General features: G+C 48.4%; 6 protein-coding genes across 15 annotated transcripts in view; 5 read left to right on the forward strand and 1 right to left on the reverse strand.

The window, feature by feature from the left end:
* Window positions 1-58206: 58206 nt before the first annotated feature.
* Window positions 58207-199848, forward strand: COL27A1 (collagen type XXVII alpha 1 chain). The gene is made up of 61 exons (XM_041406960.1): window positions 58207-58728; window positions 66656-66726; window positions 71779-73202; window positions 82253-82306; window positions 90091-90144; window positions 95115-95168; window positions 97077-97130; window positions 102032-102076; window positions 102909-102962; window positions 105324-105368; window positions 107646-107699; window positions 108896-108940; window positions 119433-119486; window positions 123074-123118; window positions 125346-125399; window positions 125756-125800; window positions 130331-130384; window positions 131077-131130; window positions 131285-131338; window positions 132295-132348; window positions 132658-132711; window positions 134607-134651; window positions 135342-135395; window positions 136568-136612; window positions 142149-142202; window positions 144954-145007; window positions 145802-145855; window positions 149397-149450; window positions 156765-156818; window positions 157182-157226; window positions 157344-157388; window positions 157602-157655; window positions 158365-158418; window positions 160667-160720; window positions 162228-162281; window positions 162965-163018; window positions 164884-164991; window positions 177673-177726; window positions 177841-177948; window positions 179324-179377; window positions 179673-179726; window positions 184170-184226; window positions 184384-184437; window positions 185342-185395; window positions 186756-186809; window positions 188340-188393; window positions 188469-188576; window positions 188928-189035; window positions 190596-190703; window positions 192389-192442; window positions 192991-193053; window positions 193464-193517; window positions 194209-194244; window positions 194569-194586; window positions 194962-194997; window positions 195326-195352; window positions 195571-195636; window positions 196024-196192; window positions 196346-196455; window positions 197206-197424; window positions 197924-199848. Exons 1-61 carry the CDS (start codon window positions 58673-58675, stop codon window positions 198068-198070), a joined length of 5226 nt encoding a protein of 1741 aa, XP_041262894.1. The 5' UTR covers window positions 58207-58672; the 3' UTR covers window positions 198071-199848.
* A 1430-nt stretch (window positions 199849-201278) lies between these two features.
* LOC121337060 (alpha-1-acid glycoprotein 1-like) lies at window positions 201279-203633 on the forward strand. The gene is made up of 6 exons (XM_041406872.1): window positions 201279-201492; window positions 202131-202273; window positions 202497-202567; window positions 202838-202942; window positions 203151-203251; window positions 203443-203633. The coding sequence occupies exons 1-6, from the start codon at window positions 201382-201384 to the stop codon at window positions 203494-203496; spliced, it is 585 nt and encodes a 194-aa protein (XP_041262806.1). The 5' UTR covers window positions 201279-201381; the 3' UTR covers window positions 203497-203633.
* A 988-nt stretch (window positions 203634-204621) lies between these two features.
* On the forward strand, window positions 204622-209600 carry LOC121337078 (alpha-1-acid glycoprotein-like). Its single transcript, XM_041406900.1, has 6 exons — window positions 204622-204766; window positions 205576-205718; window positions 206308-206381; window positions 207085-207195; window positions 207971-208074; window positions 209464-209600. The coding sequence occupies exons 1-6, from the start codon at window positions 204662-204664 to the stop codon at window positions 209578-209580; spliced, it is 654 nt and encodes a 217-aa protein (XP_041262834.1). The 5' UTR covers window positions 204622-204661; the 3' UTR covers window positions 209581-209600.
* A 2088-nt stretch (window positions 209601-211688) lies between these two features.
* On the reverse strand, window positions 211689-238676 carry SLC25A25 (solute carrier family 25 member 25). 5 transcript variants are annotated; one of them, XM_041406619.1, is made up of 11 exons: window positions 238335-238676; window positions 236680-236810; window positions 218715-218841; window positions 218539-218626; window positions 217650-217761; window positions 216765-216923; window positions 215861-216013; window positions 215649-215756; window positions 215253-215420; window positions 214615-214765; window positions 211689-214206 (listed from the first exon to the last, which is right to left on the reverse strand). In XM_041406619.1, the coding sequence occupies exons 1-11, from the start codon at window positions 238546-238548 to the stop codon at window positions 214022-214024; spliced, it is 1596 nt and encodes a 531-aa protein (XP_041262553.1). In that variant the 5' UTR covers window positions 238549-238676; the 3' UTR covers window positions 211689-214021. The 5 variants fall into 5 exon arrangements, with proteins under 5 accessions (XP_041262553.1, XP_041262552.1, XP_041262554.1 ...); XM_041406618.1 differs by having other exon boundaries at window positions 236680-236813; XM_041406620.1 differs by lacking the exon at window positions 236680-236810.
* Window positions 238677-239364: 688 nt separating this feature from the next.
* NAIF1 (nuclear apoptosis inducing factor 1) lies at window positions 239365-243398 on the forward strand. Of its 3 annotated transcripts, none has more exons than XM_041406894.1 (3): window positions 239365-240019; window positions 240847-241296; window positions 241872-243398. In XM_041406894.1, the coding sequence occupies exons 1-3, from the start codon at window positions 239509-239511 to the stop codon at window positions 241877-241879; spliced, it is 969 nt and encodes a 322-aa protein (XP_041262828.1). In that variant the 5' UTR covers window positions 239365-239508; the 3' UTR covers window positions 241880-243398. The 3 variants fall into 3 exon arrangements, with proteins under 3 accessions (XP_041262828.1, XP_041262827.1, XP_041262826.1); XM_041406893.1 differs by having other exon boundaries at window positions 241880-243398; XM_041406892.1 differs by lacking the exon at window positions 241872-243398 and having other exon boundaries at window positions 240847-241821.
* Window positions 243399-249999: 6601 nt separating this feature from the next.
* Window positions 250000-281179, forward strand: part of FAM102A (family with sequence similarity 102 member A) — a 37058-nt gene continuing 5878 nt past the window's right edge. The window contains exons 1-11 of one of the 4 annotated variants that reach the window (XM_041406584.1): window positions 250000-250172; window positions 251520-252214; window positions 270608-270728; window positions 271054-271083; window positions 274583-274699; window positions 275177-275223; window positions 277694-277845; window positions 278972-279076; window positions 279332-279521; window positions 279708-279829; window positions 280944-281013. In XM_041406584.1, the coding sequence (XP_041262518.1) occupies window positions 252069-252214; window positions 270608-270728; window positions 271054-271083; window positions 274583-274699; window positions 275177-275223; window positions 277694-277845; window positions 278972-279076; window positions 279332-279521; window positions 279708-279829; window positions 280944-281013 (1100 nt within the window). In that variant the 5' untranslated portion in view covers window positions 250000-250172; window positions 251520-252068. Of the gene's footprint in view, window positions 250173-251519; window positions 252215-270240; window positions 270383-270607; window positions 270729-271053; window positions 271084-274582; window positions 274700-275176; window positions 275224-277693; window positions 277846-278971; window positions 279077-279331; window positions 279522-279707; window positions 279830-280943; window positions 281014-281179 lie in introns of those variants that run through there. The other 3 variants (XM_041406583.1, XM_041406586.1, XM_041406585.1) reach the window with 3 other exon arrangements.

The following is a 281179-nucleotide window of genomic DNA, read 5'->3' on the forward strand; positions in this document are numbered from 1 at the left end:
TTAACACTTTCAATCTCTCGCTTCCTGCCACAGACAGACACTTCACCTTTCACTCACTTTCACTCCGGTTTTTTCACTGAAAGCATGTTATTACCTGGGACATGAAGAGGGAGGGGATTAGGGATTGAGAGGCCTGTCCAAATTAGACAGGCTGCTAGCTACTCCCACACTGCCTAAGGCAGGGGACTGACCACACCGAACCAGGTGCTGTCCTCAGAGCCCAAGCTCCCTCCTAAAACACCCAAGGTGTTTTACGAGGTTTGATTCTTTCCACAGTTTTGTTTCAATGACTCCCCAGGAGGCTCCAGCAAGGCTGGGGCTCATCCTGACTCCTGGCAGTGAGCAGTGCTGGAGCATCACACGAGCAGCAGGGCTGGGGGACACGGCTGGAGCTGGGAAATAAAGCCCAGCCAAGGACAATGCTGGGGACAACACGCCTGTGAGTGATCTTTGATCTTTTCAGTGCCAAACCCTGTAACCTCTGAATAACTTAGGAAAGTGTCAGTGTGAAGGCAGGACACAAGGTCCTTGGTATTCCCAGGAGTGCAGGTGGGACATTGAGAGGCCATTTGGGCTCTAACACTGGACAATGCATCAGCCAACAAAGAAAAACCTTTTATTTCTGCTTCTCCACCAAGTGCTCGGGCCTGAGCTTCCCTGCTGCCATGAGAACCCACAGCCTGGCACCACCACATCCCAAAACCCACCTGCTCCCAGCTGCTGGGAGTGGGGTGGGGGTGAGGAGCCTGAGAGGAGACAGGGGCTCGGCTGAGCCATGGGAACAGGGCCAGGAGCAGCAGCAAGGGCAGGAGCACAGAGGAAGGGCATTCCCATTGTCCTGAACAAAGCACCAGATGTGCACGCAGGGTAGGAAATATCCCACCCTCCCACAGCCAGATCTGCTGTTTGCACTCAGAAGGGTCTCAAGGCTGTCATTAGGAGTGGGTTCTACACCAGCACAGCGAAACCCCTTCTGGAACTCATGTCATTAATCCAGGACAGCAACTCATCCTCCTCCTTCCAGAGGGTTCTTCTGACTGACCATACCTGGCCAGCTGCTCCACACCTGCAGGTATCTGGGTCAAGGAGGTTGCTCTTCCTTGTCTCTGATTTATTTTTTTGCTTAAAAGCCAGTAAAATCAACTCCATGAAGAACTTTTTTTCCTTTCTTTTTTTCACTTCATCCTTGCTCCTGAGTTAACATTCTTCATGAGTCCTGCTCAGGAACCTGGTGGATAAAGTAGTGCATCTTTTGGGGTGCCACTGCAAAGCTGAGTGCATCCACACAATCATTTCAGCCCAACAATCTCCACATTAAGCTCCAGCCCTTCTGTGCTAACTTGTGCCTTAGCTAACACAGGTATTTGAGAAAAGCTCCCAGATTTTATTTTCCTACACTGAGACTGAAAAAAACCCACCCTTTTCCTTTGAATTTGTTCCAAAATGTTGGACCTGTTGGGGTTTTTTTAAACAATGAAAGTGATTAACTTCCAGTTTGATTTCATCTGGCTCTTGCTCCAGCCATCCGTGGTTTTTCCCCTGCTAAATTACAGATCCTGGAATGCCCACTCTTTTCTCCTCTGAAGGTATTTATACACTGTCATCAAGTCACCTCTCAACCTCTTTTTTTTTTTTAATAATGCAAACAGATGGAGGTCTTTAAGTTCTCTCCCCTGTAAAGCTGTTTCTCCAGTCTCTCAATCATTTTTGTAGCTCTTTTCAACACTCTCCAACACCCATTCTTAAATGCAGACACCTGAAGTGGATGCAAAATTCCTGAATCAGTCTCTCCAGCCCCACACAAAGGTAAAATCCTCTCCCAGCACCTACTCACTGTTTCCCCTCTCACACATTCAAGAATCTGATTCAGTCTTTTGCCTAAAACACCACACATTGCCAGGAAGCTTCCACTGAGCTGCTGCTCCACTACAGCCCTGGCTTGACCCCTTAAACAGAACCAAACCAGCCAAAGCAGCCCCTTTGCTAAAACTGGAGCTCCTTCTTCCTTCCTAAGGGTTTCTTCCTGAACTGCTCCAATTTCTCATGCCTCAACAGCATCTTTTGGACTTTGACTGTAAATGCCTGGTTTGCTAAACACTGGACACTGAACCTGGGAAAAGGGAGATTTTCCTTGCATCAGATGTTCTAATTTCCCTGTTTTCTCTTTTTGCCTGTTCCTGTCATCACCACTCCTGAGTTTTGGTGCTTCAGGCTGGCAGACGTCCATCCACAACTGGGCTCAAGTCTGAGACCCTTGCAGAGCAGAGGATGAGGCCAGCTGGCCACAGCTGGCTCATACCCAGGTGCCACATAAGTGACACCGTGACCATGTGGCAGCTCTGGGGAGCAGGGCTGGCTGCCAGGGTAGCCCAAACCTTGTCCCATTTCCCTGGCCAGGCTTCAAAACACTTCAGCACTGATAAAAGGGACAGAATTTCAGCACAGGCACCCGGTGTGGCCAAACTCTTCTGTGCAACGTAGCTGCCAACATCACACCCAGAGCTCCTGAGAGCTCAAACATCTGAGATCACTCCCCTCCCAGTCTTCTCCTCCCCTGGGTCAGCATTGCAGCTACTTTTCCATCTGGGAACAGCTGCCTGTCAGCACCCTCTGGGGTGCAGCATGGTCACTTACAAGCGGTGTTATGGGGCAGTTTTACAGGAATTTAAATGGCATGCTGGAAAAAAAAATAAAAGCTTCTGCTAGCATTTCCCCCGTCTTTAACCAGCAGGTGATTTCTCTGTGGCAAACACCGCTTCTGTGGGAGGAAGATCACCAGCCGGGATGGGGTTTTTCCACGGGGAAGTAGCTAAATTTTTGGGAAGCAAGGCGGGGCTTGGCCTGGGGCCATTCCTGGTGAGCCTGGGCTCGGGTGGGCAGGGGCAGGCAGAGATGCAGCTGCCGACCGCTGCATGTCAGTGTTGCTCCACGCAGCCCGTCCAGCTGTGCAACATCTGCCGCCCGCCTGCGCTGGCACCCGCAGCAGCGTGGGCTCGCAGGAATGGGGCTCTGGGGACAGCAAATTCCAGACAGAGGGACACCTCCTTGTGTGGCACGATGGGACAAAGGCTCCCAGCTCCTCCTGAGGGCTCCGGGCTCAGAACTGCATCCCCGGCCAGGAAGAGTCTGGCCAGGAGGTGCCTGCAGGCTGTGGCCGTGGCTGCGGCAGGAGCACCTCTCATCCCCTGCGGAGCCCCCAGCAGCACACAGCACCCCTCAAACCCCAGCCCAGCACCTGGCACGGCTGCAAGCACAAGGATGAGCTACCATTCCCACTGCTGGTGTCCACAGGGGCCAGGCTCAGAGGTGCAAGGAGCGTGATGCAGTGCTCTGGACGCTGCCCTCATTCCCTGGCACTGTGCTGTGCTGCTGCATCACTGGTGCCACCCATGGAATGGCAGTGCCAGGGCTTGTGGGGAATAATTTCTGCCAGGGTCAGCGGTGTGGGGAGCTCAGCCCTCCCCACCTCTCACGGAGCTCCCTCTGAATTCAATGGTAGTGAATTCAATAACAATGCCTTCAATAATAATGAAATCAATAATAAATTCATTAATAATGCTCTTGACTCCTCCCCCATTCCCTCCCAGTCCTGCTGGAGAAGAAATCTGCAATATGGAGCCTGGATTTTCCATTGCCTTACTAACATGTTGTATCCATTACCTCAAAGAAATATTTGCTAAAAGGTGTGAGGGAAAAGGTGAAAAGTGCTGTGGCCACTGGAGGAAACACTTTGTTCTGGGAACTCACAGGCTTCCCACCTGCAGAATCAGGTCTGGGATTAACCACACTGGTGCCAGGGTGGACCTGTGGTGTCAAGAAAAAGGAAACAATAGATAATAATTTTACTCTGATTTAATGGAATAACAGTTCTGATGGCGCCCCATGCCAGGTTAGAAGGGGGCTGGATTTATAAAGTGGAAATTCAGCTGTCCAGAGGTGAACAAAGCTCTTGTTGACTTTATGGGGAGAGGGAGGTGTTGAATTCAAAGGCTGCAGACTTGTTGGCTTCATACCCGAGTCCTCCAATCAGGCAGAAAAGCTTGTCCAGGTGTTTCACCAGGAGTGAAGTGAGGCACTTCCCTCTCAATTCAGAAGTTCCAATGCTGGGCTCTGGAAGAGAGGCCATTCTCCAGATCAGTCTGTTCTTCATTTCCTGGCCTCCAGAAATGGAGAGGTGAGACACTTTCCAGCCTTACAGTGAGGTCCAGAGGATTTATTTGTCAAAGCTCTCAGAACTAGCATTTCCCTAACACCTGCCTCAAAGGGACACTGCTGGGGATTGAGGGGAATCACCAGGAGCTACCAGCTAAATAGCATTGGGGGTTTCTGACGTGCAAGTTTAGTGTTAGATTAGGGCTTGTTGCACAGCGTCATTTGTTGCAGAGGAAGTCCAGCAGCTGGCATGGACGTGGCCTGGGAGTGCCCTGATACCCATCACATTCTGAGCCACACAGACACTGCTGGAACAGGGTTAATCAACACTTTTTTATTTCAAAACCATTCGCTAGAGCAGTATCCACAAAATACTGCTGTGCTCCAGGGAGATGACAGGCCAAACCCTGGCTCACTCCAGCCTGAACCCTACAGGGAGCCATCAAGCTGGAGCTGTGAAAGCAGCAGAAATTCATGACCCTGTTCTGGTCAGCCCAAGAGGCTCCATGACCCACGAGGGAGGCTCTGGGGCAGATTACTCACACCACAAGTATGAGCAGCAGGAAAGGATGAGCGTGTAGGGCTGCACTGCTGAGCCAGAGGCTGAGGCAGAGCCATGGAGAGCCATGGAGATGCTGGGAGAACCCCCCAGCACAAGTATCCAGGGTCTACATCACCCCAGAGCCTCAGCAGCAGCTGCACAATGGGCAAGATGGCAGGAAACTAAATCCTGGGATTGTCAGTCCTGCAAGGCTCCCTCATCCAGAGCTTCCAGGGCCTGACCTGCTTGAATCCTGCAAGCAGCAGCTCTGCACTTAGCAGTGGCCTTGCAAACTGCCTGCTGGCTGCCAGAGAGCAAACAGGAGGTCCCAGCCTGGCAGCACCAGAATGTTTTGGAAGCTCAGAACCATATTTTGGCTGCAGCTTGGCTCCCTGTGCTTCCTGAGCTGGGTCTGGCCTTCCCCTCCCCAGCTTTGTACTCCAGGGATGCTTCTGTGCAGCCAAGAGATTTGCTCAGTGGCTGCAACATAAACTTGGGAACTCTTCCCTCAGCCAGGGAGTTATATAAAGTGCATTCCCCAGGATGCATGATTTCTCTCTGCAGGGAATATCCATGGTGATGATGCCCACAGGCTGTCACCTGCTCTGCCTGCAGGCAGCAGAAATTCAGAAATTCTTGGTGCAGGTGCTTGGAAAAGTCACTTCCAGAGCCACCCCTTGTTGGCAATGCAGGTGTGGCAAAATGAAAACAGCAAAAGGTCATGGCCATTTCACAGAAAAATCATGTCAGGGACAAAAAGAGAAACACATTGCTCTCACTGAGTCACAACATCCTCTTCCCAAATTTGTGGAATGAGTTATCTTGAGTTTCTCCCGTTTGAAACAATTAATAAGATCTAATTTTGGAATATAAATCACCATGAAAATAAAAATGTTTTCAATTATTAAAACCTATTTTAACAAGCAAAAAATGTTTCTTCCAGACTCTTGCAGAGGATTTGAAAGTTTCCCATGTCTCTCCTGGCTGGAAGAAAGGTCCTCACCAGGTCTCAGATACTCAATTGCTCTGTCCACAGCAGGCAGAGAGAAGGTGGATGAGCAGAGCCAACAGTGTTGTGCTGAAAATCTCTGGCTCTGCTAGCAAGATTTCACCCCCAGAAAACAGATATAATTAAATTCACCCTGGATATGGGAATCAGCACAGGCCACCTTTAGAATTATTTTATTCTTCAGAGCTCATGAGGCACCAAGGCCTTGGATGGGTGGCAGCACTGTCACTGTCACCTCCCCAAGAACAGCAGCATCCTTCTCAAACTCTCAGGGCCAAGAGAAATCCCCCACTTTCTGCAGGAACAGTCTCCCCTGAGCCCCTTGCAGTACATACATTCATTAGTTCACCCAGAGCCAGTCTAGTCACACATTTCTCAGCAAATCCAACCTCACTTGTTGGCAGTCAGTGTTTCCAGCACTCCCTTATACACTTCCCTCTGCCCCAGACAGAATTGTTGTTTCCCAGCTCTTTGGAGATGTCTCCCTGTAGTCACCTCCTCCTCCTTTGCCCTCCCCAGCAGCTCCCACCTCGCTCTTCCCATCTCCATCCCCTGCAAAGAGCCCCACAGGAGACAAGCACCAGCCAAACAGATTCTTCCTGAGTCTCAGAAGCAGGAATTTTTTGTATTAAATCCTATGGAAAAAATAACTGACTCTTCATAAATACCATGGGAGGAAAAGCCCTGGTTCAAGACCTAAGCAAAGTCAGGATGAATATTATGAGGGTTCCCGTGCCCAAAGCACCAGGGAAGGGAGAAGGGCAGGGGAACACAAAGGGAAGTGCTTCATTAGCTCCTCCTGAGGTGATCTGGCCAGTGCCTCCTCCAAAAGGTTACACTGCAGCAGCTTGCAGCCCAGTTCATTCCAGAGCTGTCCCTGCAGCCAGGGATGCTCCTGACAGGGCAGCTCAGTGCTGGCCTTGAGCAGAGCCACCTGCCACGGCAGAGCCCAGCTAAGACCCTGCCCTGCCCTGCCATCCCACCCTGCCCTGCCTTCCATCCCACCCTGCCCTGCCTTCCATCCCACCCTGCCCTGCCCTTCCATCCCACCCTGACCTGCCCTTCCATCCCACCCTGACCTGCCCTGCTCTCCTGTCCACGCTCTCTGAAACCCCCCAGCACTGAGATCTGCACCCTGGGGTCCAGGAATAGGTCTGAAACTCAGTGTTTGAGGTTCTTGGGGGATGTTTTTCTCCTTGTGATTCCCTGAGTCCTGGAAGCTTTCAGCCAGGCAGAGCCATTTGGATGAGCACAGTGATAAGTTTTGTCATTGAGGAGGAGAGGGTTTTGTGGGAATTGAGATTTCTAGGGAACCAAACCTCCTGGACAGTGCCCTGGGACTGCTAGTGGCCCCAGTCCTTGTCCAGGATGTGGCAGCACAGCATCTCTTGGCTGTGCCCATCCCAGCACAGAGGCTTTTGTACAGCTCCAGGCAGCTCATTCCTGCAGGGTCCTGTCTCAGAGCCTGTTTCTTCCTTCTCTCTCAGACAGCTGTTTACATTTTTGTTTGTGTGAATAATCTCAAATATGAAGGCTTTGCTTTGCTTTTCACCCCATTAGATAATATTAATTACTGTAGGGAGCCAAGTAGCTTGGAGAAAGGGGGAAAAAAACCCACTCTGGAAAAGCTGCAGGCCTTGCAAGTATTTAAAGGGCCATCTGCAACTCCTCCAAAATTGTACAGACAAATGAGAGCAGCAGTAGCACATATTTATTCAGTAGACATCATGGCAACATTCCTGCTGCTGCCTCAGCCATGAACTAGCACCAAAAATGTAAAGCTTGCTGCTCCTCAAGCCCTCTCCTCTGCTGGGAATGCAGCAGAGATATCAGCAGGACTCAGCCTGGGGAAGGAGTCACCTGGAGCTTTGGGTGCAATGCCAGCTCTGCCCCTCAGAGCTGCTGCACATCTTCCCCTAGCAGCTTTTCCAACAATATTGTGGGCTGGCTGGCCATTGGGAAGATGCTTGACTCAAGCAAACAAACAGTAACCTCAGGTGGGCAGGGATGCAAACACAAACCCAGATTTCCCAGATTTCCCACTGCCCCATATACACAAATTCCCTCCAGGCATCTCTCATCAGAATTTAGACACTATCCTCACTTTCCATCGGGACACAAATATTTGTTAGGCATAATAAGGAAAGACTGAAATCCACTTTAACATGTGTACTGAGACAAGCTGCTTAAGAACAATAACAAATAACAATAAGTTTATTAATAATTCATCCGTTTCAAGCAAACATCTCCAGGAAGGCATTCCTGCCTATTGTCTCTCTGATATTAAGCAGAGCTACTGAGGCCTGGCCCTGATTTTCCAGTTGGATACCAGCCAGCAAAGCTTCCAGGTGGATGATGCTGATTTACAGCCCATCTCCGTTTGCTGGTCTATTTCCACTGCTTTGTTTAGGGGGTTTTGTGTGAATTACCTTCCAGGGCAGTCAGAGCTTTTGAAATATGGGAAGGAAACAGCAGCAATTGGAGGAAGCCTAAAGTGAAATTCAGTCACAAATCTTGTCTGTTAATTCCTGTTCTATCCCCTTCTTTCACCAGCACTTGCCTTGGGAAGTCGTGCCTATCCCTGGCATGCTTTCCACCAGAGATATTATACTGCTATAAATGTCAGACATTTGAAGAACAGTCCTAGCTATTAGCATGTAAAAGAGTATTATTTTCTGCAAGTTATTATGTTCAAAGGCATCTTTTGTGCTTGGCAGATTGATGTCTGCAGCTCCAGATCCCAGCACTAGTTATGGGAGCACTCTGGAGAGACCAGGGTTCTCATCTAGCCCAAAACACAGTCCTCAACAAAAGGAGAAAACTGGGCAGGAAAATGGCACAAATGTCTTCAACACACTTTTAGTACTCTTTTATGAGTATCAAACTCATAACCAAACTTACTAACTTGTTCTTAGAAAGTCACCTCCACTTGTAGAAGTTTTCATCTACTCCTGGACTAAAGTGGTACTAAAACAAGAGACCCAGATGTGGTCTGGCTGGCAGGTGGAAGAGCCTTTCCAGCTGCTTCTCCAGCAGTAAATTGCAGCAGGTTTCCCTGCCAGCCCTCAGAGCAGCTCAAGGAGGGGTAACTCAGAGCTGGAGTGTCACTGCCGTGCCCAGAGTGTGCTAAACTGGGGTTGGAAATGTCATCTTAACACCCTCTGGAGTGCCACGCACAAACAGTGCTCAACTCCTCTGGCCCAGCTGCCACCCAGGGAGCTCAAAGCACTTCCTAGGGCAGTGTGAGCCATGCTGTGTCTGACAGAGGGGAGACTCCAGTTCCCTGGCCCAGTAACCCCACAAGGTCTCAGCTCCACTGGCATCTCTTCTTTTTGGCCACCTGGCTGTTCCTGTCCCTTCCTGCAGCCCCTTTCCTCCCCACTTGCCATCTGCATCTTCTCACTCAGCCCACTCAGCAGAGGGAGGGTATCTGTGGGTGTTGTGCCCACATTTTACATTTGAGATTTGACTGCAAGATGCATGAATTGAAGGTAAAATCCTTGCTGTGCAAAGACTGCTGGAAAGCATCCCTCATCCAGTGCTGGCACTTGGATGTCTCAGGTGGGAGCGGATGGCCTGGGGGAAATCAGAATCACAAACTGGTTTGGTTTGGAAAGGACATTAAAGATCACCTCATTCCACCTCCTGCCATGGCAGGGACACCTCCCACTGTCCCAGGTGCTCCAAGCCCTGTCCAACCTGGCGTTGGGCACTGCCAGGGATCCATGGGCAGCCACAGCTGCTCTGGGCACCCTGTGCCAGGGCCCCATCACCCTCACAGGGAGCAATCTCTTCCTAATATCTCGTGAAAACCTACTCTCTTTCAGTTTGAAGTCATTCCACCTTGTCTGGTCACTCCATGCCCTCTGTCCATCTTTCTTGTAGGCTCTCCTCAGATCCTGGAAGCCACAATAAGGTGAGCCTCAATCCTTCTGTTTTCCAGGCTGAACAAACCCAGTTCTCTCAGCCCTCCCTCACAGGAGAGGTGCTCCATCCCTGTCCCCCCTTGGTGACTGCCAGCTCTGACCATGCTCTTTTTGGAACCCAATAATTGTGTGGAAGGTTACAAGGCTGGGTGTATAGATATATATGCAATGGCTGTATGTAGTGATTTACAAAAACATCTCTTTGGCACAGATGCCCTCACAGCAGACAGGGATTTGGACAGAGCTCAGTTTCAACGTGGGTGGCAGAGCTTGTGCCCGTGAGCATCTGGAGCAGAAAAGAGCAACAATCCCAGCACCTCCCCAGCAATGGGCTCTGATTTGGAGGGGCAGGACTTGGGGGAAGCCCACCCAGAGCAGGTGGTTCAAAACTGTGTTAACAACCCTGTTAACAAGCACTGCAGATTAGACCAAACAACAGCTCATCAGCATGCTGCCCAAAGGCCACAGGCTGCACCAGAGAGAATAGAGGAACAGCGAGAAGGAGGGGAGATGAAAAGAAAGCAGAGATGGGAAGTGGTTTTAATAATATTGTTTCCTAATTACAGCACGGCACAGAGAGCAGATGCTGTCTGCTTTGACGTTTACAACTCAGCAAAGGAGGTGCCAAAAGCACAGCTTTTGAGGGAACTGCTCACCCAGGGACACAGTGGCAGCACCTGTGGCAGCAGCAGTGGTGGGGACTGAGTGTCCCAGCCTCTGACCTGGGGCTCCTGTCACCCAGGTGAGCTATTGCTGCTGCCCAGCACCCTGCTGGTGTTTCTTTTGAGGCTACAAAATGCAGTTTAAGGGCCTCTCCTGACCCTGGTCAGAGGTGCACCTGTTTGCAGGGAAAGGGTGGCTCATCCTCAAAGAAACTGATCTCTAGGGTGGGGGACAGCACCTGCCCCACCTGGTGTGGAGAGCCACATTTCTCCAGCAGCTCTGTGCACTGGGGATGAGAATTCCCCCCAGCCTCTGCAGGGCCATCCTCCCAGCACAGTGTGAACCTGCTGCCTGTCCTGCTGCTTCCTGAAACATTTATGATGCAGGTCCAGTATCACTATCCCACTATGAGAAGCCAAAATTAATTACTGCACAGCCCAGCAGCACAGCTGGGACTGTGGGGCAGATCCCTGAACCTGGCCCTGGCACTCCCCACCGCCCCACAGCAAACTGGGCACAGATGGGCACATGTGGGACCAGTGTGGACCTTCCCCAGCATGCCAGGAGCCTGCCCCCGGCAGCATACTCCCCACAGCAAACTGGGCACGGATGGGCACATGTGGGACCAGTGTGGACCTTCCCCAGCATGCCAGGATGCCGTGGGTCCACTTCTCTGAACAGTGTGTGCACGGGAAGAAGATTTTGAACTCCTGAAAATCCCCCATCCAGCCTGGTCTGGCATCTGCAAGCCCCCCACGCCTGTCAGAGCTGCACACACAAGTGCACAGGATGAGGCACACTAATGCATGTTTTGGTCCCAGGCCAAAATAAACGCTGGCTATAATAACCCTCCCAGGAAAGCCAAACAGAGGAGCCCTTTGTTAGGGACAACTCGGCGTGTTACGCTTCATTTGGGCCAACAGCACTTCCAGCACGAGGCTCAGGACACCATCTGCTTGATGTGGGCAAGGTGGGCTGAGGCCAGAAACCAGGGAAAAAGGGAAATCTCAGGACAAGGAAATTTGGATGGTGCCTCTTGAGTCAGCCTGGCCCATAAAGACTCTAAAAATCTTTGAAGAAGAAGTCTGGCAGGTATGTTGGGCCCATCGTGGTCTCTGCTGGAGGTAAGGGTTTGTAATGGGGCACTGTCTTCTGTCCCACTCACCTTTTGAGCAGGTGTTATGAGAAGATCCAGCTGCAGGATCTGCTGTCTCTGGCTAATTCTTATTTAGTTTCCTTCAAAACTTGAGACAGAGGAACACCAGCATTGGATGAAACTCTATGGCTCTCTACTAAGCCCAGCATGAGCTTTAGGCATTTGTGGGATGTGTGAATATGATGAAATGACTCAGGGGAAGGTTTGTTCTCACCTGAAGGGGTCAGGACAAACCAGATCCCCTGTACACATCCCAGTACAAACTGGGATCCTCCCAGTGTGAAGGGGCAGCTGTAGCCCAAAGCCCCTGAGCCTGAGGGCAGCAAGGAGTGTGCTGATGCTCAGGTCAGTGTGAGGTACTCCTGCCTCTCTACTAAGCCCAGCATGAGCTTTAGGCATTTGTGGGATGTGTGAATATGATGAAATGACTCAGGGAAAGGTTTGTCCTCGCCTGAAGGAGTCAGGACAAACCAGATCCCCTGTACACACCCCAGTACAGACTGGGATCCTCCCAATGTGAAGGAGCAGCTCAAAGCCCCTGAGCCTGAGGGCAGTAAGGAGTGTGCTGATGCTCAGGTCAGTGTGAGGTACTCCTGCGAGGAGGAGGGGTTGGACTGGGTGGTTCTTATGGATCCCTGCCAAGTGGATGGAGATCGTATCTGATTCTGGGATGCTCTGATTACCTGCAAGCTCCTGCAGCAGCTGCAGCCAATGAGCAAATCAGTGGGTGCCAGGTGGCAGCAGAGCCCCGAGCTCTGTCCTGCCCTGGCACAGGTGCTGATGGTCAGGGACAGCCCAGTGGGCATCACCTGCTGGTGGGAAGGGGCTGGGAGCAGTTTCAAGAGGCAGGGAGGTGCCTCTGCCCCAGGAAGGGGTGCTGTCCTCTCTAAGGTGTGGGCGCAGGATCCCTTGCTGTCCCAGGTAAGGTGTGCACTTGGGGTGAGGTGGGCTCTGTGGGGTGCAGGGGCTGTTGGGGTGAGAGAGCCTGCTCTGCCCAGTCCCAGGGACAGATAACTCACCTCCTCTGGTGGTGCCACTGGGTGTGGGATGTGTAGAAGTTGACCACCAGCATGTGGCAGCAGGCTGGTCCAGAGGGATTTGTGCCAGCAGCAGGAGGGCTGAGGCAGAGATGGCCCTGAGGCCCCAGGTACTGCCTGGGCTGGCTGTGCTCTGCTGCCTTAAAGCCAAAAGAGGGCTTGCGGTGTTTAATCTCTGTGAAAAGCCAGAAACAGCCTTTCTGGAGCAGGCTCCCAACAGCTGCAGCTGAGTGGATTTCTGTAGAGTGGTCTCTGAATTTTGTCTGTGCAGAGTGTGCTGAAGCTGGAGAGCTGCTCCTGGGGCCAGCACAGATCCATGTGGACACCCCCTGTACCTGTCTGTGTGGTGTGTGTTGGACTCAGATCTCCTGAGAGAGCCTTATTGACTTCTAAATAAACACAAGGAAAGAGCACAAAACCAGAGAATTGAGGGTTATGGGCTTCAGCTCCAGCTCTGCAAAGTTCATGTTGTTTCCCCCTGCATGGGTGAGGTTTCTGGTGTTATCAAAGTGGAAATCCAGGTATGTTTCAGTCCTGTGGGGAAAAGCAGTGAGCAGTTTATTTTTCCTCTGACAGATCACTTATGATCTACAGCCATCTGGCAAAGCAATTCTTAACTTTTTTCCTCTTATTTATGAGGGCCAAGGGAGCCAGAGTTATTTGCAGCTGGGATGCCAATTGCTGCTGGCAGCTGCTGCTGATTTGGGGTCCTTCTCCCCTCTGCAGCCCTGGGAGGGAAGAGAGGCAGCAGGCAGCAGTGCTTCTCAATGGTGTTTAAATTCCTAAATTACGGTGTTCAACACCAGAGTTGTGTCTCAAAAAGAATGTAATGCTTATGTTGGGTGAGGGGAGAAGAAAAATGAGGGGGGAGAGGGGTAATTTCTGTTCTGTAGTGGATGTGGCTGCACATGGCTCTATTGGTGCATAATGGGCACAGAGGAAAACTGTAGCTCAAGGATGTGGATGGTGCACATGAGGATGGGGCTGATGCCCCAAAACTGCCGTGTCCCAGCAGCTGGTGTGAGCAGCAGAGCAGCTTTTGGCATCCCTGGGTGTGTTGGGCTCCCTGCTGGTTCTAGGGAATGATGAGTTTTGGTTTCTTTATGCTCATAAAATGCTCTGCTAGCCTGGAAAGGAAGCATTAGGGGTGTGTAAATCATTAATTACTAATTAGCTGGTAGATTGTTCACAGGACACAGCCAGGGACTGAGCAGCTCCAGCACAGAGTGCTATAATCTGTGCAGTCTGAGGGGTGGCTGCCTGAAGGGGCAGGAGGTGCAGCAGTGAGAAATACCTGGGAGAAAAAAAAAAAGAAGCATTTTGGGAGTGTAAAGGGGGAACAGATGGTGCTGGGGGGAATGACAAGGTGCCCTTCAGAACAACAGCAGTCAGAAATGGGATCAAAGCCCCTGTCAGGGGCATTCTGACTCCGCTGGGGAAGGTCAGGGGACATTTAGCAGAGCCCCCCAGGCTGCAGGGGCTCCTCAGGGAGGAGCAGAGCCTGTGGGGTGGTTAGAGGTGAATTGCCCCCAGCTGAGCTGAGTTAAGCTCAGGTGGGGTTTGGGTTTTACCAGGTGTTTGAGTGCTCCCGGTGAGCTGTGTCCCTGGGATCCCTGTTCCAGCTATTGCCCAGAGTGGGATTTCCTGGTGGTTTTGCTGTGGAAACTGGGGTGGAACTACTGTGGCATGCACTGGTGCCAGTGTGTGCCCTCATCCAGAGGAGGGGGTTAAGGGGGGGCTCAGGCTCCCAGGCCCCTGCTGGGGAGAGGCGCAGCCTGGGGGATGGAGCATTCTCCTGCCCAGGTGAGGGATTTGCTGCAGGGCTGTGGGGTGTTTGTTTCCCCTGGGGGAATGTCCATCCCTGTTTCCCACCTCTGAGCCCGTGTCAGTGGTTTCTGGTGCCTCTGAGGGTTGCTGTGGCTTCTCTGTCGCCTTCACTGCTCTGTAGCTGTGCCTCTGCTCTCACTGACCTGCAAAGCTTCCCCAGTTTGCTTCATTGATAAAAATCCTTGCTCCCAAAAGAGCTGGCAGACAGTAAGTTAAATCACTAAATTGGTGGTGAAAATATAAGCTTTAGGCATTCCCAAACTTCTGTCTCCCCTTGGCTGTGTTGGCTGAGGGGCTGCCTGGTGAGGGGCTGAGCAAGGCTTTACCAACATGAATTATGAACCCCCTGGCACCTGGCCTGGTTGTTGGTAAGGGAGAATGAAGAGTCCCAGACAGCAGCTGGCATGGCTCCAGTTTGACACTAATCACCTTTCAGGTGGGATTTTGGCTCTGGTTGAACTGTGTCAGTCCCGGAAAATATGTACAAGTGAAACATGAAACATGGCCAGCCACTGCTGGGTCTTGCTTGGCTCCTGAGGGACTGAAACAGCAATGAAAGTTGCTGCAGTGGTGCAGAAAGGGTTAATGCCCTTGGGTTGAGGCTCACCTCGACCTGAGCCAGCAGACCCTCCAGCGTGGAGCAGAGTGATGCAGCTCCTTTGGTGTCAACGTGGGAAAGTGATAAGGGGAGGCTCTCGGGTCCAGCTAATGATCTGCAGTAATGAGAACTTGGCCTCCCTCTGCTCCTGGCCAGGCCGGGCTGCTCCTGAGCCTGGGTGGTCCTGCCTCAGCAGGGAGTGGTGCCAGAGCCTCTGAGCATCCTCCTGGCTCCATGTGAGCGAGGGTGAGGGGGGAGTGGGGGTTTGGGAGAGCTTTAGGGGGTCCTGATGGGTGAACTGGGCCCTCTGGACAGAGGGTGGCACGTTGGGGGAGCTGGTGGCCACACAGCTGGTGAGAAGCTCATGCCACCATTCCTGGGGCTGGCAGGGCCCCAGCAGCCCTACCTGGGCTTGTTTGGATTGTTTTCCTTGTGGAGTGCCAGTTTTCTGTTTTTCCAGTAAGACTCTGGCTCTGCAGGGTGCAAATCTAGGGAAGGTCCTTGCGGACCAGGGAGCCAGGAGAAAGGAGTCCCTCCAGCCCCTGCCTTCCTGTGGTGCAGCTCCAACCCAGCCTGGAGGTGGTGGCAGTGCCCAAAAGCTGCCACGTCCCTGGCAGGGGCTGCAATGAACCAATTAGTGCTGCTGGGTCGTTTCACTCGTTCCCAGTTGAGGCTGACAGCTCAGTGCCAGGGTGTGAAGAGCCCTGCCCTGTCTCCTGCTCGGGTGAAAGAGCACCAGGCCTGAGTGGTGCCCAGGGCACCCTAGAGCCCCCTGAATGAGCTCAGTGAGGCTTGCAGAGCAAAACTCCAGCCTGAATGTGTGGTGACGATTGTGTTTGTTGATTGATGGTGGTGTGTGGGTGATGCTCACAAAAGAACCACTTGTGTGCTGGTGGGATCTCTGTATCCCAGCTGGTTATGGCACCTCACAGCATCTCTTGAGGCCTCTCACCTCTCCTCCTGTGTGATCACAGGGCACAGTGCTCAGATCTGGGAAGCAGAAAATGCCCCAAGGGGATCAGACCAAAGTCCCCAGCTCTAGCAGGAGGTGCTTTTTAGGGAGGTCACTTTCAGGAAATCTCATGTGAACTGGCCTTCACCCCTAGTAAATGGCCAGAGGGTTTCTCTAACTTGCAAAATGTGTGCAGCATCCACCACGAGGCAGGGTCGGTGCAATACAAGGCAGGTTTTCTCCCTTGCACTGGAGATGGCAGCAGAGCACTCCTGGCTGCCACCTCCTAAAATTCCAAACAGTGCAGAGTCTCCCAGAGGCACCCCCTGTGCATCTCATTTCAATCTGCTTTTTCTCCCGTTGTGCCTTAGGCTGTTTGCAAATTGGAGTAATGTCTTTTTAAAGTGCTTGGTGTGCTTGTGATGAGCTGGTCAAAATATGGACTGGCTCTTATGTCTTAACCATTCAGCAAATTGCTTTTCCATTGATTTTCTTGGGGTTGTTGTTTTTCTGAAATTCAGATTCTAGGAGCAGATCTGGAAAGAGCTATTAAATCATCTGGCCTTGCCTGCACAGGACATGCAGCTCCATCCTCTGGGCTCTGTCCTGAGCTGGGGTTCAGCCAAAGCAGATTTCTCTGCCTGGGGGCTGTGTTGTTTTGGGGAAAGGTGACCCCAAATCCTTGTAGGGTTTGCTTGTTGAAGTGTCTTACACTAAACTGTGACTGTAAATCATAGAACCCTGGAGTGGTTTGGGTTGGAAAGGACCTGAAAGATCTTGTCACAATCCCCTGCCACAGGCAAGGACACCTGCCACCAGACCAGCTAGCCACCTATGCCACCTAGCTGGGAACACTCCAGGAAGGGAGTAAAATGAAATGTGGGATGTCTTTTGGTTTTAATCCAGTGTTTCTTGGTTGGAGCTCACAGCACGTGCTTGAGTGAAAAACCTTGTAGATCCATTGGTACCAATGAAGGGCATGAAGGAAGGGATCAGGTGTGGGATGTGCTGAATGTGTTCCTGAAGGTTGCCCAGCAATACCAAGCACATCCTTGTGTCATTGGGGCACCAGAGCAATTGTGGGTTTTTAGAGAGAGTTGGAGATGAGGCTGAGGTCAGGAGACCCAGCACTCCAAGGTCCCAGTGTCTAAGATCCTCTGTGGAGATGCATTTAACTCACTTCAGGCATGCTGTGAATTTAGCTACCTTCCTAAATGACAGCCACCAGTGTTACTGATCTCCCACCCTGGTGTGCTTTCACCACTGAGTGAAGAGAACAATATTTCTATTTAAAAACAATTTTAATTTAAACCACGAGCTAGTTCAATAAAAGATGAAGTGTCTTTGTAATGGAAATGATAGAAGTGAAAACAAGTAATCTCTATTTATGGTACAGCTTTTGTTGTTGGTTTGAAAGGATCCAGTGTTCCACAGGACTTATTTGTGGAGGGACAAGAATAACTTTCTGGTTCAGTTCTTGGCTAAAGCAGAGTTTGTTTTGATTTGTTTGAAGAAAACAAACAAACACAAACTTTCAAATGGTTTTTGGCTGGAGTTTTTACTGGAAATCCAATCCTCTTACGCATAGAATTTTTTTTTAATGCTTCTATGAAAACCAGCATTGAGTGGAAGGATGTAGCAGTGAGCTGCAGAGATGGACAGCTCGGCACAGCTGCTGCTTTGGAGAGGCCTGAGGAGGTACCTGGGGAGCCCGAGCTGATGTTTCCAGGTGTGATGTGCAGATCTGAGCTCCCAGCTTCACTGCGGGGTAAATATTGAGAAGGGCTGCGGTGCCTGACTGGAGCTGCACCGCCAGAGGGCAAGCGGAGGCCACAAATGCTCTGGGAGAGGATGTGAGAAGGGGGAGATGTGGAAAAAGGTCCCCAGCACCCCTGGTGCAGGGCAGGGGCAGCGAGCTCTGGGCTGCTGTGCCCGTTGCAGGTGGCTTTTCAACGGGGAGAAACTTGGTGATGTGTGGTGTGTGTTAAATTAAATTTAAATGCTGTGCTTTCAAGGAAGAGAGAAGGAGCTGGAGCACAAGCCTTGAGAGAAGTGGCTGAGGCAACTGGGTTTTTAGTTGGGAGAAAAGAAGGCTGAGAGAGACTTTCTAACTAAAACCTCCTTTTGGGGTTGAGGAGAGCAAGGTGGGGACCAGTCCCTTCTCCCAAGTAACAAGCAATTAGACAAAATTAAATGTTCTGATGTTGTGCTGGGGGAGTTTAGATTGGGATATTAGGGGAAATCGTATCACTGACAGGGTGGTCAGGCACTGAACAGGCTAAATTGCCATCTTTGGGAATATTCCAAAAGCCTGGCTCTTAGGGACATGGTTTTACTGGTGGGCACGGTGCTGCTGGGCTAACAGTTGGAACTGATGAACTAAAGGTCTTTGCCAACCTAAATGGAAATACATGAAATTCCTGCTGGGTGCTTCTCTGCTTTGTGGCTCAAGGCAGAGGTTGCTGCTCTCAACCCAGGTCAGAGCTATGGGACTCTGCCCTGTTAATTGTCTGCAGCCCAGCTTGCCCAGATCCCATTCCAGTAATGGAAAAATGGGGTTTTGCTCAGAGCCCTCCTTGGGAAGGGTGGCAAAACACTGAAGTGAGGCCTGGAGACGTGGTTGGAGCATCCCAAGCTGCTTGATGCCATTCCTTGCTGTCCTGGTGGCATCTGCAGCTCCTTGGCACTCTGGTCCTCCTGCACTTATAGGGCAGGGGGTGCAACAAGGGTGCAGCAGAATGCTGAGCTGAAACTGAGCATGGAAAGAAATCATCCCCAGCTCATCAGTGGCAACGTGAGTGGAAATGACCCTGTGGAACCAGACAATGGTTTTACACTCTTCTGACATCACTCTGGAAATGGGCGGAGTAGGCTGAAAAAATGCCTTAAAACTGGTTTTAAATAGTTGGATTTTCGGGGGGAGGTTAGAGGAAAGTGTGGAGGGATGAGCAATCCCTGTACAACAGCCACAATCCTGCTGGGAAGGGGATTCCCTGCTGGGAGGTGAGCCCTGCTCACGCCAGGGCTGCTCAGTGCTCATGGCCTGACTCAGAGCAAGGGCTTGTCTAAACAGTAGCAGGAGCTCAGTTAAAGCAGAGACACTCTCAATTTAAAAGTACCTAATGGCAGGAAAAACAACCCATGATGAGTTAAAGAACTGACTCAGGCCAGCAAAGGCCAGTCCTGAAATAGACCTCGAATGGGGCTGGTTGAAAATGCTTCCATCAGAACAGTTTCCTGATGGAGAATTTGGCATTTCTGCTCAAAGAAATCTTTCAAGAAAAGCATCTGCTTCTGTGGAAAAATTCATGTTGTTGGGTTGGAAAAATGGAGCATGTGAAAGCTGAAATCCTTCAGTGCAGCGACGTGTTGTGCCAGTTTTCAGCAGGCTCCACCTCTGTGCTGAGTTTCATTCCTCATTCCTGTGGTGCCCACTCATCTTCACAGGAGGGAACCCCCCCAAATTATTACATCTGCCCCTTCCCTTTAGCTTAATCTTAGCTTTTCTCAGCTATGACTAAAGCCTCCTCCTCACTGTGGAGGACTGGAAGCTCAGATTTGGAGCAGTGTGTGGCTGCTCTCCTGGGACACCAAACCTCCTCTGCTGCCTCCACTCCTGGTCCCTTCCTACATGGACTTCTGGGAAACTCATCTCCATCCCATGCTGGTGTTTCACACGTCCTGGGAGGTGGCTGTGACTGGACAGCCAGGAAAGACAACTCATTCTACTGGGCTTATTTTGTGACTTCACTGAATTGTTTTGCAGCCAGGGGTTTATTTTCCAAGTGTTTCTGTATGTCCCTGTTGCATTATTGCTCATTTCTGTGCCTGTCCTAAATTCTCATGGAAATCTAACATAGGAGATGGGCAAATTGTCTGGCCGGGTCCATACAACAGGGTCAGGGTTAGTCCCAGGACCTGTTTGTTGAGTTAGGATGAGTCACCCTGTAAACACTGTTGGACTTTATTGTGCCTTCCTCCAGCAGTGAGAACTTGCCCTTCAAAAAACAGTGTCTGAAACATGAATCTGACACAGAAGTGCTTCTACCCATTTTTTTCAAACATTGCCTTCCACACTTTAAGGTTGGAAAAACTAGAGGACACTTGCAAAAACAGATGCTTATATTCACACTTAGGTGCCCAGATGTGATGGGGAGGGAAGATTTCTTAAATACTGTGTTTTCCCAAGACCACATCAGCAGCAGGCAGAGGCAGCTGAGGGAGAGCCTCAGGCTGGTGTCCATCACCTGGAGTGAGAGAATTGCTGGAAGTCCCTGCGGCTCCAGGGATGCAAAAGCCTTCTCAGAAAGGGGGTTTTGTGCATAGATGTGGTTCTTCAAGGCCAGGACATTGTCACGAGATGGGCTCACTGTTGATGTGAGTGAGGGGCTGAGCTGAAATCCTGCTTGGACCCTGGCATGAGTGTGTTTTCCTCAAGTGAACTTTATGAAAGGACTTCTCAGTCCATTTAAGAAAACAAAAAAGTGTTAGGAGCAGAGGCTTGGCCAAAGCTTGGGGTCCTGGTGTGGAGACTGGAGGGAACAGAAAAGCCTCAGTGGAGAACATTTTCTAAAAAAACAACCCGGGTACAGGCCAGGCTTGTGTTTCTGGGCTAGCATGGGCTCTATTTACCAACCTTCCTCTGCCCCAAGAGAAGCAGGGAGGCATTTAAAGAGAAGATGGGAAAGAGCCCTCTGTCCTGAGAGCTGGGGTGTCGTGTTTGCTGGGAGCTGGGCTGTGCAGGGCTGTGGGAGCACAGGCTGCAGGCTGGCAGATGGTGTTTAACACCAAGGCTGGTGCTGCTGGCTGCTGTCAGAACCAGCCCTGGCCCCAGGGCAGGAGCAGAGTGATGGAGAGCCCTGTGTGCAGCTCCCCTCTGGAGTCCCCACAGGCTGCTCTGTCCCTCTGAGCAGACAAGATCTCCTTGCAGGCCCCCAGGGGGTTTCCCTCTCCTCCCCCCAGTGTGACCCCAGGTCTGTTTTGTGACAAAGCCATTCAATCAGTTGCATTTATGTGCCAAATTTCCCTGCAGCTCTTGGGAATAGGTGTGCTCTGGGTAAAAGCAGCCTGTTCTAATTCCAGGCATCCTCTAACACTGGGGAAATATTGATTCTTCCTGCATTGCCAGGACTTCTGAGAAATGAAGCAGACACAGGTACAGGCATAACAATCTGCAATGTCCCAGTGGATTTTATCCACATCTGCTTCCTGCAGGCTCTGAGCACCAGTTCCCTCCTCCCACACCCCAGGAAGGCAGCCCTGGGGTCAGGCTCTGTCCTGCTGGGGGCCATGCTCCCCTTGGCAGCCTGCAGCATACAAAGGGCTGATGAGAAAGGGATTCAGCCCAGTGTATTGGCATTCGTGTGTGGTAGCTGTATTAAAAGTACTCACTGTCAGCCCAGCCATCACTTATAATTGGCTTCTATTTTTCCATGTGCCTCCTGGCAACAGCAGCTCTTCCCAGGCTCTTGGTGGGGTGCAGGGTCTGGGAAGGCTTCTCTGTGCAGGAGAGGTATGCATGTGAAAATGGTCAGGATTGGCTCAGGAAGGGAAATGTGGCCCCTTCCTGCCTGTCTCTGGGTTTGCCTGAGCATCCCACCAGAAGCAGTTCCCTCTGCAGGTTTGCTGTCAAGCACTGGCAAAGGCCATCCTTGGCTGTGGGTGCACTGGGGTAAGTGCATCATCTTTGGGCTGGGCAAACCCCCTGGGTTTGGTACAATAACCCAGTTACTGTGCAATGCCCTGCCTGTTTTGGTGGACAGAGGCTGGGTTTTGTTGTGGCCACGCTCAGCAGAGGAGCACCAGAGTGCTCAGTAAGAGGTGTCACCCTGGAATGACATCCTTTGGTTATGGTCTCCTGCATCCCAGCTATGCAAACAGCAGCAGAGGGACAGGAGAACACGTGAGTGCAGAGCACATTTGTCATAATGGTTCTGTACAATGCAGACAGGCCTTGGAAGAACCTCCTGCAGCTGCAACTCCAAATGCTGAAAGTACATGTGCTGTTTTCATGGAATATCCTGAGCTGGAAGGGACTGAAGGGATCATCCAGCCCAGCCCCTGTCCCTGCCCAGACCCCCCAACAACCCCACCCTGGGCATCCCTGGCAGCTCTGTCCAAAGGCTCCTGGAGCTCTGGCAGCCTCGGGGCTGTGCCCATTCCCTGGGGAGCCTGGGCAGTGCCAGCACCCTCTGGGGAAAGAACCTTGCCCTGAGCTCCAACCAAAACCTTTCCTGACACTGCTCCAGCTGTTCCCTTGGGTCCTGTCCCTGTCACAGAGAGATCAGTGTCTGCCCCTGGTGACAACACACACCACTCTTTTGGGATGTAATAAGATACAAATTTCTGAGGTGCTGCAAAGAACCTTTTCTTTTTTAAATCTTCCCCCAATACTGGAGAACCTAAACCTGCAAACACTTGAAAATCAGACCAAGATTTCCTTGAAATAATCCCCATAAATTTTGCGATGTCACAATAGTCTCGTCAATGTATCCTGGATATTACCAGTTCTGATCAAATTTATCCACATCTGATCAAATTTTTATGTTTGCAAATAGAATAATCTAATGACCTAATTTCTGAAAGAGGCCTGTTATTTATTAACCATGATGTAAATTCTACCAGCATTAGAATAAAGAACATTGGGCTTTTGAATTTCTGCTATTTTTAAAGATCCAAATCTCTGGGGCAATTAATCATTTTCCTGACATATTGAATTCAGCCATGTGTTATAGCAACAAAACTTGCAGTTTATGATGCAACATTAACTTGTCAGCAAGAGGGACAATTCATGACTGTCTATGGGTAGCAAGTGGCAGGCAAATTTGGACAACTATCCTATAGTTTTTGCAAGCATCAGCAAATTTTGTTGGCAAAGCCAGTGTAGGCAGTGCATAATATATGCTTTTGCTTGTATATATTAAAAAAAAAACCCAAACCCAAAGAATATTATCCCCTGCCAGGAGTTTCCACTTATTTTCCATAACGAGAGCTGGAGGGTCTGTAAAAGCTGGTCTCATAAAAAGGAATTGCAAAGGATGAATTTTTCCTTTATGAGGGAGATGGAAGAAATTGGAGTTTGGATTGTTTGGATGCATGAGTCCTCCTGACACGCAGTTTATCAGCTCTGCTGCTGCAGGGGGGTCCAGGTGGGGACAGGGACAGTGTGGGGGAAGGACAGAGCCCACAGTGACAGGGCACACTGAGCCTGGGAGCACCAAGAGCAAAATGCAGCTTTCAGGAGCAACAGTGGCCTTGGCACAGCAGCAGCCTGGCTGTTTGGGGCATTTTTGTTGAGGTATCAGAGAGGAAAGAGCTGGAAAAGCTCCGAGGGAGGAGAGGGGTGCAATTTGCTGCTGTTTGTGATGGGGCTCTGAAGCGTCCTTGAGCGTGCAGGGAAGTGGCTTTGCCTTGAGTGCCAAAGAGGAAATCAAAAGATAAAAGAAAAGGGAGAATTATTGGGGGGAAGCAAACAGATTTAAAACAAAATCATCCCAGTGCTGCTCCAGGCAGATATGAGCTGAGGCAAAATCTCAGCCAAGGCCAGAGCAGAGGCAGCCACAGGAGGATGAGCCAACAGTGGGACCTGAGTGGGGGTTTGGCAGGGTGGGGATGAGGATTTTGGCAGGGTGGGGAATGAGAGGCCACATTCTGGAAATGGCAAACCCCCCAGAGTTACTGCACTTGGGTTGGGTCCTGTAGCAGGGAGAGAGCTGAGTGAGCTGAAGCTGTGGATGGGGTGCTGCAGGAGGGTGGGAGGCTCTAGGATGGGCAAATCCCTTGGATTTGGTGCAATAAACCTGTTATTGTGCAATGGCTTGGGTGTTTTGTGGACAGAGTCTGGGTTTTGTTGTGGCCGTGCTCAGTAAGAGGTGTCACCCTGGAATGACATCCTTTGGTTATGGTCTCCTGCATCCCAGCTATGGCAATCACAGACCGGTGGGGAGGCTTTAGGGAGTGTGGAGAGAGAGGTGAAGAGTTTAACTGGAATCAGGCTGGGGAGAAGACTCTGTGTCCCAGAGAATATAAATGAGAAATCAGCAGCAGGTGAAGAAAGATAAAATTGCTCGATGTGTTGCCCAGTGCGATAAGATGGTGAAGATTAAATGCTGCTGCAGGAGATTATGGGCTGCCATTCCCCTCATGGGGGGTTTGGACTCAATTCAGGATGATCTGGGAGAAGTGTGCCTGCAGTGCTGCCCTCCCCCAGGCACAGGACCAGGCTGGCATCCCTCGGTGTCCATCTGCAGGGCACTGGCACACCGTGGAAAAGCAGGGTGGCACCAGCCTGCTGTGGCTGCCAGGGGTTTCCAAAACACAGCTGGGAGAGAGCACAGATGCAGGGATGGAGGCTGTGTGAGGCAGACACACAGTGCCACCTGCACAGCTCCGTGGCACGAGTCCCCAGGTACCTTTGTGACCTAGGAGGAGGCTGCTCCCTGCAAGGCTGCTCCCTGCACTAGGGGCTGTGGTTTGAGCTGGCTGTGTGGGTTGTAGGGATGGCGTGTCCTGGCTGCTCCTCCCCGACCACAAACCCTTTTTCCAGCTGAGGGATGCTGGCTTCTAGCTGGGAGCTGAGAGAGTTCACCAGCTTAGGTTTAGGCTGGATAAAAGAGGCTTCTATAGCAGCAAGTTGTGATGGAAAGCATAAATTCCATTCCATTTGGGGATGGGAACACATGGCCTCCAGTATCTTCACAAGCCTCCCAGAACACAGTGATTTTTGTTTTGTTTCCCTCAGATCAGTTGATTGCTGTAATGTGGGAAAGACATACTTATGAGGGACATTAGCACAAATTATCCTGATGAAAGGAAACAGAGGGTGTGTAAAAAGAGATTAGCTCAGCTGAGCTGGGAGCTGCTCAGTGCCCTGAGAACCAAAAAGGTAGAAACTAGATCAAATAAATAGGCATACCTTCAAAAAAAAAAAACAACCAAAAAAAAAAAAAAAAAAAAAACCCCCCCAAAAAAAAAAAAAAAACAAAAAAAAAAAAAAAAAAAAAAAAATCCAAAACAAAAACAGTACAGGAAGAATCATTGTGAATTAGACTGACCAGACAGCCATCCCCTGTCCAGCTGCATGGTAAAAGAGGCCAGAACATTCCATGTGTTCAGAACATCAATCCAAACCTGTATGACTGCAGCTTGATATTCCAGTTACTGCTCTGCAGGCATTGATGTTGTGGACTCGCATTACTTGCATAATTGGCCAGGATAGAAGTCACCCTCAAGGACCCAAAATGGTGCCAAAGAGGGTTCTCAGCACCACTTTGCTCCTGGCTCCCTTCAGGGGCTCTGGGGATGAGTGATGTTACTGAGAACTGAAAGAGCAAACTCTGCTTTAAGAAGTGCAGCGGGGAGGAAATCAGGAGCTGCAGAGAAGAATTTCTCTTCTTTGGCTTCTGGAGTAAGGAATGGCTGATGGCTGCCTGAGGGGTAACAGGGCTTTGTCAGAAGTTAAACCTGTGAAATCCAGCAGGTTGGTTGCAGTGATATGGCAGGAGGGTGTGTGGATGGGGAGGAGCAGCAGATGGTGATGTAGGTAAGGTTTTTGACATTTTTAGTGCTTGATGTCCTTGCAATCAGTCTAGTATGATGCAGATTGTGACAGCAGTTCATTTTTCCAAATTGCTCATTACTCTCAGAATATTGCCAAACTGGAGGTATGAAGTTTCCAGGCTCCAAGGAGGTCAAGAGCAGTGCAGAGGTGCTTTGTCTGGATTTTAGGACCCCTTTATACCTGCATTAAATAACTGTATGATCAAATTCACACTGAAGGGAGTGAGATGGCACCAAAATGCCTGATTCTGTCTCTGCTCCTGGTTTGTAGTCAGAAATCAACTTTTTGGATTTCTCCATGCAGCAGCTGGTGCAGAGCCCTCCCTGCTTTTCTCTCTGAGCTTCCTCATCTCATCTCCTGTCTCTGTGGTGGCAGGTGACTGCTTCTGCAGCACACAGCTGGCTGATCGTGGGATCACGAGGGCTTGGGTTGCTCTGTTCTTCCCCTGCCTGCCAGGCTTCTGACAGGAGTGTCTCGGTCCCAGGGAGCTGGCACTTGCTTACTAACAGCCAATTATTTTCACAGTGACCTTCTCGTGGCAAGCCAAGTGTCGAACCCACAACAGACACAGAGAAAGTGTTTTGAAGTGACAGTTACTTCAAGTTCAAGCCACTCCTTCACCCATGAGTGCTTTCCTGGTGGATGTCTTTCCTTGAACCTGCCTTTTTAATTTTTGTCTCTGATGGATGGTGTCAGAGCATTCCTTGGCTGTATCATCTGAATCCCACAAAATCCCTTGATCCCCCCTGTCTAGTTCCAGACTTGTTTATGGAACAGAGTCTGTGTAGGTATTAGTGTCTGAATTAGAAACGGAGGAGTAAAAATGCATCACAGTGTCAGGCTGGCTTTTCAGCAGTACTTGGCATAGGTCAAAGAAATCATGTCCTCATGATTGCTCTGAGGATGTTCCAGCCTGGATCACTCTGGAGGCAGAATGGGGCTGAGCTGGGTAGCCTTAAATATGAAAATTCAAACCTCTACTGTGGTGCTTTGGCCGGTTATGCACGGCGCCTTGGCTCTGGGAGGTGACAGCACAGCCATTCCTTCAGTCTGTTGGCTTCTGCTGCCTGACAAGACATCAGTGACAGCTTCCTCCTTCCCTGCACCCTTTCCTCTCGGCGTGTGTGGAGCCAGTGTGGAAATGCAGTGTTCACTGCTATGCTGATGGTCAGCAGGGCTGTTCTCCTTTTGTTTCATCCAGACTTTTGAGCCTCTCTGTGAGCGTGCACAGCCTGTGCCTCGTGGGGATGATGTGCTGGGAACCAGAGAGTTTCTGCCTCGTCTGCCATGGGCTGCTGACACAGGACTGCTGATGCATCCTGCTGATGGATCCTGTGCTTCTCTAGCCAGACTGTGCTGCAGCTCCACATTTCAGACCTGCCAATACAATTACTGGGAGACAAACTGACGTGGGCAGAGGGAAAGCCTCTTGTGATCTGGTGACAGCACATCCCGAAGTTGTGCTGCTGCTTGAGTGAGCTTGATGGTCTCTGCAATGTCAGAGCTGCTGCTGTGGTGTCTTAGGAGAGATATTGATTGATTTGGTTGAACCTCCTGATGCAGCAGAAAGGTCTGAAATGCTCTCCTGAGAGCAGAGATGCCAAGTTCATTCATTTTCTGCTCAGAACTCCCCACTGTTGTGGTTCTGCTTTAATTATCCTGAATGCCACATGTTAGTTTCTGAGTTTGCACTGCTCAAGAGAAGAGCCCAGCACTTCCCTGTAGGTTCTCACTTCATTCAGCTATCATCAGTCTGTAACAGCTCGCTCTCAGGTATTAAAGTGGCTCCAAGGCCAGGGGTAAGCTCCTTGAGGATGCCAAAAGAACCCATGGACACCTTCCTGCTGAGCAAATACCAGATCAGAGATGATATCTGCAGACCTTTCCTCCTGTTTAACAAAATGTTGTGATTATTTGGACAGAGAAGCTCCTGCCCACCCTTCCCCTGTGTGTGTGATGCTTTCATGCAGTTCATTCCAGCCTGGTGCATTTTGGGTTTCTGTGTCAGAAGCAGAAAAGGCCCCAGCTCCACCACCAAAGACCCCACATTTCTTCTTCACAAATCTCCTTTTCTTCCCAAACTAAAAGAGCTGCCTGGGCAGTGCTGCTGTGGGCAGGAGCTGGGTGACATCTGGAGCAGGGGCAGTGGAGGGCTGGGAGATGTATCCACCCTGTGGACCTTGGGAAGGACCTTGCCATGTTACACAGCAGCTTTGTGGCTGAGCAAAAATAAATGAGGGACTTATCCCACTGCCAAGTACCGCCAGTGGGAGGTCAGTGTTTGATATTTCCACACCCAAAAAAGCAGCCCCGAGCTAGAATTACAGTACAAAATACCCATTCAGACCTCTCCAGCCTCCTGTTTTCATTGACTTCCAACCCTGCTTGTACACACAGAGCCCCTTCCTTTCCAAAAGAAAACAGTATTGCTGATAAGGGACACTTATCTCGGCAAGTCATTACAAAACAAGTGAGCTTTTGTGTTTGCATCTGATTCCTGTCTCAATGTTAACAAACTCCTGCTACAGAAGCTTTATTTCCACTCTAAAGATGGCCCTTAGAGTACTGTATGCATTATATGTCTCATAAATACTTCCCACAGATGTTTGTTCCTTGAAAATAGGAAAAAAAGAAAACAAACAGCCTCAAACTTCTTCAAGTTTCAACCTTTCATTTGTTCTGTAAAGGATTTTTTAGACAACAATCCTTGGCTTTGCTGCACATGGATGTTTACCCTTCCCATACTCTCTGCTGAGATATTGCTGGCCTTTGTTCCTTTCAAAGAACCAGACAGTGCTGGAGTTTTCTCTCCCCTCACAGTGGGCTCCCATTAAAACTGAACTCTTACCCACAGCTGCAGTAGTTCCAATTTAAAGTGTTATTTCCAGCTGGAAATGTTGGGTTACACCACAGGCAGGTGTGGTGGTGCTATGATACAGGGGCTCCTCCTGATGGAATCTCTGCCCCAGGAAGGATTTCATTTCCATGGGGTGCTCAGCTCCTTCCCAGGCAGTCCCTAAGACAGAGCATTTTATGGAAGAAAAGATTTCAGGGCAATTTCCAAATTATTTCATAGTAATCCTGTGGTTTTCCTATCTCAGAGGGTCAAACTGCCTTCCAGGTGCCAAGAAAACACCTTCCCACCCCACCTGGGGAAGGAAGTGCACGGTTGGTAAAGTGTCCCTGAGAGGCAGGAAGTGGGAGGGATGGAGGGGGCTTAGCCTGGATTTCTGGTGAGATGCCAGCTGTGCCCAGAGGCTGCAGATGTGCCATCCCCTGGCACAGAGGGGTCCTGAGCCACAGGGCAGGCTGTGCTCAGCTGAAGGCAGCTTGCTCGAAGCACTGGGTGTAAGAGGGTGGGAGAGAGCTCTTCCAGCCTGGAGTTGAAACAGCCACCCCATACCTCCCTCCTGCAGCCAAAATCTGATGCAATTCTGATTTGGATTATTTGTGCCAAACAAACTGGAGTGGGCTGTAACTGTCCCTGACAAATAATTTAAAAAGAGCTGCCTGGAAAGCATTCTCCTTCCAATAGGAATTTTTTGTTTTATGGAAAACTCCAGAGTATTTCAATTCTTCGGTGACACTCTGTGCTCTCACTGTTCTCCAGCAGACCTCCATGTCTGCTCCCAAAGCACTTCCCTGGGTTTGTGTCATGGGAGCCCCCAGCAGTGGTGTTGGGGGGATGTTTTGTGCTGGGAATGCTGCCTCAGGAGGAGCAGAGGGATTTTGAATAACTAATTCAACTTCCTGTGAGATGTTTCATGTTTTGTTCAGAATTTTCTGGTGTTCCTTTGGAAGGGAAGATCACACAACACTTAATCAGAAATCTAATTCCCAACTGAAGAAGTTCAAATGGACTTTCCTATTTTGCTTTCCTTTGCTCACTGCATTTTAATTTCAAAAGCCCAGTTTAAAACAAGCTACTTGTTTTAACAAGGACAACAAATCCTACTGAGATACCCAAAGCATCTCCCCCTTTTAGTCCTGTTTCAAGGTTAGGTCTGTGGTCCTTTTCCTGACACCAGGCCAGTAATGAGCCTTGCTCCCTGCTCAAGGATTCAAACATCTGGGCAGTTTGTGTCAAAGCAGCATTTCAAAAGCCATCAGTCAAAGCCTGGCCAGAGGAAATGACGCCACTAAGTCACTTGGTGGAGGTGTAGGAGGTTTGGTGCCCAGTTTGGTCCCTTCCCTGAATCCTGCTGCCTCTAATGCTGTCCACGAGGAGGTCTGGGGTTGCAGTGTGCCCTAGGTGTGTGCACACTTGGCTGCCAGCCCCACAGACCACCTCACACTGAGGGGATGGGAAGCTCTCAAACATTTCCCAGTCCCTCTCCTGCCACTGCCTCCTCTGAGATCTGTTTACAAGCATAAATAATTTTAAACATTTAAGTAGTCTTCAGAGGGATTACTTGCATGTCATGGCATGTAAGGCTGTAGCTTTTCAAGAAGAGTTACGTATCCTTTGGCCTTGAATGGAAAATGGAAATTGAAAATGTAGTGGAGGAGAGAAGTGGGGCTGTCCAGGTGCCTGTTTTGCTCCTGCCCATCTTTACCCAGCCTCTTGCCCTTTGCTGCTTTGATAATGCAGCTTTGGAAGCAGCTGACTTTTAAAAACAGGGGTACCATGAGGTATTGGATTCCTGTTGCCCTCTGGCATTGTTTTACTCCTACCTCTGCATCCCAGTTTTTGCCAGCCCTGTTTCAGCCTCTCTGACTAGACTGGGAGCAGGGTTTGTTTGGGGGCACATTTCCTTGAGGGAATGGTTGGATCTTGATGGATAAAGCAGAATAGTTTGGGGGATTTGTGGGGGAGTGGGGTGGTGTTTGTGGTTTGTTTTTTTTGGTTTTTTTTTTTTTTTTTTTAAAAACCAAACAAAACAAAAAAAAAAAAAAAAAGCCACCAAAAAAAAAAAAAAAAAAAAAAAAAAGTCTTTGCTAATTTTGAAACAACTCCTTTACTAATTTTGACTAGTTTGGCAAAAGCAGCTTTAACACCCTTGTACACATGAGCTGTAATTACTCTTTACTGTCATATAATATAACAGCAAAAATGGGCCAAATTCTGCCAAAGGTACAGAGCCAGGGCACAGAGTGCAGAGCCTTCATCTCCCCAGCTTTATGTCCCCCCCTTCTTGCATCTACTTTTTTCATCTCCAATGAATAGAAGGCTTCATCTTTTTAAACTCCAGCAGGACAAGGCACATGTGGCCTGACTCTACCACAAACTCCTCAGTAACACTCTCACTGTTTGGGGGAAGTAAATATGCGAATTTCAAAAGTCTTTCTGTGTGGAGAATCTGTTTGGATTTGTGCAGGAAATGGGGAGCAGGCATATAGGTAGCAATATTAATGAAGTTTTTTATAAAGGCTTCATTCAAGGCTTTCAAAGAAAATATAACTCTTATGGGACCCATAGTTTATCTGCCAAGTCCCAGAATCTGGTTGGAATTTAAAATATATATCTGAAGGTTTCTGAGAAGTAGAGGATTAGAAAGAACAGGCCAGGAAGGGCACTTGGGAAATTACTGCTTGAAGAGGAGATTGTTCCCTGGGGTCTGAGCTCTGCAGTGGGGTGCACGAGACACCAGAGCACCAATCCTCCTCGTGGCTCCACAGGAGCAGGAAAAGGGGGTGACTGGGACAAATCCAAGCACTGCCCTGATCTCTGGTGACATGGAAAGGTGTGAAACATCCAAAAGTCCTCCACCTGTTGTTGGGTCAGTCTTCCTGCAAGAGCTTGAAGCCAAACCCTTTCCCTTTTTCTCCCTCGTAGGAGATGGCTGTGCTGGCTCATTTACTGCCTTAAAAATGCTTTTAATAGTTTGGGTTCAAATCCTTGAGTTCCTTGAGTGTCCCAAGGCTGCTTGTTGGAAGAAAAGAGCTTGTACCAGGCAGGCAAACTGCTTGGAAAGAGCACACATAGGGAGGCAGGGATGCCAAGGCAGCCAGAGACAGCAGCTTGGCATTTGTTGCAGGCTTTTTTAATCCCTAAAATCCCTGATGTGCCTAAATCCTTACTGTGGGGAGAGGAGAATCAATCTGAGAAGCTTTTTGCTTATTTTTGGGAGAAAATGGGTGCCCAGATGGGAGCACAGAGATGCTCAATCTCCTTGCCCAGGACTTAGTGACATGTTTTGTGATCCAGGAGGATCACAGCTCAAGGGGTTCCTTCCCTGTCCTGTTTTTTATCTGGGAAAAGTAATCAGCTTCCTAGTCTGCTGCAGCAGAGCTGAGGTTCCCTTTCCTCAGGTGCCAGAGAGGTGTAACACTCCTGTCTCCTTTGTATCCTGCACCTGTGGCTTTCCTGGACGCTCTACAAGCCGTGTTCAAGGCTTTGGGATTTGTCTGTGTGTTCACATTACATGACAAGAGAGTTATTTTTTCACCCTTTGGGGACAGATCTTGTTAGCTTGGACAAGAAGAAAAGTGCAGGCCTGTGGAAAGAAAAAAAAAAAACCCTCAAAACTTCTAGACTTGTCTGCTTACAGTCGAAGCACCAAGTGCTGGCCTGTGGAAAGAAACCAAACCAAAAAAAAACCAAAAAAAAAAAAAAAACCTCAAAACTTCTAGACTTGTCTGCTTACAGTCGAAGCACACACGTGTCCCTGTGCCAGCAGCATGGTCCCTGCCCAGAAAGCTTTCACAAATGACGTGCAAATTCCCTGTTTACGATGATTGTGCTCCTACCTGGCCCTGTTCCCTCTCTGTTGCCCCTGTGCTTTGCACTTCCCATGCAGGCAAAGCCCTGGTTACAAAGTTAGGAGCAGGAGCACAGAGCTGTGCATTGGCCTTAATCCTGTTAGAAAAACCAGCAGTGCTGACTTGGAGTGAAGGCAGTGCCTGTCCCTGGTCAGAGACCCTGAGCATGAAGGAAATTTGGCCACACTCATGGCCCTGTCCCCAGTGAGAGGGTAAAACCCAGCACAGTTTCCCTACATGTTTGGGTTTTTTTCAGTGACTTCAGTCTAGGGTTTTTTTCATGATGGTGCCTTTTTTATTTAACACCCATGGACAGATTTTTCCAATTGCTTTCCAAGCTATCAATGCACAGTTTAACTGCATGGTGAGTTCCACTGAGGAGCTGCACCCTGCTCCCTCTGACTGCATTTTAACAGGGGTACATCTGATTTTCACACCTGTATTGATGCTATCAAGCTCTGGTTAGTCTGTGTACTGGATCTGACACTTCAGTTGCATCAATAGCAGTTTAATGTGGTGGAAAGGATCCTACCTGCATTGAGCTCATGGCATTTCTTTCACATATTCTCTCTATTCTGCCTATTCTGCCACCTTTTCACCTCTGCTGGGTCCTGGCCAGGTGTCTCAGTTTAATGCAGTGGCTTTGTTGACATGTTACTGATAATCCTCTTTTCTTCTACCAGCTCAAGCCTCACTGTTAGCAGAACAAATCTGTATTTCTGCCACTGAGGGATCTGCAGGAAAAATCTGGCTCTGACAACAAAACTCTTGGTGAAGGTTGAGTGAGACCTCTATGCCATATTTCCCTATAATCACAAAACTCAGTTTCAGTGGCAGCAGGAATAACTGCCTGGAGGAAAGGATCAGGCTTACACAAAGAGTTTGGCAGGCTTTAAATGAAGCAACAAAATGAGGCTCCTGTTCTGCTGGGTTTGGCGAGGAGGTCTTAGCACAATCTGAAGTCTACCTCAAGTTCCCATCCTTCCTTTTCACTGAAGAGCACCCTTACTCTTCAGGTCACTGCAAGAGCAAATATTGGTGTTTACAGAATAAAAATAACCCAAAGATTTTTGCTTCAGCATCAAATGAACAGAAAAGACTTCCAAAGGAACAGAACTTGGAAATGAATAATAAAATTAGTGTGAGGAGGCTGCTCCCAGGAGCAAGCCGACAGGGAGAAGTCGGGGTTATTTTCTTTAAGGGCAAAAATAAACTTTGAAAACACTCACCCTGTTGAAGAAGAGGGGGTTTTTTTGGTGGCTCTGGTGGCTGAAATGCCCAGAAAAGGGTGGATATTTTGGCATGTGGGACAAACAGTGGCTAACAGGAACAGCAAGCTTGTGACTCTCTCCATATATAAACTGGAGGTGATTCATCCTGGTTTTTATTTTAATAGCAAGGCCACCAAGCCAGCTGAAATCCATCTGAGGTGAGTGCCATGGAAGAAAAGGATCAGCTCAGGACAGCAGAGCTGCAAGTGGGTGCCAAGGGCCTGTGGTGGCACCAGGAGCAGGGGCTGGTCCTGCCAGTGCCAGGCACGAAGGAAAGAACAGGCAGCTGCTGCTGCCTTGGCAGGGAGGGAACAAAAACAAGCACCAAACCCTGCAGCCCTCTGGACTTGCATCACTTTTGTGTGTGTGTTCTCTTAAGTTTCCACAGGCCTAAAAACTGGAAAAAAACCTGGGGGCCCTTTTCTCCTACACATCCCCAAACCCAACTGCTTTTATTATTTGGCTGGGCAGAAAAGAGGCAGTTTCAGTAGGAAATGGTTGTTTTCATACAATCTGGAGAAGGTGATGGCTTTTAGCCAAATTAATAACATAATGCAGCTGAAATGATGCTTTCCATGTCCTGCCTGCAGTGCTAACACAGTGCAGTGGTTTGGGGGCACTACTCGGAGTGTAACTTACTCCCTGCTCTGCTCCCTCTCGTGGCTCAGGATGTCAGGCTGGAGCACAGTTATTGTTTCTCCATTGGCTTTAATTCTAGCAAAGGCAAGTGGATTTCTCTTTGAAGGGGTAACTTGAGGCTTTGGAGCTGCTGAAAAACAGCAGCTTCCCCCTGGAAAGTGAGTGTGACCGGGAGTCTCAGGCAGAGAAAATAATTCCTGGTTTCTTAAAAAGAATATTTTAAAAATTGTTTTTATTTTAGTGGACACATTTATGCTGCCAAGTGTTGCTAACAATGCCCAGGCCATGTGGCATATGGGGGACAGAGTGATACCAGGGGCTCTGCCTGGCAGACAAATGAGCTCTGACAGCTGTGCTGATCCAAACTCCAACCAATTTTTGAGGGATCTCTTTTTCCTACTTTTTTTTTTTTCTTTTTTTTGTGAAACCAAAGCACATAAGAATTTTGAGACAAAATTAATATTAAAGAGTAGAGCTTGAAGCCAGGGTCTGCCCAACTGTTCTGCCTGGGCTCTGGCTGATTTTTGCTTATAACTAAATAAGATTTAAACTGCACTTCATGGGCATTTTTGTTTGCTTTCTTTTTTTTTTTCTTTTTTTTGTGAAACCAAAGCACACAAGAATTTTGAGATAAAATTAATATTAAAGAGTAGAGCTTGAAGCCAGGGTCTGCCCAACTGTTCTGCCTGGGCTCTGGCTGATTTTTGCTTATAGCTAAATAAGATTTAAACTGCACTTCATTGGCATTTTTGTTTGCTTTCTTTTTTTTTTTTTTTTTTAAATATACATAAATGAAGGTGTTTATGGCTGAAGGAAATGCAGTGAGAAGAGCACAATTTTGTTTGGCTTTCTGTCTGGTCTCCACAACAGAGCGACACTGTGAAGAACACAAACAAATCTTTATTTCTGCACTAACTACTCAAAGCCAGGAGCTTACAAGAAGCAGAGAATATTTTTTATGCAAAATGCAGTTCTTTTCACACTCCTCATTGCCACATACACCTCTATTCCCTCTTTCCTATTACTTCTTCCTGTCCAGGCTATTGAAACTTGTAGGCTCATCCAAAATCCAGGGCAAGACACAAAGCTTTCCTTTGACTTAATGAGCTTCAGGTACTGAAAGCCTAAACTAATACAGTTTTGCTCCCAGCCCATCTGTGGAAACAAACTGACAAAAATTCAAATGCTGATTTGGAAGTGCTTTTGACCATGTATAGAATACTGTGAAATCCTCAGGATTTTGGTTTCATCCTTACTGCTGCAGAAAGGTCCTCAGTAATAGAAGAAGATGGTGTGTAACTTGATTTGTATTGGAAATCGACCTTTTGCCTGGGTTTTCACAGGCTGGAATTGCAGATGGGGCTGTTCCTGTTGCAGGGGAGCCTTCAAGTGGGTGCCACCACCAACCCCAAGCTCCTGCTGCTGGTTACACTTGGGAAGGGGGGTAAGAAAAAGTGATTTTCCTCCCTGCCAGAACATGCTGCTGTATTCGACCTCTATTCTCTCTTGCTTCAGACTTCTCCTTCAGCTGAGCTCAGCTCTTGCAGAAGCCTCCACAGCCTGACCTATTCCATGAAAGGGACAGTGAATGTCCCTGCTTAACCTAGGGGAAGTGGTGGGATTAATAACCAGTTTGCTTTCAAATGCATCTGGTTTGAGTCATTTGTACATTAAGGCTATCATCACGAGTTTAACAACAGAGGTGGAGACCCACATAAAATTTCAGATACAGATCAAGGGTGAGGACAGATGGGAATTTTCCAAACAACTCCTATAAATTTTCTTCTTGGATTCTTGGCACAGAAGCAGCCCTAATGAAGGAGGAAAATCCTAATATTGGGTGTTATTTTGGTACACATTTAGTCATTTAGGCACCACAGGAGGTAACAGAAATACCCCACTGTGATTCTGTTCCCTGGCCTCTTCCTCCAGCCTCCTCCCAATCCATCCAGGAGCACTGGAAGCACCAAATGGGAGTTTGGGTGTGAAAATGAGATCTATGGCTTTTGGTTTTCCCTCCTCCTAAAGTCTAATTCTCTGCCAAATAATATTGATCTCATAGAGTGCAGAGACTCGAGGCTGGAAATTGCTTTGGTTTAGAACCATTTTTCTAAATGATGCTTGAAGAGACTTTTTTTGGATTTTTTTTTGTTTGTTTTCTTCTGCTCTATTAGTTTAATAGATTAATTTGCCACTGAGGAGGTGGAGCCCATAATACCCTGTTCCTGAGGAAGGAGGGCTAGGTAACACTGAGCCACTGTTCCAAGTACAGGCTTATTTACTTTAATTAGAAAGTGCACTTGTTAAGTACTCAATTAATTACGTAGAGCAGCACCTATTGAGAGCAGATGAAAGAGCCACTGTGTGAGGAGGGAGGGGGAGGATGAAAAGGGAAAGATAAAACCAGTGCTGGAAAGTAAATGCTGCTAGAGAAGCCAGAGAGAGATCACAGGTCCAGCTCTGTTGGGCCCTAAATTATGGTCACTGTTCATAAATTGGCCTCAGGTTTGGTGGCTGGGGTAGATTTTGTGGGATTATTTGGAGTCAGTCTGCAGCTTTAAAGCAGATCATTGACTAGGACTTCAAGATGATTTACTCCAAGGTCCTGCTCAACTTATCACATTCTAGAGGCTGCAGGTCAGTCAGGAATATCTCAACCCGCAGCAAAATAAGTGCAGCAGTTTGTTTGAAAGAGAAAATAGTTCATTCTGCTTTTAAAAATATTTGAATGTTTGCCGCTGTTTCATTTCCCTTTCTCTCCTTTTGCATTTTCCTTTGCATTAATATATCCAGAATTTCAAAGCAAACAAGTTAAAGTCAGGGTTTTGAGGGAAAATTTTCATGTAATGATTCCAGAAACACACTATTAATACCAGATGTCTAAATAAAGTCATCAATACATTTCCCAAAACCAAGGACACTTAAATGATACGTCATGCATCATTCTTTCCTCTGACTTCTGGAGGATAATTCTGCAGAGCTCATGTCTCAGGTCTGCAGGACACTTACATATGAGAGAGGTTTTGGGGGTTTTAAGCAGAAGTCAAATTTCTTGCACAAGATCCCAAGAGCTGGGGTTTTAAGCAATATGCCAACATCATGAGACCTTTGATAAAATCAGGCAGGGTTGCTAATTCTAAACTGAAACCCATCTCCCCATCTAGAGGTTCACTTGAACTTCAGCCCAAAACCAGTGGAGGAATTTGGTGACGTTGGGCTGAGCCTTGGGACTGACCCTTTGCCTGGCAGCCCAGGGTTTGCTGTAAGGATTTGTGGTTGCTTTAAACAACTTGGCTAATCAAAAATCCATTTAGTGGGTGGCTACAATGAAGAAGTTGTGTGTTGCCAGATGCACACTCTGGTGCTGTAGATGGACAAGAGGTTTGTTATGATTCTCTGTGCATATGAGGCTTTTTCTAAGCTTCTCCTGGAATCCATATGCAGGAATGTTTCAGAGGCTTCTGATGAAATTTTATGCTCTAGTGATGACTACACAGCAATTTCCAGGGAATTGTAATAACATAATAAACCAGTCTTTTCAGAGTTTAAGGAATTTTTTCCTCCACATTTCTGAGGTTCACTGTAATTCCCTGTTTTTTCCATGTAGGAGTGCAGATGTGGTTCCACCATGGATACAGGCAGTGTTCGTGGTGGGCACAGGAACACTACAAACTGTTGTAAGCCTTTCCCCAAAACCTTGGAATATTCCTAGCAAATACGTTTGTGTAATGGTACAAGATTAGGTAATGGCAATCTTTGGAGCCTGACTCTGCTCAGGATTCATTTCACTCCCATTCCACTCTGCTGGGAGCAGGAGCCTGGTGAGAAGCAGAAGCTTTTGGCAACAGAGGCAGAGAAATGATTACTGTGAAAATATGATCATATGAGGGGGAGGAATGGGGCTTGTGTGTGTGTAAAATATGAGGTTAATAGAAACCTTTGGGGATGCTCTTTCTGTGCCTGAGTGTGAGAGAGGCTGGCTGCACTACTCCTGCTGCTGTTTCTTTTCCTTTTTGGCTCTGTGAACTTTAAAACAAAATCTGAGCACTGGGATCTGAGGAGTCCCTGCTGTCTCTGCTCTGCTCAGTCCAGCTGGTTTTGTGCTCTTTGCTTTCCTAAGCCCACGTGCTGTTGATGCCTCAGCCCCTAAAACCCTGCACTCCCCTTTAGGACTCTGTCCATCTGTCTGTCCTGAAGCCTTTTCGTCCTCTTCCCACCCCTCCCCAATATGTAATTTAACCTCAGATAATAATTGTGACTTGAAATGCAGCTAATTCATGTACAACTTTGTAAATCATCCTGAGAGGTTTTGTATGACAGAGGCAACTTCTGAGCCATAATGAGTGAGGTTTCTGAGGGAGCACTGGCATTTAGACACAAACCTTTCATTAATTTTAATGAGGACCAGAGATCCATGTGTATACCTCTGAAATTGCTTCAAAGTACTGAACTGCTGATGGGTGAACAATCCTCTCACCCCTTTGATGCCCCTGAGCTGATGTTGCTTTTCTGGGGAGCAAGAGCAAATATCAGAAAATGGTTTGCTCCTTTGTGGATTTATTGAGTGGCTTTGATGTCCTCACCAAACAGGAGAGATGCAAATAAATGTGAATTTTGGGTGCCTCAGGTATCAGCTTTGCCTCGGGAACTGACCCTCACCTGAGGGCAAAGCACCAGGGAACTGATCCTGCTCTGCATGATGCAGGTCCAGAGTCTTGTGTGTGGGTAGAAAATAACCCCCCACAGGTGCTGCTTGTCCACCTGCACTCCAAAAATCACTCTGGAGATGTGTAATTTCAGAACTGGGCAAGGAGTCCTAGATGAATTATGTACATGCTAAAAGTTTTTCACTTTAGGTCAACCAAAGGTATTTGTGAATCGTGCCCAACTCTAAGTGCTTTTCAGCTGGAGAAGGAAAAGCTGAAGCAAACCCAGGATATTTTCCACATTTGAATACTGAAGCATTACCTTTTCCCATTTCATATTTTTTCTGAAAGGAACTTTGAAAACTGATCAGAAACTTTTGGTTCAACATTAAATACTTGGGCCTTCATGGCAGCCAGAGTATTGTCTGTTCTCAGCACTGGTGTTGGCTACAGGAACAGCCTGCCTGTGCCACAAACCACTGGGAATCTTCACCGTTGGCATCTCCACGTTTCTGAAGGGATGGTGGTCCTGACTGATGGGATCTTGAAACTAGTGTCCCGAAACTCCTCATTGCACCTTCTGCACCGAAGCCTGGTCAGGTTCTGCCAAATCTTAAAGCATCCAAAGCCATGTAAACATGCAATGGGAGAGAAATAACTGCATTTTAATATCTGTATTCAACAGAGTTAACCTTTGTAGGTGACTCTTGAAAAAATACTATTTTTTTTAACAATGGATTAAAAGAAGCTTGGTTGGTTAATATTGAATAAATTATAAAAACAACCTAAAATTCCCTGACATCTGTACTTGGGATTCGAACACCAGGAGAATAGTTTTGTGGGGTTTAGAGTGTTTCTGTATTTTTGTGCCTTCTTTGAAGTCCCAAAGCCAGACCCTTTGACTTGTGTAATTGTTCACAACCAAATTTAGCTTGGACTTCAAATGTCAAATCTGCACTCTGAGGGGGGGTTCCAGAGACAAAATAACCATTCATCTTCTTAAAGATTAAGAGACTGCCATGCCTTCCCAAAACGATAATAATCAAATTGAGAGGCTGGGAGCCATTTCACATCCAGCTTTGCTCAATTCTCATGTACCAGCCTGGGTTGAGGAGGAACTAAAATGAGGTTGTGTAGATTCAGCTATAGATTGTAGGGAGAGAAGCCTCACAAATGTTATCTTGTTCTCCCTGCTTGTTTTGGAATGCCAGAGGCAGTATCTGAAGATGTGCTGCTCCAAAGGCATTTTGATCAAAAGCTGGAAAATTGGGCCCATTAAAGTATTGATTGAGGCTCAGCAGTGCAGTGTCTGTGGTTGGATTCAGACGTACAGAGTGACCCTGCCCCTTCCTGCCCTGAGATCCAGGGCAGGGCAGATGGGGACTGATAGGACTGGCCCTGTGCAGCAGAAACAGCAGGGACAGACAAACAGCCCCAGCAACGAGCTGCCAAGCAGAGGGGGCAGAAAAATCCATCTTTACTTGTGGCAAAATGCAAGAGAGCTTGAAGGATGCTGCTGAGAGAGAGGTGGAAAGGCACAGCCTTCGTGTGTTCCTGCCACTGACCGAGGGTGGACACGGCTCATCTCCACCCCACTGTGTGCAGCAGCCATGGAGCAGCTGAGCACAGAATTGTGGAGTGGTTTGGGCTGGGAGGATCTAAAAACTCATCCAGATCCATCCCTGCTGCCATGGGCAGGGACACCTTCCACCAGACCAGGGCGCTCCAAGCCCCGTCCAGCCTGGCCTTGGGCATGAAGTCCAACCCCCCTGGAAATTCAATTGTCCCTCTGAAGGGGAGATGAGATGAGCTTTGAGGTCCTTTCTAACCCAAAGCATTGCAGGGTTCTGTTTGGCTCCTGGGCTGTGCTGAATTACTCACTGAGGCACAAGGGGGCACCCATGGCTAAACTTTAATTATCCGGGAGCACCTGGGAGCCTTTTGTCCCTCTGGTGTCCCTCTGGTGTCCCCTCGCCCCCAGCAGGGCCTGGGCTGTCTCTGAGGTGGTGGGGAGTGGATGCAGATGGGAGAAAAGGCAGAAAATCAGGTCAGAAAATCAGGACACAAAGTGAGAGCATTTCCAGTTTGCTTTCATAGGGAATAGAGGAGGAATCCTAAAACACTTCCCCGTGTCTGAAGACTTAACTAAGGTCTGCTAAAGTAATGAAATATTAAGATAAGCCCATCAAATAATCCTTTGGGGCATTATGCCTTTTTTATTTCTTTTCTTCTCTTTTTTTTTTTTTTTCCTCCAAACAATGTTTTAATCCTTTCTAGTTCATGGCAAGCTTAGGACCAACTGTTAACAAGAGACAGTCCTTTATAATTAAAGACAGGTTCATGTTTTTGCAGTTTAAGGATGGAATTAGATTTCTGGGATAAGAGTGAAGCTTTCTAGTGATTTTCTTTAGATGCTTGCAGAGGAACCTAGAGCTCCACAGAGTTTTTATAGCTCACACCTTTGCTGGAAGTGGAAGCTGGAAGTTCTCCTACTTCTCCAACTCTACCTCTCTGCTTTCTACTGTTGTTCTCACCTGGCACACAAGAAGCAAAAGCAGAGGTTAATAATTGCCTTTTTTTTTTTTTTCAACAAACCAGTCTGATTTCTGCTGAGTGAGCAGAAACTCCCTAATTTGGAACAGGGAGGGAGGAATGTGCAAAGGGCCAGGAACCATGGATGAGCTCCATGCTTCTCTCCACAATCAGAAGCCAGGAGCTCCATCACAGGCTCTGAAGAAGATCCAGTGACTGCCTGTGGCTTTGTGGCATCCCTGCTGTCCCCAGCACCAGCCCTTCTGTGATGCTGCAATGAATTCTCTCTTTATATTTTAGTGGTTTTGTTTTCTTCTTTGTTGGTGTTCTTCAAATATTCTGCTTGCTGTGAATGAGGTTTTCCCCAGGAGAGTGGGACAAAGATAGAAGCTGATAGCTCTGTCAGGCCCTTTCCAAAAATAAAAAGGCAAATTTGTGGGAACTTTTTCCTTCAGCACATGGCTGATGTGTGCAAAGCCTGCCACGCTGATGTGAAAACAGGGAATAATCACTGTGATGTGATGGCCTGAAGAGGCTATAATGAGTGTTTCTTTTAGTGCTCAGTGCACTAAAAACCTGCTGTGCAGGGCTTGCTCAGCTTGTCCAAGCCTTTGGCTGCTCCTAAGGTTGCTTCATCCATAAGGAAGGGAAGTGAGGTGGGATGTGAAAGGTGGGGCTTATGTGAGGAGCTGGGGTTGGTGTCCCCTCGGGGCTCCTTTCCCTCCTTTCCCTCCTTTCTTTTCCTCACAATTTCAGTTGTGGAGTTTTGAGTGCTGGGAATGTTTTCTCTGCTCCAGGTTGAGCACAAAGAGGTCCCAGTTGGGTGCTTGGAGTTGTTTCTATAAAGCATGGAATAATGGAAGGAGCTTGGATGAGCTGAGGCTTCTTTTGGTGCAATATGGTGGGAATATACTTTGCTGTGTGCACACGTGCCCTAAGGAAATTAATAATTTCTGTTGGTGTCTGTGATATAAAAGCACGTTAAAAATAAATAAATCTGTTGCAATTCAAAGGATGTGGAGAAAAGATGTAAGTAATGTGAAAAAGGTTAACACGATGATGCAGAAGTGAGGAAGAGGCATCTGTTAAAGCAACCACAGGTATTGCAAGTCCAGGAGAAAGGTGCAAGGTCTATTTTGAGCCTCCCAAACTCATTGTGAGTGTCTCTTGCCATGGGATCTCTGAGTTCTGGTAAATCCCTGCCAGTGCCTGCCCTGGGGTGCTCTGACCAGGAAGAATCTTGCAGGTCCTGCAGCTGAGGAAACACCTGGGAAGTGTCAGGCTGAAATGCAGACAGTGAGAGCACCTGGGGGGCTGAGGTGACACCCCTGGGGCAGCCCCAGAGTGGAAGAGTGGGAAATGCAGCTCCTTTAGCCAGGGATGTGTTTGGGAGGGTCAGACACCCAGAGCATATCCAGCACAGGAGGTTCAGAGGAGCACCACGGGCTGGCAGCAGGAGGCACAGGCTGTGGGAAATTGAGCTGGATTTGCAGTTTTGTGTGAAAGTCTCCTTCGTTCCAGAGCCTGGGTTTGTCCCCTGGCTAAAAGGAGCGAGGAAAGGCAGGAGCAGGGATCTCCCAAACCCAGCCAAGGCATTTTCAAAACAGTTGCTCTTATGGTGCCTCCTCCCCCCGACACCAGGAGAGCTCCCCCTGACTCCAGTCAAACCAGGAGAGCATCCAATTGTTTTGGGGGTGGTTTGTAAGGAGGGAAAAGAGCATCACCTTGGCAACAGTCTTGGAAATGACAGTGACCTTAGCTTGTGCTGAAGCACTGTGCTTTTGTGCCTGTTTCATGTAAGAGAAAAAAGAGGGATCTCAAATTGTGAGGTTGATTGCCAAACACTGAGCATCATTTTATCAATGTTGTACAATCAGAAGGGAAAAGTAGGGATAAATAGAGAAGATAGGAAACATCTTAGTGTATCCAATTATTAATTTTTGGTGTAGGAAACCCTTTGCTATGAATAGGATAATTTCTGGATGCAGATGAGGAGTGCTTTTGGAAACAGGGTTTTTTCCTCTGGGATCACAAGTAGAGTTACAGAAGTGGAAACATCTTGACCCAGTCATTTTTGAAGTCTTTGACATTTGTGTGCCTGCCTCTGTCTGTGTTTACAAACTGAGATTGAGTTTAATTTCCACTCTGTTAGTGAAAGCTGGGGTTTAAGAGCCTTACAATTAACCAAGGACCCTAAATCCCTTTGCCAAATGCAGGTCTGAGTTCAACATGACTTTAGAGTGGGCTGCTGCTCTCCTTTCCCCTCCTGGCTTCCATCCCACTGCAAAATGGGGGTCTGGTTATCCAATGCCTTGCACCTAATTTTTCTTTCTCATTTTCATCAGTATTTAAGATCAAGTTGGGCAGGGTTTAATGAGTTCCACCCCCTTAGTTTATTTAAAGCCCACCTTGCTCACGTTTCAGTCAAGCTTAGGAGGAACTCACCCCTTGGAAACAGGATTGTGACATGCCAGCCTCGGGGGTTTCAGCTGAGCTTTGCTTGTTTGACTTTTCCCTGGATTCAGTGACCCAGTTCCTCTGTGCTCCCTCCCTGATGTGAGGAGAGTGAAGGCCACTTGAAAGAGAAAGCTTTGAACCTTGCCTGATTTCCAGAGGGTCCCTCCCAAACTGTTTGCATTGGCTTCTCCTTGTTTCTTACCTTCCTGTGCTCCTTGTGAGCCCACTCTGAGAATAGCCTGTGCAAACACAAAAATAATAATATTAATTTTTTTAAGCATCTTTTTATAGTTGAGCTGGAAGGATTAATGGCAAGTTCCTGTAGAGTCAGCACTGTAACAGCTCTGGTTACTGAGCAACAAGCCTTGAGCAGGTCAAGCTCCTTTTCCTTGTCTGTCCTGGACGCTGCAAAAGGCTCATCCAAATTCACCCTTCATTTCATGTCACAGAGCACCCTGTGGTACTCCAGAAACATAAAAGCCTCTAGGAGCCTAACTTTTACAAATTATTCCCAAGAATCCCAATGTAACTTAAAGTATTAAATCATTTTGAAGAAGGGGTTCAAGGCAGTGAGCGCAGCAAGGTTCTCAAACTTTGCTTTTTCATTTTTCCTTCTAGAAACGGAAATTGTTGCCAACACCTTTTTTTCATCTGAATGAGAAAGTGTTACACACATTCCCGAGCTCTAGGAAACCTCTATTCTTGCACACAGCTAAGAATTAGTAAGAGAACAGATCCTGCACCCTGGCTGAGAAAATGCAAGGACTAAACCAAGCTGCTGATGCTCTGCATCACCACAGGCTGTTCCCAAGCCCTGCATCATGCTGGCTTTGGCACTTTGGGACAGGTAACACTGTTAGGAATCTCCTTTTTCTTTTGTGCAGTTCCTTGAAGGCTCTCAGGTCCCACCTGCAGTCTTTAGAGACCTGTGGGGACACCTGGGACTGTGTCTCACCAGCACATTTAACACCTGGGGATCTTTTGTTAGAGTCTCTCTTAGGGTCTTACAGGTACAGCAGACTCAGTTCTTGCCACTTCTGTGTTCAAACAACTGCAGCAACCACAGCAGGCTGGATTTGCCTTCCCAGACTCCTGTTCCTTGCTTTTCTCCTCTGCCTGATGCCTGGAAATCCTGCTGTGCCTCCCTCAGCCTGCGCTGGGAAATCTGAGATGCAGGAAAGGCAACCAGAGCTGGCAGAACTGGTTGGTTGTGGTTCCTGCAGTCCATGTTCTGGGGGGTGCTGCCAGCAGCATGCTCCCCTTGCCATATTATTTACATTTGTGCTCAGCATATTCTTCCCTGGCTCCAAGAACAAAAGCCTGCTGGTATGGATGGGTGACAATGCATAGCTTTGTTATTAAAATTGGGACTTGTCCTGCTAGGATTCTTGCATTGGAAATAGCATCCAGTGATTAATCTCCTGCTGGCTTTGTTCTTTTTATGACCAAGGGATTGGCTCGTGGAGGACTTCCTGCTTTTTTGGGGGGGCTTTGTAAGGTTGATTAATCTGTAGTAATAGAGGTTTGAGTGACCAGAGTTTCTATAGTGACCAGCTGGAGATAAGAAAGTAGTGTCAAGTGGTAGTTGCTGAAGATGCTGGATGCCAAAATTGCAAACTGTGTTTTGAAACAGACCAGCCAAGCAAAAGAGATCTGTGGCTCCACAGTCAGCTTGGACCTGAACGTCCTCTTTGTTTGGCTGAACAAAACCCAGATAAACAAAACACTGAAGGCAATTAGCTTTGTTTGCTTGCCTTTGTCTCCTCTTCTTCCAAATCATTGTAAAATTAGGAATAATGCCAGTGAATTCTGTAGCTATTCAGTGGACAAAAGCTGGTGCACAGGAGAGGAGAAACAAATAAGTATAATACTGCTGTTTTCAATAACCAGCCTGCTCAGTTTTAGCTTTTACTCCATTTACTTTCTCTCTTCTAGATTTAAGGAGATTTATTTGATCACTCTTGTAAATTGGAGCACCAAGCATTTGCTGTAACCATGGGATTTGTGTTGGTACCATGCTTCTCCTGGGAAGGTCTCTGCTTCCCAATCTCCTTTCTTCAGAAGTTTTCCATCAGCCTCTTGGTCGTGCCCAGGGCTGCAGATGCCACCTGTGCCTCAGAGGGCATGGGATGGGCACAGGGCCACGCTGCTAAGTGACAAATTTCCTGAGTGTACATGCCCTGGAGTTCAGAAAAGGGTTAATTCCGACCTTCCCCTTGTCACAAAAGCTTTTTGTCTACCCTGTGGGGGCCAGCTGGGGAGCTGCTCCCATCCAAGCTTGTGACAGGAGCACACCCTGCCTGGAGCAGGGATGGAATCCCCCTGGCTGCTGGCTGGGGGGCAGTGCCCTGAGCTGCAGGTACAGCCCTGGTGCAAAGGCAACATCTCTTGATGGAAAAAACACAAGTGGAGGAATTTAAACCTGCCTGAAGTTGCTTTGTTCACAGCCATGACCCTCACGCCCCACACACCCCCAGTCTGCCATGGAGTGAGCCCAGCCTTGGTCTCTCCTTCTTCCCTTGGACTTCCTGATCCCTGCATGGAGAGGGGCAGGATCTGAGTGTGGAACAGCTTCCTGCAGTCAGCAGTTTATTCCTACAGGTCCCAAAGCTTCCCTGTGGGTTTTGCATGGACCCCCTTGCTCTGGTCTAAATGGGGGGTGTGGTGGAGCCTGTTGTTCTCTGCAGTGCTGGAAGCCCTGCCCTGGCTGCCTGCAGTGCCCTGGGGCAAAGGCAGCCCGGGGGAACAGCCTTCCCCATGGCCTCAGCAAACACCCTGTCCTTTGTGGGGACAGCAGCAGGGACTGCCCTGCTGAGCAGTGGGAATGGCACAGGAGGGTGGGCTGGGCTCTTGCAGGGGGCTCTGTGCTGTGTCTCCCAAGCTCTGGCTCGGTCTCTGCCTGTGACAATGACCCAGGTCCTTGCTGCTGCCTCCCCCTCGGGCTCCTCCTGCCTTTGCCAGGCTGCCACAAGGCCGTGCTGCGGGTTTGAGGGGGCTTCTTGTATTTTTTGAGATGCCGACGAAGGCGAGGAAATGATGGATCTGACTCCATGTTCTTAGAAGGCTAATTTATTATTATATTATATTATATTATATTATATTATATTATATTATATTATACTAAACTATGCTAAAGAATACAGAAAGGGTACAGACAGAAGGCTAAAAGATACTGATGAAAAACTCGTGACTCTTTCTGCAGAGTCCGACACAGCTTGGCCAATAAGTAAAAACAATTCACTTGAAACCACCTGTTGGATAAACAATCTCCAAACCACATTCCAAAGCAGCAAAACACAGGAGAAGCAAATGAGATAATATTGTTTTCCTTTTTCTCTCAGGCTTCTCAGCTTCCCAGGAGAGAAATCCTGGCAAAGGGATTTTTCCAGAAAATAAAACGGTGAAAGGGGCTCTGTGTGAGCAGCGCACTGGGACAGCCCCAAATCACCAGGGCCTTGCTCTCAGTGTGCTCAGCCTCAGCCACATGGCACATCCAGGATCCCTCAGAGGGAACGATGCTCAGGAGGCTCCCTGGGATCACCCCAGAGGTGCTCCACCTTTTCTGACCCTTTCAGCATCTCTGTGGGCACACAGCCTTTGATGTGGCTGCAGCTGTTGGGGTGTCGACTCTGCTTGGGGACCATTCCTTGGGGATCTGCCAGGGCAGCCTGGGACAGACAGGGATGGGCACAGCAGTCAAGGCATTTGCTAATTCCAAAGAGTTTCTAATTCCAAGGAGTGTCACACCTCCCTCTGAAAAGCCTTCCTTCCACCCAGCACCTTTGCCATGGGTCCCCAGGAGGGTGGGGTGCACCCATGTGGTCTGGGAGCAGCACAAATGCATTGAAAATGCAGAACACAGGGACTGAATCCCACAGCAGAGACAGGAGCTCCTCCAGGTCCTTCCTTGGAGAAAGGGGTACCTTGTGCAGCCCCACTTTATGGGGGATGAATCCCCCCAAGGAAACCAGCGGGATGAGAGCCTCAGCCCCTTCAGTGTCCCCTCCAGGAGGGGACAGGACCTCTCTCTGTGCCCTGCTGCAGTAACCAGCTGTTGAGGTGGTTTCATGTTAGCTTTCTACCTTCACTTTGCGTGGTTATTTCTGGCCAAGGGAAGATTAGGCCTTCAGTGGGTGTTTGGAATGTCAATAACTATAATTAAGCCTTTGTGGTTCTCTTGTAAACTCTGGAATCTATAATTTTCAGCAGAGTCTCCTCCTAGCATCGCTACGGGGAAAGGGGGTCTTTGTTGGGCTGAAAAATAGAAATAATTTTTTAAATCAAAGCTATAAAATAAAATGCTAATCAGTGGCATTTACAAATATTTAAATTTTATGTTATTTCCCCTTTAAAGAAGAAGGGAAATAGAAATCTTGGCATTTCTTGCTGTCTTTCAACTGCTTTGGGGGAAGTTTTACCCAGAAGCTAGTTTGTTCCTGTTGTTTAATAATTGCATGTCAGGGAAAAAATGTAAAAGCCAGCTCAGGATGAAGGGTGAAGGATACAGAGAAACTTTATTTTGTGCACAAGGTCCCTTTGCTGGGTATGTGCACAGGACAGGAGAGTTTCCAGTAGCTCCCAGAGCAGCGGTGTCAAGGGCAGGGATTCCTGGGCTCCCTTCTCACTGGGATGGGAATGGGACCATCACAAACGGTCTGGTTTCACTTTCTGGAGCTGGGGTGGTGAATGCAGCTCCCAGAGAATGCCCTCGTTCAGAATTAACCCTTTCTGTACCTGCAGCTCTCTGTACATTGGCTGGGAGTTGGGGAAAGCTGCTTTGGGGGTGATGAAGCAAGGATCACCAACAGCAACGTTGCAAAGTGCTTTTAGGATGTGCTGAAAGGCACGTTAGGGACATCACAGTGAGGGGTTTTGTGATGGCTGTTTGGGGTGTTCTATGTGCTTTGAGGAAGGCAGAGGGAAGAGCCTCCTGACCCACATGAGTTAATCACTGTTGGCCTTTTAATAAGGAGGGGTCAGGTGCAAATACTGAACCTGCTCCCTGCCTGGGGCACAGCTACTGGCGAGAATACCAACAGAACATTGTTGCTTATTCAAGACTTTTGGAGATGGGAAATATAAATAGTCTCATTTATCCCATTCTGATGATTAATGCAAGTTTTGCAGCGAGTTTGTGTGCTAAATGTGGGGTTTGGTGGGAAAGGAGGCAGAGCTGTTCAGAGAGGAGTGTATCTCAAGATACACTGAGCAGTAGAATGAGATTGAAAGTTGCTCTTTTTAAACTAAACAGGAAATAGTTTAATCTTAGCTCATAATGAAGAAAAGTCAGAGAAAAGCAATGTAACAGCAGCAGGGCAGGTGTCCAGGCTGGCTCTGAAGGGAGATTACAATGATAAAACACAAACTTTGTTTACCTGCGCTGAGTTTGCCAGTGGAAAGCTTTGCTGATGGCGCACAAATGAGAAGTTCCACGTGAAGAGGGATTTGACTGTTTTCTAAGAAACTGGAGAGTAAACAGCATTTTTTTCCTTGGTTTTTGGAGTGTAGAGCTTGACCCTGAGCTAACTCTGTTCAGTGACAAGGCTCTTTAATCCCACAGATTCTGGGAGAATGGGAAATGGAAATAAAAATGTCCTGATCTGGTCTGTACAAAGGCTCCTCTACAGTGATGCCACTGGATGCTGCAAATGAGGACTTGGCTACATTTCTGAAATATCACATAATCATAGAGTCATAGAATGGTCTGGGGTTGGATATTTAAGGATCATCTCCCTGCACTCCCTTTTTTTTTTTTTTTTTTGATCCTCAGTGACAGGTCCCACTGTTGAAGCTGCTCTGATGGTCTCTGTACAGTACAATTGCTTTAAAATTACAATAATTATTTATTTTAATCCCAAACATATCCCAAACTCTGAAAACAAATAAGGAAACAAAGTCTCTTTCCATGAAATCCTGATTCAATCACTTCATTTCATTTCCCTCTTCTTGGGGAGGGCGGGATTTATTTCACCAGTGGGTGTATAAATATTGACTTATTGACTTGATTTTTTTTTTTTTCAGGAACAGAGACACAAGCAGGTCTCTCATTAGTTCTTACCCAAACATCAGTAAATACAGCCTTTCTGCAGTGAGTCCTGTTTGGAGAGCTTTACCAAATACTATTGCTGTTGAAGTAGAGAGAGTGAGAGTGTGCAGATGTGGAGAAGTGTGTTTGCAGGAAGAAAAAAAGCCTATTAGCTTTGAAGCAGATTTGTATACTCTGGGTTAACACACTGAGTATGTCAGGAGAGACCTTCTCTGTGGAAATGGGCTGTGTTTCTGCTTTATGTGTTAACAATTTGAGTGAAGTATGAAGAAATCCAGCATTGTTCTGCTCTAAGTGGCACAGATTGCATTTCAGTCAGTGCAGATAAAGCACCAGGAACTGTCTGCTCTGCCCCAGGAGATGGATTTGAATTGCATGTTTAATCAGCAGGGCTATATTTTTTTTACACAGGCCTTTACAGCCAGATAAACCAGAGCAGTCTCTAATGAACTGTGCATCTGGAGGATGACAGATTGTGCTGAATGTAAAACTGGTTGGGAAATAGATTTACACTTGCTCCTGCAGGAGGGGCTGCTGCCAACTGCACAGTGCAGCAATAGCAGCCACTGGCAGTGCTTGATGCCTGAAGGTCTTGAACCTCTTTACACACAAGATGATCTATATCACAAGCTTCACTTTAGAGACAGGGAAATAATGGCACAAAAGCAATGGTTTAAGTTGCTTCAGGTCACCCTGCAGGTCAGTGGAGCAGTGAAAGGCAAACCTGAGCCCTGTTGGGATCTAGGTTAGCGTGTGAGCCTCAGTAAGCTGCTGCTTCAGGCAGGGCAGAGCTGCCTGGGCAGCCCCAGGCACCCAGCACCAAAGAGCCTCCGAGGGAGGAAGAGACAGACCCCTGTCTGCAGCCTCAGCACTTCTGATCCCAGCAGTGCTGAGCAGCTGCTCGCAGAAATAGCTCAGCACCCCTGCAAAAGGAAGGGCTGGTGTGGCAGGGTGCTGCGGCTCAGATTGGGTTCAGCAATTCCTTGACGTGGCTGGGTCATATCTTAAAACTACTCTGATTGCACAAACCAAACTGCAGCTGCTTTTTGGGGTGGATACCTCAGGATGTAGCAGAGTACAGGCTTTAGCTTAATACACACGTGTGTTTGTGCAAGGACTGCCTCATCCTTGTCACTGCTGAAGGAGCTTTTCTGTTGTCATTACTGAGCCCAGTGCAGGGTGGAGCCTAAGAAATTCTCATCTCAAATCTGTCATCTCAAATCTCACCCTTCCTTCACTTTGCCTGGATTTATCATTTCCACTTCAGCTTCTTCCTGCAGGTATGATTTCCCTTTGCACAGGGAACTGCTCCCACAGGCCTGCCCAGAAACAGGACACAGGGTTATCTTCCCACAGCAGTGGGAAACAAAGAATACATCTTGCTTAGACAGTAGAAAGACTACCTTTTGGATTTAAATATTATTACCCTAACTTTTTGTTATGACCAGCATTTGCTTTGATGTTTTCTAAGCTCTTTTTCTTTTCCCTTTCCCACTGAAACTAGTCAGAATCTGACTCAGGCTTAGTTTCTGTCTTGCACAAAACCTTTGTCCCAGGCACTTGTGCTGTAGCACACAAGGCCAAGATCTTGTGCTGATTTCCATCTCCCTTTGAACTCTGCCTTGAGGCTGCCTGGGTGTGCACATGAGCTCCAGCTGCCACCAGCCCTGTGTTCTCACCCTTAGGCTTGTTCCTCATCCTCAGAGCAAAGAGCATCCCTGCTCCAGAAGGACCTGGAGTGACTCCACAGCCTGTGCCTTCCCATGTTTGCTGCCTGCAGCTCCCAAATCCTTGTCCAGAGTGTTCAGAGCAGGTCAGGCTCGTGTCTCCTGCGTCAGTTGTGTGTTGTGGGTGCAGGGCTGTGGCACAAGCACTGAGCCACTCCTGCACCAGTGTCGCTGGGATATCCAGAACTCTGGCAGACCACACCAGGACTGGGCACTGCTGCCTAAAAGTCATTCTGTGTGACCTGCAGAATTCAGACTGAAACATTACACACTCCCTGTGTGTGCTCCCTGCCATGGTAAATTGCTGTCATAGCAGCAGCAACCACAGTGGCAGTTGTCCTTTTGTCCTTAATGTGCAGGAAATTATTGAGATCAGCAGGCACTTTAATGTGCTGGTGTGGTTCCTTTGCTGAGGGGGAAGGCACTCTCAGGGTGGTTCTGTTCCATGAAGAACAGATAGGCTGTCTCTTTAGAGAGCTCATGTTACCTGCACTCGTCCAGGACAGCTCTCACCCATCTCCAGGAGCCTGTGGCATGAACAAGCTCCTTTGCACACTGGTGGGAAAAGTGCTTGTGCTTGCTGGTGCATTGTTGCATTTAACTAGCAAAGCTCCAGGCAGGGAGAGCTGCTCCTCCTGTGCAGCAGCCCAGAGGGCATTGCATGGTGCATTAGTTTTTCCCCTCCATGGTAGAAGAGGGAAACAGGTCTTGGTATTCTTTTGTTCTGTAGGATCACCACACTATGCCACAGATAGCAGAAGAGCCTGGGCTGGAGAACACAGCTCCAAACTGGTTGGTGGTGTTGATTCTCTTGTGTTTTCCACCAGCACCAGCGACTGAATAAGTCTAAACCAGAGAGAACACATGGACAACCAGGGAAATAAAGGGAGGTTCACAAAACCAGGCAGGCTTCGCCTGATAACTTGAAGGCAGCCAGGATTTAGGAGCTGTAATATCTTCCTGTCAAAGCCTGGTGATGCATTGCCCTGTCGGGGCTGACCTGTCAGCCCAACGCTGCTGCTGCCATCAGCTGAGCAATCACCTCACAGCCATCCTGTAAAACTGCAGCTCCCCAAACACCGAAATGGAGGGGTAGGACAGAGCTGGAATCAGCAGGCAGCCTTTCCATGGGAAGGGTGGGTTTGGACTCGTATGGCTGCTTTGTGTTCCCTTTCATTCCGATGGAAAAAGGCTCCATTTAATGATTAACAGCCATTCCCACCTCTCGGCCGGCTGGGCAGCCCCGTGTGATATGGTGCACTTGGAAAGCACAGAAAGATCAGTCTCTGCCAGACGTGGCATCCCCACAGCACCGGCCAGGAGACAAAAGCCTTTAGTGTTCCCAAAAAGAATTTAAAACATTTTACATCAAAAGGCTGCAGAAGTTCAAACATGTCACCGGCAGCCGGTGGCACAGGACAGGAGTGGCTTTGTCAGGAAGGCTGTGGAGAGGGGGGAATAACACTGAGCAGAAATTCTGTTACATACATTATTTTCAAGCTTTCTGTACATCTCCTCTATAATTAATACCTTCCACAGTGCACTGGGAACGAGAAACACAACCCACAGCAGCTTTTGGATCATGAATAGCTGTCAAAGAGCAAACCTTAAAACCAGGAGTGCTGCATGTTCTGCCCCTCTGCAGAAACCTCCTAATTTTGCAGTGATGGCTGAAGCCAGAGAGATCAAATTAGGAGCATCCACCAACCAGATCCCAGCTGGGCCAGCTTCTGCCTTCCTTGAGATCTTGCCTCTGCCATGGATGGTGAGACTTTTCAGCAGGCAAATGAAGCTCTTCAGCAGGTTTCTGCTCATGGCCAGGTCCCTACAGAGTAGGGAAGACTTTAATCCTGGGCTTGAACTAGTGCCAGCCATTTGAGCAGAGCTCATGGATGTGAAAAGTGCCATGTTAAATGCAGGATCTGAACAGAAAACTCGTGTAGGGATTAGGAAATCCTACACAGGGAATTACATACCTGAGAGAGCACTGCAGCCAAGTATGGGTGAAAGGGGGATGGAAATGGCTGCTTTGGCAGAAACATCTCCGTGCCAGCCCGGCAGGCAGGGCTGAGCCCAGCCCGGGGCTCTGGCTGCCGAGGCTGCTGATGCTCGCAGCTGCTGAGTCAGCAGCCGCTCCTCGGCACAGCCCGGCCCTGCTGAGCCCTGCTGGGTGCTGTGCCCGGGATCGGGCTGGGATCAGCCTGATGTGCCCGGATGCGGGCTGGGATCAGCCCTGATGTGCCCGGGTGCGGGCTGGGATCAGCCCCTGCTGTGCCCGGGTTCGGGCTGGGATCAGCCTGATGTGCCGTGCCGTGCCGTGCCGTGCCGTGCCCTGCCGGGTGCTGTGCCCATGTACGGGCTGGGATCAGCCCTGCTGTGCCGTGCCGTGCCCTGCTGTGCCCTGCCGGGATCAGCCCTGCTGTGCCCTGCCGGGATCAGCCCTGCTGTGCCCGGGTTCGGGCTGGGATCAGCCTGCTGTGCCCATGTGCGGGCTGGGATCAGCCCCACTCCTGTGCCGGCTGAATCCCCTGTCCCTGCCTGTCCCAGGCCTGGCTGCAGCCCTGTCCCGGGTGATGTGGGGCTGCAGAGCTCTCCGCCCTGGCTGGCACCATCACCCTGCTGCCCACAGCCTGGCTCCCTTCTCCCCTGGCTCCAGCAGCTCTTAGCCAGGCTCCAAGTTTAGATACTCCCGCTCCAGGCTGGGCGTGGATCCCCAGCCCAGCAGGGAGTGAAAGGCTCTTTATCCCACCTTTCCTTCGCCTGTTTGTTTGATCCCTCCCACAAGTTTTTCCGGTGCCGCGGTTTTCACTTCTGCCTGGTTATGCCACGGGTTTCAAACCTGAATGGAGTATTTATCTAAATATATCCAAATACATCCCTGTAATTCCTCGCGACTTCTGGGGGCCGTGAGTGATCCAGGATACTTTTTGGACTTGGGCAAAGGGGCAAATGGCTGCAGGGTAATTCAGCGTTGTCCTGCAGGCCGAGCCAAAGGGGGCTGGCAGGTCCAGGTTAGGCTGGCGTTCCCCTGCCCCTGGAGCCTGTGTCACCCAGGGCAGCTGTGACACGCCTGCCGTGCCTCCCCGTGCCTCCACACTCGCTTTTCTAAGAGGAGCAGAGACAAAATTATATTAATGAGAGCCTTGATGCTTAGCAGAGCTACAGCTCCTGAGGAGAGGTGGGTACTGGTTCTTCTGGCAAGTGGCTAAATAGGGGTGAATATTTAAGATGCTGTATTTATTCAGGCTGTAATGACATGCTGCTTTTTTTTGAGAGAGTATGTTTCATCAAAAGCAAGTGTTCTGTTCCCTGTTCCCTATGTTGTGTGGTGGCATTTCCTCCTCCCCTGTACTTTTTATTTTTTGGCTAATTAAACTATTCAATTACAATTCCTTTTTTTCTTTTTTTTTTTTTTTCCCTTTTTCTCATTTCACTGCTGTGCCATTTTACTTCAGTTTATTTTGTGTTTTAAAATGGCTTCTATTTAAATTTGGAAGGGAAGAAAAATAAATCTGCTAAATATATTTCTATTCAGATCATATGTTGTGGCTTTTCTCTTTTTGAAGAATGAGGTCTAATTTTTGAACCTGAATTCACTTGGCACAAGTCTTGGCTTCAGCAATGCTGGGTTTCCTTTTGTTTTAAAGTAATTCCCTTTTTCCTACTGCTGGGATGCATTTATGTCTTCGTGCTAGCAAAGCTTTTAGGCATGTGTTTGGTTTGAAAATGTTCGTCGGAGCAAATATGGGCAGAGGATTTGAGGATGAGGCTGTCAGTGACTTTTATGGTGTTTTATGGTGGTCCTTGGTGAGATGCTGTGGACCTGGAGCACCATCAGTCCTTTCCCACTACCCATGCACATCCACTTTGGATAAATCTTTGCAAAAAGATGCAGCACATCATTTTCCTTTCCTTTTTGTCCCTCTCTCTGAAAAGCCAGGCCTTGTTCCTTTCACGTAGGGTAGGGTGGGGTTTGGGGTTTTTTTTGAGGGAAAGGGAGTTTACTAAATATTTGCTGCATTCAGAAGAGAGAAAAGGTAGAAATAAGCAGGAGAATCTAAGGTATATTCAACAGCAGAGGGATTAATTCACAATTATGTGAAGTTGGAAGTTTTTTTAATTGATTAAAGCTTTATCTTAAGCACTTCAGCATGGCTAGAATATGTTTCTCAGTGAGGAATGTGTGACTGAGAAACATGGAAAGAACAGCTGGGGGAAAAAATAGCTAAGAAAAATAGAGATTTTATGGTGTTTCTGACAAGCTGTGTCACTGCCTGTTGTCCCTAAAGTCACAGTCCTCAAAGCTGGACTGTTTGGGTCATCTGAGTTCCTGGGCTTTCAGAGGGGTTTGAGACACGTTTTTCTGTGAATAGGAATTTCTGACAAGGATGTGTAACTTAGCTGCACCCTTCTGAGAAGGTTTTCTGGAGGACAGAGGAACTGTGAGGCTGTTAGTTAGCCCCAGTCCCAATGCTGCTTGTTTTGCTCTCTCTACTTAAAACTTCATCTGCTGTAGCAAGAAAGAAAGCAAAATGTAGATGCTTCAGAGCAAAGGTATGAATAAAATCTTCTGCCTATAGAAAATGGGAGATGGAAAACCACAGCTCCAGCAAGCAAGCATGACTAAACCAAATGTATGCATTGAGGGAGAGAAGCCCTTAGCATGCATGGTAGCAGAAGATGTCATATAGGAGATCTGATTTATGGTGGAAACCTCGACTTTTGGCCACGCTCTGAGGTCAGGTTTCTGAGTAAAGCCTGCATTGCTGAGTCAGGCCAGTGGGTCCTTGAATTTTCTGGTCTGAACATGATGTAACATCGCTCCTCTCTAGCCTCAGGTTCAGGTACTTGGTGGGTGGAGTGGGGTCCTGTTTGTGGCTGTGTATTCTTCATGGGGAGTGGGTAAGTTTAGTGCCCATGCCCAGCTGTGAGGTGCTCCAGCCCTTCCCCATCTCAGGGGATAATGCAGTAAGACACAGAACACCTTTGTGGAGGGAGCCCTGGGGTGGCTCAGCCTTGATGGCAGAGCCATGCTGGGGTCTTGGGAGTGTGATGGGTGCTCAGCACCCCGCAGGACCTGCCCTGTGCCCTGCACCTCGTCCCCTTGCTCTGGAGGTCCTGTAGCCCCTGCAGCCCTGTCCTTTACCCTGCAGCCCCGTCCCCTTGCTCTGGAAGTCCTGTAGCTCCTGCAGCCCTGTTCTCTTGCCCTGGGGGTCCTGTAGCCCCTGCAGCCCTGTCCCCTACCCTGCAGCCCTGTCCCCTGGCCTGTCCCCTGCCCTGTCTGTGCCCAGCAGCCCCTGACCCGCGGCGCTCCCCTCCCCTGCTGGTGGGGTGCCCGGGGTGCCCCCCTGCCCGGCGGCAGCGCTGATCCTGCCCCTCGGAGGCTGGATCTCTGCTCATTAGCTGCTGTTTGCTGAAACCGGATACCTGGGGCACCCCCGCCAGCCCGGAGTCCCCGGGCTGCAGCTATTTAAAAGGACAAGGGCAGCCTCAGAACTTCCACCTCTTTCACATCCATGTGCCTCCCAGCGCCCGCTCCCCACCGCCCTTCTCTCCTGGCTGCCTGCAGCATCCATGACCCACGAGAGCAGCGACGGCCCGAGGGGGACGTGCCAGCCCCGGGGAAGGATTATCTGCTGAATTTGGGGGGACCCCAGAGAGCCCCGGCTGGCCCCGGGCCCCTCACCCCGGCCGCCTCTCCCGGGTTCGCAGCGCAGGAGACACCTTGAGGGGAACGAGGGAGGAAGGGGCTTTGTTTGAGTTTTTTCTTCCTCCTTTTTTTTTTTTTATTTTTTAAATCGTTATTATTTTTAAAGAAGTAGCAATTGTCGTGAGCTGCTGGGACAAATGAATGCCCACGGGCATGGGGTTGCACGGAGATGCTGCTCAGGCTCTCAGCTCGCTGCAGAGTAAGTGCCCGAGGCAGAGGTGCTGCCAGGGGGAGGGAGCAGGGCAGGGGCACCGGGGATGCAGGGAGGAGGTGGCACCGCTGCCCTCACCTCCTCAGGGAATCAGGACAGCAGGGACCTGCCGGTCACCCTGGGGCTCCACGGCTGGCTGGGTGGGACTTTGGATGAGGAGGGGAAGCAGAGATGAAGGTTTTATCCACATGTGGAAGTCCCCTCTCCTGCCAGAGCTGGCCAAGAGGATTTGGGATCCAGCTTGTTCTGATGGACCTCGCATAGGGAAACTCACTGCCCCGTTCCTGCCCTCCGGGATGCAGATTCCATCCCTCGGTGCTGGGAGGAGAGGGGCTCTGGAGATGCCCTGGGGAAGCAGAGCAGCTCAAGGAGGGGAACAGGGGCATGGGGGACTTTTCTCCCCCAAGCCTGAGTCCCATCCACAGGCTCCCAGTTGCCTGCACCAAGCGCTGATCCCAATGGAAAAGCCATGTCAGGTACTTTATAAGGTGGGTCCAGGCTGGTTTGGGGCTCCTGGCCCTGGACAGGTGAGTGCAGGGGGCTGCAATTTCCATCGTCAGAGAAGAGCCTGGGCTTCCCCTGGGGCCTGGACAGGGTCTTCAATTCTTTCCTAGCAGTTCTGGCCAAAAGAGTTTCTTTTTTTTCTTTTTTTCTTTCTTTCTTCTTCTTTTTTTTTCCCAAATTATTTATTTATTTAGTATAATTTCTCGTAAATGCTTCGCTATTACAGAGGAGGGCAGCAGAGAGAGGCAGTAAGGACATCCTTAAATAATTTTCATTTCTCAAAATCTGCCTTTTCCTCTTCTCTCTAAGTCCAGAGGAGAGATCCTTGGGGGGTGGGAGGCACATCTGCATTGCAAATAAAAATAATAATTACAACCACCAACCAACCAGCAACAAAAAATGTAACAGCTAAGAAAAAACACTTGAAATCACGGACTTTGGGAATCAGAGATCACAGAAATTGCACTAATTATAAGGAGAGGAAAAAAAAAGGCAAGAAATCCAGCGACCATGGGCCAGCCTGGCTTCCTAGAGTGTACTTTGTGTTCTCTCTCCTTTTTCCAAGGTAATTGCAGTCTGCCGAGAGGGAGTTAAATGGGATTAAAAGATCTGTGTAAGCAAAAGGACCCAGAAGAGAAGGAGGAAGGAGTGAGCCGTCCGGGCCAGGGGTGTCTGTGACACAGCTGAACCCCTTAGCGAGGCAGAGAGCCGAGCTCCTGGGAAGGATGTACCCACAAACCGCCTTATCCCCCGATTTCTGATGGATTGCCGCAAAAATTGCCCGAAAGAGACAATGCACTAAACGTGATGGAGCCGGAATCAGAGCCGGTCTCCAGACTCAGAGCTACAGCGGCAGGCAGGGGGTGAGTACAAACTCCGCTACTCCCGGCGCTGGGGAAGGGAATCCCGGGCGGGCTGGGGGTGCCGGGGAGCCGCGGGATCCCGGGAATTGGGAGCGGGGTGGGGGAAGACATTCCTCTGCCAGGGGATGATGTGAAAACTCCGGCTCTGGAGAGGAGAACGGGCTGCGAGCGGGGAGGCCACGCTGCGGAGCGGGAGAAACGGGGCTGCGGTGTGCGGGGGATCGGCGGGGGGAGCCCCCAGCGCCCCAGCCCCACGCCCCGGGACGGGGCTCCCAGCCCGGGGGTGCTCCGGGAGGCGGTGCAGGACGCAGGAGCTGCCCCTCCAGCCCTCACCCTGCCCTGCCCGGGGGGGTCCCAGCCCTTCCTGCAGCAGGGGCTGCTGCTCCTCAGCCTGTCCCCGGGGACACGGGTACCTGGGTCGTGCTGCGGGAGGTGGGGGAGCCCGGGGGGCTGAGGCACGGCGGAGGTGCGCGGTGGCAGCTCCTCTTCATGTGCTCAGCGCGCACAAAACGCTGCTCCCTCTCCGTCCGTGTATGAAAGGATCCCGGCGCACACGCTGCCCGTCCCCCTTCTCCCACAGCTGGGGCCAAATTTTACTGTTTTCGTTGTTAAGCGCATTGTTGTTGGTGGTTTTGTTGTTGTTGTTGTTGTTATTTTCCTGGGATCCCGCAAAGGGTTAATCCCGCTGGCTGCGTTGTCGGATGTACTGATGATTTACCGACACTCCCTTGGAAAGGCTGGGATTCTTCTGCCTGGCAGTTTGAAAAAGTTGTGTACAGGATCCCTCTGCCCGGCTGGGCTGGGAGATGGGGGAAAGAGGGGGACCGGAGCCAGGGGATTTGGGGGCAGCCCCCCTCCACAGCCGGGGTCATCCTGCTGCCGCCCCTTCCCCAGAGCCGGAGGGTGAATGTGCAGCTCCCTTTGGAGGCTCAGTCTGTGCGTGGAGTTACACGGAGAGCCCAGACCCCTTCCCAGGGGCTGCATCTGCTCTCCTTGACAAGTTTTCTGTGTGTTTATATACTCACAAGGGCTGAATCTCAGGCGCTTTAGGGTTCTTGCGGTGTGGGGGTTTTCTTTGGGATTTTTTTTTTTCGTAGATGTGGCTGTGGCGTGTCTGGAGCCGCTGGTAACTGCAGCATCTCCCAGTTACACTTTTTTAGTGCTGGGAATGGTCTGGGAGAACCGCCTGGCACCCTGCAAGGGTGGCTGGCGTCAGAAAGGGAGCAGCCCCAAGGGGAACGGACAGATAAAGGTTCCTTTGAAGGAGCACGAGCAGCGTGTCACAGCGAGGGGACGGCTCTGGAGCGACACTTGGCACCAGGCACAGCCCCTGACAGGGCACCAGCTGCTCGGCCTGGCCGGGGCTCGGCGCGGTCACGCTATCCATGAGGACAGCGATGCTGCCCGGCTCCCAGGTGTGCCTGGGGACAGATCCGAGCCGTGTGAGCGCGGCTCAGGAGGGACCCGGGGCAGGCAGCGTGGCTCCCGGCCTGCCGGAGACCCGGCTCTGCCTCGGGGTGTCCCCGGCTGGCACAGCCCTGCCGTGGGCTTTGAGCTCAATCTGCCCTTGGTGTGTGCCGGTGCCGCGGCAGGAGCGCCTTTTGTTGGGGTCCGGGCTGGCCTGTCCCCTGCCGCTCCGGTCCCTCCTCAGCAGAGGTCGCTTGCTGCCCTTCGCATCGTCTCCCGCGGGGATTTTCGGGGCTGGATCTGAGTCTCCTGGCAGAGCGCCGTGCATCCCACCGGCCCCCCGGCTGCAGAATCCCCCCGGGGCCGCTGCTCTTGGGCAGGGTGCCCTGAGCCCGCTGCTGGCGTGGCCCTGGGCTGGCTGAGGGCTGTGTGCCTGGGGACAGCTGTGATGGCAGTGATCTGGTACTCCCGTGTGGCACTGGGGTCCCTCTGGTACTCCTGAAGCTGATTCTGGAGCAGGGCTGGTGGCCGGGCAGCTGGTGGCCCTACAGGAGACCTGCGGGTGATCCAGGGGAGGAGCGTCAGTCGCAGGGTGTGCTGGAGGACATGAGCTGCCACAGTTTGTAAAACCAGAAGAACACAAAGTTTTATAGGCTCTTCAAGCTTAGTGTGCCCATCTCGGTAATTTCTGGTGAGCACAGGCCCCCCAAAATACAGGGGAGGGTTTGCATTGCACTGCACATCGAGTCCAGGTGCTGTTCCACTGTGCGACTTTGGCCCATTCAGCCCCAGTGCCACTCGCTGGCCGTGGAGGAGGCTCGATGCTCCTGGGGACCTCTGATGGGTGACAGCCTGCTGTCACAGCCCTGGGGGGGTGGCACAGTGCTGCTCTGGGGCTGCCTGGCCCGTCTGTGTGCACACATGGTACTACAGCATCCACCCGGCACCATCAGGGTGGGTCAGCCCTGGGAAGGCCTGAAAGAGCTGGAGGGAGGCATGGATCCTTTTCAAGAGGAAAAGAGGATTGCTTGCAAGCTAGGCAGGTGAGCTGGGGACAGATTATGGCACTGCTGGACAAATTCAGCAATAGGGTGGCAAATGATGTGTGTGCTGGGTGCTTGGGGGTAGAGAGGAGGCAATTGCACCTGGAGATGTATCTCATGAGGGATAGACAGCATCATAGTCCAGGACCACCCTCCTGCTATTTCCATGTGTCTCTCTGAGTGTGTGCTTTATTAAAATAAAGCTCCAGCTTCATCTTTCTGCAATGGGTTGAGGGGTTAAAATCTGCCCTGCTTTATATCTCTGTTCATGGAGATTCTGTTACTGACTGAAGGTTGCCCAGGTTTGTGGTGAGATTGGTGTTGGAAATCTCTGCCCAGGGACAAACACAGGGTTTCTGGGGTTTTTTTCCCGCCTTCCCTTTCTTTGCCAATTTGTTGGGGACATAAGTAGAAATGATGGACGCTTTTACTGAAGCAAATGGAAACAATGGGGAATTCTATATGGCTCTGCCAAACCCCATTCACAAAATGAAGGAATGCAAAGGCATTTGTTGGAAGGACAAAAAAGGAGTTAGATGACAGATCAGGCTTAGCACTTCTGTTTGTCGAGGGCTCCAGTTACTGGAGAACACAAAGGCCAGGGCCAGCACTGAGTGTTGTCACTTCACACAGCAGCAAAGCCAATATCCCAGACAGACAGGGATGGGGAGCGAAGGGCAGGGAGTCGTGGGTTCCCAGGAAAGATCCCCCTCTGTGGAGAGCTGCTGGGAGCTGCCTGGAGGGTGTTTGAGTCTTATCAGTCTGGCATCTCTGGTGTGGGGGAGCAGGTTGGCACCAGGAGCAGCTCAGCCCTGGGACAGCTCTGTGCAGTGAATGCACAGCTCCAGTTCCAGCCAGGAGGACAAGGACCAGCAATTTGGGACCCTTCCGCCCTCTGTGTGCAGGTACCAACCTAAACCCCTGAGAGGATGAGGTGTGAGGTCACCCTGGCCATGCTGGTGCTTCATGCCACCTTCTGTGCACTGCAGGTCAGGGTGGCCCTCCTGGAGAAGTCCTGAGAGGAGCTGTAGGTGCCACATGAGCAAATAAATATCAGGCCTTTATGGATCCAGCTCTCCTGCTATGGGCAGGGACACCTTCCAGTAGCCTTGAACACTTCCAGAGATAGGGATTTCATTTTTCCTTACTTAATATTGACATTTTTCTAGATCACTCTGTTAAGAATGGATTTCTAGGGGCCATATCTCTTTGCCTCTCAATACTTTTCCTTAAAAATGTAGCTGCTGAATGGGGATTGAAAACTAATAGTATTTCAGTTGTTTCAGAAACTTTGCCCTTATCACACTGGGGTTTGCAGCAGTGCCTGTGCACAAAATCTTTGCCTGGAGGTGTAAGTCAATACCTCATTTATACTGCAGGAGAGGTCCAGCAAAGGAGTGAGCAGGGTCAATATGGGGACATCTACATAGTTGTGTGTTTCCATAGCTCTTGCCAGAAATTGAGGGGGAGTGGAGAAATACCATCATTTCCAGAAGCCCCAGAAGCTCCACAGAGGAGGCTGCTGGTACAAAATAAGATTTCTACCCCAAAAAGCTGGGATGGAATTGATGCACAGTACAATTTAGAGCCTCAGTTTGCAGGTTGTGATTTGCTTCCTGTTTGTCAAAACTGCTTGGGAGTCTTAGCGAATATCACCTCCAGTCATGTGCAAAGGATCTTAAGCCACACGTGCATTTTTCTCCTTTTTAAGATATACTGTCTGATCTACAGCTAGAAATGCAGATTTGCTTTTCTTGAAAAGCAATTTTCAGCCTCCAGCTGGCTTTGTGGTCTTTTGAACAGGAAGAATAGACACCTGAATGGAGAAAAGTGGTGGGGAATTGTTTTTCCACCTTGCAGTAATGTTTGCAATTTCAAAGCCATTTCCCCACTGTAAATGAGGGGAAACAACAAAATAAAAAATTAAATGCTGCCATGGGCCCTTGAAATAGTTCCTTCAGCTTCAACCCATCATCTAAACAAACAAGATGTCAAAATCATTTGGACTTCGTATTTTAAGGCAGGGCAAACCTTTTATTAAAAAAAAAAAAAGCTGGAATTGTGCCAAACCAATTCCAGAAATAGTGAGAAATTAGCTGATCACTATTATTTTACAGGTTGCCTCAGCTTTGTCAAATTGTCACTTCCTCGAGGACAGTTTGTGACCAAGTTTACCCTGAAGGCTCTTTGGTTCCTGCTGTCCTTAATTCAGTGCAGGGCTTCATTCCAGCACTTGTCTGGTTAGAAGGGAACAAGGGTGTTTGTGCTTCTCTGTCCCTCTCAGTTGTACTTTTCCTTGGACTCCTGGCACCGGTCAGTTCCCGTGGACTGATCCACAGGACTTTGCCAAAAGTAGGGAAGTAAAATTAAGCTGTAGTCAGTAACTTCAGTTTGCTGTGAAGGGAGTTGGTGTCTGCTTTGGAAAACTTTGAAGGCTCATGTGAGCTTACATCATGTGTGCTGTGGGGCACCTCTGCACCCAGGACTGCAGCAGTGGGTTGGGCTGGAAGGGACCATGAAAGTCCATCCCATTCCATCCCCTGCCATGGGCAGGGACACCTTCCACTATCCCAGGCTGCTCCAAGCCCTGTCCAGCCTGGCCTTGGACGCTTCCAGTGATGGGGCAGCCACAGCTGCTCTGGGCAGCCTGTGTCTCACCACCCTCACAGGGAACAATTTCTTCCTAATAAATTCAAAATCCTTCCTTTCAATTCAAAATCTGCCCACTTTCAGTTTAAAGCCTTCCTCTTTGTCCTGTCCCTCCATGCCCCTGTCCGAAGTCACTCTCCATCTCTCTTGGAGCCCCTTTAGGCACTGGAAGGTGCTCCAAGTTCTCTCTTGAGCATTGTTTTCTCCAGTCAAACAGCCCCAGGATCCTCACTGTGGTACTCACACAGCCTGTGAATAAAGGAAATAAACGCCTTTAGTGGTGTCTCTTGATAGAGTGGAAATCACAGCTCATGGGAGGAAGCTGAGATAAAGGCAAGGTGGGTTTGATAGCTCTATATAAGGAGAAAAATCTTCTTTACTCTTGCTACTCCAGCTGCTTATGCAGCTCTGTCGCTGCAGAGCTGTAACGGAAAAAGAGCCTGCATTAAAAACCCTGGGATAATTAACAGCCCCATCACTCACACCGCTGCCATTTGGAAGCTGCTTTTGCTTTTTCCATTAAGTTGGTGAATTTTGCCAAAGTGTTTTTCTTCAGTGTTTTGGCACCCGGCCCCACTCTCAGCTCTTGGTGTTGGCCATGTGAGGGGTCCAGGAGCAGGGCTGGGGCCAGCTGGATCCACACTGTGCATTCGTCTCCTTTACAGACTGAGAGTGTCACTGGAGTGAAATTACGTGCTGGATTTTCCCCCAAGACTTGTTCTCCTCATTGTGTCAATCAGCAGGGAGTTTGGTTTGTGAAGGTGCCCCTTAAAAAAACAAAAGTGGACTTCAGTGTGTTGTGAGCAGCAGTGGTTGTACAAGGTGATCCTCACCAGATCACAGGTGCTTAACACCTGGGACTGCTGCTGGTGATGACCCCCTTCCCTGTCCTCCTGTGTTCTCTTCAGGCAGCCAAGCTGGTGATCCCCAGCCAGGTCTTCACTCCACACACACGTGGAATTGTGCCCACATCTTAAACTCTGGTGGAGATGAGCACAGAAATTCAGGTTGCCTCGTGAAGTGGATTTTAGCCTCTCTCGTGCCAAAAAAAAAAAAATACTGCCAGAGGTGGCCATGAAGAATCATCATCCTGTCCTGCTTCCCTTCCTCCACTCCCTGAAGATGCTGGGGCAGCAGCTCTCCTTGGGCTTGGCAGTGTCTTCATCCCAACAGCTGTGTCCCAAGTGTTGGAGCTGTCAGAAAAGAACCAGAACTCCCCAGCTGGAGATCTCTGGAGCGTGGTGAGGGTCCCCTGGTTAGGATGTGGCTGGATGTAGGACATGGCAAAAGAACACCAGGACTGGGCTGTTCCTGGCTGTTCTTTCATAAACTAAAGCAGTCCCAGAGCTCCTGAAATGTACAGCCCAGTGTCAGGGTGATGGAAACACCTAAGTAGGGCATGGATTGTTTCAGCTCATTTCTTTCCCAGTTGATGTGGGACCACTCCAGTATTTTATCTCTTTAAGCCTTAAAATATTAGTTAGTGGCTGGATTCCTGGATGGATTTTTACATTCAAAGCCAGGTTTCCCCACTGATGTAAATCATTGTGGCTTTGTTTTAGATCTGGGAAAGGGTCTCCTGCACTGAGTGAGGATTGGCCAGGGTAATACATTGTCTCAGAGGATGATTTCTTGGGCTAGAGCTGAGGCTTGATGGCAGGAGAAGAGTGGTTTGATTCATGACTTGTGCATCAGATGTGGAGAGAGGAGCAAGCTGCACTTTGGCATGGCTTTGCACAGTCCAGTGCTCACACTGGCTGAAGTGAACAAACTGTCACTGAAGTGACAAACAGCCTGTGGATGTCCCACACTGCTGCCTCCTGGCTGAGGACTTTCTGTAGTTTACATTTCTGTCTATTCTTCCAGCAGCCTCTGCTGATGAAGCTGTTAAATATCCTCTCTAGAAGATGAGGGAATTCAATCTTCAAGCTTTCCACTGACAGCTTTAAGTGAGCCTAACCAAGGAGTTTCCCATGTTCTTTAGTTGGCTACAAAGCAAGGAAGCTGATGGGGGAAAGGGGGGGTTTAGTTACCTTTCTGGTAAAAGTTTTTTTCTCCAAGCTGCTGTTTTTGATGGCACTTGAAGGCTTCAAGCTGAGCTAACAGAGAGGTTTGTCAGATTCCCTCTCAGGCATGGAAGGGTGTGCAAGAGCACAGGGTTGGAAGTCGGTGGATCTCCCTCTTTCTAAACTTTCCTGCCATACCAGGCTTGTGAGAAGGTTCTCAGTGGCTCAGCACAGGGTGCTGAGTGGTGAGAAGCTGCCCCCATCTTTGCACCTGGGTGTAAAATGAGGAACAGACCCGTGCAGGATTTTGCATGCTTAGGACATTGTTGAGCACACAGTAAAGCACGAGGACTCAGGGTGTGTTTGCTGAGGGCACGGAGTGTCAGCCCTTTTCCTACCCATGTCCCCAGAGCCCTGCACGTGCACTCCTGGCAGGGCTTTTAGGCCTCCCAGCTTTGAATGATTTCTCCATTCCCTTGCATTTCTGGTGGTCTGTCCTAGGTGGGCTGAGTGCCAGAGAGCAGCAGCAGCAGAGGCACTGATGACCCAGCAGTGATGGCCCTGCCTCTCAAAACTCTGGGCTGGCCCTTGTTCAAGGCTCCTAATACTATTGGGAAGCCTTTCCATTAAGTTTAGTGGATTCTGGATGACTTTGAAGCAGAAAAATAAGGTCTCAGCCTGAATCTACTTCCTGGAGCCATGCTGGCACTGGCACTGCCTTTGCTGGACTTGGGATCAAGGAGAAGACCTTTAACAATGGAATTGGTTTTGTTACTGTTGTTGTAGAAATGCATTATTTTTTTTCTTCTCTTCCATTTTTAGGGGATTCTGCTTTCTCTGGACGATATTGTGTTTTACTTGGTTCCTGGGATTCACACAGGGAAATTCTGAAGGTAAACTACACGTTTTTGGTTTTTTTTCCCCTCTCTCCTCTTTCAACAAAAGTAAAAGCCAAGTGATTTGGTACCAGTGTAGGATTATAACTTAACAATCAATGTCTGAGCCCAGTGCACAGTTAGATGCATTTATTGCTGATAGCTGCAGTACATATGATATAGATGGTGCAGTTAAGAGCTGGCAAAAGAACCAGGTTTTGTACAGGTGATTACGTGTCCCACAGGATTTTCAGAGTGTTTTTGTCTGGTGGAACTGGTGGGAGTGAAGCACTTTGTGTCTAAAATGTCACTGGCATCTACCTGCACTTGCCAGGACTTAACTGCTCTTAGGAGCTGCCCCTTGAGACTGGGGCTTTATGGAATTTAAATGTCTCTGGCAGATTTTTCCGTGACTTTGGTGCACCCCAGGCACGCCTCTGCCAGCACAGGGGATGTCACACATACAGAAATAATGTGAGTTCTAAAGGCAAAAACAAATTTAAGGGAGGAAACTCCTGCAGGGTTCTTGACAATAAAATGGCTGTAGCTGGTTCAGTCTCTGTGCTGTAAGGGAATGTTCTATAGAGGAGTGACACCTTCAGCCTGTCCTCACACCTCCCTGGTGCTGCCAGGAACAGGACTCGGCTGAGGTACAATAATCAGTGACCCTACAAAAGGAGATTAAAACTTGAAAGCCAACAAAAACACAAAAAATTATATTAATCTTCAACAGTTGATAGTGGGTGCTAAGCATCTCTGCAATATCTGTTTGAAAAGGAGCCTTCTCCTCTTAAAATAGCAACACCTTTCCCACATGGCTGCTTTACATGGGTATTTGCTGGACGTGAACAGCTTCCCCTGCTGTCAGCAGACAACACTAAGTGGACTAGCAGGCTCCAGGGCTCTCCTCTCAGTCTCTAAAACATGAAGGAAAAATAGAAATTTGGTCAACACTCAGCTGTCAGCCAGCCCATGGACCACTTTTTACAGGAGGGAGGGAATAGATCCCCGCCATCAGCAATTTTGAAAAATGTAATATTTTCCAAATTCTGCCTCCATGCAAAGGAGGTGAACATCTGGCTGAATTACTTAGTCAAGCAGTTTTCAGAGCAAGTTTTATGTCAGCTCGTAAAGAGGCAGAACAAATACTGTGTCTTGGCATCTTGCTTTTCAAGTAGATTATAATAGGCTGTTTAGATTCACCTCTATCCATCATTTTACTCCTAAGATAATTATGGGATGGGGCCGTGTCTTTTGTTACCATCAATCTAAAGCAAACTCTTTTATTTCACTCTCATTGTGTTTACCTTGGTGTAGTTGATAGCTCCCCTCTGAGATACTTTCTCTGTGATAAGAGAATTTTGAAAAACTTGCCTGGTTTCCACACAATGAGAGAGAGCATTTCCTTCTGGGTGCCAGGAAACAAAACCTTCCAGGGAAGTAAGGGCTGGAAGAAAACCTGGGTGACTTGAGGCTGTGTTATCACCCAGAATTTTCAAACATGAGCCTCTGAAGCAGTAAGAAGTTGTTCAAAGGGCAGTGTGAGGATGAAATTAAGCCAGTGCTGTGGGATTTTGAAAATGCTCTGGCTGTTACTCTAAGGATTAGGAGTCTTCCTGTATGCTGGAAAATCAGGGAACACAGAGGATGATCTTTCCATGAGTGTTACAAATCCAAAAGATTGTGAGGTGAGTTCATTTGCTGTGTGCTGACTAAGGGTCTGGGCAGTAACTTTTGGAACTGCTGCATTTATTCAACCCAGTTTTAGCTGTGGGCATCTCATCTTGGCTGTCGGAATCTGGGAAGCTGCAAGTTATTCCTCTCCTGCCTTTTGGCTTCTTTTTCTTATACAGCTTTTTGTGTGGTGAAGGGGGGAGGGAAAGAAAGAGAGGGGAAGGAGAACAATAAAATATTTTTTCCCCTTTTTCAGAGATGATCATGCTGTTGTTCAGGAATCTCTGTGTATCTCACTTCATGCACAGAGTCTGATAGAAGTGTTTTTTCCCAATTGCTCGAATGTTGCTACAGGAATGTTGCTACTAGCTTTGAGGCACCTGGGATCAGGCAGCTCTCAGTGAATGTTCTTTTTAAATAATGTGTTTTGATGGAAAAATCCACAGAGGAAAATGTTTGAAGGGGAAAAAAATCCTCTGCTAAACTTGGAGCTGCTTCAGGAAGTCAGAATTACCTTGCATTTCACATTAGCTGATGACATCCCGTATCCCAGGAGATGTGACCCAACAGCCCAGACGCTTGGATGGGATGGAGAGGAGAGGAGAGGAGATGGGCTGGGTGCACAGGAGCCCTGAGCTCTGTGCCTGGACCTGGTGCTGGAAAGTTCATGTGTGTCCTGCAGGAGGATGCTTTAATGGGATTTTGCGTGGGCACCCAGAGTTTGGCTCCACCTTAGCGGGTTCTGAGGGAGAGGAGTGGTTGGGCTGTGCTTTTTTCCCTTAAGCACTCCTGGATGCCGTTGCTAACGAGGCACTGGGATTGCAAACGGCAGCAGCATCCTCTGAGCACAGAAACATCCTTAGGTCTTTGCAGAGCAGCTACCAAATAAATAACTCCTAGAGCGTGCAGCATTTCTAGCAGAGACAGCCCCTGTCTGCCTCTGAGGGAGAACCTAAAAATACATGTAGAAATTGGAAGCTGGAGACTAGCTGCTTGCTTAAGTGGTAAATTTATTTTCTTAGGGATAAATCCTGATGCCTTTGAAGTCTGTGGCAAAGGTCCCACTTCTCTTCACTAAAGCCAGGCTTTGGCCTTTGCTTTTTCATGGGCTCTGGAGATCATCCAGAATGAAGACACTGCCATGATTCTTCTGCTGAGTGCAGAGAGGGGAAGGCTACTGAGAGACAGATCTGTTGGACAATATGGAATAAAACCAGTGGGGGACCAAGGATCTCAGAGAATGGGAGAAATGCTGTCATTAACACTTGAACATGCTGTGCAGTAAATTACCCCTCTGCACAGAGTGGGAACGTTTCCATCCTTTTCTACATCTGACGCACCTTCTGCAGGGTAGTGTCTGCTAGAAAATGAGTCAAGCTGCTTTAAAAAAGGAAGGTGAGAATAAAGCTAAACTCAGGCAAAGTAAATACTGATTGACTCGTTCCTAATATACAAAAATGACCGAGGTTTTTGCCAAAGTCAAGGAACAGAGGTTTTCTCATCATTCTCCTCACTTCTTGGCCAGCAGCATTCAGGTCTCAGACTGCTTGAGTCTACAACCCTTCTAGCCAACACCAAGGGGCTCTTTATGTGCCAGTTCTCCAAATATTGTGTTCTGTGCAGAACATTTCATAATTAAGGGTGAAAGCAACTGAATACCAAGGCCCCTTTAGAAAACGAGGTAGTTTTTTTGTTTTTTTTCCTTTGGAGGACTGTTGCATGGTGTTAGCCATGATTGGCACCACCACCTTTCTGAGTGTTAAGTTCTTGCCTTGCAACATTAGCATTTGGGTTGTACAACCCTGACTGGCTTCCCCAAAGAGCACTGAAATGAGATAGCTGGCTGGTCCAGGAGTGATGGGGATGGCATTTGGGCAGGAAGAGGGGAGGAAGTGCAGTTATCCTAGCTCACTGTCACCAGTGCTAGTGTCACAGGAATCAAGAACACCTTAACAGGGTCATTTGGGTTGGAAAACCCTTACAATCCTCAAATGCAGCTGTTAACCCAGGGCTGCCAAGCCCACCACTAAACCATTAGATGTCCCCAAGTGCCACATCTGATGTATTTTGAACATTTCCATGGATGGTGACTCCACCACTTCACTAGGCAGCTCTTTCCAATGCTTTACAAACCTTTTGGTAAAGAAGCCTTTCCTACTATTCATTCTAGCACCACCTTCCCCACATCCCCAGCACAACTCGAGGGCTTTTCCTCTCATCCTATGACTAGTTACCTGGGAGCAGAACCTGACTACAACCTCCTGTCAGGGAGTTGCAGAGAGTGAGAAGCTCTTCCCTGAGCCTCCTTTTCCTCTAGGCTGAGCTCCTTTAGCTGCTCAACACAGGATCTTTTTCAGGTCTGGGCACATTTACCTTTGCAGCTTTGCTCACGTAGACCTCGGCATCTTCTGCTAAATAATTCAGCTGAGGCTGCTGCCAGCTGGCCCCAGTTTGTGTTGCTGTTGCCTGCTAATCTGAGCTGTGAATGACTGCTGATAGACCTCGGAGGCAGAAGGCAGGGGGTTCTGCTTGTCTGTCCATTGCAAATTCCTCCTGGGGTTGGGGGAGAAAGGTTCTCTGGGCATCAGTCCCTCTCCTCCTGGCTTGAGCCAGGCACCTGGCTCCTAGGTGACATTATACAGGAGGCAAATCTCATCTCCACTACTCAGTGGCAGCCATAACCAATTTCTGATCTCTTTACAAACCAAGTCTGGTTCCAACCTATTAAAATAATTCATTGCTGTAAGATGATCTGCTGGGGAAAAAAAAAAAAAAGTACTGTTGAGAACCTTGAGCAGTTCACTAAAATCTAGGTGTAATTTTTTTCACGCTGGGAGGCACCTGCACTTCCCTAAACTCTCCAAAGATCAAAAGCTGCTGCTTGCTAGCTTGGGGAGAGACAGATACCAGGCTTTTGCTTCCTCTGGAAGTTTTGTTACTTGCCCTCTGGGGATACAAAATTTTGCAATCCCAGCTCAATCTGTTGTTTGAATTCCTTTCCAGCTATGTGGTCAGTACTCAGAATTAAATGCCAGAAATAGGACTAGGGGTGTTCAGTGGGAAATTTCCTTGTAGTGAGGTCAGCTCCCTCCAGAACATGTGAGCTGGTCCCTGGTGGGACAGGAGAACTCACCAGATGCACCTCGGAGCTGATGCATTTTGGCAATTGCTGGTAATCACGTTGAGCATGCACTTGCTCCTCACACAATGTGAGAAGAGCTGTGAGTTCTCCATGCTGGTTATGGGAATATATATGTGAGAGGGTGGGATTGGATTACAAATTGGGATTTCTTGTAGCCTGTTGGCTTTGTGCATGGATTGTTTTGACCTCCCTGCACACCCATCCAGCCCTTGGGCCGCCCAGCACCTCACATAATCTTTGTGCTTCCCTTTCAGATGTGGATGTTCTTCAAAGACTGGGCCTGTCAGGGAAAAGGCCATCGAGTGGATGGTCCTCCTCACGTACAGTTCCTCAAGGAGTCATTCCTTTCAAATCAGGGGTCATCTTCACTCAGCGAGCCCGTGTGGAGGCACCGCTCAGCGCCCTCCTCCCCGCGGGCTCCAGCTCTGACCTGCTCCTGGTGCTGAGCCTCTGCTCCCACCGCATCAACAACGCTTTTCTCTTTGCTGTCAGGAGCAAAAAGAAAAAACTGCAGCTGGGGGTCCAGTTTGTGCCTGGGAAGATCATCGTGTACGTGGGCCACAAGCGCTCTGTATATTTTGATTACAATGTCCACGATGGCCAGTGGCACAATATGGCCATCAACATTCGTGGCCAGACAGTCACTTTATTTACTTCTTGTGGGAAGCGCAGAGTACATGCGGATTTGCATTTTAAAAAGGACGAGGCGTTGGATCCACACGGATCTTTCCTCTTTGGGAAGATAAGCCAGCACTCCGTGCAGTTCGAAGGAGCCATCTGCCAGTTTGATATTTATCCTTCCGCCAAGGCAGCTCATCATTACTGTAAATACCTGAAAAAACAGTGCAGGCAAGCAGATACCTACCGGCCAAACCTGCCCCCTCTCATCCCCCTCCTGCCCAGGGATCCCAGTGCCTCTCCCAGTACCCCACAGCGTACGGAGCCCTCGCTGCAGGGTCTGAAAAACCTGACCACTGCTGCCCCAAACTTGGAGTTTGGCAGGGTCACTGCACCCATCAAGACGAGGGGTTCAGGTACAACAACCCCCACATTGCTGTCAACCCCACCATCACGGCCGAGACTGACTACCAAAGCCACCAAGGTCACAGTGGCCCCAGCTGTTCTGTCAAGTACTAAATCACAGGTACCCACCCAGTCCCCTCGGGGCGTGGGGACAACCCTCAGGGTGTCTCAGCCCACTCCCAGCACACGCAGGGAGAAAACTCCCCTTCCCACTGCTAAAAGGGCCCCACCAACGAGCCAGAGCCCGGTCACGGCCAGCAGGAAGGAGTCAGAGCAAGAGACCAAAAAGAAGATCAACCAAAAACCAACCATTGAGCCCCCTGAAGCGCTCAGTACTGTAAAGCCACTGAGGAGGGTGACTGATAACACAACGAGCAATGTCCACCTTGTCACCCTAAAGCCAACCCTGCAGAACCCAAGCCGTGGGCCCATCCCAAAGAAGCCGTCCCCCACCAGGAGAGTGGATCCCAGCATCATCCCTCTGGTGTACACCAAGCCACCCCTGGGGTCTGCCCGGCCCAGCTCCAGAGCCAGGGCCTTCAACCTCACAACCCCGGCTGCCACAGATGGCTATCAAATCTTTGACCCCTTGGGACCCACTCCGTTTCCATTTTTACTGGGATTTCCAGGAGTGAAAGGAGAGAGAGGACCTCAGGTATGTTCAGGCTCTTCATGGTGGCTATTCCCAGTCAAAGTTCGGCTCAAGGGCTTGCAGACCACAAGCTCCAAGGGTTTCTGGGAAGCTCATCCAAGTGTGGCAGCCGAGCCCTGCTGCATTCCTGATCATCACAATTTTAACATAAATCTCAGTTTGAACCTGAGTGTTCAGTGATGGTGGATGCCATGAAACATTTGTGGTTAAAGTCGCTGCTTAACATCAGATTTCTAAAAAGAAAGGGAAAAAAAAAAAAAGATAAATCCTACCTTCTTTTCCTTTAAATTGCTGGCTAAAATTTGAGTGACCAGGTTGGTGCTACCCTCCACACCCTTGGTTTATCTCTGGTCATCTTCCATAGAAAATCCAGATGCCTTAAAAACATGCCTCAAGTTAACTATTTCTTGGCACTTTTTATTAATTTGTTTTGTATCTGATATTCACAAATCTAGAAAAGTACCCTGTTCCAGCAAATGCAAGTGCAGAGGCTTCAGGATTTTTTTTTTTTTAAACAAAGTTTCATCTGTTTTTATGGTATAAGTTTTTCTTGGGTGTTTTGTTCTGTTTTTTATTTCTCATAGCCTCCACTTAAAACATGCAAAAAGTTTCCTTTATAAATTTAACTACTGCATTCCACATAAAAAATAACCCTTTTCAGGTTGTATATATTGGCCATTGTAAAAGCATACACACGTTTTGTAATGCTAAAAGCACTCAGGCCCCACTAATTATTTGCTGGCTGTTCTTCCTTTTTTTTCCAAATTTGAGAATGCAAACATGATCTTTAAACTGGCCAACTTTTAGGGGGATTTGGTGTTCCAACCCAAACTGTCAATAGGAGAGAGGGGTTGTACATGTAAAATAAGTTTCTGTCAGACAGAGCCTTTGGTTGCCAAGATCCAGCCTAGAGGGAATTTTTATAGCTGACTTCTTAAAATAGTGAAAGAAGAGTTTACAATGGAAATATTGAGGCTGGCGTAAGGAATGACCAGCACTTGTCTCTGCAAAGCTCCTCCTTGGTGCAAGTGACACCTCACGTGGAATGGTTGGGTCTCCCCAAGTCCTCAAAGGGAGATTAGCAGTTTGTGTTTCCTCCTGTCCCATCTCAAAGCTGGGTGGTGATTTCTCTCCCTGTTCTTTGGGTATGGAGTCACCCAGGGTGATGTTTTGTTCCCAGGTTCCTGCCCCTGGGAGAGGTGAAGTTGTTCCTGGGCAGGGGTTGAGTGTGGGCTACAGGCACCCATCCCTGCTGGAGTCTTGCTGCTTGGAGAAGTTTTGCTAAATCCCTCAGTAGACAGAACAAGCTCCAGGGATTTGATCTTTGGGCAGGCTTCTGTGTTTGGTGGAGAATCATTTCAGGCGTATTTCCAAGAGAAGAAATCCAGCAGTTGTGTATTTCCCTTAAAACATCACTTAGCTTTAAGGGGTGAATCTGGATGCCTGCTCCAAGCCCACCAAAATCCCGACCTCTGCCACCTTCTTGCTCTTCAAGTGTCATGAGGGTGACCAAGCTCTAAGCCCCTGCAATGTAAAGAGCTTATTATTGAACTGGAGTGGAAAATCTCTCTCAGGCTTGTGAATCATAGCAAAGAAATGGATTCAGGCTGTGGAGGGCTGAGGGAAGGGATGGCAGGATTTTTCCATCCTGTCTGAGAACAACTGGAGTCCTGAACCGAGGGAAAGGGGAACTTTTTGAGGCTCTGTCTGGCCTTATTCTCTTTGACTGCTGGAAACAAAATCAGGGCTTGGGGAGGGAAAGGTTATGGCTTGGCTGGAACTGGCTGCCACACGGTGCTCAACAGCTCCTGTGACTCACTCGGAGATCTCTGTACCACGCTTCCTTGGATGTCTCTGACGTGGGAAGGGAAAGAGGAAAAAAGATCGGAATGGGGATGACATGTTGAGAAATTAATGCAGCACGTCCATGGCCAGATGAGCATGTTTGAGAGCAAAGTGCTGATAAATGTTCTGTGTCTGAGTAATTACCTGGCGCCATCCTCGTGCTGCCGGGCCGGCACTCCTGATGAGGTCAGTGATATCCCAGCCTGGCCAGGGCAGGTCGTGGGCTGGGAATGTCATCTGCTGTCTGGCACACCGAGGGAAGGATAAGGTGATTAATTAGTTTTCCCAGTTGCTGCCTGATACAAGGTCTCTTCAAGACGATTGTCACCCTGAGGAGGGAGGTGTTGAGGGAGAACTGCCTTCTGCCTGTTCAGCAAGGACTGGGGCCACCTTGGCTGTGATTTCTGGGCAGACTGGCAGCCACAGAACCCTTCCACCTAGGCAGAAAGGACTGTTATTCGTCCTGATCATCCCAGTAGCAGTGATGACTCAGGCTGTGTGGTGTCTGCACTTGAGGTTTTGTGAATTCTACTGAAATAACCAATGAAGTATTCTTAGCTGTGCTAGACCCCAGCCATGCCAGGGAAGGGGTTTAGCACAGCTTCACTTGGCAGAAATCCCCCATCCAACAACAGAGGAAGGGTTTGATAGTTAGAAGAGTGAGAGCAAAGGAATGAAAGGATTTATTTAGGAATAAAATTCAGCACCCTCCATGTATTAATCTGTCCTGAAGGACCACTAGGGTGCTGTGCAAAAGGAAATGGAGATGCTGCATCCCACATGCAACTCAGGCAGAGCATTAATTCTTCAGGAGTGTTGGGTTTGCTGAGCAGCTAGAGGAGGGAGGGCAATGTGTTCTTAAAAAAGAAAAACTTCTTGGGAACCATTAATAACCACAAGCATTTGGGATCTCAGCTCTATGGGTTTTTTGGAGGGGAGAAATAACAAAAGGAACACCCAGCTATCGTGCGAAGTTAGTAACCCAGCACTGACTCAGCAGCTGGCAAAAGTCCCTCTGGATCATCCCCACTGCCCAAAGCATCTCAGCCAGCCTTGCTCCATAGCTCCAGACCCTGCAGCATGACCCCAGCACGTGGCTGGAAGTAGCCTAAAGCCCCCCTCAAAAGAAAAATCATACTGAAAAATAGTATCTGTTGTAAGCATGTCAAACTCTTGAACTAAGGCTGTGATGTGGTGGGTGTTTGGATCCTCCAGTGGATGGGGTGTCATTTGCTTGTCTAGACCAGCAGCAGGTTTGGCAGGGAGATTCTGGGGGCTACTGTAGCTTCTCTCCTGCCCACCAGCATCACCTGCCAGGTGAAGCTGTGCTAAACCCCTTCCCTGGCATGGCTGGGGTCTAGCACAGCACACCCTAAGTCAGGCCCTTCTCCTCCTATATAAAGCTGCAATTCCACCCCTACAGCCAAGTCTCTTGACAAGCCTAAGGGTTATTTTTAGAGCAAGAAAACCACCCCTAATGCTGAATGTACAGGCTGGGATCACTGAGAGGCTGTGGAAGCGCTGAGTAACAGCAGAGGAGCAGGGAGTGTGTTTCAGGACACCCCAATATCCCGGTCAGGGGATGGGGGGCTCACACCAGTCCCAGCTGCATGGCCAGGAGCCCCAGGCTGGAGGCAGTGGTGGTGCCTGGCAGGCAGCTCCCTCTCCCTCCCTCTCTGTCTCCCTCTCTGCAAGGCACATGTGTTTCCAAGGTCCCCAGTCTAGACTGCTCCAGCTGCCATCCTCTGCACGAGCAGTTTGTCTTGGAGCCCAGCTCCTTCCCTAAAGAAACAATCCCAGCCAATTCAATCAGTGGGCAGGGGAGAGAGGTGACTGGAAACGCCGATAAAATATATGAAGTGCCTATTTCCAGTCCTCCTCACACCAGAAAAGGCTATTTGAGCTGCCAGCCCATGATAAATTAAGGAACACACAACGTGTGTGAATATCTATTAATGAATGAGTCATAGTAATAATAAAAAAAAAGAGACTGCATGCTTTGTATAATGCATGGGGAAAGTTTTATCCTTGCTCACATAATTGGATCAAATTTTTTTTGGTGATTTAACCGGAAATATCCCTGAAGGGAAATATTGCAGGCAAATGACCAAGCATCAGAGAAGTCTGTTTGTGTAAAATAAAGTTAATTTTGAAGAGAGATAGTTGATAGTGTGTTTGAGATAAATGTGCTGCAAAGGATCTAGGATTGTACAAGTATATACAAGTATTTTTATAATTTTTTAAAAATAGAAAGTGAATAGTAGAGTAGGTGATCCCTCTATTCCTTCCCAGCCTTTCAGGCTGCCTTCCAAGGTCTGGGATCGTTCCAGTGCCCTGCAGAGCCTGTTCCTGAAATGTCTCCGTAGAAAAGTGCCTTTCATCAAGCTGGAACACTCATATTTTGTTGTGCATTGTGCTGCCACTCTGTGAGGAGCCCAGTTGTGGACAAGGACCTTTGTGTGATAGGTGCTGCACAGACCCAGAGAAAACATCTGTGCCTGGTGAGGAAATCGTGTTACGAGGCTGGCTCCGCACCAGCAGCTCAGCTCCTGCCAGAATTATGAGGGCTTTTTGTTTTTAGACTGGTTGAAACCCAGACGTGTCCAAATTTTAATACGATAAGCCTGCCTTGGAGAAGAAAGCAACCAAAGTGTTGGGAGTTTTTCCCCCTAAAATTCTAGCTTTGTTTTAGGCAGTTTTTGAAGCCGTGCAGTGCCTGGCAATGACAGGCAGGTGAGGAGAGGTTGCCAGGCTGTTGAAGATGAGGGTTTTTCTCTTCCATTCTCCTAAGCAGGGAATTTTGAATTCCAGTGCTGTCCCTGTAGCTGTCCAGTCCTTCCTTGCAGGTGCTTCCCAGACGTACAAGGCTAAAGGATAGGTTTGTGGCAGTGGTCATCTTTCCTGTAGGAATATTTCTTTTCTTCTTGGAAGAAAACAGTTCAGGTCCTTTATCTGCAGGGGGAACGTCACTCCCTGCTGGTGCCAATGTGGGGAGAAGCTTTAGTTGTATTTTCTGAACTCCTTTTTAAGCTGGCTTTTAGTACAGGCATTAACACCTGAGAAAGAGGAATGTTCTCTCTTCTCTCCTCAGTACTAGAAGTGTTTTGCACTTCTGAAGCAGACTTTTCTGGGACACAGGAGAACTGTGCCACTAGAAATACATTGGGAATACCCTAAAGTAAATATGTCCATCTGTCAGTGTGCACTGGAATATCCTAGAAGTGTTTTGCACTTCTGAAGCTGACTTTTCTGGGACACGGGAGAACTGTGCCACTAGTGGCTCGACAGAAATACATTGGGAATACCCTAAAGTAAATATGTCCATCTGTCAGTGTGCACTGGAATATGAGCTTAATAATTTCCTGGGAAATGTCAGCTCTTTGCTGCCAGGCTGAGTACTCACCCCTAGGGAAACAATTACAGGAATCCTTTGCTATCTGACCAAGTTGATTCAGCAGTGATTTCCCAATTTCCAGCACCAGTTCTTGTACTCAGTGTGCTTTAATTCAACAGCAGGTTTGGCCTTGCTGAGTTTGGAGCTCAGAAGGTACCTTGCTCCCTGCAGCACTGCTGTGGGCAGAGGAAGCAGTGAAGGGGGGTCACAGTGTGGGAGAGGCAGAGATATAAATTAGCAGCAAGAGGAAATGGCAGGATTTCCCTTATCCTCAGGGTCCGATGTATTTTCCTTTCAGACAAGTATGTTTAATTTTCCATTTGCAATTTGAAGCTCCGAGAGCTAAGATTAAAAAAAGTCGCTTTTGCACCAGCAAGTTTCCCAGCAGCAGCTTAGAATAAATCCTATAATCATTTGGTGGGGTTGGTCGTCATTGCTAATGCTACCGTGGGAAACTGAGAAGGGTTAAACTTTATTGTGGCTGCCCTGAGCTGCTTCAGGAGCTGTTCAGGCTGGTTAACAGCTCAGCTGTTTGGCTTGAGAAGAGAGAGAGTATCTGCTGCTGCTGAGTTTCTCCTTGATCTCTGATCTTGCTTTGTGTGATAACAGGGTGGGTGTTCTCTGCCATCAGTTTGCAGAAGGAGCAGGCAAGGAGCCAGAGAGACAAGAGCTGCAGTGCCAGGAGCAGGAGCTCACCACAGGAGGCTTCATCCCTGTGATGGGAGGGCAGGGGCAGAGCACTGATATCCTCATCCCACTGCCAGCAGCAGGAAATCCTCCTGCCCCCTGGAGCACTGCCCTCTGCTCCTGAGGAAATCCCCAGGAGTGTCCTAAAGGGACCGTGGAGGGGTCCCCACAGGCTCTGTGTGATCTGAGCTGGGGGTGAGGGGAGGCTGTGTGTGCAGGCTCTGGCAGCTCGCTGACACACATCTCCTGCTCCCCCTGTGGAGCCCTGCACCTGAAGGGGACTGCATCCATCATTTGTGAGAGGCTGGGCCCTGATCCAGCCCATTCTCCTCTGGCTGCCTCTCCGGATGCACACTTTCCTTGAGTGAATTTCAGCACTGCTCTCTCCAGGCAAAGCCAGGTGGGATGTGGGGCTCTTGTCCCAGAGCTTGAGCCTTTTGTCTGAAAGCATGGCCTGGGTGATAGAGAGGCAGAGGGGAAAGGAGTCACTAGGAGGGCACAGCCCATGTCCCATCCAACCCAGACACCAAGGAACAGAGAAATGTGACAGGTACAAGTGACACAGGGTGTCACTTCTCACCACTGCCTGTGCCCATCCACAGCCCCAGTCCTCTTCCACCTTCACTGGCTTCAATTTAAAAGTGTCACATCCTTACCTTCTGCAGTTACTGTAGTGGATGGAACCTTTGAGCCACTCATCCCACCTTCACCTTATCCCTCTTACTCCTCAAGAAAGGAAAAAATGAGTCTGAAGGGATGACAGATCAAAGCACCATGGCAGGGACTTTGAATTGTGTACCGCTCTGTGCTTTTCCAGCTAGAAGCCTTTCTCTCAACTCTGTATTCCCACTCCAGTGCTGGTATTAGCTCTCTCCTTATTTTTGTGTTAGCTTCAGTCTGTTCTGAGCAGACTCCACATTTTTGAAGGTTTTTGCTCAAGCAGCCAAGTCCAATTGCAGCTGCTGTTAGCAGGAAGGTGGAAAAGGTCACCTCAATTCTGGTACATGGGGAATGCTGTGCTCAGACAATTGCATCCCCTCTTTCACCTCCTCTAAGGGTGTAAATGGGGATGGGTTTTGGTGGAGGAGAGATTAAGGACTTTGATTAATCTCTGATAAACTCTTATTAAAACTGTTGCTGCCTGAGTTGCACTGGATTCGTGGTTTGATGGTTATCATCCCAACTAAAAGGGCAGGGGGATATTTTTAATAAAAGCTGAGATTCTGAAGCACAATTATACATGAAGCTTAAAAAAACCCCTACAATTACGTGTCTATTTGCACAGCTGTATAATTGCATTATGCACGGGGCCCTGAGCTGGCACAATGGCAGGTTAAAACACTGGGATATTGCTAAAATGAGGGTCAGCTGTATCAGTGAGGGTTGTTAATACAAAGAGCAGTAATACTGTGTTGGCCAGCAGCAAGCAGCTGGCAGAGGGGTCAGATGAAGATTCCCATGCTGTGAAGACTGGGCATGTCCAGGGCTGGGCAGCAGCAGTGAGGCATAATGGTGACAGAAGTCCATCCTGTGTGTCACATTACCTGTTCTGTGCTGTGTAGGCTCCTTTAGAACGAGCCTTTTCTTGTTTTCTTCACTACAGAGATAAAAAGCTACTATTTATTTGTTGTGCTGATAAATTAATAGCACAGAGGACACTGGGCTTTGCTTATGCCTTCCTTTTTTTTTTCTCCTGTGCCAAGTTTGGCTCTTAAAATAGATAGACAAGACTTTAGATAATAGACTTTTCTACAACTTAATGTGCTGTTTGCATATGGGAGGGTTGGTAATATCAGGGGAATAATTATCCATCTGTTACCTGTATGGTTCAGGCAAGTTTTCTCTTTCCAAGATCTTTTCCTGGGCATGAGATTTAGGGTAGGGATCTCCTGGGTCAATTTTTTTCTTACTGAATCATGTCCTTGATGACTCCTGGGAGCTGCACTTGAGATCTTGAGCTTTTTTGCTCCTGCTCATGGGCAGCACCAGCCTGAGCAGCTCTGAGCAGCAGGGCCAGCCTGGTATGGAGGAGATCCCCCAGGGATGGCCCAGTGGGAAGGGAGCAAGGCCAGAATGTGGCCATGGGGCCCATCCTGCACCTGCTCCAGGCACTGCACCTTCATCCCTGTGCAGTGCTGCTCCTGGGACTGCCATGCAGCAGAGAGCTCAGGCTGCCTTCCAAACACCCTTCAGTGGCTGCTCTGGATGTGTCTCCACTGACTGCAATGGAAACTTGTCTTTTGTAGCAAGCTTCCAGAATACAAATCCTCTGGGAAACGCTTTAATTAGCAGCTATTCTTGTCAGACATGTCTGGCTTGGGGGAAAAGAAATTTTGAGGAGTTACTAGGAGTTGCAGATGGCTCTTCAGAAATCTGAATTCTCTAGCCCATTGAAAGAAAAATAATAAATAGTTGAACAAATTCAAAGGAGTTCAAACCTCGTTGGTTAAGTATTTTTTCCTAACCTGTTTCATCTCAGTGCACAGCTGGGCTCCTGATATCTCCACTTTGTTCCTCCCCTCTTACAAGAGCCCCCACTACTCTGACGTGTATGACCCGACCTTTCCTTTGCTACAGAACTGTATTTAAGAATTTCCAACATTGACACCAATTTTATTACATTCTATAACCTGCTGCTCTGAAATATGAAGTGCTGGGGTTACACATAATCACAGATTATGTTGTAACTCATGTAGGAACCTATGACACCAAGAGCTGCACGTGTCCAGCTGATAGAGATTAGAACACACAACGTGCTTCCCTTGCCAAGGTGCTAACACAGAGCAGGAAAACCCAAAGCTGGGACACAGTTGTGTTACCCCTGTGACACAGCACAGCTCCAGGAGAGGGGAAGCAGCTGTGATCCTGGGAATGCAGGCTGCAGCAGAAAGATGGGCATGCTCTGTCTCTGCTCTATGGAAATACATGCTCCTGCAGTTTTTGTGTGTGGCTTTTTATCCCTTTATAGCAATAGCATAAGTTGAAGGGAAGTTTTGGCTGTGATGCTGTAATTGGCCCTTCTCCCCAGGTCTTCTCCAAATTACTGTGTTGTGGGTCTCTGTGAAGCACTGTCAGGAGCACCATTCTGTTACAGAACCATCACTAATACCTTTTTTTGTTTTTCTAGGGCCCACCGGGTCTGCCAGGCTTACCAGGACCCCCTGGCAAGAGAGGTTCTCGAGTAAGTTCTTTAAAGATTTCCTTCCATTTGTATTTGAATCTGCCTGTCCTGTTGTTCCAAGGGCTGCTGTAGTTCTTCTGGCTGTGTAATGATTTCTTCAGGACCCTCTCTGTTGAGCTCTGGTCTCCTTCTCTCTCATTCCTTGTTGGAGATTTTCACACTGGTGATTTGCAGCCTCCCTGAGCTAAGGTTTGGCATCAGCAAAGGCTGGGGATGGATGTTTCCAAAAGGCTGTCAGAAGAATGAGATCTGTCTGTCTCATTTTGTTTCCAGTTTCTGTTCCTTCTTGCAAGCCCACTGCTGAATATTAGCTTTGGCTGCTTTTTCCACTCCCCTTCCCTCTCCCCAGCTTCACGAATTGTTTAATTCAAGGTCCTTCATTAGGGGGACCAAGGTCCAGGACCAAGGACTCAGCACACACAGAGATGAGGTTTTTTTGTTCCCCAGACTGAGACCTGCTCTCTGACTCCTTTCCAAGCCCTAAAGCAGAATGCCTTATCTGTTCAGGAATTTGCAATGGCTCTCGCAGAATTTCTTCCTCCCCAAATGAAATTCTGATGCAGATCTTTGAACATTGAGTGCTGTGCTGAGGAAACATCTGGAGCTGAGTGCTGCAGCTAGCTGTGAGAAAAGCCTTCTGCGCTGGCCCAGCTCTCCCAGGGCTGGGCAGTGTGCCTGACCTGGATGCAGTGAATGCTGGCACTGCTCTCCTGGCAGCACAAGGCTCTTTTCCTGGGAGCACAGTGCTGTCCCACAGCCTACAGCCATGCAGCCCCTTTCCTCAGCACTGCCGTGGGCTGGGAATCCAAAGGTGTGAGTGTCTGAGGCTGGAGGAAGGGAATATTTGGATCTGTGATCCTGGCCTGGCAGCAGAGGGAGATTTCCTCACACATACTTGGCTAAACCTCAACCCCCGTGTAATGTCTTTAAAGAGCGAGCGAGAGGCTGAGAGCTGGGAGGCTCGGCATTCCCCCAGGACACTTGTTACACTCCTGCGAGATCTCACAGTAACCAGAAAAACAAACTCATCTCCTTTCTCCAGCAGCAAAATGCAGGTCTGCAGGACCCCTGGAGCCTGGGCCTGTGTGAATCAAAAGCTGATTTGGGCTGTAAGTGAGTGGGGTTAGGCAGCACCAGGCTCGTGTTTATGGATGGGACAATCTGTTTCACGTTAGAGAAGTTTCTTAGTGAAGCATCAGCCCTGATACCTTCTGTCACAAGTGCCCAAGCAGCTCCCACATCAGTAGATCGCCCAGAGTTTGCATTTTTTGGCACCCCCATTAAAGCTGGAAGTTGGTTCCTACCCCAGCTCACTGCTTATGAGGGGTGTTTGCTGTTACTTCTGGCAATCCTGTGGTTTGCAAACTAAACTCCAGGTTTGGAGCCCCCAGCTCCATCCCCTGCCCATATGTTGTATGTGACCAAATTTCAGCTCCATATCCCAATTCCACTTGAGTTTCTTCTGAAGGAAATAGCATCATGGAAGCTGTGTCATAACTGTCTGTTATTCCCCAGCTGTGGTGTGCTCCATCCCATATTTAAGGTGATCCTCTGAAAGACAATAAGCTACAGAGGGTTTCTGAGCTCGGTCCCTGCCAGAGGTGCTGAGAATTGGTCCAGGAAAGAGTTCCCAGTTAGGAAGTGCTCAGCACAGCTGAGCCTGGCTTGGCTCAGGCCTCTGCAGAGAAGCTGTGCTAATTTTGGGAGGGGGCAGAAGGGTCACTCTATGAATGTCTGGCCCGGAGCACTGGAGACAGGACTGCTCTGTGCCTGAATTGTTTTGACCTTGGGAAGTGTTTCTCCTGGTAATTTTTTCTTGTATCTCTTTGGGATTTAGGGATTTCATTGGAAAGTGAAGCTGCCAGGAACTAAGACAGGCTTAGGGGAATTCTTACATCTTTTGCTTTTGTTGTGCATGAAAAACTTAAAAATAAACGTGCAACATTGCAGGGGTCATGTTCTACCTCTCCTAATCTGATCCTCCAAAAAAGCAACTGCAGAGTTCTTGCACCAGCCCATGAGGTGTCCCATCAGGCTGCAGCCCAAGTTTGGAGCTCCAGAGGAGAGGTGAACATTGCAGTGCTGGATGCAGAGGAAAGGATCTTTTTGTCACCAATGCAATTTTTGCCCCAATGCATGAGATTAATTGTCCTTGTTGTAACTTGCATAATTTGTATGCTATTAATGCTTATACAGTTGCCTGGCACATTTGAAAATCCAGTAGCAGCATTTGACTTGTGACTTTCTGTAGCTGTGAAGTTTCTGTGAAGTTGCCTCCTGCTGATATGTAGTGCAGAATTTTCACCCCATATTGTCTCCTCTCTTTGCTCCCCCCATATTGGTCAGGGTAAAATGAAATCTCTGGTTAGCCTTTGCCTTGAGAGTGAGACTGGTGGGTGAGAGTCTGTAAGAAAATCTGGCTGCTGCCATGGATCTGTCTCCTGGTTTTCAGCAGATGAGTATCACCAGACCTGCCTGTGTAGTCTGAGGGTGGCTCTTCCATGTAGGTAATGCCACCTGCCTTGCAAAAACACATCCCAGCCTCTGTAACAGCATGGAAGAGGTTCTGACTGGGACATATCTCAGCATTCAAGAGCAATCCAAGGCAGGATAGCAGAGCGGTAGTCTGGTCGTCTTGTTGAAAATTACAATTTCTCCATTTTTATAAACCAATCCCCATTTCAGGAGCATGGAATTGATTGTACACCCTATCACTCCAGCAGCAGGGGCCCCCTGAGACAGATTCAGGCTATTCCTGTGCTCTCCTCTCTGCAGCTATGAAAGCAAATTTTCATTTTCATAACAAGTGAAAACTGGATGTTTCTTCTTCTCATTATTTCCTGAGGGACTCCAAGAGAAATGAGTTAAAAATTGCAAAGGGAATGGATAATAACACTATCTCAGGAGTGGCTAACTATCTCAGGAGCTCTCTAGCCTGTAGAGATATTGCTGTACTGCCATATGTGCTCTCCAGGAAGGGTTTCTCTGTCTGTCTCCAGCTAGGATGCTTTTCAGCTTTCATGTCTGCATTAAAGAATTTGAGACATAAGAAGATGTCTGTCCACATGTTTATACTTGGATAAATGTGCTGTGTGCGTGAGCAGGTGTCTGTGTAAGATCTGAGGGAATGGCAGTGTTAGCAGTGAAGGATTTCCCCAGCTTTATATGATGTGAAATGCCAGGCAGGTCACAGGACACCTTTTCCATGGTGCTAAGTGTGAGTGGTGGCACTGGGGGTGCACTGGGTGACACCTCCAGCTCTGTGCAAGCCACGGGTGTTGAGCTTTCATTTCTGACCCTTGCATTTCTCCAAACATCAGGGTCTCCCAGGGAGGCAGAGGCTGGGATTTGCTCTCAGGGATGTGCCAACAAGCTCTACAAGGGGCTGTCAACAAAGGGCTCCCACTGGAGCAATCATTCCTTCACCACTGCAGCTTGTTCCTGCTTCACCACAGGCTCTGTGAGCTTCCCCCAGAGCTGTCTGCATGAGGGGCTTTGGACAGCACATCTGCATCATCCACGAACGGGGACTCGTTCCCCTGCTGTGGTTTGACCAGCAAAGGACCCATGGTCTGAGTGGGTCTGCAGAAAAGAGCTGTGAGAGCCACACTTGGTCTTCAACCCTGCCTTCCAGGTGAGGCTGTGGAAATCCCAGTCACCTGGTTTGCCTCTGCATGAAGGAAACAGCAAAGGCACATGCCAGACAGCAGTCCAGCTCATGGGATGGTTTGGGTTGAAAGGCACCATAAAGAGCATCTTGTTCCAACCTGACACCATGGGCAGGGAACCTTCCACTGGACCAGGTTGCTCCAAGCCCTGTCCAACCTGGCCTTGGTTGTTTGCTCAGCCCCCAGGATAGCAAGAAAAGAGCAACAATCAGACTTTCCAAAACACTTGAATAATTCAGGAAGCCAGGTCCCACTGGTAGTCACTCCCTCTCCAACAGGTGAGCAAACACAGGTACAGAAGTGTTTCATCTCTGTCCACGCCACAGCTTTTATTCTGATTTATTGCAGAATCAGCAATAAAAAGCCTGATGTGCTGCAATTGCTCTTGGTTTATTTAAATTCTGAGACACCACTGGAGAAATCCAACTGGATTTGGGTGAAGGGAACACACATGCTCTCCCTGATGCTTCAGGATGCACTTGCCATCCTCCTGTGAACCACAGCAGCTTGAAAGACTGGGAGGTCCCAGTGTAACATGTCCCTGTTACATTTGGTCTGTGCTTGGAAAAAATCTCCCTTTCCTTCAAAATGCAGGGCTTCCCTTCTGAAACAAGCAGCCCAGTCAGCTGGGGAGATTCCCCAGTATCCTCATTCCGTTAGGAAGATTTTCCAATTTCTGAAAAGTGTTTAAAGAAACAGTTTGCTTGGCTTCACTTCAAATATTTAGCTCTTTTTCAGCAAGCCAGAGGTCACAGTGGGATCTGTAGGTCAGAAGCAGAAAAAGTTGCTTTACACAGTGAAACCCCACGACATTATGAGTTTCAAATGAGTGGTCATTCCTCTAACTGGAGCTCTCTAGCATTTAGCAGGAGTTGGGAGGATTTTTTCCCCCTTCCTTGCGAATGCTGGAGGGTTGGGGGGAGCTGTGCACAGTTACACTTTTGTTAATTTTTGTGGGCTGGGAAGCACGAGGCATAAAAGCCCTTCTGTGAGCAGGGTCCCATGTCCAGGCACCCCCGAGCTGAGCTGGGTGGCTCAGGGTCCTTCTCAAGCAGCATCATTCACACAGAAGGCATTCCAGGGAGATGGGAAACCCCTCCTGCCTTGGAGAACACATTCAGGGATTGTTCTGCTCTCCGTGCCACGGAGCAGCCTGGGGCTGCTGCTGTCCCCTGGTCAAATTTTCCATGGAGTTTCTGGTACAAGGCTTGGAAGCTTCCAGATGCAAGCCTGCCTGCTGCTAGGTTGGATTGTTTCAGTAGATATAGGAGGCTGAAGTGGGTGGGGAAATGAGCACCCCAGCAAACAGTGACACATGCAGTGGGATTTTTTCATTTAGTGGTCTCAGCACTGTCCTACCCTGTGTGTAGGTAAGAGGAGCAAAACTGATGTATTGATGGTAAATATATTTAGGAGAATCCACATTTCTAGGTGGGAGTGGTAAATTGAATTAATTAATGCAATATAGCAATTAACTGTTGCTGACAGCTCCTGAGGCAGCTGCTATCCTGCACCTTTTGTTACTCACCCATCTAACTGTGCCACACAGCATCTTCCTCCTCTGCCAAGAATGTGGGTGGAATCCCAAATTCAGGACTCACCATGTTGGAACACATCAAGATCAATTATTTTTTACAATTTTTAGGACTGCTGGCAAACTACACCCTTTTCTCTCCAGAGCTGCCAGAGCAGTGTCAGATGTCTAACACAAGCCCCAGAAGTGGTCACAGCAGTTTCCTTCATGCCAGACTGGACTTCCCACTAGCATTTCATCACCAGGATGTGGCCACTTCCAGCAGGATAAGACCACATCAGTCTTTAGGGACAGGATGAGTCTCTGACCTTCCCTTGCCTGGATTACACTGGATGCACTCTGTCAGACTCATTGAACTCAGTGGTGAAGGCTCTGTTTTATCTCAAGAGTCTCTGCTTTCATAATCACACTTTTAATCACTAGAAACTGTGACTGGATTCTTCCTCCCCTCTCTCCTCTTTCTGCTTAGGGCTTTTTGGGATTTTGTTGCTGTGCTTTGGTTCACTCTGGAAGAACCTGCACCAGCTTTTGCTGGGGGTGTGATTAGTCTCTTATCCAGGAGCTCTGGATTGGCAGCTGAGCTTCCCACAATCCAGGTTTCCTCCTGGAATCCATCACTTTCATCTGGGAGTCACACCACGCCGAGCTGCTCCCTGCAGCCTGACACTGCTGTGAGCCTGCCCTGGGCTATGGTGGAGCACAAACTTCAAATGACTGCACTGCTGTGGGCTGTGGGCCAAGTGCCTCACTCCAAAGCTGAATTACAGCTGAATTCCCTCCTCAAATCCAGCAGCAGGCTGGATTTATGAACCCTATTCAGAGCTACCTCGATTATTGCTTATGTGTAAAAGCTTTTTAGGAACTCATCTTTTATAGAGACTTTGCTGGCCTGATTTCTGTCACTTATTATTCATTATCCTACATATTTGAGACTGGAAAGGCTTGGGCTGAAGCATTTTTGCCACCACAGACTTGTTGAATTACCTTCAGCAGCACATTCAGTCTCTGTTTCAGTGTTCCACCCAATAAGGTGGGCAGGTGATTCCACAGTTTGCTGGGAAGATGAATTTATTTAAGACTCCTCAGTGTCCAGGTGCTCTGGCTCCAGCAGCTGTATGGATTTTTTTTTAAGTGAGAAAGTGATACTCAAGCACCTTAATTTTAATTACAGCTCTTTCAGTTTCACTGGAAATTCACAGACGGGCTAAACAAGAATTTCAGGTGAAAAATTAGAAGGAAATTAAGAATGGGGCAATAAATGTATTTGGGTTCAGGCTGAAAATTTGGAAGAAATTTAAGAATGGGATGTTAATTTGAGTAAAAACTGTCATTTGAAAAGTTCAGTCTCAATCTTTTAAATAAACAGCCTCTTGCAGCAGAGCAGCATGTTGTGAAATAGCACTGAGCATTCAGCAACTGTCTGTTCCGCAAGATGAATTTTTAAAATGCATTATTTTCCATTAAAATGCAGTATAAATAAAACTGAATAGAGATCAGTGCACTGATGTTATCTCAGAGGACAGCAAGGGCACTGAACTTGGCTGGCAGTGGCATGTTTAACTGCAGTGATTTTCCTTGGAAATCAGACCCTGAAGATCTTGGCCCCAAAATGCTCAATGGAAATCCTACAGCTTGCTGAGAAAGTGCCTGAGTGGTTTTTTATCCCCTTGCCTGTGCTCCCCCAGCTTGAGGGTGCATAAAGACCTCCTCATGGCAGGGTAGAGCTCTCACACGTTCTTGGCAGAATTCTTGGAGCTGAATTTTCAGGTTGTTTCATCTCTCAGGAACGTGTTCAAGAGGACTTAGAATTGTTCTTACCCTTGCCTGAAAGGTTAGCAGATCTTCTGTGCTGTGTATAACCCAGGCATAAACTATTCTTAGCTGCTTACTCCAGATAACTCCTTAAATAGACTATGGAAAATATGCAGGATGCTTTTAAAATATGATGTAAAAGGAGATACTGGAGTATGTGATTTGAGGTAGATACTCTGACAGTGTCACAGTTATGAGAACTAAGGAAAAATATAGATTTAACTGTGTGGAATATGGATTTAAAGAGTTTACATGGACATACTGCTATTCCCACTGTTTTGCTGTCTGATTATCCATTTTCTTTCCAATCTCTAAAGGCAAAAATGTGGTTGGCCTGTAGGGAAAATGAGTTCAGCCCAAAGAGCTGAACAATTTTCCTTTAGTAATTACTTCTGTTGTCTTCGATTCTGAGCAAAAATCAAGTTGTTCACACCCCCACACACTTCCGCTCCCCTCTGCCTGCTTCCATCCCCTTCTGCTGGGCTCCTCCCAGAGCCTGGGCTCCCCTGACCCGTGGAATGTTTGGTTTACCCAAATTATCTCAGTGTCATGACATGTCCTGTGGTGACAGACACACACACCCTTCCATGGATCCTGCTGGGAACCCAGAGCTGAGTTTCCCTCCGTGGGTGCCAGGGAGGGTCCCAGTGCCACCACCCCCTTCCAGGGCACCCCAGGGCTCTGGGGCTGTGGCTTAAGTCTGGCACAGCATCCATGCAGATTCCCACCATCCCCTTTTGACTCTGTTTTGTGTTTGTTTTGTGTTTTAGGGTCCCCCAGGCCCCCATGGAAACCCTGGTTCACCTGGCCCCCCAGGACTGAAAGTAAGTATGAACTGGTGCAAGGAACTTTTATCTTCCCATCCCACAGGACATCCTGGGGGAAGGACAGCTTCCTTTTCTCCTGCTCTGGACAAAAGCACAGTGGCTGAAGCCATTCTCCCCTCCCTCCTGCTCTCCCAGGGGCTCTCCAGCAGCACAGCTGAGCCTTTTCCTGTGCCCAGAGAGACCCTACTCTGTGCCTCCATCCTTGGTTCTCCTGAATTTCCAAGACTGCCAAATTAGGATCCTGATTAAGCTATGCCTGTGCCAGGGCACAAACTGCTGTGTCAGACAAGGGCAGTAGAATCCTTGCTCCAGAGCTCCAGCAGCTCTGAATTCCTTTGCTTTCTCATTCCTCTCCTCTGGATTTTGCAACCTATGAGTCTGGGCAGTGGCAGGAGTGGCTGCAGCACCCAGCATCTTCCTCTGCCTCCCTCCTCCTGAAACTCCTCCTTCTGTCTTTCCAGAGTTTCTGGGAACTCTGAACTCCACCAGTCCTCCCAAACTGATCTCATGGCTCCCTTCTGGATGCCCTCACCTCTCCCAGGAGGCTCACAGAGCTCCTGCAGTGCCAGGGGGCCCTGTGCTTTGTGCTTTTCTCCTGCACACGCATTCCCTCCGGGTGGGAGTCACCCCCTGCAGCTGGACCCTCTCCCTTTGCCTGGGATTGAGCACAGATGTGGCTCTGGAGGGGCCCTAACCCAGTCTGCAGCAAAACCCTTGCAAAAGGTGTTTTAAATCCCAGCTCATTCTGTGTGTAAGGGTTTGTGTTACCTAAAGACTGAAGTTCCTGGAAAACTGGTTTGGATTGCTTTGGTATGGTTGTTTACAAAGGAATAGGTTTATATTTTATAACATCTGTGTTGGACTAAAGAACAATGGAGCTTGGAGAGGCAATATTTAACAGAGTTTTTCAGTACCAGGGAGCTGTAGGAAATCTCAGCCAAACAGAGAAAGGTGCAAGCAATAGGTCTGTCTTTTCATGATCTCATCAGTAGGCAGAGATGTTATGAGCACTATTGATGCTCTGGGAAAAAGATTCTGGAAACTTGGCATGCTGCCTCTATGTGATTAAAAATTAGGCACTGGAGACATGCTGGTGAACAGCAGCTGGTTTAAATTCCACATACAGCCTGAAAAGTGAGCCTGTAAAAGTGCTACATCTTAGTGTTCTGCATTTATTCTCCATCAATGACTTCCAGATCACACTTGTTGAGTTTTATAAGTCAAATCAAACTTCTTTTATCTAACTTCCAGCCCTGCAAATCCAGCCTGGTCCAAGCTGTGGAGTCAAGTTATGTTTCTATTCTACAGGATTTTTTAAAACACTTTTAGCCTAATGACTCGTCAGAAATCATCATTTGGCTGTAAAGCTCTCTTCAGTTGGTCACCTAATAGAAATTAAGTCTTTCTGTAAGCATTTTTCCTCCATCTCAATGCACAGTCTGGCAGCAGGAAGTCTCAGTGGATGGAGAGCTGCAAGTCTGCAGCAGAGATCTGGTCTCATCAGGCTCTGTGATGTATTTTATTTTTGTCCAGCCACCATTTGCAGGATTGTTCTATTCATGGTGCTTTGTCAAAAGAAGTGTTAGGTTTGCAGCAGGATGTCAGAGCTGGAGCTCAGCCCAGGTGAAGGTTCACCTCTAGCAGGGAGAGCCTGTGAGCTGTGGTTACATCACCTCTGCCTCAGAAATGCTCTTTGGAAGGTGTGGATCAGATGCCAGAGTTTTGACTTCCCTCATCCCCTTCAATTCTCTGGTGTTACAGCAGTGCCAGAAAATGGACTTTGCCCCAAAAAGTAGTTTTTCACCCCCTTATGTTTTAATTGCCTGCACCTGGAACCTGATTTCTTCATCATAAGATCATCAAAGAATGGTTTGGGTTGGAACCTGAGAGCTCATCTCATTATGGGCAGGACATCCTCCATCAGACCAGCTAGACCAGAGCTCCATCCATCCTGGCCTTGGACACTTTCAGAGATGGAGATCTTCTTGACAGACCCAGCACACGACAGAAATTCTGGATTTGTGAAAGCTCAGCCTGCACAGCAGAGCAAAGCAGCTCCAAGTGGAACTTCTCTTGCTGAGAGCCATCAAGTGGCTGCTGGTCTTGGTCTGGCTTAAACAGCAGCTAATCCCACACAAAAAAAACCCCCAAGCAATCTAAGAAAGGAAATTGAAGTTTCCCAGATAGATACAGCTTGGAAACCATGACTAACACCAAGTCATTGTCACTTAAGAAGGGACCCAGGAGCATAATATTTATCAGCTGAATGAGCCGGGGCCTTGTAAGGTCAGGCAGCTCTGTGCAAGGGCTGTGGTGTGGCACTGCAGCCTCTGGGTGTTTTTATGTGGCTCCTGCCTGGCTGTAGTGCTTTGTTGTGTTTCTGCATTTCACAGTCAACCCTGTGCAGAGCCACTTTATTCTCACTTTATTCTCACCACTGGAGCTGAGCTCTTGTAACTCCCTGGGCTTAGGGAGCTGATCTTTTGCACAGAGCTCTTCGTAGCTGTTGAGCCAAAATCCTGCTGATCTGCTTGGGCAAGGTTCCACTGACTCCAGTGGCATTACACCTGCTTGTGCCACCTGGGAGTTCAGCCTGTGGTGCTTAGCTCAGCAATTCATGATGTGAAACTGCTTAAAGGGGGATTCTTCCCACTTCCTGCATTCTGCTTGCTTTTGCCCTTGGCAGCTGTAAAATTGCTGTTGCATTTGGTTGGCAGAGATTGATTATTGCAGATAACCTCTGCAATAGCTGTAGCCACAGGCTGGGCTGGGGCTGTCACCTGAAAGCTGCTGGGGGACAGGAGGAGTGTTTTTGCTTTGTTTTGTAGCTCTCAGGATGCCCTAAAAACATTTGGGATCAGGCAGATGGTCAGAGAAGGTGTATTTTCAAAAGCTATTGCAAGAGTTGGGTTTGCATCTCTCACCTGGAGGCTTTTGGCATCAGGTATTAGGATGATTTGCTGACCTGGATAAATCTCTTCTTAAAGCACTTGAAAAATATTGTATTTTTAGTTTAGTGAGTGCTTTTTCTCTCCAAGGTAGCTCATCAGTTTGGCTCACTGATAATTAAAATAGTATTAGTGGGATTGAAAAACTGAGATGTTTAAATTGCACAGCTCTAGACTTCTGCCAGGCAGGAAAAAAATCTCAGAAGAAAACAATTTCTTCCTTTACAACAGGAAGATGTGTTCTCAGTGAGTTAGGATGGGAAAGAGAGAAACTTGTGGGAAAGGTGTTGTGGCTTGGCTGGGACAAGATTTAGGTTAACTCTCCCATTGTCATTGCTGTGTAAGAAGGCTCAAGCAATTAATCCACCATTTCAGCCCTCACATCCAGCTGGTGCCATTGCTGATTGATCTTGGGGACATGTAATCCTGCTCGTGGCTGAGCTCTCCACCTGTGTGATGGTCTCAGCAGGGCTGAACAAAGAGCCAGTGCAAAGCAGAGACCTGGCCAATGTGATCTGGAGCTTCCCAGGGGAAAAACCAAGTTCTTTTCCATGTCTCAAAGTCACTGCATGGAGCATATGGGAAGACTTAGGGAAAGTGGTGGGTGTCTACCTGCTGCAGTAAATGAATTTTGCAGAGTAGAAATGAACACCCAGCAATCCCGAGGGCTGCTCTAATCTGTTCCCAGCAGTGGCAGCACCCACTGACTGCTCTGAAGCTCAAGAAGTGGGAGAATTGCCCTGATAACAGCTGCATGCAAAGCAAGATTATCTGCATGACTTCATTTACTGTTTGGAAAGCCAGAGCCTTCATTGAGAATTTGTGCAGATACATCTGCCTTGAATCAGCAGTGCTCCCTACAGTCCAGAGCCAAGCAGTCTCACTCCTGAGCCTCACAGCCTGTGGTGGATGCTGGAGGAGGAGGAGAATGGGGGGGTTACACTCTGTGCAAGGTGGGAAGTGCACGTGGAATGTACTCACAGGGAGGCTGTGTGGGAAAGCAGCTCAGCTGGCAGTGACTGGCTCTGTGCTGCTCATGAGGAATGTCAGCTAATAACCAGTGTTGCTCCTTTCTGGGTCTCCCCTCCAAGCACTTCGCTTGACAGCCATCAGTTAACCCTCCCAGCTGTCCTGTGCTGATGGGCACACAGAGGTTGTGGGTTGTTTATGATTCATGGGTGTTAATAGTGACTGATCCTGGGATACCCACCTTGGCTGGCCAGAAGAGATGCTCTGTGTGCTGAGCTTTACCTCTCCCCTACCCAAAGAACCTGGCACTCTTCAATCTCTTCTAGATTTTCCTACTTGCATCTCTCCCCATTGGGTGCTCACATTACCTTTCCACCTCTTGAGAATTTGAAGTGGGATTTCCAAAGGAATCTGCTGGAATTAGATGATCAAATGCTGCTGAGATCACAGCCTGTGTTTGTCAGAAGATCACAGCCTCAAACTATAATTTCCCTCGTCACGGTTGTTAAGGAGGAAAATAAGGAATACTGCCACTTAAGGTCAAGTGCTGCTTTCTGCCAGCCTGGGAGCCTCACAATTGCTCTGCCTGTTGGGGGTGTCTAATTAGTACAACTTTCTCTGCAGTCTCATCTGTTCCTCACAGTTGAAAAAGCAACAGCATCTAGTGAGTTGTTGAGAAGGATGGTTCAGCCCCAGTAATAGGCTTGGTAATTATTTTTGTGATGTTAGTTGTAGACAAGGAAGGAATTGCAGCTGTCTGGTCTAATAAGTATCAAAAGTCCTGACATTGCTTTCTTCCAGTTATCCATTCTTTAGCCAATTGAATACTGTCAAGTACTATTTAAAACTCAACTCTTTAGCAGCAGCAATCACTCACCAAATCCACCCCCAGCACAACAGCTATTCCAGGCCACTTTAATACATTTGGGATGTCAGGGAAGACTGGGATAAAACAAAATGTTTTTCTAATTTGGAGGCTTGGTGGAAGCAGAACCACATCTGTGGGCTGGGCCCTTGGATTATGTCACTAATGTAAGTTTTTCATTTCAGGGTCAGAAAGGTGATCCTGGGCTGTCACCTGGAAAAGCTCGCAATGGGCAGAAGGTGAGATGTCACCCCGAGGCCACGGTGGGCCTCCAGAGCTGTGCACACACACAGGGGGTCTGTACTGCAGCCACAAGCATCCCAGCTGCTTAGGACTGGGAAATATGGCTTAGATCTTGGATTCAGGACTAAAGAGAGGTAGCTCTCAATGATGATAGTGCACTGAGGTGCCACCTGGCATGTGTTGTTGAGTTTTAATCCAGTTTACCCACAGTCTGCAGCCCAACTGAGGTCCCTGCTTCAGCCACAGGCAGTGGCTGCTTCAGCCAAGTGTTTCAAGCAGCACATCTGAGGTGCAGCAAGCTCTGGGCATGCAGCTGCAACAAGAGGCAATCCCAGGGAAAGGAATAAAAACCTTGGAGGCCAAGGAAAGGATGTTCTTGCTGAGGAGCTGAGGAACAGGGGTTTGCCTCATGCCCCATCAGGGTAGAGGTTTCTTAGTGGAGGTTTCTAAGGCATGGACCTCACTGAGAGGTTTCCACCAAAGGCTGCTCAAACCAACACAAAGCACCCAGCTGGGAAGGAAAGCTGCTTTCTGGATTTAGCAGTTTTTGAGGATCAGAGTTCTGCTAATTCCTTTCAATAAGTTACAACTCCCATTTTTGCTGTTTCACAGCTGAGTGATTTTTTACTGAGGCAACAAGGCCTCACAGAATTCTAGAAATGAGCAGTAGTGCAATCAGGGCTCCACATCACCTACCTCAATTAGCTCCTTCAGTGATGCCTGCACAATCCTTGCTAACTCATGTCCAGGGCAGAAGCCTGGTTCTCTTCCTCTCACCATAAGCCTTGCTATAAATGCACAGCTCATGGAAAGCACCAGCCATAAGGAACTTGGGCTCTTCATTTGACAGATGCCCTCATAAAGCACAGTGAGGCCACACCACTGCAGGGTGGAAGGCAATGCTAGAAACCATTCAGAAGGCTAAGACTGAAACTATGCTTTTAACACCATGAGATGTCTTCTGAAATTTCTGGTACACTGTATTGGAGTGGCACCACATGGAAATCTTCCACCTGCATGGTCTGGAGCTGTTTTCTTGAAGACAATGCTTGGTGTAAAAAAGGGAGAGATCCAGATGACCTTCAGCTTCTGTTAATGAGGCTTTATCCCTGACAGCAGCAATAGGAATAAGGAGTTTCCAGCAGGAGTTTGGAGTGATGCCTAATTTTCAATCTAGATGCTGGAAATCTGTTGAATTTCAGTAAGAAAGAAGGCACTCCAGGGTTTATGGATCCTGATCAGAGGAGGCCAAGTGGGCTCACACAGCCGGGCTGGGTGTTGGAGAGGTCTCACAGCAGCGCGCTCACCCGTCCTGCGATGGTTTGGGTTTGCCAGCTGGGATGTGATGCAATCCCTTTTCAGAAGCACAGGCCACTGAGCAAACCCTCCCACCAGCAGCCTGCAAAGGTTCAGTCCGTGTCACACAGGCAGGTTAAATAATTACAGCACCAGCACCATCCCAACAGGAGCCATGGGCTGGGCCAGTGCAGTAGCAGAGTGTGAGAGCAAATCACAGGATCTGGCAGGAGGTACCTGTTGTTCTTATTGCATTTAAAATCTAAAATTTCCTTGCCTTGGCGATTTCAATGCCCATTGAAAGGCGAATGAAGCATGTGACTGAATGAGATCATTGAGGGGAAAAAAAGCACATTCATTCTGCTTGCAAAGAGCTGGACTCCAGCAGCAGCTGCCATTAATTAACTGGGGTTATTATTTATATGAGCCAGTTAATAGAGATGTTGTTTAAATCTCCTCTTCTTATCCAGTCAGGTTTTGAAGAGTTGTGATTAGAACCAGAAATATCAATAGCTCGGGGCTGGTGTTCAGCAAAATAATTGTGGTAACTGCAGTAGGCATAGGGAAAATGTTGCTGAAAACTAATTGAACTTGCTTGCCTCCTACAGGGAGATGTGGGCTTACCTGGTTTAACTGGGTTCCCTGGACCACCTGGTAGAAAGGTAAGAGTGTTCTTTTCTAGTGAATCAGATCAGTAATTTTATTTTAAAATTTTCTTCTACACTCTGCCTGAAAGATTTAATTAAAAGTCCCAGTATCCACCCAAAGAGCCTTATGCCTGTGTAGTAGGTGTATAACCTAGGGAGATAGGCTGAAGCAACTGCCTGAAGACTATGTAAGAGTTTGAAATGAAATTCTGGGTACAGAATTTTGCTCCTTCTTTGTATTCCTCATCCCTCTGCACCCTGACACTGTGTGTTCCTCAGCCAGCTCAGTTTAGGCCTGGTGCAGCCAGTGCATTATCTAAAGGGATCTCCAACCAACAGCAACACTCAAAGCATGGATTCAGAACAGTGCTGGCATTCCAAAGAAACCACAGCTGTCTGTCCTGGTGAAGCACATTTCAAAAACATATCTGTGTTCCTTCCCTCTTTATTTTGCTTGGAGACTGTCAGCACTGGTCAGGTTTTGCTTTATTTGCTTCCATATTGATGCTTCAACACTGCTAACATTAGAAACACATATATGCCTAGAAAAGGGTATGTAGGGATAAAACACAAGATCCATCCCTGTTTTCCTGAGGCAGCAGGGTGTGTTTCTATCCATGCATTCAAGCCTGCACAGCAGTACCTGAGCCACCCATACCTGGAGCTCAGATCTTTCATTTATCAAAGACATTTCAGCTGAGTTTCCATTCCAGGCTGTGTTGATAAGTTGGTTTCTTTTTTTGGAAGCTGGACCTGTTGCAGGGAGCTGTTTGAGTGGGGCTCAGTGGCCACGACACCCCTCCCAGCAAGCCAATATTGCCACAGCTAACCTGAACAGTTAAAATTAGCATCTTGTTTCCATCACTTCATCAGTCAATGAGCCATTGACCATACAGTGTTGCTCAGGTCAATTAGCTGCACACAAACACCTCCTCTGGTATGTTTTAAGACTCCAAGGAGAGAAAGAAGGTGTGGAGGAGGCTGACAGGAGCCCTCCCTCTCCACTATTATTTGTTGTATGCTTTATACGAGAACCAAATCGCCAAGAGGAGGGGCTGAGTTTATTTTTCTACTCCAAGGCTGGTCATGCTTGGGGTGCTGTGTGGAGTAGGAGCAATTGAGTGATTAATTACAGATCTTTTGCTGTCACAAACAAGTTCTAACTAATAGGGTGCAAAGAATACCATTTTCCTGGTATAACAGCTCATAAAACAAAACCTTGTGGTTACGATCAGCAAAATGCAATGTCAGGAGTGCAAGCTCTCATAGTGGAAAAAGCAGAGAAGGAATAGGAGATTGAACAAACATTCCCAAGTCCAGCACATGGCCTTCACATCTGATCTTAACTCCCACAGGACAGGGTAAAGGCAGGGATATGCTTCTGTTTCTTCAAGTAATGAGCAAGTTGGATGTTGAAATTTTTCCTTTGGTGCAGCTTAAAAACACCTCCCAGTAGCACTCGTCTGGCAGTGGGTTTGGTGTAACCTGGCTTTTATTAGCATCTTGCATTAAGAAAAAATTTACAGCTGTTGGAGAAATGTTTGGAAAAATCTTTTTTTTTTTTTTTTTTTTAATCTGGGTTGCCTGCTGGCATTCTCCCAGTGAAAATACACTGCTGCTTGGCTGAGGGTGGGCAACATATCTTGGCTACCGGAAAACAGCAATGCCTTGGAAATGGACATCCCTCCTCTCACTCCATGGAGGTGCTGCAAAAAGGGCTCTCAGGGCTTTGATCAGAGAACACCATGTAGAAACCTTCAAATGGGTAAAATATTTCACCAGGAGAAACAAAATGCATTTCCCACTAAATGAAAGCACAGTCTCAGCAGCATGAGCTGGAGCCACAACCATGTGGTTTTGGACAGTGTGGCTCACTCCTCGGTGCCTGCCGTGGGAATGCTGACAGACTTGGATTGGGCTTGTAGGGTTGGACAGGCTGATCTCAGAGATCCCTGAAGCTGTTTTAGCTCCACACATCTATGAGTACATGGAACTGCCTTAGAAGCAGCAGGTGTGTTTCTCATCCTCTCCACACAGAGCAAAACGTGCTTTTGCAGACCAGGAAGGGTGGCAGGACTTGGATGTCCCCTCTGGTTCCTATGAGGTATTTGTGGGCTTTGGCTTTTGGTTGGGGCTGCAGACCACAGCTGCCTTGGAGACAGATCTCAGCAGAGCAGCATCATTGCTCCAGAGGAGAAAACAGCAGCAGTGAGGGAGGCAAAGCTTCACTGGAGTCAGAGAGCAAAGACAGGGCTGGGAGGTGGTCAGTGCCTCAAAACATCCTGTATGCAGGTCTCATTCCCTGGCCCCTTAATTCTTCACATTTCCTACCAAAGTGCAGGATGATCCCTTTGGCTAGGAGAGAGTGGATTATAAATATCATCACAGATGAGTAAATCCTTCACTGGAGTGCAATTTCCTTTTTAAATCACAGCCCTTTGTGTGGAGTGCCCTGTAATCATCACGAAGTGTTCAGATAAAAGAGCAAATGCAGTTGTTTTCATACCCTCTGCCCTGTCATTTTAGTGCTATTTGAAGAGGATTTTAGCAGGTAAATACTTTCACACTGCAGCCAGCTTTAACATACACAAGCTTTTCTGGTTTTCCTTCATTGTAATTCACCTGAGGGAGAAATAACTGGGGTATATTGTGAGGAAATACATGTTTGAAACTCTCCAGAGCCCAGAATGAGAAGGATATTTAATAGAACATAACAGTAGCACATAACAGTGCCTACATATTTAGGAACATAACATATTTAACCTAATTGCCATTCACTTACCACTACAGAATTGGTGCAGAATTTAGTTCAGGATGTGCTTTGAGCATCTCAAGGGACCATCATGCAACCACCTACTTTGAGTGGACATTGCAGGCTCAAAACACCCATCCTGCAGAAACCCAGCTGGAGCACAATGGTTCAGAGCAGCCAGGCCAGGCACATATTTCTTATCAGTGGAAAAGTAAGATATTGTTAAGCTTGGTTTTCCAGTTGTCTAGAGACAAGACAGCACCTGCTCCAGACTGGAAGAACTGGGCAGAGGTCCCAGGAGAAAACCCCATGGAAATCTAAATTTCAGGGAATGGCTGGGGATGCTGAACTCAGGGATGTTTCTGTTGGAAGCTCTCACCTTCAGGCCAGACACCCAAGCAGGGTGGAGCATCCTCCCTCCTCTCTGTGAGCCTCTGTCAAGGAGCCAGAGAGAGAATGAGCAGGGGGGGATTTCATGGGGCAGATTCCTGGAGAGGGGCAGGGAATCCTGTGTGCTGGTCCTACTCCAAGAGCAGCTGAGGCTCTTCCAGTGAGGAATCCCTGACTGAAATGTCCTCACAGCATTTGCAGAAATGACCCTCGAGGTGGTTCAACCAAGGGGCTTTCAGGGCAGCCAGGTCAGAAGGTGCAGCTGTGTCCAGAGCAATGGTACATCAGCAAAGCCAAGCAGGAGAGCAGTGGTGAGAAGGGAATCAGCATCGTTGCAGGCCAGACTGTCTGAAATAACAAGGCAGGAGGAATGCAGAGGGGAGAGGGCAGTGGCCAGCATGGCTGGGAGCACTGCACACCCTGCCAGCAAAGGCTCAGGCTGCAGGTCTGGAATAGCCCGTGGGAAGAATAAAAAAGCTGTTAAGCAGAGGTGTGGACCTGGGAGCAGAAACAGTCCCAGCTTCGTGTGCTGAGTGGAGCCAAAGGCCAAGTGCTCGGTCACCCCTGTGGCTGGTGATGGCTTCCAGAGCAGGGACACTCCCTGTGGGCTTCACAGACAGATGGGGTGTGCTGGAGCCCTGGCCAGGACAGGCTGAGTGGCAGGGACTGAGGTACAAGCAGTTGTAACCCACTCTTGAAAGCAATTTGTTATTTCTTCAGTATTTGTTCAAGGGTTGTTCCATGTTTATTTTTTTCTCTCCCATTTGTTTCAAGTTAAATTTTCTGGTCTCTTTTTTTTTAATCTTGCTGCTAGCCCAGCTAAACAGTCATCTCTGTAACTGAGTTCAATCTCCTGATCTGCTTCTCTTAATGGAAGCTTGTTTTAAACAGCTGAAGCAAGATAATAAAGAAGAGGGAAAAAATCTGAACAGTCCATCACATAAAGAATTCACTCTGTTTGAAGGGTGCTCTAGGTAAATCTGGGAGAAAGCAAACTCCCTTAAAAGACACACAGTGCTCAGTCTGCAGTCAAACAGGCTGCCCTTGTCCTGCTCCAGTGTCTGCATCCCCCCAAAAAATGAAATCTTGACAAACTGCAGTAGGATTATGAAAGACCTGTGAGAATGATTTGAAGCCTGAAACACGTGCCAGTAAGTAAGGTGGATTAAGAAACTCATTAATTCAGCAGAGAGAGCAGGTTGAGAGGCAGCTTGCTCACCAATTTTGGTAGCTTCATAATGAAGCGCTCTGGATCTTGTAATAATTAGATTAGAAAAGCTGGAAGTTAGACAAGTTCAAGGTAGAAAAATTGAAGTTCCTGTGACAGTAAATGGTTGTTTTGGTGTTTCCTGTGGCATTTCAAACTCTAAAGCAAAAGCAAGAGCTCTGAAACACAAATGGCTCATGTTGCTGTAGTCCCCAGTGTGCCCAAAGCCAGCATTTCACTCTGTGGTTTCCTGAGGATTAAGGACAGCCTTGCTCAAGGTGTAGATTACAAATAAATCTGAGAGTGGAGACCACTCCAAATGTGTTCCTGGAGCAATTCTTTCTGGAGTATGTACCACCCAGACCACAGCAGGGCACAGCAGCAGATTTGGGTGGTGCAAGCACTAAGCAGCTCGATAAAAGTTTTCATTATTGTGTAATGTTCTCTAAAATCCTGCTTCTCCTCAGAGCTTTAGTCCCACCTGCAAAGAGAAATAGAAACCAAACCCAGATTATTGTACTATTTTTTTTTTTCTCAGTATTCATCTCTTCCATCCTATTTTGACAGGGATATAAAGGCTACCCTGGACCACTAGGTCACCCTGGAGACCAGGTGAGTTTTCCCACTTCCCAACAGGGGAGCTTTGAGGAGGGATGGATTTGCTGGCTGTGATGCTGGTTTGGCTCTGGTGCAGCCTGCTGCTCCTCCCAGGGCAGCTGGGCACACACACAGACCCAGAATCCACGGCACGGTGGGAGGAGACTGCCTTGGAGTTGCTACATCTAATTTCTAATTCTTACTAAGTTTACTTGGGGAAAGAAAAACCAGCTCACCACCCTACCCCTTTATTTGTCTTTTTACATTAATTTCACCTGGACTTTACTAACCACACTGTGTTGAGCATATGTGATTCCCTTCCCAAAGCCCATCCCTCCCTCCCCCTTTCTTCCCCCTCTCTATTTGGTTAAGTTAGATGTTTGCAATGCAGTAAAAAAAAAAAAAAAAAAAAAAAAAAAAAAAAAAAAAAAAAGGCAATGAATAGCAGGCCCTGTTAGCAATGATGTTAAAGAATATTATACATGAATCCATTTAGTTTTGTAGAATTTTGGCAATGCTTTCCCACCAGCAAAACTGTTCCATATGCCAGATATAGATGCAGCCTTACACCTTCTCTTAGTGTCCTTGTTCCAGATTCTCTGCTGCTTTTCCCCAAATGAAGGGAGAAGGAGAAACAGCAGCACTTGCTCAGTGCATGGATCCTGTTGACTTGGCTTCCCTATGTTTTCCCTCCTCATTAATTAACTTCATTATCTACCCTTAATATTGTTTTCCTCGCGATAAATGTGCATCAGGTTGATCCACTCCACAATGATTCAGCTAAAAACACTTCACATGTGAGACATTCACCTGACTTTTTGTGCTTTTTCTTTTTTTCTCTCCAAAGGGTGAACGAGGACCAGCTGGAAGTCCAGGTGCCAAAGGTTATCCTGGCAGGCAGGTGCAGTAAATCTCATTGTGCTGTGCAGAGTAGGGATTTGGGTGTGCAGGTAGCTAAAGACATGTCCCACTAAGGACAGTGCAGTCCTCTAGAAAATGTTGGTATATTTGAATATTTGATCTCTGAATATTCTCCTTTTTCCTTCCTCAAGATGTTGTAGCAATAACACAGTCTTTCAACTCTGAAATGTTAGAAACTATTTTGTGGCTATTATAGATAAAACCTGAATTTCTACAGCAAATTATGGCAGATTTTTCTTCAGTAAAGCAACAGGGGAAAATGAGAACAGCAGAATACAGAAAGACACATGAAAGATGATAGCCCTTCTTTTCTAGGCAAATTTTGCATCTAATGTTGTACAAGTTAAAAACCTAGAATGGAAAAAGGTGTATTTATTATTGGAGGAGGAGATTTAAATGAACTCCCATTAGTAAAATGCACTGGCATAAACCTATGTCTACACACATAATGTTATGCATGAACTGTAAATATATATATAAAAATCACATTTGCAGCTGCAAAAAAGAAAAAGATAATGAAAGACAGTCAAGTCATTGTTCTCATGCTGAAAAAAATTACACAAAGGCACCTTTAGGAATGAAGGAGTGTGCATGGGGTAATGGATCAAGACTGGCCACTTTGCTGTCCTACTGATGTAAGGTGCTGACTAGTGTAAAGGAAAGAGGAGACCCCAAAAACCTAAGAACCTAAAGAGTAAGACCCTAAAAAATCAAGTATCTTGGAGGGCAGAACATCCAGCCCTATAACATTTTGTGGTGAAGTGAGTTTGTCAGGGTTTTCTAAAATGGACACATTTAATGCTGGATTCAGCCACGTTTATCTGTAAGCCTAGAGACCAGGCAGATGTCAAAGATCCCAAATGCTCTGTCCTGAGTCTTTCAGACCCATCATGAGTTTGGATGTGAATTTTTTTATGCAGATGTGTAGTTTATTGGATTAAATGTGAACTAGACTTGCAGAACAAGTATGCATCTCTCTACTTCAGACTGTCAATAATGCATGACCCATTTTAAATTGATAATTAAGCAGATACCTTGCTTAGCACACTGGAGAGTGCAGATGGCAGAACTGGATGGGAGCTTTATGCACCTGACTAAATGCTCCATTCATACTCTGAAAGGCTCTTAGAGCTGAGCATGCCAGAGAGTCTCCTAGGTGTGAATGTGTGTTAGATGACTAATAAGAGGAGGTCCAAGAGATTTTGGACATACAAGGTTAATGAATGCTGTTCAGCAATTCAGCCAATCAGATAAGCAGGATGAAATCTGTGCCTTGACATTCAAAGAACAAATCTGCCTTCTTAAAAACGTGGTTTGGGTCAGGAAAGTGACTTTTTTATTTTTTCAAGGCAGCTTTTTTCAGCCTATCTGAATGCTATGTGTATCCTGCATCAGGGCTGTTTACTTTACAGAGATTTTACTACTTGTTGCTCCTGTCAGCTGTGCTGGCTCTGCAGCCATGGGAGAGAGTGCTTGGCTCGGGTTTGGTTCGTGCATCACAGGCAGGATTGTAACTTCACCCTGATGCCTGAAATCTTTGGCAACGATGCAGGAGCCAGGAAAGAGCACAGCCCAACTTTGACATCCCAGGCTGAGCCTGCACTGCTGCCAGCTGAAGAAAATATGGACTTAGCCTTTTTTTTTCCTTCCCCCAGAAAAAATCCAGTCAAGATTTGGAACTTGAAAAAAAAATTGATCTGGAAACTTGCTAGAAGGCAATAAACATGAAAATTTATTTTGCATTTTTGCACTTTTCTTCTTTGCAGTATTTTGAGTGAGCAGCATTAGGCATAGAATTAGAACGGGGAATTAGTGTTAAATTCTTTCCAGAGCTGATGCTGTAAAGGGTTAGAAATATCACAGTACCTGCATTGCTAAGTGACTTTCTGGGCTGTAGAAACTTCTCATTGCACAGTGTTCCCTCAGCAGTTGTTGGAATACATTTGCTATGCATGTGTTTGCTCAGGCAGGAGGATGAGTGGAGAACTGTTCAGCACAGAGCATCGCTGTGCCTCACATCCCAAGTGTAACACAACCTCTGGGCACCCCACTGCCTCAGCCCTTGTGGTCTTTATCATCAGAAATCTCGACTTCAGCCCCAGGGAAGGCTCACTGTGTGCAGCAGTCTCAGGTTCTGCCGAATCCCAGCTCCCCAACAATGGCAGATCTGTTATTTGTATTATTTGGTCTTTTTTTTCTCCTTTGTTGATACTCCTTGGATGCTGAAAGCAAAACCTTAAAGCAGAACCATGCAGGGATGGTGCTTGGGGGGTTGGCACTGCTCCTTATTTTATGTTAAAGCTTGTCCACATTTGTCTTTGTTTTTTCCCTTCTGTTCTAGGGTTTACCTGGCCCCATAGGGGAATCTGGCCCAAAAGGCACTCGGGTAAGCAACCTTTATTTGCCTTTTCTCGGCTTGTTTTTATCAAAGACTTCTCAAGAAACTTTAGGCTTGATTTTGCAGTTCTGAAGCTGGTTGCTTTAATTTGTTGGGTTTGGGGGATTTGAACCGTGCGCCACTTATTTACTGAAGCACTGTTAAGTTTTTTTAATTAAACATGGAATGTACCTTGATCAAAGCCCCCCAGTAGTGCTGATGATAAAGTCAGCCCCTTCAGAGCTCACATTGCAGGAGAGGAAAGAATGGCTTACAAATTGGTATCAAAGCCTGCAAGCCCCATGTCCCAAAGGCCTCTTTAGTTTCAATCAGTGTGGTTCAGCAGACTTTAACCACACTGAGTAGGGGCTCATTTGGGTACAGGCCTGGTTTGGGAGTGGTTTATATCATTATGAACCACAGCAAGCCAGCATCTTGAAGCCATGTGCAAATACAAACAATATCTCCATCCTGTCTGGTTTTGCTCACCAAAAATAATTGCTGGGGTTTTATTCTCACTGCATAGGATTCTTTTTTATTACTACTTAAGGCTCTTGTTAATCACATTTTGTTCTTTTCCTGCAATTATAAATTCACAATGCGACTCTAAGCCAATAAATCCCCATTTCTCTAACACGTGATACTTTCTCTATATGCAGTAAATTCAAGCAGCTGGCTTTCATCACTAGGAAAACTGCAAGGAATAAACAAATGCTGACCCTATAGCTAGCAGTATTCCTGAGCTGGGAAGGGAGAGGGCAAGTTCAGTTCCTGCAGGAGAGAGGAAAATCTGAGACTCACCCCACTTCTGCAAGGGCTAAAGTTTTCCCTGGGGCATCTCTTCACTGCTCTAACCAGGACCTTGTGTAATTATCAGGAGGTAGATGTGCAGAATGTAAGATTTTGATGTTATTCTCTGTTTTGCACCCCTGAGTGGTGAGGACTAGAATATTTATAAATACCCAAGGAAACCCTTTCTTAGTTAAACACAGTAAATCAGATTTGGGTGCTAAGGTAAGATAAGTGCATTTTGTGGCTTAAGGAGCCAGCTCTGGACTCTTCTTCATCCTCCACCTCTACTTTTTCCTTCTCCAGGAAAAGTTTGGGAGTTACGTGGTTTCTTTTAGGATTCAGGAGGCAAAGGCAGACAGGATCACTTTAATGAAGCATTATTTCCCAGCTAGGTGTTGTCCCTAAAGGAAACACAACCCACAGGGAGCGATGGACTGGTGAAAAGGTTTGGTGGGGTTGGCAGACAGAGATTTAGCAAGGATGGAGAAAGAAAGATGAGAGAAAAGCAGTGTTAGCACTTGGCTCCTGTAACAGCGAGGTGCCGCGGAGGGGGCTCCCTGCTGAAATTCACTTCCTCCGGGTTCGGCATGCTTGGCACCAGTCGGGCCTTTGCAGAGGCCCAGCACACAAGGTGACTTTGTCCAGGCTGCTGAGCAAAGGGATTAAACACAAGGCTGCCATTGTGGCAAGGGAAGGGAAACGCTGTGTTTTATGCAGCGTGTCTTCTCTCAGCAGGGCCCCAAGGCCACGGAGAAACCTGGAAACACAAGGTTTCTGATGAGTGTGGAAGCAGCAGGTTTTATGTGAAATGTGTTGGTGCAAAGGTGGCTCCCCCACGGTGTGGATGTGCAAGTTGAGCTCACGTCAATCCCCCAAGCCTGGAATGTCAGGTTCAGCCTCTCCCAGCCCATGCAGGGCCTTCAGTGCTTGGGGAGATGAAGGTTTGCACGAGGTCCTGGTGGTGCAGGGACAGGCTTTGGCAGAGCCAGGACTCGCTGCAGGGTGGTGGCAGCACTGGTGCCAGGAAAAGCGGGGATTTGCCTCAGAAGGGGCTGCAGTGTGTGACCACCAGGTGAAACAAGACAAACAGAAAAGGCTTGATATGACAGGACAGTTGGAAATGAGTGTCAAAAGAAAAGACAGAGACAAAAGGAGGTGTAGGTCTGTGGATTACTTTTGCCATCACTTTTGCTAACCTACAACCAAGCTCCATTTCCCTCAGGTACACTTAGAGCCAGTCCAGGTAAGATTTCTTCTGGCTGTCCTCTTCCTGCCTGGAGTCCTCCTGATCCCTGGTGTGAGGGTATGTGCCCTTGGACTACATCGTGGAAGCCAGCACCATGCAGTCCATGGGCATATACACTTGCCTCAAGGTTTATTTCATCACGGCTGCCACTGACCAGCGCTGGAGGTTGCTCTGCTCTTCAGGAAGCACAGACTGACTGCATGCTAATGGAGAAACGTATTTGACTGCTTGTTTCCTCTTTTCTTTAGGGGTATATTGGTCTCCCAGGATTATTTGGGCTACCAGGAGCCGATGGAGAACGAGTGAGTATTTTGTGAAGAAAACTTTGGTGCGTTGGTTGAATGCAGTTCTTCAGAGCCTGATGTAACCTTCTCTATCCCTGCTCCCTGAGGAAGGAGGCAAGCATGCCTAATGCTTACCTATCCCTTCTTTAGTCTCTTCCTACCCCTGAATGAAGACCTGTGTCCCTGTATAATGCTGATGTTCAGCTGAGGAGAACCCAGGCTTCAGGCAGGGCCATCAGACCTTGCTGTTGACTACAGCAGAGTTTTTCTATATTCTCCTTCACTTAAAAACCTGCCTTTCCTCCCACCCTTGCCAGCTCAGCTTAGTGAGGTGGGGCAGGGTGAGGAGGATGTCCATGGAGATTCCCTGCTCCCACAGGAATCACTTCCCAGCCGTGCTGCCTCAGCATTTTGTGTGCCTGACTGGTGATGTTTGGAAAGAGCCTGGCTCTTGGAAGGGACAGTGCTGAGCTTTCTGAAAATGGCTTTATTTCCAGTTGCATTGAGTTGGGCAGACAAGCCTGGGGCTGTGAATGGGCAGCTGTGGCTGTGCCCTCCCTTCCTCCCATCCTTTTCATCCTGCCTTCCCCCAGCCCAAATTTTCAGAGCTTTACAGGCCATCCCTTGCTTTTCCACTCTCCACTCCCACCTGCCCGATCTCTTCCCATCCAAGGACGCCCTTCTCCCCACTACAAGAGCTCCTAAAAAGATCCCTGGAGGACGAACCCTGCTTGATTCCAGCCTTTCCTCCCTCAAATGCAAGCTCCAGAAACCAGAGAGGCCCCGGGACCATGTGGGAGTGTGCCTGCCTGGGAGGGGCCTGCCCTGCGCTCTGGCGACGCTGATTTAATGCTTGTATAACTAAATAAGAAACATAAACACGAGCTCTGCAGCGAGTGCCTCAGCGGTGGCCTTCATTTGGTTCCAGACCAGTAGCTTAATGACTGCTCCTGCTAAGCACAGCCCAGGCCGGGGATGCTGCCTGCGCGTGGCCTCGGGAGGCCGTAGTTAATGGGTGAAGGTTAATTGTCTTCTGCTCTCACAGCCGACTGCAAGTAGCTGACATTTTGATTCCCAAACAATGCCACAGTCATTAGCCTGTTTTGCATTCTCCTTTCTCTTCTCATTTTGCTTTGTATTGTTGGTTGGCTGTTTGATTTCTCAACCAGAACTTTTTTTTTTTTTCTCTCTCTCTCTGTGTTTTTTCCTTGCAGGGGATCCCTGGAGTTCCTGGGAAGAGGGGCAAGATGGGTAGGCCGGTAAAGTTTTTCCTCGTCTATTATGCAGACCTTGTTGAATGAAACTGGAAACAAGACATTTGGCTTTTGGCATTTTTTCATATCTTCAAACAAACCTTTCCATACCTGTCTTCTCAAGCAGGAAGAAAACCAAAGATAGAGATATCGCTCTCTCTTTCTTCCATGCTCTGCTCAACTCACAGGCATTATTGCTCTTTTCCCTTGCTCCCTTGGATCTTACACTTCTCAGATTTTCTTCTACAACATCTTCCCTCCTGTCCTGCCTCTGGCCAATCACTTCCCTAGATGCACTTTTTAATTCCCAACCATGATTGCACTGTCCCATGTGTCTGTACTGGCTCTGTTCCATCTCCTGCTTTGCACTCCCACCAGTTCTATCACATCTTCTATCACTTTTATCACATTATTCTCTTCTTGCTGTGTCTTTCTCCAACCCCTGTCCCATCCTGGTTTGTGTAATGCAAGTGTGGTTTTGTATAGAAACCTTTTTGTTCTTGGTGGTGCGACAGACTGGGGGAAATGTGTTTGAGGAGCAAGGAGACACCAGGTAGATGTGAGAGCTTGGCCAGGAGGAAGAGGCGTTTGCAAGCAGGGTTGAAGACAACTGTGAGAGCTGTGTAGAAGAACAAGGGAAACTATGCTGACTCTAGTAAAAAGCAAGAGCAAGTGGGAAAAATACAGAAATGAGCAGAGGAAACAGGGAAAGGACAGAAAGGAAAGGCTTTACCCATCAACCTTCTTCCAAACAGTTCTGTACGCTTCCTTTAGGAAGCTGGATAAAGCTTTTTGCTCCAGGAGTCAGCAGAGAGCTCAAGCATGTTGGAGCTCTGTTGTATGTCATAGCCTTTGCACCTTGTCCTTCATGTTAGCCTGAGTTTCCTCTGACCTCTGGACATCATTGCACTCACAGGCTTCTTGCAAAATGTCCACTCACCCACACATGGAAAAACCCAGTGCTTTCCCCATGCCCCCCTTGGCTGGAGCACGTCCTTCCCAGGAGCCCCACGCCCACCACTGGCTGCTGTTCACTGATGTTCTCACTGCAAAAGCCATGCAAGCACCTCAGCAGTGCAGACACCTCAGCAGTGCCACATCCATCCCAACTGTCCTTTGCCTGAGATGGGGAGTAGTCAAGCAGATTTTTTTGGAGGGATACTGGAAATCTATACCAGATCTTTTGCAAGCTGCTGGTTGCACCAGAAACCTCTGTGATGAATAAGTGCAGAGCCCGTGGTGTAACCATGACTCACTGGCCAGGGCAAAACAAACACAGCAACTGTCGTTAGGTGCAGGGCTCTGCTCTCTGCTCTCTCTGCACAGAGCACACTGCAGGCTCAAAGCCTTCCAGCTCTTGGCTGGCCAGGATTTGTAATCTTCCAGGCAAGGGTTTCGGTCTGGCGGTCACTGCTACAAGCAAGGGGCTCCCCTGGGATCAGCAGGGAATCTCTCAGCCATGGAATTAGGCTGGGATCTAGGGAAGGGATTAAATGGCTACGCGTGAGCACCTCTGTTCTGCTTGGCTCCTTCAGAGAGCTCTGGCTCCATCCCTGTTTTATGATATCAGGTTTAATAGGAAATCTTGAATGGACCGATGCTGACGGTTTGAACTTCCGAGCGTGAACAGAAAGATTAAGTGACATCCACAGTTACTCAGGAAGTCTCTGGGAGAAATGGAAAGCACAAACCAGCTGACCTGATTCTCTTCCCAACACTTATCTCCTGGCCACTGCTGCCTCGCAGCTGCCTTGAGGTTTTTGTGAGCCTTCTGGGATTTCTCTGGTCTCTCCCATCTCTGCTCCCTTAGATTTGCTGGTGTGGCTGCTGTTCCTCTGCTGTCTCCGTGTTGTCATTGCTCTTGCAAGCCCTTACTAGCTGCCTTCAGAGCTGGTGAATGCTCTGGAGAGGAGGAAGGGGGTTGGTATCACACATATTTCTGTACCTAGCTTTGTTTGGGATGAGAGCTGGCAGTGGATCAGTGCTCAGCCGAGGAGGGGCTGGGGGCTGGGGGAGGTTGCATGTGACACCGTGGGCCTCTGAGAATGATGTAAGAGGGAATGATTAAAATAGAGGAACTGGACATGAGTCAGAGCTTGAAATCCTTCCAGGGAAGTTAAGTTTTGCAGAGCTGTGAGGGACATGGTGAGTCTGTCGTGGAAACAGCTGACTCCACCTCTCCCTGTCCAATATCAGCGATACAGGAGGCCAGTGCATCCCAAAATATGGGCCCTGGAGAAGGAGAGGGCTGGGGGTGGTCTGGGGGCAGAGCTATGGTTGGACCCCAGTGCACAAAGGAGGCTGAAGTAACAGGAGTCTGTACATCTCTGGATCTGCCTGTTTTAGAGGTGGGCTGGGGGGCTGGAGCTGATGCAGCTCCCTGCTTACAACTTCAGTCTTGCCAGTGCAGTGGCTGAAAAATATGTCTTTTTATGGTGTTTTTTGTAGATTTTTATGGTGTTCAGCTGAGCAGCTGGGAAAAAAATATATATATAAAAACAAGACCCCATCAGGTGTGGTGGGGAAGGAGTGAGGGAAGCTGTTGATAGCGTGTCTTGCCATGCAGAGACAACATGTCAGTCCTGGTTCATCTTTAGGAAGGAGCTGTGCTGCCACTGTAGGAAATGACTCATAGGAAGAGTAGGAGATGGAACTAGCTCAAGGAACACCAAGCTGTTCTTGTGCCGTGGGAGATGGGTAGCCACAATCAGAAGTGTCTGCAATGCAGATTGTATTAAACTTCAAATGAAGTGGAATATTTTCAGAAGTTCTTAAGCTCTGCTAAAGGAAAAGACTTAAAGGCAAAACTTCAGGAAATATAACCAAAGAGCTTTGAGCTTTTTTTTGGTTCATCTTTGGTTTTGATGTGTGCTTATATCTCTCTTTTTCACATAGAGTGCTCAAACTGCACCAGCTGTGCTATTTTTTATCTATGATTTTTTGCTTACAATCTGTTTTGTTAGTAGTATTCTTTTAGAAGCGATAGAAAAGAAGGAGGAGAAATTTAATTCAAAGACATACTTAGTAATTTTGAGGTTCATCTGAGGTCTATTCACAAGTCATTTAAACAAAACTTAGGGTTCTAAGTTTTTTTTTTTCTAAGAACCTGGTGGTGCTGCTGGTCTTGTGCTCAGAGCCTCGAGGTGCAAACACCTCATGAAAGAAAAGCCCTGGCCCAAGGGGTCCACAAAACAGCACAGGATCAGACCCTCCCCAGGGCTGGAAGGATTCGGTAACAGCAGCACGAGCAAGCCATTGACACCACAAGCAGATATTTCTGTCTCTGTGCTCATCGTTCTGGTTTCTCCCCATGACACACAGTGTCACACAAGCTGCTTGGCTCTTCCAGCTCTGTGCAAACCAGGGACAGCACTGTCTTTGGAGAGCTCTCCTTTGAGCTCAGCAGCTGCAGCTTAGCGTGGAAGTGCCGAGGATGACAGCTCATGTCTCAGGGAGGAGGTGCCATAAAAAGGCACATGGATTTGAAGTCACAGGGATCAGCATGGGACTGAGCCCAGTGGGGTCCCTCCCCTCTGCCACCCACGGTGTGAGAGCCAGCAGCGAGCTGGCAGCCACTGGCACCAGCCTCAGAGTTTGCTGGGAGCACCAGTGCAGTGCCAGGCTGCTGGAGCTGGCATCCACTGCCCAGGAGCTGGCCACAGGAGGAGCCCCCTCTGCGCTCTCACAGAGTGGCACCTTCTCACCAGGCTGTTTTCCATGTGTGCTGTCTTCTTCTGTGGTGACTTACCATGCATTGACTCCTGCCTCCAGTGAGCACCAGGTTGCAATATATTGGTTTTTCCTTCACCTGATGAGCTGTCAGAAGGTCATGAGGTACCCCTGCCCTCCCCACCAGCATCACCAGGCTCTTGCAGCCTATGAAAAGGCATCAATTGCCTCTGGATAGCCAAAAGCAGGGCTGCCTCTGGGTCAGGAAGGTTTTATTTTGTAGCTCCCCCAACCTTTTGATGGAGGGCTGAGATAGATCCATGCTGAATGTCAGAGAGTGAGGTTTGCCAGGGTTCACAGACCCAGCTGCTGTCCGTGCAGACAGTGGGCAGACATGCTCTGCCACGTGTCTGGAGGGGCTGGCATAGCCACAGACCAACCACAAAACAAATGTTGCTTCTTCTGAAGGGACTAAGGTGATAAACATCTCCTCTCTTGCTCCAGTCTTTTCTCTGCTTTGGATGCAGCTGAGACCCTTCCTTGAGTGAGTGAGCCAAGAGTTTCCTGCACCACATGAGCTGAGACTTGGGAATCTGGTAACAGCATTTCATGGTACGCTCAGATGTGGCCAGCCAAAGCCAGTAGAGATATGTGTGGGCTGAAGAGCTGTGTGTACAGGTAAATCCACAAGATGAGCTGCAGCAGGGAGCACAAATGGTCTGTAGGAGCTGATGGACAGGACTGGGTAGTGCTGCCTTGTGCCAGTATCCCAGCATAGCACCAAAATGTTTAGTGCCTTTTTTGGGAATTGATTAATTTAAAAGTATAATATGCTTTTAATCATTCTGTTTGCATGAAAAGTCCAGTGGAGGTCCTGAAAACTAGCCATGAACAAAGCTCCTCTTTTAATGAGAGAGTTTTAGCCCATGGATCAGATGTTTCCTGTTAGCCATTGAAGTAAATTCTTTGCTATTTTTTTTGCTTTGTTAACCTGAATTTTTAAAATAGATGTGGTTTGAGCAATCAGTGACTTTTTTTAATGCTGAAGTTGGACACTGGAGCTGGGCAGCTGGTCTGGTCTCTCCACCACTCTTGGCCTGGTTCACCACTCTGAGATGCAGGCATGAGCCCAGAGCAAATGTCACCATCTCATTTTGGCCTGAGCTGTGTTCCACATGTCTGGAGTTTCCCAAATCTCTGTGGTGAGGTGCTTGCATGGTTACTTCTCACATGTTCCTATGTCCATGATTATACCATCCAAATAACCTGGCAAGGTGGACAATATCAGGATGTATTTCATATTTTTAAGAATGGGCAAAACAAGGTACTGAAAACACAGGGAAAAGGGTTTGAAAAGTGTCAAGAGCTATAACCTCCACTGAAAGAAAAGAAACAATCCCAAAGATATTTTTTTCCCTAGAATGCTCCTAAGTGACTTGTCCATCATCATTCAGAAATCTCATGAGGAGCTGAACCAAGGTCTTCCAGGCATCTTTAATCCTCCAGGGAAAAGCTCATTCATAAATCAAAGCTCAAAAATTATTCTCATTAGAAATTATAAGGAAAAATAATGCAATTGTCACCTATGAGCCTGAAAGCATTTTGACCCCTAAAGCTGCTTGACTTTCTTGGATAGGAGGCTGCTTGGTTTGGCAATGTTGGCCATAGATAAGGAGGAGCAGTGGCAGGCTCAGAGTTCTCTGGCATTAGGCCAACGTGTCTGTGCAATGGTAACTCAGTTAGAGCTCTGCAGAACAGGAAAAGATCCTGTACCAGTGGAAAAGGAATGGAGCAGGAGTGTGGAGGGGCTGGCACTTCACTCAAGTGATATTTGGCTGGAGGGGCTTCAGGAATTTTTTCTTGTGCTGCTCCTGCTGTACTCCCACAGCTGGAGGGATAGTTATGTGTAAAAATGCCCTGAAATCTTTGTCCCAATAGGTGACACGGAGCTGTGAAGTCTCCTGGGGATGAAAGCAAAGCTTCCTTTCAGGTGGCAGAGGAGCAGAGCTGCAGCAGGACCCCCACTCCATTCCCAGCCAGGGGTGGCATCTCCCTCTCTCACCTATGATGTCACCCAGCCAGGGGTGGCATCTCCCTCTCTGCAGGGATGAGAACTGCCTGGACCCAGGGGAAGGCAGAGGTCCCCTGTAGCTGTTGGGGACAGCAGGAGCACAGGGTCCCTTTGGGGTGATTCCTGCTGGGGCTGAGCCACCCTCTGCCCACCTGTGGAGGGGTTCAGTCTGCTCTCCACACCAGGAATTCTCTCAGAGGTGTGAGCTGCCAACATAAGCTACATTTGTTTGTTTTATTCTCCTTCTTTTTTCCAGTGAAGGCTTTCTCTCACCCTCAGCCCTGCTTCTCCACCACCTTTTTTTTTTTCTTTTTCCTTACTTAAATTATTTGACTTGCAAGTTCTGTCCCTGGGGAGGCTCCTGGGCAGTGATTCACCTGGCCAGAGCCAACTGGCAAATAGAGACTTTTGCAGACAAGACAGGAGGGCTGGTTGCTTTGAGCAGCTTCACCTTCAGCCAACAGGAAAATAAAATCCTATTTTTGGAGAACGATTCTGTTGGCATGAAGACCTGCCAGGATTCTTCAGAGCAGCAGCTGCCAGACTGCCTCCCTTACTCCTTCAGGGAAAGTGCTTTAAACTGAATCAGATGTTGTACACATACAACACACCCACCCACACGTGAACACCTGAGAGTGTTTTGGGGGAGCAAAGGACACCACGTGTGTCACCAGCCCCTGCTCCTTGGGGACAGCTGCGACAAGGGACGAGGAGCAGTGGTGTCTGCTCTGACAGGAGCAGTGCTTTGGCTGACAGCAGCCAGCAGAAAGGGCAGGCTGCTCTGTTTGCTTTAAGCAGTGGAAGAAAGGAAGGGGAGGTGGAGGGGGGATGTAATCCCCTGATGCAAGAGGAGCTGGTTCCAGTGTCTGTCTAGGTCTGGTTGTTCTCAGCAGGAGTCTCCTGGTCTATGAAAGGATGCCCTTTGCAGGGAGTGGGGATGAAAAGGAATTAAGGCACTGTTGGAACATCTCAAAGATAGAGACTTCATTACTGCTTCAGCTGCAGACCCCTCAGTGTAACCTGGGATAAATCAGTTTGCATCTCCCTGTGTCTCAGTTCACAAAGTGCAACGAGGACAAATTGTGCAACCCCTGTAAAGCTCTGTTTGGGCTGGGGACAGGGGAGCACAGGAGCACCCAGAGTTTGTTAGTGCGAAGCATCTGCCTGTGTGCTCTCTCCATCTCCTCCCCCAGCCTCATCTTGCTTCTTTCATTGAACTTCTCCTTCAGACAATGTGAAATCCATTCAGCTGGACGTTTTCCCCCACCTCCTCTCTGAATTTCCCAGCTGTGAGATAGAGCCAAAAGTTTTGTCATACCTGACTGGAACGCTGTGGAGGAGCACCCTGATGGCTCCTGGCCAGCACAACTTGTTAGTCGAGCATTTTCTTCCTAGTTCTGCTGCCATTTGCCATTCCCTTCCCTGTCCTGGTCCTTCTCTGTACATCCCATCCCTCCCACAGAGTGGGCTCTGTCTTTTTCACTGGGATGTTCTCCTTTGTTTTCCCAATTTTTAAGCATAATTTCCAGGGACTAGTTTTCTTGAAAAACAACCACCCTGTAAAATGATAGATTTTCTGTACCAAAACCCCTTCTGCAGTCACAGGAGACCCTGAATCTGCTGGATTCTTTAATCTCTTTCAAAAGTCTCCTGTAATGGGCTGCCAGTTGTGACCCTCCTGTCTGCCAGCACCATAAAATGAGCTTCCTGCCCCACGTGTTCTCCCTCAGTCTGGGCTTCTTAGGTTCTTGGAGCAGTGCATGGGAGAGCAGTGTCACTGCTCAGGGGAGTGAAACCAATGGGATAACAGAGTCTGTTGTAACTTCTGGGCTGCTTGTTTTAGTTGAATACTACTAGTTCTGTTCCTGGGGAACATCTCTCTCCTTTAGGCTCAGGCAGGAGAGGGACCAAAAAATAGCTTTTACAGACGTGTGAGATTCAATAAATTAGGACACTGTGGTCACTGGAACTGTTATTGTGGTTTAAACTGCTACTGCTCACCCCGTGGAAACAAAGTGCTTTCTTTTTCATTAGGGGCTTAAAAGATTGATTGTTTCCTGCTGTGCAAGAGCTGTGCTGGGACAGCTTTCACAACCTGGTTTGGGTCTTTGCAGACTGTATGAAGGCTGAAATATCCTTTTCCATGTCACAGCCACAAGCCTTAGCCTCATTTAATGTGCAAAAACTGTGCTTGTGTGCTAAGCTCGACTTCTGGGCTAGGATGCCTGGGGTTAGTTGAATTGAAGCTACTCTTTCCATTTGTCTCCTGCTCTAGGTTTTACAGCTTGGGCCAAAATGTACCAGGGGAGCACCCATCACCCCAGCAATGGGTGAGCTGGGCTGGGGGCTGCTTGTGCCAGCAGTGCAGATGGTGTGTTAAGGACAAAAATGGTGTTGGCAAGGATGGGGCCTGGGTGCTGAGTGTTGTCCTGGGCCTGTTCTGCTTTTCTTCTCAGCTTCCTCCCACTCTGACCCTTTTCCCTGCCATCTTGAGGACTGGCAGAACCCTGACCTCTGTGGGCAGTCACAGCGTGCTGTGAACAGGTTTTAGTGCTGAGTCTCTTGGTTGCTGGGTGGTATTGGCCAAGAGACCTCAGGTGCTCAGCTCCACCTTCCAAACACTGGGATAATCTGGTTTTCTAGGTATGTGGAGATCCAGCGCTGGAAAACCTGTGTAAAAGTTAGACTTCTATTAACTCTACCATCAAGTACCTCAAATTTCCTGTCTTTAAGCAGCAAGGTTAATGCTGGAAACTGAGGCATAAAAAAGAGTGAAACACATGTGCAAAACATATGCATTTAAATAATTCCTTATCTGGGTTCTTTTATTCTGGCACAGGAGCACATTGTTTATGTCACACTGCAACAGTTTTAAACCAAATTCAGACAGTGGTGTTTCAGTCTGGAGCAAGCTTTCCCCTAGCTGATATTATGCTGCTGTAGCAATATTGTTTTCGTTGTGCCATTCAAAGTAGTAAAATCTCCCTGTTTTGGCAAGAGCTCAGCTCCATAGCAGACACCTCAGCAGCCACAGGGCCAGGCTGCAGCTCAGTGGCACCCATGGCCACTCCATGCCCAGCTCTGCTCTCTGAGGAATGAAGGAGAGATGGGGCAATGCTGAAAGTTGTGACTGACCTCTGCAGCAGCGTAAGTACAGTATCAGTCTATGCACACTCATATTTTCCTTGGCAAGCCACATGACTGTAAACAGCAAAATATTCTGGCAATCTTCTTTTTTTTTTTTTTTTTCAGTCTTGCCTGATCAATGAGTTTTCCCTGCACATCTCTCTTCTGATCTGATTGATTCAGCATGTAGCAGAGTTATTTTTCTCCTTTTTTCATTAAAGAAAATTGTAAGCCCCCCTGCCTTCTTGTTATATTTGACATCTTTGTCTCTAGATGGCAGAAGGCTGTTTCCAGTGGTTGCTGACCACAGCTTCTTGGCATGTGCACAGGCCTCAGGGATGTAGTGCCTAGATGGAGAAAGGCAGACAACTTTCCTATTCGCAGTGATTCCCACAAAATAGAAGTGTTGAATCCAAGCAAGCAATAGCTCATGTCAGCTCAGTGCTGTAGGGAACTGGTACAGAAGAGCTGAAATGCTGGCTCTGATGTCAGCAGCAGAATTTCTGTTGACTTAAACAAGTCTCCCATCTCTCACTTTAGATTTTACCAAGCACCTTTTTACCTTTTCTGTTCACCAGGAGTTGTAAACCCCCATAGGTCAAGGGAGGTCTTGGAGGACAGTTTCCCAGTGTAGTTTTCCTGCTCTGTCTGCTGTGATCATTTCAGTTTTCATTGTTGCTGATGGGTTTCCAGATAAGCATTGTCAGCATTGGCTGTTGCATTCCACTTCCCTCAGATTTGCTTTTCTCAGATAACCAGTGTTTGTAACATACAGGGAAACAGGCAGGAGAGGACACCATCCTCTCCCTGTCTGCTTCATCCCTGTCTCTTAAGCTCCCAGGTACTCCAGAACATGCCCATGCTGTCCTTTGTATTCTGGTGAGCAGAGAAGGGGATAAAGCACTTTTGCTTTGACTCCCAGTTCGAGCTCTTCCTGTGGGAGACAGAGCATGGCAGGACGGGGAAGAGAAAGCTGCTTTGGGAGCTGGTTGTAGCAGGGAATTGGGGGGCTTAGAGGAGCACAGGATCTGTCCAAGAATGAGAGAGAACGTGTCACACCACCGTGTTCTGGCTCTGGCTCAGTACCTCCACTCCCTTCCCTACAATTGTCTGAAGTCTTCCAAACTTGTCTCAGATATAATGAGATGAAGTCGTCTTTTGTGGTGACTTTTTCCTGTAGTAAACATGGCCTTTCACAGCCCTGGGGTGTGGGCTGGAATGAGTTTGGAAGCGTTTGCTCCTCTGGCAAGCTGAAAGGGAGTGAATTCACCAGGCATCTCACATCAGCTCCATTAAGCATCTGCATGGGCTCCAAGAGGCTTTGTGCTGTCCAGCTATCCTGAGAGGAGGGTCCTGTTAGTAGACAGCACTAAATAATTCAAATGGATTGACAATCCATTTTTTATATAGTCCCTGCACTGGGTTTGTGAATCGGGGGTTTTGGCCTCGTTGAGCTGTGCTGGTGTGGCAGGAGTGGTTTGGATGAGGACAGGCAGGCTGGTTGTCCCACACGTCCCCGTGTCCTGCTGCTTTCCAAAGTGCTGCACGGGGTGCAAGGGGAGTGGTTTATAACTGGCTGTCTGCACCAGGGAGCCTCAATAACTAACACTCATGTTTGCCTCCTCTTCTCAGGGTTTTCCTGGTAATTTTGGAGAACGAGGACCTCCAGGCATCGATGGGAACCCTGTAAGTTCATAACGTTTTCCTTTCTTTTTTTCTTTTGCAGTAGACAGCAGACTATACTGCCTCATGCTAGTTAGAGCTGAATGAAGCTTTTAAGCTTGGTGGCAGCTGCTGGCTGATTTTGTCCCTCTTGCAAAAAAAAATGTACATCCCTGCCCTACTGAAAATTGCAGTGTTTGGTTCCTGTAACTGTCAGGTCATTTGCCATCAGCTTTCTGTCTCCATCTCTTGCCTTCCCTGCACCTCAGTCATGACAGGTACTTTCTTATCCAGAAGATGTGGCTAGGAGAAAATAAAAAGGGAAAAGGATGTTGCTCTGGCAGAGTAGGCAGTGTGGGACCATGTTGTCCACACCACTGGGCACAGATTCTCTGCTCCAGTGTCTGGGAGCACTGAGGGTCAGACTCCACAGCCCAAGCTGCTGCCTGCCCCATCCCTCAGCCAGCCCTGGGACTGCATGGGGAATAAGTCTCCAGTCTCCTGAGTTCTTGCCCTTCAGTCTTCATCTGACCCCTGCTGGCTTCCTAAGAGTGGGATGTGTCTCCTGGGAATTGGGTCAGGACGGTCACAGAGGTCATTTAAGCAGCTGGGTGCTGATAAAGTTGAATTTGCTCTGCTCTTGTAGCAGTAAACTGTGGGGATGTGCTGTGTTTGCCACTGCTCACAGAACATGTCCTCGTGGTTTGCAACAGTTCTCAGATGTATTAATTATCCTAAATTATTTTCTGAATTACTTTGTTGGTTCTCCCCGAATTAGCATGAGAGCAGCACTGATTCATCTTTGAAATTCCTGCTGCCTTGGTTATTCACACATAATCCCCGTGCTGCTCTGGGGTTTGACGGGATGATTTGTGTGAAGTAACCCACTCCACATGTGCCTGCAAGCTCCCATTCCTCATACATGCAGCATAAAAGTTATTTTCACAACCAGCTCCAATCACCAAGCCAAGCTCAGCTACAGCTCCAGCCTTTGTGGGAATTCAGCACAAGAATCATAAATGCAGTGAACTGAAAGAATGACGTTCCCAAGGAATACTTCTGCAGGACTTTTCCCATCCTTCAGTCAGCTTAAGCCATGGGTCAGAGTGGAATCAGTATTCCCAAAGTAGAAAACTTTCTGACTGTACTGCTATTTCCAGCCAGCCCACCAGGAAGAGCAGGGATCCTGCAGGACAGGAAGACTTTTTTTTTTTTTCTCTCCCTAAATAACTTATTTTGTTTTCTTTTGAATATGCAAGTTGTCTAAGCCCCATTCAGAAGATGTTCTCAATGCCAGTCAGCTGAGTGGCTGTTCCCAGAGCCTGGGAGAGCAGCAAATGTCCCGTTAATTCATCCAGAAGGATTGCTCCTCTTTCATCTTATCAACGGCTCTTAAATATTAATGTGCCTTGGCGATCGCAGAATGAAAACAGACTGTTTGGGCTGATTTAAAGGGAGGTTCACAGGGTCACAAGAGGAGTCACAGACGCAGAAAAATGCCAGAAAGTCTGTTTGGGAGCAGACAAAAATGTAGGTTTGGTAGGTGGGGTGTGCAGCTGAGCCGTAGGCCAGGCTGCCACATCCTCTGTGTGATGCCGGCTCGCTGGGGAAGGCTGGAGCCACAGCCTCTGATCTCCTCTCCATCCCTGCGGGCACAGCACAGGCTCCTCCAGCCCCAGGGCCATTCCTGCCTCTGCCAGCTCACTGGGAACTGTGGAGCCGTGCATTCCAGATCCCAGTTCCCCCGGAGTGCTTCAGCCACTCCAGTTAGGCTCTTAATCACGGGAATTAGACGTGGGAAAGGGCTGTTGATTAATCTCCTTCTCTCTTGTCCCAGTGCCCGGTCCACGCGCTGAAAAAAGGAGAATAGAGCCTGATTTCCCTCACAGGTCAGGGACGGATAGCCAGGAAAGGCCACTTGTAAATCCTCCATTTCCTAGACCAGGGAATGGCTCAAATTAACAACTAGTCCTGTCCACATCTCTCAGGGGAGTCCACCCCCTCCTCTTCCAAGAGGAAATCCTCTTCTGTTAGCTGTGAGGTCATGCATTTCCACATACAGCCGTTCTCCTGGGGAACAGCAATATGACACAAGTCAGAAATCTGGGAAATGCCTCTTGGAGCTGGTGGGACCAAGAGCTGAGCATCCAGCCAGCCTGCAGCCCAGCCACCCTGGGAGCCTGCAGAGCTTCCTGGGGAGCCCAGGCCAGCATGCAGCTCCTGTGCTCAGCATTCCTGGGATACTCCCTCTTCTTCCTGGGCCAGTAATGCCAGGCCTTGGCTAAAAGCTTGAAGCCGACCTTATAACAGTAGCTCTGAGGACACAGAAATCCCACCCATGAGGAACAATTGTTCCACAGATGTCCCAAGTATGCAGGAAAGAAACTGGCCATAAAAAAAAAGCAATTTTAGGCTGGTTGAGATTATGAAACGCTTTTTTGTGTGTGTGCTTGCCCAATAGTCCTTTACTCCACTTCCCATAAAATAAACACACGTAACCCTTTACCCAAGCAGCCCTGAGCACATGCAGTCACGTTGCGTCCCCTTCTCTCTCCTTCTTCCACTAGGCAAATCTTTCCATAAAAGGGGAGCTATATTGCACTGGAGGGGCTCCACCAGATGTGCACCATAAACTGAGCAGGGCTGTCAGAGGAAGTAGCCAGCATGATGCAGAGCAGGGGCAGGACTGTCTGAGTTAACGGGAAGTTCAGCATTTCCAATGCACTTGTTTTGAGAGGCCCTGCTGGAGATGGAGGTGTGTAAGAGCAGGTCCTTGCCCTGGCAAGCAGCTCACTGTTAGCATGGCCAGGGAGGCCACCAAGGGGGACACGGGACAGGCTGAGCACCCCATGGTTGCTGAGCTGCTCAGGAACCTGGGTAGGTGAGCTGTGGGAGTCTGGCAGAGCTTCTCTGCTGTGCTTCACTTGAAGATGCCATCAGGCACCCGCCAGTGCTTCTGCATGTCTTTGGAGAGCTCACACAGAGAAAGCTTGTGGTGAAGCTGAGAAGCCAAACCAGCTCCACAAGCCCCATCAGCAGTCTGACCCTTGGAATGATGACTCCAAGGTGCCAAATACACTCCTAGGAGCCATTTTCCAGCACCAGAACCTGCCATACCCTCATCCCAAACTACCCAGTTTCACTTTCATGCAGGTCTTCCTTTCCCAATGAGTTTTATTATTACAGAACCACTCCCAGAACTCACCCTTCCCAGTGCTAAAGCAGCAGCTTTCCTCTCCTTCCCACCTTAGCCTTGCTCCCCCCATGTTCCCTACTCCCTCTCCCTGCCAGTGGCTGGATCTCACCAGGGGCAGGTTCCCACCTCTCCCTTGCACAGTGAAATGTTCCTTTCATCCAGCCTGCTCCTGGGAGGGAAGGTAGCCCTGGGAATAACTGCCCAACAACACAGCCTGTGTCTTCCCAGGATGTGCTCACAAGTGCACTCCTGAAAATGGAAGTTCTGGATTGCTTTGGAGGGGAAAGGGGCTGGGGATGGAAGGGGAGGGATGGTCTTTTCCCTTCCCTCAAACCCTTGAAACACTGAGCTGCCTTTCAGTCTGTGCTTGTCTATAAAGTGTTCTGTAACCATGTGGGTTTGTCTTTCCTTTTAGGGAGAATTGGGAGCCCCAGGTCCTCCTGGAGTCCTTGGACTCATTGTAAGTACAAAAACAAATGGAGATCTGGCTTGTCGGGCTTTAACCCTTTCAACCTGCCTAACTACACACAGATTTTCTTCTTCCTGTGAGCAGGATGACTGTTTGCATGGGGGAGGTGTGACATCTGGGGAGAGAGGGGGTTTCCTGGTGGATTGGGAGGTGGAGGAGGGCAAACCCTTTCCAAGCAAAAGGAAACAGATTAGAAGTCTGTTGTTAGTGTCTTTTTTTTTCATGATAACTTGCCCTTTTGATAACGTTTGCCAGGGTATTTCTTCAAAGATGCAGCATTCCTTCCACACCAGGATCTCTTAAAAAGCAAGTCCCTGTAAGCAGTGACCTCAGGGACACACAGTTCTTGTTCACTGGAGAGTCTGAGGGCAGGAACACTCTGTCCTCTGGGCAGACAGGAATTTTAAAAGCATTTTCACTATCCCATCACTAATCCAGGTAATTTTACTCAGCCAAATTCCACCCTTCATTACACTTTTCCCCCAGCAGGAGATAAATGGCTGTAAGGGTGGGTGGCAGCTCCTCCTCTGGCAGCCGTGCTGGGGGTTAGTGAATGCCCAGCTGAATATAGTATGGTTTATTTTTAGGTCTCAGCACTTGTTTTAGGTTATTCCCTTCCACGCACAAAAATTGGTAGGCTCTGTTACTATTACAGCATTCTTTTATAATGATTCCTCCTCAGCTGTGACAAGCCATGGAAACTTGACTTGCAAGGAAAGGTTAAAAGCTTCCCCTTTTGCCTTCCCGTAGCTTAAATTACAGGAGTGTGTGTCAGCTTAGATCAAGGCATCCACTGCACTAGGCATTGCACAAATCCAGAAATCTTGCATTCCTTGAAGGAACAGCAGGGAATATGGTGGGACACCCATCTTGGAGATGGCAGAGGTGGATTCACAGGAAGGTTTTCCATGGAACCACAAATTACGTCTGCTTCCCTTCATTAGTGGAGATGAAAGTAGCTACTTTAGCCATAGCAGCAGAAAGGATGTGCTCCTGTCAAAAAGCTGGAAGATGAAGATTGCTATTTAAAATAATACCATTGAAGGCATAGTCCAGATTGGATTCTATTCCTCCTTGCTTTTGGCAAGATTTACTGCCATTATCTCACAGACATTGTGTTTGTTAGAAAGTGTAAGGTCAGAGATGGCAAATGTGATCATGGTCCTTCTAGAGATGATGGAGTCAGTAGCTGCCTGTCCTCCCCTCCACACTGGCCTAGCCAAACTTCAAACTGAGATTCAGGTCAAGCTGAGTCAGATCTTGTGTCCCAAGGTAATATGCATCTCCTGAATTCAGGCTGCTGAAGCATCTCTCGTGGGATAGAGCAAGAGTGACCCATTCCACCCTCCTGGGGAGAAGGGAGCACATCCATCCTGCCTTGTCCTCCCTGTGGAGGACAGCTCCAGCTCCTTCCCCAGGGTGTGCACACTGCAGGGCATGGAGAAGGTGACACATGGCCCCCTTTCAGTCCCTTCCTTGTCACCTGCAGCCACCCCAGGGACCAGCCAGGCTCTGGCTGTCTCACGCACCCTGCAGAGTTTTTTCACAGTGTAAGAGAGGCTGAAGAGCAGAATTAGGAGGAACTAAAGCCTCTTGCTCTCCTAATTAACCATGTGGGCAGAGCTCTAAGTAAATGCATTTCTACAAGCAGCCTTTATGCTAGGAGGTATGAAAAGGGCTCTGTTGGGGTGGCTGCAGCTCAGCTCTCTCTGCGTGACCGCGGGCCCGGGGCTGCGGCTGGAGAATCGCTCCTTCAGGGAGCCTGCCCTGTTTATTTACACACTGAGGCCAGGCTGGTGCACCCTGTCACTGCCTCTCTTCATGGCAGGGAGCAGCCAGAGCCCATTTCAACACCAGCACTGAAGGGTTTCTGTTGTACATCACACATGGGTACCCAGAGCAGCCAGAGCTCTGCAGTCCTCCTGCGTTAGATGGAGTTCCAGCACACAATGCCACGCTGACTTCTCACTGCAGCAGGATGAGACCCCTCTGTCCCCACCTCCTGCTTCTCCTCTCTTTTCTCTGAGTGCTACATTTATTTAGGGGCTGTCTGCACATTCAAAGAGCCTTGACTCATGCCAGGATGCTGCTTCTGTTGATATCATTAGTGCATTTCTTCAGGGATACTGAGACTGGATATCAGAGGAATTTCACACCACGTGCAGGGATCTGTCAGGTTTGCACCTAATGACTGTGGTCATTTTCTTTCTCTCACTAGGGTGACATGGGCCCTGTTGGACCAATCGGCTATCCAGGACCAAAAGGATTAAAGGTGAGGGAATCTCTGAGCTCTCATCCCTCAATAGCGGGGCTGAAGGTTGTTCTGTTCCTCCTTGGGGCAGTGGTGACTGTCCTGAGAGAAAGGATGGGCAGCAGTGATGTTAGACACAACATCCCACTGGTGCTCTGCAGAGGGTGTAAGTCAATGGAGAATTCCAGAAGCATTTTCCCACATGAAGAATGTGTGATGGAGCACACTTTGGGAGCAGTCTGGCATTGGACCTTGAGACTGTTCCAGGCCAGTGCTGTGGGTCTGAGCCACCAGCCCCATCAGCAAACAGCAATGTCACAGACCTGAGCAAGTCTCCACCATGGCTCAACCTCACTCTGAACTTTCTTTTGTTTCAGGGGCTGATGGGAAACCCTGGAGAACATGGACTGAAAGGTGATAAGGTGATCTGAATACTCCCTTATTGCACTGTGTTTTAATTTGCATGTGAAACCCCCTCTCTAGTTTCCTATTCAGCATCGTTGTGCTGGTTCCACCCTGGCCATCTATACCCCCTCCTCTCACTCTCCCTCCGTTCATGACACTCTAGTTTTGATTTTTCTTTCTTTGATATCTGCCCCTCCCCTTTTCCATGGAGTACAGATAAATTATGCTCAGATCCTCTTTGGAGCTCCTGTCTCCCACTGATGATGACAGTAACTATACAATTACCTAGTGTTCCACTGGTTTTATGTTGTTTACATGATGGGGTGGGGAGGAGATGATCCAACACTGACAGTGAGTTGGCATTAATGCATTTGGGGGGAAGATGAGGTGTGAAAAAGCAACCCAAACCAGGTGGATCCCCTGGAAAAACTGTTGTGTGTTGGATACCTCTGCTCCTGTTCAAGGAGCCTCACCTCAGTTCAGCTTCCTACTGGGAGGAAATTGCCTTGTCCTAAACTGACAAAAATCACTTTAGAAAAAGCAAAATGGAGAGGGGCCTTGATTGCAGTGATTTAGTGGTGCTGGCACAAAACCACACAGCTTCAGCTAAATCAGCATGAAGCTGTGTGTGTAAATGTCTCACTGTCACGAGAACCCTCCTCCTACAGATATTCAGCTGTAGGATTTATTTAGTCTGAAGGAGTGGGAGGTGCAGTTATTTATTGCTGGCTCTGATTGCTCAGGAGGGCAGTGGAAAATGACCATTAAGTGTATTCTCCTCCTCCTGTCAGATGTTTTATTCTCTTCTTAGTTGTTTGCTTTTAGAGAATGATTTAGCAGCCCAAAGCTGCACAGGGGGGAAGTAGTGTCAAACCAGTGATTCAAGTCTTCTTATACTATAGCGGCTCTTTGCCAGGACTCCTGTGTCTGCAATTTCCATTTTTCCCTTGTGCTGCTTTCCCACTTCTGTTGAGAGCAATGACAAGGCAAGAGAAGGGCTTTTACTTTAGGACAAGCTTAAGACATTGTAGCTGGTGTCTGGACTAAAACCCAGATCCTGCAGTCCACAGACTCCTCCATCCACTCCTTGGGAGAAATGGTTAAATATCTTAAGAACTACCACGATTTAAATCATTGTTTAGTGAAATTAACCTTTTTGACAGTTCAGTCTCCATCACTTTCCAGACACTGCTCTGCTTATGCCCAGACTGCTGTCACAGTAACCAAATGGTTTGTAGCTCTCTCTGGAGTTATCCTTACAATACTCCCAAGTGCAGAATTATCCATCCTCCCAACAATCCCAAACTCCTGAGGTACAGGAAACCTTTTCCTTCCCCGCAGCTGCCTTCCCCTGCAAGCTCCAGGCTGCAGGTCATCCTGACTTCCTGGGTTGATGAAGATTTAATTGGGTGTCTGCAAGCTCCTATTAATCCCATCTGTCCTGGTCACATCCAAAACACGCAGCCTTGTACAGGTTTGTCGTGTAGCTGAGGAAAACTCCCTTCAGTCAGCAGCAGTCAGATGGATGCTGGCAAACCTGAGAACAATGACAGGGTGGCTGGTTGTTTGTGTAGGCAGCAGGAATGTCACTGGATCTGCCACCTCAATCCACCTGGGAGAACATCCTCACATCACGTGGCCAGGTGTGAACCAGAATAAGGGACAGCATCTCATTCCTCCAGCAAAAATCACATCTTTTTATCTAGAAGCTAGACAGGCAGATCCAGGTCATCCTTCTGTTTTCATTCCTGTGTTTTCACAGAGGCAAGGAGAGGGGAAGAGAGGGTTGTATCTGCTCTTACAGGGACAAGTGGATTTACTGTGTAACTGAAATAAAGAGTGGCCTTGAGAAGACCACGTGGGGTGATGAGTGCAGGGGAAAGGTGGAGGAAGCAGAGGAAATCCCAGCTACTTGTTCTCACAAAGGAGTTTTATGAATCAGGACATCTGTAACTTGTGGAGGACATGGTTCAGGCAAATACCTCTGGAGTTGTGTGGCGTTAGCTCCCTTTGCATTGCTAAGCAGGAAGTCTTGGGAACAGAGACTTCCAGTTGAGGAAAATTGAGGGGATTTTGCAAAACAACCTCCTCTGCATCCCACAGACAGCAAACACATCCCACAGCTGTGCATTTGGTCCCTTCTCTTGTAGCCCCTCTCTGTTTCTGTTGGGTTACGCAGGGCCTCAGGGTGTCTGAAGCTGCATTTCTTTTTATAGGTGAAACATGAAGCACAGGCAACATCCCATGGGCAGAGGCTGTTTGTAATTTCAGATCCTGCATTCCTTTTCCTGCCCCGTGAACCAAGCCCTTGCAGGCCCATTTCATCATCTCAGCTTCTCAGTTTTTAATAACAAACATGCCTGACCTCTTTCCTCTGTAATTTTTCCCTCATATTAAGGACACAGATCCCAAGTCCCAGTTGCAGGGCAGGTAAAAGGTGATGCCTCAGTGCTCAGTTCTGGTTTAAGAGCCTGACAGCCATGGATGGACTGCTCATGCCATGACATTTTGCTGTGCTATCACAATAACATGTGAACGTCTCCAGCTCAGGTTAAGTGATGAGTTTTGTTTCCCTGCTTACTTCTTACTCTCTCTAATGCCCATTTCTCAGAGTTGTTTGAAAACTGGTTTCACTGTCATGCCCCACTTTTCCTAAAGGTTGGAAACAAAGGTTTGTTCCTGCGTTTTGCTATGCTCAGGAAACTCTTTTATTTTAGTAGTTATTCCTTAGTGTCCGAGTATTTCTTCTGAAACAGCATTTCAATGGCCACTTGTACTCTCTGGGTAGAAAACTGCTTAATAAAAAATAGAATCTTTCTTCTTTGACCCTCAGAATTGATGATAAAGCCAAACCTCAGAGCCAACCTGTCACTTCCAGAAAAGCTGTTTTCATGCTGCCTTCAGTTGGGAGCCAGAATTAAGTAGATTTCCGTGTTTTAAGCCTTGAACTTAAAATAAGTAGAAAATTCAGAGAAGATGAGAGAAATCTGTGAAGGAGATGTGTCACACAGTAGATTTTTTGCCATTTCTCTTGTATCTAATACTTGGGTTTCTTCCGAACTGAAGCTGTGTAAAGAGCTGATTGTTTCCATTTTGCATTGCCAAAAAAAAATATGGAAAATAGTTCAGATGAAACAAAATGTTGGTTACTTGACTCAAATTAAAATATTTTAGGTTGAAAACCAAATGAGTAAAATCAATTTAACATTTTTAAGAGCAACATTTTAATTTTGCTATGTAAAAATGTTTTGAAGATGGTTCAGTGAAATGTTCTGGGAACATTTACCAAAACATTTAAGCAAATTTAGCATGAATCCATGAAATGTTTCCATCATTGAATCTGCATAGTTCTTAATTTTTTTCTTATGAAAAATTGTCTTTGAAAAGTTTCTACCAACTCAGACCTGAACTGTCCACAATTTGATTATCCCCTGCATGTTACTGAAGTAGTTACAATTATTTCAGCTCTCTGATGGGTGAGAGTGGGTGGTTTTTCTGGAGTGAAGTGGACTTTCTCTGACATCTCTCTGTGGACTTTGGCTCTGTTGCAGGACTCCATATGTCTTCCATGTGGGCTATGTTTAAACATATAGCCCTGGAGTGGCTCATTCCCTTGCTGGGAAGCCAAGTTCATGGGACAGAGTTCCTCCAGCAGTTATTTTTGTTGGGTCTTGTCATTGTACCAAGTTATTGTAGTCATTCCTCCCTTGATTTCCCAAGTAGAATTTTCCTTTCTCTTCCCCATCATTGACTCATCCTTTGTTTAAGCAAATCACTAAATACATGAAGTTGGAAGGGGCATCAGGAGGTGATTTGGTCCAGAGCTGCTCACAGCAGGGCCAAGAGCCAATGCAAGGTAGCCCACTGCTCCTTGGAAAACCTTCAGAGATATTTGGCTTCCACCCAGGGAGTCAGAATCTGTTATGTTGGTCCAACTAGGGGACAGACAGACAGCTTGGTGAGGGAATACTGTCAGTCATGGGCTCCCCATCCCAGTGAACACCAGCCAACCCCTCCCAGGGAATATCAGCTCAGAGATTGGCAGTGAGGTAGTACTAAAGCATTACCAGAAGTTGCTCTTGTTTTCTTATGAAAGAGGATTAATGTTTGATGTCAGGACTAGGATATGCTCACAGAAACCCTGAGGATTGTTTTCTTTTCTATAGAGCCCTGTGAGAGAAAAGGTTCATTCATTGAAAACTGAACTCTTCTGTTCAGCTGAATTTAACACTTCACCACCGTCATGGTTGCTGTTAGCCAGAGGAATGTGCTCTCTCTTCTTGCAGCTCCTATAGACACACAATGCTGGGGAATTCCTGGTTTTTGCTCTCCTGCAGTTTCCTTCCTCACCTTAGAATCAAGTTGGGAAATACACACTTTGTTCAGGGTGGTTGCTACGTTCAATGTGATCTGCAGCTTGGCAGCAGTTCAGTTCTGAGTGGAGCTGCTGTTGAGACTTTTGCTGTACAAAGCACCTTCTGAGCATCAACCTGGGCATTTTGGCTGTTGCTGTTGCCTGTTTTAACTCTCTGGTGATGTGTACCCAGGGTGATCAGGGAAGAGCAGGTGTTCCAGGAGATATCGGCTTCCAAGGAGACAAGGTAAATGTTTTTTAAATGTTTTTCTTTTCTCCTTTGTTCTTTTCCCCTCACATAGCAGTGGCCACCAGTTATCTCAGCTCACCCACTAGGAGCTGGAATTAGCTGCATCCTGCTGTCAGGTTCCCCTGCTTGGATAGTTCCCATTTGTGCCTTTCTAAAATCCACATCAGAATATGGATTTTATAGTTACTCATAGTAAAGCAGTTCTGCAGGTTTTTTTTTGTAGGGGCTGTGTCTCCTAGCAGTGGCTGGAAGGGATGGGATCCATGGGGATGTGTGTGAATGTGTGTGGTCCAGCGGCTGCAGACTCAGGAGATTTTGTCTGCTCAGTGCAGCAACTTAAACCCTGACCCAGGGAACCACTTAATGCTCTGTATAACTTCTGATCAAATGACTTCTCCCCTGTGATTTAATGTGATACTGGCTGTGGCTGACAAATGTTGCACATAGCCCTGTGCTGCAGCCCGCGTGGCTCTGAGCCACAGCCAACTGCAGCAGCTCGTGTTCTCTGGGGCTAAATCTGGGGCTGTCTTCAGAAACATCTCACTGACATTAGTGCAGCTGTCCCAGCTCCACACAGGGCTGAGCTCAGCCTTCAGGAGATGCTCCTCATTCTGCAGCAAAGCTGGAGCCTGGGGAATTGGAATTTTTTTGATGCCTCATTGTGTTCTGAAATAATGTGTCTCTCTCAGGGCAGCCAGGGTTTGCCTGGGGTCCCTGGGGCACGAGGGAAGGCAGGCCCCCTGGTAAGTAACCAAGCACCCTCTGCTTCCTCATCTCCCTTTCTAAGGTCCTGTGCCCAGCTGGAAAGACAGCTTGGCAGGGATGTGCTGTTCCAAACAGGAAACCTGACAGCCAGGAGCCAGCTCACTTTTCCCCATGTTTTTCCAATTTCTGCAGGGAAAAGTTGGTGACAAAGGACCAGTCGGGTTTCCAGGACCACCTGGCCCTGAGGTATGTCCCACCAGGTCCTTCTCACATCCTCCCAGCCTCAGGCTTCACTTCTCTGCTGGGATATGATGGCAATGAGTGGTGATGGGGTAGGAAGAATCAAGATGGGTTCATGACCCATTCTACATCTCATGTAGATGAGATCCTGTTTTTCCTTCCCCTTTTTTGTCACAGATAAAATGAAGGAGTTTTTTCAGTTTTTCCCCCTCAAAACACCACTTAAAGTAGAAAATCCTCTTACTTCCCTTACCAAAAAAAGTCACAGTGATACCTGAGATGCAGGATGATCTTCCCCCAGCACACCATCATTTTTCTCCTTCCTAAGTGACCAGACAAGGTCTGTAAGATGCTGGAGAGCCACTTCCAGCACAACTGATGTCTGTTTTCCCCTCATCAGCGTTCCGGTATTTCACAGGTCTGGAAGGGCTCTCAGCTGAGTACTGCCACTTAGCAATCGTTCCTCTTTGTTGCTATTGGAAATAAGCAGGGATTCCTTTGTTTCCTCCTCGAGGATGGGTGGCTGGGTGGGAAGGAGCCCTGCCAGGCTGACAGCAGCTAATGAGGGTGTCAGCACCTTTCCTAATTCCTCGCCTGCTTCCCTTTGTCGCCGAGGCTGCAGCTCCTTTCTGGGAGCACAGAGGTTATGAGCTGGCTCAGAAAGATTAATTAAAACCCAAATCACTGCCTTTAGCTGTGTGATGACAGGGAGGCCCTCGCTGCAATAAATCTTGTAGGAAGATGGACCTAAAGGGAGTTGCTGGGAAAGGCTGCTCTTCCATCACACTGATGGTGCTGCTCCTTTGTGTCCCATTCCCTCCAGAAGCCGTGGTGGCCCCCACATGGACACTGCCAGCATGTGACACACCTTGTCCCTTAGCCTTTAGCTAAACCTCTCACAGAGGCTGACACTGCCTGCAGAATTCCACCTTTGCACCCTGACTGTTCCTCATTTTCTCCAGGGCTTCCCAGGTGACATTGGCCCACCAGGAGAAAACGGTCCTGAAGGTCTGAAGGTGAGTAGAGCAGAGACTGCAGCTCTGTGTGGGGTTGGAAGCAGCCAGGGAAAACAAAGTAGTGGGAAGGGGGGAAGAGAGAAAGCCCAGGAGATTCCTAAAGATTGTCCTGGCCAGCATCTCAGCTTGGTCTGTTTGGCTTGAGGTGCCTCCAAGTGCAGCGTTTTCTTTTCTTCAGATTTTTTTTTCTGTAACAAAATTGACATTGGATAATGTCCCATGGCTGTGAAAGAGACTTTCTCATTTTAATTGCCCTTCTGAGCTTATGTTTCTATTTTCTGAGTATCTTTTCCTTTGGCTCTTTCTCAGGGAAAGCCAGGAGCACGAGGCTTACCTGGGCCAAGAGGACTGCCTGGACAAGAGGTGAGTGTCCTCAGCTCAAAAGAGGTTTGATTTAAAGAACAATGCTGAATTTTCTAAATTAATGAATGGTGAAATGGTGTGTGTGGTTTAAAATGCTCTGGTCCCTCTGAATTTGGAAGCAGATGCTTATACTGAGTGATCAGAGACCTGAAGAAGAGGAGCTTCCTCTGAGCTGTGTGATCTCCAAGGCCTGTGATCTCTGCTTCCAGTCACTGCTGGCATCTGCTGACCCTAAACTCTGCCTTGGCTTTGCTTTTAAAGCCTGTTTCCCCCACCCCCAGATGGGTGTTAGAGCCCTTTTCCCTGCACATCCCCTTGCACAGACATGCCCTGGCCTGGCATCTGCTTTCTGCTCCTTTTAAGTGTGTTCCCTTTCAACCATGAGACCTGCAGACTCTGCTCTCTCACACGGAGAAACATCCCTCTGTAAAAAGAGAAGGAAATGGAAATTGAAATTGCTGCTCTGCAGAAATTCATTTGCCCAGCACCTGAGAGCTTTCACTCTCCACTTCACCTCAGAACCTGAAGCATCATTCCACTTGCAGTCATAAGGAAGGGAACAATTGTCATTGATTTAATTGAACTATGGGAGCAGCAGAGAATGTCTGGGTTCCCTGTTTATCCTGTTGTAACTCCAGTGACATTGGTGTAATTTCCTCTCACTCAGGCCAGTGTAAGCTGTTTGTCCAGAGTCACGAGACATTGTGTAAATAATACTGAGCACATGCATGGGCAGGAGCTCGTTTTAATAGCACTAATAATTCTTAACTTTTTCTGGGAACTCTTCTGCTTGTTCTCTAAATGGTATTAATGCAAATTAGCTCATTTATTTGCAGTGAAATAGGGGGGGGAAAAAAATATTCCAGCCAAAATACAAAGGGAATCGAAGCCCTGCATTCCAGGTTCAGGCAGGCGTGACCAAGCTGCCTTCAATTTACTCTAGTTAGTGAGTGTAAAAGTAATCCCAAAGACATGGACATGGAGTTTGGTGTGAGCTGTGCTGCAGGACTTAGAGTGTGCAGCAGAGCACAGCACTGTGCTCTTACCACTGTGGTCACCCAGGGCACTGGGTCAGGGCTCTGAATTGCATCCCTCTGGAAATGTGGCATATTGTGGGTGGCTTGTGTGAGCCCTTGGAGCTGGGTTCCTGACCCCCAGTCCCACCCCAGCCTGCCAGTGCCCCTTCATTACCACGGCTGACCACCGAAACGAGAGCAGCCAGGCTGGGGCTGCCAAGGGCGCTTTTAATTTCTCTCTTGGCAGTTGGTTTTAGACACTTGAGATAATTTTTGTGAAGCTTAATTGAAGGTCTCTTAGAAACTGTAGATCTGATCCTATCACATTAGAAATTGGTGTGGAGCCAAGGGAGAGGACTGAGTCCAATTGCTGTGTGAGATTTTGTGATAGCTCCATTCTGCAGCATGTGTAGTCCCAGCTGAAAGCAAAAGGGAAATGTTCATACCGTTGCCAAGTGGTTCTGTGGGAAATTTTGGAACATGCTTTTTGGGGGGAAGGGAGAGAAAAGGGGGGAGGAGAGAAAAAGGGAACTCTATAGCATTCACATCCCTGCCAAATGGAATGAAGCAGAGTCATGGCAGCGTGTCCAGGGTACCCTGGTGGCCAAATCCAGCTCATCATAGACCAAATCAACTGGTGTTCCCTTGGTCAAATTTTGGATGGCTTTTACTGGCAGGACTTGACTTGAGATCTTTTTTTCCTGAGAAACCTCAGAAGCAGCTCTAAGATAGAGAAGGGCTCAGCTGTTAAAATGTGACAGCTGAACATACAGCCTGTGTTTAACTGCTGCTCATACTGCAGGCATTTCATTCTTGCTGCATGGTGAGTCCAAATTTTGTCACTACTTTGCCTTTTATTTTAATTTCTTTTCACCTCAGGGAGATGAAGGACCCTTAGGACCACCAGGAGTCCCTGGTCCAGAGGTAGGTTTCATTCATTTATTCACTCAGCTATTACCAGCTCTGCTGACCTTGCAATGGAATTGTAGTTAAATTCTCATAAAGCTTCCACCCTCCTGGTTTGGGAAGTTAATCTGCCCTGCTATGAATTATTGTCTTGTCCAGGGCTTGATTGATTGCTTGATCCAGGATGACTGAAAGTCCAGGAAGTGTCCTGCACAGGGTGTTGAGTTTATGACTTTCCTGAAGTCTCAAACCTTGAAAAACCCTCTAATGTTTAAAGAGTTCATCCTCAAGATGAATGGCATTGATTGGAAACCATCTCCATAACCAGCCCTTGTGTTTCTTCCCTGATTTATAGTATTTTTCAATGAGTAGAGGAAAAAGAAAAAAAAAAAAAAAAAAAAAAAAAAAAAAAAAAAAAAACTGGACAGTCAAAGAGAGTCCTTTTGACCTCTGTGATGTTTCACAGAAACACAGTTAAAAGAAGCAAAAAGAATATTATCATATCTGTCAGCTTGCCAACTCAGGATTTTGTAATGGGTCTGTACGTAATTGTCACCTTAGGACAGTAAAATGTCCCAAAAATTGGTAATAGGTGGATCAGAAAATGAATGTTTTATCTTTATCTTTTATTTTACAAGCATGTAAGCAGCACCTGTGACCAAAGCAGCTGCAAGCTTTTGATGTTTATGGTTTTTCCATGTATTTCAGGGTCGATCTGGTCGGAAGGGATTTCCAGGAACACCTGGTCCCAACGGTCCAAAGGTAAGAAAAGTTTGTTCCTGATCAGGAAAGCAGTGGGTAGAAGGGAGGAAAGAAAGAGAGAAATATCTTTTCTCACCTTTACCACTCCCCCAAGTATTCATTCCAGAGAGAACAAGAGAACTCTTTTTCTCAGAATTTTGGGGCCTCATCTTCTGCTTCTTTCTTCAAAAAGAATGATGGTGCATTTTTTAAGCTATTATAAACAAATGTGTCCCTCTTTTCATATTAACCAACTTCTTCCTCCATCATCACTTCATTTTCCATTGCTTCTCCATGGTTTTGTTCTAAAACAATGCACATCATTCCTATCTTTGCTGCCTAATTATCAGCAGGAGCCATCCCAGGGCAATGCACTCCACAAACCCACACTCGAAAGGAAAGAGAAAACCCAACAAAAACAACCTCTTCAAACAGTAAATACCAAAAATGTGGTCTGGCAGCACATCTGGAGTATCTGCCTACTGAGAAAATGCAGCTGCTGTCCTGGAGACACTGCTGGTTACTGGTGAGCCTGGCCTCTGGATGGCCCATGCAGGGCACTCCGACTGCCCCCACGTGCTGCCACAGCTGCCTGATCCCTGGTGGGTGTGCAGTCCTTCTCCTTCTGCTTTCTCCTCCACCCCTCATCATTTTCATGCTCTGAACTCCTTCTTCCTGCACTGGGATTTATCTCACATAGGTTCTTGCTGTGGTTTTCCTGTGGATGCTCCATGTGACAGTAACGTGTGCCTGTCTGAGGTTTTATAACAACAGAATCAGGGTGCAGCATTGCCTGGGAATATTTGGATTGTCTTTTCTTCTTTTGCTTTAGAAAGCTTTGGGATAAAGCAACCAGGACTAGGCTGGGCCTATGCCACAGGGCAGTGGATATCTTATCTTTCAATGTGGTTCTCTGAAGGTTATTTTACTACAGCAGGACCAGCTTTTGGGGCACTTCACTCCAGAACAGCAAATGTTTACTCCATGTTTGTGTCAGTAGTGTTTCTTACTTTGGATAAGTAAGAAAGTTCTTTCTTCCTCCAAGTCACAGCTGGTTTTGTAGGATGTTGTTTCTCACAGATTTTCCCCGATTCACACTTTGCTGCCCAAATAATGGGTGTACAAAGAGCCACTTTGTGGCCAGGGTCTGGCTGGCAGCAGTAACCCGTGTGCCCTTGTCTCCTTGTCTGCAGGGCGAGCCAGGAAACCGTGGCCGACCAGGGAAAGTTGGTGAGCAGGTAAATTCCTTGTTTTCCTTGTCTCCTAGATGATCTCCTCTGTACAACTTGTCCTGGCTGCCCAGAGTGCAGGCAGAGGGCAGTGGCCAGGGAATTCTGGCCACCTCAAAGCTGCCCACAGCCCTGGTGCTCCAGGTTCCAGGCTTTGCCAATGTAGGTTTTAAGGACAGGATTCTCTGCTTTGGGTGCTATGTTGCTTTCAATTCCCCTACATTTTCTGGGGAGTAGAAGAGATAGCAGCTGAAGAAACCAGACCCTGGGGAGGAGAGACACTGAACTGCATTTTGTTGTAATTCCATAGAGAACATTCTGCTGGCATAACCCAGGACATGCTTTACCCCTGTAGGCTTTGGGGGAACCACAGGCATCAAGGAAAAAGCAACAATTGTTCCCACATCTCTGTGATTGAAACCAACAAACTTGTCCACCAACAACCCTGAAAGTGAAGCCACAGAGCCTCCAACAAATTCTGTGTGTTCCTACATGACCACACCAAGCTGGCTGTGGCAGCTGGCCCTGGCACTGCGGGTGTTGCTCCTCACCACTGCTGTCCTTCCCAACACTTTCCCTGCTGGATGGTCAGCACGCTTGGTTTGCTTTGGTTTAGCTTGTCAGCCTCTCTGGCTCTTCTTTGGGTCACTTCTTCCAAGGGTTTCTGACCAAGCAAGTCTACAAAAGGCAAGGTGGATCCTTTTCAGTACCAGCAGTCTGACACCAGCCTCGGTATATATCAAAGGTGGTTACTTCTCTTTGGAAATTAGAGCCATTTCTGTGTTATGGTTGTTAATTTGCTCCTTGAAGAGCAACTACTGAAGGAGCAAAGTCATTCCCCACATCTGAGTTCTACTTGCAGCTTTATCAGATTCTGCACGATCTCAGGCAGCACTTTCCAGTGCTTGTGCCTCAGTTTCCCCTTCTGTGGAAGGAGACAGTTCTGAGCAGAGGGATAAGCTCAGTGCCTCCTGTTCTGAAGTGGCACCTGTGGACACTGTTAAAAATGAATATTTAGAAGTGCTTTGAGATCCTTAACCAGACATTGTCCTTGAAGGGCAACGCATCATTAGGATTATTATTCTTTAACTTCCCTCAGGACTGACCTTGGATGAGAACTGTAGGCACTGTTCATCGAAAAGAAAACACAGCTGGCCTCTGCTGACACTGAAACCAGCACAGTGGTAGGAAAGCTGCCTGTGTTATTCTTAGTCAATTAGTCTCTGTCTAGAAATATCACCCAGAAAATTTCCATTTCTGAACCAGTCAAGTAATTAGAACAAAAATGTCTCACCAGAGTAATGAGAAATAACCTCCTCTCCCCACACATCTCCACTGAGTGATGCTGGAGTGTTGGGGTTTCCTTCCTCCCTCCACTTAAACGTCAGCAGTTGGTGTTGGGGCTGGGTTGGTTTTTTGCAGAGCCCTGAGAGGCCTTTGGCACTGAAGGCACCATCACCTCACCCTGTTTTCTCTTGTGGAGACCCTGATGTTTTCTGTTCCACAGTAAGGGTGGTCACACTTCTCAATCCTGCTGCTCTGCCTGACAAATGGGTTGTCTCAGAGTAGAAAATCTCAGCATAACAGCATGAGAAGAGATCAGCCATCCATCTCATTGGAGATTTCTTCCCTTTCTTAGGGACATCTGTTTAGGAAAACACGGGAGTTTCTGTGAGGTTTCCGGTGATACTTGAGCTCTCGTTGAAAAATGAGTTTTTAAGCCACAGGCCAGTCCCTGATGCGTTGTTTTTCCATTGCAAGGACACAGACTCGGGAAGATCATTCATGAGATGCTTGTTGTCTCCATGTGCTGGAAGGATTCCAGCTGCCAGGCGCCCCAGTACCCTGGAAATGCGTGGGTTAACCCTTCCTTGCCTGTAAATGAGTCAGAGGGATATGAAGAGGAATACGAGGCCTCTGGCCAGGGAAGCCACCAGCCTTCCTGTCCCCGAGCTGGGGAATGCACAGCAGGAGAATGTCACCAAAATGTCCACGTTGAAGGTCAGAGAGCCCTGTGGGAGAAGCAGCAGCCTGCAGCAGGCAGGAAGGTGCTGCCATCCCAGGGAAGCTCCTGCTTGGCACTAGAAAATCGCAGTGAAGAGTTGTGCCAGCTGAAAGAGGCTTCAGTTGCCTTATGACCTTAATGGGATTGGGAGGTCCTGTCATAGCAGGAGCAGCTGTTTGAGTCCCTTCCCCTGTACAAGAAGTGACAGCCCTGCTCACTCACGGGGCTGTGTCAGGGTCAGCCACGTTCCCATTGCTCTGTGCTGGGAAGGGCAGCAAGGGCCTGCTCTTGTCCTTTAAGGGCAAAGTATTTTGTCTCAATATTAGTATTCTAAGATAATTAGTCAAAGGACACCAGCACCATCTCGTTCATGCCTTTCCCCTTCCAAAGGGGAGGGCTGTAATGTCAGCTTTGCAGGTGGGGACGTCCTGATTGTCTTGGCCAAGGTCAAGAGGGTCACCAGGAACGGAGCAGTGAACTGCGCTGGTGTTTCCCACATGTTAGCACTGCTCCTTTCCAACCATTCACCTTCTCCTTCAGGGTGTCTCTGACCTCCAGACACCTCAGTCAGGGATTTTCAGGCTCTGTGGTGTTGACAGCCTCTTTGGTGTGACACAGTGTTTCGACAGCACGTCTCCGCCTTCCCTTCCCTCACTCCCCAGGATGGTGGAAGCCCACGGGCACCAGGGCAGGGCTGTGCCCGGTGCACAGAGGGTTAAACCGCATGGCTGTTCTTTGCGGGTCAGAGCGTCCTCCTTTAAACTGCGATATTTACTGTTTTACTTTCCCTTTCTTTCATCTGAATGGGAGGATTGTACATTTACTCCCTCCCGCCCTTTGTCCCTGGTTTGTTTTGTTTTGAGTTCTAGCGAAGCAGTAACACAGAAAGGCCGCGATCGGTTCCCGCTGGGAGCGACCAGCGGGCCAGTCCCTGGGAGACCCTGCTCACGCTGGGCTCGCCGGCCCCTTCTTCCTCCCAAATGGGCTCTGATTTATGCAAGCCTTGATTGCTGACTTGCTCTCTGTTGATGGAGCCAAGAGGGGGGGCTTAATTATGACAGGGCTGGACAATAAATGGGGAAAGCGAGACAGGAGTTAGGAATTACAACCCACCAGTGCCCCCTCCTTTCCTTGCCCCCTCCACAAGCCCCCAGCAACTTTTTAACAATCTCCATCCCTTTTCCGCCGTGCCCTTGGCTGGGGAATACAGCAGACTGAATCATGAGCGACATGCTGAACTCTCCTGTCTAATATAAATGTTTTACATTCTTTCCTGCATAGTGTGGGCCTTTATCCGGGCAGCCACTGCTGCTGGGACTTCACGTGCATCATTACACACACTGCCCAGAGCCCTGTTCGATGCAGGCCCTCTTTTCAACCCTGGGAACCTGAGAAAAATATGCTGTGCCACAGCCATTTTAGTGTAATGACCACAATTCGTGTCTGCTTTGATTAAATATTTGCCATTGGCAGCTCTTCTGGTTCTTAAAACCTAAATCTTTCTGTCTTAAAACCTAAATCTCCTTGCCTTTAGTGTGTATCCCATTTTGGCCAGTGAAGAACATCATTACCCAATCTTCCTCTGTTTTTTCTTATACTCCTGATAAATTACTGAGATTTATTTGGCGTAGACATATCTATCTCGATTTGTGTCTGCTTGCAGACACAGCAATGTTGGTTAATTTAGCCCAGAGCAGACAGTGCTGGCTGCAAACACTGCAGAGCTACTGTGCTGGAAGCTACAAGGTCCCTGCTCTGCATCTCACGTTCACACCGTGGGATGCTCCTCTCACGTGGGGAGCAGTGACATCTTCCCCTGTGCAGTACCACAGTGCACCAGCACAGGCAGAATTTTCCCTGGGTTTGGGCTGAAATGTTGGCTGTGCTCCCCTTCCATCCCATCTGTGCAGCAGGGCCAGTGTTGGCCATGCCAGCAGGCTTCTGCACAAGCTGCCATAACAAGCAGCACATCTGTGACAGCAAGGGGGGTTTCAGGAGGGTGTTGGGGGCTCTTGGTGTGCTCAGATCCCTGCAAAGCACCAGCAGGCCAGCCTGAGAAGCATCACCAGTGCACCCGGCTTCAGGACCCAGAGAGGCTTTTTTGGGTGGATGCTGCCATGGACAGTGGGTCTGAAGATTGGCCTTCAGGCCTGAGCTTGGACAGGGCAAGGATCCCTTTTCTGCAGGGACTGCCCTAAGGAACCAGAAATTTCTTAAAGAGCATATTCCCAGGAGAGAGAGAAAGAGTTCTGTGGCTCTCCAAGAAACTGGAAAAGAACAAGAGATGTATTCTCTCTTCCTTTATTGTCTATTTTTGCCTGGCAATGCATTTCCCTGTTGCATCTCATTGCTTTGCCATTCTCTGCCATAACATTTGCTTTCTTCATAGCCTTGGGCTACTGGAAAAATTCAGAAACTGGATGCAGTTGTGTACCTGCACTTGTGTCTTATTGAAAGGACAGTTGATCCAGCAGCCTTCAGCAATGCCACCCAGTGGCAACCTTGCATAGGCAGATGTTGCAGAGTTTTCTGCTCTCCAGCTGATTCCTGCACTGAGCAATCTGTGCTGAGTCCAGCTCTGCTTCCCACGAGTGTCTGGTTCATGCAGCCTGGCCAGGATGACAGTCTTGTGCTCCAGGACTGCCTCAGCTTCTGACACAAAGGCCATTTCAAAGCAAAGACCACTTCAGAAAGGCTGGTGACACCCCTACAGGATAGTGGAGCTTTTCTGTTTGTAGCTGTCATCCCATGGCTAATTGGTGTTTCCACCATGGCACAGAGGAGACGAGTGCCTGCAGTGGCACAGGGGACAGTCCCTTGCATCTCCAGAGCCAGAAACCACTGGAGCTGGTAGGGAGGTTGCTTTATCTTAATTCTCAGGAATCTTTGCTTGAGATTGCATCTGTTTCCATCTTCCTAATTAAAAGCAGTTCTGTTTGCCTCTTCGTTATCCCGAACATTGTTAAACCCTGAGCTTAGACTGGAGGTTTGTTCCAAGATGGTTTCTGAGTGGTGTGCGAGATCCACTGCCCTGCTGGCCTCTCTGGCTGCAGGAACCTTTATTTCCTACTGGCATCCCACCAGCACGACACTGTCCAGGGCAAAATTAGTCTGCACAAAGGGCTGAGGCAGCTTGGATTAACCCAGAAGAAGTCCATCCAGTCCAGCTGCTAAAATGATGGTAAGTCTCTGTCTCTGCAACCCAGGAGCTCCTGGGGAAGCTGTTTTGGGAAAAGCTCACAGAACAAAGCCACACTATGGACTCGGCCTTCCTTCCTTCACTCATCCACTGTGCTATGTGTTGTGGTTCTTGCAGATCCTTGTGCTGCTGTTCCAGCTGGCCCCTAAAGCAGAACCAGCTGTGGAGTTAGACATTCCCATGGCCGGGAGCAACTCCATCCGCTCTGGTAGCCAGTAGGAATTACTGAGCATTATACGAGGGATGCTGTGCTATTGCAACCAGCAAGGTGGACCAAAGGAACTGTTTACTTTCTCAGCAAATAAAAACTGAAAATTAGTTGTGCTCTTCTCTTTCCTCAGGGTCTGATGGGTTTCATTGGTCCGGTGGGGGAGCCTGGAATAGCAGGAGAAAAGGTAGGATTGCTTGTAATGAAATTGTTGTAATTTTTGCAGGATAGGGAGGCTGGGGAGGGAGAAGGATTGTGGAGATTTAAGTTATGATGTGAGTGCAACACCCAGCTGGGAATGAAGCACGTCCAGGGTGTCTGAGCTAGACTAGGAGCAGGCCAAAATCATCCACTTCTCATTCAGGAATTAACATGCGCTGCCCTCCAGGGAGATGCTGTCAAATATTCTTTGAAAAATTAACTTTCCTCATTCATAATGTGCCGGGCGGTTTGTATTTAACAGTCAGCTCTGGTTTTTTATGGGAGTGAGGAATCCATCAGCCCTGTGTTGCTGGTCATGGGAGGAGTCCATGGGATTGAGGTTACACATTTCTGCAGAGGTGTCCTCTGGGTTGCCAGGAGGGTCACGCAGGACCAGGGCTGAGCATTGAACAGGAGGTCTCAGCAAATTCTCAGATGTACAAGAGTGCAGCCACCCATCTGAGTAAAGGCTGGTCCAAATATTTCGCTTTTTATCTGGTGAGGACCCTCCCATCTCTCTGCCCCTGGTTGCTCTGGGCACACTCAGGGCTGGTGCCCTCTTGTGTACACTACAGACACAAACCTCTTCCAGGGGAATAAAAAGGGCTTTATTTCACATAAAAATGTAAAAGGACGTTAATTTGTTTTCTATTAGAGTGTAAACTTTTATTCAGAGGCAGCTCCCAAAGACAAATCATCTGTGTCACTCATTGTACCTCACTCGCACGCTGCCGGTTTTCATTGGTGGTTTAATTATTCACAGTGCAGCCGTAAAGATAGTGAGGAGCATAAAACGATGCATTCCACACATCAGTGCTCTCTTTCTCACTTTTATTGCTTCAAGCCCTGTCCTCTGGGTAATGATGTAAAGACTCTGTGACAGTTATACTGTGTTTGCTGCAGATCCATTTTATTGTCTGTCCACAGCAGTCTTTCTATCCTGTGGGCCCCAGTGCGGCAGTAGCAGAATCAGTCTCAGTCCAAGCTGTCAAGGCTCACAAGAACTAAAAAGGGTGACATGATGTGGGCTGTGTTTTAGAGAAAGAAAACAGAGGAATAAAGAGTGATGTGTCCAGGGTGGTTACACAGAAAATTGGTGCCTGAGTGAGCTGTCTCATTTGCAGCTGCAGCCCTGAATTGAATGAAGAATAAGGTGCTTGCCATGCAGGAGACACAGGAAGATCTTTTCCTCCGTTCCATTAAGTTCACATTTGTCCCTGTGCCTTCCATGCCAAAGCCTTGACCACATGAAGTATCCTCAACTTCCAGATCAGCTCTGTAATGTGATGATGTTACATCAGTGTCAAGGCAAACCCAGGCTGTCCTTTGAAAATCTGCCCTTGGAGATCCTCAGCACAGCTGGGATTTCCATCAGGCTTCTCTACCAGGACAAATTTAGGGATGACAGAAATAGCTATCATCAAATCAAAACCTCAACCAGGCCTCCAGTTGGCATAGTATCCTACAGCTTACTATGCTCTTGTGAGCTAAATGAAGTGGGAAATATGCTTTCATTAGACATAGCTGAGTCAGCAATCTCCATCCTGAGAGCTGCAAAAGTTAAGACTGAAGCCAGTAGAATCCTAAGATTATCAAAGAGAACAATACAGTTAATATACACTTAATAAAATCCATCCATTCAGGGAGAAAAAAATCTGTACATTGGTTTACAAGGGCCAACTGGTGACAACACAAACTCTGGGGTTTGTTTTTAATAAGCTCCTTAGAGCTTATTAGAAAATATTTCCCCTTACACTTTTTGCTGTTGGAAGGTAGGTCAGATTTTGGGCGTAAACTAATTGGCAGCATTTGCTAAATCCTTCTTCCTCATCCTCCTGAGCTTACAAACCTAACACACCTAATTCCCAGTGCACCCCTGGGGCTGGAGGGAGACTACAGGCAGTTGTGTGGGAATTACGACCATCTCCCAAAGGAGCTGTTGACGTCCCACTTCTAAAGCCACACCTTCATGTCACCTCACATCAGGTTGTGGTGGTGCTGTGGGGGCTTGGCCCTCTTGTCTCCTACCTTTGGGTCAAGGACGTGTTCATGGGAAGTGAGATGGTCTGCATGAGGGGATAAGAAAGACTTTTGCGATGAATAAGTGATGTTTTGGTACATTAAGTTTTTTAACTGCTTGTTTTAGAAGGGATCCTATCTTTAGAGTGGGCTGGGGAGTCATCCAGCTCCGATCCCCTCATAAATCAGACTCCCAGGTCATTGTTGCTGGCACTGTGGTCTCAGTAACAGCCACGGGACAGGGAGTTCCCCCAAAACACCCACAGTCTCCTCTGAAAGCACCAGGCAGCATCTCTGGTTTTTTCCAGCTGGATTCCCTGCTCTCAGCAGGGCCTTGTGACAACAGACTTCAAATCCATGGCTCTGAAAATGCCAGCACATGTAGGGATTGTGATACTGCAGAACAGGCATGTCATGCCTTGGGTGGGAAGGGCTGGAGATTTCCTTGGGTTCAGCCCTAGCACTGTTTGGAATTGAAGGTCATGTGCCTGTTTCCTTCATACCTTGGTGCTTTTGATGGCAAGAGTAAAGTCCCCTCTCTTGGGATGTGGAGGATTAGTTAATTCCTGCAATTCTTCCATTACTCTGATGAGATGGATGGAAAGAGAGTAATGCTGGAATCATTTCTTGTAGAAAGCTGATGGCATAGACATGAATTTGTGGATTTTTTTAGTTGTTTCATTGCTCTAGATCACTCTTCCCTATGTCTCTGTCCCAGGGTGACCGTGGCCCAGTGGGACCCCCAGGCCCTCCAGGAGTCAAGGGGTCGATGGTAAGGAGTAAGTCTGCATTCTCTCACTCTTGCTGCCACCTCTGTCTGTCCTAGCCAAGGGTGCAGCTTCTCCTGTCCTTTAGTTTCATGACAGCAGCTGCAATTTCTTCCCGTGTCTGTGGGGATGGGAATGGGCATTTGAGTGGATATTGAGGTGTAGCCTCTCCCCAGCAGCTGAGCCCAGCAGTTTTGCCTTCACTGGGGTTTGAGGTGTGTTCTGTGGCTCCATCAGCTGAGGCCTGCTGTGTCGAGTGGAGACACCCAGGATCTGAAGGACTGCCTGTTCCCAGCCATCCTGGCTCCTGAACAGTACCCACCAACAAGGATCTGTCCAAACTGACCAGGGCAACTGGAAATGCTTGGGAGCACAGTCACTGTGCCTTGCTGTGCTCTGCCTTTCAGGGAACTACGTTTAGGAATTTAACAGTGGGGTCCTCAGCTGGATCTTGTCTTGCTCTGACACTTGTTTCCTGTCTACTGCAGTACAAGACACAAAGACATATTTTCATATTAATTCAGCCCATTCTTTTCTGGGCTGTTCAGAAAATCTTGCTGCTGATATCGCTGGCCGGGCTGGAGCTGGGCTAGTGACAGCCTGGCCATTTCCTTCTGCCCCTGAGCAATTTTACCCTGACAAATATCAGATCTGCCTGACCTTGCAAGCAGCCAAAAATGCAATTTTCCTGTCTTCCCACTGGGAGGAAGAAGGTCTGTGCAGATTGTGGACATTCACAGCAGGTCTGTGCAGATTGTGGACATTCACAGCAGGCATGTTCTTCTTCCTTCCCTTTTAGGGACACCCTGGGATGCCAGGAGGAGTGGGTTTTCCTGGGATCCCTGGACCAACAGTAAGTAAAGGCTATCATCATCTTGTAACACCAAAAGCTGGGCATGCATGGGCTAAGTCAAGCAACAGTATTCCAATTTATTTGAGTTTGATACAAACCAGAGATATGGGGAGAGGGATGGGACATGGGTGGGAGCAACACGGAAAGAGACACAAAAAAGCACAGTATTGTAAATCAAAGGCAACTCTGATGCTGGTGAGGGAGAGAGAATGATGCAACTGATTCTGTCTTATCAGAAGGCTAATTAATTACTTTATTATACTATACTATATACATTTCATCTAAACTGAATCTGCCAAGCACTCACTCTGCACAGAACTGCACTCATCTCCTGACTCTCCCGTGACTGTCAGCAGACAGTTCCACACATACACCACTCTTGGCCCTAATAGGCCAAGGGAACAAAACATCTTCACTTTGGATAAACAATCTCTATACTGCATTCTACTTTGGCACAACACAGGCACAGCAAGTGATAATAATTGAGTTTTCCCTTTCTCTGAGGTTCAGAGAATGTGAATCTCAGAAATCCTTGGGAAGAATTGTGCCTTGCTTTTCTCTATGAAGAGAAATGTGGCAACAGCACAGTGCTTAATTCAAAATTTTGTATTCCTGAGGAGGGTTGCAAAAGTCACAATCCAGCCTCAATCTTTTGGCAGGACACAAGCTCCCTAGTTCAAGGTGTTCTGGGCTGGGAATGGTTGGCACTGTGGTGATATGTGATACAGTGATGTATCACAGTGATTTATCATGGTCATTTATCACAGTGACCATGGCATGCAGCGTGACCATCCTGCGTGGTCAAAGCCCCTGCTGGCATGAGAGGAGCAGCAGAGCAGCTCCCCCAGACAGACCCTCCATCTGGACAGGCTCGTCTGGCACACTGCAGCTGTGGCTGGAGCATGCAATCACCATGGAGGCAGATTTTAGCCTGGCTCCAGTTTCCCACAGATGTTCTTTAGATGTAGTTTGGGCTCTCCCAGCAGCACAAGTGCTGCTGGAGCCAACAAAAAGGCTGCCCTGGGTGGGTGCAGGGAATGGATTTTGCTCAGTGTGTGAATTCCCACAGTGCTGGTAACTGGGAGGAAGATCACAGCAGTGAAATGCCCGGGAAGTGCCAAAGGTGTGGCCTCCAAATCAGGGTCAGCTGTGCCACTGCCAGGAGCTCAAGGATGCTCTGGGTGCATGGCTGCAGACAGCTGGGCACACACTGTGCAGTAACAAGTGAGTGGAGGTGAGGAAAAGAGAAAATCTGAGCTCAAGCAGCACCTCAGGGTGGCCCGTCTCTGTCTGGAGCGCAGCAGTGACACCAGCCAGATCCTTACAATAAAAGCAACACGATGCCACCTGCAGCCCCCAACACTGAGCTGCTCTGTGGCTCCTCATGGAAGCACTTGCTGATGACAGAACCCTACAGGCCGCTGCATGTCAGTAGATGTCTCATTTTTAACAAATTCCCATCGTGTTAGCTGCCACATGACTTGGGGACAGCTGGAGCACTGGGCTCCTCCTGCTCCAGGCCTGTGAGCACCCATGGCCAAGGCAGTTTCTGTGTTGTGGCAGAGAGCTCCAGTCCTGAGCACCATCCCATGCACCACTAAATGTACCTTCAAGTGAAGCCAAATTTTGTCTGTCTTCACTGGGGCATAACAGTAGAAAGAGCTGAGGCATCAGATCCAGGTGGAGGTGCCAAAACCTCTCAGCAAAGCTCTGGGAGCTGAGACCGTCCCCAGGTCCTTCTGCTTCCTTCAGTTCCCTCTTCTCCTGCAGGCAAATAATAAGTTCGTCCAAGCAAAATGTTTGCTCCACAACTGCATTTTAAAAAGTCATAATTCAATAAGCCAAACTTCCCCGCAGAGCCAGTAAATCAAATAATCTCCTAATATCAAATCCCTACTCATTAAGTCCAGCTGTTTTTCCACCAAACATTCCTCATTTGCCTTTCAAGCCAGACCTGAGGCATGCAGTTGTTGTTTGTCCTAAACTGTTAAAATCTTTGAATGAGCCTTAGCAGTGATGGCTGATTAATTCAACAAGGGATGACTGGAAATGGGGAGCAAAGTCAATGGTAGGAAACTTTGCCCTTGGTTTTAGCTTCCTGAGGCTTGGCAATTCCTTTTTCCTCTTCTCACTCACTTCTTACTCTTCTTCATCTTTTCTGTTTATATACAGTTTTGGAAATAATATGTATATATAGGAATATTTAAGGTCACTTATCTTCTCCTAAAGAGTTCACTGGAATTCTAGCAGGGTATCTAGCTATTCCCTCAACATTTTCCATTACAATGAACGTTTCTGTCCTTGTACTTTCATAAGCTGTTTGGGATAGGCTGAGACTTCCAGAGGAGATTCCAAATACCAGCTAAGGATTTCATTTCAGTACATGGTTATCATAAAAATCTCTGTAAAACAGGCATCTGACACATCCACTGCCTGTGCCAGTCACCACTGTCCTCACTACCAAAACTGAGATGTACTGTGACCACAAATACAGTTACAGTCAACTGACTTTTCCATTCTGAGTGAGAACAGCTCAGCATTTGTATCCTGAACTTACATGCCATGCACAAAAGCAAAATCTTCATAAATGGCAGTTATAGGAGCAGTAGGAAGATCACAGTCCAATTCTCTTCTGATCTGTGGTGGAATTTGCAGGGCTGACCAGTTGGTAAATGCTATTAACATGTAAACAGCCAAATTTGATGTGGAATGTTTGAGAGAGCAAGGAGTGAATGTGTCATTTTGAGGTTTTCTTTTCTGACAGCAGAAAGGCACTGACTTTAATTATCAGGTTAAAAAGCTGTGATACAGAATTAAGTCCTATTAAATAAATATATCCTTTATTTTTTTACTCTGATAAATATTCTAGCAGGGGAAAAATAACTGGCTTTCTGCATTTTCTGTATGCACATTAATGAATCATATGTGTGCCAATCCAGATTAAAAGAAAACCTGAAATCCTTCTTTTGTTGTGAGAACAGGATCATCCACAACACCAACAGTCCACATTAAATTAGTATCTATCTGCCAGTATCAATATTTATGCAGCATTAACAGGGCAACAGTTACTTAAAGATAAAGTCAGTATTTGGCTGAAAAGATCAAACTTGGATACCCAAAATGAGGTGTCTGATTTTGTATTTGGACATCTAAAAACCAGATCCTGGTCATTATTATTTTTGAACAGATGCTGAGAAACAGCTGCTTTTAATAGATTCAGAGAGGATTCTGGATGTTCAACTTCTCTTCACATCACACCACTGACACAGATAACAGCCTGCAGGTCATTAAGCATACAAACCTTAGCCAGGATCTTTGGCCTAAATGTTCACAATCCAAAGACAATCCGTGACTTTAAAAAAAAAAAAAAAAAAAAAAGGCATTTATAGACAAGTGAAAATAGTGATGTTTTTAGCAAGTGTTTAATGAACCAATCTGCTGGTCATGGGTCTGCATCTGAGTCCCCTGCAGATCACATAGGAATGCAGGGTCCTACCAAGGCTGCTGCCTTCCTCATTTTGTGTCCTTTTTCCCCTTGCAGGGTCCAGCAGGAGCCCGGGGTGCGCCAGGGATCCGAGGGGTGAAAGGCCGCAGGGTAAGCACTGTCCACGAGCTTTCATCCCTCTCCTTTTCCAGACACTGGAAAAATAACCTGCTGGTTTGGTTTGGGGGTGTGAAATGAGCAGAAGTTGGGCAGCACCTCTGCAGACACACTTCTGCAGCACATAAAGGTCCTTGGAACAAATCTTACCAGGGGAGTGGATGCAAAGGGTGTGTAAGGGCAGGGGGGTGCCCAGAGCAGAGGTTATCATGGAAGTGGTCCAGTCTGTCTTTTCCAACTATCTACCACGTCAAAACACAGTTTATGGATGCTTCTGGTGAGGATGATGAAGATTTAGTTGCATGAAATTGTGGGAAAGGGTGCAGGTAGAAAACCAGAACAGGTGCCTTTGTTGTTGTGGGAGAAAAAGTAGCTGAGATACGAAGTGTTGTGATATAACCAGAGGCAGATGAAGGAGGAAGTGTTATGTTATGACACAGAATTAAGAGACAAGGCTGACAGAAATAGAGCTGGGCTGCTCTACCCATATGTTCCCCTCCAGTCCCACAGGACTGACACCTCCCAGCAGGGCTCCACAGGCATGTGAGAAGGTGTGCTTTGCACTGTCAGTAGATCAAATTAAAAGCACATCCTCTGCCTTTCTAAGGACTTTTCCAGCCCTGATTTGATGTGTACCTTACAGTACCACCCTGTGAGCACAGGTGACTCCTCACCCTGCCTGGCAAGAGCAGTCCCCAGCCTCGTGCTGGGTGCCACTGCCTGGCACCACTGACAGAGCTGTGAGCTCACGTTTCCCTCAAAAAAGAGCTCCCAAACACTCAGAGTCAGTCCTTGTGTGGCTCTCCCCGCCCTGTTTGGGTGACAGCCGACAGGACAATGATCTCTAGACCTGCCAAAGCTGCTTGTTTTCCTGCCTGTGACATCCAGCCCCCGTCCCACTGAGCTCTTCAATCTTTCTTCTCCAAGGGGATATTTATTGCAGGAGCATCCTTGTTTTGGATTGTTTTTCCTTGTCCAGCTGCTTTACAAAGTATTAATAGCGAGCACACATGAGTTCTGCTGAAGGCCCCAACAACAACATATTTTGCATTTCTCCCTCCAAGGATCTGTTTCTGTGTTTCATTTCAAAGGAGTAAACTATACATTTTACCTACTCCCACTCTCTGCTTCTCCTGCAACTTCTGCTTGGGGGATTCAGGACAGCCAACAATTTTGTGTTTCCCTATGCCAGAGTGAATGTTTTCTTCAAATAGCTGGGACCAGCAAAAGAAAATGGAATAACCAACTAGGAATCTTTGTAACCAGGGAGTTATGTACCCTGGAACTGCTCTAAACTTTAAAATCACATCTAGAAGGATGCCAGTAACATCCAAGCTGGGCAGATATTTATCAGGGCTCATCTTTAACTTGTGACTGGGAAGAAGCTCCCGCTGCTCTGTGCTCCTTGGTGGGAAGGCCCATGGATTTCCCTCCCCAGGTCCACTTGCAGAGGGGCCCCTGGGGAGTGTGGTTCCTCCATGCTGCCCAGCAGGGACTAACTGGGCTGCCTGGGACATCCATGATCATGCTGGATGAGAAACTGGAGGTGTTCCTTCATGGCAGGCTCTGAATGGATGGTGGAAAATATCCCAAGGTGAAACTGCAGCCCAGAGTTGAACAGGAAACACCTTCTGATGGATCCAGGCTGTGAATGTGAGGGCTCTTGGAGAGGTGGGTCCTCTCAGGGGATCAGGTGCTTTTGCCAGTGCCTTTAATGTTTGCAGTGACAAGAAAAAGGAGTCCTGGAACTGCCTCCTCCCGGCTGCTAGCCAGAGATCCATCCCCATCCCTGCCCCTGAGCTTCTCCTTTCAGCAGGCATGCACAGCAGCTGCAGTGTCTGGCTCTTGGTTATCCAAGATTCCCTCTCATAAACCTGCTTCAGCCCCTTACATCCATGCTGGCCTCCAGTCCTCAGCCCACAAGGACAGCTGGATTCAGCTCCCAAGACAGGAGGTTGCCTGGGACATCAGGGATTTGCCTTTGGCTGTAGGTGGATCCAGAGAGAGGGTGTCAAACCCTCCAGAGAAATCCTGTGGAACATCAGCTGCCACCAGCCCTGTCCATCCTCAGAATGACATATCATATAGCAGAGACCTTCAGCTGCATGGCCTGGCTTTACATTTCCTCTCCAGACGTTCAGTGCAGCAGGTCCTGTGCTGCTCACTCTCTCTGGACATGCCTCCACAGAGGGAACCAGACTTCAAAGTGCATCCCAGCCCTGCAAAGCAGGAATGCAGCAGTGGCTGTACCCTGACAGGCTGCAGTGCCTGCAGAAAGTCACCTCAGGATGTGCAGAGCATTGAGGCAGAAAGGAGGCAGTGCCTGGGGAAAAGGGAGCATTAAGGAATTGGTCTTGCCCTAAGGACACCAGTATTGGAGAGGGGTAAAACTCTGCCTAAAGCTCTACCAGCAAGGAGCCTCTGGATCTGCTGCTGGTGCTCCTCTTCTCAGCTCCCACTGCTGGGCTGTGCTGTGGTGGAGATCTGGTGTTGTTTGAGCACTGCAGTGATTTCATCCATGCAGAATTTGTGAGGCAGAGAGATACACTTTCTGAGATCCCAGCAGGAAGGACAAACTTGGGCTTTGCTGTGAAATTCTACAGATTTCAGTGGATATGATGTAGGGGAGTCAATATTGTAAGAACCAGCAGATCTCCTGCCTGGAGGATTTCTGGCTCAAATCTCTCTCATTCACATTTTCCTTCTCTTCATACTCTCAGAAGATATTCCATGCACACAGCATCCTATATTTGCTTACTTGCTCCTGTGATTCCAGCTCTTGCTTTACTCAGGATGGGGAAATGATCCCCCAACTGTAATTTCAGCCATTACCCTCTGTCTGTCCCAGCTTACAGAAGGGATGTAATTCAATTCAGAGTGGAAACATGAATGCAGCCCCTGCCAGATGTTTGTGGATTCCATGAGCTCTGTTTGTGGATGCTTCATTAAAGTTATTCTGCTTTTGAAGGAAACGTAAATAGCAAATATGGTTTTGATTGTAAAGAACAATGGAGACTTTTTGGGGTCTGCGTATATGTTGTGATAGCTTTTATAGTGTCAAGATATGTATATTCTAAAAAGAAAAGCTTTTAAAAAATTGTAGCCTTCTTTTTAGTCCTGACAGAGCATTGTTCCTTCACAAGTCTTTGTTTATTCCACCAAACTGATACTGAACAATCTTCCTCAAATGTTATTTCCTTTCTAGTCTTCCCTAAGGAGAAGAAACTTGGACATGCGAGCCCAGGCTCATTTCCCTTCATCTGTACTCAGTGTAGCACTTGGATATGTGCTTAACATCCAGCTAGTGACAGCTATGTACATGCTTAAACCTAATTATTTAACCAAATCAAGGTTTAAATCTGGAGGCAGTTGGTCCAGCAAGCCCCTCACCCTATGTCACTTAAATCCTAAAGCACATTTCTGCTCCTCACAGCAGGAAAATGTGTGGTCTCCTAAGGGTAATGTCACCAAAAAGACTGGGATTCTCTATGAAAGGCTGAATATCAACCAGAGCCATGATTTTGTAACTCACATGGTAAAGCTGCACCTGAAATCCTGCTGTAAAGTGTCTTACCTTGCCCTACTCTCCTGGCCAAGGTGCCTGTCAATATTTCTAGAATTCTATCCTCTCACTGCTGGGTTCTGGCTCAGGTGATACAGGGCAGCTTTTGAAATCTCAAAGCACATTTCTCTTTTCCACTGTGCCATTCATTCATCCAGCTCCTGCACCAGCTGCTGCCCAGGTGAAGCCTGTAAATCCAAGGAAAGGGGAGCACATCTGCACTCCAGGCCCTTTGCTGCTCCATGCCAGAGGGAAGGAATTGCTGCCTCTGCCACTTGGACCCAATGATCTCCAGCATCACCGACTGCAGGAATTTATAAATGCCAGGGATTTGTAAAGTGATGTTATCTAAGCAAACCTGAAAATATTTGCCTTTCCAAGCCCAGCTGAGTTGTTGTTCATGGAGAAGTGGAGGGTATTGTTCTGCTTCCAAGGATCTTTCTAGTTGACTGAGAAAGCCTTAGAAGTGTTTGAGGAAAAGCTCTTTCCAGATCCATGGCCAGGGATGTCTCCCTTTGGCTTCACTCAAGGCATCTGCTTTTTTGTTTGGCCAGGCTGTGATAGCAAAATATCAATATTTGGATAACTGGGTAAGGAAGGAGCTTTGGTTTTCTGGGAAGGAGCTACTGACTGCTGCTTCATGCTGCTGTTGAGAGGCTGGTCACTGTCTGTCTGAGCTCTGAGTAGGTGTTTAACAGCAGGAAGTGCAGCACTGCTCTGCAGACACACCTTGTTGAGTACACAGTTCTGCAGGAGCATTGTCTGCTTTAGCAGCAGGATTCATCACAATAGCCTCACCTGGACTGGCAAAGCCTGGAGCTGGGTTCCCCTGCCTTTGTGAGCTGTCACCTCCAGCCACTGTGGGAGCCCTTGTTTAGCCTGGAGTTTCTGAGCACTGCTCGGTGTGGCTGAGCACAGGGAAATGCTGTCCTGGCCTGCACTGAGGGTCCAGGGGGAGCCCAGGGCTGTGCTCAGCCCTGGTTGCAAGGCCAATCTGCCAGATCTGCAGGGGGAAGGCAACTTGAGGTCCTCTGAGGAGCCTTGAGGCTCTTGGCTTTGGGTTGCTCCCTGGAGAGCTGCCAGGACCTCACTCACTCATCTCTAGCCAGTGTTGTCAGTAAAAGAGTTTTAAAAATTTAACTAATTGACTAAATGTAGCTTTTCCTGTTAGGGTGGATTAGAGGAAGCCTTTATGCCAGGTTTCAGCCCAGGAGGCCAGAGAAGATGAAGCTTGTGTTTGAGAATAGAGTGTCACTTTCTCCTTCTTCAGGTCAGACGCCAATGAGATGTGCTGTGATGGGATTAGGCAGGTAACTGCTGTGAAGGGAGATTGCCCTGGCAGATCCTGCCGTGCTGGTGACAGGGCTCTGCTGGAAGAGATGAGGATTCTGTAAACACCTCCCCAGCCAGCCAGCCCTGGTGAGAGCCACAGCCATCACTGAGGGCACCCAACAGCCTCCACCCGGCTCAGAGCAGCCCCTGCACTGGCAAAGGGGCTGGGCAGGGCAGGACAGGCTGCAGAAGATGGGTCTGGAGGGGCCAGACTCATTCCAGTTTCCTTCCCAATGCTAACCCAGGTCATCACTGTAATTTCCATGTCCCACTTGCTTCTGATCCCTGTTCCCTCTTCCAGGCCTGAGCTAAGGAATCCTTGCCCTCTGCACATCCTCCCCCTCCTTCACTAGCAGCTCACCACATCATCTCAGACAGTAAAGATGTAACTGCACAAAATATCCAAGAGGCTGCTCAAAGAAGAGGGGAACAGTTTGTTTTCCAGGGAGGAGGAGCATTTGGTTGTGGAGGGTGCTTTCCCAGAATGCCAACATGGTACCCATGCTGACACCTCCCTTCCAGCGCAGCTCTGGGTATTTGTGGGTGTCCCGCTCACCCCGGGCAGCCTCCAAGGTGCCTCCAGCCCTGCTCTTCCACCACCCCCAGTAACAGGCCTGTCTGACTCGAGCTGTCAGTAGCCCAGCTTTTAAGTGACCTTCTGGTCTTTGTCATTGTGCTTTGAGGTTTATAGGGACATGGATTAATAAAACTTTTGGTCTTTACTGCTCTCTGATCTAGGGGCCAGCATGAGCCACAGCACTTGGGGTGTTGGGCTGGTGAGAGGTGCTGTGACATTTGTGCAGCACAGCCCCAGCTGTGAAACACCCCTTGGGTTGTGGGGATCCCATCTGGGGCACAGCCCTCTGTCTGTCTGTCTGTCTGTCTGTCCTGGAGGCCAGGCTGAGCATTCTTCAGAGCTGTGCCATACCGGCAGTGCAATACAGGCTCTTGGTTATTCAGTCTCTGCTCCTCTGAGCAGCCCAGGGCTTTGCCAAGCTCAGTAGGAGTTTTTGCATTATTTTATATTGACAATGTTTGCCTGCTGTAATAATTTGGCTGGGGTTCCTATACATTTCTGCTGTACACTGCTTTTCTTTGTGAGTCTCTCTCTTTGCCTGTCATCCTGGAGTTGCTTTTCTAACACACTGGCTCCCTAGCCCTGTTATTACTTTTGGCACTGGGTTTGCATCCCGATTAAGCACATTGGCTCCTGTTTTCCCTTTCTGCATTGGCCAGCTCCCAGAATTCCTCTTACCACTACGTTCTAGCACCGCTCTGTGCTTTTATTTATTATTTATACTGCACTACTGCCTGAGTGTCCTAACTGAGCTCATGAACTGATTATGAACATGATGTCTGTTAATAAAGTCTCTTCATATGCCCTTTTTTAACTCTTTTCCTTCACTGTGGCTCATTATTCTCTGTGTGACACACTGGTCTCTGGGGGTCAAATGGTGTAGAGGGTTGTGTGTTCAGCTTCCCTTGAAAGATAGATGGTCTTTAAAGTCCCTTTCAACCCAAACCATTTTTTCTGTGATTCTCTGATCATATCCTTACCTTCTTCCTAGGACTCTCCTCACTTGGAACCCTCTAAAAGAACAAGGATACCCCTTCCTCAGTGATGGCCAAGCTATACCATGAACTGCTTATTTCATTTTAGCTGTTCACACCTGCTCATTTGCAGCAGGGTGTGTGTCCCACACACCTCCTGAGGCTCCTGTGCCCACCTCACTCTTACACACCCAGGAGCAGATCCAGGCATGGCACCAGACCCTCCCCACCTCCACATGCACCAGCACCTGCCTGGTCCTTAACAGCAGCCAGATCTTTAAACATCACTCAGGTGTAGCTGAGAACTTGGTGTTCAGCTGCCAGCAAATACACCTTTCTCTTTGGGAGGAATTTGGGGCCCAATATGAAGGTAGTGCACAGTGGGGGTTGTGCACCTCTATACCACCACTGTGACCATGTGACAGTGTGGTGTGGCAAGGGTTAAGGGCAAAGGTGATGGAAAAGCAAGGTTTCTGGGAAGGAAAAGTTTGCTGTCAATAAGGCAGGAACTGCAGGTTTGTCTGTGCATTGCAAAAGTGTTGTCATGTTACCATTGTCTGAAAATAAGGCTGTTCCTGGCCTGCTTTTCTCCTCTGGCTTGGGTCAGTGGTTGGTAGTTGGTTTAACAGGAATAAAAAGTGCTGTGTGCTGGTAACAGTGAGAAATGAGGCAACAAAACACAGAAAGAAACTTTTTAGTCCTGGGCTCTGAGCTGCTGTGCTCAACCCAAGCAGGTATAAGTTGGCTAAGCCAGGATTGATCTCATGGACTGTCCTGGTGGCCAAGGCTAAAGAGACAGCTGGATTTTCCAGTGAGCCATATCCTCTGTGTTCTTATTTTTGCCTCTCTTTGCCTCCTTCTAGGGTGCCAGAGGGCCTGATGGACCCGTGGGCGAGCCAGGGGTGCGAGGTGTCAAGGTGAGTGCCAAGGCTGCTCTCAGCTCTGCTGTGAAATGCTCTGGGCAGGATCAAGGTCACATCCTCCTCCAGGAACAGGGATGTTCAATTGTTCCATGAGGATCAACCAGCAGGGATGAGTCTGTCTTTCACCCAGAGTAAAATCTATCCAGCATTGGTATCAGGACCCTTGCCCACACTCCCAGCTGGTTGGGTGTTCCTTGGGCCATGATCCCAGGTATTTGGCCTCTCAAAAGCTGCAGGGAAAGGAAGGGAAAGGGAAATTTGATGCATAAAAATGCAAGAGCAGATGGGTTGGGGCAGAAGAGCATCACCAACAGCTTGTGCTGCTGCTGGATGTGTCTTTGTCTTTTTGTTTCACAGGGCCGACCAGGGGAGCCAGGCAGGGCGGGCCCAGATGGGCTGCAGGTATGTCCTCTGTGAGAGCCAGAGCTGCCAGCCTTGGGGACACCCACATGTCCTCAGAGCACCACGGGTGAGTCAGCACATCCCCAGGTGATAATTGCTCTAACTGTGTGTCCACAGGGCAAGATGGGGGAGACTGGGGAGACTGGAGCACGCGGCTTCCCGGTAAGTGTCCATGCCTTCTACTTCCTTTCATAGCCTCAAGCCCTTAAGTTCTGAGTCCTGGTCCAGGAGGAAGAATCTGGACCCTATCTCACACTTGCAGGGCTGCCTCTCCCCTCCTGTCACTGGAGCACTTTGGAGGTGCACATTTCTGCTGAGAAATGTGAAGGATTGCTGCTGGGTTGGAGCTGACCCTGGTGCTTTTAATTTTTCTAGGGTATCCAGGGACCTTCTGGACCTCCAGGAGCAAAAGGGGCTCCAGGCGACCCGGCAAGTCTCTTATCACTCTCTCTCCATCTGTCCTTCCTTGTACACAAACACTTAATTTCTTTCTTTGTATGTCTGTTCTCCACCACTTATCCCATTCCCAGCTTCTCTGTCCTTGCCAACTCCAGCGTGGTCAGAGATGTGAAAGACTTGGCTAGAGTCTTAGGAGCCATAAGGAAAGACAATGTCAGACCCCTGGAAAGCCAAAGGGAGCCATGGATCTACCAGGGAGAGTGTAGGATACAGCCTGGGGTGGGTTTTGGAAGGAAAGGTAGGAAAGAAGGGCAAGGTTGGGTCTGGGACAGGGTCAGATGTAACAGGAGGAGTTGGAGTGTAGGTGGAGTGGAAGCAGGAGCAGGAGGGAGGCTGATGGTGTCAGAACTGAGCCCACAGCTGTGGGGGAGTCCCTGGGGAAAGACAGACTTCAAGAGGGCCAGCAGTGCTGGACTGTGAAGGGAGAGAGTAAACCAGACATTTTCAGATTAGCCACTGCAGTTGTTTCAGATGGCAGCCAGGAGGAGGAAGGTCTTCTGAGCTCTTTGCCTGCTAAGGTGCCTCAGCACACCCACTGCTGGCCTCCCCATCCCACTAGCCAAATCTTGCGCAGTGAGAACTCCTCTGAGATGTGGGAGGGAACTGGAGTTTTATCTTACAGACCATGGAAGTGATGGCCCTTCACAAATGAAAAGAGCCTTGTGTCTCTATTTTGCAGGGTCCCCAAGGACCACAGGGGCCACCCGGGCCTTTGGGAGAAATGGGACACAAGGTAGGTCTGACCTCTGTTGCTGTTTGCTTTCCCCTTCCATCAGGGGTGCAGGACGGAGGGAGGAGTGAATGTGCAGGGGAACTTCCCTCCACACCTTGCAGTGTGGAACGAGCAGGAAGGATTTCCCTGAAGTCTGACAGTCAGCTTCCAAAACAAACAGTGAAAATCAGAAATTTGAGCACCCCTTCCATCACAGGCCACAGACACGCAGCTTCTGGAAGTGCAGGCCCATCTTCTCAACAGAAAATACATTTCAAAGGTGACCACGGCAGGGACCAGCTTTTTGCACCAAGGTGCGGCGTCAGGGAGCCAATACAAGCACAATTCAGACTGAGTACCAGTCTTTGTCTCTCTCTGTGACACACACAGAGGTTTGCCAGCCCGCCCAGATGGCCAAGGCAGCCCCAGCAGAGGCCAAGACAGCCAGTGCAGGAAGCTCAGAGACGCCTGTGCTGCTGACGGTGCTGCTGGGCTGTGGTTGCCATGAAGCAGTGACACAAACACACCAAAACCCACCAGCAGATGCCAAACACTGCCCCAGTGGAGTGCAGGGGATGCCTGCATGGTTTCCCCCAACTCCTCTGCACTTCTGGCTTTATTTCACTCCTCTTAAAATAATACAGTCTTGGCTCTTTCTATCACGTGTGCCAGTGCCCCTTGCACAGCTCCTTTCTGTAGGTCCTGAGCTGTAACACAGACGTGAAGGTGGCTTTGAATGCAGTCTATGCAAAGTGTGTGAGTCATGAAAGTTTCCATTCTCATGGCTGCTGGACTGGATGGAGCGAGCTCTCAGCATGGTAAACCACACTGGGGAGCTGGAAAGCTCTACTGAGCCACTCTGGATGCTGCCAACCAAGAAAGTACAGACCTTCATTCAAATCTGTAACTCTTCCAGGAGCCTTTCTCTGCACTGGCACCTCTGGAGAAACCAAAGCAGAATTTTTGCTTTCATTGGAGCTTGAATTTTCTCATTGCGTGACATGAGCATTTGTTCACAAACCCAACTCACACCCTGCTCCCTCCCCTGCTTGAATCCATTTCAGCAAGCCAGGAACTGGCTTTATTCCCTGGGTAGCTCCCTTGACTATGTGCTCTTTTTTCCTTTATTCCCAACTGTAAAGAGAAGGGAGATTGTTGTCTGGAATGCAAATATCATAAGTAAATAAACCGCTAAAATCCTTTAAAGAGAAGCTTTACTGTCCCATCTTTGGGCTTGTTTTACAGACTCTCATTGCCCACGCTTCTCAGAGGTAGCAGCAAATGTACAGAGATGAAAGCTCCCAATAGATCTTGGTACTAAAGATAGTGAATGGCTGTGACCCCACTCTCAGGGGCTGCACATGGAGCTGGACTGAGTGAGAACAGTTTGCAAGGTCATTCTCACATCTTCCATCATTCTATCTTAATTCCCATCTTTTCCCAGGTCATGCACTCATTTTTGGCTCTCTGAGGGATGCCAAACCCCTCTACCAGAGGAGTCTGTGCTCACATGAGAGTGAGGAACTTTCTCTCAGCCAGTCCAGCCTGGGCTGGGGATTTCTGGTCTGAGCCTTGGTCTTTGGATATCTGCTGGCCCTGTGCAGCCAGAGACAGCTGGCTGATGGATGTCAAGGCTAATCTGGCCAAAAATTGTGCTGGAGGGCTCAGTGTCACCTTGCTGCCCTCAGCTCCCTTTAGCTGCCCCTGCCTCTCAGGGAATGGGGGGCAAAGGCTCAGCTGGAAGATGTGGGGCAGCTTCCCCTCCTCAGAAGGAGCCTCTTGGTGCAGAGGATTTGCTCACACAGGTGCAGATGGACAGGTGAGGCTGCAGGGAGCAAGAGCAAGAGCACAGCCAAACATTTCTGTTACCCACTGCACCACCCCAGCCTGCTGGACCCTTGCAAAGAGCTTCCAAGCCTAATTCCGGACTTTTCCCTTCCATCCCAGCTGCTTCCAGTGCTGCTCCCTGGTGGGGTTACTAACCTGAGAAAGCAGAGGGATTGGAAGGAGCAGAGAAAGGTGCTTGGCAGAGGAGGCTGGGGAGAGGGGAGGTGTGAGAGCTGATCAGAGCCCTCCCAGAGCCCAGGCACTCAGGAAGGGCCTCTTTGATGCTGTGGACCCCGAGCCAGCTCCAGGGAGGTAATTGCATTGCAACCAGGGCTTGGCTGTCCCAGGAGAGCTCTGCTAAAGGACTTATGTCTTTGATCTTGCTTTCTGCTTTGTTACAATGGGTTTTTTCATTATCTTGTTGGGTTTTTTTTTCTCCCAGGGACCGCCAGGCTCAATGGGACAACCTGGTCTTGCAGGTGAACCTGGCATGAAGGTAAGAAAAACCCTGAGTGCAGTTTCTCTGTCAGACTGGGGAGATAAATGACAGCTTGTGTTCCTGAAGGACTGTGTGACATTGCAGGTTTACCCTCCAGCAGCCAAAGCAGATAGTGCATTGAATAAAAGATAAAGTTTAAAAAACCTAAAACTGGGTTAATTTTAGCCCTTTTTACAAATTTCTGAGCCCCATCCTGAGGGAGAGACTGTCAGTGCTGGGGAGAAGCCCCATCCCAGGGATCTTGTGCCTCAAGAGCTGTGAAGGGCCTTGGAAATGAAGCTCAACCCTTTGCAGATCCAAAATCTCAACGGAGAGAGAAGTCGTTGAGACTCAGAGATCCAGGCAGCTTCTAATTCGAAGCCAGAAGAGTCTTAGGAAGGTCTCAGACTTAAAAATACCCTCAGACAAGGTCTTGCCACAGTTTCCAAGGCTCAGCTCTCTGGGGACTGAACTCCTCTGATGGTTAAGGGGGAAGGGTGCCCTGCTGCAGATCATGAATGCACCTTCTTGTCCACATAAAAGCCATCTCTTTGTTTGAGTAAAAACCCAATGCTGGGCAGCTCAGAGGGGGTTTTATTTAATCCTAACCCACTTGGTCTGAACATTTGCTCTTGTGAGCAGAGCTTTTGAACAAACTCTATGTGTGGATTAAATGCAATTTCCTCTGTGCTGCTCTTCACTCCACCCCCCACCCCATCCTTTGCCATGTTTTCCTTGGCAAATCTTCTGACACTTCACTGGAGCTACCGTGTCTTTGGCATCCTGATACTGCAGGAGTGTTTCAGCTCCAGTGCTCCTGGCTGGCTCTCCTTGGGACAGGACATGATGATTTGCACAGACTCCCCTTGACCTGCTGGCCTTGCTGGGAAGCTGTGGAGTGAGAGTCCCATCCTGCTCCCTCTCCAAGCTGGAAGGAGCTGGACCAAGACTGGTCTGTGCAGAGCAGTTTGCTGTGGGATGAGGTTTATGGATATCTCGAACCTTTTCCCCTTGAATGCTCTGCATTTCCTGAGCTCTCTTCATGCAGAGCAGCTTGCTTGGATGGGCACACCTGGGAGGGAGCTGCCCTATGGCCATCCTACCCCGAATGCCACATTGGCAGGATCCATTTGTTTGCCAGCTCCTTCTGTTCACTCATTTAACTGCTATCAAAGATTCAGGTTCTTCTGGAACTGGGCTGAAAAGAGCTGTTGGGTTTTTTTCTCCCTCACTCTGGTCACCACACCACATTGCACCCACCCTGCTGCTTGTCTGGGAAGGACCAAGCCAGAGAATTCCTTCCGGATCTGCAGCTTCAGACAGCTCAGAACCCCTGTGACCCTGTCCTGTCCATCTTTGCATCATTGCAACAGAGCCTGTGAGATGTGTCCTTCTTTGCTGCCCCTGTGCTGGGCCTTTGTGTTTGTGTGGGAGAAGGAAAGAAATAGACAACATGGGAAGTACTTCCCGCTCCCTCAGTGTCAGTAACCAGCTTGTCTCTCTGTCTGTGCTTCCTTCCTTTTAGGGTGATCCTGGCCAGCTAGGAATCCCTGGAGAGCAAGGTCTCATTGGCCAAAGAGTGAGTATGGCCACCTTCTGTGCCTCATCAGTTCCCAGAGGTTCTGTCCTTGCTGTCAGGCTGGACGGGGTGACCCTGTTCTCTGCATCCCATAAACCTCCCAGCCCCTGCTCCTTCTGCAGGTGGGGGAAGCACCTTCCCCACAGAGCCATCAGCCCGAGCTCAGCAGTGTCTGGGAGCCTCTCAGACTCAGGGACAGCGAGTGTGAAAGGGGCAGTGTGGGGGCAGAGGTGGAACAGAGCCCTCCTGTTTGCCAGGGCTGTGTCCGTGCACGTGGGAGCAGCGGCAGCTTTAGCAGGGAAACACTGGACACACTGTGCAGGCATGGCAGGGGGGTGAATGCATGGATTGAGGCTGGCAGGGGCTCTGTCCCTTCCCAGGACTGAGGTCAGCTGTTGGAGCAGGATGAGGAAGGCCCAGGTTAAGTGAATCCAGACTGAGCTCCTTTTCCCACCTCGGGTCCATGGAGGAGAAACTGTGGCTCAGAATAGAGCAGGAGGCTGAATTCCTGCCCTTGCTCCAGGAAGAGCTTGTTCAGCATTAGGGTATGAGATAGGACATGTGTTAGAGTGCAGGGCTGGGCTCCCATCACTGCAGGCTGGCTGCTGCTGTGAGCCAGCTGCAGGAAGCTCAGGGAAAAGCACATTTAGGCACAGCCTTATGGTGTTTGCTTCTGTCCACAGGGAGAACCCGGGCTGGAAGGGGACAGCGGGCAGCTCGGGCCAGATGGGATCAAGGTAAAACTCACTCCATGGAGTTCCAGCTCCCACACACATCCCTGTGCACTCAGGTCCCTGTGATTCCCAGAGCCAGGATGAGGCTGAGGGGATTAATGGGTCCTCTGTGGAATAAACCTTTGCCCTGCAATCTCTAAGGGCTTTTTTCTGCAGCACACATAACAAACCCCTCCTGTTTCACTCCTCTACCCACGTTCTTTGGCATCTGATCAGATCTCCAGAAAGGTCAAGTTCTTCAAAATCTGGTTTCCAACAATTTGTCTGTTTTATTTGAGTCTTTACAGATCAAATTTCCAACTAATCAGGAATTCCTGGGCCTGGCAAGGGAAATCAAGGATTGTCCATCACTCTCCCCTGCACCACTGACCAGAGCAATGTTAGAGAGTAAAGAAACCAGATCCCCTTCCCTTGGCAGAGCCCCAGGATCTCACTCAGGGTTTGCTCTGTCTCTCACTGCTGGGAGTTTGCTACCTTGCCCTTGGAACAGGGCTCTGATTCCTGTCCCTGCACAGCCAGCCTTTCCAAACAGGCCAACAATTTTGTTCCATGGAAAGAAAGAGCAGCCCATCCCACAACAATGCAGTTTATTGCTTCTTTCTAGTTAAACTATTTGCCATGTGTCTCTACTTCTGCTTATCTCTGAATGTTGGACCAAAAATCTCTTCCTTAAGGACAGTCAAGGCTTCTGTATTCTCTTGCACTGCTGGCTGTGCCCAGGAGCTCTTGAACCAAAGCAGCTCTTTCCACCCCAAATGTGTCTCTGGACACTTAACCAGATGTGTTTGTGCTCTTTAACCAGATGGGATCTTGTTGAGCTCTCCCAGCACAGGTGCAAGAGGAAAATTGTTCAGTTCAAGGCTGCTTGGCTGCACATGTTTCTTTCAGTATAAAACTGGCCTTTATCATTGTCTCCACATAATTTTGAGTGGTAGTACTGAATGATACAAAATATTTACAATATTGTATTTATTTTGGTAAAAGAAAAGCAGCTATAAATTTACTTCTTACACTTCTATGATTATATTTCTGCTCTATGTTCCAGTTGGTTGATCTTGCCAAATACTGAAATTTTATTATCTGCCAGATTTTTTCATAAATTTCAATGACAGGTTTCACCAGGGGGGCTTTAAGTGGGTATTGGGAAAATTTCTTCACTGAAAGGGTGGCCAAGCATCATAACAGGAAGTGGTGGAGTCACTATCCCTACAAGTGACACCTGGGGACATGGTTCAGTGGTGGACTTGTCAGTGCTGGGTTGAAGTTTGGATTAATTCATCTTAAACATCTTTTCCAACCCAAATGATTCTTTGATTCTGTGATTCTGTAATTGTCAGAGCAGTGATTTGACAGCATACCCACTGCTCAGGCCATGGATCCTTTACAGGGCACAGTGACACAGTTTCACAGAGTGTTTATTGGAGCCCTGGGCTGATTTCTGTTTGGCAGCAGGAGCTGAGCAGCTGCTCCAGACAAACCCATCCTGTTAAAAGTCTTTCAGCATCCCAAGTTCAGGGCTTCTGGATGAGGCAAGGGAGACTTTCAAATCTTGTCTGCCTGCCTCATTCATGTGGGAGGTTCAGGCCTTATTGCAGGAGAAGCAAAGGGGTTCAGGTTACTCTGTGTAATGGGGGAGTTCTTTCTCCTTCAGCCAAGAGATTTTAAAGAAAAGAAACCTGGGTTTGCTCTTTTTTTAAATGTCAAGTGTATTATGACTCATCCTCATTCATCCCTTTTCTTGCAGGCTCTTTTCCTCTCAGTCTCCTGAAATATTAATTATGTGGTGGGATTTTCCCTCGCAAGAGCTTTGGACAGTGACCCATGTGTTGTGTGGGTATAAAAACCTCCCACCCTCCTCTCTTCCACAGGGAGACAAAGGAGAGCAAGGCCCAGAAGGAGAGAGAGGAGAAAAAGGCAGTGAAGGGCTGAAGGGAAAGGAAGGACCTCCAGGATATCCCGGCATCCCAGGTGTCCGAGTGAGTCTGTGAAACCAGCCCTTGCTGACCCCTGGCTTCCCTGCTGGCCTGAGTTTGTGACCCAGGCCACTGCTCAGGGCAGGAGCTCCCCTGGGCTGTAACTTGTCCTAAACATTATGGTAAAGCGTGCTGTTTTCATGACAAACTATGTCCGGGAGATGGTTTGGTCTTTCAGCTAGGACTCACGCTTGAGAATGGGAATCTGATCTGCCACAGACTTTGAGAAATGGTACCTCCCTCCCACACCTCTGTAGGATGGATCCCACATAAAGGAGGAGGTCCAGAAGACTGAGAGGGGCTGATTTTTCCCTGGTTGCCACAGCTGGCTTGGGCCTGGAGTTTGGAATTGGCCACTTTGTGCCTTCTCTGATGGTTACTTGCTTGCTTCTGGTCTTCCCTTCCAGGATTTCCCCATTAAATATAGAAAACCACTAGAAGAAATCATCAGGATATGATTCCTGAATCCTTAGTGAATATCCTGGGCATGTCTGGTTCACTTGGAGGTCTTGGTGCTGTAGAAAGAAAATGTTTGATTCTGGCTCTGAGATGAGAGGAAGCAGGGCAGTGTCAGGTGGAAGAAGGCTCTGCCCAGTGCCCCAGTGGGCTGCTCTGCAAGTCAGGCCTTTCTGCTTGAAATGTGTAGTTTATCAGGTTGCTGACATGGTGTATTCATTGTGGTTGTTGTCTTGGATCAGAGTTATCAGCAGCAGGGGCTTTGCAAGGCTCATTCAGCAGAGGGGCAGCCCAGCTCAGAGGGATGCACTGCTCCCCTGTGGCACATGTCTTACCCCTCATGCAGCAGGGGAACACACCAGCTCCAACCCCACACATCTGTGGAAAAGGAACAAGAAGACCAAGTTTAAAAGCAGCTCTGAAATCCCAGCCTGGGCTGGGTGTGAAGCAGCAGAGCCAGCAGGTACTGCCGAGCCCTGGGTGGATGCTCCATGGTGAAACGTTGATTTTCCTTTTGGTGCTGTTGTGGCTGGCTGAAAGGAGGGCAGGGAGTAGGGTGTGAGGGGATGGAAGCAGCAAAAGAGATGGATTTATGTTGTTTTTGGGCTGAGGTCGGGGTTTGAGCACTGACTCAACTAGAAAGTGGAAACATTGGCTTAATACTGTAGTGCAGCACCATAAATGTGCAGAATAAGCCTGTAGTCCTGCCCCAAATAAGGGCACCCTTGGCCACAGGCCCCTGTACCCAACAGGGAGCCCTTTCAGGACTGGGATCATACCAGAGGCAAGGGTGGTCCCCAACACCCCAGCTCCTTCCCAGCTGCAGGCTGGCATGGCTGGGCAGTCGCCCTCCGTGTGCTGTACTCCTGGCTGCTTCACGTGTTTATATTGTGTATGTTTTCAGAACCAATAAAAATACTAAAATCATGCAAAAGCCATATTAAGTTATAAAGTATAAAATACAGATTCTCTCAGACTCTGTCCCTGCTGTTTGCCAGCATGTCCCTGGGAACGTGATGGTGTTTTCTGTTTTATTTAAAAAAGAAAAAAAGTAGTCAACAGAGCCAAGATTCCTGCTCATAATCACTCCCTTTCGGTTTGTTGGTTTTTGGTTTTTTTTTTTTTACTGCAAAGTGCTATATTTCTATCTACAATTTTAATATACTTCTTTGTATTTCCTAATGCCTAAACTCAGGCAGACTTTCACACCTGCACAGTCTCCAGATAGGGCTGCCTGCCCTGCCAGACACTGTTACCTAAGACACAGGCTGGTGTTCCTGTGCTCACTGAGGTCATTTAAATATGGAAGTCCTCTGACAGAAGCACAAATTATTTTCCTCTTCCCATTACTGAGAATTTCATTCTACATTCCCATGGAGAGTAGAAATATCAGTGGGATTTTCCTTAGATTTCTGTCAAGATAAGGTTTACAGCTCAGATGGAGATAACTGCAAGCCCCTCCTTTCCAGCTGAGGGTTAGAAGCTGGAATATCCAGCCAAGCCATCCCCTGGAGGACATGCTGCAAAAACCACTACAAACTGCATGGTGCACAGAAGTCTTTAAGGCTACTGGACGAAGATAACAAAAAATCTTGTCATGGGGAAGTTGTGAAGGCTGCTCACCCAAGGGCTGACACCAAGGTGACAAAATCCTGTCCAGGATTTGTGTGGTGGCACAGAAATTGGTTGGGGAAGGTGTTGGAGGTGCTTGGAGTGCAGGGAGAGGGAGCATGCTGGGTTTGGGTGTGCAGATACTGAGTGATTCCACACTGTGAATGGTTCTAACACTTCTGATGTGACAGTGTTGTGCTGTCCAATAATCAGTTTAGGTGGTGTTAAGAACTTCATCATTAGCTATTGCATCTCCATTTGGCCACTCCTGGCATGACACCCCCAAGTCCTAACATCTGTGCTTCACCACATTCCTGCCTGGATCCACTGATGCTTTCCTGGGCTTTTCCTCAACTCCAGTATTTGTTGGGATATTCTGCTCAGCTACAAAGGGGACAGGGAAGGTGTTGATCCTTCTGTGCCCTTAGGAGGAGAGATGCACACACAAGGATCAGTGCAGTTACCTGTGCCAACCAGCTGAGCTCCATTTGGGGGTGTGAAGCTCATCTTCTGCTTCTGGAAGAGGTTGGTGTTAGTTTGAGGAAGCTGATGCCCATCTGGAATTGTGGACACATAAAAGGTTCTCCTAAACCTTGGCTTGTCCCTGTGTTACTCCAGAGGGAGCATCCACAGGGACATGCCCTCCATGGACAGCAACAACCTCTGGAAAAACCCTTTTCATCACAGGGTTCTGCAGCCACACCACGTCTTGAAGGTTTGTCCTCAATGCCAAGGAAACATCTTAATCTTTATTTGCTTATGTCTGCAGGAATGTGACACTTCACTATTGAGTGTCCTTGTGACAGGTGTAGGAAATGAGGGGCCAGATTGCTCTGAAAGGACCTGACTCCACTGCTGGTACATTTTCAGCCTGTTTTGTGTATCCTGGCTGGAGCAGAGGCTGGAGCTGAGCAATTTGGCACCACCAGCTCACACCTAACGTGGCCACAGGCCAGCATGAAGGATGGTGGGAGATTAGAGGCTCTGCAGTCCTGGAGCTCCCTGGAGATGGCAGATGAAGGGATGTACCCCAGAGCAACTTTGAAAGCTGGAGGGAGCACAGAGGGTCTGTGCTGCCCCTTTGGGTCCTGCAGAAGAGAGTCACTCACCTGGTGATCCATGGGGTCAGCACAGGCACATCTGGCTTTCCTGAGCAAGGCTTCATTTTCCACAGGGTCATCCTGATGCTGATAGCACATGACTGCCTGAGCACAACCAAACTTCCCTCTGTGCTCAGGAAACGTTTTTCAGAGATCTTTAGCTTTCACTTGGCTCAGCCATTTCCAGCATTAACATATCTGAAAACCGGTTTCCACTGTGGTTTTGAATCTCAAACAAAAAGCAGCAGGGAGGCCCCAGTCGAGTCTCCAGGGGTAGTTTGTACGTGTTTCAACGCCAGTGGATTTCAGCAAACAAACCTGGCAGCTGAGATGGTCCATGAGCTTCACAGCTGTGGCTGGCAGGGCTCGAGGCAGCTGGGGCTGAGATAAATGAGTATCCTCTATCTTTTGGCCACTTTGTCCAAGTTCACACTGCTCCTTTCAGCCCCAGTTCCTGCTCAGTGGAGGAATGGGCCAGTTGTCCCCCTGGCCATAAGAGAGAAATCAGAGCACCAGTGCAAGATGCAGTTGGAATTTCCAGAGATGTGCACCTTTCCTGAGCTGCTTGCCCACGTATTATCCCTCCTAGTGGTTTCTGTCTTCTAACACAAACTCATTGCCTTCACTTGACCTTTACTCTCTTCTGAATGTGGCCGTTTGCCCTCTGGTTTGAACAACAAAAGGCTGAAAATCCCTTCCCCTTGCAGAGCACCAGGGACTGTTTGGGCACCTGCATTCAGAGAGACTGACTGGAAATTCAGACTTTTTGTATGGGTGAGGCAGAACAAGGATATTCTCCTCACTGTGTGGGGACACTGGAAAGTACAAGAGCCTGGTGAACTCTGGCAAGGCATCCATCAGCAGTGCAAGTGTCATGGTGTGGTTTGCCAAAAAAAAAAGAGAATTTATCTGCTCATCTGTAAGGCTGCGAGGGAATAGTGCCACAGAGCCTGAAACACCCAGAGAACATCCCTGGAGAGTAACCTGCACTCACAAAGGATCTGACTGCCCATCAGAGCTGCTCATTACATCAGAGGATGGTAAAAGGCAGAGGATGAAGTCACTGGTGTGCCACCAACAGCCTGGTCACAGATGAGTGGGCCCTGTGAACAACCTCTTCCCCCAAAAAGTGCTTCCTTCTGCTGCTTCTCCTCTGCAGTGATAGCAAATGTGGCATTTCAGCCCTTCCCTGGGAGGATGACACATGCAGCAGTGGCTGAGGAAGGCCCAGGCCAGTTGGAGGAGGGAGGTGAGGGGTTTCCAGCTGCGTTCTGTGGCTCTGCACTGTGGTTTGTGTAATCTGCTGCTTGCCATACACGGCAGACATCTGATAGCAAGGGGTTTACGGTTCCAGGAAAGCAATTGGAGAGCCTGGAAGTACTGAAATACAACATGCTCTGAAACAAGAAATTCCCTCATTGTTCAGCAAAACTGGGAGTCGAGTTCTTTCCACTTCAATTTTAACCTGAAATCCTATCTGCAGTGTCATTCGAGCCATGTCAGGACTCAGAAAGCTTTGAGCCAGACACTCCAATGGTCTGAATTGCCATAAACAATTACATCAGAGAAGATCTTGCTGCCTTTGCAGGCCCTGTTGTGGCATGCAGATGTGCACCATCAGCCCAGAAGAGCTCGAAGGGCTGTAAATCCTTTTGCTCTGGTGCAACAAGATCCAAAGTCCTTTCATTTGCTCTTCGGGAGGGTAGACTGACAGAGCTGGGCTGGGCTGGAAAGCTGAGAAGGTTTTTTGAGGGAATTTACAAGATCAAGCCACTCTCCAGCCCAGGACAGAGCGTGGACTGAACCCGTGGCTCTTGGCTCCTGTGCTGTGGTCGCTCCCCAGAGCAGCAGCAACCCCACACACAGCTCTGGATGGTGTCCTGAGGATCATTCCCACCACATTTTTGTCCCTCTCTCATCTACAGGCTACAATCCTGAAGTGGAAGGCTGACTTGCTGGCCAGGATGGACCTTCTGCTCTGAGCTGGCAGAGCTGCTCCTGCAATGCCAGGCTGCTCTCTGGGCTCTGCAGTGCCAGGGCAGAGCAGGAGCATCTTCTCGTCCTTTGTAGAATGTTGTCCAAACATCACTTAGAGCAGAATTTGTCCCAGAGTGGTTTTTGCTCTTTGTTCTTTTCTGTTTCCTGCCACTGAAAACATGATTCAAAGGTTTTCTGCAACAAAGCGCCTCGCTCTGCTGCTGCTGCTGAATCCAGCCATTCTCTGCACACACATGAGCTCAGCCACAGCTGGCAGCACCACATCCATGTCATTCAGCTCCCTGAAAACTCTGAGGTTGCTGAAGGACAATCCTGGAGTCACCCCTGGTTTTAATCTCTGCTCTCCATGCAGAAATTTTATGAGGTTTTTTGATAATATACTGAGCTGTTGTTTCCTGGAAAAGCTGGGTTTTGTGCCTTGGACCATGGGCTGTCTGTGGAGTAATTACTTGAATGAAATTTCTTAAATTCCCCCAGCTAGAGAGTGTGGGGTCACCCTCTGGCTGAGCAGAGGAAGGAATGGAGAACACCAGGCTGGGTGTGCAGGGGAGGGCAGTGTGTCTGTGCTACCAGTGAGGTCCTCACACCCTTAATCTTAGGAAATGAGTGGTGTTACTCCAAATCCTGCCCTTGAATAATGTGTTAGGAGCAGATGCACAGGACAGGAAAGTGGCTTGCCCAGGGTCATGCAGGAGGTCAGTTGGTGGCACAGGGGGCCCAGGAGGTCACAGCAGGCCATCCCCCTGCCCTACAGCCTGTCCTTTCCAGTAGCTGCTACAGCAGGGGCCCAGTTCCTATACTGGAGTCCAGTTTACAGGGCTGAAGGTGTTTGCACTTGGCCATGGTGTGTCTTTGAGTTACAGCCCTGGAGTGTCATTGCTCGTGCAGACCAACACCCAGGAAAGACATAAGCAGGTATTTGTCCTGCATCAAAAACCAAAGGTGAATAAAGTCGCTCCGAAATGCAGTCAAATATGCTGAAAACCTCTGCTATGAAGAGTTTGAGACCAAGAGGCAGGGTGATGCCTCTCTGTGGAGCTGCAGGCCTGGGTCTCTGCTTCCCCTCCCAGACCCAGCGTGAGCATCCCTGGGCACCCCTGCCCATAGCTGCAATCAGCTTCTCCTCTTGCTTTGATAATCAGCTGGTGGCCCCAGGGTCAGCCTTCCCTGAATCCCACTTAATGCAGAGGTACATGCTGGATTTTGTTGCTTGGGTGATATTATTGTGTGGGGCTTTTTCCCCATTTTTTTGCTATTCTGCTCTCTGTGACTCAGCCCACCCAGTCCACTGACGCCTTTGGAGCAGAGCAGGGTTGCCTGTGAGCCCTGTGCATCCTACAGGGAATCACAGAGCTTTCCCAATCCCAAGGGAACTGCTGCTTGCAGCAACTGAGGCTGCTCTCCAGCAGCTGAGGGGCTCTGCTGCTGGGGAAGGCAGGCTGATCCCAGCTGGTCTTCGTTTAGAGTTAATAGGAGTCAAAATGAGCCAGAATTTGAAATAAATCCCATTGACTTGGCACGGTTTCTTTCCTGACTCAGACGAAGGAGACACACTTTTTGGGCAGTTGCTCCAAGATTCCCCTCCTTATTGCAAGAGAGGATTTCATTCCCCTCCTCTTCCACAACCCCAGGGCATCTGTGTCCTTCAAAAGGAAGATATTAACCCTTAGTGTTTGGGGGAGTGTCAGTCAGAGTTGTGCTGCCCAGGTGCTCTCTCTGTTCTTTTCTTTCCTGTTGTCAGATTCCAACACTAATTTTTTGGAGCATTTTGGTTTCATTGTGTATGAAAGCTTCACAGCTCAGTGGGGATGAGGCCTTGCATTTTTCCTACACTTCCCACTCATCCATCAAGCATTTTAGTGGCACCTTTGTCTCCTGTGCTTTCTCAGAGATGAGGAAGTAGAGGCAAAGAGAGTGGGGGGAAAAAAATAATTATCCCAGAAACAACAAATTAGTGGCAGTTCAGGGCTATCAGATTAAACCAGAGCAGCTCAGAGCACACTGCACTGCTCTTTGCTGCCTTACACTGTGGCTGTTCAGAAAAATCATGTTAAAGTGTCCTCCTCCACAAAACCAAAAGCAGCAGCTGCACACAGATAAGAGTTTGTTCTTACGCAGAGAGTTCAGGATACACAATTTTGGGTTGGATTCCCATTTTAAACTGAGGATCTCGGCTGAAAGGAAAGTCACAGCAACTCTGGCTGTAGTCTTGCCATCCAAGACCTTTTTATAGCATTTCCCCAGTTTGCTGTTTCTGTGAGCACAGCCAGCCAGCTCTACCTGCACTCCCACTCGGGTTTCCACAGGCAGGCCAAGAGCCCATTGCTTCCCAGTGCTCCCAGTGAAACCCTCTGAACCTCACAGCACAATCAGGTCTTTCTTCTCGAGAACAGTTGAGTCTTTCTTCTTTCCCCATACTCATTCAGGAGCTGCTGCCCTGTCTCCTCCCCTTCCAGACTACTGCTAGGCAGAGTGATTATGAAATGTGTTTCTTATAAATCCAAAACATTTATGTCTTCAAATGCCCGGCCTAAATAATCCCACTAATTTCCTGAGTGCTTGTGAACTGTCCTGCATGGGGGGAGGCTTCTCTCGATCAAAGTTTATTAAGTAGAGGTTCTCATATGGAGACATTGCTGAGCAGTAGGAAATTATATGGGGCTTTTTCATTTCCCTTTAAATGAGCTCACTGGCTGGGCCTGGATAATATGGGCATGGTCATTCTATGGTTCATGCTTCCTACCTTTATTGCTGCTTTTAGTTTTCCTGCCCTTTTTATATCTGGTGCCTCAAAGTATCTTTTCCTTTTTTTCCTGTCACCATGTCACTTTTTTCCTTTGCTCAGTAGCTGTATTCTGGTGGTTCTGTTTCTTCCTGCCTTATTTTTGGAAGGGAGGAGTGACCACAGATCTTCACTCAATGACACACCAAAAAAAAAAAAAAGAAATAGTTTGAAAATATGCTCCTGCTCCACATCAGTCCTGAGCAATCCTGAAGCAACCTGAGGCAAGCTTTGGGAAGCTCTCCCAGCAGTTCTGTGCCCTGAGAGCTTCCTTCCTGTGCTATGCTGTGCTGCAAGGAAGGCAGGAACATATTTGCCCTCTGGAATGCCACAAGCCACAGCAGGATGGTGAGTCACATCTCTGTCACACTTCCCGACCCATTGCCTGCAGCAAGAGCATCACTGGCTGTGGGGAAGTTTGGGTCAGGATTTTAGCCCTGTTTGTTGTTTGGCTCTGTTCAGGCCATATCTCTCTGCAGTTCATTCAACTTCCTTGTTTTGTTTTTCTGGATGCTGTTGTCGGAACATAGATTTCAACTGTTGATGTCTGGAGAATTTAAAGCTGAGCTGCTCATCTATTTGCTCCCACTAAATGTTGCTGTTGTGCTGGGCAATAGATCTGACTTTTTCTGTCAAGGCCATCAGCAGCTGGAAGTCTCTTTTTCTTTTTCTTTAAAAATTAACCAATTTGCATTGGAAAATAAACCATTCTTCTTTCCCTTAGGGGAATATCTAAGGCTATACTAAAAAAAATCCTTGTAAATCTGTATCCTTACTGAAGATGACAATGAAATTTTAAACATGCTAGACCTAAGACTATAATTTTTTTTTTGCTTTCCTTGGATATTTTGGCATAGCTGAAGGCATGTGACTTAATAAAACTGCTGCTTTCCATTGTCCCTGGTCACAAATACCATCATCATCTGGAGGTACTGATGTGCTTCCCTAGTGAAGACTGCAGCACATAAAGAGAAATCACCATTTAAAAATAGTTCCATTGATGGCAGAAGCTTGGAAAGAAGATAGATTTTCTCAGCAAACCAGTAACCCAAGGCATACAACAAAATGTGTACAAACCCCGGGAATAAAAGCACCGAGTGTTCAGTGCCGTGGCACAGTGACCCAACTGATGTGAGTTCCAGCAAAGGGAACTTGGATTTAATTATTATGATGTGCAGGCTTTTGTACATCTTCTGCCGTCACTCCTATCTCTGCAAAAGAGAGAAGAAATCTTAGGAACCTGATGAACTTCACACTGCAGTAAAAGAGGTACCAAAAGTTGCTACATTCCCAATGTACTTTGGGGAGAGCTTGGACGAAGATACCATCTCATTGAATTTTATTTTTATCCTTTCTTTTTTTCTTCCTGTTCTGGCCTTGATTTTTTTCATCCCTGGACAGATGAGTCAGAATTTTTCTCATGGAGAGAAAAAGGATGGGACTATTTTTGAAGGCTACCAGAGTTGTTGCTGGGGTTTTCCTTCCCTGTGCAATGTGTGGAGTGGGGCAGTGCAGTGATTTCTGGGAACTGTGCAAACCCCTGCATATGTGCCCTGGGAACATCTGGAATTGCAACAGCAGCCACATCTGGATCATCACAAGTAGAGCTATCACATATCTGGGAACCCCAGACAAGTGCTGAACTGCCTCTCAATTCATCTGGGCGGAATTCCTGCGCAGTTGGAGAAAGCATATCCAGGAAAATCAGACACATGGTAGGCTTCCCACTCACCAGCAGAGCTTGCTGGCCAAAGTCCTAGAAAGCGTGCTGGGAGAGCACGGAAATATCCCTGCCTGATAGAGCTTATTCCTCTCGAGGAGGTGACTCAGTGGGTCAGAATCGGAGCCACGTCTCTGCCCGTGGCGTCGCCAGCGTGGTTTGACCCATTTTTTTATACCAGCCAAGCTTTTAACCAGTGGATGAGAGTCAAGAGCAGCAAGGGAGGCTTGGAACAAGATCTCCATGTCACTGACAGGAGCTGGTGATGCTGCCAATGTTTTTTTTATTCAGCAAAGGAGAGAGAGCTACACCCCAGCTGGAGGACCCAGGAGAACCTTCTGGAGCAGACAAACATCCCTGCTCCCTGAGCTGATGTGTCATAAGGGGAAGATGGTACAAGGAGTTTATTGGAGCCCATATCTCTGTTCACACCCACCACCGAGGGAAAAAACAAGCTCAAGGAACCCTGAGAAAGTCTGAGAAGCTGTTTGTCCATGGAACAGTCTCACTGTGGATTGAGCTTAATTTTGTGAGCAGGATTTGGACTGTCAAAGTTTGGTTTGGTTTTTGTTGTTTACCCTCTCTCAGATGACTCTATTTGTACTTCGTGATGGTGAATGCAAGCAGGAACTTGAATGCTGGCAGACTTTAGGAGCAGTGTGGAAATTTTGTTTCTCAGATGGGAAAATTTAAAGCCTAAACTTGTCTTCTCGAAAAACAACGACATTTTCCAATGAAGGGTAGAAGTTTCACTCATGAAACTTCCATGGGAGATGTATCCTGGTGGAGGGAGCCAGGCTGTACTTCAGACTCTTCTGGAGTAGCTGTGAGATCCTTGTGACCTCCCCATGAACAGGGTTCACCTGCTCTGCCCAATGATAAAGGGTGTGTCTCACCAATGTACTGGTATCTGCATTTTTTACAGACAATATAACACTTTCTCAGCCTGGGGATGGAACCTTTGCTTGGAAATCTTTGTTTCATGAGCTGCCACAGCACCGCAGTTGCAGGAGCACATCTGAGAGTGCAAAACTACTCTGCTGGAGAAGACCATCACTGGGTTAGAAACAGATCTAGCTTAAAATGGGCTTTCTCACCTCTGCAGGAAGCCATCTACTGCTTGTGCTTCCACAAGCTCTTAGAGAACAGTCCAGGGAGACTGATGGAAAAACACTGTGCAACTGATTAAAAACCCCAGGTGTCTCGTTATTCAGTCACATCTTGTTTTGACAGTAAAGCTTTATGACTGATTCCACTATTCCCTCTCCAGATTTTTAAGCCATAGTGTGCCAGGGGCTGTGGATTTACTGTGCTTCAGGTGCTGAGTACCAGGCCCCACAGGAGCTGCTGTGGAGCTGGAAGGGTCTGGCCATTTCTGATGCTTTCATTAGTGAAGACTTCTCTGCACTCCTGTCAAAAGTGTAAATCATGTGGGTGATGCTGGAGGCTTGGCACCCATCATCTGCTGCGGCTGCTCGGCATCTGTGGGAAAGCAGCTCCAAAAGTGATCTCTTGGAAAGTGGCAGCAAAAAATAGCACACAAAAAAAAAACCCTGAGCAGTATGGAAGAGACACAGAACAAGGCTCATGTGCTCCTCTGCAGGGACCTGTGCTTTGTGAAGCCTAATGGTGTTGGCAAGGTGGACTCCTGAAATGTTTGACTTAGGTAAAATGGAGCTATTCCCTCTGGGGAATGAACTGGCACAATCCTTTAGTGTTGGAATGAGTCTGAATTGCTCCTTTGTGTTCAGAGCAGGCACTTCTGAGGCCCATGTTTCAGATCAGAGTGAAAACCCCCCGATATGTCTCACTTTATAAGTTTCTTTTATTCAGCTGAGACTGCAACACCAACCATGATGAAAATTATACCTTCTTAGCTGGGAGGAGGGGGAGCAGAGGGAGAGATGTGGTGCTGGTGTGGAGATGCTGTTGAAAAGTTTGTCATGATTGCCAAAAAGCATGAGTTACTTTCTTCAGTTATACTCTTTCCTTCTTTCTGTCAAATTCAAAATGTTCTGTCCCCCTTGCAGCCAACAGGGTCAAACACTGGAAAAAATGAGCTCCCTGAGGTCCCTAAGGAGAGGCTGCTGTATTTAGCTATCACATGTCTGTGGTGTGGGTGCAAGGAGGGGCAGCAGGTTCTGCACCCACACTGGGCTCTGAAAGCATTCAGCATTCCTGTCTCTGCTTGCCATGGCTCCCACCTCAAGTTTTGCATCCCACTGCATTTCTAGAAGCCTGATCAGTAGATTGTGGTTTCTGCATGTAGCAGTAATAATACAAATAGAGGGAGGGGGTTTGCACTGTGAGCAGGAAGTTGTGTATGGTAGGTACACAGAGAATTAAACCACTGCCTTTTTTCACAAGGTAAAAAATAAGGAGAAGTGCTGTGGAATCAATGGCTCTATTGGTAAGGTCCTAAAACTATGTAATAAGTGTTGATATCTGATTTAGTGCCAAAGTTGATGAAGGATACAGCTGTTGGTAGAGTAGTGGTGCAGAGATGGCAGCTCAGGGGCAAACCAGAGGAAACCTTTTGTGAGAACCAGGGTAAATGTGTTTTCCACATTTCAGCCCATTCTGTAGCAAAGGCTGGGTAGGTGCACTTCTGGAGATCCTTCTTTTGCACCCTTGGAGACAGATGGACACAGTTTTCGATGACCCACCTATCTTCAAGATGTCATTTCAAAGTCAGCATCATCAAAATTATCACAGTTATCACCTTTCAGCTGTGTTGCCCAATAGCCACCTCAGCACCAAGATCTTCCCACCTTTAAGCAATGAGTTTTCCTCCATGTGTTGGAGCAGCTAAAGACCAAACTCAGCCATAGCCCAGCTGTAGCACCTGTGGATTGTGATGTGACCTGCACAACTTGCTGGCCTCCTTGTTGGCCCCCATGTGTGGGTGAGGTTCCTCTCAGGTTTGTGTGTGCTAGGGAAATGGCCTGGGAGTGTCTGGTTGGGGTGTGACTTCTTTGCTTTCCCATTCCAACAGACTTTTTTTTTTCCCCTTCCAGGGCCCAGAAGGGAAACCAGGAAAACAGGGGGAAAAGGGCAAGCCTGGCCAGAAGGTAGGAACACCTCTCTTTGATAACATCACAGCCTGTGGTTCTCCCTCCCATCTCTGATGTTTTCCTGCAGAAGGAGTTTTGTCCCACACTGATGTCAGTGCCTTTGCTCTGCAGGGCAGCAAAGGCTACCAGGGGCAGCTCGGCGAGATGGGATCCCCAGGGAAGCAGGGGCCGAAGGGGAACCAAGGCCCTAAAGGATCCCGAGGTACCCTGGGACCGATGGTGAGAAGAGCTCTGCAAACGGCTGAACACAACCCAGAGAACCTGACTGGCAGTGGTGGGCACGCGCCTGACTGGAGCAGAGAGCCCAGCACAGGCTCCAGGGCACTGAAAAATGCTGTTAGATGGCTTTAACTGGCCAAAAACATCTTAACCCTTGTCCCAAGCAGCACAGGACAGAGTCCATAGGGGTGGTTGGGTTGGTGCCCCGTGAGCCCAGCTCACGTTGCATCGAGGCAGCTCTTCACAACTCCCCAGATAGGCTGAAATTGCTGAAATATTGGGGATTTTTCCTCAGCTGAGTGAGCTGATAAGCTATTTTTTGCTAAGATCTTCCCCTTTGAGACTGCACACTCATGGCAAGAGCTGCTTCCAAGTCAAGCTGTGTTGTTATAAGGAACTCTGCCTTGGATTTCTTCCCTGTTTCTACACCCACTCTTGATCTACTTATCTAAAACACTTGGAGCAAGAAGAAATATAGCATGGGAAAGGGTCTGAACTGGGTACTGAAGGTGAGGCTTCCAGAGAGAACAGCCATAGTATGGCAGAGAAGGGAGATATTTAATTTGCTTTAGGCACAAGAGACAAATGCATCAGGACAGCAGTGGTATGTAAAGTGCCTTTCATGCATTGCAGGCTGGTTAGGAAACTTCTTGCACTCTATTTGATAGAACTTAGTGCAAAATCAGGAATTATTTATGAACTAGGAATAGTGGTGATACTTCAGAACAGTAGCAAATGAGTGATGGAGTGGTGGTTTTGCTGATAGTGTTTTCCTGCACTAAAAATTGTGGCCTCACCACACATCCTCCCTTAACAGTCTTTGGCAAAGCCTCCATGGATTATTTCACAAGGAAGCAAAGCAATATCTGAGTAACAGTCCATTGGAGAGGACATGTCTTTGTCTTGTGGAAAGGGCTTTGTTCCATGCTAAATGGGATTATATGGAAATTTTGTGACTCACTTTAATCTGATGATCTGATTTAAACCCACTGTGCTAAGGGTGTGATTCTGCTCTGTGGAAGTCTGCTGGACTTCCTAGCACAACACTAATTTGGATATAGAGATGTTCAGGGGGGCAGAGGAACAGCACAGAAATGCAGCCATTTCTGATAGCCAATCTGAGTGAGGTGGGAAACCCATTGCTGCAGGCAGGCAAAGGCATGGAACGGCCTCCTGGCACACCCCTCTCCATGTGTAAGAGGTTAAAGCCAAGGAAAAGCCACCAGGTGGCTGCAGCAGAGCTCAGTGGTGGCCAGGAGAAGGACTGGCCACACTCCCACGTGTGCAGAGCTTTGCTTTGCACAGCCCAGAGCCTCCTCCTCTCATGCTAACACCATGGGCTGCTCTCTCAGTCCCTCTGTCTTTGCCTCTCCAGGGAGCTCCAGGAAGGATGGGTGCTCAAGGGGACCCAGGCTTAAAGGGTTACCAGGTAAGGGTTTCATTTTCACCTCCCAGCTTTTATCTGTTCTTAAACACAACAAAACTGCCACTCCAGGATGCACATTGTTCTTAAACCGTGATTTATTTCTGACCTCGAGTTTAGTTCTCTGTCAAGTCTCCATGTGCACCTCCTGCATTTGGTTCAACTCTGCCTGTGTGACACACGTGTCCCTCCAAAGCTGGCATGCACCACCCAGGGCTCGTGGGATCTGGCAGGGAACCAGGGAGCACTTTCAGTCCCACAGCTCTTTCCTGCCTCCTCACATGCTATCTGCTCTCCACAGGGACATGCAGGACCACCAGGGCCGATTGGACCACCAGGGCCAAAGGGGGAAAAGGTAAGCTCAGGGGGTTTGGCCATCTCATTTCCCCTTGAACGAGACAATTGTCCCACTGCTGTAACTCCCGTGCATCTGCATTCTCCTCACCCTGTGGCTGAGGCAGAGGTGCCTCCTCAACCACACAGCCACTCACACAGCCCCTCAAAGCTACAGCCTTGCCTCTGCCAGTCAGTGCCAGGACAGCCGTGCCACCAGCACGTGCTCCCCAGACACCACGTGCCCTGTGCCAGAGGCTGAGCCAGCCAGCATGAGCCCTGAGGATGTGCTTTTCCTGCATCCACAGGAATTCAGCTCAATCCCCAAGCCAAAAGGCATCAGACTCGTGGCTTTCTGTGATCAGGTCACAGTAACTCCCTGCACAAAGAGCAGATCTTCAGCTTCTGGCATTCTCCTCTCCATGGCCCTTGCTCCATGTTCCTTGTGCCCCACCTTTCGACAGCCCCCTGCCTGCAGCTGCCCTGACTCAGAGCCCTCTTTCCACGGTGGCTTTCCCCTGGAGTTTTCCCCCTTTTGCTGAGTCAGCAGAGCCATAACCAGCTCAGGCTGGAGCAGTGACTCACACTTTAGTGGTTTCCTGTCGGCTCCAGGGCTGCTTGGCTCTCCCAGGGCTGATGGTGTCCTTCACATGCCTTCTGCAGCCATGCTCCCTCCCTCCTGACATCTCTCTGCTGAAGGCTCTGGGCAGAGCTCCTTGTGACCTTCCAGGACTTAAAGGGGGCTGTCTAAAAGAGGGGAGCAGCTTCCTACAATATACAGGGGGGAATGCTTTTAAAACAAAAGTGTCAAGATTTTGGTTAGGTCAGGAAGTTCTCTGCTCAGAGGGTGGTAAAGCACTGGCACAGGTCTGGGCTGCCCTGTCCCTGGAAGTGTCCAAGGACAGGCTGGATGGGGCTTGCAGCACCCTGGTCTGGTGGAAGGTGTCCCTGCCCATGGCAAGGAGTGGAACGAGATGGGTTTTAAGATCCCTTCTAACCCAAACCATTCTGTGATTCTCCCTTGGTGTGGGAAGGGAAGTGATGGTGATGGGGACTGGTCAGTCCGGAGGTCCCCATGAAGAGGAGAGATGCATGAACTCTCTCTGCTCGTTTTCTGCTCCCCATCACCAAGAAAGCATTCAGCTTTGCCTCTGCACACAGGTGGGAGGGCAGCTGTAGTGCAGGCAGGAACTTCATTGCTTATAAAATGAGTTTATAAGGACTTGCCCTTGCTGGGGCTTTGAATGGATCCCTTCAGGCTCCTGGTGCCAGGATACACCATGCTCTGCCTGGAGATTCCCTGTGCACCAGGAGTCACTGGGGCAGGGCAAGCTGCTGTGTTCCACTCTGTGCCAGGATACCCTGTTCACACCATGCTCTGCCTGGAGATTTCCTGTGCACCCAGGAGTCACTGGGGCAGGGCAAGCTGCTGTGTTCCACTAAGACATTCACACGCCTCAGAAATTTTCCTTTGGGGGTGAACAATGGCCATTGTGCTTTTTCTCCCATTTCCTGCTGCTGAAACACATCCATGGAGGAACAGCTGCTGATGTTCCTGCTGCTCCCTATATCCATTGCTGCCTTGCTGAACGTCCTGGCAAGTGTCAGACAAGCACAGCCAGCCCAGGATGATGTGAGAGCTCATGACCAGGCACATTGTCAGCTCAGAACTGCCCCAGAGGTTCCTTACAATTCCACTGTCAAATCTTGAGCATCCTGGCAAAAAGTTTTGAGTCATGACTAGCAAAAGCAAGGTCAGCCATTGGCCCTGCAGCCACTGAGATATGCACATCTGTATGTCTATTGCTTTAATTGCAGCTGTAGTTTTATTTGAAAACATTTAAAGTTGCCATCTTGAAAACTCCTGTAATTTCAGTAGCAAATGATCCCCAAATTATTCATCTGAAGTGCTCAGTGGAGCACTTTGCCCTTCATCAACAAGATGTTGCTCTGCAAAAGGACACTAGAAAAGCACTCCCTGAGTGCATCCGGTGTCAAAAGAGCACAGCAGCGTTATGATAAATTAATTCTACATGCAAGTATCCAAGCTGAAACATGATGAAGCCACCAAAGCATCAATGCATCCTACTAAGAGCAGTCAGCTCTGTTAATGACCACTGACAGCCAAATCTCCTCACTCATGTTCTCCTGGAAGGCCAGTGGGTCTGCTGGGGAGCAGAAGGAGAAGATGCTGAACCAGGAGAGCACAAAATCATGTACTGAGCCTCCAGCACCCCTTCCTGCAGCATCCAGGTGCTCCACAAAATCTTACATCTAAGTTTTCCTATCCACCCTCGCTCATCTCCTAAGAGTTGCCTGGATCCCAGCCTAAAAACAGACAAATTCCTTCCCTCCAGACATCTGTAACCTCTCACAAGAGTGTGAACACAAAAACTGAAGCCTGAAAGTGAGAAATCAAGAGAAAATGGAAATGGGACCGTGAGTACCCTGTGAGCTTTAAGTGACATGGTGAATGGAGCCGTGCTGAAGGAGGAGGATGTAATGGTGGGGAAGGTCTCCCCTTTTTCAAAGAAAGCAGTTTGGTGAGAGGCACTGCTGTGGAATCCTGCTCCCTTGTGCCATCCCAGCCAGCCACTCCACCACATTTCATACATTTGCAGCTCCTCAAAGAAGCCTTGCTCAGAGCAGACGCCTGCTCTTGGCAGCTGCTTAAAGCAGTCCAGATGGGATCCTTTTAAAAATTACAAACTGGTGTATCTCACTTTGGGACAGGAGCCAACAACAACAAGCCTTCCCTTCTTCTCCATGCATTTTCCATTTGTATCCTAACATGTTTACTTTGCTGCCCTTTACTCTAACTTTTTTCACTGCAACTTTCTGAAGAATTAGCACAGAACTTTCATCTCTCTCTCAAGCAGCTGAGGCACCAGGAAGCTCTGGAGGAGCTCGGTTTCACAGTCCTAGAGCTGACCAGGCTGCAGGATTTTCTCAGGCAGGAGGGAGAACAAGGTGGGGATTAGCCTCAAGGAGAAGCAAAGCCCACAGTGGGGAGAAAATCTTGATGCTCTTCAAGGGTCCCCAGAATTAGGAGCTTTCTCTGAGTTCATCACACTCATCTCAGGTCCCAAATGGCAAAGGTGTGCACACCCTGCCTGGGAAGAAGCAATCAGTGCCAAGACTTCTGCATAGTAACAGACACACTGGGATGATTTTTTTTCCCTGAGAGTTGAGAAATGGTGGCTTTGTTTCCCTTCTAGGCAACATTCCTTAGATAGTGGCTAGAAGGCAAACCAGTTGCCAGGTATTTTGCTGCTGGCTTCCAGCAGCAAGTTCAGTAGCACTGGAAACTGTTGGCAGAGACTGTGAGGGTTTGCTTCCCCTCCTCTCCCCTCTGCCACCCAAGTTTCTCTCAGAGGCAGGCAGGCTCACCAAGAAATTTCCCAAGTGTCCTTACTATCAGCAGCTGCAACCCCAACAGGAGAGCAACCCAGAGAGAAGGTCAAAGAGAATTGTAAATACACCAGAAAGGGCTGGTGCAACCACTGAGAATTACACAAGTCTGTGAAAAACTTGGCTCTGCAATCTGTGGCGATTTGGATGTTCAAGGTTTCTTGGAGCACCCAAGCACCTCCAGTACAGCAGCTCCACTGTGCCAGAACCCCCACACTGCACCAAATTGCTCTGAGACACGTTCATCTTAAGGAGCCAAAGTGCCAGAGACTGCTGTGGAGCAGTCAAAAACTGGAGAAGCTGGAATGTTGCATTCTTCCATGGGGAGCTGAGAAACAGCCATCTCTGAGCTGGGCTCCAGAGAAAACAGGACATCATGACCCTGAGTGACTTTCACAACAGAATTTAAAAGGATAGTGACTCTGTTAAGTCTTAAGAGATCTCTGTGTGGATGTTTTGGAGAGACCTCAGTCATAAATAAGCCGGGTGATGTTATCTACCAGCCAAACCACGAGCTCTGAGCTCGTGCTGCAGAGCATCCCAGCGAGCAGAGGGCTGTGTAAGAGGCTGTCTCACCTGGCTGATTGTAAAACAAGCCCACAATGGTGGCACACAACCAAGGAGCCCATCCAGACCACCCCTGCTCCCACGACAGCCCAGACAGCACTCAGCGAGGGCGGGGAAATGCTTGATTAAAGAGTTTGGTTGAACTGTCAGCAATAAAATTCAGAGGCAGAGAGCTATTTCCCATATTGGCGTAATTACATCCTGCTTGCTCCATTTTAGGAGCTGTTGAAAATAACCCTTTGCACCTGGTTACTTAAGGAGGCGAGTTAGACCAGAGAAAAACAGCCACCAGAAATCAGGAAAGCAATGTGAAGAGTCAGTGAAACAAACAACAAAAAAAAATTGTTTAGTCTTTCTTCGGAGGAAAAGGGAGTAAATTCAACAGAGGCTTTAACTTCCCATGATATGGGAGGGCTGGATTGGGTCTGTGCAGACACATCTGCTCCAAAATCTGCTGTTTATATTAATACTAACATTTTACTCACAGGGACAACAAGGTGATGACGGGAAGGTGGAAGGCCCACAGGGACCACCTGGAGACAGAGTAAGATGTTAAATCCCTTCTCTAATCAATCCTGGAGTGATTTTGGGGGTGGATTAATTGGGTTGGTGCCTTACTTGTAGAACATGCACAAGCCACTGAGATATTGCAGATGACAGCTTGTTGACATCCACCTCAAGTCTTTGCTGTGTTCTTGTAGGGCCCTGTTGGTGACAGAGGTGACCGAGGGGAGCCTGGAGACACTGGTTATCCTGTGAGTCTTATTCCAAATGCATGATTCAAAAATGTTTGCCTTGGGGAAGTGCTCCCAGCCCACAGAACTGCAGTCCCAGTTCATAACCTGCTGTTCTCCCTGGTCAGCTGCTGCACACGCTGTGATCCAGACAAGGAACAGTTCAGTTGTCTCTACCTAAAGCAGTAAAAACATTGCTGAAGGCAAGGCCAGCACCTCACCCTGCCCTGCACCTGCTGAGTGAGGCTAAAAGAGTGAGCAGGACCATTTGAGCACAGCTCTCTGTGATTGTCAAGGAGACATCCTAGACAAGATGTGTGCATGACAGTCCATGTCAGTGCTGGACAAATTTCAATATTGATGTGTCCATTGCTGTAGATTCTTCCATGGGAAGATCTGTAAACTTTAGGATTTGGAGACTTCCAAAATCTTTGCAAGATTTCTCTCAAAAGCAAAACCAGGGCTATGAAATATCCTGCTGTGCTCCTTATTCCCTCTTTGCAGGACATGTTCAGCTGATTGGGGCTGATCTGCAAAGGCTCCATGAATTGTTACCTCCATTCAAAATCACCTGGTCAGAGTGGCTCATTTTAGTAATTTACAGGAGGTTTTGAATTCATCAGAGTAGCCGTGCTGCTGCCTTATTTTCTAGGACAGCTGTCTCCAACTGTTCACTTCCATTAGTGCTGTGTGTATTTTGGGATGCATTAGAACACCTTCTTTGCTGCTTAGCTGGTGATGAGCAGTTCCTCTTTCCAAAGCATATCCACAGGATTTGGGCGCTCCCCACAACTTCACCATTTCTGTATCAGCAGAATGCAGACACATGTGTGTTCTTCTGCTCCTTAAATCATGCTACATTTATTTTTCTTTCTCATTGCCACAGAAGAACAAAGGCATGTTCCCTCTCTGTTTTTTATTTAAGGGTCAGGAAGGGCTTGATGGAGAAAGAGGAAAACCTGGGCAGCAAGGCTTACCGGTAAGAGATGCTGCTTTACTGTGAGGTACCCAATGCCCCAGGCACAGGAAAAACAGGGAGGTGGGAAGGGCTGCAGTAGGAGTGTGTGGTGAGCTGTGAAATGTGGCCTTTTCCATCAGCCAGGCCTATGGAATGGGCATTTTGAGCCACACTTGAGACTAATAAATGGGTGACAAAACAAGGAGCACTCCCCGTGCCTGTTTCCAAAACCATCCTTACTGAATGGTCCATGAGGGATGAGAAGAGATGACAATGGGAGATGACAGTGACAGTGGAAGGGTCTGCTTGGAAATGATCCATTTGATGTGCTGCTGGTCCAGTGTGAGGTGAAACCATGTTATTCCACTTGCCAAGTTGTTTCCTCTCAAACTACTGAAGGACTTTGTGAAAGACTAAATTAAATCCAAACTCAAGGGAAGGACTTTTTATTCCCTTGTTATATACAGTAGCATCTGATCTTTATATGTGACTATTGCAACTGTGAGTGCAGCAGCACATTAAATGTAGTTTGTATTGGGAAATAAAGTTGAATCAATTCCCACTCTTTGTAAGGATGCTGGAAAGAACAACAGATTCTATTTTGGGTTTAAAATGGTAGTGCTCTGTTATATGGCCCAGAAATGAGTAGAGCTGCTGCATTCCCCAGTGAATGCAGTTTATTTGGGGGTTGGTAGACCCTCAAATGATTCAGATGGAAGCAGGAACTTTGGATTGTCTTTAATAAAGGTCCATTAGAAACATGGCTCAAAAACAAGCTGAAAAGGGAGAGCTCTGCAGGGAGTCCTTCCTTACCATTTATTTGATGTTAGCCCAGAAATTGCCACACAAATACCAAAAAAACCCAACCTGGCTGGCCAGGAGAAAAGACTGAGATGGGTGTGATGGGGAAGAGAGCAGCGAAATACCCTCTCTGCTTTACTCCACAGGCAGTTTTCCAACACCTGACCCCCAGGTGAAACCAAGGCAAGGGCTGCAGTGCTCAGGAGGGAGGTGGCACCAGCAGTCACGGCGTAACCTGCTCGTTGTGCACAGTTTCTGCACACAGGCTCCTTCCTGCCCACCTCCCAGCACTGCTCTCCAGGCACCATCTGGAACGTGGTGAATGATTTCCACAAATGCAGGCACCACCCAAGCGAGGGGCAGAGTTGCTTCTTCTCCAGCTGACACCCTGTTAAATGCTCTCTGGAGACAGCTCCGTGCTCCTTTTTCCCCAGGGGCCTGTCTGAGTGCAGGCAGTTTCCCTGAATTGGTTCCATACAGTCAGCGTTCTTAGGGCACAAAAAATGCTGTTCTTTCTACTTCGTGCAAGATACTGCCAGAAGAGAATTTTAAGCAGATTTTTCTTGTTTATGTTTTGTAGGGAGATCCTGGATCACCAGGCAAGCCAGGAGCAAAGGGATCCAAAGGTGATGTGGTAGGTTTCAGCAGGGTGGATTTACAGTGTCCCAAGTTTAAAGAAAATCTCTGGTTAAGAGGACTCTCATGGTTTTGCCCAGCACGTGGGATTTTTGCCTATGGTCTATGCCTTGAAAGGCCGTGGAGATCCTTGTGGGAGGGCTGTAAACATTTGGGTGTCCAAGCCCAGTGGTTTGTTGGCTTTGTGGAGCTGGAGAAGATCAAGATCAATTGCAGCTCCAGCACGATGGGTGACTCTTGGGCAGGTCTTTGGTCCCTGCCATGGGTTGTGTCTCTTTCCCGTGCCCTGTTTGTGCTGTCTCCAGCCACAGCTGGCTCCTCCATCCCCAAGGAGGGCTGAGCCAGGCAGGAGTCTCTCCCTTTCACTTGAACCATAAACTTTTCTGGCTTGAAACCTTCTGGGTTTGGAGTCCATTTATCCATGGAGCTGTTTCTTGGAACAATCCCTCTAACTTCTTGTCCTTATTGAGCAAGAAAACCCAGGACTCATGGGTCCTTCAGGGTTCATTGGGGCACCTCACACCTACTCCTACCTCCACATCTGGCTGTTATGACAGCTTGCTAATTATTCTCACAGACCAGGGACTTTATTTGCTAAAACACAAGTATGTGACCTCAATACTCAGCAAATTCCTGCTCTCTCTTGGCAGATGTCAGGGTTTTTAATCTGACCCTGCTGGGGGTAATGCCAGAAGATAGTTTTAGGTCTTCTTGGCAAGAAGTGTACCAGGTGATAAGACAAATAAATTCTGCCAATGGATGGACAATCTGGAACTGCCTTTGGTCTAATGAATAGCAGGGGAAGCACCCCCAGGAGTGCTCCTTTTGTGTAGCTGGCCAGCCTGGTCCTCTGCAGATGGAGAAATAATGCACAGAAAATGAGTTCTTCAATTTAAAAGTGCTTTAGTACATGACCTCGTTAAGAGAGCCCTAGTGAAGGTGATGAGGCTGAGTTTTCCATTCATTCTGCACAAATTAATCCTTTTTACAGCTAATAAACCTCAGGAGTATTTATTTTCTGCCTTTTTTCACAAAGCAGCATTGCAAATTTCAGACAGAAGACACCCTTTTTAATTTCCATTAGCTTTCTAAAACAGAATTACTTCTCAGAGAGAAGCCCCCCTGAATCCCCTCAGAGGACTCTCTTGGTCCTGGCTTTGCTGTCCATGAACTGGTGGAGGACTCAGGTTTTTAGCATCTTGTTCTAATGTTTGCCAGTGTACCAAACCCTCCCTCGAGTTCATCCTGCTTTTTTTGTCCTCATCTGCTCTGTGTTAGGAAAAATGCAGGTCCTTGCCTTCTAGCTATTTATTCCTGCCCTAGAACTCTCAAGACATACGAAGAATCACTTGTAATAAAACCAAATAGCAGTTCATTCCCAAGCACTGGAGCAACTGACTTTATAAATGTCCCTTTTATAAAACTCTTTCCAATCATTATCCAAAAGCACACCCTGAAGTCACAGTCCCAAGTGGAGCTGTGCTAGAACTGCTGCAATTTTAGATGTCTCTCTTATTTTTACTTGCAGGGTCAAAAAGGAAAGCAAGGAGCACAGGGCAGTGCGGGGAGCAGGGGCTCACCGGTAGGTGAAAATTCAGTATTCTGCCCCAGGAAATGCTGTCTGGGAGCTCCTTCTCTAATACCTTTGTCGTTTTAGGGCATCCTTGGGCTACCAGGCCCTCGAGGAGTGGTGGGAAGGCAGGGGCAAGAGGGTGCCCCTGGAGTGGATGGAGTGCCTGGGAAGGACGGCGTGCCTGGGATGCTGGTAAGCTTCAACTGCAGCCTTGTGGCATGGACAGCAAACACTGCCTTGGAGCTGCAAAACTGGAAGGCAGCACAGGACAATATATGTGATCCAGCTATGGATATTCCAGTTTACATGTACCCAGGGCAGATCTTCACATATCACTTGCACACAGAGGCAGCAGGGGCCTTTGCATGAGCAGATCTGTGAATAAAGTGGGGTTTGTACCCTGGCAGACACTCACATGCACACAATTCTGCCCACCCCTGCAAACCTGTCCCCCTCTTGCTCAGGGCAGAATCCCACCACTCCCCTGTCCCTCCAGAAGTGGAAAGGGTTTATTTCATAACCTCTTGTGTGTTTCTTTCCTAGGGAGAGCAGGGAGACGATGGGGAAGAAGGCGTGACCGGGATGTCAGGCAAGAGAGGGAACCCCGGCGTGTCAGGACTCCCAGGGGCCCAGGGACCACCAGGATTCAAGGTGAGTTTCTGACTCCCTAAGATGCTGCTGTGAGTGATCCAGTCTGTGAGCCTGATGCCTCTGAGCTTGAGCTCTCCAAGGTCTAATACAATCTCAGCTCCTGCTGCCATCTTTCACTTAGCTAGAGGCTCTGTAGATCTTTCTTCACATCCATCCATCCATCCATCCTCCATCCATCCATCCATCCATCCATCCATCCATCCATCCATCCATCCCCCATCCATCCCCCATCCATCCATCCATCCATCCATCCATCCATCCATCCATCCCCATCCATCCCTCCATCCATTCTCCTGATGTACACAGCAGCTGAATGTCCCAGAGACCCTTCCTCCCTTACCAAAGCAGCTCAGGAGCCTGCAGACACACATATTCACACTACAAACACTTGAGTCTTTTATCATGAGAAACCTGGCTAGAAAAAACACGGAGAAGTTGCAGAGGAGCTGCTACAGCCAGGTGTAGGATGTCCAGAATGACAACTCCATGGGAGATTCAGGTGTTCTACTGCTCTGCAAGACCTGAGCTGCTGGAGGGAAATTTGTGCTGCTTGGTTTTTAGCATATTTACTGGTTAGAAAGACTGGAGCCAGTATGGGCTTGGACATCACTCTGGGTGGAAGCAGGGACAAGCTGCTTTTGTGACCTTGGGGTTTCTTCCTGGTCCTTGCCCTGATCCAGGCTCACCACAGGATCTAAACTGGACCCACAGCAATTCAGTCGTTTGTAGAAAGACTCTGTAAATAGGAAGATTCTGTAAATAGGAAGACTCCAGCTGGGTTTGGAGAGGCTCTGGGATCTGATTTAAATTAGGGCTCCATAGCACATAGCCCTTGATCTGTCACTTGCTGCCCTCCAGCTGCCTTGGGAAGTACAACAGGAGGTGACTGAGACTCCGTGTCCTTGTCACACACTCACACCCTGCCTCCAGGGGGATTTTTTGCCCCTTTCCCGGCTGTTCCACCATCCTAGGCTCTCCCTGCCTTTGCTTCTCTCTCCCAGCCTGCCGCAGACTGAGTAGCTGGAGCTTCTGCTGCTCCTGGCACTTGGCAAGGAGGAGAGGTGGGGAGCCAAGTTGGTGCTGGGGGGCAGAAGGCCCTCTCTGGATTGAAGTTGTAGGGTTAACACAGGGAAAATGTTGGATTTGCAGCCTCTGGATTGAAGTCCTGCTCTTGGCATGCCTTCAGCATTTTCCATGAATTAATCATCAATTGCCAGCCTGCTGGGGGAAGAGATTATGGGAAACTGCAGGGCAGACAGAGAACATAGGAGTGCAAAGAGAAGATGTTTGCTGCCCTTTCTCTCCCTACCCCCTTGCAGGTGGGACAGTTCTGCTGAGGCTCCTGCTCTGGGGGCAGCCAGGAGGGAACACAGCCATGCCCACCTTGGTCACCCTGGGATCCTGAGCCACCTGCCCTGGCAGGCCTGGGGCATGCCCTGATCCCAACATTCCTTATCCCAAGGAGCCATCTTTGCCAGCCTTCCATCTATGGCTATTGCAGCTGGTGCTGTTACCTTTAGCTCCCCTCCTTTGGAATTACCTGAATTCTCTTCTTTTCAGGGTGAAAGAGGATTGCCTGGACAGACTGGCCAAGCAGGGAAGCGAGGATCAGCGGGAGGAACGGGCCTTCCAGGGAGCCCTGGTGACCCAGGAGCCAAAGGACAGCGGGTTAGTGGTGGTGGAGCTGAGCAGAGCTGACTCCAGGCTTCTCCTGCAGGAGAGGGTGCGGATCCAGGCTCGGACAGCAGGGTGATCCCGGGGAGGGGCTGCACAGGGGAGCCCACATCCAGCTTCAGCATGATTCAGGGAGAGGGATTAGGACTGATACGAAACAAGGCACAGAATGAACCCAAACTACCCCGACTAAAATGCACTTGTTTGGTTATTTTATTGCTAACAGTTTTCCAGCTGGAAGGCAGTGACCAACACCACCATATATCATTTTGTCACTGGTCATAGATCAACCTCACAGATTATTTTGTCTCTGTGACACAAGTGACACATTCCTTTGCCCCATATTGTCACTGCCTGATTTGCTGCAGGACCAGTGACCGTGTCCCTCTGGCTGAGATGACTCCATGACTTTTAAACCCTTCTGACTTTCCATGTGCTTTTGCCTGAAATTCCTCTAGAAAGAAGGCTTGGTTGATTCCCCAAATGCAGGAAAAACCTTGGTCCCCTGTTAGTAGCAATTTTCCTTTCCAGGACCCAGAAATGGGCAGTTAAATCAATTTGAATGCTTGGAAAGTTTCTTGCACTCCCCTAAGTCCAACCAAGCCCTTTCTTGCCAAGCAGTTTCTCACTCTCATGGCCTTTTTCAAGGCAGAACTTCCTAACAGTGAGGTTTCTAAGCTGATTCATGGCTGCAACAGCTGTGCAATAAAGGGGGTGGAAGCCCCATCACTTGGGTTATTCACAATTAAGTGAACAAACCATTGTATTACACCCCAAAAAGCACAGGATGGATGAGACAGTCCTGCCAAAAGGCCAAAGAAGCCTTTTCTGTCTCTGATGTTCCTAACACTGGAGAAGAATCATCTGGTGAAGGCTTCTGACCCCTTTCTTTTTTTTAAACATTGAATCATCTTGAATTTTGACATCTGAGAAGCTCAAAAATATCAAAGGATGACCATCTCCAACATGGTGAAAGGAGGATGTTTACATAAGGACATGCTACCCAGGGTGGGTTTTTTATTCTCAGAGTACATGCTATGTGCTGATTCAAGCTCGATGGTCTTTCAACTATTTTATTATTATTTTTCTTACAAAATTGAGGGGAAATCCCCGCAGAGTTGAATAGGAAAAGAATTAGGGATATGCATGGTTTTCCTGGGCTTGAGTGGGAGGTTATGTTGTAGGAACATGCACTTTTTTAACAGCTTGAATGAGCACAGTTTAAAATCACAGTTTGAATTAGTAGGTCAGTCCAGTTTGTATTATAAATAAAAGAGGAGCTTGTTTTAAAGAACTTCAAGGCTGTCATTTTGCAGCATGAAATTCCAAGATCAATCTCCGAGTAGATGCTCTGCATCCTGCTTCTGCTGGGCCAAGCCAGAGAAGCATCTGCTAGGAATAGTGTAGGTTTGCCTCCCATTTTGGGGGCAAAAAGGTGGCACTGGTGAGATCTAAGGGATCAGGTGAGTTGCTTCTAGCCTGATGTTTGTGTAGCTCCTCCTCCAGGCTTTTTTCATTCCTCTTTCTCATCAGTCCTGCTCAGACTGAGGGATACTCACAGATTCCCCTGTCTCTGGAGCTGCTGGACTCTTGGTGCATCTCTGAGTGACATCTGCAGCCATCAGTGTGAATTTACTGTTGTCCTTTGTTCTTGTGTTTTTCTTGGCTGTCCCGTGCAGGGAGACTTCGGTGAGGCAGGATTCCCAGGGATTGCAGGACTGTTTGGGCCAAAGGTAAGAGGCTGCTGGTGGCCAGTTGGTTTTCTGCTCTCACTTGACTGGGGACAGTAATGCCACACTTGTTGCACTGCTAGCAGCTCTGCAGAAACTGTGGAAATTGCAGTTTGAGCCCAACTTTCTTTCATTTATGAATCTTCATTTGTTAAGTGAGTGTGTGCTTACATGTGCTTTGTTAGAGGAAAAGGGCTGTCCTCGAGGTTCTGTGGCTGTTTTCCCCCTTTCTGACATTTGTACTTCCAGCATCAACCACCAGCCAGCACCTGAGACACCGATGTGCATCCCTAACTCTGAGAGCCCTGACTTGAAATTCAGACTCATTTTATCACCATATAATTTCCTTGGCGAAGAGGAAATTGTTTGTTTTCTGTCAAAAGTAAAAGCCTTGCAAAACAGGAGTGAGAAAAGAATTTACAACAAATTGGGTCTTCCCTGTCCCACAGACAAGAGGCAGCACCCCTGTCCCTAGAGCAGAGCTCTAAGCAAGGGCACAAACACAGGGTTTGGTTATTTAGTGGACCTCACATCTCATTTTTTGCTCACAGGGCCCCCCAGGAGACCTTGGGTTCAAAGGCATCCAGGGACCACGAGGGCCGCCAGGTCTCATGGTGAGTGGTTTCCAGTTTGTGGGTTTGGGAGGATTTTCTCCCTTCCCTCCTGTCTCTGTGAGGCTCCAGGGGCTGTGAGGAGCCCAGTGCTCGAGGCCATGGCTCCACCTCTGAGCCCCACAGCTGTAGGTGACCACACCTGCACGGGGCTTGGAGACAGCCACGCAGCACAGAGCACTCCAGCCACACTGAAATCCTTCTTTTTGTGGAATTTGTGAGGTTTAACAAGGCTCATGACAACCACACTGCGAGGATTTGTCTCTTTGGAAATGTTTTTTTATTCCAGATACAGCAAATACCACCACCAAGAAAAAAAAAAGCAGTAAAGATTCAGAGTCTTCACTGAGTCTGCCCTGGTGAAAATGACTGTCAGGTCCCACGTGGTGGCTCACAAGTCTTTTCTTTCCTAGGGAAAAGAAGGAATTATTGGTCCTCTGGGCATTCAGGGTCCCACTGGAAGCCCTGTAAGTACCCACACTTCTTTCCTGCCTGTGTTTTTCAGAAGAGTTTAAATGCATGACATCCAAAATGTTTGAGGCCAGCACAAGTAACCCCCAAATCCTGCTGTAACCAGGAAAACAAAATGGGTTTTAAGATCAGCAGCTTCAGAAAGGCTCAGTCTCTGGCTGCACAGACAATTTCTGGGAGATTATTAGCTGAGAAGTGGGGAGCAGCAATACAGAAGTGCAAGGTTTTCAACAGACTGGAAGACAAGAATGTTATTGCAGATTTTTGAAAGCCAGATTTTCCAAATAACTTGGCCTGGGGCAGGGGGATACACATTTAAATAAACTTTTTTTTAAATGCATTAAACTGGGAACCACTTGATTTTGGGAAGTGTTGAAAATCCCTGCCTGCCCTAAAATGCCAAAGGCCCTGAACACAGATGAAAGATCAGGTCAGTGCTTCGTGAAAACACAAGCCTGGCACCACTCAGAGCTTGGTCCAGAGGCTGCAGAGATAAAAACCAGTAAAATGAACTCAGACATTGCCAAAACAGCCAACAATGGCATTTTTTTGCTCTGGGGTGGGGAGGCCAATATGACAACCTGAGCTGGTGAGTTAGAGATGAGTCCTTGCAAGGAGCTCCTGGGGGCAGGAGCCAGCAGGGCAGCTTGTGCTTGGTCAGTGACAGCCACCTCCTGTGCCTTGCAGGGCCCCAAGGGAGACAAAGGCAGCCGTGGGGAGATGGTAAGTGCTGCTCCCACCTCGGGGGCCCCAAGAGTGACCCTGAACAGTCAGAGTCACTCTGGGCTCTGCTGTGACCTCAGGGTGCACGGGGCTCCCACGAGGGCAAGACACTGCTTACAGATGTGTACACACATCCACACCACTCTGCTGGCAAAATTTCCATTTCCTGAACCCAGCAGCACTCCACCACGTTGTCCACAGCTGTGGTACCTGCATGCAGCACCCAGCCCTGCCCTGGGGAACAGCACATGGGTGTACAGGGAGATTTGGGGTCAGTAATGAGCATTTTCTGACAGCTTCTGCACTTCTTTTTTTCCCCTGCAGGGTCTTCAAGGTCCGAGGGTAAGTACCTGACATCCCTTTTTCTGACTGATATCTTGTATTTAAATAAAACAGTTGTTTTTAGCATGTGTAAAGCTGCAGGGTGGGTAATTGCACACCTGGAATGGGATGAGTGCCTGGGGACATGGCATTAGTGACAAGTGAGGAGCTGAAAGGGCTGGGAACAAGGGGTGCAGCAGGGATAGACCAGGTGTAGGCAGATGTACCCAGAGCAGGGACAAAATGGGGCCACCCTCTGTCTTTTGAAAGTTCTGAGGGACAGCTGCTGTGAGATGCCAAAACTCCAGCTGGGAACAGATTCCTGCTGGTAAAAACTATGAGAAATGGAAATAAAACCTGGAGCTATTTCACTAACTGATGCCACTCTGTCTTTAGGGTCCTCCAGGCCCACGAGGACACCCTGGCCCTCCGGTACGTATCTGTGGGACGAGTTCATGATTGAAACAAGCTGAAATGATTGCCACGACACTCTCCAGAGGGACTGTTCCCTCACTGGAAATTATGGCTTAGCCCCATTCCTCACATGCAAAACCACGTGTGTGAATGGACCAGTGTTTCTTGTGCTTTGGCCCAAACCACCCCCAAGAGTTTTACAGAGACAGCATTGTTGCCTCTCTCTCACTTCTCTGCACTGAGGGGCTCCAGGGGAGCGGGGATTTCACAGGCCATGGCTGAATATCTGTGCCCCAGTGACTGACCAGCTCCCTGGCTGATGCCTCTTTTTCCCTCTGATTTCCAGGGACCACCAGGAGTTCCAGCCTCGTTTGTAAGTTGCCATTCTCTGTGTGTTTGTAATGATGCTCTCACGTCCTGCAGAGCCGAGGTGCTGCTGGGACCATTGAGACACACACCCAGGCCCAGCTGGAGATGCTCTGTCAGCAGAGCAGTGCTTGAGCTGCAGCCTTAGATTGAGAAGTGTTTTCATGCATCAGGGCATGCTCAACTTCTAACAGTCTCAGTTTCCATCTTTTCCACACCCACCAGCAGCAAGATGGCTTTGGGGCAGCTTTCCAGACCCTGATCGACTCCAACACCGCGCTCAAGAGAGAGGTACGAGGGCATTTTTTAACTCCCTGGTCTTTGTTTGAGCTGGAGACTGGGAATGGTCCCATCAGTGCTTTCTGTGTGCAGAAGGTTTATACAAAGCCCTGATTTGTCACTGTTCTAGTGGAATATTTGGAATTTATGCAGGCAAAGGTCCCGTTCTGTTGTGTCACTGATTTGTGAAGCCGCAGGCCTCCTGACTTTGCCATTGTGACTTTGCCAGCATTTAAGTAATGTCCTGTTTGGGACAATACAAGGCCTGTGGATCACTGGCCCCAAGCCAGCACAGCCTGTCTTTGACCACTGATTTTTCTCAAAATGAAACTAGAAACCCTTGTGGTCACAGCCCTCGGTGCCCCCACGGCACCCCTGACTTGTCTTTTTTCTCTCCAGGGTTACCAACACCCAGACCTTCTCATGCTGGACCATGGAGGGGAGATCTTTAAGACTCTACACTACCTCAGCAACCTTATTCAGAGCATCAAAAGACCCCTGGGAACCAAGGAGAACCCTGCACGCATCTGCCGGGACCTCATGAACTGTGAACAGAAGATGACCGATGGTAGGGAGCCCCAAACCTGCATCATCCTCCACAGGGCTGTTTCACGTGGTCTCCTTCCCTGGGACCAGTCACCAAGACACCAAAACTGTCCTTCTGTCATTCTCAGAAAAGGAGGAGTGTCCTTGTTAACCCCCAAATCCTGCATTTCCTCAGGTACCTACTGGATTGACCCCAACCTTGGCTGCTCCTCAGACACCATACAGGTCATCTGTAACTTCACCAACGGTGGCCAGACGTGTCTCAGCCCTGTCACTGTCTCCAAGGTAGGCACAGCCCAGCCCCACAACAGCATTCCCCACACTGCCACTGCCAAATATTTACACAGCTTGTAAATTTACACAGCTTGTGTTGTCCCAGGACACTGGGCAGTGACCACAAGGACACAGCACACAGGTTGGGGGAGCATTACTGCAACTCTAACATTCAGAACTGCTCTCAGGAGTTTAAAAAATACACCCAAGGCTCAAGACAAAGCTCCAGTGATGTTTAATGAACCCATAGCCTTAATGTGACCAGTAATTTCACAAACATGCTGCTCCCAAATCCTTTATTGACTTGACTTGTGTTTGGGTCACTCTTGCATTTTGTTTTTTTCCACCTGGAGAAGTGAGGTCAGCCTAAATACACAAGTTTCCAGTGAAGTTATTGCTATGGGATTTTTGTTGAGGAAGTACCTGTACTAAAAATACAAATAGCAATACCTGGGCTCGTTTGCAGATGGACTGGAACCTGCTTTGCAAGTGTATTGAGTTTGAAGTTTACATTCTTTTCCTCCTACTTAAGGACCTTCCAGTTTGTTCTGCAAAGCAAAGGACCTGCTGTGCCCCCACAAAAACTTTCCAAAATTACTTGGCATCTGGTCCTCATGCCCGTATTGACATCAGACCCAGCTCTGGACACGGGTGCAGAATGAGGCAGAGGACAGGGACCCCCTTTGCTCCCCCACCCTGCACCAACCCTGCTCCCCTCAGCCCCTCTGCAGGGCGCCCTGTGACCTCTCTGTCACCTTACAGCTGGATTTTGACATCGGGCGAGTCCAGATGAACTTCCTGCGGCTGCTGAGCTCGGAGGTGGTGCAGCACATCACCATCCACTGCCTGAACACCTCCGTGTGGCGGGAGGGCTCCTCCGAGAGCCCCTCGGAGAACGCCGTGCGCTTCAGGGCCTGGAACGGGCAGGTGTTTGAGGCCAGCGGGCAGCTCAGGCCAGAAGTGGCAGCTGATGACTGCAAGGTACCTTGCTGTGAAAGAGAGAAATGCCAGAGCCACTCTGGGGCTCCAGTAGCACCTCTGCTGTTCATCCTACAAGGGAGAAGGGTCAGGTTTACCACTAGTTTTCCAGTTCAGGATGCTATACAGCTCCTGTGAAGCAGATGGCCTTCAAATAGAAAGCAAAAGGTGAATTTCTGAAGTTGTTATGGATAGCAGCAGTTAAATGACAGAAGGGGGAATGGCTCCCCATGGATGGTGACCCTGGGTCTTGTCTGGTGCCACGCAGAGTCAGGAGACACAGGGCTGCATTCAGCTCACAGCACCAGGGGCTTCTCTTGGTGGTACCACTCAAGCTCAGTTTTCACCAGCCTGATAAAGGGTTCCCCAAAATGCTCTCTAAACCCACCCCAGCCATGCTCAGCCCCAGGGACAGCCCCTGGTCTCACAGAGGGATTTTCAGGCTTACACCTCACGGAACAGCCCTGGCTCACCAGCTTTCTCTCTGTCCCCTCCCACGCAGATCAAGGACGGGCGCTGGCACCGCACCCACTTTTCCTTCCGGACGCAGGACCCTCAGCAGCTGCCGATTGTCAGCATCCACAACCTGCCCCCCTCCGAGCCAGGACAGCAGTATCACCTCGAGGTTGGCCCTGTCTGCTTCCTCTGACCAAGCCATGGGACCCCCTGAGGCTCCAACCCCGCGCTGGCCTGTCCCTACAGGGGCTCCCCCCGTCCCTGCAGCAGGGACAGCTGGGCTGTGTCCTCTGGGCCAACTCTTGCTCCAGCCTGTGGCTCGAGGTCTCCAGGAACCCACGATCTACTGAACTCAGCCAGCTGTTGAAAGGAGGAGGAACAAGGACAAGGTGGGGGAAGCGGGCATCAGTCAGGATGTGAGCAGTGAAAAGGGATCAGGGGACTGGGTGTTGTGGTTCCACACACAAAGCTTTTTCCACGACCAAAGAAAACATTGAGAGAAACCTCAAGCGACTTGCAGCACGTGGGTTTTTTTGTTCTTTCCCCCCCCAGCCCCATCCACCCACCCACCCATTTTTGTCTGGTTCCTGAGTTACCAAATGTTCTTTCCATTGGGAAAAAAAAGTGATTAAAAAAAATAGAGCTTCCCTCTCAGAGCTTGTTGCCTTCTGGACAGCCACGTGCTGCATCAGGTCTCCCAGGCGGAGCTGCAAGTTGAATCTGGCTGCTCTGTGCACAGGAAGCATTTTGATGTGCAATATTAGAAGAAACAAAATATATATATTATATTATTTAAAGCAAAAAGAAAAAGAAAAAAAAAAAGAAAAAAAAAAGCCAAGTTCCTCCTTCCACGAGTTTAACCAACACTCCCTCTCAAGGTGTGGTGTTGGAGTAGGGGAGAGTCACGAAGCAAAGAAGGGGGAATGGAAAGAGGAGAGGGGAAGAGATTGGTGCTAAAATAGAGAGAGGGAATGGGCTCATCTGATTTGTTTCTACCTCTCACTGTGAAATCTCTGGTGCTCTTAAAAAAGTGTGCTATTTTATATATATGACTTTATTTAAGGTTGTGAAGGTGCTACAATGTCTTGCCACAGACCCAAAAAACCAGCCCCATAGAATTATCTCTCTGGGAAGAGAGGAGATGATGTTCTACAGTTAAATCAGAGAAACAGCCACCTTAAAAGGGATCCTTAAAAGTGGCCATGGGTGTCAACAACACAACTCACAGCACAGCCAACATCACTTACGGGATAATTTACAATCAAATTTGCTTTTTTTGGGTTTTTTGTTCATCAGCACTTCACTGCTTTGGGAGGGGAGTGAGGGACACAGCTCATCTAGAAGTGTTGAGCCTCAGAGAGCTCTTTTGGAGTTGGTTGAGTTGGGCTGTACTGAGCTGCCCACACGACTCCCTGGACTAAGCTCACGTTTAAACCCAGCTCTGCAACTCTTCCCTCGGCCCCTCTGTTGAGACTGACATGATGGTACCTTGTTTCAGAACCCAGCCGAGCTTGCAAGGGTTTTGTTCTGTTAAGTTTTGTAGAAATTTAGTCTCTGTATGTAAATTTGGAGGATTTTTTTTAAAGAGGATAATTATGGTAATCTTTAATTCTATATAAGGAATAATATTGATGTAATCAGAGCTGTACTGTATCAGAAACTCTTCAGTGCCTGTTTGGAGTTTTCATGTCTCATATGGACTATGGATTTTATTTTTTTGAGGGGAAAAAAAATTATCTGTGAGTCTCTCTTTGTGTATTTTTTTTTCTTGTCACTACTGCCTGCTGGTTGGTTCCCAATCACCATCAGAAAAGGTTAACAGGATCTGCCCCTAATACCTCGCCCTCCACACAGCCCCTGCCAGAAATACCTCATCCCCAGGCCAAAATCACCACCACCCATCACTCACTGCCTCCCTGCAACTCCCCATACTCCAGATCTCTCCATTTCTCATCCCATGCCATTGGTTTTGTGTTTTCTCAAGGCTGCAGTTATCATTTGTTCTCCTTAAAACATTTTTTTTCTCTCCTTTTCTTTTTCCTTTTTTTTTTTAACTTTAAATAAATATTTAAAACAGAGGCAATGGAACAGGACTGGAATGGTTTGTTTTGTTTTTTTCCTTCATAAGAAACTATGTGGGCAAGAGGTGCAGAAACACCCCATTTCCCAGGGGTTCCCCCAAGTGATCTGAGACAAACCCACACCCCAAACCTTCCTATGATGCCAAATGCACAAGATTGGGATCCCCTTGGCTGCCAAGTGCTCTCCCTCATCCCTGTGCCCATCCTGCCACGGTGCTGGGGAGCAAGGTGGGGGGAAGAAGAAAAGGGAAGAGAAGGGAAAAGGGAGAGAAAAGGAAAAAAAAAGAAAAGAGAAAAAAGGAGAAAAGAGAAAAAAAAAGAAAAAAAAGGGAAAAAAGGGGGGGAAAAAAAGGGGGGGAAAAAAAGGGGGGGAAAAATTTTTTAAAAAGAAAAAAATTAAAAAAAAAAAAAGAAAAAAAATAGGGTGAAATTGGGGAGGGAGGAAAGGAGGACGGGGGAAAACTAAGGGAGAGAAAAGGGGAAAGACGAGGGCAACAGCAGGGGGCAAAGCAGGGGAGGGGTGGGGCAAAAAAAGAGGGCGGCATGGAAAGAAGGAAGCAAAAGGGAAAAAATCCTGTTTTTTTGGGACGAAAAGCAGAGGAGCTGGCCCGGGCGGTGCCGGTTTTGGGCAGGGCCGAGCCGGGCGTGCCCGGCCCGCTCCGCACCACAGCCCGGCCGTGTCCCCACAGCCACCGCTCCTGAAGCGGCTGCTGAGCGCAGGGTGAAAGCAAATGTCTTTAGTTAATTAATTAATTAACGCCACACTTAATCACGATGGCAACATTAGAGGAGCTGAACGGCGCTGTTAAACAGGGAGGTGCTGCATTTAAAGAAGCTGCAATTTATAGGGTTTTTTTTAAAAGGTCTGAGCCCAGTGCAGTGATGAGTTCCCGGCCTCACAGCCAGGATCCCCCAGCCCATGCAACCCCCCTGGCCTCTGCCCTCACAAGAGCACAGGAGAGCCCTTGTGCAAGCCCCAAGGGGAAAGAAACCAGGTGAGAGTGGAGCAAAGCTCTCAGAGCTGCCAGCCAGCCATCCCCGTGAGGGTTTCTTTGTCCTGGGGAGGAACGTCATGTCCTGCTGCCCTCAGTGTCCCCAAGGCCTCCAAACACACCTGAAGCTGCCGAGCACTTCGCCAGGCACCCACAAAATTAACTGCAGTCCCTGAGAACAAAGGCCTGCACTGGGGAAGCATTAGCTTGGGGGGAAGGGGGGTGTTTCCTCCTTTTGTGCTGGAGAAATCCAAGATTTTGCAAGCTGAATTTCCTCCACCTGCTGTTGCCTCATGCCTGAGCAAACAGCCCAGCAGCGGAACAGGGACGTTGGCGCCGGGGATGTCCAGCATTGCTGGCAGCCCTATATAAGGGACAGAGGCTGAGCAACAGCCCGGCAGAGCTGGAGCATCCTCCTGGACGGCCAGGAGATGTTGGCCACCCTCACCCTCCTCCTGGGGCTGCCCCTGGCCCTGGCCACCGAGCCCCCAAGCTGCGCCCCGCTCGTCGCGGTCACCTTCGACAGCACCACCATCCCCCAGGTAAGCCCTGCCCTCAGCCAAGCACCCAGCCTCTCCTTTCCTGCCAGCTCTTGTGGGTACAGGAGGAGGTCATGGGAGAACCATTAGCAGCTCAGTGTTGATCTCACTGCCTGTCCATGCTTGTTTTCCTAAAAAAGATCCCGAGTGCTGCACAGGGAAGGGGTGAAGCCTTGCAGCTCTGCACCCATAATCTCATGACCAGGCACTTTTGGGGGTTCCTGCTTCCATCTCCTTGCCAACCAGGCTGGGCAGCACCATCCCAATGCCTCACCACTCTATTTTAAGTCCTTCAAGTGGTGGTGGCTCAGGTCACGAGTCTCCATCCGCAAACCCTTCACTGCATAAACAGAATTTAATCCCTCGGGAGCTTTTAATGGGAGGAAAGCAATGATAGCCTGGCCTGGAGCAGGAGAAACACCATTGCAGAAAGAACTGGCCAGCCTGGGATCTGGAGCAGTGCCTTAGCAGAAAGAGGACAAAAGCCAGCAACCCTCAGCAGCCTGGATGCTGCCCAGGGCAGTCACCCACTCTGCTCCTGGCCGTGGCACACAGACACAGCCTTTGCTTTACTCACGGGGTGCCTGGGGGTGAGCCTGGCACAGCCCCTCCAACCCCCCCCACTCTGCTCCCTTCTGCAGCTCCTGGGACAGTGGTTCTTCATCGCTGGTGCCTCCAGGTATCCCCCTCACCTGGCAGAGCTGAGAGCAGTGACATTTGAGGCTTTTTCCTTCTCTCCCGGCAGCCACGAGAACGAGCTCAACATCAGCGAAATCATAAGAATGTAAGGACTGGGGTTCGTGGCCTGATCTGGCTCCCCCACCCCCAGGGGCATTTCCACCCTCTGGTGTCATCCTCTGGGCTGAGACACACCACAAATTCAGGGCTGGAGAGCAGCTATGCCACATTTATTTAAGCTCTGCAGTCCTGCTCGTGTTCCAAATCCCTCAGGTTTGGTTGGGGCAAGCTTGGGGGTGTTTGCTCCCTCTGACCTCTCTGCCCCACAGGAATGAGACCTGTGTGGTGAGGAACTCCAGCAGGACCCAGGTCTTTCAGCACAACTCCACCCTGGTGCACGGTAAATCTCCACTGGGATGGGGAGGGATGGGGGGACACAGCCAGCCCTTGAACCCTCCTGCTTCTGCCCCCCAGTATGTGAGCCTTTTACACCTAAAATTCTGTCTGGAGGTGGGATTAAAAATTTTCTTCCACCACACAGCACACCTGTGGCAGCACTGTGGGAGCAGGGTGGTCCCCACTGGGATGAGTCACAAGGATGAAAGGTGATGAGCCTGAGCATGGGTGGATCCTCACCAGTGGGGAAATCTCACTCTCTCATACCTTCCAGTTGGTGATAACGGGGTGGTTTCCATGGCCAGACTGATCCAAAGTGACAAAGACCTGCTGATCCTGAACCACATCAACATTGACTTCCCAAATCTGACTCTCTCAGGTGAGCAGGTGCTTCCCCAGGGACAAATCAAGGGGCATGGACATCTCCAGTCCTCACAAGCAGGGCAAAAAGCCCCTTTTCCCCTGCTGCAGAGAGGGGAAAGATGGGGACAGGCAGTGAGCTCCCCATCTGCACTACACGGATCACCCAGGAGCAAAGCAACCCTAAAACTCAATTTCCTTCCCTCCCTTTTCCATTTCCCTGGCAGCACGGACACCCAATGTGAGCAAGGAGCACATGGAGGAATTCAAAGCCCAGCTGCAGTGCCTGGGCTTCACTGAGGAGGAAGTGTTCTACACTTCCACAGAGGTACAAACCCCACCCTGGGGTGGATGAGCCCCAGGCCAGGTTCTGTTCCCAGCTGGGATGGGGCTCTGGGGGGAATGTGAGTTTAGTCCCCCAGAACAGCTTCCCTGCTCCCCCTCAAGCCTCCCACCCCAGCCATTCCTGCTGGTTCTGGGGTGAGGGAGCCCCCAGAGCTGATCTCCTCTCTCCCCCAGCACGCCTGTCCCCTGCCTGGGGGTGAAGACAATGCAGATCCTCAGCTGGGGTAACCCCCATGGACTGGGCCAGCTGCTCCATCCTCATCCTCCTCCAGGCTCAGCACAGCCTCAGAACATCTTATCCATGTTTTGGTTTTTCCTCCTGCACTAAACACACAGTTTCACTGTTCTCAACTGGGCCCAAAATAAACTCCTGTGTTTCACCCACTGGCTGCTCCTGCTCCATCTTCTCTGGGACACCCTCCTGCCTTGCCCATGTGCTGCATCTCCAAACCCTCCCAGAGATGTGAAATGCCCCAGACAAAACCCAGCCAAGGTCAAGCGTGGCAGTGGGCACAGAGGCACATCCTCATGCCAGCTCTGTGGTGGCAGGGGACCCTCCCAGCCTCAGGACATTGAGACACGAGCACCCACCCCTCAGGGTGACACACAAATCTGCCACCCCCCTCGAGTGTCCCCCACCACAACACTGCCAGCACCAGAACATTCCCACCCTCAATTTTCAAGCCAAATCCCACAAGGCTCCATGTACTCCACAGGCTTGTGCAGGGGTCACTGCAAGGCAGGGTGACAAGAGGTGACACTGCACCTTCCCCAAGTGTCTGTGAGGAGGGGAAAGGGGAGAGGATGGGAAAAACCCAGAGCCAGAGCAAAGCATTCAGGGAGGCTCTGCAGCCAGAGAGGAAAAGGCACCCAAAATGCCAGGGAGACAAGACCTGCCTGTCTGACAACACAGCAGGACAGGGGGGTCAGGGAGCTGCACAGGGGATGTGCCCAACAGGACAGGGGTGACCTCTGAGGCACCACTTTTAATGCCAGTTTTGGCAAGGACAGCAAAAGCACCTTCTCTTCAAAGCCCCCTTGGGCTTTGCCTGAGATTGGGGAGGGGGGTCTGCATCCAAACCAGCACCGGGAGGGCTGCACACCTCAACAGCACAGCAAGAGGCAGCTACAGCACCTGCTCACAGGGAAAAAACGGGCAGATTTAGGACAGACTGCAGTTTTAAATGCACTAACTGCATCACCAGCAGCGGCCACATCCGATGCCGGGGCAAGTGCCAAGCCCGTGGCTCATCCCCGGGCATCGCCCCCGGAAGGTTGCGACACAGGTACAGACCCGGCAGCGCTGGGCACATCCTGTCCCCTCCCAGCAGAGCTGCGGGAGGCAGCAGCGTGTGTCCGTCCGTCTGTCCTGCAGGACTGCGCTCGCTCGGCCATGGGCACGGCCGGGCTCCTGGCCGTGCTGGGGCTGGCCGCGCTGCTGCCCGCGGACGCGGAGCCCTGCGCAGCGCAGCGCCCGGACAGCGCCACGGCCGCCGAGGTAGGAGACTGTCGCCCTGGATTTTTAAGATTTTTCTAAGCCTTCTGATGTTTACGTTCTCGTAACGAACTTTCTCACACACTTTCTGTAAATAACTTACTGGTTTGCATTCTTTTATGGAGGAGGAGAAATTTGATGGAGTGCTGGTTGGTCCAGTGTCTTGGAGAGGTGGCGCTGTCACCCTCCAATCCACTGTCACCTTTGGAAATCTATAAATGTTGGAGTCAGAAAATACCTTTTTACCTCGAGAAGAGCAGCGTGTTCGCGTCGTGGTTTCTCGTGTCTTACGGTGACAGGAGAGAGCGGCTCGGGCTGCCCACGGCGCTGTCAGCTTCAGGGGGCTCCGCTGAGCCTCGGGAGAGGGCAGAACCCACCGTGACCCGCTGCTCCCCCGGCACAGCCGCCGAGGTGCTGTCAGTGAAATACCTGCGGCAAACGGGAAACTGATTGCTGTGCAAATCACCTGGAATTACCCCGTTTTCTCAGGTTCCCAGCAGTGACCTCGACACAAGGCGGCTGGGCATTTCTGGGCGCAAATCCCCCGTGACAAAGCCGGGCTGTCCCGTCCCTGCCACACCACAGCCGGTGCCAGCACCCTTCCCAACCCTCACACCCAGCTATTTCCCCCCCCCCCCCCCCCCCCCCCCACTTCATTTGCAGACATTTCACCTTGTCGCTGCCAACGCAAGAGCCCTAGCAGAACATCATCGAACTAGCAGCACTATCAATTTTGCCAGGGAGAGGGTGGAAATCTCAGGGTTTCTCCGGCAGCCCCAGCAGCTGTCACCACCTGTCCTGTGTCCCCACAGCTGCCGGGGACGTGGCTGTACGTGGCAGGCGCTGCCCAGTTCCCCCAGCACCGCGTGGAGATGCTGCTCATCGACCACGCCTTGCTGCGCCTGGAGCCGGGTGCCAGCGGGCAGGAGCTGCTCGTCAGCCACTTCGTGGCCGTGTAAGATCCAGTCCGTGTGCCCTCAGCCCAGCCCCTCCCCGCTGCAGCCCTAAAACCTTCCAGCACAAGATGCGAGCGCGGTTCCAGATTGGTTTCTCCAAAAGGAGTCTCTCCTGCCTGCTCTGTGCACCCTCTCCCCCATCCCCTTTATTGACTCATTTATTTCAACAGACCGCAGGCTCAGACAAGTTTTGTAGGGCACGGAGTTCTCACAGGCACCAAGCCCTGCAGGCAAGGAGAAAACCTCTCCAGGGGAGGAGAACTTTCCAGAGTCCCTGTGCCATGGCTGCTGACTCTGCCAGGCACCAAAAGCTGTTTCCCCCACAGGGTCAGAATTTCAGGGGATGAATTTTTCTGTGCGGCACTTTGAGGTTTCAGCTATTTCAGGGTGAAAAACGTCTGACCACCGAGGGGTGGGGGAGCAATGGCAAGGCTGAGACCACGAGCTGCCGCTGGAGGTCAGGCAGAGAAAGGCACGAGGGAAACGCCTTGATTTTAACAGCGAGAGAAATTAACCCTGAGAAGGAGCTGGCAGGTGCAGGGCTGGGGCTCTGCTGGTTGGCATCATCCCCTTTCCCTCTCTCTCCAGGGGGGACCAGTGTTTTACCAACAACCTGACCTACCTGGAAGTCACTGCCGGTAACGCCACGCTGGTGAAGCACGGTGAGCGGCACGGATGGGGTTAACACCCAGCCCACGGTTTCACGTGGATTGAGACGCACAAAGGGCCCATGTCCCTGTTTTACATCATCTGATGCATTTCATTCCACAGTCTCTGGCTGTTTGAAGCCTCGGTGGGCTCCAAAGAGCTCCCCAATCCCGGGCGCACCCAGGTTATTCCTGCTCCTGGGCACCCCAGGGGTCACAGCCCCACCAAACCCACAGAGCAATGCTGTGCCAGGAGCCAGCCTGCTCCCAGCCCTGCAGGAGAACACCGTCCTGTTTGAAGGCATTTCACAGCCCCTCGGGGGAAGGAGGGAACACTCGGGGCAGGTTGCAGTGAATTGATGAAGCCTCTCGCTCCGAGTTCTTCCTCCTTGCTGAGGAAGTGGGTGAGCCAGTCTGGGGTGGGAATTGCAGCTCCTGGGACACCGTTTGCACTGACCCCTCTTACCCTGAGTCCCAGCACATTCCAACAGCAGCACAGGAGCTGGGGGACTTTGGCTCTTTCACACCCCAGCCCCATTTTAAAGAAATACAATTTACACAAACCAAGAGCCAATAAAGTCACCCTGTTTCAGGACATTTTTCCTCACCTGCTACTGAAGGTTGAATCCCAGGGACTACTGACATTGCCACACCTGGACTGGAGTTCATTGCTGCTGCAGCACTGCAAATCTGAGTTATTGTGTCTGTTCTCTCCAAGCCAAGACCCAGCAGACCGAGGGGATGCTGATGAACATGAGCTCTGAAAACCTTTTACTCATCCAGTACCAAATGCAGAGGGAAAGGACGTATTTGGGGCAGTATCTCTATGGTATGAAACTCCATCCTAAAGCAATTTAAAGCTATCACAGCACACCCACACACACAAAGTTATCAACTAAAACCATACAGCAGCTTGGTTTCACCAACAGTCAATTACTTTCCTGAGACCAACACTCCAGGGGTCATGGGATTTGCAAACCCCATTAAACCCCACATCTCTTGGCAGAGCAGGAAAAGCAAGCTAAAGACCAAACCCACTTACAGCATAAATATTCAAAGAACAGGAAGTAAATACAATTCAGCACCGATATCACTGTAAAATCTCAAAATTTTCAAGCCAACCATGATGTTTTCAGTACTTACCTTCCAGGCAGAGCACATGGCTTTGCAGTGCTAAAGCTGGTCAGATTTAACCACAAACCCACAAAGCAGCAGTTTTGACCCTGATAAGGCTCCCCATCATCTTGCCAGGCTGCAAAGCAGTTGCTTAAGAGATTTTGAAGACACATACAGAAAACAGCCTCCATATTCTCCACCTTGGTCCCTCCTGACACCTCAGGAGTATCAAACCACCCTGCAACCCCTTTAAGCATAGAGCACCTGAGTTGTTTGGGAGAGGTTAAATGTGGTTAAAAGTTAAAAATTAGGTTAAAAGTGATGCCCAGGGTTGGTTTTGTTCAGGTGTGTTCACTGTGGGGTGAGAGACCCCCACACAGGCCACATCCACAGCAAGCACTGGTGGGGAAGGGGGGCAAGGACAGGGACACAGAGGGCTGTGCTGGGGCCACCAGTCCATATCTAACACCTGACAAATCCTTCTGCAGCCAGGAACCTGAGCATAAGCACAGCAGACCGGGAGGAATTCCAGCAGCACGCCGAGTGCCTGGGGCTGAGGGCAGAGCAGATCGTGTACGCGCCGTGGAAAACGGTACCGAGCACCCTGGGCCACCAAAGCCAGCACAGCCCCTCCAGGCAGGGCTGCAAGACCCAGGCTGCACCTCCAGCTGCCAGCCTGGGCTCTTGGGAACACAGCTGCAAGGTGTTGGGAATTATTTAGAGGGTTAAATAATCACAGGCTTGCTTCAAGCGAGGTTTAAAATAGCACCCCTAAAGCAAATGCCTGCACCTGAGCATCTCCACTGGGAGCCCTGGTAACAGCCTGCTGACCCCTGCCAGGGGGAACTAGGCAAGGGATTTTTGCCCTGCAGTTACTGATTTTGCCTTAAAACCCCTGGTTCTGCTCCCTAGCAAGGACCAGCTGTACCAGAAGCTGCAGAAAGAGCAGGAAGCCCCAGGGATTTTTTCCTTCAGGTTTTCCACCAAAACATTTAACCAGGTGCAGTGCTCACCTCTGCCACCTGATTTAAGACATTTTATCCTGCAAGTGGCCCAGACCCTGAGTCAGCTTGACAGGGGCTCCTGTTTGCAAAGTGAAGGTGAAAAACATCTTACCTTTGCTGCTCTGTCCAGGTCACCTGCTCATCCACATCAGCAGGCTCTGAGTTGTCAGAGGTGCCCAAAACCCCACTCCAAGCCACCAGGCTGCATCCAGCATTGTCCCCAACACTTCTCCAGCCTCAAGAGGCTGCTTTTAAAACTGCCCCACAGGTTCAGGGGAATGGAGGACAGAGACAGAGGGTGAAACCCTGGGAATGGGGCTGCACCTGGGGCAGGTCTTCTCTCCAACTTAGCAAATTATGAGCACCTGGGAGGCAGAGCCCAGCTCCTCTACATTAACTGCATGCAGCTGTGGACTGGGGGGGGGGGGGGTGTTTGCACTCTCTGGATCACATTTAAATTTGGACAAAATGAGGGGAATTAGGACTGCCTGTGCCTACAAGTTCTGGTACAATTGGGGTTGGAGTTACTGGCCAAAGTAACCCACTGCACCTGAGGAGTAAAAAACCAACTAAACAAACACAGAAAACATTTTGGGGCCCTTTGTCATCAGGAAGGAGGTGGATGTGAGCAGACTCACAAAGCCCCCTGCCAGCTGCAGCCATTAACAGAACTCAACCTCAGTGCCTGACCAGCACAAGCTTTTTACTAATTTCCCCCCAAAGTCTGAGTTCTCCCTTTCCTTCAGAGCACACATAGCTCATCTTTGCCCCAGAAACTTTTTCCAGCACAGGCATGGAAAATGGCAGCAGCAGGAGCTGAGTGCCTGGGCAAGCATTGCCTGTGCCTGTGCCAGCACAGGGAAGCCACCTTAGACATAACCAGCTAAAAAGGGAGAGGAAAATCTTCTTTCTTGAGTATATTCTCTGTTGCTGGCACCTTGGCAGATTCCCTTACCCTGTTTTTGTTGTTTTGACAGGAGGTGTGCCGAGTGAAAGCAGCTGAAGGCAGCAACAGCCCCCATGCAGAGCCCGTGGCTGCAGGTACAGCATCCGCTGCTCCAGGCACTCCCTGGCCTGGCAGCCCAGGGAACTGACCCCACACAGGCAATAAACGTTTGCTTCAAATTAGAGACAATTTGGTGCCAAATTGCTTGAGAGCAGAGGGTTCTGAAGAGTGGAGAAGCGGGGTTTGCAAAACGAGAAAGAACACCCAATTCACCTTGTGTGTCATCCAGCTAGGAGGAGGGAGAGTCAGCCTGGACAGTGAGGTTGGAAAAGTGCTGTGGCAAAAAGCAGCGCTGAAATGCAGCAGTAAGAGAGAGCAGCCAGGAGAGGGCAATCATTAACTATTTTAAATAAGCAAACCAAGCATTTCAGGAGTTACTGGAATATAGAGAGGGCTGAAACTTAGCTGGAACTGCACAGCCTGAGGAAAAGGGGGCTTAGCTAAAAGGGACCACCCAGTTCTGACAGCAGCTTGACTCCCAGGTAGCCCAGGTGGGACAGATGTTCCTGGCCAAATTCTCTGGACCAGGCAAGTGCTCCCTGATAATGTCCATCCACAGCTTGGTTTGCACACCATGTGTGACGCTGACAAATTATCCTCCTGCCAGAGGGAATGGGTGCTAACCCAAACCAGCCTGGATTTTTAGTTTTCAGGGAAAACATCACAATTTCTCACTTCTCAGCAAGCTCAACATCCTGGAGATGAGAAGTGCCAAGGATGACATTGCTCTCCATGCCTCCAGTACACCCCTGCACTCATCAGGCACCTCATACACCCTTATCCCACCCCAAAGGGGCTCAGCACCATCAGTGCCATTGTAAAAGCGGGTGAGTGTAACAAGAGACTGCTGCTGCTGCATGTCTGGAGAGCAATTCAGTCTCAGCTCATAATTAAGCACTGAAAATATCTCTCTTCCTTAAAAAGGAAGAAAATGAGAGAAGCCAGAGGGAAGGCTGCAGCAAGCTCTGTGACTCCCTCTGGAGCTCCAGGGTGCTCTGTCTCTGTCCAGCTGCCCCTACCAGGCAGAATTTCAGTGTTAAGCCTTTGGAGCCTAGTCTGCTCCAGCAAAAATGAATTTTACAAGATCACGGAGAAGACCTCCAAGGTCAAGTCCAAGCTGTGACCAATCCCCACCTTGTCCTCCAGAGCAGAGCACTGAGCACCAATCCAGCCATTCCTTGGACACTTTCCAGGGATGGGGACTCCACCACCTCCCCGGGCAGCCCCTTCCAGTGCTTGACAAATCTTTCAGTGAAGAAATTCCTCCTGCTGTCCAGTCTGAACATCCCCTGGCACAGCTTGAGGCCATTCCCTCTCCTGCTGTCCCTTGTTCCCCGGGAGCAGAGCCTGACCCCCACCTGGCTGCAGCCTCCTGTGTCAGGGAATTGTAGAGTGAGGTTTCCCCTGGGACTGCTTTTCTGCAGGATAAAAAGTTCAGCTCATTCCCTCCAGGTCTCGAGGCACAGGTACCCAGCCAGCCCTTGCTTCACCCACTCTTCATCAGCTTGTGATGTGAAACAGAACTGCCCAACCTGTCCAGAGCACAGGGGGCTGAGGGGATGCTGGCAGCAGCCTCCAGTGCTGCAGTTCAGGGATCCATCTCAGCTGACACCACTGCAGAGCTGTGTCTCAGATTAGAAAAACTCAGACTTTATTAGTAGACTATAGCTGAATAAAAGCCTTGAATTACAGTAGGAGACATAAGGAACAAACAAAGCCAGTCTGGCCTCCAGAACAAGTTTTGTTAACCAAACAGAGGCCACTTGCACTACCAGCTGTGGCTCCTGAATGACCTTCAAGGGTAGCTCCTGGCTGGATTGTTATTAATGAAAAAATTTGTACAAAAAGCCTTTATTTTGAAAATTGTGTAAGCCACGTTCTTTCAAGGGGATAATTGGAGTGCAGAGCTGTTTTTTTCTGGCAAATTCACTTCTCTGAACAGAGTGTTGTGGATACTGCAGAGGTGAGCAAAGTCCAGCAATACTCAGAGACAGGTAAACAGAGTCTGAACATCCCTGACTCATCACCACTATGGTCAGCCTTGATCTTGCTGGCTTTGTTTTTAAGAATTCTGTTCTCCCAGGTCCTCACAGTGAGAATCCTTCCCACTGTCAGTGTCCTTGGTGAGAATTAGCCCAGGAAGAGTCTGGCCCCAAAGAGCACCAATAAACCACAGAGAAAGACAGGGAGACATGGTATCTCTTTATCAGACCTTTATTAGCAGACTGTTCCCTACATGAAGAATCCGAGTTAGATTTGCATTATAACAATTTGTGGTTACAGCTACAAAGATGGTTGTCATTTTGCATTGATTTTTGCATTCTGATATTCATATTCTCATTAGGCCACACTGGTAGGAAGGAGCCACTGCAGAATTTATGACAGGTCTCAGGAAGAGGGGGGTGGAAAAAAAAAATCTTATCACTAATCCATTGTTGGTTAGATTTCCATGTGGCTACTAGTGACAGCACTGAAAGTGAAGGCAGAGTCTCACCAGGGAGACTCTCCATGAACCACCAAAATCTGTCAGAAAAAAAGCAGCTGTTTGAGTGCTAGCAAATCCTTTTCCAATTTCTCACACACATCTCCACAGTGTCCTCTTGCATGTGATGGGCACTGTCTCAGCAGCAGGGTCTGCTGATCCAGCCTTGAAGCACAACCAGCAGCTCGTGTCCAAGTGCAAGTTTCCTTCCATCTCTCTGGAAATGTGTATTGTCTTTAGTCCCTGAGATTTCTCTCTTCCCCCCTTACCTAAAAACTCCCCCAAGCATACTTAATTAACTGTTGTGACATCCAACATCCACAGACCTTCCACTTCCCAACTTCAGCCATCCCCCAAAGCCTTTCTGCCGTGCACAGAGGCAATTCCAAGCTAAGGCAAGCCTCACAGTGCACCCTCTCCCCAAGGTTCTGCTTCCTCATCTGCTCCCTTCTCTCCCATGGCTTCTTGCTACAGAATTTCTCTGGGCTGAGGTCCTCCAGCAACAAACCCAGACGTGGGGAAGGCAGTTCAAGCCCCAGAGGGAAGGACCTGGGTGACTTTAGCACCCCTCCCCACGACTCAGCTGTGTGATGTAAAAGAACTAATAGAAACTTTTCAAAACAGGAGAAATACAAGCACAGTAACAATATTTAAACAAACCTATAAAAATAGTCTGAAATAACTCTGTTCAAATAAATACAAAATAAATATGCTTTAAGCAGTAAAACAGTGGAATGCAACGCTGGTCCATTTTACCCAAAATGAAAAGTTGGGTGAGGATCTCCCAGGCCTCAGAAGCTGGATCCTATTAACTAAAGCAGCCCATAATGCTATCAGAGAAATTTTAAAGCCATCTCTTTCCCTTAGCCTTATGAAAAGCACCCTTTGAAAGGCAAGCAAGCATGTCTTCAGGACTGAAATCTCACCTCTCCCAGTGACAGCCCCTCTCCCCAACACCCCTTCCCACAGACATTCCTGACTTGGGGCCTCCACGGCACCAATGGAAACCTGAACATGGATCTACCAAGAGGTCTAAAGAGATAAGATAGCAGCATAGGCACGGGGTTTGGAAAAGGTTCACGAGCTCTCCTTGGCACCAGGCAGGATGGAATTGAGAGGTCCATGCAGGGGCTCTCGTGTCGTGCACAGGAGCTGTGAGTTGTTGTGTCTTTGTTCACTAAAGCCATGCATCACTGTGCCAGGCAGCCCAGGGCTCTCCTGCCTTCCCCTTTCCAAGCCCCTGCAGAGAATAAGACAAGCCAATCCCGGCATGCAAAGGATACAGGCATGCAGGCTCTAGTCTGCTGCTTCTGTTAGTAAGTGCATCTTGTTAGTGGGTTTATGAGACACACTTAAACCTACAAAAAATAAATAATCTAATTCTTCATCAGGCTGGCTTAAGTAACCTTCAGCCTGGCTGGATAAACCACTGCCCACCAGCCCTCCAAACCAGTATAGATCAAAATTACATTTCATGTCATTTCTTGGAAGCAGAACATGAATGTCTCCCACCCAAAGGAATATTTGTAAACATAACAAGCCTGGTGTGGTGGCAGCAGCTCCTACACAAGGTTTGTACAAATTTAAACGATGGGCAGGAAATTAAACAACTGAATGGAAAAAGCAGCTCTCTGAATGGAAAAAGAAGCTCTTTCAGCAAGTCAGAAGGTGCTCATCTGTAGGCAAACAGCTCTGTACAGGCAACATGCTGAGAGCAGACCTGTAACCCAAATCCTTGCTACTCTGTCATACTGCTGGGAATTGACCTCAGCAACTCCCACCTTAACATCTCCCAGGAGTTCAGCTCCTGGTCTCCCAAAAGGCCCAACAAAAAGGACCCTGTGATGGTTTACGTGGAGCTCTGAGTAGCAAGATAGCAAAGGACACCAGATCCTCCCCTCCCCCTTCCTTACTGACTCACAATCTGAGATTTCACAGCTTTGCTTAGTCAGCTTAGTGTCGACACATTCACAGAATGAGAGATGGCTTATATGTCTTGGGATTGCATCCCAAGATTTCAGAGTTCCAAGTCCTCAGCATCTCCTGGTCACCGTGAGTCCACGCCCAGAGTCATCTTCAAGTTTTCATACACCACGTAGCTGATGCTCACAGCTGGGATCACCTTCATGAAGTTGGGTGCCAGACCCCGGTAAAGCCCAAACGCTCCCTCTGTCTTCAGAATGTGTTTGAACAGTCCCCTCATGGTCACTTCAGGAGCACCCTCCACTGAAGCTGCAACAGGGAAAACCACAATGAATAATGCAGCCTATGTGGTGAAAACACTTTTGTTTCCAAGAGCAGTACTGATCCACGTGCTTTCATATGCTCCCAGAGCAAAGGTGCTTTGTGGGGGACAGCATTAACTGCTCAGCTACCCACCCTGTGCTCCACACTGCAAGTATTTCCTCAAACTGCTCTGCAGATGCCCTCAGCCCAGAACTGCTGATCTGAGCAAAACAGAACCTCTGTCCTGGAGGTCCTTGACCACAGAGGTTACAAGGGCAGCACAAAGTCCACTGTCCCCTTGCAGCGTCACAAACAGCCCGTGGCTCAGCTGTGGGGGCCAGCTGAGGCTGCTGTTGCAATGCTGATACTAAAGAACTTCTAGCCTTGCTCAAAAACAAAGGCAGGAGTTCTCACCTTGGGCCTGCATGCGTGTCCTCACAAGGGCCAGTGGGTAACTGGCAAGCTGTCCACAGGTGCTGGAGATGGTGCCACAGGCCAGCAGAACAAAGACCCCAGGGTCGGCGCTGTTGACAGCGTAGCGTTGCAACCAGGTATTTTTTAGTGTCTGGAAGGAACAAGCCCAAGGTCAGCAGGGAAAAAGCAAGCAAAGGAGTATCACATCTCATGAAAGATCTAGAGTAAAGGCCCAGAAAGTTCCAGGCAAGTTCAGCCAAAAGCACAGGGCTTCTCAAATCTTTCTGAGCTGCTGTTGCCATAGTGCCTGGGGAAAATCCTCCCTTTAATTTTCTGCTGCAATTTTCTCATGAAGAAAAGAAACAAGGGACCATGAATAATGCTGACTATGGTTTATGAACTAGAATCATCATACTGGATTATTTTTTAAGCCATTTTGGGGTAAAAAAAGTACATTTGTGCCCCATAAGGCTGTTCAAGAAAGCTTTGATAAATTACTTAAGTTCCTGTCATGACTGATAGGTCTGACAGTGATAAGGCCACACAAGCAGCACAGCCCTACACTAGGTTAACAATAACATAAAGCATAATATAATAATTGTTAAGCTTAACCTAAAAATAGGTTAAAGGCTTCATACCTCATAGACTGCCAGGTCAATACCAGCATATGGAATGATTCCCAGCATGTTGGGGATGTAGCCTTTGTAGAAGGCAGCCATTCCTTCCTTTGCAAGGATGTTTTTGGCACAGTCCAACATGCCCGAATATTGTCCCGTCTTCCTTAGAGCCATCCGTGTTTTCAGAACCTAGAAGACAAGAACAAATAGCATGAAGGCCTACAGGAGAATCAGCAGGAGAACAACAAACTAAGTCATACTTAGGAGCAAGACTGTCAGGACCACAGCAAGTGTCCTGCAAGCAGTACTGCTTGGTACCACCTCTGAGAACTCATTAATTAAATATCACAGTGCTGGCGTTCTACCCACATCCTCCCACCCCTGCCCTCCTGGGCTAGACTCAGCCTCCTGCCTCACCTCCATGGGGTAGATGCTGCTCTGTGCAATGGCCCCAGCCAGAGAACCAGCCAAGAGCCTCTCGTGGATCCTCAGCATTTCCTGGTCAGTACCAATGAACCGCTTGATCTGCAGAAGCCAGAACAGACACACATTGAGGCTCCCTGACTTATCTCAGCCATCATCTTCTTTTCAGCTTGTCCTTCTGCACTCACAGCTCTGTGTGCCCTCACCTGCTCATAGGCCATGAACTTGATGGCTGACTCGGGTGCAATCTTGAGCACGTTGATGCCATTCCCTCTCCACAGTGACCTGGGGCCTCCCTCCCGGATCATCTGAGTGAAGCCGCCGATGATGCACATGTTGTTACTGCGCGAGGCGTGAACCTGGGGGACAGGGACAAGCCTGGATTAGTTCCAGTCCCCATTACGACAGTGCAACGTTTTTCTGTAATCCAGGGACAAAAGGGCGCTTTTTTTATTTACCCACAGAGTTGCCAAGGTTTTAATCCCTTCCAGATAACTTCTACAATGGGAAAGCAAGCTTCTTTTCTTTTTTTGCCAAGTCTAGCGTTAACTAATCAATCTAATCAATATCTCCCTCTGGAATGGGAGCAAAGGTTAAACAGGCAACTGTCTTGGCTTTGTCCCATACCTAGCACAGGACCAACTACCCATCAACTTCTCAGCTGGTTCTAGAGCAGTGACAAAGCAGGCTAAAATCAAAATTTTCCAACTCCTTCCTAATGATAATACTGAACGCAAGCTTTGCCAACTGATCAGCACATTCACTTCAATTCTCATGGCCTCAAGGTCTCTCAAAGGAAAACAGGATTTTAACCTGTTTCACCAAAACCCAAATTTTCCATAAAACTGTCTACTTACATTACTGACAATTTTTACATGTCTACCTCCAAAATGATTCTCTGTACTTTTTCTAGTCAATGAATAATTACTTTTAATATGACTTTGATCGCTCAAATAATTCAAATTGCTAAAACAGCAATAAGAGAATGACAAGATTAACATTGGCCAGAGTGCTGTACTGTGCTGATGAATATTATCACCTCCCAGGTAACCATAACTATTAAAGGAATCTTCTCAGGTATTTGAACAAACTGGAACTTCTCCATCATACCTGCATGAGCACTTTCAAACGGTCCAAAGGAGCTGTGCAGGTTCTGGACACAGCACCTGCACCTCCACCTGCAACCAGATGTCTCCACCACATCCCTGTCTGCCTCTCTTCCACTGTGAACTCATCAGGGACAGTCAAATTCTCTCCTACATCGAAGATCTGCAAAAGGAGAAGGTGTTGAGAAATGCTTCATCAGCCAGTGATCTTGCTAAAGTTTTACTGCTCTTTGCTAGCACCAGGTGCTGAAGTACAGGATGTGCTTATTCCAAGCCAGCAGCTTATCTACAGCCACTAACTGCTGTGCCTGGCCACAGGAGCTGCCACTGCTACAACATGTCACGGGGGAAACTGAGTTCTGGTTTCAAGATTTCTCTTCAAGATCCTGGCAACTGCTAAACATTTGTCTATATCAAAATACTACAGGTATTTGGGAACAAACTGACCCACTGCAGGCAGCTACATGGCAGAAAAGCTGGACCTCTCCAGAACCTTCCAAGCTCGCAGCCCGTTAAATCTCATTACGTACTATTCACATACAGATAACTCCAGGAAGGATGGCTGCCTCTGGAATCAGGTTCTAGTTTTAACAGGTCCTGAACTAGCTGGGGCTGGCCACTGGCAGGAGCTCCTGGAGGTGCACACCAAGAGAACACCCTCAGCTCCCTGCAGTACTGCAGGCGTCATCACCTGTGCCAGCAGCTGTGACAGTGATATGTGGCAAGATTACAGCAGAGGACAGGAAGCAATTGAGCTTCAAGGGCTACAGGGAAGCTGTGAACCATGAAGAGAAAGATAAGGACTGCTGATAGCAGCTCCTGGGGGCCAGGACTCGGACCAAGAAGCTGGGCAAAGACTCAGACCTGTTGTACAGGAGCTATGTCTTACCGTGGAGTGCTTCCAGTACAGGATGATTTCAGGAATGTTCTCCACAGGGTGCAGCAGGTGATAGTCTCTCCACTCATTCCAATCAATTGTCATTGTCCCATTTTTATCCATGCTAAAAAGATTGATCATCAGGTGAGTACAGACTCCCACTGGGTGACAAATTCCTCCTCCCCTTCCCTTTGATTATCCAGGCCTACACCAAAAAGAGCTTTGCAAAGCAACTACTAAAAGACTTCTAAAGAGACACAAGACAAAGCTAGGAAAACTTCTGTTCACCAAACAATGCTGAGGTAGAAGTGGGCTCTCTCTTTCCTCCCCTCTCTCTCCCTTCTAACCAGCCCACAACAGTATTTGCAACCCCTCCTACCAAATTCAGGGACATAACTGACACTGAAGGGAAAATAATACTTACTAGGTGACAGGACCCCAGAAGTGTCCCGTCCTTATTCTGACACACAGGCAAACAGACAGAGGGAAGGTAGCAGAGGAAAAAAAGAGGAAAAAACAGCACAAATAAGTGGTTGTTAACATGTTAGTGCCACATGCATAAAGCACTCAGCATTTCCAAAGAGCAAGTGCACAGACCCTCTCCACAGCAGCAAGCTCAGGGCAGCAGGACAGTCAGACAGGGATGCAAATCAGCTTAGGTGCAAGCACTTCCCCTCAACAGGTCATGGAGAGACTCTGACATTAAGTCTCAATAAAGCATTATGATTTTATAATTGTATGCCAATTCACAGGGACAAATCAAATGAGAACGTAATAGGAAAACAGGGAGGAACCAAAGTCTCTGGAAAGTGCATACAGGAGAAAAAGAGATGGGTTCCATGTCCCTATATTTCTTTCTAGTTCCTTCAACATAAAACAGAAAAACCAGTGGAATCTTCACCTCTTCAGTATTTTCTCAGCCTGCTGTTCGGAGATCTTGACTCCCAGGTCCCGGAGAGACTGGACAATCTCCTGGGCATCGATGCGGCCTGTCAAGATAAGCCAGTGAGCTCAAGGACACATATCCCAGGCTAACACACACATCAGTCCACCCCTGAGCATGAGAAAGGTGTTTACCATCATTCTTTTTATCCAAACTCTTGAAAACCAGTCTCAGCTTCTTTTCATGGTCTTGCAGATAGTGAACAAATTCCTCAAAATCCAGCTGTCCGTCCAGGTCTTTGTCTCCAGCCTTCACAATTTTCTGTTCAAAAAACAACCAAGAACTGTCAGTTCCTTTGTTCACTCAGACAGATCTATCTCCCATTCTATCACCTTTAAAACATTTCCCACACAACTGTGACTTTTTCTCCAAAAAGTAGTTGACAGAATTGTAATTATTCTAAGAGTTGAGCAACGCAGTAACATAGAAAAGTCACCTGATTCCAACTGTTTCCCAAAGTCCATTACACAGATTAAATGCCTCATGTTTTTATCAGGGATATTATGCTAGTGTCATGTGTCTAATCTCAGGAGTGTACCTTGATTAACACCTTGCAAAGTCCTTGTGGAGGTTCTAGAACTAAGTATGAGTCTACACAAAAAGTGAATCAGAAAACTTGAGCTTATAAAGAAAACTGAACAGGAGAAGGAATTTCATGCCTACTACAATCCTTAGAAAAGTAAGCTCCCTCTGGCAGTAACTAACTCCAGCCAGCAAAATCCTGTCCAGCTCTAGTGAACACAGCCAAAGATAAAAACCTTTGTGAACTGGTTTAGGCACCCTGAAGCTACGTGCTTTAATTACACAAGTTTCCATGAGATGCATATAGAGCAAGAATAGGTTCTTAGTAGGACAAAGCTAAAATCAAGATCAAACTGTGCCAGACATCTAGGACAAGGCAAATGACTAATTAACTCACTGAGGCAATAGCCCATGGACTGTCCTCTCTAAGGGCACATGGCTGCATGTTGACAGGTGAGGTGATCTCCAGACTGCAAGAATGTGGCTCAGGGAGTTCCTATCCCCCTTCTGATTCAGTCACTTGTCTTTGACAGCCTTTAAGTCTTTTTCAACATCAGTGAGCAACACTCAGTGAGGTGTGATTCAATCTAGTGCATCACCCAAAGTTTTAATTCTTGTAACATTTATGTTAACAGCAGATGGGTTGTTAAAGAAGCTCTGAGCTGAGATGAAATGGGTTAACCTTCTGTTCACCAGTATCTTGTTCAATATTTAGCCTTCAAAGTACTAGGCAAGTCTAAACTCACTGTGATAAGTCCTCAGTCTATTACCACCAGTCCCCTTCAAAAACCATAAGTCTTTGTTTCAATGTCATTTTAAATTACTTCAGTACGAAATAACTTGCTATTGAAACGCTCTCTCTCACCCAGCAAGTCCTGTCTCTTTAGCCCTAATGCTATGAGGATTACTCCTAATCACTTTATGAACCTTAAATAAGAAAGTGCTGTCCCAGCTGCCCTGACCTCCAAGGTATGCCCAGTATTCCTAACCTGCCATTTATCATATGACCGTAGTGAAGTTCAGATACGACCTCACATTCAACATGTGGGCTAAATATAGACCAACACCCCTCTCCTGTCAGCACATGGGCTTGAACAGCTGAATCAGGGCTTCCCTCTCACTGGCAACCCCCAACCAGTTGACAGGCATCAATAATTTGGAGGCACTGTAAGAGAGATGTGACTCTGCAACTGCAGCCCGAGCGATCAGAGACCGCAGGCAATAAAAGCTTTGCCCTGTTCACCTTCCTCCCCCACAATCACAGCATTAAAACGCTGCCTGCCCGACAGTAACCCACAGCACACGTGTGAGGGGTGAGAAAGCCAAGCTCCCAGCATCTTCTCTGGAGGTGTGAACAAGTATCTGCCTGCACCTCTTCACTTTCAACAGCAAACACGAAATCTGGCCATTAACAGTTATTTTGGCTGCAGAAGTTCCTGTGACAGTCCTGAAGGCTGTGACACCTCCAGTCACAGCCCCTGCAGCACACTGTGGGAACCCACACACCTTCCAGCCTGCTGTCCATGTCTTTGCAGAGGTGTGAAAAGCCTCCCCTGCTTGGCTGATCAATAATCAGCTCTCTGGGCTCTTGACAGCCTGATCATGAAAAAAAAAAAAAAAAGTAGCAGCAAGATGAAAGCAAGAGCTGTGACACATCAGGATGGAGAACTCCATGGATTTAGTGCATGTTCCTTCCACAGCAAAGCAAAAGGTTCTTGCATAACCTTCCCCAGCTCAGCCCACCCACCCCAGCTGAGTCACTCACACTGAGCTGCTCTCCTCCTCACTGCACAAACCTGCTCACCTCCACCAGCTTCAGCTGACTCTACCTTACAGCCCTGCTGTCAGGAGGAGGCATGTGGAAGGATGTAAGAAGGAGGAAGAGGATGTGAAATGCTGTATCTGAACAGACCCACAGAAGACTCCATAGTTTGGAAAACCCATTTTTTCTATTTAACTCACATGAACTGGTTTAAACAGTCTTATAGGCACCGAGACCTCATCCAATTCAAAACAAAAGAATCAAAAATAAAAGAGTTCACTCCATGCCGGTTCAGCAATCCCTGCCAAGGGGCACGAGAAGCATTTCCATGCTTCACTCAGTTATTACAACAGAGCCATGAGGACCTTCTCCCCCTCCCAAGCAAGCCACTAAATGTATCAGACACCACCTCCACCGCTCCCTCCCTCCCTTCCATTCCTCTCTCAAGGCCGTACCTGCTTCCACTGGCGGTAGGTGGAGAATTCCTGGGAAGGAATGAGGAGGCTGAGTCGGAAGATGGATTTGAGTTCGGCCGGCAGCCCCTTCGACTCAAAGTACTCAAACTCCGTCTGCCTCTCCCCGAACACCGGCACGTACAGACAGAGGCAGAGCATCTTTCTGAGCCCAACACTCAGCTGCCCTGCTCACCCCGACCGGCAAGGAAGGGAAGTAAAACTGAGTGATTCCCCTGAGCTAATTTCAGTAGCTAGTGGAAAGGAAATGCCAGCCAGTCTCATGACACACGCCTATGAGCGAGGCTGGCTCCGGCGGGATTGGCTGCGCAAGCCCTGCCCTTCTACTTAAAAGGGAAGCCGGGCTGCCGCTCCCACCCGCCGCCGGAGCGGACACGTGAGCCGCTCCCATTGCCCAACTCCCGGCCCCAGCAAAGCCCGGCGCCGTACATCACACCCGCGGGAACTGAACTCTTACTGCGTGGCTCTTAACCCACCACGGGGTGGGTCACAGTCCTGTTACATCTGATCAGTCCTCTTCTGATCCTGTTCTCACCTCTGTGGGGATTTATACCGCTAGCAGTGGACAACAGTCTTGATTGCAACCTCTCCCACTGTGCAACACAGGAGGGCTATCACTACCTTCCCAAATATTATTGCTTTAAAGTGCATTAAGAACAGGATGCCAGCCACTTACTGCTTTAATACAAGTTGAGGGTAGCCACCTTAAGCGGAAGTTTTCCACTTTTACAAGGTTATTTTGTTATGCCAGAGTTGACTGGCCTTGGTTGCAAGCTCTCCCAAAACCACTTCAGCCAGCTAAGAGCAGACAACCCCTGCACACAAAGATCTCTCCCCTCTGTAGCACTCCAGTTACCAACACAGCAGCAATAAAGCCTGTGGAGGTTTGTCATTGAGCCAAATACACAGAAAATCACCCAAATCAAGGGCAGGCTTCAAAACAGCCCCAGCTGCTTCTAAGCCTCCTAGCTAAGCATCCACACAGCAGTTACACCAGCTTAATATTTTTCATCCTCTTCTGACTCCAATTAAACATTGCAGTCAATTGTGTGATACAAGAAGTGTGCTGGGCAGAACAATATTTTCCAGTTTATACCCTTGACAGTTTAACTGCTTTGTAAGCAAGTTCCTGAGCTCTCATTAGGAGCAAGCCAGGCTGGAGGGAGTGTGGCACAAGCACCATTTAATGCAGGTATAATTACAGCTTTCTGAGCATTTGGTGGAGTTTGAGGTACAGGGTAACACCTAGCTCTCCAGAGAGAGTACCAATGTGCAGGAAGTAACAATGCTGTTAGGACAGAATCACTGACTGCTAACATGAATTTTAAATAAAGTCTTGGTATTAATCAAAGAGAAGCTATCACGCAGGGAAGATGCAAAAGCCATAGCCAATAACCCAAACACTGAAATCCTATCTGCACCAGAAGTAACAAAATGTGTTTGCTGAACTGGTTCAAGCCAGCCAGGATAACAGCCTTCCCCACTGCTGCGGACACAGCAACATTTTCTAGTGTTTGTTGGGTTTGAACAGCCTGCCTGACAGAGCAAAGTCCACCCAGCACTCCCCTCCTCAGGCCCTCATGCACAGGGTGCCTGTATGTCTTTTCTGTGATATTTTGTTCCCTACAGCAAAGCCAAGGTCTGCCATGAGCTGTTCATGGAGCTGCATGTCAATCACACAAACTGGGAATATTTAATCTGTGGCTTAATTTCAAGGATTTTTTTTTTTAAAGCTTAATGGATCACGACCCACAGCAACTCAGTACCCTTGGGATTTGTGACCTACAATGGTGTCCTCTGCCCTTCCTGGGGCACCTCACCGACCATGGCACCGTGGCCAGGTTACCTAACTAGGCTTAACCTACTCCCTGCTGACGTCTCTCTGCATGAAAACAGGATCTTCTCAGGGACTCCAGATCCTCTTAAAGATCAGCTGCAGCAGCTCACTGCATGCATGCCCACAGCACACCCCAGCCTTCCCACCAAGTCCAGTCTCACTGCAAGCAGCACCCCAATGATACCTACACCCCACTGTCCAACACCAAACAGCCCCAGCAAGGGGAGCAGAGCAGAAACCCCTGGCAACAGGTAGTAAGTGAACAAATCTAACTCAGATTTGCTTCACAAAGCCTTAAGATCCTCCGTAGGCCTTCCCACGAGTTGCCAAGCATCACCATTATAGCTGCTTGGCAGCTCAGTTGCTATGCCAACATGATGCAGATTTTCCTAAGAAACTCTGTTTGGACTTGGCAGCTAGAGACAAAAGGCAAAATCGGCACATTTTAGGAAAAAAAGCCCTTCTACCTACGTCAGAGGAAAAGAGAAAGCTAATGAAGTTAAAGCTGATTTTAAGCAGGGTATTAATTACAGAACAGTGAGCTAAGAAGGAGAGACAGATTACAAATGAAGTTTATACCAGCAATTCAGGTTTTAATGACAAAGGGAACTTAAACGAGTATTAAGAAGTTTTTGTATTTCAGCTTTAAAAATCCTAGTAAAGCTGGAAATACTCAAGAGCCAGGCAGCTCTCCAAAGCTGCAGGGATCAGTGCTCCTGGGACACTGGTGTGGGGTCACTGGCCACGTCTCAGCACACACAGAGCCAGCCCACTGCCCCTGCGGGCAGCAGCACACACAGTCCAGGCTTCAGGCACCAGCTATGGACAGTACATCCCTCATTAGCACTGTCTATTCCTGACCAACCCAAGGACAGGGCACAGAGCTCAAATGAAGTCACTCCTCACTGATATTTCCATCCACCAGTTCTGACACTGAAATGACACATTTCTGGACCATGTGGAGCCAGCCTGGCTAATACCCTCTGCAGTTTCCTTGATGACAAGAAAAGTGAGCCATGAAGGAAGGCAAAACCAGCTCTTTCTCGCTTCAGCAAACTCATTTTCATTTTATTTATAGGATTTGGTTCTTTCAAATGCTGCATGAGTTTCCACACCAGTTTCCATACCCTGCCATCCCTGCTAACCTTTCCAAGTCATTTGTACACTTCTAGGCATCTGCTTCATCACTGGTTTACTACATCACCTCCAGAATGTACCTCCCAAGGGATGGAAAGATGCAGCCATACAAGGAGCAGGAAAGTGTGCTGTTTCATTTTGAATTTGCTTTGCTAAAAAAAAAACTCTAAAAATATCAAGTACCAGTGAGCGTCACAGTCACGTAACATCCTCCTTCAGAGGCAAAACAGCTTTCTGGGCTCCAACCCTATTGCTAGAAGGTTTCACTGGGTTCTGCTGACTTGGTCTTTTTTAATTTCTGGAAACTAGCTTATAATTAATTGGATAGTACAGAAAGTCCTCACAAAGCACAGAGAGTGTACAGTGTATGAAAGAGGGGAGTTAATGATTTAAGAGACCCCAGCAGAGTAAAGAGCTGCAAACAGCCAAGGCTTTGCCAGGGGAGGGATAAGAGCCCAGGCACAGCAGAGAGCACTATGTGATATTTGACATAAAGGTAACCAGGGAAGGTGACCTGTTCCACCGGCAACACACGGATCCAAAGTTACAAGTCCAGATGGTGACATCAGGGGCAGATCATGCCTGTTTCCTGTGTACACAGATCCAGGGCCAACATAACACATTTGCAATCAGTATTTTCTCCCCATATTTGCAATAACAGCCTCGTGTTGGAACAGCTTTGAACAGGCAAACATCTGAGGAGGAACACATAGCAATGACAAGTAAAGACTGAAGAACCAAGGCCAGGAAGCCCCTCCAATCAAGATTACAGGTACACATCAATTCCTTACTGAAACCCTAGTACCAGGTGTGATATTTTGTGTGTGGTTTTAGAAGAGAAGTAGTAACAGGTGTTTTTACCAAATGAAGTGGCCCACCTATTAAGAGACTTGCTCCCAAGGTTACAGCCAGCCAGGGGCAGAGAACAAAAGCCCCCATTTTCTATTAACACCAAATAACACTGTTTGCTCACAGTGGTTTATTATCTATCCCTAAGGCTGTACAAGACTTTTCCCAACACTTCTCCTTCAGACAGGTAATTGGAACACTGATATCTGATCAAGCACAAGCAAGTCATTGCATCTTAACTGTCCATCAGCTGAGCCATGGGCTGGATGAAGCATAAGCCAGCCCGAATTGCAAGGTGAAACATATCTGCATAATCCTCAACAGAAGAGCTTTACACTGCATTTTACTTTACAATCAATGCAAGCTAAAATTACACAGTCACAGCCTCCTGGCAGATGGGCAGTTACTTCCTAAGATGCAGTAACTCCATTTTACCACATCCTTATCCTCTAGGTATTTCTCCATCAGCCAATCCTACGGGTCCTATGCAGCAGAACTTCCCAGGGTCACAGGAAAGAGGAGACTGGTATCAGCTTTCAGAGAAAGCTTTATTTCCAGGTGTGAACAGATGGACTCTCCCTGACAGAGAGACCATTGTTCTCTGGAAGACACCAGAGATTTTCAGCCCTATAATCCAAGGTTTTCGTCACCACTTCCTTCAGTTCTGAGCCTCTGTCCTTCTTCAACCTCTGTGCACCAAAGTCCTCCTGAAAACGCGCATGCTCCTTTTTTGGAAGGGGATGCACAGTGCTAACTGCTAAGGATAGAGATGAAGGCAAAAGTCCCTGCAGATTTTTCAGCCTGATTCAAGCAGGGAGTGGCTTCTGCTCCCCGGAATGTGAAATGCTGCCCTGCTTGTTTCCATTCAAAACAGCAGCAGAACAGATATTAATCCTCTCTACAATTTGAACCTATTCATCCCTCATTTTAAAGAGAAAGCTCACAGCAACAACCGTGCCCAATTCCCTGTGAAATAAAACTGGATCCTGAAAGTCACACACCCCTATCCTTGCTTCAGCCCTTTAGTATCATCCCCACCTCCCACCCTTCACAAACAAGCCTTATGCCCAACTCCTTCCCCCCTAATCCTGGCTCACACCCTTGGTTTTAAACCACATGTAGTCAGAGCTGACTGCACCATCCTCAGGGGAGACAGACAGCACTTCCCTCCATTAAATAAGCCAGAACTGCAGTCGGCCAGCACTGTGCTGGGAGCTCCAGCACTAAACTAAGCAGCTTTTGTTCACCTCCCCCCAGACAAAGCCTCACCATTTATTCTCTGCCAACTGTGCGCCCCCACCACCTCCCCACTCTCCCATCCCCTGGGAACTTCCCATCCTCACGCAGATTTTGGTCTCTCCCTTATGCCACCCGCTCCCCAGGGACAGTCTTTACTCTCTTCCGGGCTCTGCCATTCAAATAATACAGCCAGTTACTCATTTGCTCAAAATATGCAAGTTTTACCAAAGGCTTGCCAAATTACCAGAGACTGACTCCAGAACATTTTAGGATGCATTTGATTCTTGCCGGTCTGCGGTGCAGGGGTGGGACTCGCCACTAACCTGCATTATCATTCCCTGTCCTCTCAGTCATGCTTTTTACAAGTTGCCCAGGAACCCTGGAGCCCCCCATATTCTGCCTTGCCCCTAAACAGCATTTTTCTCCCACACTTTGAACATCATGTTTGGAAGGTTAGATCACCTCCTCTCTTCAGTCACTCCCCTGCCCCCCGCCCCCTTCCTTTCTAGCAAGCACACACGTTAGACCCTGCTCCATTTTCCTGTTCCTCTCCCCCCTCCCCAAATTCACACACAGAGCTACTCACACACTCCACCTGCAACACCCCTTCTCCCGGCAGACCACACACTCCACTGTCATGTGCACCAACCCCTCCTCAGGCCCCTGGATATCCCATTACCTTTGGAAAATGCTCTGCGGGTCCAACCACCAGTAGGATAGTTGGTCTCCTTTCAGTGGGATCAGTCCCTCTGTCCTGTGTCTTCCCCAACACCTTTGGCCCTTTCTCCCCGGGGCCTGGAAGTGGGGTGATGTTTCTGGCCTCATCCTCTTTTTCATCTGCAGGACCTTGGCATATGGCCCTGGGAAGGAAGCTAGACAGAAAATGCCACAGGGTCTGCAGCATTGCTGCTCCAGCGAGCATCCCAGGCAGGGAAACCCTGAGCGCTCAGGAGCTGCCCGCTGCCAAGGATGATGTGACTGCACTACCAAGCACCCCCAAGACGGGAATCGGCACGGCAGCCAGCGGGAGGTTCAACCCAGCGACTCCACCGGCTCAGATTCTTTACAGACCGCTCCTGCGGACGCTTCCTGCCTTTTGAAATTGCTGCTACTGCAGTCGTGCCTGGCCTGACAAGCAGCTCATTGTACCAGAGCCTCAGAAATCTGATGGCAACAGACAAAGCACAAGCCCCCTGGCACGGAGAAGCCGAGACGCTGCGCTTTGGAGACTGCTTGCACAGAGAAGCCGAGACGCCGCGCTTAGGAGAAAAGCTAAAGATGAACCTCTCCGAAAGGAGCCTCTCAGAGCTGCCAACTGAGCGGCGCGTCCCGGCTCATCCCAGGCGAGCAGCGAGGCTGAGCAGCGATGCTGAGCACCCAGGCTGCGTCCCCACTGCAGCAGTGCCCAGCCAATCCTCGCTCCCAGCACTGCGCTGCTCCGGAGCACGGCAGCGCGCGCAGCCGGCCGGGAGCGCGCCCCGGGCGCGGGAGGCCGCCCGCAGAGGAACGCGCCCGCCGGGCCCGGGCAGCCCGCCCGGGCAGCCCGCGGGGGAACGCGCCCGCCGGGCCCCGGGCAGCCCGCGGGGGAACGCGCCCGCCGGGCCCCGGGCAGCCCGCAGAGGAACGCGCCCGCCGGGCCCCGGGCAGCCGGGCACTGGCGGAGCGCGGAAGGCGCTGCACCGGAGCAATGGGCAGCGTCCGAGGGATGCGTGTAGCTCGGCAGCCCCGGCTGCAGCTCTTTGTTAGGGCAGCAGATGGTTGTGCAGAGAGAAGCCGGCTTTGGCCAGCCATGGCCGCATTAACCTCTGAGTGCACTCTCTCTCCCCAGTCTATTATGGTCTCATCCGTGCCTACAATAGCTCTTTGGTGCTGCATTGTGCTGCCGCCTTTGGCTCCCAGCACAGCGTCTGCAGCCATTCATCAGTGCGAGAGCTGGGCTCAAACCATCCCTGCTTGGTCGGCTGGCCGAGCTCTGCTGGAGGAGCCTTGAACCACCTAGTCAAAGGTAGGATATTAATATATGTAAGCACAGGGAGACATGATATTGCTTGGATTTCTACAAGAAATGCCACGCTTTCCTCTGCTGCCACAGCAGCAGTTGTTCATTGATTAGTGAGCTGTGTCAGCCCCCCACCAGAACCCACCCTGGAGGAACCCAGCGTCTTCCATTTTACATCATCAACTCACTTCATATTCCCAGATTCTTTGTCTGCACAGAAGGCACTGCATGCCTCACTTCCAAAGTATTGTGACTCTTCCATAACTTTGGGGGTTTTAACAGGCAGAAAAAATGAGTACAAACCCACAGCTTCCATCACTTGGGGCTCCCTACCCAACACAGCATGAGCCACAGCAAGCAGAGGACCTCAGCCTTCAGCTTTTAACTTCTGGGAGTGACAGACTGCAGGACACTTCCAGTATACAGATATTACATGTGAAAATACAATCCAAAATCTAAAAGGTCTGAGAGCCTCAAGCAGCCAAGTTGCACATAAATTTTGAGATGAACATCACTTTTGGGAACTTGCTGTCATTGAATTCCTATAATGAACCTAAGTAATGGAAAAAGTGAGAGACAAGTACATAGAAGACACCACATTAAAAAAATTCTTCTGCAAATATGCCAGAATTACTTAAGAAGAAAAAAATGCTTTTTCATCACAAGGTCTATGTACAGTATGCAACAAAGTTTTTTATCTTAAAATTTGACACATACCAACAAGTTACCACACAATTAAAAAAATTTTAAATTATGGGGCAGTAACACTGGGGTGAGGGTGTGGGAAAGCCCAGTCCCTCTCTGAGAAATGGCACAGTCTGGTTCTAGCTGGGATGCAGTCAGCAGCTCAGGCACAGGAACAGAAGACTGAGGAATTCTTGTCATGCCTCCATTACCCTGAGCTGCTGTCAGTCATCCCAGCTGCAACCTTAAAAGTTAAACTACTTTCTAACACATAGTGAATCAGATCCTTTAAGATGACATTTGGAAGTTTTTAATGTTTTCAAGCCAAAGGAACAAAGCAGATTTTCTGAACTGGGCATGGTTCTTCAAAAATCAGCTTCTATTAGCCTAAGGCTGTGGTTTCACAAGCAGCTGTGAACTAATCTGAAGCTTACTGCCACTACAAGTCATCTCACACATCCACTTAAGCCCTGCACTTACCTTGCTCCCATGCTCTTCTGACAACCTCATTAACCCGCCAAAAAACTGCAGAGCTTTCTGCTGAGGTAACCTGTTGAGGCTACTCATGGATGGGGTCCAAAAAAGTGTGGAAAGGGCATCTGAGGTGCCTGCAGCAACAGGCAGGCTGCCCTGCCACTCACACAGCTACAAGTCACCATACAGAAGGCAAAGCACCCAAAGCAGAACTTGAGATTTGGCCTCTGTGGTCACTTAATACTCACAAGGCCCCATTTAACAGCTGAGGTTACCTGACACTGTTGCAATTGTTCCCCTGCATTAGTATTAATATTTAGTGGTGTGTGCACATCAGGGACCCCCATCTTCCTTTGTTCATGCAGAGATTTCATAAGAAAATAATAATTTCTGCAAGAAATTACATGCCTGGGGTGTAATTAAAACAGAAACTTAGCAATGCTTCTTTGGCCTCTGTCCTCACTAAAGGAAACCTCAGAGGAATTCTGCCACCACACTAATTCACAAAACCCCTTGAGAACAGACAGAAATTCCTAATCATATTTACGAAAAAAAAATTTAAAATCATTTCTTTTACCAAGTAGGTAATTTTATTAGGTCAGAATAATAAACCTAGTAACAGCAAGATGATTATAGCTAGAAGCAAGACAACTGCACTCCTACAGGGAATTTGTAGGGAAGTATTACTCTGTCAACACCACTGTGAAGCCAATCATTCACACAGAAAAGATGTAATAAATACTGTGAGACCACCACTAAAGGTGACACAAAGGAACACGAGGAACAAGAATTCACTTTTTCTAGAAATCATGAATGAACACCTAGTGAAACAGCTCTCCCAACCTCAGCTTCACTAGGAGACAGCTATTCCAGCTGTTTACATGATCCAGACCTGGGATTTAAGGCAGAAAAAGCAGGAGGGCTGATCTGAATGCTGGCTCTTGGCCAGCACACCAGTCCCTGGGGACAGAAGGCGCCTGTGGCAGCTGGCCCCAGAGCCCTTCACACCAAAATGGGTAGTCATTAGATAGCCTGAGCAGAAGCCCACAATAAAGAGCTGTAATCTATCCAAATGGAGACAAAAGAGAGGAAAAAAAGCAAGAGACTGCCATGTTTTGCTCAATTAAAGTATTTTTTTCCGTACTGCAAGCTGGCAGAGGGAGGTTCTGTGTAAGCCATAAACTAAGGTATCCTGTACCCTTTTCAGCCACATCATCCTAGCTGCCGAGTCTGAAACTCCAGTTTTCAGGCAGACACCTGCCTTTTCCAGGCTGGTATACCTGGCAGAAATTAACTTTTGCTTTAAGATGGTTTCTAGAAGACTTTTTGAGTAAATGCACAGCATTTTCCTGTGAACTTGTGAGCCTCATCACCAACAACTTGCTAACATGTAAAAAAATGTGAGAGGGAGGGCAAAAAAAAGGGGGGCAGAGGGAAGGGAGCTGTGCTGGGGGCAGTGGCCCCTCTCCTCCTCCAGCACAGGAAGAGCTGCTGGCATCTCTGGTTCCTTAGGTGACCCTGCAGGAATGAGCAGTGACTCATCTGCTTTGGGAGCTCCTGGAAGCACCCCAAGGAGCCCTGCTGCCTACATGTGTGTGCCACCCAGAAACAGCACCCAGCCCCCAGCTGGGATGGGCCACCACGACTCTGCCAATTACCTCTTATCTTTTCAAATTTAATTTCTGAAAGGGGAAAACGTTAAGTATGTCACTACTTCGCACTTTTTGGAAAGTTGAAGTTAACCCTGCACTGTGCTTCTCACACCAAGACATAAAATCTCAATGTCTTGGCCACTGCTGCTTAAATAATTAAACTGTCTGGTGACATTCAAGTACAGTCATATATTAAGGTGACACAGCATAGCTCAGGGAACACTACAAAGCAACCCAGGTCTCCTTGTTACAGAAACCCTGACACAAGGAATTAGCTACCCAGGCTGATCTATTCAGGCATCCACAGCCAGTGCCAAATGCAAAAATACAGAGAGAGCTGGCCAGGGACAGGGAGCACAGAGCCACTGCCCAGGACTGAGAGTTCCACCAAGGTCATATCATATTATGTGAAGAGCAGGGATTAACAGAGACATCCTTAATACTCAGCAATTAGAAAATCAACTTCTTGCTGCAGCAGACAGTTAAGCAGGAAAACAGGTAGTGAGAAAGGATGGCCCTGCAGCAGCCCAGGCCCAGGCCTGCCCCCACGCAGCTCTCCCCAGGCTAAACCATGTAGGTTCACATACCAAGCAGCTCTGCCTTTCCAGGCAACTCACCATCTAAAAATTTCAAATATTTCTCTTAGAGTGGAATTCTCCACTGCAAACCATTTTAGCTGCCAGAAGCTTCCCTGTAGCTCATGACTTAGGATTTGGAAAAACTCGAGACATCTCAGCTGCCTTCCCATGAGTTATCACATCTATGCTTCTTCACCCAAGACAAAGACTGGGCCATCATTGAACTGTGCTCATGTCCCACATTCACAGGGACAAATATAGCAATAGGACATGAACAAGAACAAAGACTCATTTCCCATTTGCTACAAGTAGGCTGTAGGAAAAAGTTCCCACCCCCTTCTCCTCCTCCCAACACTGTATCATGTTATATACTGTGTGCAACCAAGAGCCCAGGGCTGCAGCATCACCATTTTGTAGGGCTCCCAAACAAAAGACCAAGTCTTTATTATGGCTTTGATGTCTTTTATTAATGCTCACCAACCATTGAAGGGTTCTGCTCAATATGCAGCTACATTAAAAATAAACAGTAAGTATGCTGAAGTCTGGAGTTTTTTACCTGCTGTTATCTCAGTAATCTGACACCTCCCTGAAAGGAGGTTTTACACAGAAGTTGACCTCTTCTCCAAAGCAACCAGCAACTGGACAGGAGGAAATGGCCTCAAGCAACACCAGGGGAGGTTGAGGTTGGACATCAGGAAGCATTTTTTCACTGAAAGGATTGTAAGGCACTGGCATAGGCTGTTCAGGGGGGTCACCATCCCTGGAGGTGTTCTCAAAACAAGTTAGTGCTACAGTTTAGTTCATACAGTGGTGTTGAGTCAAAGGCTGGACTCCTGGAGGTCTTTACCAACATTAACTATTCTAATAATCCATGCAGATGAGGACAAGGAGGTATGTCCACTACTCACCAAGGCACTGAGTGCTGGTCACTAAAAAATGTCCCACAGAACACACTGAAAGACCAAAGCACTGCAGCATATTCTGCACAGGTGCAATCAGCTGCTTTGGATGAGTTTTGTTGTTTCCTTCCACTCAGGCTGAGGGGTTCCTACAGGCATTCACCTCCCTGCCAAGTTCAGAACAGAGCCCATCCTGCAGGAAGCAATGCTGCGAGGCCACATCAGTGATAGTCAGGATGCCCTTCTACTTACACAATGCTGACATTTAAAATTTATATGCTCTAGTCAAAGTTGCACCTACATCTCTCAAAGGTCAGCCAGCAGCCCTTGGTCATTAGCACTGTGCAAATAGGACAAAGGTCTCTGCTAAATAAACCAGAGAACCATCAGGCTTCTCCAGTTTTCTGCAAGATAGGAGAAAAAAACAATCCTGGAAGAACAAACATCCCTCAAGAGTTATATACCTGGTCCTCTACGTACATAAAGCAACACTTGTCCAGTCTGCAATTGTTTGTTTATACACAAGGAAAACATGCAGGAGCAAGTTTCTCCTGTGCATATTTGCATCTCAAACCTGTCTCCCAACCTCCCCTCGGAACATCCAGTGGACACACACTGCCCATTTCACACATTAATCACACTAAGGCAGGGCTGACCAGAGACCAGGTGTGGGTGAAGACTTTCACCAGCACAGCACCCCTCTCCTCTGTTATCCCTGCAAGACCTGGCAGGGTCACAGCCTGGGGTGGCTGCAGTGCCAGCCCGTCTCCCTGACATTCCCTGTCCCAAAGCTCTCACTGCAGGGGCTGCTGGCCAAAGCTATTAATAACCAGCACTGTGCCCAGAAGTTTCCTTGTGGCAAACCCAAGGCCTGTCTTCTCCAAGTCTTTTCTTCAGCTGTCGAGAACTCGTGTGATTGATCAGAGTTCATTTGCGTCTTCAGCCTAAATCAGAGATGGCAACAAACCCCAAATTCATACCACCTAACCACTCACCACAGATTTGAAACTTTTATCTACAATTAAATCACTGACCTACAGTTCTGCTCTTGCTCAAGTGCTTGAGAACAGGGTCTCCATCAAACCACACATTTCATAATTACAAAGAGCAAGAACAGGCCTCCACTCCCTACAGATATGATCTATTTTGTTTATTATTTTAATAAACATTACTCATGGATGTGTGGATTTAATTAACATGTTATTGAAAACGGTTTCACCTTGTATTAAACTGGTTTGGGGTATTCAGAAAAGGTAGTCCTTTGGGATTAGTAAAGACATGGGTGGATGAGAAGTTGTTGGCAGCAGAAGGAAGGCTATCAACTGAAATATCAAACTGTAACAGTATTTGTCTGATACAACGTTGTGTTGCTTAACCCTTCAAGACAAATTACAAAAGCCCAGTTAAAAGCACCACACATGCCCCAGTAGGATTCAGGACACATAAACCATGAAAATGTGATAATGCATAAATGTATATAGGTTTGGAGATGTACTGTGAGATCTAAACGAGAGCTGGAGAGATATTCCAGTCCAAATTACAGAACAGTATTAGAATTTTGCTTTTTATCATAAACTGACTTCTGTAACACAATAAAAACTCAGGTCCTCCAATTCTAGATGGCTGTGAATGGAAAACAGGTGAAAGCATCACACTGGGAAAAGTCCCTGCTCCTTCTGCCCCTTACAGTTGCTGAGAATTGCAGTGCATTGTGCATAGTATAGAACAGAGCATTCAGAAATGCTGAAGAACAAAACAGTTACAGAAACAGAGCCTGGGAGGAAGAATTAAATGACGTCATGACAGAAGATAAAGTATTGATCAGAAACAAGATTAAATTTTTTTACGATTGCAACCGCTACAGTAGAAAGAGTTTCTCAATCCATCCATGGAGTGACTTGCCAAAGAGCTGACTGATTTATTATCCCAGAGTGGCATGGACGCAGCTGGAAGAGTCCAGGGACACACTTAAAATGCAAAGTTGTTCAGGAGAAAAGCCTGACGCAAACAGAACACTGCAGAGTCCAGCTGCAGCAGCACAGCTTTGCTTCTTCAGTACATGGGAAAAGCAAAAAACAGACCTTGGGAGGAAGTTTGGACAGCCAGGACCTGAAGATCAAAGTGGAGATATGGGGCTAAGGAAGAAGTGATGAAAGCAGACTTCAGCAGCCTGGGAGCTGATACAGTTTTCCATGGGGAAGCTGATACCAAGGGAACAATCACAGCTGAAAATATGAACTTAGGAGAGGAGACTATCACAAGACCAAGGAGGACATCACTGTTAGGGTAGAGGCAAAGAGGACATTTGGGACTGAAAAGAGACAAGGGTTATGTTTTCTCTGTTTCTTAAAGTGAACTAGTCCAGCAGAAGATGCTGAGCACCACTACAGAAGAGGCAGCTGCATACAAAGTTCACCACTTCAGTCTGTCCCTAGGCAGCTGGGATTAATTCCACCAGGTCAGACTGTCTGGAACTCCAGCAGCAGAGATGAAGTTTTGGAGTGGCACTCCAGCCCTGCAGTTAATCAGGATGAGTAGGAAAACAGTTATATTAGCAAACACATAAATATTACCATCACACATTCTTTCAGCAATAGGACATCTCCAGATACAAAGTAGGAAACAGTTCTGTTTCAGCATATTTCCATTAAGTGCATATTTTAAGCTCCATAGGTCTATATAAAGTCAGAAAGCAACAGTAACAGGACATTTACCATCCCAGAGGTAGATGAAATTTAGCAGTAAAAAACTATCCCTTCACACAGTAGAACAAGAAAGGCTTTTAAAAAAATTCTTCACATGGTTATCATTTTACTGCCCAAACAGAGTGAAGTATGTGGATTGCTTCATGCTGACCCAGTGCAAACAAGCATTTCGTTACAAGGCTCACTGGTTTGGCACACTGTTATTTGTCAATTGGTTTAAAGATAACAGCATGGGTTAAAACAAAAAAAAACAAACAAAACAAAAAAAAATTTAAAAAATATATATAAAAAAAAATAAAAGGGAAAGCATCATTTACATAAGCAAATTCCACCTCAAAGGACATCTGAGTGCAAGCCCTTCTCTCCCCCACCACAGAAGGCCACCTCTAAAAGAGAAAGCAGCAATTTTCCATGAATGCCACAAAAGGTTTTATCTCAGCAAGAACTCTCAAGCATTGAAGGAGCCAAAATATTGCTCATTTTCTTTTCAAGTTCAGCCCAAAAGTTATTGTTACCACAAGGACTTTTAGCCTACTGACGCAGGGAGATTAGCAGCTCGCAGCTAAGATTGGCGATAACCTCGCTTTACGAGCCCAATGTTTTCTCCATCTGCTCCCAAACATTAGAAGGCAACTCCCATATCAAATGTACTGCTGCATGGAAGGAAAAATAAAGTGCACCACAGGCACCAAGCAATTTACTAATCACAAGCAATCCATGTGATTTATGCCTAAATTGGTCTCCAAATACCATGCTCGATAAATCAGAAAGGTTTTCTATCTTGACACTTAAGCACTTTCCCTGAGCGTGACCTCACATTAGTTAGGCATCGAGGTGCCATAATTAGCTAAGGATGGAGCAGAAAAAGGACTGACTTATTAATAGAACTGCCTTGGAAACAGGAAGTTTATTTGATTTCCCTAAAAATTGCTCGACACGGAAGTTTGCTAGCCAGCTGAGGGCTGTTCCCACATTTTTAACTGGAACTCGAGAGTTTTGAACTCTGCATCCTCACTCCCAATGGTTTTTACCCTGCTAAAGGGAATGTTCTCATACTAACAAACTCTAGAATGTTTTGAGTTGGGAAAGGACTTTAGAGAGCACCCAGTTCCAACCCCCTGCCATTAAATCAAGTTGCTCAGTGCTCCTTCCAGCCTGGCCTGGAACACTTCCAGGGATGGAGCAGCCACAGCTTCTCTGGGCACCCTGTTGCCAGGGTTTCACCCTCCTCACACTGTTGATGTAGAAGAGGAATGAGAGGAAGGAAAGGGCTGAGGAACAATACTGACAGACAAGGGCTTCAGCAGAAAGACAGGATTGTTAAGCAGCATCCAGGCAGCGCTTCCCTCCGGCAGCGAGCTCCGGTCCCCGCAGAACGGTTCCTCTGCCGCTCCCGTGGCGTGCCAAGCAAAGAAACTCTCTGCTGGGAAGTAAAAACGCAGTTTGTTTTAAGGTGCTTCCTCCTGGGCTGCAGAACGTCAGGCTGGATTGAACTGCATGCAAAGAGAAGGGAATGCAAACGGAGGCAGGCATGCGGGCGTAAGCACAGAACATTCTGGGTGCTGGGGGATTTTTGCCAGAGGTCAAGGATTGGGCCCCACAGGTGGCAGCAGGTCAGTGTCACAGGGCATGCACAGGTGACTTGTGGTACAATCAGATCAACATACCCAAATGCACCCAGCAGAAAACCCCCGTGGCACTCATGTTTTTTCTAGAAACAGCACAACCAAACTACTCACAAGACCACACACTGCCAAGGAATTATCGTATTTTACAGCAGCTCAGAAGATGCCAACCAAAAAGAAATGTCAGAAGTTAAGATGGTGGAGAATAAAAGTTAGAAAGGAACTAGAAACTCTGGAAAGGACTGTGTAACTAAAGCACTCAAAGTGGGGCACCACTCCCAGAAGAGGGAGAGAATAGGAGCTGTCCCTTGAATTAAGTATTTTTCAGTGACTCAGAAGTTATTCTTAAACTCTTCTTCCTTCCTGTAGGACTCAGGCACTCTGTAGTGGCACATCCCTGGCTGCACCCATGTGTTTATCTCCTATCTTCACATTATACTCAGCTTTTTTACGGCCCTGCATATAAAATACAAGCGACTAGGCAGAGGAAAGCTGTGCAGCACTGAGGACAAGCCACACAGACATGTAAATTACACTAGTCACAGTTAAATACAGCAGCATCATGTTGAACCTTGGAGCCCTCAGTGGACAGCATCACACAGAGCGGTGAGTACAAAAAGCTCCCTGAAAAAGAAAGCCAGAGCTGCATGTTTGATACGTGCAAACTGTACAGCACAGCAGCCTCCCTACGTTCTAAGAGATTTCCAAACCCATAAAATAAACAAGTCTGGCATAAGCCATCCTGGGCAAACTTGAGTAGCAACACGCTGCCAGACTCATATGAGGAACACAGTGATGGGATGAAACCTGCACAATTATCCTGACTGCAGGAATCGCTCCCAAAGGACCTTCCACGAGCGTAAGTCAGCATGCCAGTTGCCCTGTCCTGAGTCCTGGAGAAACACAATTTCCTTTACGGTTTTTCCTGCCCAAACACCAAGGTTTTAATCTTATTAACTACGGACAGTTAACACCGTACATGCCCACAGGCAGCAAGCAAGCTGATTCCTCCGGGTCTAGCGGAAGCCAGCAGGGCGGCTGAGGCAGGGACCCTCGGGGAGCGGAGCTCCGGCCGTGTCGCGCCCCAGCCCCGCTCCCGCTGGGGAACAGGACGCTAAAGGACGCGGGTGCTGCCATGGAGCTACCACGCGCTGGTGCCACCGCTGTCCCGGCAAGACACAGCGGGAAGGTCTCCAGAGCGCACGTCCTGCCCCCGAGACAAACACAGAGAGGGCCCCGAGCGGATACGGGACGAGGGCAGCGGCCAAAGCCTCCCTCAAGCCCGGAACGCGGCAGCCCCTCCGCCCGCCGCCACTCACCCGCAGATCCAGCTCGGAGCGGTGCAGCCCGAGGCGGCCCAGCCCCACGGCCAGATCGTGGATGCAGAGCGCGCCGTCGCGATTCACGTCGAGCTTCTGGAACAAGGTCCGGAGACGCCGGTCCTGCTCGGAGGCCTCGCACAGCGACCGCCCGCAGGACCCCGCGTTCCCGCCGCCGCCGCTCTCCACCGCAGATCCGTGCGGGGACCCGCATGGGCAGAGAACGCCGCTCACCACCGGGGAGGCGAGAGAGCGCCGCGCCCCCGGCATGGCCGCGCCGGCACCGACCACCCCTCACGCCCGCGGCACCGGCAAATGGCGCCGCTTCCGCCTTCGCGCCACGCGCCGTCGTCGCCACGTGACGCCCCGCGCCGACCAATCACAGCGGGCGACACGCCCTGGGACACGCCCCCGCGGCGCCCACCCGGAGTGGCGGGTCGTGACGTCACGGAGAACGCCCCCGCCTGCACCAATCGGGAGGAAGCGCGGCGGTGTTTCGGAGCGTTGCACGGGGGGCGGTGCAGGCGCGCGGGCCGAGCCTCCATTGGCTGAGCCGGCTGGGCAGGCGGTGATGAGGAGACCACAACCAATCAGAGCGAGAGCCGGGAGGCAGTTTGAGCTTGACGGACGTCGCGCGCATCCGGTAGGCTGGAAAGCAGTGCGCGCTCTGGAATGATGGACAGGAGAAACACCCAATGGGATTAGAGCAAGGAAATCCACGGGCGGGCCCAACCCCTCACCGGCCCCACGCAGGCCCAGTGCCCTGAGAGCAGCGGCGGGGCGGGGCCGCCTCTTGTCTGCCTGATGGACAGGGCTGTCGACCAATAATAATGCGGTAATGCAGGCGGAAGGCGGGTAATTCTTGTGACGGGCAGGCGGGCGGGCCAATCAGGCGTGGCAGGAAGAGGGGCCGATTCTGGAAGCCATTACGCCAGTGCCGCAGGGCGGGGGCCGTTGCGCGGGGCTGCCGGGCGGGCGCCGTACGCAATTTGCGTATCGTTGGCGGTGCCAAAGGGGGAGCGGGGGGGACCGACCCCTCGGGGCCCTGAGGGGCCTCGGGGCCCCCCTGTTGTCCCCGGCCCCGGGGGTGGGGGGGCCCTGCCGCCCCTCGGCCCTGCCCAGCGTCCCCCAGGCCCCCCAGGTGTGACCCCGTGCCCCGTCCCCGGTGCCCCCCATGGCCATGGCGTCGCCGCCGGCGCCCCCAGCCAAGAAGCGGAAGATGAACTTCTCGGAGCGGGAGGTGGAGATCATCGTGGAGGAGCTGGAGCGGGGAAAGCACCTCCTCGTCAACCACTTCAACGCGGGCGTGCCGCTGGCCGCCAAGGCCGCCGCCTGGCACGACATCCTGCGCCGCGTCAACGCCGTCGCCACCTGCCACCGCGAGCTGCCCGAGGTCAAGAAGAAGTGGTCCGACCTCAAGACCGAGGTGCGGCGCAAAGTGGCCCAAGTGCGGGCTGCTATGGAAGGGGGAGGCGAGAACCAGAACGGCGGCGGCAACGGGCCCGAGGGCGAGGACCCGGCGGGCGCCGCGGCCGCCCCGGTGATCCTCACGCCCATGCAGCAGCGCATCTGCAACCTGCTGGGAGAGGCCACCATCATCAGCCTGCCGAGCGGCGACTGCGGCGCGGGTGACGGGAGCGAGATCCCCATCACCGCGTCGGCCACCACGGTCACCCTGACCCAGAGTGAGTGCTGCGCCCGCCGGAACGCTCCGGGCTGCTGGAGGGCCGCGCAGAGGCCCTGGCACCCCCCTGCCAGGAGGAGACCCCGAGTGTGGGGACAGAACCACAGAATGGTTTCGGTTGGAAAGGAGCACCCAGTTCCAACCCGCTGGCGTGGGTAGAGACACCTTCTCCTAGAGCAGGTTGCTGCATCCGGCCTGGCCTTGAACATTTCCAGGGATAGGGCGCCCACAAGTTCTTTGGGCAGAGAGAAAGCCCAACAAAATGACAGCCCCACATCTCTGTAATGAAATGCTCCGCCCAGTCTGCCCTTGTGGTGTAGGGGAGTGGCCGCAAGACACGCAGGTACTGAAAGTCCGCTTTGACAGCTGGACTCAGCCTTAAGGACAAGGGAATCAAGGATCTTTTGCACCTTGGGAGATTCTTCAGTCCCTCTCTGGGAACCAGAACACGGGGAAAAACATCTTCAGGGCTGATTTTCCAGTGGCAGTTTCCCAAAGAGCAGCTCTTTTACCGACAGGGGCCATTCGGGGTCTTTGCTGTTGTTCCAGTCAGTTAATGCTGCTTGGAAAGATTGTTCTAAACTGGAGATTGAAAAATGATATTGTCTAGACAGATAAGGCATTCCCTATTCCTTTGGATTGTACAGCCCAGAAGGAAGCTCGACTGAGGGTGGAGTAGACTTAAATAGGTCAATTTGTGCATTGCTGGCCATTGTATGTTATCTCACTGAACAGGCCGTATTCCTGTGGTATTCACTGAATAGTCCTGTAGATAAAAAATCCTGTATCACAGCTACTCCTGACTCCCTTTCTGTCCTTTGTTCTCAGTTCCTGCAGAGACAACCTACCACAGTCTGGAGGACGGCGTGGTGGAGTACTGCACCACGGAAGCCCCCGCCACCGTGACGGCCGAGGCGCCCTTGGAGATGATGGCCCATCAGCACGAGGTGTCTGCCAAGCCCCAGGAGCTGAAAAGCCGCATTGCCCTCAACTCGGCCAAGCTCCTGCAGGAGCAGCGAGTAACCAACCTGCACGTGAAGGAGATTGCCCAGCACCTGGAGCAGCAGAATGACTTGCTGCAGATGATCCGCCGCTCGCAGGAGGTGCAGGCGTGTGCCCAGGAGCGGCAGGCACAGGCCATGGAGGGGACGCAGGCAGCTCTCAGTGCCCTCATCCAGGTCCTCCGCCCCATGATTAAGGACTTCCGACGATTTTTGCAGAGCAATACACCCAGCCCGTCGGTCACCACTGACCCTGGCCAGACGGGGCAGCAAGATGGTATGATCCAGTGAAAGAAACAGTGGTGGGAGGGGAGCTTTAGATTGATTGAATTAGGAAAAAATTCCTCCCTGAAAGGGTTGCCAAGCCCTGGCACAGGCTGCCCGGGGCAGTGGTGGAGTTACCATTCCTGGAAGGATTTAAAAGATGTGTAGATATGGCACTTGGAGACATGAGTTAGTGGTGGATGTGGCAGTGCTGGGGAAGCGGTTGAACTCAATGATATTAAAAGTCTTTTCCAACCTAAACAATTCTGTGGGACATCTGCCATGCTAAAAACCTACCCATGCTGGCAGAGGACACTTGGGAGCAAGGGGTGCTGCCTCTTGTCAGTGTGAATGGCTCCCTTGGAGTTTGGCTGAGTCTAAACAGGTTTCTCTGCTAATCTTTGTGCTAATCTGCCTTTTCAGACTCTCATACAGAGCCATAGCAGGATGTGTAATAAACCAGCAACTTAACATGGATTGCTTTAGTTCCTCAAACAATAGATTAATTTTTTTTAAGTTATTTTTTAATTTCTGTTTGAAAAATATCTGTCCTAAGTATGACACCTCTCTTTTTGTCTCTCTCTCGAGATCTATAGCCTTTAACTGACTTCTAACGTGGAGAGTTTTGTCGGGATGTCAGTGCTGCAGCTGCCAAGGTACAGTGATCGTGAACCCATCGTGCACACAGTGGATGCACTTCTGGCTCTTGCTGAAAGCATTTACTGGAAACGTGGTACCGGATGTGGTAGAACCTTCTCTCTGCACTGAGAGCCATGCATCCTGCTCCTGCAGCATCACATCCTGCCCTTCAGACTAGCACCCAGCCTCTGTGCATTTTAAGTCCCACTTACCTCCCCTGAGGATCCCAGTGGGATTGAAACAGTGCATTCACCTCATGTTTTTCATGTTCAGTCATGAAATTTCTCTTATCAACTTGGCAGATGTGATGAAAGTTTCACGTCTTGGGTACCAGAAACTCTCCTTGGATATGTCCTGGCACAATGTCTTTATTTGTTGCAGCGTAAACACCCAAGGGCCTGGATGAGTTTCACTGGGGTGGATGGAACACTGAAACTCCATCTCTGCTTCATCTGCATAGTTTGTCACCTCCAGAATAAATTGATCCATCAAAGTGGACCTCAACTGAGGTCCTGGACTAAGCTGCAGCCACACAGGAATTCCCAATGTTTAGGAGTTTGTCAGCCACTGATCTGAGTGAATTTTGGGGCATTACTTGGTTCTGCTGCTGGTGGTGTTTGTTTTGTACTGTTTGGGAGCTGGCAGCCAGTCCAGCCGTTCCGTGTTTGTCTCCTCATCCTGAGGAACAGAGCTGAGGTTCTCCTCGCTATCCTATACCGTTACACAGGGTGAAACAACATCACAGCCACTTCTGAGGCATTCAGGCTATGGGGCTTGCTCCTTAATGAGAAAGCTTAATTGCACAGGATGGTCAACATGATTCTCACAGACTTGCAGTAACTTCATAAACTTTTAGATTAAAGGTCCACTTGTACATGCATGGAAGAAAACTTAGGGAAAGAAGAAAAGGAAGTGTAAGCCTTCTACCTTGCAAAGTGGCTTACATTTTACAGGCTTGTTGCTTGCCAGGTTATTACTTTTGAAATTGAGCTTTTCCAGAGCTGGTATTTACTTGCTGTTAAGTCTCCTTTAGGGCTGACGAGGGAGTGAATTTGCACAATCAAAACCTTTACACAGCCTTTAATGGGGAGATGCTGATGGGGGACCCCTGGTTAGAGCAGTAGGTGACGAGGTCACTGCTGTCAGTCCCTGGCCTTTACTCATCTCCTCCTTTCTACAAATCTGATGGGGGAGAGAAGGACAACACAGCGAGAAGGGTTTGGTCCCTGGAAGACTCCCAGCCCCTTGGGACTGACACCTCCAAGCTGAGTCAGGGTGGATCCTGCCTTGTCTGGCATCTCACCACATAAGTAGCACTTGCCTGACTCTTCCTCTTAGACTTTGTGGAATCAAATCAATTGAATTGAAATTTATTTTTAGAGTGAGAACTATGTCATATGTGTTGGTTTACCTCATTTGTTGTAATGATCTCTCCTTTACAAATATGAATTTTAATGAAAAATACATTTTGGTAAACAGGCTGTTTCAGTTCATTGGTGTGTGCGGAAGTGAAAATGAGTTCGTGACAACAACTTTGTAACACAGAATCCTCACTGTGAAGGGACCAGGGAGAGCTGTGAACAATTACATGTCACAGTAGCTTTTCCTCGTGTTTGTGAACCTTGTGGCCTTATATTTACATAATTACAGTCTTTTTCAAATAATAGCTTCTTTTTCGAATAATAGCTTCCCCTCCAAGGCTTACCTTGGAGCACAAGTTATTTCACAGTGTCTGACGGATTACTGAAATACAGTAATCTCCCAGCTGCTCAGAAGATGCCACAATAGCCTAAAATAATGGTAGAAATACCAGCCTTTGGCATTAAATTGCAGTGTGCATTTTTTTTAGTGACTAAGCACTTCAGCTGTGTTGCTTTTCTAGAGGACTAAACATGTTGCCATTGGAACCACCCATTTTTCCTGTCTTTTCAGGATGAATGCAGAGCTTAGTCAAGCCAGCAGCATCCAAGCATGTGTTCTCTGAACAGATTTTTGTCTCATTAAAAATATGTGGCAACATTTTAAATACAGGGTGAACTGTGTGATGAGGGGCTTGGTTGTTGCTCATGAAGTGGTCATCAAACTTGGGAGGGGACAGAGAAAAGTGTCCCTTAATGTTAAAACCAGGATGAATAGGTGAACAGGACATTGACAGGGCAAACAGGAACACAGGACATTCAACTGAACAACCAACTGATGCCCAAACAGAACAAAAGCTAAGGAGGAATATTTATAGATGTTTATTTGTTCTGTTCTTTTCGTACCTAGAGATTTGTATTCAACATCCAGACTGGGAAGGAGCCATGCAGAGATGTTCTGCCACAGGGTGCCTTGGACATGGGGGTGAGCAGCGTCTTCGTGCCTGCTGGGGAAAGGGAAGTTTGGCAGGGGACTCTCAGTGGTGAGAAAATATTTGTGGCCTCGGAGGCAGCACCAGGCCTCCAGGAGCACCTCCGGAGCAAAGCTTTGCCATGCGTGCGGCTGCAGCCCGGTTTTCCAGGAGGTGGCACTGCGCCGTCCCAGGAGCCACCCTGTCCTCCGGACCCTGCGGGATCCGCTCGCACCCTTCACTGGCTAATCTGTTCAGGGCTGAGAGCTTCTTTCCAGGAGGTGGCACTGCGCGCCGGGATCCCGAGCAGGGGCACTGCGCCGTCCCAGGAGCCGCCCTGTCCTCCGGACCCTGCGGGATCCGCTCGCACCCTTCACTGGCTAATCTGTTCAGGGCTGAGAGCTTGGAGAGGAGGAAATTCAAATATCTCACAGCTGTGAGATATCCCTGGAAAAGTCCTGATGCCTGGGGACTCAGGCCAGGTCCCTCTGCTTCCCAAAGACGTGGCAGAGGACACTGAGATGTCTGCCTTTGGGATGAGTTCACTGCAGAACCAAATGGGCAAGCACAAGACTTAAAAAACCACATCAAGTCCTTCACTATAAGCAAAGGGACAGGTTTTAAGGTTTTTTAGAACTGGCTTTAAGGTTTAGGACAGGTTTTAAGGGTTTTTTAGGTTTTTTCTTACATATGTCAGTTTCCCACAGGTACAGTGCCCTGCCATCACTGCATCGCAGTTCTGGGAGCAGATCCCCTCCGAGGCACAGAATGATATGCCCTGCACACTCACCCAAATAACCTCTACTTCCTCCAGCACGATTTTAAAGTTTGGCAAGCCTGTTTTGGCAAAGCATCCTTCTGAGGATCGTTTGTGGGTTTTTTCCTGTTGTCACCTAAGGTTGTTGCCAGCAAGTATTGTCAGCAGAAGGGTGATGAGGTCAGTGTGAACATTAAAACATTTAAGATTCTTTGTCTTGCTTGAAAGCACCTGATAAGAAGCTTCGTGAGACTGAGGAGCACGGCTTCCACCCCATGTTTTGAGTCGGGAATGAAGTCACTATCACCTACAAATGAGTCCCAGATGTGCAGATGATTAATCTGAGGCAGAATCCCAGCCCAGCAGGGCCAGTTTCTTTCACCTCTGTCACCTGGGATCCCAAATTAGAGGTTGCTGGGTCACGGGGGAACCACGGACTTACGGTTGCTTCTGATGCATTTGGGGTAACAGCGGCATTTGTGGGGTTGCAGTCAGTGGGACAGACCACGGACACAACCAGCAAGTCTCTTGTCCAGCACAAAACTGAAGGGATGGAAGCTGGGATACAGACACAGGATAAGGCTTAATAAACACAACAAGCCTTGAGGCAAAGCAGGTTCCAAGTCTGCAGATTTTGGAAGGGGCAAACAAGATCCAGTTCCACCCACAGACCTCACAGAATGAAGCAGAGAGTTCTGCCGCACATTCCCAGGACACACTGAAGCAGACATGGAAACCAGTAAACAAAAAAAGCCAGGCAGCTGGATTTTCAGGTCTAACCACATTTTTGGGGAAAGGAATCCACCGACTCCAGATTCCTGGGCTCCCTTTTTTCAATAACAGGATTCCCAGTGCTGGCAGGCCAGAAACCCACCGTGCAGGTGTGTCCTCTGCACATCCAACAGGAAACCCAGCCTGGCACAGAAAGTGAAACAGTTCCTGGCCTTTATGATGATGAGTTCAGTTAAATATGGAACAAGTGAAAAACACAAGCAGGTCAAAGTGCAGCTCACAGCCTGTTATTAAGCTGAGAAGATGCAAGCTTGGAATAACTCCACACCATGGGATAATCCTGTGCAATGGGGATAGGTACCCATTCCCCTCAGAGGGTTTCCAGCTGTCTGCATGCCACAGCTTACACTGCTGAGGTGTCTGCACCCCCTGCCCCATTTTGGGAGCTCCCCAACCTGGACCTGCCCCGGTTCTGGGGAAGGCACCCACCCACTGCAGCTCCAACCCACTGCTCCTTGGAGCAGGGCATTGCATCCCACTCACAGCTCCAAGAATGCATTTACAGCTTAAAGTGATGTGATAATCTCTCTTTTTTTTTTTTTTTTTTTTTGGATGATGAGGCTGAAAGCTCATTAAGGCCATTACAGCAGAGGCGACAGGTGTAACAGAGAACCATTACTGTGTTTATGCTGTTACAGCAACGTGTGTAATTTTGTTTTAAAACTTTAATCATTTGGCTGCCAGGACAAATGAATTAGCGTGATGATGCTTTCCAGAGGAAGATGCTGATGATGTAGTTTGCAGGGCTTGTGCATCTGGGATTCCCTTGGGATAAGAGATAGGATTTGAAGGCTCACCAAACGCATTACAGGATCTACCTCACTTCACCTCACTGCGTTTTGTCCCTCCTGCATTTATCTCGCCTTGTTTCTCCACTGCTGCTTTATCTCTGTCCTCAAAGCAGAGAGGAGGCAAGACAAGGCACGTCTGTTGGTGCTCACCCTCAGAGCACAGCGGTCCCAGCCCTGGCCGGCCGGGCACACCTCTCCAGGAGAGCAGAGGTGAGGCCCAGACTGAACTGCAGAGCACAGACTGATAAAAATATCCCAGACTGATAAGACAGTGCCCTGAGCCAGCAAAAGTTGAGGAAGTGGTGGCGGCACTGGGGAGCGGCCTCAGGAAAGGCTTAGGTCAGGAAGAGCACAGGGCAGGGATGTGGCTGAGGCTCATGGAGCAGAGGTGAGGTGGGCACAGCCATAGAGAAATCCATAGGATGCCAGTCTGGGATGAGCGGAATCAAAGCACCTTGGTCACACCCCATGGCCAATGGATTGCACCTGGAGCAGAAAATAATATAAAGCCAGAGGGATGGAGGATGGATGAAGATATCCTACACCCACATTCCCTCTGTGGGAGGCTCACACTAACCCATCCCCTCTGAAAACAGGAGCGCTGTCCCTTTAAAACATGTGAATTTCTCCAGAAACAATTATGCAGCACAAACACAGCAAAATCAACAGGGTGAATTTTGAACTAATAAAGATTTAATCTCTCAGTCATGAGACTGCGTTTGTTAGGAAAATACACACATCCCTGAGACTGCAGCTACGGTTGCTATACTACACACTGCTCAGCAGCTCGCTGGGCATTCTTCCAAACCCATTTATTTTTAACATCAGTCACATTATTCAATTAATTATAAAAACACTGAGGTTTTCAAGAGATGTTTCTGATAAAACTGCAAAGTAAAGATGCGTGAGAACAGCAAGGATTAAAGTCTCTGTAAACTTTAGCATTTGAGGCTGTTGCTATAAACAAGAGAAGTCCTCGAGAAGGTTATTTACCAGAGTGAATCATAGCAGATAACAGTCTCCTCCCACACCACACACAGGGATCGTTTGTCCTTTACCTAGGGATGGAAGCAGAGCATCCACATGTCTGTCAGCATGTGCTGGGGCATGAGAGGTGTGAGAACTGGGCTGGATTCTTCAGATGCCTCTGGTATTTCAGCAGCATAGCTTGTAAACATCAAATATTTAGCAGGCTCAGCTCTTTCCCAATAAGCTGGAAACAGAAATCAAAAAATGCCAGCCCATCTCCAGCAATGCCTCAAAGCGTTGAAAACACCAAATAGGAATTGATGGAAGGATTCAAGCCTCACCTGTAACAGCAGCCTGTAAACCCTGCTGTTCCCTGCTAACTCCTGCTATGTCCTGTGATGGTTTCACTGAACCAACACAAAATGTTTTCCCAGTCCAAAGTCTGTGTAAGCTTAACCTGGTAAGTAAAAATCATAATGAATTTGGCTTGATCCAATTTTTCACTTTTTTCCAAGGACATTTCTGCCTACTTTTCCTAGCAGACTCTTTTTTTTCTTTTTTTTTCCCCCAAGGTTCACATTGTGGTGGAATTATTTGATAGCTCTGATATTGTCTGCATAGATGGCAGATTACAGGCAAGGAGTCTGGGCATCAAAGCCTGGCAGAGAGCAAGGACGCCCAGGCTTTCATCCAAGCTTTGCATATCATCCTTGGGAACAGTTCCTCCCATATGAGCCTCAACTTCTCAGCCACAGAGGCTCTTGGGCAAACGCCTAAATTTTAAATCTAGGCAAATCACGTTGATGATTGCAGGCTCCTTCAGGACAAGGTGAGACATTTTGATCTGCTTGCCCTTAAACGATGGAATCCAGCCTGACCAGGGATCCCAGCCGCAGCGCTGGACACAGCAGCAGCACATAATAACAGGGAGCCATTCAGATGAAGGGATGTGCACAACTGGTTGCCACATCTCACTTGTGGAGGGTGAGATTCCAGCTCTGGGCCCTGCCTCGTGCTGCTCCGCAGGGCTCTGTGGTAGCAGGGCCTCCCTCCTGCTCGCAGCCAGCCCAGGCACTGCTGGCCTGACCCACAGCCACTCTGTGGTGCCCTGAGGGGACAGGATGGCCACGGCGCTGAGCGGCCTGAGGAACCGTGTGCCTGCAGCCCGTGGGACACGCTGATGAGAGGGATGTCACCAGGAGTGGTTTGGGCACTGGGACAAGCCAGGGGAAGAGTTCCTGGCTGTCAGGAGGATGCACAGGTGACGTCTGTCACCAAACCACAGAATGGGTCAGGTTGAAAGGCTCCACAGTGGGTCATCTGGCCCCAGATTCCTGCTCAAGTAGGGTCATTCCAGAGCACATGGGACAGGATTGTGTCCAGCCTGTCGCCCTGATTTTGTAAGACTTTGTTAAGCCTTCTGATGTTTACATTCTTTCAACAAACTTTCTCACACACAGTTCTGTAAATAACCTATGTTTTGCATTCTTTCATGGAAGTGGAGAGAATTGATGGACCCTTAGTCTGTCCAGTGGCATTGGAGAGGTGGCACTGTCACCCTCCAATCCACTGTCACCTTTGGAAAACTATAAATGTTGGAGTCAGAAAATAAAGTTCTTCTTTTTTGTTCCCCTCGAGAGCAGCAGTGTCTGTGTCATCATTTCGTGCCTTATCACAACACCAGTCAGTTCTAAAATATCTCCGGTGAGGGAGACTTCACAACCTCTCTGGGCCAGGGAACAAGCACTGCACAGGAAAGTTCTTCCTTATGTTCAGGCAAAGCTTCTGGGCATCACTTTCTGCCTATTGCCTGTTGTCCCTGTGGTTGGCACCACTGAGCCAAGCCTAGCTTCATCCTCTGGGCACTCCACTTTAGGTATTTATACACATTAATGAGGTCCCCTTTCAATTATCTGTTCTCAAGGTTAAACAGACCCACCTTCCTCAGCCTTTCCTCATAGCAGAGATGCCCCAATTCCCCATCACCCTCATTGCCCTCCACTGGACCCACTGCCAGGAGCTCCTTATGTCTCATGCCAGATGACTCTGCCATCACCTCGGCCCAGGCAGGGACACCCCAACCGCAGCCCCCTGCCATCCCCTCAGCTCCCGTGCCAGCTGGGGGCTGCTCAGCCTGCAGAGGGGCTCCAAGACATCCTGTGGGGCGGGAAGCCCAGCGCCCCGACTCCCGCTGAGGGGACACCGCGGACCCGGCTTCCCGCCCACCCCATCAGGCAGGGGGCGGGGCGTGTCCAAACCGACAGCCCTCTCCTCCAATCGTCGCGCTCTCTTCCCCGCCCCGTGCCGGAGCAACCAATCACTACCTCGCAGTGCTCAGCCCGCCTCCTTGCTGCTGCCCAATCGGGCGGCGCCGCTCGCGTTCTCTCGTCTCGGGGGAGGGCGGGTGTTACGTGCCGTCGGTATTCCCGAAACGCGGCGGCGCCGCTCTCGTCGCGCGCTGCCCGCGCACTGCCCGCGCTCTCGGCGTAGCGGCCGCAGTTGGCGTAGCGCGGGCAGAGGCGGCCGTGTCGGGGAGCGGCGGCCGCCGTGCGAGGAGCGGGCTGGAGGAGCGGGCAGGGCCGGGCAGGCACCGGGCCGGGACCGCGCCGCAGGTCAGTGGAGGGCGCTGGGAAGCGGGCTGAGATCTTCCGTAAGGCAGCTGGTGATGGGGGGCCGGGAGAGGGGTAGATCGGGCTGCGGCTCGGTCCACGGGCTGGGAGGGTGCTGAGCCCGGGCTGCAGCTCGGTGCACGGGCTGTGGGGCCGGAGCTGGGCTCGGTACCCCCGGGGCCGGGCTGCAGGGCAGTCGGGAGTTCAGAGGGCCAAGAGGTGGACTGAGATCTGGGCTGCAGCTCGGTGCCGGCTCAGAGAGAGAGCTGGGACTGGGTACAGCTGAGTGCACGGCTGGGACAGAGGGCTGGGACTGGGCACAGCTCAGAGTCTGCCTGGGACAGAGGGCTGGGACCGGGCACAGCTCAGAGTCTGCCTGGGACAGAGGGCTGGGACTGGGCACAGCTCAGAGTCTGCCTGGGACAGAGGGCTGGGACTGGGCACAGCTCAATGCCCGGCTCAGACAGAGAGCTGGGTCACTCCATTCAGTGCGTGACCCCGGAGTGCCAGGGGACAGGCTGTGACCTCACAGTAGCCAAGGCTGAGAGCTGGCAGCAGCCTGGCGCAGGGGCACACCACTGCTCGTGGTGAGGAGCACTGACCCGTCTCTCCCCCACTGCGGTGTCTGTGGGACAGCGGAGCCCCCGTGGAGGTGCCCGGGCCCTGGCAGAGCCAGCTGGCTTCTCCCGCAGCCACCGGGCACGAGAGGGTCTCCAATCACCCACGCAGGCAGCTCCTAGAGTCAGTGAGGATTGTTTACTGCCCGGTGTTCATAACCTTGTCCCTTTGAGATGTTAATCAGCTCCTGCCTCCCTGGTTTAGGTGTTTTGTAAATGTGTAACGAAATCGCCGTCTCCAGCCCCAGATCTGAGCTGCACAGGGCACAGTTCGGTGCAGGGCCGGTGCCGGGGGAAGGCAGCATTCCCGGTGGGCCTGGCCATTGGACAGCCAGATGACCTGATTCGGTTGTTATGCTGTGTAATCTGGAGCAGGCTGCTTGTTTTTTTCCCTCTCGGCTGCTTTCTCCATTTATAAGATACAGGTGCTAACACTTAGGGCTGGTTGGAAATGCGGGAAAGAGATATATTTTGCGTTTCTTGAGACGGCTTTTCCTTCCTCTTGTTAGACTGCACATTAGAATGATCTTGCGCTGTAAACTGCTTCTAAACATGATGACTGAAATTAGAGCAAATTTTTATTAGCTGCTTTGCAAAACAGAAATTACAAGGGGGATGACAACAGTGAAGCTTGCCCTAGGCAAAAAGGGGAAAAAGGATGTTGGGGCTGGGTTAATTGCCATACCTCTTCAGACTGGAATGAGTCTGGACTGAATATTACCTATCCAAACAGGTTTTAGAGCAGGAGGAGGAGTCCAAGACTGGCTGGAACTAATTTACTCATTTCCCTCCCAAAGGCTGACCCAAAGACCTGTGTCAAAGAGTTGCACAAGAGACAGAGACTGGAAGCTCTTTGAATGTGCTGCCTGAAAACTTAAGGCCTCTCAGGGGACTTGAGATGACTTCTCACAAGAGATGCTTTCAGGAGGGGTTGTGCTGAAGACAGAGCACTGCAGCCTCTAACTGGGACAGCTCCTGCTGGTCTGGAGCTGAGACCCAACTTCCCTCCCTCCCTTTTCCCTTGGAGATGTTGCAGAGATTTAATCTGACCTCTTCCTGCTCACCTGAAGCCTGCCGTGGCGATGATCCCACAGCCAGATCCGACCACCAAAGAGAAGAGAATCGTGCGTTTGAGGCTGGGCCCTCGTTGTAACTAAACTGGAATTTATCCCTGCTTGTGCTCCCGGAACGACTGCCCTTCCTCTGCTTGTCTGTTTGTGCTGTGAGCCAGTTCTCCCTGATCTTGTTTGGAATTCCTGAGCTTTCCACGCTGAATTTGCCCATGGCTTTCTTGATGAAGAAGAAGAAATTCAAGTTTCAGACAAGTTTTACTCTAGAAGAGCTGACTGCCGTCCCCTTTGTCAATGGGGTTCTGTTCTGCAAAATCAGGCTGCTAGATGGAGGAGACTTTGCTAGTTTATCTAGCAGGTAAGACCTGTCTGCAGACTTGCTGCCTGGCTGTGCTTCTTTCCCTGGTTATTCTTCCCTTGAGTGGTTCAGCATATGGCAACCACTCGCTCACCCCTTGATGGGATTTTAATAGTTCTGTTGTAGGGCCCCACATGCCCTCTCATTCTCCAGAGCAGGGGAAGTACATAGCTGGAGAGCTCTGAACCTGGGTGGTGTTGGCTGATTCGAGCTGGATTGAATTTTTCAGAGATGAGGGGAGGGAGCGGGAGGTCACTCCTCTGAAAGGGGATTAAATCCTCTCTTCTCCTTCCCCCTCCTCCTTGCCCAGGTTCTCACAGACTGTTTCAAACCCTGTTCTGTATTGTCTTCATGCCTTACTTGAAACTCAGCTCTGTAGGAAACTGTCTAAGCAAATCAACCCTTCCCAACTTTGCTCTCCCCTTTGATACTGAATTTCTCTTCTTGGTAAGGGTGGAAGTAGTTTGTTTTGCATTGCAAATTGCTGTGCAAGGGAAAACTGGTGCCTGGAGTCAAAGTTGTTGGTGTTAAAGACCCAGTTTATCTCCTGGAACTGATGCCATTGCATTTCCCACTTCAGAGCAGCAGTGTTTTCTGTGTCATGTTGGGATCACTCTGCTACACATATTAGAAGGTTCTGCCATCCTCTGTTGGCATTTCTCTGGCTCTTTCGGGCAGGTCTGTCCCCACTCTACTAATTGCTAATAAAAACTTGATTTGTTTCCAACTATGCACGCAGATTATCACGAACAGTATGCAAACACAAATTCCACAACAGCCCAGACTTGCTTTCTGCTTCAAAATATGAAGGAAGCCTTCAGTGGCTTTCAAAACTTGTTTTTTTTTGCTTTCCTGAGTGACTGCTCAGTTTTAAAGGCACAGGATTAGTTTGTGCTAGCTGTTAACTGCTTTATGCCAGGGCTAAAGCCTGGTTGGGTCTGGTTTTCCTCTTTGTAGTGCTGTGTACTGAGCTTTCTCATTTCAGGAGCGAAGATTTTATTGGGCAAGCATAAAACATTTCTGTCTTGCAAACAGAAGTGTTAGGGCAGTGCTCAAAGCTTGGGTTTTTTTTTTCCAGGGGCACGATGCAACCTCATGTGAAGTCCATAGAAGCTGAGGGTGTGGAACACCTCCAGAAATGGACTTTGAATTAATTTCTCTTTTGAAGAAAATCTATCAAAAGAGCTTTTCCTTAGTGTTCTCCCCTGAGGCTAGATCCTTGGGTTTGGTGGAAGCAGTTTATCTAAGGAATTCAAACAGTATGTGAACTTGGAAAGAAATTAACCCTTCCACTTCCTGGAGTCATAAGAGAATAAGTGGCTCTGGAGGGTGTCTCAGGAAAAGCCTGTGCAGAGAAATGTCCATCTCCCTCTCCTTGTTGTCCATGAAAGCAGCTTCTGGGAGCCATCCCTGGGCTTTGCTGGTGCTGCCAGCCGTGTGGGTTGTTTTCTGAGCTGGCTGGGGTTCAGTAGTTCGCTCAGCCTTGCAGATGTGTTCCAGCAACAAAATCAACTGTAATTCAAAACCAAACACATACATAGCTCTGAAACGAGCAAAGGCAAAGAGGGCCGGGGGGTTTCCCGCCTTTCCCCCGACCTGTCTGTGCTCTAACTGAAAGCACATGGAAACCTGTTCCTGCTTGAAAAGTTATGGGTCTCAGTGGTATTGAGTCATTTGACCTTTTCCAAATATTTTTCCCTGTTGCAGTTAGAGAAACTTCAGGAGGAATGAATTTCCAGAAGACTTACTGTGTGGAGAGGCTCCCAGGTCATGCCTTGGCTTTGCTCTGTGCTCCTCTCTTCATTTCTGTCACCTTTTTGATACTCACTGGGAAAGATTAAAGGAAGGGAGATGCTGTATATGTGTTCTGTTAGAAATCTGAGTTGTTCAGAGTCTATGATTGTTTCTCTGAAATCAACCACTTACTTGAGGTTGTAAGGTCTGGCAGGTAATCTCTTTTCAGCTGCTTGTGTCCAAAATCTGGTGTTCGCTCTGCAATCGATTTGGGCTTCTGTGATCTGGGATATTTGGAGGTCTGTGGCTGTGATGGAGCTGAGCTGTAGCTCTTCATGACCATGAGTTTTCAGAGAACTGATCCGAATAATGTGTCCCCTGTCACCTGGAGTCTGTAAACTGAGGTTAGAAGTAGGTATAGGAACTCTTCACAGGAAACATTAAATCAGTTTTTGTAGTTGTCTTGTGGAAAGAGTGTTACACAGGAACCTCCAGAGACAGATTTTTCAGGTTATTTACAATAAGCTTACTTAACACCTCATGCATGTCTGTGGCAGGAGGTGGGAATATGATATTCCCAATGAGTTCCAGGTGGCACTGGGATTTTGACCTGTGGGCAAGGCAGAAGCAGCAGCCTGTTCTGCTGGCTCCCATCAGCCTGTCCTGATCCCAAGTCCAGCTCAGCCTGGGTGCACATACAGAGCTGTCACAGCCTGGTGCTCTGGCTCTGGTGGGACACACAGTGGGCTGGGACCCCCTTCCCAGACTGCTCACTCTTCTGGCTGGAGGGGAACCCGTCTGAAATGTGTTACGACTAAATGCTCTTAGGAATTCAAGGATGTCTGGAAAAGGTTCAGGTCCTGTCAGCACATTCAGCTTTGGGGATCTGCCTCTCCTGGGTTTTCTGGTTTGTTTGGGTTTTTTTAAATTATTATTTTTTTGCAGGCAGGTACTCTTATTTCCAGCCTTCCTGTGCTCAGGCCTTGCATTAAACGATGGGTACTAAAGTTTCAGCTGTAAATCTCTTTTTGCTTGTCCTTTCCTCTCCATTTGTAAAGTTTCCTTAGGCTGTTCTGGGGCTTCTGAGGAATAAAACTGAAAGGTTTCACTTTACAGTGCTCTGTGTTAAAAGCGCCTATTGTGTCTGTGGGTTTATCACCTTGCAGTTGGATTACAGAAGTTGGGCATCTGAAAAGGTATCTGAGCCAGGTGTAGGCCAGGCAGATGCTGTATTTCCCAATATATTGAGAAGTGCCAATATATTCCTTGAGTATTTTTAATCCAGATACTTAAATAGCACAACCACCAGTGAATGCAGTTGCCTCCCAAGTATGTTTAAAAATAGCAGGCACAGAGAAGTAGGGATGTATTCATGGCAACCGTTTTTGTGGAGCAGGTGGGCGGCTGCATTTTGTACCAGTTTGAAGCTTTTTGAGGGGTTGTGCAGCTTTGTTCCTAGAGAGATGAGACAATAAATTCATCAGGCAGTATCCCATCCATGGATCAGCACAGGCAGGAGCCTGGGTGTCCAAATGAGTGCCTAAAGATACAGGCTGGTGGAGTAAACTCATGTACATCTTTGGGTGTCCCAGAAGAGGAAGACTCAATTAAATTCCCCCTCTCTGCTTACAGTTCATGTTGAGTGACAGCCAGATGCTCTTTGCCTTGGTGCTGAGTGATTTCTGGCTCTGTGTTGGCAGCGAGCATTGCTGGCACACAGTGTGAAGGAAGTGGAAAGCCAGGTGTTATCCACAGACTCCTGACACCTCATCCTACATTGTTCTGTTAGCCTGCCAACAGTTTCACTCTGGTATTTCTGGATTTGAAGGAAGGGATTGTACTCTGAAAGCCCCTGTCTGACTCTAGAGGAAAGACTGTTTTGCATGAGTTGAGCAGTTTTGAGTGCATTTCCCACCTTCCTCATTGTCTTCTGAAGGCACCTTAGACTGTAATTTTTTCTTTTTTTTTGAGACCATGCTTTTCCAAGCATCTGCAGCATTTCAGCTTGGTTTTCTGATCCTGGCACTCGTTGCAGCAGTTTGAAACAATTAATGTAGCTTGTCTCCTGCAGCCCTGCCCTCTTTGCATGTGGGTCTGGGAAGACCTGACCCTGTTGGGGTGGTCTGACCTCCAAGTGTGTCAGTGCTGCACTTGAACCCATAATGTTCTCAGCCTTGCAGTTTTTAATTGAGTCAGTATGAAAGGCCACTTCCTGCACTGCATACTTGATTTATTTTTTGGGGGTGTAAAGCTTCATCCAGAATACCACAGAAACACTGATATTTGGGAAGGCACCTCACGTTGACAGCTCCCTGTGGACTGAGGTCAGCTTTGTGTAAGTGTGGCTCTGTCATCATCACGTAGGCACAAATGAGCTGAAGCTACTTGCTTTTGGCAGCTGGTGGGATAAAAAGCATCGTAATGCATTAGTGATAAACAAACTTATTCACTACTGTAGGACATAAATAAAGGAGAGAAGCATGGCCCTGCTAACACAGGGCTGGTGATGCAAAAATTTTTGTTAAGGGAGGTGGAAGTTGTGCCACCTCCAGAACGCAGCTCTTGGTGGTGGGAGTTAGAAATCAACTACTTCACTGTCTTTCCATAAATAGTCATTGTGCCTGACACTTCAGGTAATTAAGCTGACCATGTTTAGCTTTTTTCAGACCGGAAAATCATTAGCTGTTTGTTTAATCAGAGACTGAAATACTGGTTCAGCCTGGTTGAGATCTGAATCTTGACTACTGTCTGCCTTAAAAAGCAAAGGTTAGGTAACTAAATAATTACCAAGAGTAACTATTTAGAGTCCCCAAGAGGGACAAAAACTGGCTGTAGTCAAAAGGTTGTGAGTGCTGCCTTTTGATTCCAGTGGGATCGTCACAGTTTAGTAGAGCAAGGAACTTGGTTGTGACTTTAAACTGTTCTCCCAGTTCCATATTTTAGGACAGTGTGTGCTTGGCTCTATCCTCTTCTAGAGCATGTGGTATGTTAACGTATTTTAAAAGTACTTTTGTTGCAAGTGTGTCTGGAAATGCAGACCTTCCCTACGTGTACAAATATTCCTATTATACAGATCAATAGACTTAGTTTTCATGTTCCAGAGCAGCTTCACATAACATCCTTCCTTCCTGGCAGAGCCTCAGGAATAGGGTGGGGGTGTTAATGGAGAAGTGATTTGAATACAGTCTCTAGAAGTGATTTGCAATAAAACATGACCTATTTCAAGATAATACTCAAGCATAGTACTTGCAGTGCCTTGCATTCTGAAACAAATACAGAGAAATTAGGCAGCGAAGATGACAAAAAGGGGGTTCATTCCAGGAGTGCAGCTAAATGTAGGTGCAAGTTGTGAGAGCAGAAGCAGTGAATGAGGTTTAACCTCTCTCAAGTTGAGAGCGTTGGAAAAATTGCAGAAGTGATGGAGCACCGCAAGGTCCCCGGCACAAACCATCTTAAGTTGTGTTTTGAGTTTGCAAAGCACTTCCCTCACCTTTTCTGGCCTCTGGCTGCTACACCTGCAGGGTCTGACAGCCGCTTTGCAGCGGGTTGATTTGCTTTGTGCTGTACTTGCCTCTTCCTGTCGCCGGTCACCGCATCGAAGCCTGTCACAAGACTGGCAGAATTACATGAAAACCTTCCTGCCACGGGGGCTGTATCCTGTGGAGTAAAGAACAGTCTCTGCTCGTGGCCTGGCTCTGTCCTGCCTGCTGTGGCTCAGGCAGAGGCTGCTCTGCTGACCAGAAGCTGCAGTGTGGAGCGCTGTAACCGATACGCTGTGTGTACAGCATCAGTAAATACGTTCAGATACAGGCGGCTTTCAAACTTCCTCCCGTCGCCCGTTCTGAGCTGGCATTGCTTTGACAGCTGACTCTTAGCAACAGCCTTATCTGTGTGACTTAAGCAGCCCTTGGCTCAGAAAAATTACTCACTGAAAATTAATGTTCTACTGGGAAACCAGGGCTCTGTGGCCCACTTAATTTGCAGGGTGACAATACCATCAATTCTGGCTGAGAATCAGAGTGGGTAGGTGAGAGTGGCCTGTTCCTTTAAGACATGTATTTTTTCCTGAAATACAGGAAAAAACCTAAAGGGCTTCCAGTCTCTTTATTCTTTGTGCTTTTGAGCTGCCATTAGTGTTGACTCTAGCTTTGTAGCTGAATTTCTGAGGAATTCATGCATGCCTTCGGCAGCCTGTGGTCTCTCTGCACAGCAGTTGGTATTTTAATAGGCCATAAGTTGCCAGTGGCAAGTTGTTCTGTTAGCAGTTTCTAGATAAATGAGGCAGGTACAGATTTATTTCTTATTATTATTTTATTGCAGGAAACTACATCTGGTAGTGTTTCAGGAAAGAAGCCAATGTCTTCTCAGATCTGAAACCTCCCTCACTTCAGGCCTGGCAGTGTGGGATGGTGAGCTCTGCAGCATCCACCTGTGTGTGTGGCTCTGTGAGGCCTCATCCGTGCGAGGACAGGCGGATGTGGCTCTTGTGTGTGACCTCCCTTCTTCAAACAGGATGTGTTCTGCATCCTCTCTGGGCTGCCAGCTCTTCACTCTGCTTGTAGCCTGCTCTGAAAAGGGTCAGAAATTATTTCATAGCTGTGGGTTATTGTATAATAATCAGAAGCCTTTAGAAGTTCCCTGGACCAACATTTGGATCTGCACATTTCTCCTGTAGCATCCTGTGAACGTGTGTCAGTAATCCGTGCTGTCAAGGTGATCATTTCAGGTGTTATTTCAGGATGTGTCAGCCCACCCCAGTACCAGCTGCTTGCCCTGCAGGGTGAGAGACTTTATTTTTTTCCTCTTGCAGTTTATTCATATTGTGCCAAGTGCACTTGCTGGGAGACACGATGCACGTCGCTGTTGTAACTCCGGACTTGGCATCGTGATCCCTCTGGTACCATACAGTGGGACTCGGCATCTCATTTTAGTGCCTGGGTTTGAAAGGCACTTCCCACTAGACAAACAGTTGTGCCAGTGTTCACTGCATGAACAGCCTTCTTGTTTGGTGTATTTTTAATCTGATGAGCAAGAAAGGGAATTGTTGTGCACGATTCAAAATCGCTGATTGTCATGGATGTCATTGTCACGTGCTTCACGTGGGTCACCCCTGTTGCTCAGTGGGTAAGGCCAGGGAGCTGGGGTGGAGTTATGGGGATGAGGAAGACAATGAAGAGAAAGCACATGGAGGCTAAAGGATTGGGAGGAGGCAGGTGTGGAAGAAACAGGATGCTCTACACAAGCAGTAGCATGTATAGAGGCCACACTCCCTGCGGATAGCGAGTAGCTGAGCTGGCAGGAGAGCAGGAGTATGCCTTTCCTCTGGCTGGACTTAGCCCACCTCATTGGTGAGAGGAGGCCTTGAAGGAGGTCCCATGTTGTAGTAGGAGATAGGATGAAGCTAAAAATACTTTTACTGCTGTATGCTGTACTTTAAATAAGAAATTATCTCTCTCTGTTCAGCCTGAAAGCACTGTGAGTGCTTACATGGGAGGAAGGAAGAGAGTATGTGGATTTACTGTCCTGGAAGGGCTAGAAAGCTGCAGCACTAATTAGCAATGCAGCTTTAGAGACCTACAGAGGTCATGTGGTTGGCTTGTCTTGTTCTCTGTCTCGTCACTTCTGTTTCCAGTCTTTAAGTGATAGTATTGTTCATCAAAATAAAAATGCAGATGACCAGGAGAGGAGGAAGGAAGCACTTCTCTGGAAAAAAAACCCTGCCATAGGGATTTTTTTTTTAACCTGGCATTGTATCAGACTTTAAGGCTTTATCAATGCTTGAGACAGCAAAGGTGAGGTGGGTATGGCATCGTGGTGTTCAGTGGTTTTTTGTTTGCATCTGTGTAGGTTGAGAAGAGGGTTTCCAGTTTAGTTGTTTTTCTGTCATGCCTATTTCTCCTGCTAGTTCCCATTCTTCCCATCCTCACTTAGGCTGTGCCTGCATGTCAGAGAAAATGAGGGAGGCCTGTGGGATATTTATAATTCAGCAGTTTTTCCAGAGCCGTTAATGCTCCATTGCTCCGAGATGAAGCAATGCCATTTGCACTTAGGCAGCCTTGCTGTAACCAGCCAGCCCCAGCTAGTGCAGCCTCCTGCTTCCAGACTAAGCAGTAAGGCTGAGCAGAGGTAGTCTGCTTGCCTGTGTTAGATTAATTATGCAGTAACCCCTCTGCAGGAAAGCTTTCCCTGGCTTCTGTCAGTGGCCTGTTCTGGTAACACCAGGATATTGCATCTACATAAATGTCAAATTCTTTCAAGCGCAGTGCTGCTCGTTTGTACTTCAGTAGCCTGCAGTGCTCTTTGCTGCAAGGGAATCTGTGCTGTGGAGGAGTGTATTTCCTGCAACTGTTGCTGTGCTTTGCTGCCTTTCTGCATTGTTGAACACCCTTTCTGTGCTGGATGGGGAGTAGCTAATGCTACTGTGGCTCCTGTTCTCTTTAAGGTCCATTTCTGATGGAGGCTTGTAGTGCTGACTTTTCCTGCTGTAAGTGCAAGTGCCTCTGTTCTCTCAAAACAAACCTGCCTGTTGTTTTCCCTCCAGAAGTGATGCAGTACATCTCCAATGTCATTTGCTTTCAGCAGGGGAGAATCAAGGGAGCGTGTCTGAATACAGCTTGTGGTGACAGCCACAGAGGAGGTAAAGCCTTGCTGATCCTCAGAAACCTGCTCCTGCAGTGGGATCCTGCTCTCATCTCCCAAGGCCTTAACCAGCACTTGCTGCTGGCACTAAATGCAGAGCTCTCCCATATTCTGCTTTTAAACAAGACGTAATTTATGAAATTAGCATTCTCTCATTAGGACAAGTGGCACCATGAGATATTGGTCGTTCTTAGAGAATTGTGTTTGTCTGCAGCTCTGGCTCCAGAGGAGAAAAATCAGCTTTAGTTGCTGTGTCTCAGACCCTTTTATTTACTCTCTTGCTGTCTCTGTCACTGAAACTGGGGCAGAAGGGAAGGGAGAGTTGGGAGAGGCTGACTTAGGAGTCCCAGCCCATCACCACTAGTGCAGTGTTGAGTCAGGGGTCAACAAGCTTTGCTCAGCAGCCTCTTCTCATTTGCAAACCTCTCCTGCTGAGTGCCTTTTTGCTGATAAACACCAGCAATGATAGACATTGATGGAGAGGACAGAGGTTCAGGAAAAACATTGTCCATAAAACCAGTCACCTGGTTTGTACTGCTGAATGGTGCCTCTGTAAAGGAGCCATCACAAAACACCTGTGTTGATCCTGGAATGAAAAAGTTGCTGTTAATGTATAAAGCCCTTCTCCTGGGCTGTTGTATTTGTTTTGAGTAAATGTGTACTCTATAGAAATGACTCATAGGGAAACACGTCTGAGCATGGTTGGGTGTTACCTCTTGGGTAACTAAACCTACTTTTAGCACAGGGTTGACTTGAGGCAGCTTATTTACTGAAAGACTCTTCAGCATGTTTGAGCCAAATTGCAGTGATGTTACATCATATGGTATTAATGAAATTATTCCAGAAATTAGCTTGGCCTCATGTGCAGGTTAATTTGCACTATAAAGACCTCTCTGGTACAGCTACGTTGGCAAACTCTCCCGGTTGAAGCAGGGTTGATATTGGCAAAAAAAGTCATTTAACTATTCTGGCATCATTATGTCTTCACGTGCTCTAAACCTGCCTTAGAGGCAAAAACATTTGTCTCTGCACATCAGTTGTGTTAGTGATGTTGTTTCTAGTCTTGTGTTGATTCCCTTCTGTGTTTTCATTTGCCAGATTTACTATCCCAGCAAAGCCTTGGTCTATTGAATTGACCCATGTCTGGATTTTTCTAATATTTGGATGCAAGTGTCGATTTTTTTTGTTTGTTTTGAAAGGTAGCTTTTTTCTTTATAACTAGCTTTTTCTTCATAAGAGCATCTTGTGTTCAAAGCCAGCTTTCTTTCTTGCAGTACAGACTTGTAGCCATGTCTTGTGCCCTGTGAGGTGGGCACATTATCAAAGTTCTCCTTGGTGGAGTTTACATTGCTGTCTTTCTTTGCTGGGAATTTAATTTAGTCAGCAAAATCCAAATCTGGAATCTCTCAAAATGACAGCTAACACTTAGGGGATGAAGAAAGTTTATAAATATACACCAGCAATGGATAATCAGCGAATCTTCATTTTGCATCTGTGGTCTGCCAAAAGTGAAAAGGCTTTCAAGAAAAGCCATGTTGTGATACAGAAACAGATATTGGCTCAGAAATTTACTGTATTATTCTACCTTAATCTTGTAGCCATCTGTACAGAGCAAACTTCAGAGTTTTTCTGAAGTGTTTGGGACCTTCTGAAACTTTAGGTCCTCGATCTGTTAGAACCATAGGGGAAATTTGAATTGTGATTTGTCCAAAGGGCCAACGGGCCCTGGAAAAGTTGGGATTTTTTTCACCCTATTTTAACTTTTGTAGGGTTTACTATACAGTTGTTGGAAATGAGTCTGAACACCCATCCTTCTGTGCCTTCCACCCCCCAGTAACAGGGAATTCTCTCAGCTTGGCTTTTTCATCCCCCTGTGAGTCTAACTGGCTGGACAGGAGGTGTAGGTTAGAGTTCATAAGAGGTAACTTAGTGAAGTTGCCCTCATGCCTGTTTTATGCACATTTGATTGTTCAGTGGTTGTAGTTGTGGAATATTAGATCTAAGAGGTATTTAGGCCCAGAGTTAGACAAGTTCTTCAGAGTGTGGTGGGTGTGAACTGCAAGGTAGCACAAAGCAAGAGGAGCAACATATGTGAGCCTGGAGAAGGAACCACTGACACACAAAACCCTGAGTGTGGGAGCTGGTGGCTGACCTGGGCAGACCTGCTCGGAATTCTTCTGAAAGTTAAATCCATGTGGATTTGATTATGGGAGGAAAGCACTGGTGGTGGGCTTGGCAGCCTGGCACATGGCTCATTCTTGGCTAACCCAGCTCCAACAGAGGCTATCAGAACAATGGAAGTAGGAGTTGGTGTGGTGACTCAGTGCATGATGAGAGTTCAAAAAAAGCAAATGCGTCTTTCAGCATTCAATACGCACGTTATTACAGACTTGTGCTTTAGTAACTGAGTCATCTATCCAGTTATTCCTTTCTTTACACTTAGGAGTTTGGTAGTTCTTTGCTTGTGATGTTTTTGCTCCTGGCACACATCCCTGGCCTCAGACCAGAAAGAGCTCGTGCTCTGTAGATGTGGCAAGAAGTCCTTGGATATGTGTTGCTTTGGGTTGGTCTGCCTTCAGCACAGTGTGTAACAATAGATTGCATACCATTTACTGTTACACTCCCTTCTTGGATTTGTTTTCCTGATGTCCAGCTTTTCTTCTTTGCTTCCAGTTGACAGAACGTAAATTACAAATACCTCAAAGCAGAGTGGCTCTGCTGGGCATGTCCCATCTTTAAAGTGTCACGTACCCATCCCTTGCTGCTTGCAGCCAAGTCTGTTAGAATTATTTCTCCATGCCTTCTCCCTGCTCCTCCCTTGCTTACCCTTTCAAAACTTATCTGACTTGTTCTATAACTTAAGTTATAAAGGATCATTTTTCTGTGACTTACTTTCTCCATTTGGCACAATTTTTGATTCCTTATGCAGCTTTTCCTGTAGCACTAGGTCACCAGCTGCATGTGATTTTTTTAAATAAACTCCATTGTTCCATTTCTTACAGTATTTTTAACATGATTCATGTTAGGAGGAGCTTAATCATTTTAAGATTCAGATACAAGGAACGGTTGGAAATATTTTGTTTAGAATAAGTCCCAGTGGTTTGAGAAGCCCTGAATGTACTGGAGAGCCTGGCTGCCTAGTGCAGTGATCTGGAGTACATGGGATGCACTGCACTGGAAAGCTCTTGCCTATGGGACATGGTGCATGAGGTGCAGCATTTCATGTCTGTCACTTCCAAAAGACACATGTCTGGGTTCATGTCACTGGAGTGCAGACATAACTGAATTGCTTTCAAAGAAGCTGTTCATACACAGCTAGGGATGCTGATGCTGGAGGGTTTTGTTCTGCTGACTGACTGCCACTCCCATTCTCCAGGAGGGATTATCACTCCCTGCTTGTACTGGTGGACCTTCATCAAGATTGATCGCTGCCTTGGAGGGAACTGTAACACACAGTTCCAAAGATGTACCTTACAGAAATAGGCTTTTTCTGGAAATAAGGTTAAAGCCATAAAATGTCAGTCCCTTGCCTGCTAGATGCCAGCTTATTCCTAAGGGTGCTATCTAAATCATTCTTTGAATACTGTTTTTATTTCATGCTTGCCTTATTGTTTTTGCTCCAGTTCTTTCCTCAGCTGCCTTTCACATACTCAGTGCTGTCATCATCGTCCCCTGTCCCCCAGTGAAGCTGCCCTGACTGTTCCTTAGCTTGGTTTCTCAGTTGTGGCTGGAGTTTGTCCCACTGGTTTGTTGTTTTTTGTTTTTGGTTTTTTTTTCCTGTACATTTGCCATTAATCCTTTTTCCTGTATTTGTCTCATGTCCAGTCAAGTAGGGATTAGGCAGCCTGTGCTCTTAACTGCGTAAGTGGAATCTGGTTTCCTGAGCTGACTTTCCCCTACTCTTCCTTCCCTGTTCACTCCTCCCCAGCTGCCAGTGAACAGCAGGAGTGCATGTATGTCCATCTCCTGCTGTGAGACAGCAGGTGAAGCCCTGCAGAAGTTTTGGAGCTTGCCTTGTTCTCCCTCAAAAACACCGGGTTGTGCAATTGGCTCATTCTAAAAGCATTGGTGTGCACGTTTAGCATTTAGGGAGCCTGTACATATCACTGCCCTGGTGTGAATGAAGAACTGAACAAGTGTAAGCTGATACCACAAAGGGAGATGAGGGTATCACTGTGGGCCATTGCAATGGGTTTGCTGGGAGTTGAAAAGTTAATTTTGTGAGTAGATTGGTAGATGCAGTGACCTTACTGCTGAACCCTTGTTTAAAACACTTGCAGTGAAACATCCAAATAAGACTTGTTTCAAAAGACAAAGGCTTGCTTAGTTCTCTCAGTAACACAGTCTGCATCATCTGTCTCTGAGCCATTTTTCCATCATAACTGCCCATGTCTAGTGAGCAACAACCAGCACTTGTCAGCTGCAGAATACAGGGCTGTTTGCAGAGGGGGAGACGTCCAGCCCCTTGTGCTGGCAGTTGTTCTGGCCAGTGATGTCAGCTCAGGCCCAGCAGAGTGACTTTATTGTTGGGAGTTCCCTGCAGCCCTGCACTGCTTCTGCTCAGGGAGGGCAAAACCCCTCCGTGTAAACTCGTAAAGCATATGTCAGCCTCCAGGTTAAACTAGGATTGCATACCTTGTGTATCCAGCTGGTTTTGATGATTCTGTATGACGTTCCCCAGGGGATATGGTGTGTCACTCCTCGTTCCTGGGATGTGTTTCCACTGAGCTTCCCAGCACCTATTGCTACATTGTGTTTGCTTCTGCTTCCCTACTTGTGTTTTGCCTCCATGAGCTTGACAACAAAATTGAGCAGATGCTGGCAGCCCTAGGCTTCACTGATGTGAGCTGTTCCTGTGGAGTCTGCCTCCAGTGCTTCCTGCTCACTGTGGATTCCTCTCCTTTTCCTTGCCAGGCATCAGGATGGCAAAGCCCAGAGCTGCATTTTTCTTTAATAACTTATGTACTGCCGTGAAGTGCCGTGTCCTCAGCCCGTTATTTGGAGATACCTGCAGGTTCTGGATTGTAACTCTAAACCAGCTAATGGCTAAATGAGGGCTTGCTTTGTATTACATATGTATGTTCACCCACTTCTGTAATTCCTGTATTTTACAGGCAGTGATTAGGCATTGTTTGTAGCAGGACCTGCTGTGTTTGTAGGATGGGATATATTTTGGTGTGCTGTGAACGCCAGGGTGTTGTTGTTCCTGAACATCCTAGAAATTCAGTTTTGAAACAGGCTTTTCAGGGATTTTTCCTTGCACTTATCAAAGGTGTTTCCTACAGCTTTGCACTAGATAACCTAGTTAAAATAGTAACTGTCTTCTCTGGAGCAAAATGCAGGATTGTTCCAGGCTTTTTCAAGCTATGGGAGTGTCAGTGCTCTAATTCAGCCTTTGGAAGGGCTGGGAATTACATGGTACTGTTTTAACCGTGTCTCTGCAGATGAAAGCAGAGCTGTGTAAAGAAATGGTGTAGAAGAGGCCTTTCAGGTGCAATCTGCTGAAATAAGTGATATTTTGTTTCTCTGAGATTGAGGGGATTGTAGCTGCATTGCAGGGATTGTGTTCCCTTACTCCCCAAAAGACACACTGCTGGTGTGTGTCAGGGCCCCTTGAAGGGCTGTTTTTCACTGCACTTAAAAGAATCTGAGCTGGGAGTTGGCTTGGCAGCCTCTTTAAAATGGTATTATCTCTCCTGTGCCTTATCAGATAAGATGCTGCTGCTCTGCTGCAGTGGTGAACCAGGGAGGAGGGTGCAGAGGACTAGGTCTGCTGGGAGGGGGATTAGTTCTGCTTGAAGGCTCTGACACAGATCCACATCTCAGAGGGGGGACAGTGAGCATGTGGACTGAGCATCAGAAATAGGAAAGCTTACCCTTCCCCTCTGTGTGAGGAGGAGGAGTAAATCTGAATAAGAAGCTCTTTGTGTGTGCTTATCTCTGTCCTGTCCCATTTAGCCTGAGGTTTTCCCACATTTGCCCCATGCATGAAACATCACACCGAGACACATTGCTCTAGTGAAACGTTTGACCTTAAAAGCTATTTTTTTGTTGCTGCAGCCTTTTCAGTAAGGCTGTGGCCTTTTTATGACACTGTATGTGTGTGACAACTGCCATAAAGCAGGAGTGAAACATCTGCTTTCCTAAATGCTTCAGGCATTTAGAAAAGGCAGAAGTGTTTCAGCGGGTGGCGTGTTGGAAGGTCGATACCCACAACTCAGCTCTGAGTCTGTAAATAGAAGTTTTAATCTCTGCTCTAGTGTTTCATTAGCTGGGTTTTCATGTGAGAGAGAGGTTCACAGTAGCCCAAGATAGCAAGGGTTGTATATGTGGCCTTTTTCTAGAAGTGTTTGCTTTACCAACTTGAATTCAGAGTGAGCCTTGTAGCTTTCTGTAACAGTGCTGGTCTGTCCGTGGCACTTACACCACAGCTGGGAAGCATCTCTTCTTTAAGGTCTGTTTGTTGTGTGTTTTTCTGCCTGTCTCCAGAGCTGTGTGTGAGATCTCAACCCAGAGTGGCCTTGGAGGCTTCCCTGAGTTCACTGCTGCCTCTCCAAAAGCAGGTGAAGCAGTGGGTCCCTCCTGTGCATCATTCCCATTGCTTGTTTTCTCACCATGCTATGCTGAAGCACCTTCCAGTGCTCTTTTTCTGGTGAATCTTCTCTCGAGAGCTGGAATGATGGATGAGGGATGCAAAAAGCTCTTCCTCGAGCTGGAGGTAGATGAGCAGCTCCAGGATTAGAAAACCTCAGAAAGCTCTTTCCAGAACTCCGCTTTTCACAAAAGCTGCCACAGGATTGCACTGGTTTATTCTGAGGAGGTATATTTAGGTCTGGAAAGAGTAATTACACAGCTTTGAATAAGTCTGAAGTCAGAAGAGGGCAAAGCTTAGCTTGGCAGAGATTCAACCTTCTGGGAGTCTTTTTACAAAATGATACAGACAGCTTTTTTAAAATAAAACTTCTGAAGACCCGTTGAATTGGCACCTAGACCTGGCATTGGTGTGAACTATTTCTGGTTCTCCAAATACAGAGTGAAACTTAAAATTAGACACTTCTGGTTTTAAGCTGTTCATTTCTGCTTTACTTTTAGTTGCCTTGTGATTAGGATGAAAGAAAACTTCTCTCAGTGCAGCCCTCGCCATGCTTCTTGGGTGTTTTTTGTTTCGGTATGATGGTTCATAATTGTACATCAGAGAATATTCCAGGGCTAAATACAAAACTGCTCATCATCTGAATTCTCCTTTTTTTTTTTTTTTTTTTTTTCCCTTTTTTAGTGTTCTCTAATTATCAGTCTAAGGATAGCTTGAGGGGAGGTGAATAGGCAAAGCCTATTTCTTCTCCACATGCCATCTTTTGGAAATGTGGAACTAATTTTTGAGAGTTCAGTTTGAAACAATAGAGCTGTTGCTTGTTTGTCTAATGATACAGCCCCAGCCCCCACCCTTTAAAATAAAAAACCAAAAAAGGTTGAAATTCATTATTGAATGATTGTGAAACTTGTGACTGGAAAGCAGCTCTGGATTTTGTCTTATAAACTCTTTCTTGCCCTGTGCAGACTGTTCCAAAGGCACAAACCCCCTAAGCTGTGTGTGCACCTGCAGCTGAGGTTCATGATCACAGTGCTGTGGGTAACATAACACCCCCAAATCCTTTTCCTAATCCCTTGCACTGTGTGGTATCTACAGCAGTTCTGGAAAGCCAATGTACATCCTTAATAGGAAGCAGAATGTCTGTTAGAGGAGCTTAGGCTAAAGGCAAATTAGCTATGGAGCTCTGTATTGCTAATCAGTACTTTTAACCACGTTTTGAAGTAATTAGCCTTCATTGGACTTAGCAGCATCCAGCAGATGCTTAATCATGCCTGCATTGTAAAACAAGTGAGAACTCCTGAGTAAGGAAACTCACACACTGGAGCAGCTCTTGATCCCAGTGAGGATCCTGCAGCTGTGGGAGCCAGGGATGGGCTCTGGGAGCTGGAGGGAGCATCCCATGAGTGCTCTTGTCTGGCAGGGGTTAGAGCTCTGCTCAGGGTTGGGAACAAGGTGTGCTGCAGTCTGACTAAACACCTTTCACTTGCAGCTGCCTTTCAGCATTCCCTTGGAGCTCTGGTGTCAGTAGTAGCTATAGCATTAGCCCTGCTTTCTAGAAAACAGCAGCTCCTTTCCAAAGGTGACTAATGCTCCTAAAATATTCAGTGCTTCCTGCATCCCCCTGTACCTGCCTTGTGTTCCTGAAGCATGTGTTCACAGGTGGTTTTCCATTCTGTTGCATACCTTTTCTCATCTGTATCTTGAGTTTTTCCTTCCTTTAGGTCATTTAAGCTGCTTATTATTGAGGCAGGTTTAACACACCCATATTTGAAATGTAACGTGCCTAATTTGGCTGGCATGGTGAATATTTTATTACAGACAAAACCTTTTTAATCCCTCTGGATGTGTTTCTTCCTCCTGTCTGAGAGAGCTGGGGTGAGTTGAGTGGAGTAATGAGAACCAGATCTCATTTTGAATTAATAATCCCAGATTCAAAGGTATTTTTGGCACTTAGATGTCTCACTTTTTACTGACTTCAATAGCGAGCCTGAGTTCTGTCTGGAAGGGATTTCATTTCTCTGCCTTGAAGGAATTGTTGCCTTCTGTTTTCTCTTGTTTTAAACAGGGATGACCAGCCTTTATCTGCATTACAGAGGATTACAGGTTTCAGGTTTTTTTCAGCTACTCCTTTTCTGTTCTCTATGTCTGCCTTGGCTGGCACATTTGGTCCCACAGAATGTCTTGGAGGACCAGCAGGGACCTCCTGCCTCAGGATTGAGTGCCTGGATCTGTCCCCTTGGGCTCACCTCGAGGTTGCCCTAATGGAATGTGAGCTACAGCTTCTTCCCCTTCCTTCCCAGAAAGAGTGGAGGCAGTACCAAAGCTGATCACTCTCCCCTTTGCCACCAGTCCCTTTGGCTTACAGTCCCTTTGGCCCGGGTCAGATGGTGGGAAGCCTCCCTTTCCCTGCTAAAGCAAACAGTTTATCAGCTGCCCTTGCACCTTTGTCCTGTGCTAGGAGGAGAGATAAGAGTCAGACTTGCTTACTCACAGCTGTCAGCAGTGCCTTCCCTTCCTCCCTCGGCCACATTACTTTGAGAACCGAACTGGCCGAGGGCCAAGTTCTGAGCCATAAATGGATCAGGTCCTGCAGAAGCTCAGTAGGAAACGAGAGCCCTGTAGAAGGATCCACACACCTTGTTTCCAGGCTCCTTTGAACCAGCTTCCTTGGAAAGGTAAAATCCAGCTTCCCCTGAGTGCTGTGTGGAAGCCAGAGCTGTACCTGAAGTGATTCCTGCACTCAGGAAGGCTTCTTCTCTTCCTCCTGCAGGCTCAGGCTATGCCAGAGCCATGTGCTTCTCCACTCAGCCTGGAGATGCTCAGAAGCTGTGCAAGCAAAACCACCTCTTCCCTGGCTGAGCCCCTGCAGGTTTTGAAGTGCAGTGTTTGCTTGGTGTGACCCTCTGTGCTTGCACCAGGAGCATTTCCACATGTGTTTTTGTCCTCCTCCAAGCTGGCCATCCCCACTGGCTTAGTGCCAGCCCGAGGAGGAGGGAAGGACAGGCCATCCAGGACACAGAGCAGTTTGCTGTGCACAGGCTGTACAAACAGACATGCTGGAGGGAGATAAGCTTGTGAACCTTCAGCCCAGTTCAGGTAGGGAGATTTGCTCCATGAGGCCGGACCGTGAATGAGCTGAACCGGCTGAGCAGGAAATGTCAGAGCTTGTGAGAGTTTTAAAGGCAAATTCTGTTGGTGAGATGGTTAGTATTTCTGTAACCTAGGTGGATTGTGGATTTTACCTGTACTGACTAGTGAAAAGCTTGATGCTAACTTAACACCTTTGTGTGGTTCAGTTTCAGGTGAACCAAGCTGTTGCAGAGGATCTTTATGGGCTAGGATGCCAGTCATTAAAAAAGATATTTAATAGCTGGTCTTGATTTGTCTTTGTACCTTTATTTGAATTTTTTTTTTTTTCATTCTCATAGAGAGGAAGTTCAGGAAAACTGTGTCCGCTGGAAAAAGAAATTCACCTTTGTGTGTAAAATGAGTGCCAACCCTGCCACAGGACTCCTGGACCCCTGCATCTGCCGAGTGTCTGTCCGGAAGGTGAGCATCCAGCTTTGCTTCTGGCAGATAGCACCACCAGTGGGGTACTGGCAGCTGGTTACTGGCTGCTTTTTGGCAGCAAGAAAAATTGTGTGGACTGTGGTGGGAAGGAAAGATTGTTTGGGACAGGATATGCTGGAACGGAGCCTCTCTCTCCCAGAAGAGTCCTTGATGGAGGAAGGGAGCGACCAAAGTGGTGGTAACCCTTGAGAGAGAGGCTTGTGAATCCTGAGAGCAGATTCCAGGACTGAGTAATGACTTTCCCCCTGTTGCCCCAGCACGTATAACAGCTGCTTTTCCTGTTTTGTTTTGTTTCCCAATATAGGAGCTGAAGGGCGGAAAAACCTACTCAAAGGTAAGAGCATAGAAAGGGCAAATGTAGCAGAGTGAAGATGGTCTTGTCTCCTGCTAGTGCTTTACACCCAGTAGAAACCAGTGGCTGCTGAGTGCACCAATCTAGAGAGATGTTCATTAGTTCTTAGTTTAAGTCTGAGTTAAGAGATTTCCCCAAAAACTTGACTTGCTGGGACGGGATCCAGATTGCACTGGATATGGATATGAGATGGGGGTTGGAGCGATGATCTGCATGTCCTCAAACTTTGGGGAAGTTCTGAGTCAGATATGAACTCTCTGGCTTCTGGCAGCACGTCTCTAATAAAGAAACAGACTCCAATTCTCTTCTCCAGAGCACAGCAGCCAGCTGGGGCAGGCACCTCGCTGCCTCAGGAGAGCAGGCAGGAGCCTACAGCAGAAATCTCTGCCTGCCAGAGCACAGGAGACACCGAGGCAAAAGCCAAACAGATCCACAGGGATCTTAGTCTTGGTTTCTCTTCCTTGCATTTTCTTGCTTGTGCTGTGGGACAGACAATGGGCCACCCCCTTCTCCTCCTTGTGCTGGATCAAGAGACAATGTTGGCTTAGAAGCTGAGCTCACACAGTGCCCAAAATGATGTTTGTTTGAAAATGAGTCACTGCTGCTGGCTTCTAATAAACAGATACTTTGGTCATACACAGCCATTTAAGAATTCCTTCTCATCAATATCCTTTCTGAGGCCATGGAGGCAACTGGCTGTGAGGGGTCTACTGCACTAGCTCCCGTGTTCTGCTCTGCTGGGTGGGAGAAGGCAGTGTGGCATTGTTCCTTTTTTGTTGCTAATTAGGACATGGTCTCTAGGGCCATCAGTTTCTCTTTCACTAAATTCACACTGTGGGAAGGTCATTCATTCTGCAGAGCTGCATGTCGAGGGAGAGCAGCATAGTTGGAGGAAGAGACATAGCAAATGCATCAGCCTTTGCCTCCTTGCATTGTCCATCCTCAAGATTTTTGCAGGATTTGGGAAGGCAGAATTAAAGGAAGCCTGAAGGCATGTTTCTGTGGTGGAGTTAACCTGGAGACCTTATTCAGGTCGTGTTCTAACCTACTTCCTTTCTGCTCAGTCTCCAGTTGTGTTTAGTGGCACTTAAAAGAGACTGACTTCCTCCAGGCCAGAACTGGAGACCAAATCTCAAGTACTTGTCATCTCTTGGGCTGATATCTTGCTTGGTCTGCTGTGAAAAAGACATGTGTTCTCTGGGAAGATGATCTGAAGCAGCTCAGAAATAAGATGTCACACCAGATTGCAGTCTTGCCCTGTGAACTAGGCTTGTTCCAGGCAGGTTCCCATGACAGAACTGATTTGGGCTTCCTGATGTTTCTAGCAGAAGTCTCTGGTGATGTCCATGCAGCTATTTTCCCATGTTACACCATGAGTCCCCACCTTTTTAAACCATCCTAATTAGCTGAGAACTTATCCAGTCACAGCAGCAGGTGTAGAGGAAGATGAAACTTGTGAATGCCCTCTGTACCTGGTCCCCCCCAGCAGGGACTGATGGGGCTGTTTGTGCCCCAGGCACTTCCCAGTGCCTTGCACACCTTCGGGTGTGACGTGAATGTCACCTCGGTGTCAGGGGTGACAGAGCGGAAGACGACAGGAAGGACTGATAAAGCAGAAACTCTTTCCCTGAGCTGGAAGAAACACCATCAGCTGGCTGGAAATCTGAGGAAACTATTCTGAAAGGTTATATCTGAAAACATCCTTTTGTTAAGGGATCTTTCCTCTATATACTGGGAGTCTGCTTCCTGAAAGAGCTTCTGACCTCAGCGCGCCGTGTGGGTTGCTGGAGGGTTCTCCCACACTCTGTGCTCCAGTGTTGGTCTCGTCTCAGAATTTAGTGCTGTGCTGGAGGAGGAGAGATCTGGGTCTGGGCCACCCCTGTGCCATGCTGCTCTCCTGGTGTGGTGGTGCTGTGTCTTTGTCACAGTGATGGATTGCATTTCCCTCTGTGGCTTTCCTCTGTCCTGTTTATCTCTAACAGATAAAAATTCACTGTTTTTTTCCTTATCAGTGAATAATTAGCAAACAGCATAGCTCTTGGCTAGAAGAGACAGAGAAATTTCTGCAGCAAGGGCTGAAGAAACACTTGCATTAAAGGAATTCTTAAGAAGTGAGAAGAGAGGGAAAAAGGTTATTTTTTTCATTCTTTTTTTGCTGATGAAAGGTTCCCTCTCTATCCCACTTTTTTTTTTTTTTCATTTGCCATCAGAAGTTCCCCTTTGAGATTGGGATGAAGGAAGCAGCTACATTAATCTTTCTGCTGTTTCCCCCTCAGTCATATATCTTGAGCAGACTGTGATTCTTGACTTGGAACAGTGGGAGCCAGGGTTCCTCTGGCAGTGACTGTGTTGTGCTGGGACTCTCTATCAGCTTCCTCAGCTGACAGGGGCACCACAATTCCGTAGGATGGTGCTGCTGTTGGGGCTCTCCGTTCAGTTGACATGCAGCTGTCAGCAGCAGGGCAGAAGGGGTGTGCTGCAGAGCACAGAAGGACCTGCTGCTGCCCCACCTGTGCTCCCTGCTCCCCTGGGAGCTGACCTGTGACGCAGATGCTCCACGCCTGGATGCTTTGGCCACGTACAGAGTACAGCATGTCCTCCTGATCAGATGAGATGGGGCACAACTGCCTTCTGTTCTTAGAGCTGTGCATAAAACAAGCTGTAACTTTTTCTTTGAAACACTGTGTTAATACACCAGGGATTAGGGCAGGAAAACAAAGGTGCTCTTCATTGTGTGTGTATTTACTCTGGAGGGATCGGTGCCCTTTTTGAAAATGCGTGTGATCTTCAGCTTTGTCACCTTCCCTGTTTGCTTCCCATTTGTTAGAGAAGGTTTAGAGAGCTCACAACTAAATCTCTCCAAATATTTCTCTTCCCTTCTGCCTGCCACACCAACCCCTTGCTAGTTAAACCTTAGCAGTGCTGGGGAGGAGCTGCCCAGCCCAGCAGCTGCCTCTGAGGGGTGAGGCACAGGCAGTGCCACATGGCTCTGGGCCTCCAGCTCCTGCCCAGATTCTGTTGTTTTTTTCAGGATGGTGTCACTTTCCCCTGTAACAATATCCTTTCATCTCCTGGTTCACATGCTCCACTGCATTCTGGGATGGCCCAATACAAAGAGTGCCTTATTATGTTTGTGTATGTGTGATTCTGTTTTTTCCACATTGTTGACCTAGAGCCTTCCATGTCCTTGGTTATGCAATGGCTGCAGGCTGGTTAACACTGTCCTGGCCACCAGCACTACTGTACACCCTTCCTCCATGTGGACTTGGCTTCCTGAAGGCTTCCCAGTGTCCATCTAGCTGGGGATGAGGAATGTGACCCTGTCCATCCTCAAGAACAGGGAATCTTCTCTGTGTCCTGGCTCCTGTTCTGCCTGTGCTCACAGATGTGTTCCCTGCCTTTGGTCTGTGTGACACTGTGTGTCCCTTTATGGAGTAATGTCTGTTCTCTCACCTTTCCTCCATTGTTTTCTTGGCTGCAGCTGGGCTTTGCTGATCTAAATCTGGCAGAATTTGCAGGCTCTGGATCCACTGTCCGTTGCTGCTTGCTGGAAGGATATGATACTAAGAACACCCGACAGGACAACTCCATCCTAAAGGTACAACAGCTAGAACTTACACAGTAAAATCCTGCTTAGGGCTTTGGGGAGATCACAGCACAGTGCCAGGCCTGGGAGGACGTCCTGTTATGTACAGACAGAGGGTTTTACTTTTCTGCTGCTAGACTGACTTGGGAAGCTTTCCATTATCAGAGTTGCCCTTTGATAATTTGGCATTGATTTGGCCAAGCAGTGACCTTTGACAAAAATACCAGGAACAGGAGGGAGGGAAAATGTTACAAGGCACTGTCAGCATGACCCAGCTGGTGTCCTGCTGAGCCACTGCCACTTGGAGTTACTGATGCCAGGGATTTGGGGCAGGGAGGGAAATGCTTTGCTAAATCCCTGAAGCTGATTTCCCTGGGAAAGGAGCTAGATCTGGCTGATCTTTACACCTAGCCCTTGAGCTCCTGGCTGTTGTGAGGTGAGGAGCTCAGTGCAGCATGGCTAATGATGTGCCTTGTGTCCCCTCTCCAGGTCACGATTGGAATGTCCCTGCTCTCTGGGGACCCCTGCTTCAAAACGTGAGTTCCTGGCTGTACCCCATTCTGGACAGACACTAAAACTGACGAAGGGAGGGGAAAAGATGCACTTGATGTTGGGAAGTACAGTAAAACTGGTTGAATCACCCAGAGAACTACAGCCAGCCTGTGCTGTTAATTGGTTTTGTTCTCTGCTCTGGCTTTCCCAGCTCTGATTATTGCTGTGCACAGTGTTTTCCCTGTTGGTGCAACTTAGGTTTTAGCAACCAGGAGATTTTGATTACAAACTTCATGTTTTGCATGAAGGATAGAATTTCTCATGGCTCTGGGCTTGGTTTCACTGACCTCCAAGAGGAGAAAGGTCAATAAAGAAAACAGTCTTGGAAGTGGACATGCTTCAGCACATACCATGGGGGATAAAGATCTCAGATCGAAACAGCAACCAAAATACTTCAAGGCTGAATCATTTTAATTTTTTTTTTTCTACAGGGCTCACAACTTGTATTAATTAGCAGGGAAATTGCAGTAATGTAGGGTTTTTTTAATGCATAATAACAGGAAAGAATACGTACAGTTAGGCTGGGGAGCAGTTTTGCTGCTTAAAGAATTGTTGGTGAATCAACAAATATCCTGGCCACATCTTCCCTCACCCCACAGTGCAGCATCACAGTCCAGCCCTGCTGTGGTGTGCTGGAAGGTGTGTGACTACACAGCAGGGCTGCCATGTGCCCAAAGGAATATTTCATGTTGCCTCCCAACAGTATGAGAGAAAAAAGCTTTACCTTGAGGCCAGCTCTTGTAGCAGTTTTATTCTGGGCTAAAAGGTCTAATTTTAGGATCTAGCTTGGAGTGTATAAATTAGCTCAAATTCTTTAAAATGCTGCATAATTTTTGGTAGGTTTGTTTTGTGAGTGGCTTTTCATAGTCCTGCAGTATTTTCTGACACTTTTAAACCCATCATCTGTGTCACCTGATTCTGAAGAATTTCTGCTTCAGAAGAAAGTGTAATATAGAAGTTTTGAGTATCTTAAACCAAATTGTAGCAGTAACAGATGTTCTAAATCTAGAGTACTAGGATGTCTGGTAATAATGTCTTACAAAAATACCTGTTGCTCCTTTGCAATGGAAGCAAGTCCCACTCTTAGAATGCCTGAAAGTTACACAGAATAGGATATAAATATCCATTTAATGTAAGTCGGTTCAGTCTGAAAGTCAAACCTAATTTTCTTGAAGGATTTTTGCAGTCATTCCCACTTTTCCCTTTTATGTTGATGATGTGCAAATATCTAAAAATAGAAACTTTGCATGTGGAATAGTCCTTGATCAGTAGAGCTTCTGGTAAATGACACTAATTAGAGGGTTAGTCAGGAATTAAACTGTGCTGGGAAATCACTTCCAAGCACTGATTTTTTTGCAGCACTCCATGAACCTTCTCCTGCTGGGGTTGTTGAAAGGGGCAGAGCAACTGAGCTGACAGACCAAGGGGCTGCTCTCACAGCTGCTGCAGGAACAGTTTGCTTGCTAAAGGTTGTAAAAGCTTTAAAAACCTGTGAAGCGAAGTCTCCGAAGCACCTGGGTGCATGCAAATCACTGATAAGGTGATTAGGGAGGGTTTTTTCCTGGTAAAGGCATGCTGTGAGTTTCCTGAAAGCTTTATAGCCATTCAGCTGCCCACATTAAATATTCTGTCTTCCAAAATACTGCAAAGATCCCTTCTCATGTAACATCTTCCCTCAGAGCTCTGAGTGAGACAAAAGATTTTATTTCTCACTCCTCACTTAAAATCCATAATATGATCCTTTAGTTCCAGTTCAGACTTCAGGCTACAGAGAGGTTAGGGCTCCAAGAGGAATATTCACTTTGCCATGCTGCACATGCTGTGGCTTCCACCCAAAAGCACTTCTGGAGGAAGGGAGGGGGCTCCAGGCACTCACAGCTCTGCCCTGCAGTCAGCATTTACAAAGGGATGTTGCAGGCTCACGGAATAACCAGAAAAATAATTCTGACAGCTGGAAAAACACTTTAGTTTCACTGAGAAGAGTTTAATAGTCAGTTAAAAAAGGGAAAGGTTATTTGATTGTTGTAAAAGTGCTCTCATAAGGGAACAGGGTTGCTGGGATAAAAGGTTTCATTTTGGCCAGAGCGGTGTAAGAGAAAGGAGGCTGGACTTGAGAATGGGATAACAGCAAACTGGTTCCTGTTTGTGAGGCCAGCTGGCCAGTGGACACATGCTGGGGGTGAAAGGGCAGCTCTGGATGGTGTCCTGGAGGACAGTGCAAGTTCTGAGCCTGCTGTCCTGTATAAATGAATGAATGCCCCCTTTTTACCTTAATTTACCTCAAAAACTTGGTTTTTCTTGTAATGCAGTCCAAGGTAGGGAAGACGCCAGTCCTGCACGTGGGAAAACAAAACCCAACATCCCATTTGAGCTGCTGGTCAGAGGGGTGGGATGGACAGAATGATGCTTTACCCCTGCCTGGCAGTCCGTAACCTCCTTCCCTTCTGATTCCAGGCCTCCTTCCACCGCCAAGTCCATCACCATCCCAGGGCAGGACTCCACTCTGCAGCTGACCTGCAAGGGCGAGGGAACCACCAGCAGCAGCAGCTCCTCCACAATTGGCTCCCTGCGCCAGGCCAAGCCAAGAACTGCCATCCTCAGCTCAGGTCTGAATGCCCACCCTGGAGCCCTGCACTGTGTGGCTGTGCCTGGACACTCCTTGGTTTTTCCCAGCAGTTGCAAGCACAGACACTCTTTAATTTTTCATTATTTCCCTCACCCATCCTCAAGCCCATTGCTCATCCAGAATATTGAGAATAACAAAACCATCTAAGTGTAACTGAGGAGAGGAAGGTTGAATATTTGCCACATGCATATTTCTGTTAGTGGAGATAAAGCAATTTGTTCTTTTTGCTGGGGATTTAATAATTCATGCACTGCACTCATCCCTGCTTTCCACTGTGTTCAATGATACTTACCATTGTTCTGCACTCAGCTATTCTGTTGCTCAGACTTATCTTCTAGAAAAGTTCCTCTGAAGGTTTTAGAGGTTGGTTTAAGGTCTAGTGGCCTTGTTCCAGCTGCTGATGCAGTTCTTTGGCTTCTGTATGAGCCTGTTTTCAAGGGCACTGCATTTTCACATCAGTTTTTTTCCTTCCCAGCACATTCCAAATGTGCAGGCAGATACACTGCACCAAAATAGCACTCAAGTCTCATCCCCTCAGTTGACAGAGCACGTGGTGCAAGTGGTGTTCTTAAAAAGCTGGCTAATGTGTTACATTTGTGCACTTCTGGATAAGCTTCCTGCAAGGGAGACAAGCAGGGCTAGTAACGGAGAAGGGGTTATGCTGAAGTGTCTGCATCACATTCAGAGATTATTTAAATGGTACAGGCTCTCTCACAAGTAATAGAAAGGGAAAGGTGGTACCAGAAGCACCCAAATGAGGTGGAAATACTTTACTGCCAGTGGCCATCTGATGCTTACTTGGTCTTGATGCTTTTAATTATGGATAGTTTCAGGCACTGCTTGTCCTTCTAGACAAGTCCCCAGAGATATTTGTAAATTCATGTGCTGGATAGAAATAGTGATAAACTTGACAGAGAAACTCACTGTGCTCTTCCCTACTCCCTGGGTGTTTCTAAGCCCTGTGCTGGCCTGTGTAGCAGGGCTCTGGCCAGTAGAGTGCCCTTTCCTTGATCTGTCATTCTAAGATCAGTCCTCACTCCCAGCTGGTCGGTGCAGCATGTGCTGGCTTGGTTATGGTGTAAGCAGTGTCCTCTTTTCCTTGGCAGGTGTCCCAGAAGAGTCGGATCAGAACCTGTCCAGCCCAGAGGAAGTTTTCCACTCAGGGCACTCGCGGAACTCGAGCTATGCCAGCCAGCAGTCCAAGATCTCTGGTAACCACTGCTCTACACAGCTCTGCCATCCCTTTTCCTTCCTGCAACGAGCCCCTGTGAGAGTGATTTGCAGCCATGTCTCTCACCCTGCTCTGTAATACCAGCCTCCTGTTCAGTGTCTGCAGATGAGCTCACAGATGTCTAAACCTCTGTGTGCAGTGGCAGAAGTGCTGCTGTGGAGCTGCCCTGCCTGTTAGCTGTGCTGCCAGGAGTGGGAGCAGCAGCAGCTGAGCTTTGTGACCCCTGTGTTGGCAGGTTACAGCACGGAGCACTCGCGCTCCTCCAGCATGTCCGACCTGACCCACCGCCGGAACACGTCCACCAGCAGCAGCGCCTCGGGGGGGCTCAGCATGACCGTGGAGTACCCTGAGGGGGAGAGGGAACACAAACTGGAGAAGCCTCCTCGGCCCCCCAGACCACCCCTCCTGCTGGACAGACCCTCCCGGTGAGTAACGGTGGAGCAAAGGCCTTTCTGTGGGAAGGAGGGACAGAGCCTGCTCCTTTGTCTTCAGGCAGCAGTGGATCAGATTGGGGCCACTGAGGAGGAGACTGGCCGAGAAAAGCAGGACAGTATGTAGAAGTCTGTGTCTTGAAAAGCTGAGTAAGCTTTTCCTGGATTTCCTCTTGCCAGGAGGAAAAAGGATTCAATGGAGAGTCACCCAACCCGAGTGGATGACACCAGGATCGATGCTGATGATATAGTGGAGAAAATAATGCAGAGTCAGGACTTCACAGATGTCAGCAATACTGAAGGTGAGAGGAGAGGCCTCAGAGGGGATGTCTGGGTTGTTCCTTTTGCAAGGCTGCCAAGCGTTTACAGTCAGATCTGATCTGCCAGGGGCTCCCTTCTCCCTTGGACAGCTATTTGCTTTCAGTGCTTGCTGGGTGTTTCTGTGGTAGATAAACCACGTGGGTTTGAGAGCTGCACATGTATTTACAGATAGCACTTGCTGTTGTTCCACACATGACAGCAGAGATTGAATAGTAGCTCAGACATGCAGGGACAGAGAGGAAAAACACTGATTCTCAGCACAGTGGAGATCAGTTGCATCAGCTGTCTGCACTGCTCTAGTGGCCTTCATCCAGGGTCAGGCCAAGGGTATTTATCAGAAGAGGAGAGCACAATGGAGGGAAGCAGCACATCTCTGCAGAAAGATGGGTTACCATGTGCTGGTGATCAGGCCTGTCAGAGAGCTTAAGAAGGAGTTTTCTCCATTGCAATCACAGCATCTGTTAGGAGAAAACTAATAATGTAGCTGCTTTTGTTTTCAGTTTCATTTTCCAGTTTAGCATAGAAATCGACCTTTAATCTGATTTTTTTATCTGAGGTTTTCTGTTAAGTTTTAAACTTGAGCCTAGTTTGTTATCTGTGCTTCATTAATTTACCATTAGTCACCTTAAATTGTTGCACATGGCAGCACTCTTATCATGTGGGGAGTTATACCTCACTCAGTGTGGGTTAGAACTAGACTGAATGCAGCTGCCTCTCACCAGCAGAACAGGCTGAGTTTCTCCTCCAGTGACTCTACCAAAGCAATGGGAGGCCCCACATCTTATCTATTCAGATGTGTATAAGCTGACCAAGAACTTGCATCAATGGAATTGCCTTAAAAGAGGCAGCTGGAGGCGTATGACTGAATTAATATCTCTGCCTTTATTCTTCCAAAGCTGCATGTTGTGGAGGCTCCCCTTTGGAGCAAGGAAAGGAGTTCCCATGGGCTCAGTGACTGTGGGAGCACCACAGAAAGTGTGGATGTGCATCTGCTGAGACACACTTGTTCTGTGGTGATTGTGTGTCTGAGAGGGGAGCTCCTGGCAGCCTCAGGAGTTCTGGATTTTGATGTCTGTCTTCCTTTTCTCTCTGCAGACAGTAACCTGAGGTTGTTTGTGAGCAGAGACGGAACAACTACGCTGAGTGGTATTCAGCTGGGAAACAGGTAGGTTCCCCAAAAGGCTGGCAGCCAGAGGGAATCCTAATCTCTCCAGAGAGATTAGTGGGCTCTGTACCTAGGAAACTTCCACTTTTTGCTACAGGAGAGATTTCTAAACATCGTGTGCTACATGGTGGCTTTTTTCCCACATTAATAGCCCTGGGATCCCTTT

This window comes from Onychostruthus taczanowskii, unplaced genomic scaffold, assembly GCF_017590055.1.
Source record: "Onychostruthus taczanowskii isolate IOZ18803 unplaced genomic scaffold, ASM1759005v1 scaffold25, whole genome shotgun sequence".
NCBI classification, from domain to species: Eukaryota; Metazoa; Chordata; class Aves; order Passeriformes; family Passeridae; genus Onychostruthus; species Onychostruthus taczanowskii.

What these genes read in the sequence shown, in the direction of transcription:
- COL27A1 (XM_041406960.1), top strand. Translation starts at nt 58,673, where the DNA reads ATGGAGCCGGAATCAGAGCCGGTCTCCAGACTCAGAGCTACAGCGGCA. An exon ending in CTGGCCCCCCAGGACTGAAA is followed by an intron (nt 90,145 to 95,114) that starts GTAAGTATGAAC and finishes TTTTCATTTCAG; the next exon opens with GGTCAGAAAGGTGATCCTGG. An exon ending in AGGGACCACCAGGATTCAAG is followed by an intron (nt 189,036 to 190,595) that starts GTGAGTTTCTGA and finishes TCTTCTTTTCAG; the next exon opens with GGTGAAAGAGGATTGCCTGG.
- LOC121337060 (XM_041406872.1), top strand. Translation starts at nt 201,382, where the DNA reads ATGTTGGCCACCCTCACCCTCCTCCTGGGGCTGCCCCTGGCCCTGGCC. An exon ending in ATCAGCGAAATCATAAGAAT is followed by an intron (nt 202,274 to 202,496) that starts GTAAGGACTGGG and finishes TCTGCCCCACAG; the next exon opens with GAATGAGACCTGTGTGGTGA. An exon ending in CAACTCCACCCTGGTGCACG is followed by an intron (nt 202,568 to 202,837) that starts GTAAATCTCCAC and finishes CATACCTTCCAG; the next exon opens with TTGGTGATAACGGGGTGGTT.
- LOC121337078 (XM_041406900.1), top strand. Translation starts at nt 204,662, where the DNA reads ATGGGCACGGCCGGGCTCCTGGCCGTGCTGGGGCTGGCCGCGCTGCTG. An exon ending in GTCAGCCACTTCGTGGCCGT is followed by an intron (nt 205,719 to 206,307) that starts GTAAGATCCAGT and finishes CTCTCTCTCCAG; the next exon opens with GGGGGACCAGTGTTTTACCA. An exon ending in TGTACGCGCCGTGGAAAACG is followed by an intron (nt 208,075 to 209,463) that starts GTACCGAGCACC and finishes TTGTTTTGACAG; the next exon opens with GAGGTGTGCCGAGTGAAAGC.
- SLC25A25 (XM_041406618.1), bottom strand. Translation starts at nt 238,548, where the DNA reads ATGCGGGTCCCCGCACGGATCTGCGGTGGAGAGCGGCGGCGGCGGGAA. An exon ending in TGTACTGGAAGCACTCCACG is followed by an intron (nt 216,924 to 217,649) that starts GTAAGACATAGC and finishes CTCCTTTTGCAG; the next exon opens with ATCTTCGATGTAGGAGAGAA. An exon ending in GACACGCATGCAGGCCCAAG is followed by an intron (nt 214,207 to 214,614) that starts GTGAGAACTCCT and finishes TCCCTGTTGCAG; the next exon opens with CTTCAGTGGAGGGTGCTCCT.
- NAIF1 (XM_041406892.1), top strand. Translation starts at nt 239,509, where the DNA reads ATGGCCATGGCGTCGCCGCCGGCGCCCCCAGCCAAGAAGCGGAAGATG. An exon ending in CACGGTCACCCTGACCCAGA is followed by an intron (nt 240,020 to 240,846) that starts GTGAGTGCTGCG and finishes CTTTGTTCTCAG; the next exon opens with TTCCTGCAGAGACAACCTAC.